The sequence below is a fragment of the Sminthopsis crassicaudata genome, chromosome 1 (assembly GCF_048593235.1).
Source record: "Sminthopsis crassicaudata isolate SCR6 chromosome 1, ASM4859323v1, whole genome shotgun sequence".
Lineage (NCBI taxonomy): Eukaryota > Metazoa > Chordata > Mammalia > Dasyuromorphia > Dasyuridae > Sminthopsis > Sminthopsis crassicaudata.
In genome coordinates, this window is record NC_133617.1 from 382548083 (window position 1) to 382836440 (window position 288358).

At 34.1% G+C, this 288358-nt stretch overlaps 2 protein-coding genes and 1 long non-coding RNA gene across 8 annotated transcripts; all 3 read right to left on the minus strand.

Annotated features, from left to right (window-relative positions):
• Positions 1-1345: 1345 nt before the first annotated feature.
• Positions 1346-21273, minus strand: NARS1 (asparaginyl-tRNA synthetase 1). 4 transcript variants are annotated; one of them, XR_012484416.1, is made up of 15 exons: positions 21180-21273; positions 18041-18123; positions 13844-13909; positions 13658-13750; positions 13476-13565; positions 10864-10942; positions 9677-9747; positions 8990-9076; positions 7863-8084; positions 7486-7685; positions 6978-7113; positions 6105-6218; positions 4529-4668; positions 4024-4151; positions 1346-2523 (listed from the first exon to the last, which is right to left on the minus strand). XR_012484416.1 is itself a non-coding variant. In XM_074279434.1 (15 exons), exons 1-15 carry the CDS (start codon positions 21187-21189, stop codon positions 2392-2394), a joined length of 1647 nt encoding a protein of 548 aa, XP_074135535.1. In that variant the 5' UTR covers positions 21190-21272; the 3' UTR covers positions 1346-2391. The 4 variants fall into 4 exon arrangements, 2 of the variants coding, with proteins under 2 accessions (XP_074135535.1, XP_074135533.1); XR_012484415.1 differs by lacking the exon at positions 21180-21273 and adding an exon at positions 19595-19749; XM_074279434.1 differs by having other exon boundaries at positions 4024-4155; positions 4537-4668; positions 21180-21272.
• Positions 21274-55610: 34337 nt separating this feature from the next.
• On the minus strand, positions 55611-192545 carry ATP8B1 (ATPase phospholipid transporting 8B1). Of its 2 annotated transcripts, none has more exons than XM_074279431.1 (28): positions 192525-192545; positions 138405-138607; positions 118374-118471; positions 116906-117019; positions 115063-115161; positions 114873-114934; positions 109951-110023; positions 109771-109841; positions 105232-105314; positions 104937-105095; positions 104648-104736; positions 103267-103457; positions 100804-101012; positions 99882-99925; positions 99513-99669; positions 94390-94578; positions 92791-92903; positions 89515-89679; positions 88510-88621; positions 86256-86331; positions 78737-78869; positions 71001-71289; positions 66758-66981; positions 65459-65542; positions 63161-63406; positions 62420-62558; positions 61285-61415; positions 55611-57562 (listed from the first exon to the last, which is right to left on the minus strand). In XM_074279431.1, exons 2-28 carry the CDS (start codon positions 138583-138585, stop codon positions 57338-57340), a joined length of 3756 nt encoding a protein of 1251 aa, XP_074135532.1. In that variant the 5' UTR covers positions 138586-138607; positions 192525-192545; the 3' UTR covers positions 55611-57337. The 2 variants fall into 2 exon arrangements, with proteins under 2 accessions (XP_074135532.1, XP_074135531.1); XM_074279430.1 differs by lacking the exon at positions 192525-192545 and adding an exon at positions 190318-190533.
• A 14210-nt stretch (positions 192546-206755) lies between these two features.
• Positions 206756-229884, minus strand: LOC141549680 (uncharacterized). Of its 2 annotated transcripts, none has more exons than XR_012484418.1 (3): positions 229801-229884; positions 222797-223285; positions 206756-207119 (listed from the first exon to the last, which is right to left on the minus strand). It is a non-coding gene; the product is annotated as an uncharacterized LOC141549680 (long non-coding RNA). The 2 variants fall into 2 exon arrangements; XR_012484417.1 differs by lacking the exon at positions 229801-229884 and adding an exon at positions 214106-214168 and having other exon boundaries at positions 222797-222888.
• Positions 229885-288358: the final 58474 nt, after the last annotated feature.

Consider the following 288358-nt stretch of genomic DNA (forward strand, 5'->3'; position numbering starts at 1 on the left):
CCATTTATCATGCTGCACAAGAAAAATCAGATCAAAAAGGAAAAATAATGGAAAAAACAAGCAAGCAAACAACAAAAAAGGTGAAAATATTACTGTTATCCACTTTCAGTCCTCATAGTTCCCTATCTGGATACAGATGGCATTTCCATTACAAGTACATTGGTATTGCCTTGAATCACCTAATTGTTGTGAAAAAAATCTTGCTGTGTACAACATTCTCTTGATTCTATTTATTTTACTTACCCTCAGTTCATTTAAGCCTCTCTAGGCCTTTCTGAAATCATCCTGCTGATCGTTTCTTATAGAACAATAATATTCCATAACATTCATATATCATAACTTATTCAGCCATTCTCCAATTGATGGGCATCCATTGTTTCCAGTTCCTTGCCACTACCAAAAGGGCTGCTACACTTTTGCACATGTGGATTCTTTCCCCTTATTTCTTTGGGATACAGGACAAGTAGATACACTGCTGGATCAAAGGGTATGCATAGTTTGATAGTCCTTTGGGCGTAGTTACAAATTGCTCTCCAGAATCGTTGAAATCACAACTACAATATCTTAGTATCCCAATTTTCCCTCATCTCCAACAGTTATCTTTTCCTTGTCTTCTTAAACCAATCTGAAAGCTGTAGAGTGGTACCTCAGAGTTTTACTTTGCATTTCTCTAAACAATAGCAATTTAGAATATTTTTCCCCTGAGGCAATTTGGATCAAGTGATTTGCCCAGTATCACACAGCTAGGTGTTAAAGTGTCTGAGGTCACATTTGAACTCAGATCCTCCTGACTTCAGGGCTGGCGGTGTACCCAATGAGCCACCTAGCTGCCCCAATTTAGAATTATTTTTAAATGTAACTAGAATGGCTTTAATTTCATCTGAAAATTGGTCATTTATCAACTAAAGAATGGCTTGTATTCTCATAAATTTGAGTTAGTTCTCTACATATTTTAGAAATGAAGCCTTTATCACAACCCTTGATCCAAGATAATTCCAAGACTTGGAAAAGTGCCATCTGCATCCAGAGAGACAACTGAGACTGAATCAAAGCATAGTTGTTGGCTTTTTTTCCCCCTTTCTTGCATTTTTTTCCTTTTGATCAGATTTTTCTTGTTCAGCATGACAAATGTGGAAATATGTTTAGAATTGCACTTTTAGCCTATATCAGATCATTTGCTATCTTGAGAAGCTAGGAGGATGGGAGAAGAGGGAGAAAAATTTGGAATGCAAGGTTTTACAAAGGTGAATGCAGAAAATTTTGCATTTGGGGAAAAAAAAATACCAAAATGAAAACAGAACATTGGTAAGAGATTTATGATTATGAAAAAATTATCCAAGCAAAATTTATTTCTACATGTTATCCTTTATTTTTTAAGATTACAGTAAATGGAGTATATATAACATGCATTCTTAATTAACTGAATCTGAGCTGGAATAATTCAGTAAGTACAGCAAGAATGAATAAAATAGCTCAGATCAGATTCCAAGACATGATGAAATAGTTCAAACTATTTGTATTAATTATTAATCAATATATTAATATTCCAGCTTAAAACTTTTTTGGAGTTCATTTATCCTTGATTATTTATGGAAATGCCAGAGAAGAAAAGCAATCTGATTCTTCAGAAAAGTGGAACAAAGACCTTGCAAATTAATTACCCTCCCCCCAAACGGTGCTTATACTGCCATCTACCTTTTTGGCCTTAATTAAACAACAATTTGAAGAAACCTGAAAATTCTTTTATTTCTACAATAAACAAAATTGTTTCAGTACATTTAAACTTTGGAATGCTTATCAGATAATAATAAAGTAAAACAAAACCCAAGAAAATGATTCATTTTATTCCAGTATCCATAGTAGAATGACATTTATACAGAAGCAATCAAATCTTTAACATTGTATTAGATGTCAATTTTATTCCAATTTTGATTCTTAATTCACTGACAGAATAAGATGCTGCAAATCACAAAATATGGAACAGCAGTAGCACAAAAAAGAACATAAAAAATTCAAGTGTCACAAGGATAAAGTAAAAATACCTGGTGTCAGTGGTAAATGGTACTATGAGACAAACAGTCCTGTATAGTTCATAATCAGGAACTGAAATTTATTATTAACTAACTGCATACTAATATGCCACAGTATCTCTTTCCCAATGTTTATAATGGAAATTATTTTTCTAAGAATGACAACATAAATATCACTTGAAGTCATTTTTATTTTTGGGACATCCCAAATAATTGTGACTTATTTTATGTCATGAGAACAGATAAGACAAACAGTGATACTCTGATGCGACAAAAATAAAAGGATCATTTCATTTGGGGAAGTTGTATCTTCCCATTAAGCTGTGTGTACCCTTTCTTATTGCTGTAATTCACTGGACACTTAGGGTTTACAGCGCTGGACAAAGCGTGGGTACAGGCACACATCTCGGATATGGTATCTGTTCAAAATCCAAGTTAAGAAACGTTCCAAGCCCAAGCCATACCCTCCATGAGGGCATGTACCATACTTTCTCTGTCAAAAACAAAACAAAACAAAACAAAAGTTAAATGCCAATTTTCAAATGTCATCTTATTCCAAAACCAAATAGCAAACATTCATTAAATACTATGTGAAAGAAGGACACTCAGATGCTGAAGGGGATACAAAGACAAATCAGACAAAACACTTGTCCTATGTTCAAAGAATATATAATCTAGTGGAAGGAAGATATGTGTACAAATAGCTCTAAGATAATAGAATATTCTAAGTGCATAAAAAAAAAAAATTTAGAGCTGGAAGGAGCTCACTGGTTAGAAAAGCAAACATAGGCTCAGAGAAATAAAATGATTTGTCCAAAGTGACATAGCCAAAAAAGGACGGTGCTGAGACTTCAGTTCTTACTACAAATCCTGAGCTCATTCCAAGGATGTTACAAAAGCTCACTTCTAGCTTAGAAGAAATAAAGAGGTTTCAATGTAAGAAATGGCAATTGAAATGTGCTTTAAAGATCAGATAAAATTTCATTGGAAATGGGGGAAGGGAGGTGACCACGTCAGGCCTGAGAAGCTGTACGACATAAGATGTAAAAAGCACAGTATATAGGTAAGTAGTCTGATTTGGCCAAATAACAAATGGAGACAAAGCTAAACTGGAACCACATTGCAGGACTTGACTTCCAACATAAGGAGCTTAGCCCTTGTCTTCTGGAGGATAGAAAACCAATAAAAACTTCTAGCAGTGGAGTGAAAGTCCGTTTAGAAGGGGAGGCCAGAGGTAGATAAAAAATTACAAATATATTAAATTAGTCTTAGGAAGACTAATAAAAATCTGACCTGGAGTGGTATCATACTGGAAATGGCAAAAAGAAGACAGATGCAATAGATATTGTAAAGATAATTAATTAAGCTTGGCTGCTAACAATGTATGGGGAGAGTACTAGAAATAAGAAGATGCCTCTGAGACCTTAAGAATAAGTGATTAGGAGAAGAGAGACAGCATTAAAAGACACAGTAAAGACCAGAAGAACAACAGGTTTTCAGGAAAAAATGAAGAGTTGGATTTCAGAATTTGAGGTTTCAGTTTCCAATAGAAAATCTAGGTGTAGATGTCCAAGAGGCAACTGCAAATTTGTAAATAGTAGCTAAAATGAGAGTTGTAGAAAATGAAAGCTAATGAAGGGGGACGGATGGGATCACCAACTGTAAGAAGGCTTTCTGAACTATATTAAATCCTCCAATCTGATGCAATAATAATTTCAGTAATTATCCCATCCTAGTAAAGTTAGAGCTCAACATTAAAGATCCTAACAAAGTCCAAATATAAGGTAATAATTTGCTATTATCAAGAAGATACTAAGTCACAAATTAGAAAGCAAAAAATATCTAAGCTAAACTTAAAGTGTCCATTTAATTCAATTTTATAAAATTTTGCAAGAAAAACTATGCTGTTATTTATCTGCAAAGACGACCATGTTGTATCAAATAGAGATTGTCAATAAGCTCCAAAAAACTTTTCCCCTTAAATTCTATTTACCTGATCAGTATACCAGTAGTAGGGAGTAGGGTCAATACCCTCTCTCTTATATCCCTTTAGCAGTTCTTCGCTATCCCAGATACGCATGGAACCTCCCACAATCTCACCAACATTAGGCATCAACACATCTACCTAAAAAATAAAGATAAGAGAACAAGATGTTGTATAAAACTGCTAGTACCTAACTAGCAAACTAAATTACTCTGTTAACTACTTAAGCTAGAATTGTGCTCTTATAAGAAGCACTTCCAATGCTTATTTTGACAATGCTAAAATTTAACAAAATTTAAAACAAAACAAAACAAAACAAAACAAAACAAAAAAAAAAAAAAAAAAAAAAAAAAAAAAAAAACGGGCCCACTTCTTAGCAACAATTTTGGAAAAAATTTATAATTTTGAATATGGAAAAAAATATTTGAGGTTTTAAACAATAAATTTCCATAGCATTCCATAGAGTGATCCCCACCCCCTTAAAAAGAAAGACTCCTAATACTACTTGAATCACCAACTGACAGATTCAGTAAGCCGGGAATCCTCAGGACATCGCTGCATATAGAAGGACTTGATCTCTACAGGAAATCGACACAGCAAGATTGGTTCATTAATGGTGTCTGTCATCAGTCTCTCAGGGGCTTCTGGGATATCCTGAGGTTAAACAAGACTTCATTAACATTTACAACTAGAAATGCAACAAGACACCAGGAGCTCTCTCCCTTTGCACCAGGCCTTTGTCCTATTGATGCTACATACTAAAACAAGTCACAAAAAGTAAGGGGGGGAAGGAGGGGGTTAGTCTCACTTTCAAAACAAGCAATTTAACATGCTTCAAAATACTTGAAGAAATAGCTATATGAATAGTTATAATAAAGACATCTGCCCTCCTTGAATACTATATAGGAATTCAGACACTATTTTGCTATTAGGAAAATAGCAAAAATATATAATCTATTAGGTTATATGTATTTATAATGAAACTGTTGTTACAGTGAAATTAGGAACCAGTGAACTTGGCTATCTGTTATTATTACAATATGTCTAGCTCTAAAGTTTCACTAGTTCATGAGCATTAAGTAAATCAGTGAAGGTTTCAGAATATTAACCATATACATGGAAAACACATTATTAATCATAGCCATCTATAAACACTCAGGACTATTTGCAACTCTTTTACCTGCAATATCACTTATACTTTGGCTAACACATCCAAAATGTCATATTTACAAGATTAGTATAGTTAGCTAAAAATAGTTAAAAACATTAGTTGGTATAAACCAAGCCAGTTTTCACATACATCCTTTTGTGTTTTTAAGTATATGTCTGAGTAATTATGCATTTCAGTGCTTTACCTTTTAAATATTCAAGTTATAACAAGAAATTGTAGCTAACATACAAATTGATAAAGATACTTAAAAGAATATTACTATCATGTATATATAATATTACATATGTAATTATGAGAATCTTTGGCATTTCCTGATAATTCTTGATCAACAATAAACAAGAAACCTCTCAAATTATTTATACTTTATAACAGGGTACACGAGATTTGACAGTATATCCTCTAAAAGTTACCTCCACAAAGCATCTGCTAAGCACTTAAAAAAGGTTTATTATCATTTTTTTTTTTTTTTTTTTTGCTGAGGCAACTGGGATTAAGTGACTTGCCCAGGATCACACAGCTAGGAAGTATTAAGTGTCTGAGGTCACATTTGAACTCAGGTCCTCCTGAGTTCATGGCTGGTGCTCTATCTACTGCGCCATCTAGTTATATCATGGCTTTTCATCATCCTTAACCATCTCACTGTACTGTACCTTCAATGGCTACACTATTTCTTTTTACTCCTGATTTAGCAAAGGAATAAACAAAGACTTGGGTAAAATGTTATCACTTGGTCCAGAAAATCATGGTTATTTTCTTCCAAGAAAATAATACTGATGTCAAGGAAAAATAAGGATGGAAAAATTAAAAGATGAAACCAGACAGATGCTTATCACTTACATTTTTTTAAGATAAAAAATGTGCTCCAATAACATGCAATATCCCCTTCAAAAGAAAAACCAAGAGAGGAGATATTTCTTACTTCTCCAAATTCATAATAGGTGCCATCCTCCTTCTTTACATCATGTTCCTTTAGCCACACGATGGCATCTGAGTAGTTCATCCGTTTAAAAGGTCTTTTGGGGGGTGTGAAAGTCTATAATGAAAAAAACATAATTTTAAATAATCAGTGCCTTCATTTTTATAGACGATGAAAGCAAACCCCAGAATGACTTGCCTCAGTGACCAAAAGTACATCTTTTAAAGTCAACCCATGGCAAAGAAATGTTCCTTCCTCTGAACAAAAGCAAATGTATACTACAATGTGTAACTATGCTTTCAATTGTACTATGTTCTAACCAACTGAACTACTTGGTTCAAAATTAGCAAATCAGAGGAATTAAAGAAGCTATTAGCCATCAAGGCAATTGGTTCCTGATGGTTAAAAATTGATTGTCAACATGTTAGGCAAATTGACATGAGTTTGCTGTTACAAATTTATTAGTTACATTCATCTATGTTTATTACTAAAAAGAAAATGGATTTCCCAAACATTACTACTAAAAGTATCCCTATGAAACACTCAGTAAATCATTTAGGATTTAAGTGATGCTGAATGCCTAAGCTTCATTGCCAAAAGGTGTGAAGAACTGCAGAGCAGGCATCTATATATATCAGTTTAAGACTTTTTTTTTAACCAAAACTAGAAAACATTTATAATCGGTCAAACAGTAATAAATACATACTTTTAAGTACATAGTAGATAAATCATCAAGAACACTCTCTTATATAAACCAAAATTAGTACAAAACTAAAATGATAAGCCAGTCATTTTTGGTCTTAAATTTTTCAACTGTTTGAGTTCATCACATTAATCTATGTAGGTACTCAAAAGAATTCTGAGTAGAATGCATACCGGATTGAGGTCATATAATAAACTTGCTGCAGGTGATTTCAAGACCCTGTCTACTACATCACAAACCAGGTCTTCCAAACGGTTTAGAAGGTCATCAAAAGTCAGGAAAGGGCACTCAGCTTCAATGTGAGTGTACCTGAAGAAATAGATGACACCAAAACATTTCAGGGCCACTGGGTTTTTGACTTAATTTTACTCTAATGCAAGAATTTTAATAATGGAAAACTGTCTAGGATTATAGCATTCCAATAGCAATAACAATGGAATCTCTTAAAACCAACAATTTCTTACTTATTCTAACAATTAGAGGATAAAGTCATAGTGAACCCATATGTACATTTCTTCTATTCCACTTCTGAGTATCATAATTGACTACTTTTAAGGTAAGCAAAATTTTCCAATTACTTCTCACATATATCCTATATACAAGTCTTGCTACAAAGACATCACACAACTTGCTTTTCCTGTGAAGATTAAAAAAAAACAAAAAAGAATTGTACTCCCATACTCTGCTAGATGTCTTCGAGTCCTGGATTGTTCTGCTCTATATGACTGAGCAATACAAAAGACATCTCCCAAAGCGGGGATGCAAGTCTCCAAATACAACTGTGATGACTGGGTCAAAAATGCCTCCTCTCCAAAATAGTCAAGCTTGAAAAGTGTGGCACCACCTTCTACCTGTGTTTGTACTAATGTTGGAGGAGTGACCTGTTTAAAAGGAAAAAAAAAAAAAAAAAAAAAGACACGAATACTTTAAAAAAAAAACTTTAAAATGACAACTTGCCTTTAGTATTCTAAAACAGGAAAAAAAAAAAAAAAATCCTTAACCCTCCCCCAAACAAACCACCCACAACTTTATACAGCAAAAAAGTACATAATGCTTACTTCATAATATCCCCTATCAAAAAAGTGATCTCTAAAGCATCTGGTGACCACTGAACGCGCTTTCAAGATTTTGGACATGTTCTCTCCTCGGATCATCATGTATCTGTTATTAAGCTGGACATCTACATCAGATTCTTCATTTATAAGGTTATCAGCTCCTCCAGCAGGAGCTAAACCAATCAATTCCCAATAGTCACAGCTCAGCTCATGGCCTCCTGGTGCCTAGGTATATAAAAAAGGATGGGGGGGGAGGGGGGGAGGGAAAAGAAGAGGAACAAAAAGAATTAAAAACAAAACAGATTCATACTATTCAATAATCCTAATTTAAGTCATTATGAATTTTGATTAGGAGGCTAACCCAAACCTGTAATTTTGTTAGGAAAAGGAATTTCCAGTATAGGAATTAACAAATTTTAACTCACAAATCTTAAAGAGTCAGCTGGAAGTACTGAGAGGTTGAGAAACTTTCTCAGGGTCACACAGCCAGATGTAACACAGATAGGACTTGAACTCAAGACTTCCTGATTCTGAAGTCAGTTACTCTATCCACTGACGACATACAGTTCAGTCTTTCAGATTGTGGCTAATGGTTTTAAAAAACCTTAACATTTACCCAAACTGAAAAGGACCATTTAAATGTAAATATAAAATAGTTTTATATCTGGAACACATGATAAAAAAAATCAGTCCCCCATGAATCATTAAGGCAAGATAAGTGTTCTATATAATGTGGCTGAACAAAAAATAAGGAAGTTAATTTGGAGATGGTTAAGAAAGAAGATAGTTGCTGGGACAAAAATTTAACTCCTGCTATTTTTCAATTATGATGCTCACAAAGAAATTTTAATATCTTAAATCCAATCTTACACACAAATCCAAGTTGCCTTTCTAGAAATATTTGCCAATATCTATGATTTGGTGAGCTCCCTCTGGTGGCTAAATAATCACATTACTTTTTCCTCCACCAAAAGCCGAATTCTTTCATTTGCAACCAATTAGCCGCTATTGATGTGTTATGTCTGTTAACTATAGGACAAACACTTAAAATCTCATAATTTTAATGTGGAATTTTTCTCTTATTAAATATTATTTAAGGCATTTTTGGATAAATAATTCCACACACTTACCTGCTTGCCTTCTGGTGTAAGATTGAGTGTTCCATATACTGCCACACTACTCTCTGTAGACAAGACCACTCCATTGTAACACTGACACTATAGAAGAAAGAAGGTAGTTTTTTAGCAGAATCTTCTACTCACTCTTGCTTAATTAGATGACAATGTAAAGAAAATGTGGGTATTGTTTACAAACAATAGTTCTTTCAAATTCTGAACATAATGTCTTTACTCTTAATGCTTGGCAAAAATTTTTATTTATTTTTTCTTAAGAAGAAATTGGAATGTAGGGACACTGTGAGGGTGTATGACTAGAAACTGTGAAAGGACTTAGAAACAAAATATAAGTAACTAAATCACAATTCAAAGCAACAATGCAATAAATTATCTCAAATCTTTTTATTCAGTGACTTCACCCATAATTCATAAGTAATTTCTTAGATTCTCACCAACAAAATATTACTTAAGCTTTTTTTTCAAATCTAGTTTCAAAAAATAATTTACTAAAAAGCTAAAAGCTATCTTTTCACTAAAAGCCACATATCAAATTACTTGCATATTTTAAAAGATGGGCCATTAAAAAAAAAAAAAAAGAAATCTACAGATCATCTTGAAATTCATAGAACTCAAATGGTTTATCAGACGTTTAAAGTATCTGTTAGAATTCTATGATAATAGAAAAAAGGGAAAAACAATTACCAGTTCATCTGACAAGACACACTGAAGATATCCTGTACCATCTCTTAATATAAGAAACATTAAATTCTTCCCTAAAAATAAAAAGAAAAGTAATTTTTTTCCTTAGAGATGCTATTAAGATCTTTATAATTCACCATTTACATAGCAGTGTATACAAATATTAAACAAAAGTTTAGTGAGTTTGTCAAACTCCCCATCCTTCTGTTTTCTGAGAAATAAGTACTCATTTATATCTATTATGCTAAGATCCTCATTAAAAATAAAATCATCTCATAATTTAGTTTAAGTAGCATAGGAATTATTCATAGTAGCAGATTAATAAACACAAAATAGTGTAAAATGACATGAGTAAGACCACATATCAAGTTAGTTTTACAGAATTCTACAGGTGAAAACTCAGCCATTCTAGTCCAGATTGTAATCTTTTTTTCCATTATGGCAAAGGCCAGAGATCCATTCTCATAATAAGGTTTTTAAACATAAAATAAAACACAGAATAACAAAGAAATTCTATTTTTTACCCTGTAATAGTAATTCCTTATTGTAAAGATTAACAAACTAAAATTTAGAGAGGCTGTAATTTATCCAAGATCCTAGAATTAGGACCTTATGGATTCCTGTGGAAGCCTGCTGAAACCTACATATGCCTTCTCAGAATAACTTATTTAAATATACAAAATATATTAACTTACAAAGAAAACCAGTTATATGGAAATATAGTTAACAGGTTTTTTTTTTTTTTTTTTTTTTTTTTAAGTTCAGAGATCCCAGGTTAAGAAGTGCTGATCTAGTCCAACATCTCACTGAGGCCCACAAAAAATAAAGGATCTCATGTGAAGTAAAGGGCAGAGCTGGCAATCTCTTGACTTTGGACCACAAAGAAACTTAGCAGATCAGTCCAAGGGAAGGGAAATGCAGTCAAAATGAATTTATCCTGGGTCTCTTAGAGAAAAGGAAAAATACAGGGGGAAAACTGTTTTTTCCTCTTTTTGGGGGGAGGGTAAGCAGAAAGAAAAGAAGGAAGGAAATACTAAGAGAAAAACATCAATGTGGTCTGGAAGACTTTCTGTAACATGGGATCAATGCATTCAGTTTAATACTTACTGCTTATAAGTAAATATTGAAAAAGTTCTTCATTCTGGTTATGTCTACTAAACTTTAAATTTAACATAGAAAGGTGAACTTACCTTGCCTACGTAACCTGTGGACCCAGCCAAACACCTTCACACGTTGCCCTCGATGTGCTTCCAAAGCACAAATCTTTACCTGTCAAGTAAGATTACAAGTGATTAATTAATTCAGCATTTATCTCACAACCCAACTTCCTACCAAAGATTTGGACAATGGAATCATAAAAACCATAAAATCAATAGGCAATATAAAATCTGGGAGTGGCAGGGGTGTTAAAAAAAAAAAATAGAAATAATATTCAAAACATCTTCCTTAAACTAGCCAAGTGGTCAGAAAAGGAAAAGGTGGTATAAGAGTATAAATGCAATGATTCAGCCCATAAAATTGAAACACATAACAATCCCCACAATATCTGCTGGAAGACAGACAATGCAGATGTTATCCTTATTTTAGAGATCATGAAACTGAGTCAGAAAGGTGATCATAAAATATTAGAACTGAAAGAAACATCAGAAATCTTACTTAAGGTTAGAAAGTTATTTGTAAAAGTTGTTCTCTTGATTTCTAATCCAGAATAAAGTAGAAAATTAAAGCCATCTGGAAGTTTCAGTCATATGGATCTTATTTGCAACAGATCCCCAAACATGAATGTTTCCTCCCTGAATTTGACCAGTTGATAAAAATGGTTCCATATTACTTCTTTTCCCTGAAGTTATAAAAGAGAACTTATTCAATGAAGCAACAAAAAAATCTCAAATCCTGATCAGAACAGCACCCCTATTATAAACGCTTTTATAAGAATTACTATTATAAGTACATCGTGATACTTGGGAATGGATGATCCATGAAAAAATAGTAAAGATAAGAGATTCTTAATTTATGAAGTAGAAGGGTAAAGAGGAAAACCCAGATGGCGTAAATAGGCCTAGGGGGTTAATCAGAGAAAAATGAAAATAAATTTATATTCAATTATAAATATCCCTTCAATTACTAGGTAAAAAAAAATCAATTATACAGAAAGCATATACAGAACTCAACCAAATTCTGCAAAATATCCACTATGTAAATGGGAATGTATTATTAGGGACCAAGATGAAACAAGGCATCATTTCAGCTCTCAAAAGAACATGGAGAAAAAATCATATACATAAATAGTTACTGTATAAAGAAGGTTAACTGATAAATGTTAAAAAATTAAGTAAAATATTAGGAAAATTTCCTCAGAGAAGCAATTACTTTCAACTTAGGAGGATGGAGTAAGTCTTTTCATGGAAAAGATTGGTCTTGGGGAAAAAAGGGAGTAATTTCAATAGTGAGAGACTAGAGTGGAAGAAAAGGTTGAAAAGAAATTTCATTCTGGGTATGGACCATGGCATGATCAAGATAAAGAGGAAAAAAAAAAAGAGTCAAGAATAATAATCCCTGAATGGGTAAGCCAGTTTGTTTTGTTTTGTTTATGTAAAACAAGCTATATTTTAATTCAAGATGATGCTTCTTGACTACGGGACTAGCACTTTTAACCATTTTACCATCTAGCAGCCCCAATACATTAGAACGTTAGGGGAATAATTTGAAACAATACTTGAAAAAAAAATTTTAATTAGATCATGGTCAGCCTTAAATTCTAGAATAACAGTCAGCAAGCAATGGGCAGCCAGTCAAGAATTCTCTGTAGAGAACATGATCATCAAACAAGTACAGATTACTTGGCTGAATATGTTGAAGATAAAAGGAAAGAGAAGAGACTAAAATAACAGGAAGTTATTATAATAGCTTAAGCTGAACAGTAAGGAATGGGAAGGAGGTAAGAAATATTCATTTCCACCTAGATGTACACCAGCTTCTTTGTGTCTACATACCAGTTCTGCTAGGCTATGAGTACCCTAAGATTCCCACTTAAGTAATCCTTCATTCTTCCTCCTCCCAGCTGCTGACTTTGGTCACTTCTACTTCTAAAACGTGTTTCCCATCCATTTCTAGTTGGTCACTTATGCAGTCACCTCCCTATGTCTAACGTTCATGACTTCTTACAAAGACATTATTGTAGCTGCCTTATTGTCCCCAGCCTCTTTTCTATCCAATTCATTCTTCACATAACTACAAAAATAATATTCTTAATTTCATCACATCAGTCCCTGACTCCCTGAGCCAATTTTTAGTGGCTTCTGTTGCTTCTTGGACAAAATGCCAATTGCAAAACTGGGCATTTAAAGCCTCGTTATTGGGCTTTCAATCCACCTGTCCAGGCTTTTGTCTTATTATTCCCCTCCATGTGTTCTATATTCTGCCTAAAACAGTCTTTGCTTTTTCCTGAATTCAGCATCAAATGAAAAGAAATCTTTGAATTTGACAATAAAGAGGTCATTACCAACACTAGAGAGGACTGTTTTACTCTAAGTAGAGCAAAAATAAAAGATCAAAAAAAAAAAAAAAAAAAAGCTAATCTGATTCTGTTACCTACAAATCAGATACACTGGTTATTAAATGATAAACTATTTTTTAACTCAAAAAAAAAAAAAAAAAGTCTTTTCTCATACTGAAAGAGCCAAGGAAGAAAAGAGTCAAAAAGGAATACATTCATCAGTTACATTCCTTTTCAAGACACTGAACATGTAAAAATTCTTTTGTCATGTACCCAAAGACATGAAATTATTTCACTTTTACTTACACATTTTGCCTCTGGAAGATTTGGATCCTGTTTAATGGTAATTTTCTTTGCTTCTTCTAGGTTTTTTTCTCTTCTTAAAATGTCTTCAGCCTAACAGTTAAAAATAAAGAACCTTTTAGAAAACTGCTTCTACCTGCCGAACATGAAGAAAAAAAAAGAACTACAGCCAATTCTTTACTTACCTCTTTTTGCTCTCGGGATTCATTCTTCATTCGTTCCCTGTTCCATATTTTTTTAATGTTTTTCAGCTGTGACTTGGAAATAACATCCCATCTCTAAAAAGAAATAAACATGTACTTAAGGCCTACTAGTAGGCTTAATTATTCCTAAAATTTATAAAAAAATGATAAAAAGTTAAGATACTCAACCTCATTTTCTTTTTGTGAATCTACATAAATGGTAGGAAATGGCTCCTTTCCTGCTGTCATCAAAGCCTTAAAAATAAAAAGATTTATAATATTAGATATAATGTTGATAGAATAAAAGCTGTTATTTATATAGGGGTTTAAGAATTATAACATGTTGCATGTACACTATTTCTATCAATTCTAAAAACAATCTTATGAAATTAAGTATTATTATCCAAAGATAAACTTCTGGCTTTAAAAGATTAAATGACAATGAACACACAGGATTTAAGACCCTGAGAATTCCCATTAGTACCCTTTTTGTTCTACCAGTGACTCACTTTTAGACTTATACAAACACTTAATATTTTAAAAGATATCTGGTAGACAGACCAGATTTTATTATTTCTGAAACTCATACAAATAACTGTTTAAGACATCAAGAAATGAGAAATATCTTACTTCTAATAATCAGAATTCCAAAAGTGATCAAGTTTGAAACATTGGCAAGATCTTTGATTTTTTTTCTCCTTTCCGTATTATCATGTCTAACCAAAATGCCAAGTACACTGAAGTTTACTTACAAAACATCTTTTCTCTCCATCCCCTTGTCTCCTTCCTACCTCACCTTCCTGCACAATTAGGTCCAATAAAGCAGGACCATGAGGTTCTTCCCTCAACATGCCACAAGCTGGATCATTTCTAGTGACTAGGACAACCCTGTTCCCCTCTTCCCTCCAAAAAAAATCTTGTCTGGATCTCTTTTATTAATCCAAGGCTAAGTGCAAATGTCAGATGTTCTATCTAGTCTTCTCCCATGCCTCCAGTCAAAACTTCTTCCCCAATTATTCCCCCCAAAGCCTTTGACAGAGATTTCTTTGCTTCCATTATTCCCTTTCTTATATTTATATATTTTGCAGGCAGAGAGATGTGGTATAGTCAATAGAGAATTGATCTTAAAGTTAGCAAGTCCTGTTTCTAACATACTATTCACTTAACTACGAAATTCTCTATGATAAAATGTCAATCTGTTTTGTTGGAAGAGGTTTCTTTATTTGTGAATTCCTTAATATCAATAAAATCTTAGATACAACCCCTATCCTTAGGGTAAAAGAGTTTCAGTTTATTCCTTATTATCAGCATCCAGTAAAATGTTTTGTATCTAACATTTGCTTAACAAATATTTTTAATTGAAATTATACATAAATAGCTAAATTCTCCACCTCACTGAAATTTTTTTCAGACTTTCAAGGGAATGGTTCAGGAAGGAATAGGCTCCTGTCATAAGAACAGTGGCCTTTCTATTTGCATCAACCTATGCCCTGTTCTGAACTTTTATACAGATTCTAGCCTAAACTTGCAGTGCTGACCTTATCCAATTAATACTTGCTTACTTCTGTTATGTACTAAGGACACCAATATGAAGTCAAGCCTAGTCAAGTCTTGTCAATAAAACAGCTATAAAGTCTCTAGAGCAGTAAGGGTATTGGGAAGCAACAAGTTGTAAAAGAGTCCCCCCTTTAAAAGCATAGTATCATTCTAATGTAGATTAGAATACAGAGCTACAGTTCTGATTGAAACAACTTGCTCAAAGGGGCAGCTAGGTGGCGCATTGGATAGAGCACCAGCCTTGAATTCAGGAGGACAGGAGTTCAAATCTGGTCTCAGACACTGCTGATTGTGAGCATGTTATCAATAAGATGGTTACCTAGAAATTAAACTATTATAACCTTGGGCAACGCACAATGAAAAAATGGCCAAGTCCTACATGGCATCCTCCTCTTTCTGTAGTCACAGTGGTAGAGTGAAAAAAAGGGGTGGAGGACGCTAAGAGTCACATGGACCATCCACTTTAATGACTGATGTATGGATATTACAGAAAGAGCTAAATCCTATCCATTTTAATATTCTTACTATAAATGGAAAACAGGAAAGAAGGACATTACAGGATGGCACAGAGATACTCCTTGGAGATACAAAGAAAAGGGGTTGAGTGAACAAAGCAGTTTTCATTGTACATTCCCAAATTATAAGAACTATCATTTCATGAGACATTGGGAATCATGTATTGAATATTAATGGTTAAATATTTACAAAAAGACCAATATAAAAAATATCAAGTTATAAATCATTATAAGTAGCTGCAGATAAAATGCTAGAGAAATTCATTAAAGAACTTCCATCAAACCAACATTTACTCTGATATTTGGTGACTTAAAAATGAAAGGTAGGAAGACATAAAGAGGAGAAATGAGGAAGATTCAGAAGGAAGAAATGACAACGCAAAACCTTACTTTATAGAAGCTTTGTGCCTCTCTATCTTGAATACTTCAAAATAACTAACTGATTGGCACTAGACATGGTAAACACTAAATATAATGAAAAGTAACTAAACTGGCTACATTTTAAAAGACAGGAAAAATTATTTGGGGATAGGAATTATCTGAGTCTAGATTGTGCAGTCAAATCAAATAATTAGAACTAAGATCAGAATTTATAATAAACAAGAACAATAATAAGGAATATACTGTATAGTAATGATTTAGTCCTGAATTACCTAAATAAGGTAATAAAAATTGAAATCAGGAAATCTTTAACATAAATCATGTAAACTACTATAATATTTTTACTCAAAAGTTAAATCCCAAAAGATATTATTTTTTTTTAAAAAGGAAAAGAATCTACATGTACAAAAATATTTATAGCAGCTCTTTTTTTCAGGGTAAAGAACTGGAAACTGAGATGATGCCCAACAATGGCTGAATAAACTGTGATATATAATTATGATGGAAAACTAGTGATCTTTAAAAAATGATGACTAGATACTCTCAGAAAAAACTGTAAAGTCCTCCATGAGCTCATGCAAAATGAAATGTACTATGTAAAAAGTAATAGCAGTGGTGGGGGATAATCAGCTGTGAATGACTTTGCTATTTCCAGCAACACAATGATCCAAGAATATTCTGAAGGACTTATGATGAAAAATGCTATCTGTACCCAGAAACAGAACTGCTTGTGTCTTAATAGAGATTGAATTTTATTTTTTTAAACTTTTTCTTGAAAATTTTTTTTGGGGGTGGATTATGTTTTCTCTCACAACATGACTTATATGAAATGTTTTGCATAATTTCACATGTGCCTTCTTAATGGCAGAAGTGATAGAGGGAGAAATCATGCCTGCCTTTACCATCTCACAAAAAAATTGTGAGATCTCACTGGAATTGTTTGTTGATTATGAAAGTATTTCTTGTTCAGTTGTGACAACAACAGTTGACAGCAACTCCTAACTTTTACTCTTTTAGTTCACCCAACACTTTCAAAAATATTTCATATCTAAAAAGTTCATCGCTGACTGACCAGCTAATTGATAAGGAGCATCTCTAAATTTAAATTGGTCCTTGGGAAGCAGACAGCCTATTAACCAAGACTACTCTGGCAGATGCTGCCCCGAATTCAAATGCCAAAGGTAGCCCCATCAGGAACTTAGGCTTACCACCAAGATATAAATCGATTAAAGTACATTATAAATAACCTAAGCTAAAAGATTAAAACAAAAAACTCAAAAACCAAGTAAAGGCAAAACAAGTTTACAGAAAGCATGAAGAATCAACTAAGTCAGAACATCATAAAATCTTTTAAGGATCAAAATGAAAGTGTGAATCTTTTTTTGGAACAACAACAAAAAATCAATAAAGACTTTTATAATTACTACAGATCTACTGATTTGGACTCAGACTTCCTTATGTATTACATTTTAAAAAAGCAAGATGGGGGAAAATGGTTGGAGTAAATCAAGCATACAGAAGTCCATGTTAAGCATTCTGAAGTTATAGTAGAGTGAGGTTATCTTCAATCACTCTACCACTTATATGGTGCTTCAAAGTTTATAAAGTACTTCAAGCCTTTGAAGTTGAAGTTTTTACTGAGGACATGCCAACTAATAAGACTGAAAACAGGATTTGAATCTAGGATATTCTTATCTTCAAGTCCATCACTTCTTCCATCATAATACTGTTAGGTATAATTCAATTTTTTTCCCCTTAAAGCAACTGGAGTTAAGTGACTTGTCCAAGGTCACACAAGCTAGTAAATAAATATTAAGTATCTGAAACTGGATTTGAACTGAGGTCCTTCTAACATCAGGGCCCGTGTTCTATTCACTTGTGCCATCTAGCTAACCCGGTATAATTCAATTTTAGGTGACAAGAGATTAAATACCTTTAGGCCTGTTTTAAAAGGTTTTTCCTTTGTTCCATCACCAGTTGCATCACTTCCCTCTCGATCTGAGACGTAGAGTTCCCCTGTTAATAAAAAGAGAGAAAAGAATAACCATGTTTACTATGTCAATATGTACTATGTCAGGTACCAGGTACTTATTCTAACCATATTAACTTTTTTTGGTCTTTACTTATTTAATAGAAGATATGCTTGAAGCACAATATAGACCAAAAAATAGTACAGTATTTATTTTAATAATCACCACAGACCACCCCCATGCATTAATAAAACCATTACATTTTAATGCTATCTGTGTCCTCATATAATAGGATAAATGCTAGATATAGAATCAGAGGACTTAAGTTCAAATTCTGATATTGTTCCTACAACTTAATGACACTGACTACATTTAATTTTTCTGGGAGTTCTTCCTTAATCTTTAAAAATGAAAAATACTCAAAAGAAATGGAAACTAAAGGGGCATCTGCTATTTGGAGTATAGTTGGGAAAACAGAATCCCAGTATATTAACGCAATGGATCTTTACTGAGGCATATTCAGGAAAACTAAAATGACTGGTAGAGTAAACAAAACTAGAACAATTTATGCAACAGCTACATTGTGAGGACAATCAATCCTGAAAGACTTAAGCACTCCCTTTAAGGCAAGTTCAAACCAAAATTCATGAAGTAAGTATCCACCCATCTCCTAATAAAGGTCATAGCCTCAAAATGTAGAATAAGCCATAACATTTTTGAACTTGGCCCATATGGAAATTTATTTCATTTAATTATGCATACTTGTTACTTGGGCTTTTCTTTTCTTTTTTTTTTTTAAAGGAGGACAGAAAGAGAGGGAAAGATAAAAATGTTTATTAGTTTAAAAATAAGGAAAACCAAATAAAACCAGGAGCTAAATGAGGGTTTCCTAACTGGGGGTCTATGAACCCAGGCCAGCAAGGCCTTTTAAAAATATCCTGATAAATGTATTTCAATATAATTGGTTCCTTTACAATTCCATGTATTTTATTGTATCCATTAAGGAAAAAAGTCACAGATCCCCGGACTTCACCACATTACCAAAGGGGCGGTGACACAAGAGTTTTAAGAGTTCCTTGCAGATTTAAATCTAGAATCCTATTAACATAAAAGAAAACCCCACTATCCCACCACGTGAAAATGCAAATCTGGTCACGTAATAAACGCAAAAACTCCTTAAGAGCGAACATTTCCGGTACTAATCATGAGTCCATCAGGAGGTCCAAGGTTTCTAATGAATCTTTGATTATTATCTATTTCTCACAGGAAGGGGAGGAGAAGGGAAAGGGAGCGGATGGGGAGGGGTGCACAAAATGACCAGAGCAGGCAACAATGGCCCAGGCCCTAGGCCAGGCTGGGCCAGCAGCAGGCTTCACATGTAAAGTCGGCTATCTCCGCAGGGGCCCCGGACTGGGCCCCACTATCTCCCCCGGGTCGCAGGGAGCGGATGCTCGCGCTGCGCGGCTTTCCCAGAAAGCTCGTCCGGCAGCTGCACTCCTCCCAGGCCTCACACTCACCCAGCCGGAGCCCAGCGACAGCGTGGGTCACCTCCAAAGCCATTTCAGCCCAGTCTCGAACCCTACCCGCAGCGTACTACAGCAGCAGCGGGACCTTCCCGGATTACCTCGTGTCCCATGTGTTGCATCAGATAGACACTGACCCAGTCGCGCGGTGACTCATCGCCCGGTCCCAATTCCATTGGACAAGGGATGAGGGCAACAGACGCCAAAGCTACCATGTTAGTTCAGGGAAAAGGACACTTCCGAGAACTTCCGGAAAACGCAACTAAGTCCCCGCCCCCATCCAAGTCCGGGGATCCACTTTAAGTCCGACTTTCAGGACACGATATGCTTTGGGACAAGCAAGAAGCAGGGAAGCCCCCGCCCTTCCTCAGCAGGGGAGAGAATCATCTAGACCCAACCAATCAACACAGACCCTGAGAACCGAAAACTAGCAAACCTCCCAGCCGCAAAAGCTCCAATAGATTCTCATTGAATGAATGAATGAACTTTTGTTTTACTTCTCCTTTCACAAGGAACCCCGTGGGAAGACGAGAAAGCCGTATCAAAAAAATACAAACACAAAACAACAAAAATACCGAAAGGTCTCTCGGCCTTTAAAGACGAGAGAAGGAAATCACTGCTTCGCTCCTCTCCTCACTTGTCAAGAGGAGGAAATTTGCTGGGCTTGACTTTGCATATTTGTTACGAGAAATTTGGTTTTCTTTTCTTCCCCCACCCTTCCCCAGTGGGGTAATGTGACAAAGGGAGAGGGCCGATTTCTATTGCTCGGGTTGTTTTTTTTTTTTTTTTTTAAATAGAAAAGAGATTGCCAAAGTTACAAAATGTTACATTTCATTTGCTTAACTGTTACTTTGTTATAAAGTCAGAGCAATTGTAAGTGAAAATAACATAAAACACCACATCAATAAGACTGAAAGTGACAAAATTGTCAGTCGCTTATTTCGTGCTCTGCATTATGCTCGGGAAGCAACTTCCAAACCCCCTCGCAGAGAACTTCTGGGATGGGGGGACATATCCATTTCCTGCATCATGCAACGCCACCCCCCTCTAGGACTAGCGCAGCTTTCTACTCCGGGTCCCTTTAAATGAAGGGGACAGACCAGCATTTAGCCCATAAATTTTTGGTGGCATTTACGTACTTGATATGGAAGTATCAAAGCAAGTCCTTCCATTGACACAGATTACTAGATGATCTTGAGCAAGTCATGGTTAACCTGTGAACTTCAGTTTTCCCATCTATACAATTAGGATGAAAGCACTTTATCTCTCAGGGCCTTAGCGGAGGATCACGCGAGATAATATATGCAAAGTGCTTTACGAACCTTAAAGCGCTTTATAAGTGTCATTATTATAGGCCTTAAGGGATTGTAAAATCCATTTATACTTTTTTACAACTCACTGACCCTTGCACACTATAGGTGCCAAATAAATGTTGAATAAATGAACGCATGAAAAAAGAGCAGTTATTAACCTCCCCAATTTCCCAAACATAGTCCCCTTCTAAGATTACAGGTTCAGCCAAGAATGCTCTCTTCTCGTGGTGCCAGATCCTCCCTCCACTCCTTCCCCTCAAACTCACCCAACACCATCTTGATCACCTACAGTGTCAGCTGTGCCTGCACCACTTCCACTCTACTTTGCTGCTTCCGATCCAGTCACCCTCATTGCATCTTGCAAGGCCTAATTGGTTAACGTAGTGGTCCCGGCCCCCAAACTGCAACTCCATTGGCCACAATGGAAGGGCAAATGACGTCGAAAGTGCCATCTTGATTGAGGGCGTCACCTTTTTCTTTCTCCACAAATCCCCCCACCCTCTTAAGAATCTTACTGACACAGTAAAGTGAACTCACTCCACAGAAAAAGATAATTTCCTGGAGGTTCAGGGTGTCAGCCTCAAACCTTTCACTCCTATGGTCAATAATTAGTCATCCAGCATTTGCTTGAAGAATCGCAGGAGCAGGAACCCACTAATTCTGGAAGCAACCCATTCCATTTTTTGAATTAAAATTTTAAAATTTTCTTCTTTATTGTGAACTTAATCATAAACTTTTTAATATGTGAAAAAACCGAAACGTATAGAAGAATCTGGGCTGTTAAGACCAGTTAAAAATAAATATTTCTGTATGAATATATGTATACTCGCATGATACATAAAATATAACATTAATAAGGTATTTAAAAACATTTGTCAATATATTTGAGCATCCTTTTATTTTCTTCTCCATATTAAAAAATGTTTTACTGATCCTTTTTCTTTTGCCCATCACTTCCCATTGACCTACCACTTCCATCCCATCATCACCTCTATATATTAAGTAGAATCCGTCTCTTATAATAAATGTGATCTAGCAAATATCTAGCAAAATAAATTCCTTTGGCAGTGATTCGAAAACTTTTTCACATCCCAGAATTCTTCTTCACACTTAAAAATTATTGGGACTCTTTGCTATCATGCCATATGAAGGTATCCCATTCCAACCTATCCTCTATTTTCAGTTCTTTTTATGTATAGCTTGCACTCATTTGAATGTAAATCATTTTTTAAAAATTTAAAATAAATTGGTATTGATCTCTTTCTTTTTTTCCCCTCTTTTCTTTTCTTTCTTTCTTTTTTTTTATTATAGCTTTTTATTTACAATTTATATGCATGGGTAATTTTTTAGCATTGACAATTGCAAAACCTTTTGTTCCAATTTTTCCCCTCCTTCCTCCATCCCCTCCCCCAGATGGCAGGTTGACCAAAAAAAAAAATTATTAGGACCTCCAAAAGTTTGTTTATGTAGGATATATAACTGATGATTACCACATTAAACAACAATATTAATAATTTAAATGTTTATTGGTTCACTTAAAACAATAATACACCCATTATAAATTGTTATTTTATACTTACCTCCCAAAATAGTTAAAAGAGTGATTGGTATTGTTTTATATATTTTGTAAATCTCTTTAATGTTTGACCTAGCTGAAGACAGTTGGATTTTTATATCTGGATCTGCATTCAATCTGCTGCTATATGTTGTTTTTGTTGAAGTATATGAAGAAAATCTGACTTCAGAGATATGTAGTTGGAAAATGGAGGAGCATTTTAATGGGCAAACAATACCTTAATATTATTATTAAACATAGTTTTGATCTCATAGACTACTGAGACACTTAGTGAACCTTGTACCATACTTCGAGAACCACTATTTCTCATAGTCAGGATATTGTGAATTTCAAATGAAATAATGGAGGTAAAGTATTTTGCATATTTTAAAGTGCTTTATAAATGCCAGTTATTATTATTAACTTATAGTCACCCGGTCTCCAGCCGGTCTCTGACTTAATTTCCTGAAATTTCTACAGCATTCTTGCTGAGTTTATAAAACAATACAAGTACATGTTTAACAATGGCTGGGGTGGAGGATAAGAATGTATGTACATAATTTAAAATTTAATCTATTATTAATACTTTCTTACATAAAACAATCAAGCTCTGATCTAGAAATAATTTGTAATTGCAAATTTCTGGGTGTAATTGCTCACTGAAAATTTAACTATGGGCTCAAGATTAAAGAAGGGATCAAGTAGAAAAGTTTAAGGGATTAGTGTTGCTATGAAGCTTCCAAAAACCCAGTACTCTTAGTGTATCAGGCATTGGAGTTGGTGAGTAGACTGTTGTCCTTCCTTCTAGAAGAAGACATAAATGACATAATTGTGTTCTATGATTTGAGTTACTGTGTGTCCAACTGTGACTGATTAGATCAATACCAGACTAATCAGAGTTCAGAAAGTTCTGGTACAGATTGGACACAACTAGATCCAATGAACATTTAGAATGGCTTCTCTAACTTTGCATATCTTGGCACTTCTGAGATAATTCAACTCTGCTTTACTCTGCACAGTACCTTTTTTGATGAGGACACATCATACTGGCCATCCTGTCTCCCATGGAATAGAATCAATTTTTTCTTTCTTTTTTTTTTTTTTTTGAGGCTGGGGTTAAGTGATTTGCCCAGGGTCACACAGCTAGGAAGTGTTAAATGTCTGAGATCAGATTTGAACTCGGGTCCTCCTGAATTCAAGGCTGGTGCTCTATCCACTGTGCCACCTAGCTGCCCCCATAGTAACTTTTCTAATTATATTTGTATGTATCTGTATATCTGAAGTTCTTAAGAGACACCTTGAGCTAAACAGTAAAAAAAAAAAAAAAAAAAAAAAAGATTAGGCTCAATCTGATGGCAAAGACTGAAAAATCTAAAGCCTTTTAATTCTGCCCTTGGGAGTGTAATTATGAAACATATGAATGATTTGTGATTATGCTCCCAGGTAGAAAAGACTAATTATAAATTGGGATTAGGATCTTCATTTTGTACTAGGAAAAGTCACTCTCTTCAGTCTTACCTCTCAAAGCTGTGTCAATAAATAAACACAAGGAAATAGAGATGCCTGGGTATACCACAAGAGTTTGAGGAATAAATGCACTTTTTAAAATAGTAAAAAAAAAAAAAAAAAAAAAAAAAAAAATCATGCTTAGAAATAGGAGCTACACTCTTTGATGTTGTTCGCTTGCATTTTGTTTCTTACTCATTTTCTTTCCTTTTTTTATCTGATTTTTCTTGTGCAACGAGAAAATTGTATAAATAGGTTTACACATACTGAATTTAACATATATTTTAACATGTATAACATATACTGGATTGCCTGCCATCTAGGGGAGGGGCTAGGGCAAAGGAAGGGAATATCTGAAACCCAAGACTATATAAGGGTCCACACTGAAAAATTATCCATGCATATATTTTGAAAACAAAAGGCTTTTAAAAAAATAAAAGAAATAAAATAGGAACTAGTCAAACCCAAATGAAGCAACAGGAATAGCTTATTTCACAATCAATTCCAATTCCACAATAATCTATATAGCTTTTGACCCCCTCTTCTCATTCCTTCATTTCACTTTGACCTCAGAAAAGAAAAATAGTATCTTGAGTTGCTATTTAACCTATCACTTCAGTCTCTACTCTCTGTGTCTTCTCTTTTTACAAACTCTTTGCTATCTTGTCCCAGACCAAAACTGAAATCTATTTTCTTGCCTCAGGATTCCTAGGAAAATTACAAGTTTCTCTCCCAGCCCCCTAAAATATTATAATAATGATGTAGAATTAAATCTTGAAGAGACCTCAGAATCCAACTAGTTCAACCTTCATTTTACAGATGAGGAAACTGAGACTGAGGGAGATTAAATGGCTACACAGGTAATATACATCAGATGAGAAATTTGAACACACATCCTCTGACTCCAGAACCAATATGCTTTCTACTGTATTTTCTTCTCCCCATTGTTCATTGATCTTATGAGAACAAACAAAACAAATTATTTTCTCCGTCTATATAACTAGCTCTTCTAGTTCCATCCTCAAGTTTCTAAGCAAATATCCTCAATTTGTCTTCTTCTGAATGCATTTTAGCATATCTATATCCTTCTGTAGCAAATCTGTCCCCAACACGTAACATGGTTATGTCATATGGCTCAAAAAGAGTCAAAATAAGGCATCTCTGCTTGTCCCATCCCAGGAGGGTAAGCAATAAATTAAGATCAGAACCTTGGCCACTCTTCTTTCCTTGGAGAGAAGGAATATAGGGCTAGAATTATACCTATCTCTTCCCTTAAATGTTATTAATTTTTGGGATACAGTTTTCAGGTTCAGACTAAACCTGCTATTAGTGCAGAATGTATTTTTGCTTCATTAATTCAGAAAAGATACAAGCTTTTTATCCAAGGTTTAACTCTCTTCCCAACATATGCTGGTTCTGCAATAAATATTTGCCACATTTATCACTGCACAATTGAAATCATGTCAAAAAGGTAAAAAAAAAATGAGAAAAAAAATCAAGCAAACAACAATTTACAAAGGTGAAAATATTATGTTGTGATCCACATTCAGTCCCATAGTCCTCTTTCTAAATGTAGTTGGTTCTCTCCATCACAAGTCTATTGGAATTGGCCTGAATCACCTCTTACTTGAAATGAGCCAAGTCTCATCAAGGGATCAAGGGAATTGAATTTAATTGAGGCAGAGCTGTGCAGTCATCAGTCTCACCTCACCTCCAGAGTCATTAGAGTCCATTGGTCAGGATGATTTGTGAAGCGCCCTGTAGTAATGTAAACAGAATAAGAAAATTAGGTGAAAGAGTAGGTTTGGGGAGAAAGATGTTGAGTTCATTTGGTACATAATTGAGTTTGAGATTCCAACAAGACATATGGATAGAAATGTCAAGTAGGCAACTAGAAATATGGACCTAGTACTCAAAGAAGATAGAATTCTAAATTTGGGAGTTATCTCCAAGATAGATAAAATGTTGTTTAAATTCTTATTATGTGGCAGGTGTAATTGTGCTTGACATTGGATATGCAAATACAAGAAAATAAAATAACCCTGCCCTTTGGGAACTTCTATTCTAATGAGGACATAAAGGAATGTTCAAAATTATTTGACAGAGATATGTAGAACTACTGAATATATACTCTATGCAGGTCAAAGACAGGAAGAATTCACAGGCATGAAAATACTTACATCAGCATTTTTTTATTCTAGCAAAGAATTGTAAGCAAACGGATGCTTTTCAATTAAAGAATGACTAAACAAATTATACATAAGTGGAAAATAATAAGATGAGGTCCTGGGTAACTAGGTGGGGTTGGCAGAGAAAGCCTGAAATACTAATAAGATTATAATAGTCCCTGAGGCAAGCAGAGAAGGACTCAGCTCAGCCTTACAGTCCCACCCTAGTGGAGGTTTTAGGAAACTCCACCTTACTATACCTAATCAGAAAGCCAATTTTATGATATCCAAACTCCAGATTACATTGGCCCTATAAATTTGCCCTTGGCTCTTGTCATCCTTGATAAATCTCTATTGGAGTTAGCTCTTGTATCTCATTGTGTCTCCTCCCTTCTCCCCCATGCCTCCTAGTATTTTTCTCTTTCTTATAGCTAATTAACTCTTTTAGAGTGCTAAACTTCTCTATAGATTTAGCCTACCACTGAATGGCATACTCCTATCTCATGGCATATTCCATTTTGCAATGCCAGAGAAACTGAGCAAGATAGAGATTAGACAGTATTTAATACAGAATTTATTAAATGGAGAGATTTACTTGAACCAAATGGATCCATGGTTGATATAGGGTAACAAGAACAATGACATAATGGGGGAGGTACCTAGATGGGGCTGACCTAATGGGGGGGAGGAACCTAGAATGACATATGTGGGGGGGAGAGATACTGGAGAGGTTCCAGATATTCTAATGATGTCTAATTGGTTTATTGCACCAAACATTAAGAGTCAATAAGTATAGCCTAAGGTCTAAGATATAAGACCTTTATCCTAACATTAAAAGGGAATGGTTATAACCTGAGGCAGAGTAACTGAATAGGGCAATTAGGGAAATTGGGTCAGGACTTTAAAAGAGAACTGTGGTACAACATTCCACACTCTCTCTCTTCTAACTATTCAGATCTTTGAATTACCTTCCTCTACTAGGTTTTAGCACCATAATTTTGAACTACTCTATGTAAAGTAAATAAACCAAATAAAAACCAAAATAAAGCTAGAATAATGCAAGGATTTATGGCTAGGACAAGTCTGGTTCTGATAACCCCAGAGTTAATCAGCAATACACAAAGCTCCTCATTGCAATCATGCCAGGTCCTCTGCAGGTGGGGAGCATATGGACAGTTCACTGTGAGTTCCAGAGAAGGGTGAGGCTTGGAAGGGGACTCTCTGCCCAGAGAAACAGGCAGGGCTGCAGAAAGGATCAGATTTCTGAGCAGATTATGCAGTTAGGCCAAGGCAGGCACACCCCAAACTTTATCAATTTTGTGTTCAATAATGATCTCTAGTTCTTTGGTCACAAATTCCTGCTTCCTCCACAGATCTGGGAGGTAAACTGTCCAATGTTCTAATTTGTTTATAATATCATTCTTTATGTCTAGATCATGAACCCATTTTGACCTTCTCTTAGTATATGGTGTTAGGTGTGGGTCTAAGCCTACTTTCTGCCATACTATGAGCCCCCATTTGTAATATCTTACCAGTGACTCACTGATGACTATATTAAAGACTTATTTAAAATTCTTGTAAGAATGGGTACCTAGGTGAACACATACACCTTTGAAACTCCAAAGGCAGCATTTTATTTCCCCTTCTAACACACAAGTCTGAATGAGATGAGGTGAGATTTTTCAGGACAGTTGTGAAAATCGAGTGGGGCTTCATCTACTTCAGAGTTCCAGTGGGCCTGAAGGACTCTGAAGTTCGAGCAACGGGCATTGTCTTCCCCTCCTATGACATCTCCCTATTTCATCCAAATATGGGCAACTATGTACTTATTGGTCAAGTTCAATTTCATGGGTAGATCTCGCGTTTAGAATGTAAGACTCTCAGCCAATGAGGATGAGGGTCAGTGGTGGGAGGGGGCGTTTTGCGTTAGGGATTGAAGGTGCTGTCCTGCCCACAGGAGGCGCTTCCTCTCTTCCTCGAAGAGTGGGACGCCCTTCTCGCGAGAATGTACAATAAACTTTGCTTTTCTCTAGAGCTCTCTCCAGCTTTTTTATTAAATGGTGACCCTTCACCATTTCCGTATCACACAAGTCCCTCTCCTGATTCCTCATAAATTGAATGTTATAGAAGTTAATCTTCACCACTTATTACATAGCCAGTCCCTGCCTCAAAGGAGCTTATATTCTAAAATATTATTTTCAGATTTCAGACCACCACCCCTGTTTACAAAAATCAGTCCCTGCCCCCAAGAAGCTTACATTCCTTTGGGGGAGGATAAACTCTATCTCCATTATTCTTTGATGTCCTTGTAAGTTTTAATTTTCTAATTTAAGTTTCATTTCTCCAATTTAATTTTCATATCTGTGGAAAACAAATGCCTATCCATTTCTCACAGTAGGCTCCCCAGAAATCCCCTCCCCATATCCTGGAGCCAGCTTTGGTTTCTCTCTAGATGAGGACCATCTCTAGGCCTTAAGTATGTAGAAGGGTGTGGTCCTTTCAGCTTCTCCTTAGGAAATACTTTCTCTCTCTCTCTCTCTGTCTCTTTCTCTAGACACAGACTATCTCCAGGTGGCTTGGAGAAATCTGGGAACTTTTGTACCTTAAAATTTTTCTCCTTTCCCTAATAAATAGTCCATGGAATAAGAGAACCCTTAAATTAATTGAGGAAAAAGGGGCAAAATTGTAGTCAACAAATAATTTGCTGAAAATTTGCGGAAAAAATTGGTTCTTGCAAAAACTTTTGCAACCAAAGTAGTTTATATTGAATGAGGAAAGATACAAGTAATCTTGTGTATATTTTTTATAACATTATATATATTAAAATATTTTGACACAAACATACATCTGTGCCATAGAAGCACCACAAATATTTTTCCTATCAAATGAATTCTGGAAAAAGATCTAATTTCCAGTTAGATTAAGTATTTTAAATTGCTCTTCAATCATTCTGATTAACTTCATTTAGAACTAATCCTAATTAAGTTGTGAATTTGGGATCCTTAATGTAAATTCAGCTAATTTATCAGTTTATGATTTTAACTTTGAATAAAGTTCTCTCCTTCCCATTGAAAATTGTGATCTTCTTTGCCTAGAATGGGTACTAGATCCCCTTTCCCAAATTAGCTAATCAGAGACATCTTCAGGTACAAAGAGAAAGCATTTTAGTCCCTATAGGGAGAGGCCCAGACACACACACACACACACACACACACACACACACGGGAGCCATCCCAATTCCTACTATGTGCTCCTGGAACCTGACCAGCTTCCAACTTGTTGGGGATTTAAAAAACAAAAAAACCCAAGTCTTTTCATTGGATAAACTAAAAGGACATAATCATCCTTGACCAATGTTGTCTGCTTCTTATGGGTCTGACCATGTGACTCCCTGCAACCCAGGGTTCAAGACCTGATCTTCCCGCTCTGGGAATAGGGATCATGTTGATAAGGTTATTGACAGTTAGAAAGTTGTTAAAATCCCCTTATGGTCGGCACACAGATTTTTCATGAAAGAATTGATGAAACCCGTATTATTAATTGGCAAAAATGAAATTTTATTGTTGGATAGGAAGCTAGTTTTGCTAAGAGGGTGACTTCTATGGTGGCAAAGTTCTATTAGGGAAATGGAGGCTGACAGTGAGAAATGAATACCTTCTCAGTAGTCAGGGTCTAAGCAAGCTGCTTTGGACCTTCTGCAAAGAGTGAGTTTAAGGAAACCTGTTATATGGGTAGCTCTTAGTGGGGGACTGGAACAGTCTGAAATGATCAGACCAGGATTTCTCAACTGAATGAGAATTTAGGATTTCAAAAAGATTAATAGGAGTTGATTTACTCTTGAATAGTGTTGCTTCTCTCATCCTGGGAGAATGGGCCCTCTCTCTAGACTCCTTGGAGCCTGGGAGATCCTGATCTCTCAGATCAAAAAAGGGACACAATTTCAGAGTGATTATTTTATTTTATTTTATTAATTTTATAATTATAATTTTTTGACATTACAATGCATAATGCATATGCATTACATATGTGATTTTTTTTACAGCATTATCCCTTGTACTCACTTCTTTCCCGAATTTTCCCCTCCCTCCCCCTGCCCCCTCCCCTAGATGACAGGCAATCCCATACATGTTACATGTATATCCTAGATACAATATATGTGTGTAAAACTGAGTTTCTTGTTGCATGATAAGAATTGGATTCAGAAGGTAAAAGTAACCTGGGTAGAAAGACAATAGTGCAAACAGTTTACACTCAATTCCCAGTGTTCTTTCTCTGGGTGTAGCTGATTCTGTCCATCAATTGGAACTGAATTAGATCCTCTCTTTGTTGAAGATATCCATTTCCATCAGAATACATCTTCATACAGTATTGTTGTTGAAGTGTATAATGATTTCCTGGTTTTGCTCATTTCACTCAGCATCAGTTCATATAAGTCTCTCCAAGCCTCAGAGTGATAATTTTAAAGGGAACAGTTTCCTTCCCCTTTCAATGTGACTTAGTCTCAAACTGAGAAAACATCATCCAATCTGTCCCATTCATCTTCTGTATGGATTTTCAGGGAATACATAAATGAAGCAACAGAGTCCTGAAATTAACTAAATGTTCTAGATTTGTGATCCTGCTTAGACAATCTCATGTATTCTGTACTGATATTTGATGGACAGTTATCCAATCTAGTTGAAGTTCCAGATTTTATTATAACTGAGTTCCTCCTAGAAAATTGGCATTTCTAATGCTTTAATTGACTTTCTAAAATTATCATTACTAATTCATTCCTATGAAATTACAGTGACCATTCAGTGTGGTAGGATTTTAGTGGCTGAATGAAAAATGTTAAGATTCTAAGTCCTAAATCTCCAGGATAAGTTCTTGCCCCATGGCCAGAAAGGTAGTTCTCTCCTTTATATAAGATACATTTTAGTTGTAAAATGTAAACTTTATACACATGATGAACTATGTCCCTTTCCAGCCTGAAGCAGCCACAATTCTAGTTGAAGACAGACACCTCCAGCTCTTGTCCCCAGAATTTCTGCTCCCCAAAAAAATAAAAAAGGAGGAAACTATGGGTTACATCCCAAGGTCTACTGTCTAGCCAAGGAATGTGGAGCAATTAAAACTTTTTCCTTTTTATTTGTCTCCTGAAACCCCTCCCCCAACTTATCTTCCTTATCTCTCTTTTACCATTTTGCAGGCCATTAGAATTACTAGCTATGTGCTAAATTTCAGAAATGCTAATTTGATAGACCTTCTTCAGAGTCTAGCTTGAAACTGGTTGGCCATCTTCTTCACTTAAAGGTAAAGGGGTCTCCTCAATTTTAAGTCCTACTCCTCTGGAGTAGAAGAGTCCCAGTGAAATTAACTGAATAAAGACTCTCATAGGAATATAGCCTCAAACTAAACCTTAATTGTGAGTTGAGACTTTATAAAAACAAATAAAGCTAGAGCACAAAAAATAATTAAATAAATAAATGAAATTGCAGGTGTTCCCTCCTGTTTCCACTACCTCTTAATTAGTATTTAAGTATGTCTTTTAAAGGCAATTTGTTCTTTTATTTCTGAGATAGATTTCTGAAATTAAGAATGTAAGCCCAGACTCCCCCAAACAATGGGAGAAAAGCCCAGGCAAGGGTGGGGGCTTCTTCTTTCAAGCTATTTAATCTTGTGTTTTGCACTCCTTTTGCTGACAAACACCTTTTCATATGAAAGATGCCCTTTTTCATGAGAGCATAATGAACCCCTTTTTGCTTTTTCTTACTCTGAAAGTCTCTGTTTTTGTGGTTGTTATTGTACAACACAACAGGAAAGCCTAGGGGTGCTCTGGATTGAATTTGTTTGGGGAATAATTCAAATAGATCGATTTTGTTTTTGTAGATCCCACTTTTTCTGGGACACGGGATTGTGATGAGTCCCTCTGTCAAAGGTGCCTTTTGGCACAGAGATACCTCATTTTGATGTAATAAGACTCTTTGGTCCCTTGATCTTTGTGGGGACCCTAGGTCAAAAAACCCTGAATCTTCTGGCTCTGATTCCCCCACTCCCCCTACCCTTAATTCACCTGAAAATTACTCTCCAGAACACTATCCTCCACCCTTAAATCATCCAGAGATCACTTCCTAAGCCCAGGCTACAATGTTTGTTTCTCAATATTCTGTTGCTTTTCCAATCAGGAATCTAGCCCAGTAATAGTAATGCAGGAGAAACTGAGGCAAGATAGAGATTATAGATTATTTAATATTTTATTTAAAAGGGAGAGATTTACTGGCACCAAATGGATCCATGGTTTGGTCCCAGGGCTGAATGAGACTATAGTCTCCAAGAATCCAGCAAATAATCTGAGTTCTCAATCCTATAAACACGAGGCTCAAACACAGGGGGTAGATTGAAGCAGGGGCAGAGTCAGGGTGTTGAGAGTGGGAATGGGACTGATAATCTGGTTGACAAGATGAAGGTGATTCGGTTGTGTTTCCTTTAAGAAACTAGTCCTTTCAGATTGATTTATTCCTTTCTCATTGCCAGCCCCTCCTAGCTGATACATTATCAATTCAAGAAGCTAGGACCTTTGGTTCACAAATCCTGGTCCAAAGCACCCTTTTCAATTCCAATAGGAGATATCTGGGCTCTCCCCAGCCCCATCAGATCTGAGCCAACTTGGGCTGTCCCAGTCTTCATTCTAATGATCGGCTCAGGTTTCCCAACCCCTACCCAGCAAATTCTAGCTCTTGCTGAAACCCAGCAAGGAACCAACTTGGGACTCCACTCATAGGCTCTTTTAGCTAAATCTCTCATTATAAAAGAGCCAAGTTGGAGTCCTCTCTTGGCAGAGGGTTGAAACATGACAGCACCATACCTGGCATGGACCCTCTGCCCACTGGAATCCTGTTTTCCGGTCTGCAAATTCCTTTACAAGAGTCTCTTGTGCTGCTATTAGACCTCATTTAACTCCCTTCCTTGCACCTAATCCAAAGGGTTGCAGGAGAGCTCTATTTGACTCTCTGTACCCTGAACCTGCCACTAGACCTCAATTAACCTAATTTCATTTGGGTGCCCCAAATATAGACCTCATCAAGGGGAGCCCCCAGAGATGGGGAGAGGCATCCTGATAAATCAGTATCTGATATTCTGATATAAGCAATACATATTTATACAATTATACAAGAAAAATCAGAACAAAAAGGAAAAAAATGAGAAAAAATAAAATTCAAGCAAACAACAAAAGAAGTGAAAATGCTATATTGTGATCCACACAGTTCCCACAGACTTCTCTCTTGGTGTAGATGGCTCTCATCATCACAAGATCATTGGAACTGGCCTGACTCCTCTCATTGTTGAGAAGAGCCACATTCATTAGAATTGATATTATTGTTCTATAAGAAGTGATCATCAGGATGATTATATTCTTGTTGTGCTGGGTACAAAGATCTCCTGGTTCTGCTCATTTTACTTAGCATCAGTTCATATAAGTCCAAGCCTCTCTGAAATCATCCTGATGATCATTTCTTTTCTTTTCTTTTTTTTTTTTAAATAACTTTTTATTGACAGTATGTATGCATGGGTAATTTTTTACATTATCTCTTGTACTCACTTCTGTTCCGACTTTTCCCTTCCCTCCCTCCACCCCCTCCCCTAGATGGCAGCAGTCTTATACATGTTAAATATGTTATAGTATATCCGAGATACAATATATGTGTGCAAACCGAACAGTTCTCTTGTTGCATAGGAAGAATTGGATTCGGAAGGTAAAAATAACCTGGGAAGAAAAACAAAAATGCAAATAGTCCACACTCATTCCCCAGTGTTTCTTCTCTGGATGTAGCTGATTCTGTCCATCATTGATCAATTGGAACTGAATTAGATCTTCCCTTTGTCGAAGATATTCACTTCCAGCAGAATACATCCTCATACAGTAGTGTTGTTGAAGTGTATAATGATCTTCTGTTTCTGCTCGTTTCACTCAGCATCAGTTCATGTAAGTCTCTCCAGGTTTCTCTGTATTCATCCTGCTGGTCATTTCTTACAGAACAATAATATTCCATAACATTCATATACTGTCATTTATTCAGCCATTCTCCAATTGATGGGCATCCGTTCAGTTTCCAGTTTCTGGCCACCACAAAGAGGGCTGCCACAAACATTTTTGCACATACAGGTCCCTTCCCCTCCTTTAAGATCTCTTTGAGTTATAAGCCCATTAGGAACACTGCTAGATGAAAGGGAATGCACAGTTTGATAACCCTTTAAGCATAGTTCCAAGTCATCTTAAATTTAGGGGCTCAAGTAAATTGGAATTATGATTCTGAAATTATATGAGATAATTACTATTAAGTAGTGCAAGTTAAAATTGTGAACTTGTTTATTCTGATATAAGATGTTGGAAACTAGTGTTACTACTGGAAACTTAAATCTGTTTTTGGTTTTATTTTAAGCAAAAACTTAGTCACATGTTTGTATCTCCTAATTGGATGAAATGAGTTTAGGATGTTATGTTGCTTTCTAAATTGTATATTGTGCAATTATAAAATGTTTTGAGCTATGTTCTAAAATTCTATCTAAAATTAATTTCCAGCCCTTCTGGACATATGCTTATTTAATTTTGTGAAAATTATTTAGCTATCACCTTTATTCTGAATTTTAGAAGCTTGAGTTATCTGAAGTTCACTTAAAAACCTAAAACTGGTATAACTACTAGGTATAGAAAAACTTTATCTAGATTTTGTTTTCCAATCAGTTAACCCTTTCCTTTTTCTTTCCCTCCCACTGGTAGGGGAAGTAAAAGAAAAACTCACAGAACCATTCTTTTTTTTTTTTTTTTTAAATCTAATTAATTTTCACAAAATTTTTATGCATAGATAATTTTCCAGCATTGACAATTTCAAAACCTTTTGTTTCAACTTTTCTCCTTCCTCCCACCCCTTCCCCCAGATGGCAGGTTGACCAATACATGTTAAATATGTTAAAGTATAAGTTAAATACAATATATGTATACATGTCCAAACAGTTATTTTGCTGTACAAAAAGAATCGGGACTTTGAAACAGTGTACAATTAGCCTGTGGAGGAAATAAAAAATGTAGGCAGACAAAAATATAAATATTGGGAATTCTATGTAGTGGCTCATAGTGAACCCCCAGAGTTTTCTTACTGGGTATAACTGAGAACCATTCTTGCTAACAAGGTCATCAGTCCTAGGAAATGACCTTAGTATGGAATATTCAATTCCCATATAAGAAAGAAAATACAGGTGATAATTTGGCTATCATTTTAAAAAAATCTTAAGGACTTTTTGGTTGTAATCTGAAATTTAGGATTAAAAGTATCATAGTTTTTTGAGATCAGTTGGCAAAATTATAAATAAAGGGCACAGTCCGCCCTTCTCTCATTGGGTGTGTCTGCTCCTAGCCTGATCTGAGCAGGACTCCACTGATTATTGGGGGAAGTGGAAAGAATCCTACATGTACTCAGACCTTCTTTGGGCCTCACCCTGCTGATTACATGGAATTTCTCTAACTTAAAACATTCCCCTAACAGAATAGCTGTTCATTCCTCAATCCATTATGTGGAAATTAATACCAGCCTACCACCAAGCTACCCACCTGGGGAAAAGGGTCATTGGCACATTTAAACCCCTTTTCAGTTAATAACTGGATATTTGTTTTTAGTTTTCAAGTTTCTGGTGGTTGTTTTAAGAGCAAAATCATTTCTGTAATGTTGAAAAACGCTGAGATAAGATGATGTATCAAAATTCCCCTACTTAGTAATCCGAGGAGTTTCTAAGAGAAGTTTGTTAGATTTCTGGTTAACTGCAAATTCTCTGAAAATGGTTATTTCAAAACTCATTCCATAAATTATCTAATACTTATTAAGTGCATCATGATCTTATTGTTTACTGCCTCCCACCATATCAGCCCTACAGTGATTTGTAGGCTTTTTTCTTTTTAGAAATAAAGCCTCTGATATGGGATTGGGCTATTTGAGAGAAAATCTTTTGAGAACTATAACTGGAATTTGAATCTAGATATGGATAAGATTCAATAAATCAGAAAATACATGATCTGGGAGAAAGGTCACAGAACTTCAGAAGGTGGATTTTGTTCTTCTGGGCAAAAAGGAGTTTGAAGGATGGCTTTTTGAGCTCTACTTGAGGAGAGACCCTTCTAACTTGATTCCTAAAATTGTGTTCCTTCTATTGGAATGATTTCCATCTATTCCTGAGTCTGACAAGAGGGTGTAATTCATGTGTGGTTTTTCATACCTGAAGTCAAACTGATGAGGTTTGGCATAGGACAGAGTTGTTGGAACCTGTTTCTGGCTGGCACAGGCCCAACGTGAAAGAATTCACAAACCTGAAAAGTTAGACTGGCAAAAGAAGTTTGTTGGCACTGAGTAGTCAGCTTTTTGCTAGGAGGCTGACTTCCCCAGTGGCAAGGTCCTGACAGAGAAATAAAGGTCTAGCAGAGAAATCCTGGCAAAGAGAGAAAGATAAAGAGGGGTGTTTACACTGAGAAGAGGGTAGTAGTAGTCAGGGTCGTGGCAGGCAGCTATGATTTCTTGACAAGGTATGGTTCTGCTTTTGGGCCTCTGCAAAGAAATGAGCCCCAAATTGCCCTTTAAAAGAGATCTGAAGTTTCAGTTGAATGAGAGTACTTCAATGTTGTCATTGCCCCCAGGTCTAGATTTCCAGTTTAAATGAAGCCAATTTTCAGCTCAATAGAGATATGAGGTACAGATCTCTAGCTAAATGAGACCACTTAACTGCCCCAAAAGGTGGGTCCTTGTCAGGAGAGTTTCAGGTCTCACTCCAAAGGTCAAGAAGGACAGTTTCAAGGAGCACAGTTTCAGGGTTCCCCCATCAATACAACTAAGGATACTTTGTCCTGTTCCTACTTTATTTTATAGCAAATCTCTATATTCAGAACAAGTGGTTAGCGTAAAAGTCATGAGCAAAATGCAAGTATAAAATCTTCCTGTTTTCTATCTGAAAATGTGTGGTCATTAGATAAATGACTTTTCCATTATTAAGAACTGTAACTTGGAGTTCTTGTTATATCCAAAATCAATTCTATCAAATTCTAATGGGGAATAATATTTGTTTGTCCTGTGAATCTGGCATGAGCATGTTTTCTTATAAACTTATTTGATGTACACAGACCAAGCCATAGAAATCTGGCTTGCTAATTCAGCCACAAAAGAGGCTGCTATGGCCTTGGCTTTTTTATTTTCCTCAGTTCTTTAGGCAATGGATTTTTTATTAAAATCCCATCTCAAGTGGGGATCTCTGGAAATCCCACTTTAATTATATCCAAACAGAAAGCCAAGTTATGATGTCAGATCCTCAAGGTTATATTTTCCTGCTGATGCCATATTCTCCCAATTAGATCTCATCACTGAGTTTTGGTAGATTTGAGCCTGTAAGCTATTTCCCATAAATAAATGGCAAATCTCTATTATCTGTGATGGATGTCTTGTCATGGTTGTCCCATGTTGCTATAATACATTCCAAATCTATTTCATATTATCACTTTTGGTACTTTTCTTTTCTTTTTTTTTTTAAATAGCTTTTTATTTTCAAAATGCATGCAAAGATAATTTTCAACATTATCCCTTGCAAAAACCTCATGTACCAAAATTTTCTCCCTCTCTTCCCCTTTCCCCCTCCCACCATAGAGAGCAAGTGATCCAATATAAGTTAAACAGGTGCATTTCTTCTAAACATATTTTCACATTTATCATGCTGCATAAGAAAAATCGGATAAAAAGAAAAAAATGAGAAAAAAAAAGAAAGCAAATCACAAAAAAAGATGAAAATATGATGTTATGATCCATATTCAGTCCCCATAGTCCTTTTTATGGATGTAGATGGCTCTCTTCATCACAAGTCTATTGGAATTGGTCTGAATCACCTTATTATTGAAAAGAGCTGATGAGATTACTATTCCTGCTAGTCAGGGAGTTAGATGATGAGGTTAGTGACAGGTTTGGGGTTCAGGCAACGATATGAAGAGGTTAAGCTCCTCTAAATCCCCTTAGGATTTGGTGCATGGATAGGGCGTTGTGGGAACTCCCTTTTGGCTGTGCAGCAGTCCTTTGTAAAAGAATTTATGAACCCGAAAAGCTAGACTGGTAAAAAGAAGTTTATTATTGGCATTGGGAAGACTGAATTCTTTAGTGGCAAGGTCTGACAGAGAAGTAAAGTTTCTAGTAGAGAAATCCAGACAGAGAAGTATAAAGTCTTAGGTGAGAGAGTTGAGAGAGTAATGCTGAAAGAGAATATCATTTCAGTGGGCAGAGACTTGCTGCTATGCATGGCATTGCATGGCATGTTTTAGGTCCTCTGCAGGGATTGAGCCCCAAGTTGCCATTTTTAATAAGGAAATCTGAGACAGAAGTTTTAATCAAATGAGATTCCCTCAATGCTATCACTGACCCCAGGCCTAGATGAGACCATTTACTGGGAGTGGTTTTCAGCCAACAATAGGGGTCAATAGAAATCTAGATATCCAGCTAACTGAGATTATTTCAACTACTCCCACCAAAATAAACCACTTTATCTTGGTTCCTTGGGGTGGGAATCACAGAGGGAGGGTTCAAGGAGAATTTCTCCTTGAAGAAGTTTTCAGAGAGTTTCAGGGTCTCTTCTGTTTCAGGCTCCCTTCATCAAGCCAAGTTCATCAGAGTTGATCATCAAGTAATCTTGTTGTGCTATCTTTATTTTCATATCAAGAGCATGCTATACAATTGTGCTAATTGGGTCAACAACAAGTTAGCATGCTCAAATCTCTGACAGTAGCTAGTTAATCTCAACTTAATCTTCCATTGCATCTAGGGATCCTTTTGTTCCTAATTGATTCTCTCTTTTAATCTTAAAAAATTTTTTTTTTTTCAATCAACAAGGACCCAATTTCTCTTCTTCCCATCTATACTCCACCTCTACCCCAGCCTCTAGGATAGGGGTCCTTTAAACAAATATGTATAATTAAGATTAACAAACTGCCACATTGGCTATATATATGAATATATATTTCATTCTGAATTCTGAGTCAGTCATCTTTCTATTAGGAAGTAAAAAAATCAAGTTTCATTAGTGTTCTTCTGGGATGTTTCTGGCCATTACGTTGATCAGAGTGTTTAAATTTTTCAAAGTTGTTTCTTCTCAAAATGTTGTAAATTTATACATTATTCTCTTGATTCTGTCCACTTTATTTTGTATCATTCTATACCAGTTTTCCCTGTCCTAAATGATTCTCTGACTTACTCTTTACAACAGGTTTTCCAAATCTTTTCTTTTATCCTCAAATTTTGATAGCATTACCTCCTCTAATTCTCTTAGCTGAAATCTTTTCAGGCAATTCCTTGAAAAAGAAAAAGCTGGAAAAAAAGAAAAATTAATTTTAAAAAAGAAAAGGAAAAAGCTCCCCACATTGAAAACTATAACTTCTCTCTATTTTCTTCTAAATCTTCTGAAATTTAGGTTTTGACATCACTCAGCTGAAACTTCTCTCTTTAAAATGATTAATGATTGCTTAATTGCCAAATCAAATGTTTTGGTTTTTTTTTTTCCTCAGAGCTTATCCTTCCTGTCCTGTCTGTCTGTAGCATTTACTGCATCTATGACTCTGTTTTCTTCCACACATTTTCTTCTCCAGGTTTTGGGCTAATTAATGGTTCTCCTTCTTTATATCCCTTACTAATTGATCATTCATGTCATGCCTCTTCACTGTGCATGTACTCCAAGTATATGTCTTGGGCCCTCTTCTCTTTTCTCTCTATGTTCTCTCCCTTGGTGAATGGTCCCAGAGGTAAAATGAGAAAATGTATCTTTCAGAGATATTATATTATGGTCGTAAAACACTGAATCAATTGTCAGATTCAGCTATGTTTAGTTTTGCTAGTACATTTTTTTCTACTTTCTTTTATTCTTTACTTCAAAGGATGGTTTTAGTGATGATAATTGAATAGATATTCAGAAATGAAGATAATATAAAAAGATAATAATTTCTAAAAATACAATATAAAAACTAAATTCATAATTATCTCAGCTAATACTCACACTAATGAATCATTTTTTATCTGTCCAAACTAAAATTTCCCCATTTTATAATCAATGTATAATTTGTTTTATATTTATTAAATTTGTATTTGTTCAAATTTTTCTAAAGGAGGACCTATGAGTATGGGTTTTTATGTATAATATGCCAAGACTTTGTTGTCAAAGCTAAAATATAGCATTTTCATGAGACTCTTGGAATATGTTTAAAAGATGCATAAAGTCCTTCAGGGAAACATAAAATCAATTTAGGTGTCTTAAATGGACATAGCCTTCTCAACTCATATTAAACTTGCAGTTTACTAAAATCTCCCAGGTAAAAAAAATTCTAAGTGCAGGATCTTATTTTTGCCCCTGTTAGTTTTCGTCTTATTAGATTTGGTTCATAGCTTTACTTATCAAAGTCTTTGGGGATCTCAGTTCTGACATCCAAACAAGTATGTCCCAGTTCCCTGTAATGAAAGTATTTCATAAGCAAGCTATTTATATCTTTATGCAAGTTAATGATATAAATGAAAAAGAGAATCTGGTACAAACCTCCTTCTAGGCTGACACCGATCTATTAATCATATTCTTTGTAGTTCAACTAATTCCAAATTCTGAAACACACTATCATACAGTTTACATCTTTTCACTTTAGGATCATAGCATTTAGGGCCATAACAGTGCTTGGGGATCATCTAGTCCTTATCTTATAGATAAGGAAAATGAAACCCAGATAGTTTTAACGACTTGATGTGTGTTGGAAAATGACTGACGAATTTTGAGGAAGTGAATATGTTCATGTCTATGCCTAAATAAAATAAATCTGGCATCAGTATGAGAACATATGAGTGAAGATCAAAGTAGGGAGAAATAGGAATGATTTCATGGTTGGTATACACTATAGACCAACCCTGCCAGATGGAGGAAATGGATAATGAGTTCCTTATGCAAATCACAAGCCTGGTACTGAAGCAGGCTATTGTTGGAACAAGAGATTTCAGCTATCCAGACATATACTGGGGAACTTTTTCTAAAAAAGAAAAAAAATCAGGGCATCTCATATATTCTCACTTTGCCTTCCTGGTAATTTAATCTTTCAGAAAATAGAGAAAGTGATGAAACAATCTGATGCATTTGGAGCAGATTCTGACAAAATAGGTCTGACAAAATAGGAGGAGAGAAAGAGAAGGAGAAGAGGAAGGGAGAGGAAGAGAGGAGGGAGGAGGGGAGAGGAAAAGGAAAAGGGAAGGGAAGAGAAATAGGAGAGAGAGAGAGAGAGAGAGAGAGAGAGAGAGAGAAGAGAGAGAGAGAGAGAGAGAGAGAGAGAGAGAGAGAGAGAGACAGAGAGAGAGAGAGAGAGAGAGAGAGAGAGACAGAGAGAGAGAGAGAGAGAGAGAGAGAGAGAGACAGAGAGAGACAGAGAGAGAGAGAGAGAGAGACAGAGAGACAGAGAGAGAGAGACAGAGAAGAGAGAAGAGAGAGAGAGAGAGAGAGAGAGAGAGAGAGAGAGAGAGAGAGAGAGAGAGAGAGAGAGAGAGAGAGAGAGGGAGGGAGGGAGGGAGGGAGAGAGAGAGAGAGAGAGAGAGAGAGAGAGAGAGAGAGAGAGAGAGAGAGAGAGAGAGAGAGAGAGAGAGAGAGATGAAAAGGGAGAGAGATGAAAAGGGAGAGAGGGAGAGGGAGAAGGGGAAAAAAAGAGGGAGAGAGAGGATGAGCTAAAAACCAATGAGGAAGAAAAAAGCTAAAACCAATTATGTGAATATGAAAGAAGAACTACAATGTAACTGAAAATTAAAACAAAGAAGGGCAATAGTCTTGTAAGAAAAAGATTGGGAAAGCTAATATTCAAAATTAACCAGGTTTTTGGATGGTTTAAAAGACAGAAAGACTGTTTTCTTAAATGACATTTTCTTTTTTTCCAATTATATGTAAGATATTCTCAGGATTCATTTTTTATAAGATTTTAATTTCCAACTTGTTCTCCCTTTCTCCTTTCCCTTTCCCCTCCCCAAGACAGCAGACAATCTGTTACATAGTGTAATCATATTAAATATATTTTCATATTAGTTTTGTGAAAGAAGAAGCAAAACAAAAAGGAAAAACCATGAGAAAGAAAAATTTTTTGAAAAGATGAAAATAATATGCTTTGATCTGCATTCAAATTCCATAGTGCTTTCTCTGGATGTGGATAGCATTTTTCTTTTTTCTTTTTTTTTCTTTTTTATTTTATTTTATTTAGAATTTTTTTTCACAGTATATATGCATGAGTAATTTTTTTTTTATAATATTATTCCTTGTATTCATTTTTCCAAATTTTCCCCTCCCTCCCTCCACTCCCTCCCCCCAATGACAGGCAATCCCATACATTTTACATGTGTTACAATATAACCTAGATACAATATATGTGTGTAAATACCATTTTCTTGTTGCACATTAATTATTAGCTTCCGAAGGTATCCCAGGTAACCTGGGTAGACAGATAGTAGTGCTAACAATTTACATTCACTTCCCAGTGTTCCTTCTCTGGGTGTAGTTATTTCTGTCCATCATTGATCAACTGGAAGTGAGTTGGATCTTCTTTATGTTGAAGATAGTGGATAGCATTTTTCATCACAAGTCTTTTGGAATTGTCTTGGATCATTTGTATGACTGAGAAGAGCTAAGTCTTTCATAGTTGATCATTGCACAATGTTGCTATTACTGTGTACAATATTTACCTGTTTCTGCTTACTTCACTCAGCACCATGTAAGTCTTTTCAAAGTTTTTTTTTTTTCCTGAATTCTGCCTGCTCATCATTTCTTATAGCACGACAGTATTCCATTACGTTCATGTAGGTCCATTCCCTTTTTGATGATTTCTTTGGGAAACAGACCTAATAGTGGTATTGTTGGATCTCGGGGTATGAATAATTTGATTGCCCTTTGGGCATAGTTTCAAATTTCTGTCCAGAATGGTTGGATCAGTTTACAACTCCACCAACAATACATTAGTGTCTCAATTTTCCCATGTCTTCTCTAACCTGTATCAATTTCCTTTTCTGCCATATCAACTTATCTGATAGATGGGAGCCTCAGTGTTATTCTAATTTGTATTTATTTAAACAATAGTGATTTTGAGCTTTTTCATATGATTAGAACAATATTTCTGTTACTGTTTACAACATTCTCTTGGTTCTGCTTATTTCACTTTTCATTATTTCATGCAAGTCTTTTTCCTCATTCATTTTTTTTTTTTTTTTTTTTTTTTTGAGGCTGGGGTTAAGTGACTTGCCCAGGGTCATACAGCAAGGGTTAAGTGTCTGAGACCATATTTGAACTCAGGTCCTCCTGACTTCAGGGCTGGTGCTCTATCCCCTGCGCCACCTAGCTGCCCCTTCCTCAATCATTTTCAAGATGCTCAGATATACTTTTACCCAATCCTAAGAAAAAAACTTTCCTTAACTACAGATTATCCTATTTTTCCCCATCACAACTAAATTTGTTGAAAAAGTTGTCCTTGCTTCACCAATTTTTCTAGGAAAATAACCTAGTCATCTTGATGTGGTGCAGCTTTTAGGGGAGATGTAGCAATAAGCCTAAGGCCATCTGGCCTTGGGAGTGATGGAGTTGGAAATGATATATTTGTTTCCATAGGTTATCCTGACCCAGTTTATTCTATATGACCATGATTCTATGGCTACAAATATTGTTGGCTGTCAGCTAACAGCCTGTTGATTAATGATAACGGAGTTTCTGAGACTAATGAGCAACAATGAGGTGCTTAAAGTGGATGCAGGTGAAGAACAAAATTGGGTGTTGACAACTTGATCTAGTGACATTTTAGCCCTAAAAACACAACTGAGGAAGGTTCCACCCTTGAGTTCTGCCCAAGAGAATTATGGGTATTGCACCTTTGCACAAAGTAAGAAACAGAATATTCCTCTATTCTACCTATAAACTATAAGCTATAACCTATAAAATTAGTATATCAGTGCCATGAAGCACCTGGCTTCTCTAATTTTTTCCTATAAATCTACTCCTTGCTCTGGTTCTTTGCTATCTTCTTTTAGAATTTAGCCTTCTTTAACTGACATCACAATTATAATAAACTTTGCCCCTTGATTTAGAGATGGGTCTGAGCCTGCAAATTCTTTTGAGACAACCTGAGACATCAGTCTGAAACCCCAACATTTTTGGGATCCCCCTTGAACCTCAATAATCTTAGGGACAGGATTCTAGTACATTTGTGGTCCTTCTGTGATAGGAGCAATCTCTGCCTTGTAGGTTAGGCTAGTTTTTTTCCTAAAAATTATTGAAACTATCTTTGAGATTTAATTGGCTCAGGAGATCAAGGCTCTGGATTCTTAAGTGATCTAAGTACAAAAGACAAATTAGGAGGAGGCAGGAATTGCTACACTCAACTAAAATGCAGGATCTTTTCTGATTATCCTTTTCCTTCTATGGATAAATAAGCCCACTTTTATTAACTGTCAGATGTTCTATGAGTGTAATTCTAGAATTTCTAGAATTTAATTGACCTGATCAGGTCTGGTCTATAGATCTAGGTCAGCTTCTTATCAGGACTTTTACAGAGGTTCTGTGGCTCAGTTGATAAAAGTTTTTTCATTAAACTTCCATAGAATAAAGTCAAAGTTCTCTTGTTAGAGTGGTGCTTACTATTATAAAGCTACTAGTGAACCCGCCGATCTACCCTTTGTAACATAAAGCTTCAATTAAGAGGTTGAGGGGAGGAAGAATAGCAGCAAGGATGAAAAATATACATTTCTTATAGAAGTTCCACAGGAAGATTTATTTATCTCTCAGCTTGGCTCTGCAAAGCTATTTTATATTGAAACTGCAAGAAGACTCCCTCCTGGTTGATAAATTGACCTCCATTCTACAGACTGATCTTGCCATCAGAGAGAATTGATTCCTGATGAGAATGCTAGAACTATAATACTGTTGAACTTTAGTATCAGAAGTCTGATCTTTAAGATTATTATGAAAAAACAAAAACAGATATTCTTATTCTCTGATGACTCTTTGAAGGAGCCTAACTTGTAAATATGGCAAAGGAGCAGAAGGAATATTGTTTCCTCCACTCATGTTATGTGAGAATGGGTTATATCAGATAATGAGAAATTGCTTTCCTTTTTTACTCCTTAGAGGTAAATGCTATTGCACATTAGAATTTTTAATCACCTTCTGTAAGCTTACAAAGGAAAACTGTCTTTTTCAAGGTTATTGTTTGGAGGCAAAAACTCTTTATGACTTGATTTTCTTGTAAGACTTGAGTTATCCCTTCCACATAGGGACAGAGCATGTCCTGCAATATGGAAAATCTTTGTAAAAAATTTTGGCTCTCCCTTTGTATCAGAGAAATCTAAATTATTATGCTAGTAAAAATAAAATATGATGACATTGTACAATACATAACATTTCTGACATTCTAAACTTTTCTGTGTCATCCGTGAACCTTTTGTGTGTTGTCTGTGGCCTCTGCAAAACTTCCCCCCAAATTTCCATTAAATTCTTATACCAACCATCAATATATTGAAACTGTAATGTGGAAAGTTGTGATGTGGAAAGAACAACTGTATTTCTTTTTTAAATGGAAGAAAGAGGGAAAGAACTCATATGTATAAACATGATTACAACAATTCTTTTTATTCTAAAGAACTGGAAACTTTGAGGGGATTGAGGGAATGCTCAACAACTGAAGATTGGCTAGAGAAATTATGGTATTTGTAATAAAATACTATTATGTTATAAGAAATGATGAAGGACTTGGTTTCAGAAACCTGGGTAGACTTATATGAACTGATGTAAAGTGAGGCAAGCAGAAGCTGGAGAACAGTCTAGACAGAAACAGCAATATTGTAAAGATAATCAATTTTGAAAGACTTAGTAAAGCTGAACAACATTATGTCCCATCACAATTCCAAAGAATTCACAACGAAACATGCTAACAGCCTCTAGATAGAAAACTGATGGACTCAACATGGGGAAGAGTATTTTTCTCTTCCTTTTTCCCACTTTTTAAAAAAAAATGGCTAATGCAGAGATTTGTTTTTCATGACTATATATATATTTGTAATAAGTTTCATTTTTCTCATTTAATGACTAGAGGAGGTAGAAGATTTGGAACTGAAAGTGAAATTCATTTCTGTGATTAAAAAATAAAACAAGGGGGAAAAACATTATGTCTCTTCCTGTGCATCTTAATATTGAAGCTACCTTAGATGTAATTGCCTGAGTGAGGTGAAAACTAACTTTGCTACTAGAATATTTCTTTATGAAGTCACAGCTTTCCTATCATATCTCCTACACAAAGATCTGGAAAATGCATAAAACTAAATTCTGATTGGGAAATCCAAGGCAGGGAAAAACTATAATGAGTCATTTTCCAGACCAGGTTGACTTAGGAAGAGTGTGAAGTCTGTGAACAATAGAGATGGGCTCTGCCCAGCATGGGTTGTGCCCATAGATTCAAAGAGGGTCAAGAATTGATACAAAGGCAAGAATTGCTGAGGCAAGAATTCTCAGGAGAATCCCTAACCTAACCCAAGATGCAGCAATTAATGCCATCTGCCTGCCCTGTCTCTTTACTTAATTCTGTCATAAATCTAGAGTAGACTGAGAAGTAGATCCCTAAGGCTGTCAAAGAGCAATAGTCACAATTAGGGACAGTAATTAGGTACTTGGCAAAGAACAAGTTCAGAAGCAAAAGGGAACTGATTCCAGAAGCAGAGCAAGGACTCAGTTCTAGGTTGAAGCCTGCAGTGGAGTAACCAAAGCAAAAATCTTAAACCAGTTCAGTCTCTTTGAACCTTTTAGTGGGCTAACAGTGACCGAGTCCTGCAACAGTTTACTGAAACTCCTAACCAGAGACAAATCAACAGACTCAAGAACTTGCAGATCTCAGACCAGAAAGGCAGTGTGTAGATTTTAATCAAGATGATATTACTTTGGGAGCCCTAATGATTTGTAGGTCCCTGACTTGTGTTATCTCTGAGGTCATGGAATAACAATATAAAATTCAATATTACAAGAAAGCAGAAGAAAGACCTAAGAGGACTGAAGCTTAGCCTAAACATTACCTCTATAAATGCACAAAGCTCAGCCCTTATATAAAGTCTAAAATAAAAAATAGGTTTCAGAAATGAGCAAACAACAATAAAAAAAGAATCCCACCAAAAAAAAAAAACCCAACAAAAAAAAAAAAACCTATTATAATGACAAAGAAGCTCAAGACAGAAACCTTAAAGAAAGGAATGACTCAAAAAGCCAAAACAAAACAAAACAAAATCTAAAAGAAAAATGTGGCTTGGGTACAGTAAGTCCAACTGGAATTACTGGAAGACATAAAGCAGGTTTTTGGAGGAATTAAAGAATTTAAAAAAGCAAATGAGAGTGGTAGATAACAAGATGGAACAGGAAATGGAACTGATTGCAAAACGATAAAGACAATTTGTAGCCTGGAAAAGGAGGTTCAAAACTTTACCGACCCAAGAAAATTAGAACTAACTAAATAGGAACAAATGACTCCATTAAGAATCATCAAGACATATAATTTGAGTCTTCTCTTTAAAGAGTCTTGGGCTATATACTTATTAGAGTATGTATCCAAGTATACCCTTAACATTTATGAATCTACTCAGTTTGCATTATAGATAAAAGTATAGTAGAACTGGAATGGCATATTGGGAGCTGACCCAATACCCTCATTCTTTTTTAAAAAATTCTGAACTTAAATATAGAATAAAATGAGCATTTCCCTATATCTTGTAGATTAGAGAAGACTCTACATAAAACTGTGAATTTCTATTATGTCAAGTTTGCTTTTCATGTATATAATAAATGAAACAAGTAGCTCTCAAAATTCTACTGCCAGTTGGCAAATGACTAAGAATCCAAGTTTTCTGACTCACATTTCTTCCTTTTTTTTTTTCTGTTAATGTTATTTTGTTTTTCCAAATACATGTAAAGATAGTTTTCAACATTTTTGTAAGACTTTGCATTCCAAATTTTTTTCCTTTCCTCCCCACTCTCCAAGACTGTAATTAATTTGATATAGGTTAAATATATGTGATTCTTTTAAAAGTATTTCCTTATTTGCCATGCTATGCAAGGAAAATCAGACTAAAAGGGAAAAAACTAAAACAAACAAACAAACAAAAAAAACAAATAAAAAGGTGAAAGTACTATGCTTTGATCCACATTGTCTCTACTTTCTCTCTCTGGATAAGGATTGCATTTTCCATCCCAAATCTATTTTGCATTGTTTAAGTTACATAAAAATCCTTTACTAAGTAAGGTATAGCTGATCTTGTATAGAACTGGAAGTGAATTAAAGGACCAATCAGGGTATCTCTCACTGGCTGCCTGAAGAATATAATGATTGATCACATGACAAGAATAATGGATAACCAGTACCCAAGCTGAGCTCCTCACTAGTATCCTCATTTATGCAAAACTAGATTTTCTCTCAAATATTTCATAGAATCTTAAAGTTGTAAGGAATCTTAGAAATTATCTAGTCAAGAGTCCTTCCAATAAAGAAATTCCTTGAAAAATAATTATTTAGGCTCTTTTTGAACATTTCCTTTAACAGTGAACTCATACTTCACAAGGAAGTCTGTGCAACCATTTGGTCATTTGTTAGAAATCTAACTTATAATGAGCTGAAATATGTTTTCCTATATTTTTTATCCAATGGTCCAAGTTTTGCCCTTTGAATTCACTCAGAATAGTTCTGGATTTTCCATCTTGCTCATATTCCTCAAGACATTTTAATTTTAAAATATCTTCTTTTGAGGGGCAGCTAGATGGCGCAGTGGATAGAGCACCAGCCTTGAATTCAGGAGGACCGGAGTTCAAATATGCTCTCAGACACTAACACTTACACTTCCTAGCTGTGTGACCCTGGGCAAGTCACTTAACCCCAGCCTCAGGAAAAAAAAAAGAAGAAAAAGAAAAAAAAAATCTTCTTTTGAAATACAGGGTATGTCCCAAAAGTCTTAGAACATTTAAAGTTTTAAATTGCACTAAGATTTTTGGGATGCCCTGTATGCCAGTAACATAGACTAAGAAAATCATGCTAGTTTACTGGAGGCAAAAACAAAACAAAACTAAAAAGTTAAAATTTCCACTTGAAAATATTGTAAATAAGGTAGCAGGAGCCTTTGCTGCTTCATCAGTTTAGTTTCCCCACATGATGGTGGCAATTACTCCTAGGCTCTTGGAGCTCATGTAGATGACTTCAGATACCAAAGGAGAAAATAACTGTTTGGAGGCATTATTGATGTTCCAAAGCATCATTAATTGGAAGGTCTAGGAGGTAGGGAGCTAAGGGTAATTGCTATCCTGGTGGGAACACTGATGAACCAACAAACACTTTATCTAGGCTAGCATGTTTTTGTGATTTGAGTTAGAGTAATATAAATTTCATTTATAACCATACTTCCTTCTTTTCTGACTTCACTGGTGTTTCAGATGCCTCCAATATTTATTCGTTTAAAAGGTTAGAAATAGCAGTAGGTCTAAAAATTGATTTGAAATGCATCTTGCTTTTTTACAATTTAATGTAGGTCAACTAAACAAGTATTTGTTAAACTCCTACAGGACACTATGATAAGTTTTTAGGATATAAATAAAAAAATAAACACTTCTTCCTTTTGATTTTAAAAAAATATTTATTTCTGGAATGTTTTCTGTATAGAGACATCAATTTCCATTTATTATTGGGCCATTCTTTTACCTAAAATTAATTTCCTTTTAGTCTTCCAAAATTATTTACTAAAAACAATATTTTATACCAATAAGTACTTTTAGCAAATTCAAAATTTCTGATAGGGCTTTTAGAAGCTATTTTGTAATTTCTTTAAGTCCTATTATTACAACTGTTGAGATAGCAATTTTTTATATATTCAGATTTCCATGAAAGTATATTCCATTTGCTACTGGGTTGTAAACTATAAGACCTGTTCACTAGGTGGCGCTCATTGACTACCATTTAGTGAACAGGATGTCATTACCTTCTCTAATAGACTAAATGTAGTATATTAAAAAAAAAAAAAAAAAAACTTAAAAAAAAAAACCTAGCATACTGAAATTTATGTTGTTTGGTGGTTGACAATGCTTTATCTCATGAATTGCAAAAACATCAAGTTTGCATTTTATTTTATTTATTTATTTTTATTTTTTTATTCATTTTTCCAAATTATCCCCTCCCTCCCTCCATTCCCTCCCCCCGATGACAGGCAATCCTATACACTTTACATGTGTTACAATATAACCTAGATACATTATATGTGTGTAAATACCTTTTTCTTGTTGCATATTAATTATTAGCTTCCGAAGGTATAAGTAACCTGTGTAGATAGACAGTAGTGCTAACAATTTACATTCACTTCCCAGTGTTCCTTCTCTGGGTGTAGTTGTTTCTGTCCATCATTGATCAACTGGAAGTGAGTTGGATCTTCTTTATGTTGAAGATATCCACTTCCATCAGAATACATCTTCATACAACATTGAAGTGTACAGTGATATTCTGGTTCTGCTCATTTCACTCAGCATCAGTTGATGTAAGTCTCTCCAAGCCTCTCTGTATTCCTCCTGCTGGTCATTTCTCACAGAGCAATAATATTCCATAATCAGGTTTGCATTTTGAGGAGAGTGGGTGGTAGTGTGATGATCCCTCTAACAAATCTATAATTTCATATCACAATTTCCATTTGAGGTACTAAGAAGAATATGGCCAGTACTGCATTCTCCACCAGACTCAGTCCCTGAATGCATGTTTCAATCTAATGGTAAGAAATTTTGCTAAAGAATGGGGATGATAGATTGTGAAGGTAACAGATACAACGCAATGCTTTAAGGAACATGCCCAAATAGAGGTTTTATTTTATTGTTCGTGGATCACAGCCTGTGAGATATGGCTATGTGAGGTTGAATATGAGCGATACCTTTCACGTACTCATGAGGACAAACATATCGGTCCTCCCCACCCTGCCATACTTAGCTGCTACTTATTCATCCCTTTATTAATTTTTCCCCCTCTCTAATCTCAAAATTTGGAGTATGTTCTGAAACTACATAAAAATTAATTATATTATAAAATTCTCTCCAATCAGTTTAAGCCCCCACCTTGGTTTACAAAACCAGGGAAATTTGTTCTCAAATTATCAATTTTTCCTTTTTCAATCTTAAATACTGAATCTTAAATAATCATCACTGAGATTTGTTGAAAGCATTGAATAATGAAGTATTAATCATTTAAACATTTTTATGTGATTCTGTTGATGACCAGTCACCTCCATATTCTGGGAAATCAGAAGAAAAGATTAATCTGAATTCTCTCACCAATTACCATATCTGCAGGTTTAACCTAGTACCAGCTTTAGTTCACTTTGGCTATAGGTTGTCTTTTTAAAAATTATTATTATTTTGCTTTTGGCTACAAATGTCTACTTATATCTTATTTACTTATGTCCCTTCACCTCCAAAACCTGGGAGAAATCTTTAGGCTATAAAAACTGTCAGTTTTCTAGTACCAACATTGTTATTGAGTCATTTCATCTGTGTCTTACTCTGTGACCCAATTTGGGATTTTCTTGGCAAAGACATTGGAGTGTTTTGCTATTTTCTTCTCCAGTTCACTTTACAGATGAGGAAACTGAGGCAAACAGGATTAAGGGACTTGCCTGGAGTCATACATCAGTAGTATCTGAGGCCAGATTTGAACTCAGATCTTCCTGACTCCAGCCCCAGAGCTCTATCCACTACCCCACTTAGCTGCCAGTACCAACATTGTTCTTCCTAAAAAGAGTTAGCTATTTTTCTCCACAGTGAGAATTAACTTAGTTTTAGTTTCACTAAGAATGACATTTAATTGTTCTCCTCAGAATAACAGTTAAAATCATATTAAAGTCAAACTTCCATCAAAGATTTTTACTGCTCTCTAAATGCTTTCAATTTTTCTGAAAGCCTATTAATAAATATAAATATATAAATTCAAAATTTCTATGAGACTGGCTACATAAACTAGGTTCCACTCATATTTGGATGTTCAAGGAAGAGGAGCAGTACCTCTGCTGAAATCATTCACTTTTGGGTCTATTGTAATATTCTTCTCTAAAATGTAATATTCTCTTGTTGGGGTTTTCTTGGGGTCTCTGGAGACAGCCTTAGTTTCAGTTCAGTAATCATCCCAAATGCAGCCAGGTATTAAAGTCCAAATCCTTTATTATCTCTTTCAAAGACTTGTCTCTTTTCCTGGGGCTTTGGCTAGCTCTCTTGGAGGCCTTTGGTAGTCTTGGTTCTGAGAGCTTGAGCTCCTCCTGCCTGCCTTCTCTGGCTTTTGAATCTCCCCGACTGAATCCTGGCTGAGGCTCTGAGAGCTTCTAGTGTGCTCGTCTTTCTGGCCCTGACAGCTCCTCCTTATATATCTTACACTGAGTATACACCAATCATTAAATTACTAGGAAACCATTATTTGTTGTAGGATTAAATCAATGCTAAACTAGATTTAACCATTGTCTCCTCAATTCCACTTAATACCTTGTTTCAAATTCTGACCCATAACATCTTGTAGGATTAAATCAATCATACTGAACCAAGCTAAAGTAGATAACTATTGTCTCTATCAATTCCACTGACTTAGTACCTTGTAAGAATTCTTTGTTTCAAGTTCAGAGTTCTGGCCCATAGCAATCTATCACCTAACTCTCACCTGTGACTCCAAGGAACACTAGCATGTGCAACGATCACACCTTGGTAGAAGTGTTTCCACAGATGGGTCAAAGAAAGTGGAGGGTAGCTGATTGCTTCTCAATTCTTATAGATCAATAATATTCCATAACATTCATATACTGTAATTTATTCAGCCATTCTCTAATTCTCCATTCAATTTCCAGTTTCTAGTCACTACAAAAAGGGCTGCCACAAATATTTTTGCACATCTTGGTCCCTTTCCCTCCTTTAAGATCTTTTTGGGATATAGCCCAGTAGTAACACTGCTGGATCAAAGGGTATTTACAGTTTGATAACTTTTTGAGTATAGTTCCAAATTGGTCTCTACAATGTTTGGATCAGTTTACAACTCCACCAACAATGCATCAGTGTTCCAGTTTTCCCACATCCCCTCCAACATTTGTTATCTTTTCCTGTCATCATAGCCAATCTGACAGGTGTATAGTGGTATCTCAGAGTTGTCCTAATTTGCATTTCTCTGATCAATAATGATTTGGAACACCTTTCATATGACTAGAAATAGTTTCAATTTCTTCATCCAAAAATTGTCTGTTCATAAACTTTGACCATTTATTAATTGGAGAATGGCTTGATTTCTTATAGAGTCAATTCTCTCTATATATTTTAGAAATGAGGCCTTTATCACATCCTTTGGATGTAAAAATGTTTTCTTAACTTATTGCTTCCCTTCTAATCTTGCCTGCATTAGTTTTGTTTGTACAAAAGCTTTTTAACTTAATATAATCAAAATTTTCTATTTTGTGATCAATAATGATCTCTAGTTCTTTTTTGGTCATAAATTCCTTCCTCCTCCACAGGTCTGAAAGGTAAACTATCCTATGTTCTTCAAATTTATTTATAATCTCATTCTTTATATTTAGATCTCGAACCCATTTTGATCTTATCTTGGTTGTATGGTGTTAAGTGTGGGTCAATGCCTAGTTTCTGCCATGCTAATTTCCAATTTTCCCAGCAGTTTTTGTCAAATAGTGAATTCTTATCCCAAAAAACTGGGGTCTTTGGGTTTGTCAAACACTAGATTATTATAGTCATTGATTATTTTGTCCTGTGAACCTAATCTATGCCACTGATCAACTAGTCTATTTCTTAGCCAATACCAAATGGTTTTGGTGCCTGCTGTTTTGTAATATAGTTTTAGATCAAGTACAGCTAGGCCACCTTCATTTGATTTTTTTTTTTCATTAGTTCCCTAGAAATTCTTGTTCTTCCAGATGAATTTTGTTGTTATTTTTTCTAGGTCATTAAAAGTTTCTTGGGAGTCTGATTGGTATAGCACTAAATAAGTAGATTAATTGAGGTAATATTGTCATCTTTATTATATTCACTCAATCTGTCCAGCAGCACTTAATATTTTTTCAATTGTTTAGATCTAACTTTATTTGTATGGAAAGTGTTTTGTAGTTTTGCTCATATAGTTCCTGACTTTCCCTTGGCAGATAAGATTCCCAAATATTTTATACTATTGACAGTTATTTTAAATGGAATATTGCAGAGTTAGATTTTAATCCAAGAAACTTTACCTCAGATCCAGCAGTTTCCAGCCCTCCACCCCCATCATTCTATACTATCATGAGTTGGATTCTCTGTCCTCATTTCTCCTTCCTTTGCCCCCTCAAACAACTACAGTATTCAAAGATCCCTAATCATAAATCTGGAAATAGACCTTGCCTCCTTATAAGCTTCCTCTAGAATGTATGGGAAGCTGATAAAGCATCATTGACACGTCACAGATGGGACCTTTTCAATTAAGAAGGGGAAGCTAGGCAGTCTTCCTACTTGTTGCACTCCAAGTTGATCTGACAGTGCAGGTATTTTCCCAGGCAGTTAGATTAGGCCCACTTTGAGAGGCTTGAAGACTTGCATCATCTCTGTTTCTTCTCTAGCCCTCCTGGCTATAAGAATTACCCTTGAATAATTCTTAACTAGGACATACTAGGCTTAAAGTGCCTTTCCTTTTCTAGAGTGGCTATCTATTTACAACCAATACCCTCATTTAGATAAATATCTGTTATTAAATCAAAGGCAGTAAAATGAGATGAAGAGACTAAACAACTATTCACACACTCCAAATAGCACACATAGCATTAATTAATTCAATGGTTTATCCTGATTACTACATTATAATATAAAAGGCACCATCTAACTTTAAAAATAAAATCTTTGTATCTTTAGAATCTGGGTTTGTGTTTAATTACATTGTTTTCCATGTCAGAGAGAGAGATCTGTTCCCATTTATTTCCATTGAACTCACAATAATGTTTAGTTTGAGAAGAGTGTGTGTGTGTGATATTTGTGGCTATAAATTAATCTGTTTCTTGGAAAATACATCTATCAATTGCATGGTTACTGAATATCTTAAGAATATATATTTTGAAATTAATTCAATTTATTTCAGTGCCTTATGTTTACCTTGACCTAGCCACTCACAGGTTCTATCAAATTCCCTTAGAAGAGGGAACTTTAACAAAAATTAGCAACTTATATGCATCTCAGGTCTTGAACTCCAACTTATTGCTCCTTTCACTCTACTGTCTCATAGAATACTCACTTCTGTATTAAAACTTTAAACTACTTCAATTTCTAGCCTCATCACTGTGAATCATACTTCACAAAATTGAACTCCAATCAGATTCCCTTCTACATTTACCACTTTGAAAAAAAAGTTTCATGTATCTGTAAAAACACGATCATTTTCCAAGATATATTACTAAAGCATTTATTACTCTTTAAACAAAATATTTACACATAAAATCTCAGATTTACAGATAAAAGGAAATAAGCAATTTGCATATTAAGATTAATATTGCACCCTACAGTATGTCTTTGACACATTCGCATTGTCAATCTTTCCCACATTCAATTACCACAAAACAGAAGAGAAATATGAAATTGAAAGAATTATACACTCAGTTTATCTTTGTTTAAAAAAAAAAGTAGGGGCAGCCAGGTGGTGCAGTGGATAGAGCACCAGCCCTGAAGTCAGGAGAACCTGAGTTCAAATCTGGCCTCAGACACTTAACACTTTCTAGCTGTGTGACCCTGGGTAAGTCACTTAACCCCAATTGCCTAAAAAAAAAGTAAATTTTACATTCCTTTTTATTCACATGATAAAGGAAAAGTTGTAAACTTTCTTAATTTATTTCCACAATAATGAAGAACTATACATTCTCTTGTCGCACCTGGAAGAACTATGTACATTTTAAAACTCCTTTAATGATACAGGCAGACATTTTTAACATTGAGTAGCAGCGTGTTGGTAGAAGGCAGTATTGGTGAAACATGTTTATATCTTCACTAGCAAAAGAAACTAGTGTAAGTTTTTGACAGAATAAGGAAATCATTTGGACAAAAAGAGTTTTTACCTCTTTAAAGGATGTTTCCCATAATTAAACTAAAATGATATTTTGAAATGAACACATACTAACATCCTTCAAAATGTGGTTAATAATATCCTTTTCTTTTCCTCAAGGCAGCTCTAGAAACATCCTAGTGAAGAAGAATGAGGTCTTTGTTAATCATTTCTCTTATAAAAATACTTTATATATATAGATAGGCACAAAAGTTTGCTTCTCAAAAGAAAGCTCTGCAAAATATTTGGTGATTTATCACTATTTCCCACATTTACACAGTTGTATTACAAACAAAAAATGTAGATTTTCTTTTTAGAAGAGAAGGCTCTTATAGTAGGACTTGAGGAGCTTTCCAAAAAACATACTTTGAGAAGACGAAAAATTGTTTTAATGTTCTATATAAGATTTGCACTAAAAAGAAACAAAGGAGATATAGGCCAAATTCAATGTGCTTTTTTGGATTGCACTAATTTGTTAAACCAAATATCCTAAAAGCAAGGAGAGCATAAAACCATGCAGCCCCTTTATGACTCTGCAAAAGCCTTTGGAACTCTCAGCTCCAAGATAAAGAATTTTAAATTATACTCTTTTGCTGGTATCCACTTAGATAAAAATCATATTAATATAGTGGCATAGAGGGCTAAATGAACATCTTAGTTGTTTGTGTTGAATATTACTGACAGGAGACATTAGTTTTCATTTTTTTACATATCTTAAGTATTAACAATTTTTCCTTGCTGTTTCAAGTGTCACATTACAATGAGTTTAAGATTTAAAAAAACCAACCTTTTGAGTAACAAATATTTTTGCACAAGTTTTAGTTTCATGAATATAAATGTTTGATTAAAGGAATTTTAAAAATACCCATTCTTGGCTTAATTTTTAATAGTCCCAACCAAGCAGTTTTTCATGTATAAAGGTCACTCATCTTCAATATCCTTGTATCAAATTCAATTAAAAAAAAGTCCTGAGAGTCGGTCATAAAAATATATATATATATGTATATATAGGTATCTTTTTCTTTGTGCAATTATTCTATTAGAACTATTTTCATGAAAAAATTCACATCAGCTGTCAACAGTTCGTCTATATTCTGCAGTTCCATCAGCTATTATTGCATCCAATGGAGCTCGCTTTTTGCGTATGCTGCGTCCTGAGGAGATGAGGTCAGCATATCCCCGTTGATGGGAGAAAGCATAAGCAGAGCGACGAGATGATACTCCCCTTCGAAACACATTTTGCCTTCGTTTCCATTGCTCTTCTGCTTTATACTTTTTACGACTTTTCTGAATCTACAATAAGGAAATGAATGCATGAGGTTAAGGCAAATGGATTGTTTGAATGCTCTCAAAGGACCAACTAAAGTCCCACATTTTGGGGGCAGCTAGATGGTGCCTGAATAGAGCACTTTCCCTGAAGTCAGGAGGGCCTGAGACAGACACTTAATAGGTGTATGATTCTGGGCAAGACACTTAATCCCAATTGCCTCAGCAAAAAATAAAAACAGTGTAAATTCATGCTGATTGGTCCACTATAAATTTATGCTATCTACTCTTACATGAACATAGTAATCTTTTTATCCATATTCTATTACATCCCATACAATTATTCCAAACCTTTCCCACACACCTTGAACACTCAAGTGTACCTCCTTACTACTTTCTGAACAAAAGGTCTTATCATGTACTTTACTGAGAAAACTAATAATTTTGAGTCCTTCAACTTCTCTACTACTTTGCTCTTATCTTTCCTTTGTTTGGAGAGGATGAAGTTTTCCTTACTCTCTATACTCTTGATTATCTATCTCAATCCTGTATTCAAATATGATCCAGTATTCCCTAATCTTCAGGATTGAATTTATGCTTGTATTTCAATCCTACATTTCCAAGTATTTGCTGGATAATTCCGTGAGTATATATTGTCATCTCTAAAAGTAACATATTTAAAAACTAGGCTCATGTATTCATTCTTCAAATAAGTGCCTAATGTGCATGCTTTAAATATTGAGAGAAATAAGGAATCTTATTTGGTTGTTGCCTTCTTGGGACCTTACACAGTCTAGCAGAGAGCTAACCAACCCTGATGACTAGAAAAGGAGATATTCCAGGATGAGTATATTTTAAAAGGTATAGAACAACAACAACAAAAAAATCCCATGTGAGGTCAGGATAAAAGGTTGCAGGGGGACAAAAGGGGTAGAAGCAGGAGCTTAGGAATGTCTTAGCTGTACTTCTACAGAAACTGACATCATTGCAAAGACTTGTCAGTATTGTCAACATGAAGAAACTATAGAGAAATAAATGTGTTGTAATGGGAAAGAATGCTATCGAAAGGCAGGCCAATGGAAAACACTGGCTGACTTGGAGTACTTGCTCCTAGAATGTTCCAATCACATTTACTTGTGGCCCACTGACCATAGCGCTTCATCAATTTCCTAACTTTGTACTTCCTTCTCTTAGCATTGCAGTATTCTCTCCCAACCTATCTTTCAATTGTGTGTATGTGTGCGTGTGTAGGTAGCATTTATTTTAGATGTGTTATTTCATGTTTGTACCCCGAAAAATACCAGGATATCAGATCCAAAAAGTGAGTCATAAATAGCTTTCCTGCATTAATTGGCAGAGTAGCAGATGATAAGTAGCAGTACTTATTACCAATGTTCACCTGAGAATAAAATTGTCCTCTTTCAGTTCTGAACTACCTTTAATTTATTGCTTTTCTCTTTGACCTAACAGTAAGAATATAAGTTGGCTAGCTATACTCTACTTCAGGTGAGGGCGTGGCTGTGAATCCTGTTTGAATGTTCATGATCAAAATTACTCTTTATATACACAAGGTCAGCCTGGTAAAGTACAAATATGTTCTTTAATAGCCGAGAGACAGAGATCAAGGAATTCTTCATAGAAGAGGTGATGATGACCTAGACTTGAGAGAATGGATAAAGATAGGAAGGGAATTCATTCCAGAACAAGGAATGAGCCAAGGAAAAGAATTGGAAAAGAAAGGATATGTTCAGGAGCAGAGAGCAGACCATTGTAACGAATATAAATTATATAGAAGGTAATAATATAAGATAGGAAAGACAAAAACCTGACAAATTGTAAAAGGCTTTGAATTCCAAGCAAAGTAGTTTGATTGAGTAAAGATTCAGTAGTCAATAAGAAATCATTGGATTTTCCCCCCAGAATATCATGGGATTATAGATTTATATCTGGAAGAGACCTTGTAGATCATCTAGTTCAATCTCATTTTGTAGAGAACAAAAAGGAAACCTTTAGAGGTTAATGAAACTGGGCAAGGTCACAGAGGTGCTAAGTGATGTGATCAGGAATCCAGGAACTTTATCTTTCCAATGTTCTATCTATGGCCCAATGTTATTTCCCAGAGGAATGACCTGATTATAAGGAAGATTATCCCAGTATGGAGGGGAGCAGGGTCAGAGATGATGGTCTGATGGGAGGCCAGCTGCAACAGTTCAAGGCAAATTATAATGAGAGTATGTTGTTGTTGAGGCAATTGGGATTAAGTGACTTGCCCAGTCCCACAGCTAGAAAGTGTTAAGTGTCTCAGACCAAATTTGAACTCAGGTCCTCCTGACTTCAGGGCTGGTGCTCTATCCACTGCGCCACCTAGCTGCTCCAATAATGAAAGTATGTACCAAGAGAGAAGTAGTGGAAACAGAAAGAGGAGCCTGAATATGAAAGCTATTATGGAGGTGCAATGCCTAAGATGTAGTGAGAGTCTGAAGAAGTAATAAAGAGGGCAGAATCAAAATGACACTGGTTTAAAATGTGGAAGATTCCAGGAATTATGGTGTGACTATCAGAAACAGTGAAGTTAGAACAAGAAGTAGATTTTAGCTTGCTTTGGGCCACACTGAGTTTGTAGTTGTCGAGAGCCGTATTGTCCTGGAGCAGGGAGTCTTAAACTTTTTTCTACTCATGACCCTTTTTCACCCAAGACATTTTTAAGTGATTCCATCTTGAAACTGAGCCGAACTATTTCTGGCAGTATTTATGCATGAGCAGGGCAAAGTGTGCATGTTGTATGTTCAGAACCAAGGCCGCAGTGAAATTGTGTGATGCACATAGGCAAGTGCTATCAGAAACACCTTGCATTTGTTACATGTTTGATTTTGAATTAATTTTTGGTAATTGTATTCAGAAACCTTTCACTATTGCCAAATTTTCCATGACCCTCCCACATTCAGATACAAAACCTCATATAGGGCTTTGTTCTAGAGCACAGGAGGGAGGTCAGGGCTAGACCTGTAGGAGTCATCTGCATTGGATGAATAGGTTAAAGTTATATAACTAAAAGAGATTAGGAAAGAGGAAAGATATTAGGGAAGAAAAAGAAAAAGAAAAAAGATTATAGAAAGAATTGATGAAAAAGGACGGACATTTGAAAAAACCTACTTTAAGGATATAGAAAGAAGAGAAGTAACGAAAGAAAACTAAAATAATAGAAATGTAGGAGGATAGTTTAGTTCAAAAATAAATGTATTTATATATATAGTTCAAAAATAAGCTATGCACCTTTCATCACATTATACCTGGAATCTTACTTATTTAAATAACCATCTTCTATCCCTTATTCAATTATGAGCTTCCTGAGGGCATTCACTGTTTTGTTTCTTCCTTATATCCTTAGTACCTAGTATGATGCTTTGCCTATAATGATGTAATTCAGGCATTTTTTAGTCACATCTAACTTTCTGTGACCCCATTTGGGGTTTTCTTGACAGAGATACCAGAGTTGTTTGTCCAGCTCACTTTACAGATGAAAAAATTAAGGCAAACCAGGTTAAGTGAATTATCCAGAGTGACATTGCTAGTAAATGTCTGAAGAGGGATTTGAACTCAGAAAGAATAATCTTCCCAACTGCAGAGACAGCACTCTATCCATTGTGCCACCTACTTGTCCATAATGCAAATAATAATCATTTATTAATATTTGCTATTATTAATAATAAATTCCTGTTGAATTAAAAGAGCATTATGCTTCTACCTACCTTATCGCTTTCTGATGGCCAGATTGTCATAGACAGGAAACGTAAGGCAATAATGGGAAGTAAGCACACTGCAACAGTTAAAATGATGGTCAACCAAAGATATGGCTGTCTCAGGGCATTTGGAGCAGTTCCTATAAGAATGATAATAGAGAGGTATACATTTTGTTAGTTGAAAATGACATTCTCTCTATCTAAAAGACAGAATTAACCCTTGGATATTTATGTATATGGAAAGTACATAATTGATTTGTTGAATCCAGGATACTATCTCCACCTCTCCTCCCAAATTCCCAAACCTCTCAAAACATTTCCATGGAGCACAAATAATGGACTTTCAGTCTAAGCAAAGTAAAAAAGTAAGAAGTAACTGTGCTAACCCTATTCTCCATAACCCTTCTGGGGAAAAAAATTAACATCAATTATAAAGCCTTTTGGATTATGCACAATACCAGTCTCCTATTATGGATAAAACTGAATTGACTATATAATTGAAAAATGCTCATCACCATAATCCTGTGTTGTACATATTACACATATAAGAAGATCAAATTAAGTCCTTTCATTTTTTAAAAAAGTAATTGATTGATTTGTAGTTTTTGCCAGACTTAATTTTGAAACTCCAATAAACATTTATTAGATCTGGACCAATGACTATTAATTCAGAAATAAATTTTGTAATCCAATCCAAAGAACCAAGTTAGATGCAATAATTGACATCCCCTATGGCTAATTTTGCCCAGTTATTGTTTTGTGCATTATGATTGTAAGTTCAAAGGAACCATAGAATTTTTTTTTTTTTAACTTTTGCAGTGCCAGTAATTACTTAATTAACACAGTGAGCAGTTTCTGGCAATTAGCTGTCAAGACACTGGGATTACTTTGTGTCTGAACAAAGGGATGAAGAAATAAGCCTTGTCAAAATTTCTGGATTGCTGTAGGAGAAAAGAGATTTATAGAAATCTTATAGAATATTAGAATATAAGTAGATTTTAATTTTTTTCTTTGAACCAAATTTTTAGAGAAGGAAACAATTTCTAGGTCAAAATAGCACTATATACAGTTTATTCCCATCAGAAGTTGAAAAAAAAAAGAGGCACTTTTGGTAATTTATGTTGGGAATATGGAAAGAACTGACCTGTGAATTGGAAAGCAGATGGGAAGAGAACATGGATTCCTGCGCTGTGAAAGTCAAACATGATGCCAAAGTAAAGAGCAATGCTACCAAAAATGGAAAAAGCATTCACAAAAGTCCAGTAGGAAGTATCCAAGCCAATCTGTTGGGAAACCAATGAGAAACCAGCACTCATTTGATGATTAGCAGAAAAATAATAACTAACATTTAGCTAAGTGCTTATAGATTGCAAAGCACTTTAACTACATTTTCTTACTTGCTACTTACAACTATTCATTGAGGTAGGTAAAGCATGTTCTATTATATCCATGTTACAGAAGACTCTGAGACGTTAAATGGACCAACTTAAACATCTAGTAAAGGGGCAAATTTAAACCTGAACCTAGATCTTCTCCTTCTAAGTTTAGGATATTCCCCACTGGAACTGCAGCCTTTCAAGAAAGAAAGAATAGATGGGTCTAGAATTTAGCAATTCAGATATGAATTGATAGGAAGGCTTTTCAGCCCCAAATTAGCTTTACCATCCTCAATTATCTGGGGGGAAAAAAGTCTGAAAATTATATACGTGATTATACATGTTATAGGAAATTGGAGAGAAATAGTTTATGTATGAATATATATGCATATATATGACATATATATTGTTCATAAATTTTATTATTTGTTATATAGACATATGTTATTCAACTATTTGAAATTATTCAACTAAATTGTTTAAGAAATAATTCAATTAAATCTGCTTACCTGAAAATTAACTGTTATTGTTAGGGCAGATGCTACCGTAACAGCAAAGGATTGGTAGTCTGAAGGCGCTTCTCCATCTTGCCCCATAGTTTGTAGATAAGCCCCAAGTGGTATGAAAAAGAGGATCATTGATGTTAAGACCCCATGGAACAAGCTTATAAAGAATTTCTTGTAGTTAAACAATAAGTCTCTTTGTCCTACTACATATAGGCTGGGGAATCGAAGACTCAATTTGTCACTCACATCCTTAAAAAACAAACAAACAAAAAACAAAAAAACAAGAGTTATTAGCCACTGGCACAAAGGGAACCAAAGCAACATTACAGTGCTCAGGACAAGAACACAACTGCTAGGCACTTAATGTATATGGTAGATGGTTTTTTCTCTAGACTTGTGAATTTCATTAAAAGATATCTTTATTATTTACTCTTCCAACTGCTTCAACCTCCTACAGTATTCAAAAGCTTTATTGTTGCCATTTAAAAAATACTACTATTATTTCCCCTTAACCAACCCCATCCTTGTAATAAAGAAAAATATTGAATAATTAACCTACAGAGCAAGAAACTGCATCTGACAGTGTGGAGATACCACACTCCACAGCTGTGGTACTCTATTATTCACCAAGTCTGAGAATATTCATTGCAGTTCAGAGTTCAACACTTTTTGGTTTCCTTAATTTAAACCACTGTACTAATTATTGATATTGTTTTCTTGGTCTTGTTTCTTTCAATAAACATTGCTTTGTAACAAAATGCCAATGGGTGGTAGAAATCTTCATGGTATCTTCTTTGTTTGAGCTCATAAAGAGAGCTAGCTCTTTAAGGAGTTCCTTTTTAAGGAGAGATAACTGCCCATCCCCATCACACAGAATTTTCTGTTATCTTTAGGTAGGTACATAATCAAACCAATTCCTCCATCTGTTTTATTCACCTTTCTGGAAAAAATCTACAACATGTCCTTCCCTTTAGCTACTATTTCTTTAGATTTTGGAATTATATTAATTTAATTTTATAATGAGGATATTAAAATGGATATGGTTCAATTCCTCTAGCAGTCTATCAATTTAGTGATTGTTGGATATAGGTCACATGTTAAATATAACAAAAATTACATTTTTGTGTGCAAAGGGCTTTTGTGTTTGATAACATCCTCTATTCCTGTCCCACTTTTTTTTGCCCACATAAGCATAAAGGAAAGAACTTATTGTATTTGTTTATTTCATATATGTATATATGTGTGTGTATATATATATATATATATATATATATATATGTATACAACCAGAAAAAATCCAAACCCAAATACCTTCCATACACATATTTTGGCAATGAGAGTTCCTATAGAAACAGTTGGATGGCAGTTACATACATACATATTATTACTGTTTGTACTTGAGGTAGTTCCAGTATCTTCCAGATTTACCTATACATTCTTCCAATATAATCTACATAAATTCTTCTATTATTGTCCTATTTCAGTGTTTCATCATGGAAAGGAGGTAACAATTAGGGTTTGAGAAGGATATGTTAGAAGTATACAAACTTTGGAAAATTCTATCAAGATGAAAAGATTTCTGGGATTAAATTTAGATAAATATCTTATATAGGAGATGTCAAACTCCCAGCCTTCAGTTGTATGCAACAGAAAAACTTCCCAATGACTTAGACTCATATTAAAATGTAATTGGAAAATATTTAACAAAATAAATGATAATACAACATAACACACATAATGTTAGTATGCAGTTTTCTAAGTCGCTATGCAGTGGCAGGAATCTATTTCTATTTGTTTTATATCACTGTTTTATATCTTATGAATGTGATCTAAATATAAAAAAATCACATCATTAAAAAAAGAGAGAATGGAAGCTGTTCTCTTGCACAACTAAGGATAGGTAAGAGAGTTCTTAAACAAACAATGAATACAGTTGACCATAAAAGGTAATATAAACAATTTTGATAATATAAAGTTAAAAAACTTTTTTATAATCAAAACCCAATTAAGCTAAATTTAAAAAAGAGTAAACTGGGAGGAAAATCTGTTACAGATAATGTGTTGTTATATTTGCTAATATAGATAATAATGTTCAGTGTCTCATCCTCAACTTTATGGTGAAAAGGAGACCTGGAAGAGAGATGATCCCTCCACCTGTTATTTCAGTATTGTTATTATTATTCTTATTAAACTCAGGAAAACCAAAATCATAAATTAAAAAAAATGATTTTAACTTCTCCAAATGTGCTCCAGATCTTTTATATAAGAACAGTCTTACTATATATAAACCAGGGGTCATACCTGATCCAACAACCCAACCAACAGCACAGGGAGGCTTGAATATAGCACATTGTACAGTGTGATGAACCAGTCTTCGTAAGCAGTCTAAAGTGAAAAAACAACAATGCATATTTGTGTAGCATTTTAAAAGTTGACAAAGCACTTTACATCAATTAATTCATTCATCCTTCATAACACTGTAAGGTTTTATAGGTAATATTATCTCCATTTAATAGGTGAGTAAACCTATTAAGAGAAGTAAGTAACTGGCTTATGTATACATAGTTAGTATTATAAGAAGAAAGAAGGGTTTGTGACTTTAAGCCTATTATTCCATCTACCAGGTCATACTATCTCAGTAACACAGTAGGCCCAAACTATATGTTATCTCAATTTACTACTAGGAAGAAGCAGCAATAAGGATTTCTTTGGTCTGTGAGGAATGTGTTGCCAACATAAATCTTAGTCTATTATTTAAAAAAAAAAGAGAAATTCAGTAAATCTTTTTCCATAATATGGGTAAGTACACAGATCATCCCATAAACTGGATCATATATAAAATTAATAATATACTCAAATAACTTTGAACATGCTGACATTATTTTTCCATTATCAATAGATTAGTAGATATGAAAACTTGATATTAGAATTACATTAAAGTTTAAAAGTGTGGTCTGAGCATTCACACACACACATGTATATATATTTTTAAATTAGTCAGTCCTTTGCCATTTTGGCAAATGTCAGCTTTACAAAATGAGTTATATAAAAGGAGATTTTATAGTATGAAAAGATTATTAAGAAAGAGAGGAATGTATACGGAGAACTTGACTCTAACTGAACACAGGACAAAGACTCACCAAAAGCATGCAAGTGCACAAAGGATATTAAAGAAGTTTACATGTTTATATTTTCCTAGGTAAATATTTCAATAACTATTCTTATATCTAAATAAACTTGAATTTTTTATTCTATGTTCAAGATTTTAAGTATACACACATATATACACAGAGTCTGTATTAAAATGGGAACAAATTCATTAAAAACAGTAAATAAATAACCATTTAAAAACTACCAGAAAACATGATAGCAGGGTAAAAGAGACCAAAAATAATGTAACCCACTATGCTTCAATTGTAAAGAACAATACCTATCCCTATCCTCAAAAGAGACTATTACCAAAATGAAAATGAGCTATTATAATTTCAACAATCAAAGTAGTTTCAACCCTTAACAACTTAGGATTTCATGGAAATTCATTTAGCATTAACTCCCAATTACTGAAAATTTACATTAATTAAAAAACATATCTCATATTACCTGTGCTGAATAGCCATTGAAGAAAGAATACCAGAAGTGAACCAAAGTGAATGCAAAGTTCTTGTAGAAGAAGTATCTGAGAAACTTGCACATCCTGATGTAGGACCATCGACCATGGACCAACAACAGTCTTTGCAGATATCTGAACTGAGCAAAAGAGTAATCACTAGACATGACTGCCTGCATGCCTTCTTGTCCACTTATGCCAACTCCAATGTGGGCAGCTAATGGAAGAAATACAAAAGAAGATATCTTAGTTATGGACTTAATAGAAGAAATAAAACATCAACCAAATGGCTAAACTCTATTCCACCCATACCCTGGAACCGCAAAAATGAGCAGACAATAATATAAATGGAACATGACCCTATATTTTAGATAATTAAATTAATGGTACATTTTTCTCTAGAATCTTCTCTCTGTACAGTGATGCTTGCGAACTCAACTCAGCATTGAACACTTGGTTATACTAAGACATACCAAACCTGATCATCTAAGGTTATTTTTAAAAATTGTCAGTGAAAAAAAAAACAAACCAAAAAAATTTATCAGTGATAAAGACTATATTTTTACCCCTTGATGATTTATCTTGGTCATTTTTTCTTTTGGTTAATGAACGAGAAAATTATGACTTGTTTACAGCAGTATTAGCCTCTAACACTTTTGTTCTGATGACTCATTGTAAAATATCAGTGACTCTAGACACTGCAGTACTAGGCTAGTGGAATATATGCTCTGTGAGGTCCTTCCCATGTTGGAAAGGTTTTGAGCACTAAGTTCCCAAATGAACTGTGCTGTGGTACAGACAACCTAACTAAATATGGATAGGTTCCTAACCAAAAGTTCATTCTACTCTTGTGGCCCTTTCCTTTGATTGTCTGGTTCCTCCCCAGACATTCATTTTTATTTTATTTTATTTTTGTTGAGGCAATTTGGTTAAGTGATTTATCCAGTGTCACACAGCTAGTTAATCATCAAGTGTCTGAGGCTGGATTTGAACTCAGGTCCTTCTGTCTTGAGAGTCAGTACTTTATCCACTGTGCTACCTAGTTACCCCTACCCTGCCAAAAACCCTTCATTTTAAGGAAAACCTCTAACCTAGTCATATTATCATTACTCTGCAGGTTCTACTCCTGACTCTCCAGACTTTCTCCATCATGATCCTGTGTGGGTACACTTTTTTCTCTTTCCTTATTCCTTTTCAGCTTCCTTTTATGTGTGTGTCTTCCCCATTGGAGCATATATTTTTGAGGATGTGAACTGTCTGTCTTTCTACTTTTATTTGTATTTCCAGTACTGAACACAGTGCCTAACTGCTTGCTGATAGGAAGAGGCTATCCAGTAGCAATTATTATGATCCCCAACAATTTATTAGGAACCATCTACTAAGATCTAGAGAGGTTGTGATCTGTATTGATTGAAGAAGTAAAACAAAATGATATCATCACAGATATTGTGAGGCATTTAAGTATTAAGAAGACATTACAGTGATAAAAAATAAGGGAGAAGTGCAAAAGGGAGTAAAAATGGAACATGGTAAATTAACTGCTTCCTAGAGTCTAGGAGGGGAGCAGCTAGGTGATGCCATAGGGCACTAAGCTGGAATCAGGAAGATTCATCTCCCTGAGTAAATTAGTTACTTCCTGTTAACTCCTATTTTGTTTTATGTAACATTTCATTAAATAGGAGACTTTTATTTTAAACAAATCTTGATAGACATTTTTTGATCTGTGACCCTAAAATTGGTAGAAGAGAGAAACAGTATAAGTATAATCACCTCCATTTTACAAATGAGGACACTGAGGGTCAGAAAAGTTTAATGTCTTGCCTACAACCAGACATCTATTATGTATCAAAGCTAGACCTCCAGTCCATATCTTCTCGTTCTAAGGAAATAAGGTCTTTGCAAAGTAACAGAATCTCCACGTACCTAATTTTAGACAATATATATTCTTGGAAAAGTCACCAGTTTTTTCTTAGATAACTCAAACCTTACCAAGTTTGCATTTAATATCTTCTATTTCATATGGTTAAGGACAACATAAAGTTACAAAGAATATAGTGGTATAATCTCTAAAGGAAAGTTAAGAAACAATCATAATGGTCAACAGAAGAGGAAATGATGTCTGGACTAGAGTGGTGGCCTTGAATGTAGAAATGGAAGCCCTCTTTGAGGGTTGGACCAATGCTGTTTTTGTATCCTAAGCATCTTAACACAGTGTTCTACATTGTGGACCTTAATAAATGTTTGCTGATGAATTGAAATAAACAAATTTGGAAGATATCACAATGGTACATTGTAGGGCTCATAAATTTAGAAGAAATCTAAAAGTTAGGTGCATATGACTTCCAAACTCATTACTACTTTAGGCCTAAAATAAAGGAAACTAATTAAGTAAGAAAGAAAATAAAATAATGAAGGAAACAAAGGAAAATCTCTTAGTATAATCCATATCTAGTAAGCCAAAAATTGTTTTTAAACATATTCTCCAGAGCCAAATAAAGAGTTCAAACAAAAGTGAATTAGAATAGAACTAGAGATGGAGTCAGATACAAAAGTTAATGAGATGACAGCAAGAAGGCGTACATCATCCTGCAGACTCTGGCCAAGGAAGCTAATATAGTCTGAATATATATCGAGAAGAGGAGGAGGATTCTAGAAAAAGAAAGAGATATAAGTGTGAGTCATTAAGTAGACTGGAAGGGAAAGCACAGCAATAAATATTACTATTAAACTATTTAGCAAGATAATATACATGTGTACAAGTTCTAATTTAGTTTATACATAAAATCATGGAACTGGAAGGATTTTAAGAGACCATTTAACTGGTCCAACCCCTTCATTGTATGTATGAAGGGACTGAGGTGCTGAAAAGGGGAAATTACTTATTGAAGGTCACACAGGGAGTTCCAAAACCAAGATCAAAGCAGAATTTCCTGATGTTTAGATGATGGTTCTCTCTGTTATACTTTACTGCCTCAGGACCTCAGCGGTAGTTATTGCTTATGAGATCCCAAGACAGAAATCTAAATTGCAGTGTTTGCTGACTTTGATTTAACAAAGTTCAACACTTTCTACTATCTTTTTTGTGTAATCTAAAAAAAAATTGATAATTTCTCTCCAGCCTAATTCTTATAATGATAATTTTAAAAGAAAGTTGAGAAGATTGTGCCAAACTTCTCTGAAATTGTTCTATAGTTTTATGGAATGTGTATACTTTTGGTGAGATATGATATGATAATGAGTCTCTTTCAGTATTGAATTCCTCTTTTATAGGGTGTCCCAGATAGACTCCAATCACCACAAATAATAGGATTATGAATTTATAGGATCAAAAAATTTTGGAATTGGAAAGGACTTTAAGGATTCATCCAATTCAACCACTTTATTTTAAAGAAAAAATTTTGAATAGGTCAAATCATGAATAGTGAGGTTGCAATAGACACATAAAGCTTTAAAAATATTCCCAGATAGGAAAATGCTGATGATAGATTTTATATAAACACATTTACTAGATGTCTATATGTATTTTATATACATATACATATTTAAGTACTTTATCCATATAGACTTACTTATATATACTAGTTTAATTATTGCCTTTTAAAAAATATGATGGCCACTAAGCCCTTTTCAGGACTAAGCCCACTATGAGGTTATTCTCTCTCCTTCCCTCATAGTTCCTTCCCTCTAATGACATCTTTTTCCTTATTCTGGTTAACTCTGATTAGTCTAATTATATGCTCTTCCAACTCCATTTTATATTTATCATTCTTGGTGTCTATTTTATCCCTTCATTTTTGTCTGTCATAACTTCCCCTACACAAATCTACCTTTTGCCAAAAATATGATGGTCACTATCTTTTAAGACTGCTGTCCTAATGAACTTCCTGTTGTAAAAAAGAAGAGCATTTAAGTAAAACCAAATAATCTTGATCAGTATATTCTACATTTCACATCTGTAGGTCTCTTTACTGAGAGGAATAAAGATGTGTTTCATTAACACACTCTCAGACTGATCGTGTTAATACAATTCAGCAATTATATATTTGAAAAACAGGTACAGAAAAAAGTAAATTCACTATTTTACACTGAGAAAGAAAGTACGCAGAAATGACTTAGAACGCCTGGGGAAAGACATTTATGACATTTCCAAGACAATTTTCTGAGCATTTCATGGGGAGTCTCTACAGCCTCACAGAATGAGCTCTTCTAATAATAACTTTTGGGTGCATAACTTACTCTTAATCATATTCACATCATTGGCACCATCTCCAATAGCCAGTGTTATGGCTTTCTTGTATTTCTTCACAAGGTCCACCACCATGGCCTTTTGTTTGGGAGTGACCCTGCAGCAGATGACTGCACTGCACTCACATGCTAAATCCACAAAATTCTTCTGTTGTTGTTCTTTATTAGCCTCAAGCCTCCTTATACTCTGAGTACGTATTCGTCTCTCCTCTTCTGTCCTGGGGAATTTCAGTTTCAGGATTTTACTTCTCTTTGTCTTCTTTTCTAGAAGAATTTCATTCTATAGTACCAGAGAGATAAAGGTTAACAGTCAACAATGTTCCTTTTTTTTGCTCCAAGATTACCACTTTCTAGGAATCCTAAAACATGATATGAACTTAAAATATTTGTCTTTATCATAAAATAATCTAAAAATTGATGATAATCATGATAGCAATATTTATACAGCACTTACTGTGTCCCAAGCACTATTAAAAATTATTTTCACATTTGATTCTTGTGACAATCTTGGAAAGTAGTTATTATTAATCACATTTTATAGATAAGGAACTAAAGACATTTCAGTGTCATACAACTATTAAATGTTTGAGGTCATATTTGAACTCAGGTCTTTTTGACTCCCAATTCAGTGCTCTGTGCACTATGGCACCACCTAGCAGCTTATCCATTGATAATTCCTCTTTCATATCATATCTTTTCACAAAATAACAAAGAAATGAGAATAAGTACATTATATTCATTTTTCCAACTTAAAGCTCATAATTGCTTTAAAAATCTCATTTTTCTTTTTTTTTGTTTTTTTATTTTTATTTTTATTTTTTTGATAGTTTTTATTTACCAGATATATGCATGGGCAATTTCACAACACTGACAATAAACAAACCCTTCGTTCCAATTTTTCCCCTCCTTCCCCCTACCATGGCAGGTTGACCAATACATGTCAAACATGTTAAAGCATAAATTAAACACAATATATGTATACCTGTCCAAACAGTTATAAAAATCTCATTTTTCTTATTGTCTAATGTTTTTATATTATATTCATCTACAAACACTTTCTTCCCTCTTCTCCACCAACCAAGCTATCCCATGTAACACATTTTTTTTAAAAAGAAAAAAAAACAGTTTAGCAAAATCAGTTAATACCTGAATCATATCTGACAGCATTTACAACAATATATACCCTATGGCTCTCTATGCTTATGCTTTCATTTTTAAATAGTAATTTTTGTGAGGAGAATATTTATCTTTGGAACCACCTCAAATTGGTCCCACATTTAATCATAGTTGATATTCACAAGAGAATATCTTTAAGAGTGGAAAAAAATGTATATTCAATATTTACATTCTAATTATTCATTGTGGTAATATTGAAAAAAAATTAGTCAAACTTCTATATTATTGCTAAAAGCTGTTCTTTTAACAGATTCCAAATCTACTCAGTATCAGGAAAGGAGGGAAGAATTTGCTTACCTTTGACCAGTGTTATCTGACAATGACTTCAGAGAATTGGTAAATGATTAATTATGTACAAATGCAAACTCTTATGTACAATAAAGATAGAGTTTTTCAGGTAAAAGGGGCCCAAAACATGAAAGGGAGGGAGAAAGGAAGAAAGGTAACAACTAAAACTATCCAGATGCTGACAGAACTTAAAAGATAAATGAGAATTCTATGCTTTGGGGGAAAAGAAGACCAAAACTAAGATACAGAGATCAAAATAAAAGAATGACAAATAAGATAGGAAGGAAGGAAAGAAGAAAGGAAGGAAGGAAAGAAATTAGAATAAGGTCCATTATTAAAAAAGAAATGGAGGGAATAATAAAGACAACCTAACATTTCATTCTTTTTTCACCTTCCATTAAGGCAGCTTGAAAAACTTAATTAATTAGTTTTCTAGCATAAATGAGTATGTATTGGGGTGAGGGGAGGGGAGGAATGTTACAGACAGGAGAAAATTAGATAGGTTCAGGTTATATAATATTTTTAATATGAATGATATTCATAGATTCCTAGATTTTCAGTGATCCTATTCAGTGATTGCCATTTTAATTGTGTCCTAATCTCAAAACCAACATCATTTTGCCCTGACTTTCTGCTACCTAACCTAGAATATGGTCTTTAATATTAGCTAGAATCCCAGAGAGTAGCTAAAATGAGTAGCTAAAAAGAGAACCTAATGCATTAAGAAAAAGAGCCATTCTTACTAGTGATAAAACCTGTTTTTTATTTTTAAACCAGAAAAGTCACTAAAATGTATTCTTTGACCAAATCATGTCACTACTACACATATATACCCAAAGAGGTCAAGGACAGTTAGAAAGAACCCATTAAGTACAAAATATTCATAGCCTATTTAGAAATAAAATTAAAGTCTATTAACTGGGGAATGGCTTAACAAAATTTTCTTTTGGATTATAATGGAATACTGTTGCAGCCAAAGAAATTACAGAAAGGATAAATTCAAAGGAACTTGGTAAGATTTATTTAAACTGACACAGAATGAAGTAAGCAGATTCAGGAGAACAATTTATACAATAACATTATAAAGAAAAACAACCTTTGAAGAATTGCAATTAATACAATAACCAATCAACGAGTCAAGAACACTGGTGATGAAATATGCTTCCCACCTCTTAAGAGAAATGAACAAGACATACTTTTTCAACATGGTCAACATGTGAATTTCTTTTACTTGACTCTGCTTATTTATTATAAGGGAGGGCTTTTATTGAAATATTTAAAAAGAGGCAGATGAAAACCAAAAGGTTCAGAAAAGTTAGAGAAGTATTAGTAAGTTCTATTTACTATTAAATTTAATATTTAATGTATGCTTTTTAAAAAGCTAAACATAATAGAGATTCAAGTTCTTATTCATTCATTCTGGATTTTTTTAGGGGGATATAGAAATGTTCATGTTTTCTTTTTTCCTAGTAAATTAATTTATTTTTAATACATATTACTTTTATGTAATTGTAATTATGTAATTATAAGTAATACATATTACTTATTCATTTTGGGAGAGAAAAATTAGAGCAAAAGAGAAAAACCATGGGAGAGAAAAAAACCAGAAAAAAGAAGTGAAAATAGCATGTGTTGATTTACTTTCAGCCTCCTTAGTTCTATTTCTGGATGCAGATGGCCTTTTCTGTCCAAAGTCTATTGAGATTGTTTTGAATTACTGAACCTCTGAGAAGAACCAAGTCTTTCATAGTATTCATCACATTTTCTTGCTGTTATTATGTATGATGCGTTCCTGGTTCTGCTTGTTTCATTCAGCATCAGTTCATGCAAATCTTTCTAGGCCTTTCTAAAATAAGCTTGTTCATAATTTTTTTTAATAGAACAATAATATTCAATTATCTTCATATACCACAGCTTGTTTAGCCATTCCCCAATTGATGGGCATCTACTCATTTTCCAGTTCTTTGCTATTATAAAAAGAGCTATTACAAATATTTTTGCACATGTGGGTACTTTTCCCTCCTTGAAGATTTCCTTGAGATACAGACTCAGTAGTGGTATTGCTGGGTCAAAGGATATTCACAGTTTTATAACCTTTTGGGTATAATTCCAAATTGCTCTTCAGAACGGTTGCATCATTTCACAACTCCACCAACAATGCATTAGTGTGCCAGTTTTTCCACATCCCCTGAAACATTTATCATTATTTTTTCCTGTCACCTTAGCCAATCTGAGAGATGAGAGGTGGTACCTCAGAGTTGCTTTAATTTGCATTTCTGTAATCCATAGTAATTTAGAGCATTTTTTCATATAACTATGGACAGCTATAGTTTCATCATCTAAAATGTTCACGTTTTCAAGAGGATTTTTAAATTGACATTGAATATTAGGGGAAAACATTCATTACTATGATTATAGATGATTTCAAGAGCATCAAAAGCAAATCTTTATTAAGAAAAGGTTTGGGACCTTGTCTACAGCAGAGCTTCTTAAACTTTTTCCACTCGCTATCTCTTTTTGTCCAATAAATTTTTGGATATATAAAATAGGTACAAAAATTAAACATTTACTGATAATAAATCATAATTTCACAATCCCCTTATTTAGTTACAAGACCCCACATGGGGTTCCAAACCACACTTTAAGACAGTGGGGTCTAGAGAATATACACCGTTTGTGACTATTGGCCTTGGACAGGAATCCATTACCAATTCTTCCCAATTTTGTGCTACCACTACACCTCCTTGCCAGCTAACCTAGGGCCTAGTCAGCTGATATATTCTACTGAGTTCCCCTTGCCATCACCTATCCTAGCTTTCCTGGGTAAGAAAGGAAGTGGAGTGAGGTAAATGGTTATCTAACAGCCTGACAGTCTCCTAGTACACTGATCTGTCATGCATTAGAAAAAAGAGTATACCACAAATCACCAAAAGGGAAACTTCCTGGCTTATTCCCTCTATACTACCCAGGAATTACCAGACCTACAGTCTTCTTTGAACTTGGAACTCTATGCTCTTAATAACTCTATGCTTCCTATGTATAGAAGAATTGTACATGTTTAACATATATATGCCATCTAGGGGAAGGATGAAGAAAGGTAGCGGAAAAAAATTGGAGCATAAGGTTTTATAAGGATAAGTGTTGAAAATTATCCACACATATGTTTTGAAAATAAAAAGCTTTAATTAAAAAATAATAATAACATGGATTTCCCATGCTGAATTACTTGCTTTTTAATTCTAAACTCATTGCCCCAAGCAAGCCCATTTCTATCCCTGTACTTCTTAGCTGAGCTAAACCAACAGACACATTCTAGAAAGCAAATAGATATTGAACAACTTATTAGAATAAATAGATAGATTTTGCATGTGATTTGGAACTTAGAGATGATCTTTTTACTAACGATGAAACTGAGGGACCCATAAGTGAAATGATTTGTCCAAGATCATAAAGGAAGTAAGGGGCATAACCAGAAGTCAATCCTGGGTCTTTGACTAAAAATTAAGCATTCTTTCTTTTTTATTATTAAATAAAATCTTAATTAATTAATTATTAAAATTTTTCAAAATATGCAAAGATAATTTTCAACATTCAACCTTGCAAAATCTTGTGCCTATGCACACAAATGCCTATGCCACAATTAGACACATCAACTTGATTTCCCCTCCCTTCCTCCACTTCCTCCTCTAGACAGCAAGCTGTCTAATATATGTTAAACATGTGCAATTTTTTTTAATAGATATTTCCACAATTGTCTTTTAGCATTCTTTCCACTCTTGAATCTCCTTCCCCTAATCTCTAAACAATTGAAGTATACTTTAAAGACTATGTTTTTTTAATCTACAAATGGGAACCACATGGGCAAAAATGTACTATGATATAATTTCACACCATCCTATCAATGAACACTAGAATTGTATTAAATGCATATTATGTATTGGGAAGTAAAAGTACAAACAAATGAAAAGATCCTCACAATGTAAATCTAATATGCATATGTAGTAGTTACAGATCACATATTAAAGGAAGGAGGTCCTAGCAGTTGGAAAGGTGAGACATCAGGAAAGGCTTTATACAGAAGATACTCTAAGTTGTGCCCGAAAAAAAGACGTTAAGCATAAGAGGTAAACACATTCCAGGTATGGAGGATGGCCAATATAATAGCACAGAAGATGGAATGTTATGAATGGGAAACAAAGAGAACATCAATTTTGCTGAATCATAGAGTATGGCAGTAATGACTAATTAGACTTGGAGCACAGATTGGGACAATGCTGTGTAAGGTTTCAAAGCTAATCAGAATAGTTAAAATTTTCTCTTAGAAGTAGCAGGGAGCCACTGGAGTTAGCTGAATAGGAGTCAGATGGTCAGATCTGCATATAAAGAAAATAATTTTGTGAGCAGTATGCAGAATGAACTGGATAACTGAAAAACTTGAGGCAGAAAAATTAGTTAGAAGGCTGCTGCAACAATTTAGTCAAGACGTGCAAAAATGTTTGTGGCAGCGCTTTTTGTAGTGGCAAGAAACCGGAAACTGGGTGGATGCCCATCAGAGAATGGCTGAATAAATTGTGGTATATGAATGTTATGAAATATTATTAAGAAATGATCAGCAGGATGATTTCAGAAAGGCCTGGAGAGACTTACATGAACTGATGCTAAGTGAAATGAGCAGAACCAGGAGATCATTGTACATGGCAACAAGATTATACGATGATCAATTCTGACGGATGTGGCTTTCTTCAATGAAGAGATAATTTAGATCTTATGCTGAAGAGAGCTATCTACACACAGAGAGAGGACTGTAAGAACTGAATGTGGTTCACAACATAGAATTTTCACTTCTTTATTGTTGTTTGCTAGCATTTTATTTTCTTTCTCTTTTTTTCCAGTTTGATTTGATTTTTCTTGTGCAGCAAGATAATTGTATAAATATGTATGCATATAATGGATTTAACCTATATTTCTAGCATGTTTAATATATATTGGATTACTTGCCATCTAGGGGAGGAGGTGGAAGAAGGGGGGGAATTGGAACACAAGGTTTTGCAAGGGTTAATGTTGAAAAATCATCCATGCATATGTTTTGAAAATAAAAAGCTTGAAAAATATGATTTTGGTGAGATGTAATGAGGGCCTGAACTCATGATGATATCTGTATGAAAATGTGAGAGATGTTGTGAAAGTAGAAATGGACATATGTGTCACATATGACAACTGGTTAGTTATGTGAGGTAACCAAGAATGAGGAGCTGAGGATGATGTCAAGATACTATAAGGATGATGGTACCTCCTAAAGAAATAGGGAAATTTGAAAGGAAGAGGAATATGAGTTCAGTTTTAGATTTGCTGAATTTATGATTTCTTCAAGACATCCAGTTAGAAATACTCACAAACCAAAGAGAAAGATTGGAGTTTGCCTTGTAAATATGACAGATTAGCAAAATAGAGATAATAGTAAATTTGATGAGAACTGATGAATTTACCTAGAGAAAGAGAACTGATACAAGATCATTACAGAACACGGGAAAATAACCCCAGCTAGTAGTTAGGAGTCATGTTGTGAATTTATAGTAAGCAAGCAGAGGAGGCTGAAAAGGGAGTAGTCAAACATTTAGATAGGAGGAAAATCAGGAAAACTTGGTGTTAAGAAAACCCAGAAAAGTAAGCAGTCCAAGGACTGAGAAAAGACCAAAAGATTTGACAATTAAAAAATCAGTAGGAACTTAGGTGAGAACAGTTTTAATTGCATAGTTAGGCTAAACTCCAGACTGCAAAATTAAAGAAGCAAGTGAGAGAATAGGAAGTAGAGTAAGAAAATCTAACTTTATAATTAGGTAGAATCCGTTGATTCATTTATGTATATATATTTTTTCCTTTGGATAGTGATAGTTCTAGATACAAAAGAAAGGCCATTCATAATACAAGCAATATAAAGTACCTTATAATAGCTAACATTTATATAATAATCTAAGGTTTATAAAGCACTTAAAATATTATCTCGTTTTATCTTCACAGCAACTCTGAGAAGTAGGTGCTATTATTATCCTCATTGTACAAATGAGGAAACTGAGGTAGACAAAAGTTAAGAATTTTCTTAGGGTCACATATTAAGTGTCTGAGGCTTAATTTGAACCTAGATATTGTACTCTATCCACTGTATGTACCACTTACCTACCTCAAAATGAACATTGCAGATTTTATCAAAGACATAATGAAAAACTAATCCAAGTGTCTGCTCTTTACATTTTAAAGATACATACCAACCAGGATCCAGTGATGATTAAAGCACGGTTTCCACCAGTTGGAAAGAAAGGTTCATTCACAGCAGGAGAGAACTTTGCATAAACCCCTGCTCTATTCTTCTGATTTTCTCTCCTTGTGTGTAAAAGAGCACTGGATGGGGAAAAAGAAGCAATGCATTTTAAATTTAAAGCTTTTAGATACTAAACTCAGGATTTTAAAATGCTATTTAAGGCACATCATCTTAGTAAGACTTCATTATTTTATTCTGAGGCTGATGTGCTCCTAGATGTATATTTGTCTTGGCAAAGTAATGGAAAATGGAGCAGAAAAGTGAAAATTTTTTTCCAGCACAATGAGAAAAATAACTATGGATTAGATCATGATGCAATGCCAGAATAACACCAGAGTAAGATACTGGAGTGGGAAACAAAGGAATAAGAATTCTAATTTGGAAGTAGTGACATAGAACAACATGGAAGTTTGAAAAGAATAGCAAGGATTGAGAAGAGGACATGGGGTAATACCACTGGGACACTTGTGTTTTTTCCCCAGTTTCCAGACAGGACAAAAGGTGGTTCCAGAGACCCCCACCCTTTGTATTTGCTTGTATAAAGAAGAACACTGAGCAGAAAAGCTGCATCATCAGGAACTAATGTGGTCCTACGGCACCCAGAGAGCAGAGAACAGAGTGAGTTGCTAATTCTATTCCTTGGAACTATGCACCTGGCCTCTGTTCATTTTAAACTTGAGTTTCTATAGCCACTGCCTGCTTGCAGGTAATGGGTGGGTTTGAATCTAAGTGTGCAGACTGTCTTTTTAGACTTTTATTTGGCTTGCCCATAGGGCAAAAAGAATCTGCCATATGGTGATTGTTTTAAATATTTGGGTTTCATGGCGTTTGCTTCTAAGGATAAAATTCAAGAACTGTATACAATGATGTCATGCTTCAGTGGTTTAAACTCCACTATGTTATTTATTTAATATCATTAAAACAGCATCAAAGGGTAAGAGGTAGAGCTTCTCAGTGGGTGGGGTCCCCATAAGTCTTCCTGAATAAAGCCACAAACCACAGCCTTGACTAACAAGGCCAGAGGCCATTCACAAAAATGTCCCAGGAAATAGAAGCAGCTTATTTTCTGAGAGGCATAAAAAGCATGATGGCCGTTCCCAAAACATCCTTTATTAAGACAGTTGGACATAGGATGGTCAGCACCAGGCCCTCATTTCCAAAGAGGATCAACCTGTTGGCCAGGAGAGCCTTATGATACTCAAACTTATTGGAGGGGGAGAGGAAACCTGTACAAAAAATGCCTAGAAGCCTATTTATATACAACCAGTTTTATTTTCAAAGAATACATTCTATCTCTCTTACATACACACACTTTCTCTCTTGCATATACATATTATCTCTCATGTATACACACACACACACTCTCTCTCCCTTTCTTACTCTCTCTCTCTCTCTCTCTCTCTCTCTCTCTCTCTCTCTCTCTCTCTCATATACACACACTCATACACACATTATCTCTCACATATACACTCTCCCTCACACACATTATTTCTCACATATACACTCTCTCACACACATTATCTTTCACATATACACACACTCTTACACACACACACACACACTTTCTATTTCTCATACATATTTCTCACACACTCTCACACATTCACTCTCTCTCATATATACACTCTCTCACACACATTATCTCTCACATATACAATCTCTCTCACTCACATTATCTCTCACATATACAATCTCTCTCACACACACATTATCTCTCACATATACACTCTCTCTCACACACATTATCTCTCACATATATCTCTCTCACACACACATTATCTCTCACATATACACACACTCTCTCTCTTACACACACACACACTTTCTATTTCTCATACATATTTCTCACACACACACTCACACATTTACTCTCTCTCTTATACACACACTTTTTCTCACACATTATCTCTCACATATACACTCTCTCTCTTACACACACACACACACTCTCTCACACACACATTATCTCTCACATATACACTCTCTCACACACACATTATCTCTCACATATACACTCTCTCTCACACACACATTACCTCTCACATATACACACACTCTCTCTCTTACACACACACACACTTTATTTCTCATACATATTTCTCACACACTCTCACACATTTACTCTCTCTCTCTCATATACACACTTTCTCACACACATTATCTCTCACATATACACTCTCTCTCACACACATTTATCTCCTACATATACACACTCTCTCTCTCTTACACACAAACACACACACACTTTCTCTCACACACATTATCTCTCACATATACACTCTCTCTCACACAATTATCTCTCACATATACACACACTTTCTCTCTCACACACACACACACACTTTCTATTTCTCATACATATTTCTCACACACACTCTCACACATTTACTCTCTCTCTCTCATATATACACACACACTCTCACACACATTATCTCTCACATATACACTCTCTCTCTTACACACACACACACACACTTTCTCTCACACACATTATCTCTCACATATACACTCTCTCTCACACACATTATCTCTCACATATACAGTCTCTCTATCTTACACACACACACACACACACACTCTCTCACACACATTATCTCTCACATATACACTCGCTCTCACACACACATTATCTCTCACATATACACTCTCTCTCACACACATTATCTCTCACATATACACACTCTCTCTCTCTTACACACACACACACACACACTTTCTCTCACACACATTATCTTTCACATATACACTCTCTCTCACACACACATTATCTCTCTCATATATACACACTCTCTCACACACATTATCTCTCACATATACACTCTCTCTCACACATTATCTCTCACATATACATTCTCTCTCTCTCTTACACACAAACACACACACACACTTTCTCTCACACACATTATCTCTCACATATACACTCTCTCTCACACACACATTATCTCTCACATATACACTCTCTCTTACACACAAACAGACACACACACAAACTTTCTATTTCTCATACATATTTCTCACACACACTCTCACACATTTACTCTCTCTCTCTCATATATATACACTTTCTCTCACACACATTATCTCTCACATATACAGTCTCTCTCTCACACACATTATCTCTCACATATACACACTCTCTCTCACACACACACACACACTTTCTATTTCTCATACATATTTCTCACACACACTCACACATTTACTCTCTCTCTCTCATATATACACGCACTCTCTCACACACATTATCTCTCACATATACACTCTCTCTCATGCACATTATCTCTCACATATATACTCTCTCACACACATTATCTCTCACATATACACACACTCTCTCTCTTACACACACACACACACACTTTCACTCTCACACATTTACTCTCTCTCTCTCTCTCATATATACACTCTCTCTCACACACACATTATCTCTCACATATACACACACTCTCTCTCTTACACACATACACACACACACACACTTTCTATTTCTCATACATATTTCTCACACATACTCTCACACATTCACTCTCTCTCTCTCATATATACACACTCTCTCACACACATTATCTCTCACATATACACTCTCTCTCACACACATTATCTCTCACATATACACACACTCTCTCTCTTACACACACACACACACACACTTTCTATTTCTCATACATATTTCTCACACACACTCTCACACATTTACTCTCTCTCTCATATATACACACTCTCTCTCACACACTTTATCTCTCACATATACACTCTCTCTCACACACACATTTATCTCTCACATATACACACACGCTCTCTCTTACACACACACACACTTTCTATTTCTCATACATATTTCTCACACACACTCTCACACATTTACTCTCTCTCTCTCTCATATATACACACTCTCTCTCACACACATTATCTCTCACATATACACACACTCTCTCTCTTACACACATACACACACACACACACACTTTCTATTTCTCATACATATTTCTCACACATACTCTCACACATTCACTCTCTCTCTCTCATATATACACACTCTCTCACACACATTATCTCTCACATATACACTCTCTCTCACACACATTATATCTCACATATACACACTCTCTCTTACACACACACACACACACTTTCTATTTCTCATACATATTTCTCACACACACTCTCACACATTTACTCTCTCTCTCTCTCTCATATATACACACTCTCTCTCACACACTTTATCTCTCACATATACACTCTCTCTCACACACACATTATCTCTCACATATACACACACTCTCTTACACACACACACACACACACTTTCTATTTCTCATACATATTTCTCACACACACTCTCACACATTTACTCTCTCTCTCATATATACACACTCTCTCTCACACACATTATCTCTCACATATACACACACTCTCTCTCTTACACACATACACACACACACACTTTCTTTTTCTCATACATATTTCTCACACATACTCTCACACATTCACTCTCTCTCTCTCATATATACACACTCTCACACACATTATCTCTCACATATACACTCTCTCTCACACACATTATATCTCACATATACACACTCTCTCTTACACACACACACACTTTCTATTTCTCATACATATTTCTCACACACACTCTCACACATTTACTCTCTCTCTCTCTCTCATATATACACACTCTCTCACATATACACTCTCTCTCACACACACATTATCTCTCACATATACACTCTCTCTTACACACACACACACACTTTCTATTTCTCATACATATTTCTCACACACACTCTCACACATTTATTCTCTCTCATATATACACACACTCTCTCACACACATATACACTCTCTCTCTCAAGCACATTATCTCTCACATATACACTCTCTCTCACACACACATTATCTCTCACATATACACACACTCTCTCTCTCTCTCACACTTTCTATTTCTCATACAGATTTCTCACACACACACTCACACATTTACTCTCTCTCTCTCTCATATATACACACACTCTCTCACACACATTATCTCTCACATATACACATTCTCTCTCTCTTACACACAAACACACACACACACACTTTCTCTCACACACATTATCTCTCACATATACACTCTCTCACACACACATTATCTCTCACATATACACTCTCTCTCTCTTACACACACACAGACACACACACAAACTTTCTATTTCTCATACATATTTCTCACACACTCTCACACATTCACTCTCTCTCATATATACACACTTTCTCTCACACACATTATCTCTCACATGTACACTCTCTCTCTCTCTCTTACACATACACACACACTCTCTCACACACATTATCGCTGACATATACACTCTCTCTCTCACGCACATTATCTCTCACATATACACACTCTCTCTCTTACACATACACACACACTCTCTCACACACATTATCTCTCACATATACACTCTCTCTCTCTCTTACACACACACACACACACACACACACACACACACTTTGTATTTCTCATCCATACTTTCTCACACACACTGTCACACACATTTACTCTCTCTCATATATACACACACTCTCTCTCACACACATTCTCTCTCACATATGCACTCTCTCTCTCTCTCTCTCTCTCTCTCTCTCTCTCTCTCTCTCTCTCACACACACACACATTCTTTCTCTCACACACATTCACTATCTCTTTCTCACACATACACAAATGTACATGTATAATAATTGTGTATTCCTTCTTCTCAAAACTATGAATTCACTGATGTAGGGAGATGCCTTTGAGACTCCTTCAGCTAAAGGAGATTGACAACTTTTATATTTTTGGAGTTAAATGGCACACATAGAGTTTAAATGACTGAGGTCACATGATCAGTATGTGTCATCTATAGGACTTGAATTCAGCATCTTCTGTCTGTCTTACATCACATCACTTCTGTGTGATTAGTTTAAAACTGAATGGTTGGGGGCAGAAGATAGAGCACCAGCCCCCAACTATAAGTCACATTTTAGCTTGAGATATTAATGTGTAGTAAGCAAGGGAAGCTAATTAGTACAGATGACTTTAGAAGTTGTGAATGAAAGATAAAAGATATATGAAACAGTAGCTTGAGGATGGAAGGATCAAGTGATTATTATTATTTTTTTTTAACAGAGGAAACTTGAATTTGTTAGGGAAAGGAACTAAGAGTTCCAAACTCTAATTGCCTAAAACACCCAGACCAAACCAAACCAAAACAAAAAAAACCCCAAACAAAAAACTGAACAGCCTAACAGATGAACTATATTATCTTAAAAATAATTTAAATTATAATATTAAGAATATATTACTTTATTAAATTACTAGTTTTTAGATCTGGAAAACAAAGGAGAAACTATTATCTTCTTGTTCAGAGATTAACTAGCCATATACATTTTTAGTTTTTGTTTGGCTGTATCTGACTCTCTGTGACTCAAAATTTGGGATTTTCTTGGCAGAGATATCAGAGTGCTTTGTTATTTCCATCTCCAGCTCATTTTACAGATGAGAGGTAAACAGGGTTAAGTGACTTTCCCAGGGTCACATAACTAATAGTTGAGGCCAGGTTTGAACTCAAGAAGATGAGTCTTCCTGACTCCAGGCCCTGCCTTCTATCCACTGCACTATCTATGCCCCATCTATTTGAATAATTAATACCATAACTTTGCTTGTCTAGTTTAGCATCCTATTACAGTGCTCTACAAAACTCTACCACCATCTTTAGCAGGACTAATAATAATAATCAATTTTTCCTATTATCTTTGAAGAGTGAGACACAGTTTTGTGTTAAAGTTTTTCTTCTGGGTTTATTATACTATATGAGGGTTTCTATAACCAGTTTGGCAGTAAATGGGACTCTCAATGACATTTGTCTATTTCCTCTTGTCTTTCAATATTTCTTTTTCCTTTTAAATATCTGAATTTGCCTAACACTAATGAGACTTTTTCTCTGGATGTATTAAAGATCAGAAATTAACATAAATAATTTTTGATGCTTCCATTCTAACTTAATTAGCATTTCAGCTTCAGGTTGGCTGATATATAGTTAAGGATGATAGTTACATTAAAAATTTGAAGAGTGGCCCTTTACTCCCAAAATATTCCTTATAATCCAAAAAGATATTTGTTAGTCTTTTTTTCAAAAGTGAGAAGCTATCAGATTAAGAAATTCATTAGACACATCCTTTCTTCTTTTTATAAAAAATATTCTTTAAAGGATAAAGAGGATCTCAAGACAGATTTGCTTTAATAAAATAAATTCTAGGTGAGCTTTAAACTAGTCATAACCTTTTAAGTAAGTACTTTGCAAAATTTCCACTGATTGATCTTGCTTTAAGGCATGTATTCTGTACCAAATTTTCCCTATCACTAGGTTTTTTTTATCAGCTACTCTTGATTTGCCTCTAATTTGACATTTTAAAGTATCTTAGAATACATTCTTTTTACTTACTTAATATCTTCACCATAGCAGATTGTAGTGTCTTCTGTCAAAAGTTCACAAGCAAATCCTATGTTTTCAGCTGTTTCTATAAAGGGACAGTGTTAACTCAAAAGATGTTCCAAGTTTTTTTCTGACATATAAATTATCTTTGCCAAAAATTAATGATTTTCAAATGATCTGAATACAACTTTAAGAGAACTTGCTATGCCAATTTTTATGCAGAAATAAAATTTATAAAATTGGCAAAGGAAATATATACAAAAATTTAAAATCCTTGACCCTTCAAAATATAGATCATAAAAACATCAATCATAACTTACATGATAGGATTTTACCTATAAAAATGGAAAATGTATTCTTACTCAATAATTCTCAAAATCTGAAATAATATAATCATCTTAAATATACAATGAAATACACATTCTCACCTAAAATAAGTATTAATAAATGAAGACACATAATAAGAAAAATATCAAGGTAAGGCAGAATTTTGTGAGTTTAAGAAAAGTTTTAAAATTTGCCTTTTTAAAATTTATATAATAAATGAAAAAAAGTCTTTTACTTTCAAATCCTTATCTCAACACATGACTTCATATTTAAAAAGTCAGTTAATAAGTCACCATGTTCTGATCCTAATTATCTTACTTAGGGTTGTAAAGTAAGAAAATGATTTTGTTTTGTTTTTTTCTTCTTCATTCACCTTCCTTTTGGTATGAGTACAAAGATTTGTTTAGTCCAAAGTGAGAAATACATTGGTTGGGAGAGTTAGCAGGAATATAGGATATGGAACTAAAGGTTGTTGTTTTCTCTCCTTTTTAATATTTCACCTTGTATGACTTCCCTGTTATTTAGAGGAATTAACAGGTAAAATAACTAGTCCAAGGTCACATGGGTACTAAGTAGCAAAACCAAGATTTGAATTCCAGTTTTCAACTTAAAACCTGGTGTTCTTTTCACCATACCATGGATATTTTCTGAATGAAAGATCCATATCTTAGTCAATTATTTTTTTTTAATAGTTAAGGATCAAAAGAATGAGATCAGTCTCCTTGAGAGAAGGGACTGCTGTTGTTGTTTTTATCTTCCCTGTGCCTGACACTGAATGGGGACTTAATAAAAACTGAATTGAATTAACTAGTTTTGATAATATTTGAAAATTAAAGCCATTCTTTAGTTGTAAAGGTTTTAGTCTAATTATGGAATAGTCAATTTTAAGGGAAAATAACAGAGTACTTTGTTACTAAATGTAATACACACATCTATAAAATTCAACACTAGATATGTTATAGTGTATGCTATGTGAAAAGTTGCTCATGTATATGTGTGTATGTGATTTCACTCCCCATTACGTTAAGACAATTTTAAAACATTTTTTTTAAAGTTCTGAGTTCCAAATTCTAAACCTTTCTTTGTACCCTTCCTGATGATAAAGCTTATACATACACACACACACACATATATATATGTATATATATGCAGTCATGTAAAACATTTCCATCATTTTGTACAAAAAGAGTGAAATAAAAGAGAAAGAAAGTGAAAATTAGTATGTTTCAATTTGTATTAAAACAAATGACCTGCTTGTTTTTGATCAACCACTGCAAGCTGGCTCAGGTCTTGTGTGCTTTGAGGATGACAAAACTTTTGGCTGCTTATAGACAGCCACGTATGACCCAGCAAAAAAACAAACAGAGAGAAGGCAGCTGAAAATCCAGGCTCAGCCTTGCCTATACAAGAACAAGCTTATGTTGGAAGGGCAATATTTCCTTTTGAAAGGAAAAGGTCACCCTTTTCTTTCAACTCTCAAGGAAACATCACTTGTTATGTGGTAAGAAAAAGTGAGTCGGAGAGATAACTCTCCTTTTAAAAGAGGTGATAAACTCTTTTTAAAATTCCTTTTAAAAGGAGTAATTGGCTCGTTATGTTTACTGGCCAATAAGAGGATTGCTTCATCATCATCAAAGCTCCTAATGTTGAGTTGGCACACTGGTGGTGTGGTCAACAGAAAGAAAACCAGGAAAGGGAAGCTCTGCATGCACCTGCTCTATTACAGCAATAGGTATTACGTGCTGAACTGTGTGACAGATGAGAGATTGGGAATTAGTTAAGGAAAGGGAGTGATCAATATGGACTGGGGCATTTAGTGATCACTATAAGTTTAGAGAATTGATCTAGACATTATGTAAATGGAAAAATAGTAAAGTGAAAGATACTAGTCATAGATACTGAATTCTTAAATCAACTTTGATATACAATAATTTACCTTTCTTGTCTCCAGTAAGCACCCAGATCTTAATGTCTGCTTTTGCAAGTTTTGAAATGGTTTCTGGGACTCCATCTTGTAGTTTGTCTTCAATAGCTGTAGCTCCCAACAACTGTAATGTACAAAAGTAATTATTCAAGAATAAATAGAAATAACATGCTTAAATGTAAAAAGTATCAAATTATGAATGAATAATTAAGTACATTAGTTAATATTCAAGAGTAGGTTAACATTTGATGTTAACCAAAGGGATGGCTAATACTCCACATTCATGGAAAATTACACACACACACACATATACACACAAACTGCTCTCATTGTATATGAGCAATTTCATTTACTGATTTAAAAATGCACAAAATATAAAAATGCATATGTGTATATATGGCACACACACACACACACACACACACACACACATATATATATATATATACATATATATGTGTTGAAAATTATATTACCGTAGTTTAACTGAAATTACCAAATTCCCTGAACATTAACTACATTGAAAATAATTAATGTATATTATATATTGGTTTTAGGATGGCAAAATAAATACCATAAAGACTTACCATCATCAGTCATCATGAGTTAAAATTTCAATCATAAACAATGTATTTTTTGGGGATTCAAGCTGATTTGAAAATATAAAAACCTTTCCACCTATGCAATAACATTGATGTGATATTAAGGGCATCTTATTTTATGTAAAAATTCAACTTTAATATACATTTCATTTTGTATTAAGAAAAAATTAAGTTATATTTTTAAATCTTTGAAGAAAAATACAATCCAATTACTGCCATCCCCCTTCTCCTAATTAACTCAGGAATTTTACTCTTTCCTTGAAGATGGCAATTGAATTTAAATATACTACTTCCATCCAATAATTTTCAGTTATTGAAAGGATTCCTTCTCTTCACACACTGAACAGAAAATGGAAGGTTTACTACTTTTATTATAATTTTAAGAATAGGAAAAATTATTCAAGTTAATACTCACAATTAGATCTTTTTCAATTTCTTCATAAACTTTATCCAGGGCTTCATCTCGATTAGTAGAGGCTACACTGGCAGCCATGAATTTTTTATTCCATTCTGCATACTCATTTTCACTAATTTCTTTGTAGCAAAGGCACAATGTTCTAAGAGTCTCATTTGCAAAAATCTGTTTTTATTAAAAAACAAAAATAATTATTTGAGAATATTTAACATATTACTTGATAGTAATAAAGTAAATGAATTCAAGAGATGATTTTATGAAAATATAGATGATTATAAACTAGCTAGTAGGTGAGATTAAACATATCTTTTAAAATTTATTTTACCTTTAAAAATACCAGATACCTGTCATTTTTTTACTAAACAGAAACTTCTCAGAACCTAACATTCTTCCATTATTCAAATTAGCTAAGAAAAGCTTTGAAGTGAAAAAAAAACCACAATACTAAAATAATTCCATAGAAAATTTCTCACAAAGATATATTCCTGATAAATTTTTTTCGATCACATAATAAACTGTGACTTCCACTAAAGTGAATAATAAAAAATTTGCAATGATACATCAGTGGTGAAATAATGTTTTAGAGAAAAATCTTGACAAATTCAGTAATGTATTCCTATAAAATTCATAAGGAAACCAAATAGACCTGGACCCCAAATCAAATAATATTATCTCAAACCAAACATAAACCAATATTTTGAGTCTTCCCTAAAGAAAAACTAGAAGGAAAAATATTCCAGAACTTTTTCAGTGATTAAAATCACTATTACTTTGAATGTGAATTATGTAACAAAAGTTTACTTACATGCAATCTTCAGTTGAACTCATGTTTAAGAGCTGAATATTCAAGGATGTTGTATAAATATATTGCTAATGTTGATGGCTATCAATAATACTTTGTTATATGTAATCACTTTTTCAAAACACTCTAATATGTGATATGATTTGAATTAAGGATTGTTTTTGAATATGCACACCATAAATTATTCATCCAAAGAATGGTCAAAATAGTCACTTTGAGAATTTACATAATCATTCCAAAGAAGCTACCATTACTCACAAAATTTCAGAAGTCCTTTAACCAGCTTTAATCTATCCAAGAAAATTATTTCATGATTTTATAATCACATTAGTTGAAAGAAATAGATAAAATTTTATTGACTGCAAACATCTGAAATCCAAAAACACTGAAAAATATACTGTCTACTTCATACATGTATAATTGTATTCTGCACTTGTCAGACTACAACAAGAATATTGTGCCCAATTTTGAGCATCACTCACATATTAAGGAGTACCAGAATACTCTGATAAAATCACAAGTAAAGACCCTTTAATTCCCTAAAATTTATATTAGAATATATTTTTATGATCATTTTTTATTTTTCTAAATACATGCAAAGATAGTTTTCAACATTCACCTTTGCAAAACCTTGTGTTGCAAATTTTTCTCCCTCCTTTATCCACTACTCCCTCCTTTCCCCTCCCCTACTAGATTGTAAACAATCCGATATAAGTTAAACATGTGCAATTCTTCTAAATATATTTCCATATTTGTTATTCTGCACAAGAAAAATTCAATGAAAAGGTAAAAGAAAAAGAAAAACACGAGAAAGAAAAAAAGCAAACCAAACAACAAAAATATGAAAATATTATGCTTTTTAGTCTCCATACTCCTCTGACTGTGGATAGCTTTTTCCATGATAATTCTACTGGGACTGCCTTGAACTACCCTATTGTTGCAAACCACATCCATAACAACTGATCATTAAATAAATTTGTTATTGCTGTGTATCTGTGTTCTCTTGGTTCTATTCATTTTACTTAGCAATAGTTAATGTTAGTCCTTCCAGGTTTTCAGCCTGTTCATAATTTCTGATAGAACAATAATATTCCATTACATTCAAATACCATAATTTATTCAGCCATCCCCTAACTGGGCAGCCACTCAGTTTCCAGTTCTTTGTCTGAAGACACAGTCTGTGTCTTTTTTCATATTTTTATCCCTAGCACCTAACACAGTATTTGATATAGTATGAACTTAATAAAATTTGATAAAATTGTTGGGTAACATCTATTTTCAAATATAAGAAGGAATTTTGAAGAAGGTAAAGTTATACTATGTAATTAACTAACAAAACAAAACAAAAAGCATAGGGAGAGACCAGGAACAGAGCTTCCAGTCCATTATTTATTCATTCCCAAAAATTATACAGAAAACCTTTTTTTTTTTTTTTTTTAACTCTTAGAATGACATGAAAACTAGAACTAAAACAACAATAACAAAGAAAATAAATAAAAGAAAAAATACTTATGTGGAAATGTTTTACAAGATTGTAGCTGTATAACCTATATCAGATTACTTTCAGTCCAAGAGAGGGGGAAAAGCAGGGATGGACTATTGAATTTGAAATTTAAAACCTAAAAAAAAGAATGTTAAATTTTTTTTTACATGTAATTGGGATAAAATTAAATATCATTTAAAAAGAAGTGGTGTTCCACTAGAAAAATGGAATAGGCTCTCACTTTAAATAGTGAATTCCCTATCAGCCAGAGGCAGGACAACTACTTCTCAATGACATTGTAGAAGATACTTCTTTCATGGTTGGGAGGTTGAACTAGAGGGTTCCTTCCAACTCTTAAAATTCTGTACTAATTTAATTCTCGATCTTATTCACTGGACTCGACTATGAATTACTTTTGTCTATTTAAGAAATAAAATTACTCTTAAAGAATGAAAACTTGCAATTACCACAGATAATAAAAAATATATAATTCTAAAGAAGAACCCTTCAAGAATTTTTGAAAGCAATAGTAGCATCAATACAGTAAATATCCAGTCTTTCAGGAGGACTATTTTTAGGAGAACAACACTCATTTGGATGAATTCTGGTACAATGATTAAAAAACTTAGCTTCATTGTCTCATAGTCAATGAATAAACATAGTCTGGGTAAACTCTGCCTGGAGTGGGTGAAATGGAACTGTTGCTAATTGCATTTTGCCTTACAAATTGAGGGACACAGAGGTTAAGTGATTCATTTAGTCACCTGGGAATTTAGGTTACCACACTGGATTAATATACTGATTCCAATTATCTGACAGCAGCAAGCAAAGGTGCCTTCAGGAAGGGCATAGATGTCCCCATGTAGCTGGCTAATGACAGAGACAAAACTTACATTTTTTCTCTTAGTTTGATGCTTCTTCCAGTAGATGGGTTGAAGTTTAACTTGACTACTTGAATTTATGAAATCAAAATTAAAAAAACAAGACTTACATCCAGGGCATCCTGTGTTTCTTGTTTGGTAGGATTCATTGGATGCAGCCGTTCATAAATAACAGTGTCAGCACCTTTACAATAAAGTCTAATATGACCTTCTGGTGTTCTTACTATTAATGAAAAAGAAAATAAAACATTCAGCTATATTTTAGGGGGCAGGCTTCACATTCATTAGATTGTCACTATTCGAAAGCATTAGTATCAAGATCTTTTAAGGGTAACAACATTAATAATGACTTTTAAAGAATTATCAATTTGTTATAATAACCAAAGTACAAAGAAAAAAACAAAGAACTGAGCAAATCATTTAAATAAATAGGAGAGAACTAATAAAGTGAACATGATAGATGCTTTCCCATTTTTCAGGACCCAACTTGGTTCTTATTTCCTTCTTGAAGTTTTTCTTGACTGTTGCAGGCCATGATAATTACTATAAACTTACTTGCATCAATCATTCAGGATTATCATTTACAGTTTTTAAAAATCATTATCTGGCATTAACTTTCTATGGGTGTCCTATTTCAGCAAGTAAATCTAAGTTAATTGATGACAGAATCCAAGTACTTTTTTTGTTCTGCATTGTTACAAGGCCAACAACCAAATTCATCAGATGATCAGTACTCAATAAGTACTTATGAATGAGTAAATCATTCCATCATTACTTACAGGAATTACTATTAAATTATTACATTAATTTCATAATCAGCTCAAAATCTTTAGGATAAATGGAAGTAGATTGGTATTTGACTCACTTCCTAACTCCTTTGTATTTATTTTGAATATATTTACGTATGTATATGTCTCTCTTGATAGAATGCAAACATGTTGAAGACAGGGTCTATTTTACTTTGTGGATTCTCAGTACCCAGCACAATGGCTTATACATAATAGGTACTCAATAAAGTTTGCTGATTTTTGGATTCTGTTCTCTGCTTAGTAAATCTTTCTCTGGCAAAGTAGAACTTCTGCAGGGTAAGATCCACTTTTTTGATTCCCAGTCACAATTTTGTTCCCAAGCAGAATTCTTTTGCTTTTTTGCTTGTCCATATAAGGAGTGGGATATAAATATTTATGTTTAAATATAAATATGAAGCCCAAAGTTTCCCTCCAACATGGCTTTTATGGCAGAAATTATATTTTAAAATATTGCCTTTGCTTTCTATGCATCATCTAACATGTCCCAGGGTCCTGAAAATGTTTTACAAAAAATATCCAACATCCTAAACTAAATGTTGTATATCCTGCAGTTATCAATATAAACGAGAGGCATATTGTACATAAGATGAGAAAAGCAACTGGATCATACTGATACAGTATGTACCAATAAGTAAATTTCTATCAAAACACGTCAGAAGCTTCTCTGCAACTTAGTGCCTTAAAAAGTTAAAGGATGAAACAAAAAATATAAACTTAACTTGTTTCAGTAGAGAACTTGAAATTTCCCATCAGTCCAACAACACGTTCATCAAATACTTTTTTTTTTTTTTTTTTTTACCATGGAATCAAGGTGAATTAGATTCTGGGTACATAAATTAGCCATTATAGAATGTTCTTTAAAGATACTCCTTTGAGTAGAAGTTTTTGAATGAGACTTACCAATTATAGACATTCTTTTTCTATCACTGTTAAAATCTAAGATAGCCAAAACATCGTATGTCCTTTCCGTTCCCATCTCACTTATTGTGATAGTGTTCTGTGTTCTTGAAAGGAAGGCAAAACCAAAGTTGCGGGCAGCAGAGACTAGAGCCCCTTCATCTGGAGAAGCTGCCTGGTAGTTGATTTGCCCTAGAATAAGATATTGTGAGAAAGAGAGAGAGAGGGAGTCATAAAAGAGACAATGAAATTGAGATATAGAAACACAGATACAAGAGAGAGAGAGACAATTATAGAGAATGGATGGAGAAGCCAGAAGATATATCAGGCAAATAAATGTGTGGGCAGATCAGAGACATGGATCAGATGCCAATTAAGTGAAATGTTTCATATTGGAACATTTTTTTTTTTACTTTTTAATTTTTTACCAATAATTTGTTAAAGACTCAAGTTTAAGGAGATGTATTAACACATTTGGTAAAATATGACTCAGTAAGTGATCCTGATTTTCAGAAGGCTTGGATTCCAACAGGAATATTGATTCATGCCCCAGGAAGAATCAGTTATCTCCTGTTTTCAAATGAAAGGATGGAAACATACAGGGAAATGTTCTATCTCCAGAACCAGGCTCCATTTACTAGATACAAAAGAATATAATTTCTCATACATTTTGGTAATCTTAATTAGCAAGTGACACAAATACAAATGTTATATTGGGATAAATCAATTGGAAAGGTTTGGAGCAATTTGAAACTCCTAGCTCCTTCCCTGACAAATCCAAGTTTCCTTTGTTTGAAAAAAAAAAATCACTTGATCCTTCCATCCCCTCAAGCTACTGCTCCATATATCTCTTACCTTTCATTCACAACTTCTAAAGTCATCTGCACTAATTAGCTTTTCTTGCTTACCACACATTAATATCTCAAGCTAAAATGTGACTTATGGTTCCATTGTTCCACCAAAATAACTTTCTTAGCAGTCACTAATCATCATGCTAAAATGTAAAATGCAATGGTTTTTTTCCTTGGCCTTTCTTCAGCTTTCAACACTAGGTCAACTTATCTGGTTAATCTTCTAGATACACTTGTTTCCCTTAGCTTGTGTAATACTGATTCTCTTTTCCTGAACTTTCTCATAAAAGAGATCTGACTAATTTGAAAATGTTTTACAATGACTACACATGTGTAAACTATATCAAATTGCTTAACCATCTCAGGGAGGAAGGAATAGAATTTGAAACTCAAAACTTAAGAAAAATATTTAAAATATTATTTTAACCTGTAATTTGGGGACAAAATAAAATATTATACACACACACATATATGTATGTATGTATGTATGTATGTATGTATTTTTTTCTTCTTCTTGCTGAGGCAATTTCAGTTAAGTGACTTGCCCAGGATCACATAGCTAGGAAGTGTTAAGTGTGTTAAGTGTCTGAGTCCTCCTGACTTCAGGGCTAGTGGTCTATTCAGTGTGCTACCTTAATGCCCCAAATATTATATTTTTTAAAAAAGAGGCCTGACCCCTCTTTCCTTGTCTTCTTTTTTGGGTCATCATCTTTTCCACAATTCTAGCTAACTACAGCACTAGCTGTTCCCTATATCTGACATTCAGTCGAATATTCCCTTCTATTCATTCACCCATGTGAAGGACACAATCTTCAAGTCTAGAAAGCATTCTCTCCTTGACTCTACCTTAAGAAATATTCTTTTCCTTTAGAGCAGGCTTTCTTAAACTTTGTCCTACCCATAACCATAACTAGAAAAAATAAAACATTATTAAATGGGAGAATAAAAAACAGGAATTTTTTGGGAATTTTGTAAGGGCATGCAAAGGCCAGAAGATGATACAGAAAAAGAAATGCATAAAATCTATTTATAGTATTGTATAATATCAATCCAAATTTTATAATAAGGTACTGCAAATACTCCATAAAAGAAATACAAGGAGAAAGAAATTTTACATGGATTTTTCAGATAGTGGGGTCTCTGTGCCCCTAATCCCTCAATGTAAAAGGTATAAATGTACAACAAAAACAAACAATAGTCCTAATCCTCAAGGAAATAATACACTTTTGAAGTATACACATATACTATTATTGAAGACAAGATCATTTGAGAAGAGAGAGAACAAATAAAATTTCAAGGAGAAGGTACCACCTAAGATGTGCTCTAAAGCCCAGTTTTTTACACTGTGGGTTGTGACTCCAAATACAGTCTTGCAACTGAATGTAGGGGTCATGGAATTATAATTTATTATCAGTAAGTGTTTGATTTGTATACCTATTTTATACATACCCTATGTATTCTTTTTTTTCCTCAATAGTATTTTATTTTTACACATTCACATGAAGATAGTTTCTAATATTCATTTTTGTAAGATTTGAGTTCTAAATTTTTTCTCCCTTCTTCTCTTACCTCTTCCCTCCCCAAGAAGCAATCTGATATAGATTATAGATGTACAATCACTTTAAAGATATTTTCATATTAATGATATGGTGAAAGAAAAATCAAAACAAAAGGGAAAACCAGGAAAAAAATAAAGAAAAAAAAAGGTAAAAAATAGTATGTTTCAATCCACATTCAGTCTCATAATTCTTTTTCTGGATGCAGATGGAATTTTCAATTCCAAGTTTATTGGAATTCATTGTATTGTTGAGAAGATCTAAGTCTGTCATAGTTGATCATCACACAATTTTGCTGTTACTATGTACACCATGTACAATGTTCTCCTGGTTCTGCTCACTTCACTCAGCATCAGTGCATGGTTTTTCTGAAATCCATCTAGTCATCAGTTATTATAAGACAATAATATTCCATTATATTCTCATTTAATTTTGTATGCTGATCCATGATATAATGAAATTGCAATGGGCAAAATTGGAATGTGGAAGAAATAACTGTAGTATCTAAAATGTTTTGCATATGTATAGGCTTTTAATAAAGTTCTATTGAATTTAATTAAATTTCAGATTTAGAATGGAGAAATAGCTTATATCTTGAGGCAAAAGAGAAGGCTTTCTGGAAGAAATGGCACTAGATTTTGATCTTGAAGAAAGAGAAGAATTTTAACAGGCAGTCATGTGAGGAGAAATCATTGCAAGAATAGAAGATAACAAGCAAAAAAGCACTTAGTACAGTGCCTGGTAGATAGTAGATGTTCAATAAATACTAGCTGACTAACTGACATGGCACTAAGGTATTGCGTTAGTCTAATTTTTTTGAAATGCAGAATGCGTTAAGGTATTTAGTATTTGTCAAAGTTGGAAAGATAAGATGGAGTTAGTGCTGACAGGAAAGTCCTAGTTATGAAGAAGGGATTGATGTATTAGAGAAACATAATCTAATAGCAATGTGAAAGATAGAATGAGGTATGAGATGAGATAAGATAACTATAAGTATTCTGATAATTCAGGGGAATATTGATAAGGGCCAGAATTAAGGAAGTAACAACACTAAAACCAGAAATGATAGGTCAGAGATAACAGACATTTTGAAGGTAAATGGGGATTTGAAGATTATTGAATGGGGGGAATTGAGGAAGAAAGAAGTGTCATTGTTCATAAGATGATCAACTGAGAGCTGGAGTTTTAGAGTCTTCTTTACTTTTGACTGGTTGATCACACACATGCCATGACTCTACCCTAACTTTAGGAGTACCCCGATCTAGTCTAAATTTCTCAGTTTATATCTCAGGTAAGTGAAGCCCCCAGGTGATCTTCCCAAGTATGCAAGATAGTAAAAGGAAGAGTTATTTGAACTCAGGTTGGCTGACTCCATATCCAGTTCTGTTTCTACCATGCCTCACTGACTATATGTTTTTTGAGCTTGACAGAGTTGCTGTATCATCAAAACAAAACAAAACACACACACACACACACACACACACACACACACACACACACAAAAAAAAACTGCCAGGAAATTTAAGAATTACAGAATTTGGATGAACAATAGTGAATTTATTATAGATATGATAAGTTTAAAATGACAGAACTCTATATACTAATAGGATATAAATTATAAATGTATGTTTATAAATAGGCACACATACATAATCACACATACGTATTTATTATATAGTATATATATAATAAGCTTTATATAATAATGGGATTTCTATTATTATCTACTAAGATCTCTAATTTTACTATGCAAATTCCCAAAGAATTTAGGAAATAAGCAAAAACTGGGAAAGAGACTTCCATCCTCATTGTTACAGAATTATGTGCTTTCTTTGAGAAATTTAAAAAAAAATATTATAGTTTATTCAAAGCCAGAGATCCAGGCAACTTTATGACAGTGCACTTTGTCCATTTGTGAGGAGATATCCTTTGGCCAGTCAAACAGACTTTAACCTCTTCTTCTATGACTGAGCTGGTATCATCCTTTTGCATCATTCTCCAACATGATCTCTGATAATCCCCTTCCATTTCTTGACCTTAATTTGAACTCTGAAAACAGTTTTATTAGACTCTGTAAATTCATCCTAGGAGAATGGTTTATTTGGGAATTTATGGAATGATTCTTCACTCTATTACTATTTATTTAACATTTAAACTTATTTCTGTCCACACGATTTATGCCGCACAGCATAATCTGTGACAAGTAAATAGAAATGTTTTTGTTAGCTATATTTATTAAAGCATGAAAGTGAGAATATTTTATAAATAGATACAGTTTTTACTTGGGCACAAAGAGACAAGGGGACCAGTTTTGCTCTTTTCCTCGCACCAGCTCTCTTTATTGTCATATCTCTAGCAAAGAATTTCAGATGGCTACTATATGTCAAATGATGGGTAAGCTTAAGAATACATTGTAAATTTCCTAATGTGTTCTTAGACAGCCAGTAATTATAACTCTAAAATAGTACTTAAACTTTTTAGAACTGAAATTTGAAGAAGAGAGTAGATTTTAAGCTCAAAAGCTGAAATCTCCTTTAGGAATCCTTTATTTAGTGCCTTATGCTGAGAAAGAAAGCTCATAGTTTATTTTTGATTAAAGTCTTAAGAAATTTGCTATGTATGATATTTATATTCATTTAAATCTTCAATATGAGGTCCACAAAGTAGATGATAAATTTCTAGATTTTTTTTTTTTTATGTCAGTGAAATGCTTACTTACCATTAGTCCTCTCCGCCATAACAGTATGACAAATTGCAAGCAAAAAGAAGAATTGTCGAACTTCAGACTCTTTCCCTGACTGGATTTGTTCAATTAGATAATGGTCATAAAATACAAGTTTTCCATCTGCATATGTATTCCAACTAAAATCGACTTCCTGGGAAAAGGGAAGGGAAAAAAAATGCTGATATGAAAGTGCCAGTCTAAGAGCTTCAATTAAGCTTAAAATTTTCATTCTGAGCTACTTTTTTTTTTTGTTAGAAAACAAGCAATGTGTAATTTAAACACAGAGAAATATTCACAAGGTAACATTTGTTTCTAATCAAAATGTTACCAACAACAACCCTTGAAGAAAGTGAAAGAACTCACATCCATTCTGCTGTGATGATGCTGGGATGAGTCCCTGGGGTCCCCTGAAATAAAAGCAAGTGTTAAAATCACAAATCTGTACTTGTGTGAGATATATATATATATTTTTTTCATGTGTTTTATATATGTTTTGTGGCTATTAGAATTTATAAATGTGCTTCTCTTTCACTAAATGTTCTTATTAAATTATAACCTACTTGAAGTATCACATTTCCTGCCACTACAATATCACAAGATTTTGTTCAAAGGAAATGTATTTACCATACAAAGCAATGTAGTATATGAAAAATAATACTAATCTATGAGGCTGGACACATAGTTCCTAAGAAGCTCAGCTTTGTTACTCATTAGCTATGTATCTTAAATCAAATCACTTGATTTCTTCTCATTTTTGTTTATTTAACTGTAAAATGGAAATACTTTTCAGGATTACTGAGTTATATAAAAGTGCTTTGAAAAATTGAAATCCACATGCAAACTTGGGATAACATGTGTCATATTATTAACTATACTCAAGTATCTACTTGCCAAAGAGCGGCATCATATTCCTAGGTGGTTGCTAACATTCAGAGCAAGAATGAGATCATATTACTACTAAGTTCCCTCTTAGTCCTTATTTTATTCTGTGTAGAAGCACTTAGGTGGTCCTATGTGAGAGCATTAGTCTTGGAATCAGGGAGATCTGACCTTGGACACTTACTGTGAGATACTAGGCAAGTCACTTACTCTCTTTCAGCCTCAGTTTCCCCATTTATAAAATGATGATAATAATACCATCTAATCTCACAGGGCTGTTATGAGGATCAAATGCAAATAAGGGCTACATAAATGCTATTATTATTTATAGCCAGTGTTGCACAGAGCTCTATCCACAATATATTATCTTTCACAAATGTTCAGTGAAGTAAAGGCTAATACTTACCATATATTTGTCCATTAATGCAGCACTTTTTAAATGTCATGATATTCTGTGTTAATGTTCCTGTCTTATCAGAGAAAATATAATGAATCTGCCCCAGCTGTTCATTCAATGTGGTTGTTCTAGCCTTTGCTGGAGTGTCCTTCTCAGGATAATACATTTGTAGGTCCCAGTTTATGAAATAACTCTGTCCAAGACGAATGACTTCAACACTAGAAAGAAAGAATTAACTCTTGTTGAATTATTCAGATACAAATATCAGACTCTGGGTTTTCTTCTCCCCTTCCTCTCTCAATAATATTTCACCCATTAGTCTTTCTCCTTCTATTCACACATGGTGCAGCCTAGTTCAGGCTTTTACTTCTTTGGTCTTTCATATTCTTTATATCCATTTTTATTGCAGTGTGAGTTAGCTGGCTGCTCCCCATGCTTGGAATACGCTGTCTCATTTGTCTCCCTAAATCTCTTATTTCTTCCAAAACTCAGATCAAATACCCCCCTTCTATAGCAAACTTCTCCTGATGTCCTATCTGTGAACATCACCCTGATTACCTTAATTTATTTTGTATATTTGCATCTATCTTATATATGTTTATTTATTTATATATTATCTTCTAATAGGAATTATCTTCCTATTAGAGTATAAGTTCCTTGAAGACAGAAATTTATTTGATTCACCAGCACTTAGCATGGTATGTGGCACATGATAAGTGGTTTTAAAAAAGTTCATTGACAGAATGTTATAGGTACATCTTTTGAGGATAGGGATTGTTTATCTTTGCTTTTGTATCTCCACCAAGTAAATTATCTGACATATAGAAGACACTCAATAGATCCTTTAGATATAGGATAATAACTTTCATCTTCCTCTATTGATTTTAGAATATTACTGGAAGAGAAAACAATCTCTTACCTCAAACTGTATCTAAGAGAATGTACCTTGGGATAATCCATTCCTTAGCTCAAATGGTGTAAGGAAAGTAGAGTTGGTCATATCAAAGAACCAACCAGAGAATATACCTAGAACATGCATTTCCAGGTGGTTTAAATGCCTTGGAATAACTAAGATCTAAACTATGATTTATGAGCTGAAAAAGAGAGTTTCTTCAAAATTAGTGTTGCCAAGGTTAAGGAATATCTGAAATAGGAGACAGTAAGGGAATTTTTAAAAGTTTACTATAACTAGAATTTTAGTATATGTTATATAGATATAAGAAAACAGTCAAAATCATCAGTGCCTAGGAAAAGATGTTACTAAAATTATTGAGAAATATGGAAAAATAAATTGCAGAAAAATAGAAAATCCATGTATTCTCATAAAATGAACATTTCATAGGATTTATTCTATATTTCTCTTTTTCTATATGTGGGTGTCCTCTTTCTGTCTTTTTCACCAAATACCGCATACACCCATTTTATTTCTGTAATATGTACTATGGCATATAATCCCTCCATTGTAATTTTTTAGAGGACTGTGTTCTATCTCCCTTAGTGCTTAGTGTATGATCTGTACAGAGCAGATAATTAACAAATCTGTTGAATATAATGTCATACAGTACTTATTACACAAAGCTATAAAATATAAATAAACATCTTCCTAAACAGTCACACCAGAGATGAATTTAGATTTCTTACAATATAAACAGAGACCCAATCCAGAGCTTTACTTCAAATGAAAAGGATGACTGTAATTACATACAATGAAAAATAAAACAAGACAAATAACACATCTAATCAAAGAACACTATGCCCATCTGTCCCTGAACTATTTGTGAATTCATTTCAATAATTTTTAAAAGCATTTATGTTCCAGGAACTATAGTAAGCATTAAGAATCTATGTTCTAAATAGAAAAGACAAAAAACCCAAGACACAATAAAATCCTACCCCAAAGACATTAATACGACACTAACACAGAGAGGAAATTTTGGAAATTAAAAAAAAAAAACAAAATAAGAAAATCACTAAATAGAGACATGAACTATTTAGTAATTTTTTAAAGGAAAGCAAGAAAAAAACCAAATTCCTTGCTTAACACCATATTAGAAGGTGGGGAAAGAGACAATGCATATTTGTCAAAGTGAAAAAAAAGGAGATACAGATGTGAGAAACAACATGAAGTGGAAGAGTTATCCCCACCTAAAGCTCTTACCGAGCCATGATTAGCAGGGACATGCTTTAGAATAATGTATCTCCAAGAAATTGGCACAAGAGCAGGAGGCAATAGAAGAAAAAGGGATGAAAAAAAAAACACTCCCCCCACCCGCAAAATGCAACTTCTTCACTCAACACTGATTTCAGTTCCTAACCCTGATTGTGAATATATTTCAAAGTTGGAGGATTTTTCATGGGGGAAAATTTTTTTTTAATGTCATGAGAGAGTGTATGTAAATTAGTATAAATGCCCATATATAAGTTGTATACCTTCCCACTAAGCTTAAAGAAATAAAAAATGCGATTCATTACCTGACATAAAGGGAGATGGGTACCATGGTATTCAGAATGATGATATAGCCCCAGAAATTAAGGAATCCACGATATGAAGGCGTATAGTCTTCTCCATCATACAGGTACCAAGAATAATTACCAACCTGTGCTTCCCAGTAAGCATGTCCAATAGCTAGACCAGCAGAAAGGAGTATAAGGAGAACAAAGATCTAGAAAGTGAAATATGTTTACACATATTACTTGGATCTTCCTTTGACCAAGAGTGGGGCCAGGCTAGCTTCCTAGTCCATTTACTCAAAAAGCTCTGCTTATTTTTTTATTTATACATGTTTGAATTATCTATAAACACTAATAAAAATCAGCAAAACTATCAGAAAACATTCCTCTAAGATTTTATTTGGTTTCTTCAGTGATTGCTGATAGAATCCAAATTATTTGTATCCCTCCCCCCAAAAAAATTGTCTGCAAAATAATTATAACAAAGCTCTGTTAGTTGTTCAGTTGTTTAGTCATGTCTGACTTTTTGTGACCTTGTGGACAGTATGGTCCATTTCATTTTCCAGTGGATTAAGGCAGAGGTTCAGTGACTTGTCCAAGTTCACATAGCTAGTACATGCCTGAGGTCAGATTTAAACTCTAGCATTCCTGACTCTAGATCCAGAATTCTATCCACTGATCCATATAGATGCCCTTATAAACAAAACTTTATCTAAATATAATTCTGCACTAACAGATGTGACCCTAGATTCTTAAAAACTCTCCCTAATTTGGAAAGGCTTGGTGGAAAGAGCATCTAAATAGATAATACAGTGAATGGAGCTCTGGACCTGGTATCAAGCAGACCTGATCTGAAATCCAGCCTCAAATCCTTACTAATTGTGTGATTCTGAGTAAGTCACTTCTTCTCTAATGTGGATGATATATAAATGCTAGCTAGCTATTATTAGTTATTAAAGGTCTAATATTATCTGCACTAAATTTAGACAGGCTCCTAACAAGGAGGTTGATTAACAGGTAATGAACTTTTTTCTTTTCTTTTCTTTTTCTTTTCCATGACAATTCATGAAGACTAAGATGTACAGGTTGGATTATGAAAAAGGATAAATTCCCATACTATGAAATCACAGATCTTCTCCTCCAAAGAATCATATGTTAAGAACCAAAGAATCAAGTCCAATCTCCTCATTTTATAGACAAGGAAACTGAAGTCAAGAGGTAAAGTTAACTACTCTAAGCTCACTCTGATAGCAAGTGCAGAGATAAAGTACAGATCAAAGTTCTCTGATCTCAAACTCAGTGATCTTTCTATTATCTTTCACTACTGTAGCTAAAATATAGCTTTTTAAAATAAATTATTAATTTAATAAGTAATTTTTTTGCACATTAAAAAAAGTTTTACCGTGTAAACCATGTAGTTCATTAGGTAATCAATTTTAGTCCTTTTAAACCTGGTTTTCCCGCTGTTTTTCATGATTTTGGTGTCAGCTCCTAAAAACAACAAAGAACTCAAAGTTTAATGTGTCAAAATACAAAAAAATAATAATTATATAAGTGCCTATTTTTATCCTTATGTTTTTGATATTGAACAGAGAGGAAATATCTGTTTCATTTTTAATATTTAATATTAGATATTACTATTTAATAATTTGAATATTAAATGTATTAATGACATGAGAAAATAAAAGTACCTGCAAAAATGATCAAGCCATGGCAAAAATCAGTATTTCTAATAACACAGCCACGCAGCAAAATTTTATCTGCATCCAATGGGTAACTTGTATTTCTCCAGAATAGTGTTCCTGTAAACTTATCTAGTCGATTATTTGGTTCTTCACATTCAACAAAACCTAGATTGGAAAGAAAAATTTCAATCTATGTAAATGTTTAAATGTAACATTTCATACAACATTTGATATTTTTAGAAATTTTTGAAATAAAAATTATCTATCAAAATTACAGCCAGAAAAGCTACTTTGTACAAACCATCAAATGTTGCCAATGCACTCTCTTTTTGGAGATATCGATCTGTTACTTCAAGTGACATTTTGAACTTTAAATTTGTTTCCCTAGAGGAAAAATTAAAACAATAAAAAATTTTAATTGAACCAAGTTAGTCATGTAAATGGGAATATATATATTAAGGAAAATAGCAGTAAAATTATTTAAAACTTTACATTATTTCATTCCTAAGTCATATTCTTTCTGTATCAAGAATCAGTAACTAATGTTTTAATTGGTAGTTTCCAGTGGCTTACTTGGTTATGTACTCTAGGCCTGGTCCTATTTTTTAATTCCAATTTTATTTAGAAGTTTTGGAGAGAGAAAAAGTAGGTTCACTGAATTGAAGTCAAATCTTTGGCATATTAATGCCTAATTCCTTTTGTAAACAGCTTTCTCTGGACTATTATGTAGACAACATTTGAACATTTCAAACAGTCAATTTACCAGTTAGTCAACTGCAACTTTCTCTCCACCACCACCTTCTTGATCAATGATGGTTGCTATTCTCCTATTTATCTCAAACTCTGAAAATTCCTAAAACTAAACTTTTAATATTCTGCCACATTCATTAAGTATGCAATTGGGATAGGGCTTATTTGGTTCTATATTCAAAAATGAAATGAATTTGTTTCCCATCATTATTAGAAATAATTTTCTTTTTGGATCATTTGACCTGAGAAGATAAGGATTTAACTGTTAACTATAATATTTTAAATTTACACCAAATCAAAATATGATTTATTCTGAAAACTGAGAAGGTACTAAAAATATAGAGAGAAGGCATAGGTCCATCCAACTTTGCAGCTTAATATGCTTTTAACCTTTTAGCAACACTTTTTATTGGAGATTTTATTTCAAACTTTCCACAAATATTAGTTCATTTAATTCTATGTTTTAGGCAAGAGGTCTTCACAGAGTCTTATAGTCATGTCATGAGAAGTTTTTCATGTTTATAATAGTATTTTTTCAAAAGATTCCTACTCAATTACTAAGAAATGAAATTATTCACACGTTATTTCATTTGATCCTCCAAATGACCTTCTGAGATAAGACAAAAATCACAGAATCACAGAATTTAGTATTGGAAGGGACCTCAGCAGTTACCTCCAATGTAATGTCTTGGCAAGTGGTATTTCAGACTCTGATTGAAGAAAGATCTCCAAAGAGGAAAAACTCACCAATAAAGTATAAATTTACAAATAACTAAAAAGTGAGGTAGGTTTAGGAAGTGAGCTGGCCAGGTTACTTCAACCTCTCCCATGCTCAGGAAGGCTCCTTCTCTATATAATTTTCACTACAGAGAGCACAGAGAAATAATTGAGTGTTTGCTAGAGAGACTGCTTGGCAATAGCTCATTCCATTTCTGCAAAGTTTAAACATTAGAATATTTTTCCTGTTATCTATCCTAAAGCAGCCCCTTTACACCTCCCATTCATTGTTCCTGATTCTATCCTCTAAGCTGAAATGGAACAAGTCTAATTTTTCTTTCATCCGTCAGGCCTTCAAATACTTGAAGCCAGCTATCATGTCCTCCCTCAGCTTTTTCTTTTCCAGATTGTAAATCCTTAGTTCCTTCAACTGATTTCCAGTTGACATGAACTCAAGGCCCTTTGTCATACTGTGTTAATGACCACACCTAAGTGTGAAAGGGCAGTTCAATTCTCTGAAAGTCTCCACAGCTAACCCCTGAAAGAATTGCAAATCAGCTTTTACTGATTCAGATGTTGCTTGTGGATTGGGAATGAAATAAATAGGAGGCAAGAAGAAAAAGGAGAGAAGTCAGAAATGTAGCTGCCTTTCAGTCTCCTTATATCTTTATCATCCTCTCACATGAAGGGATCTGTTCTGCTGGTCAGAATTAGATTCCCAGCAGCCACTAGGAAATGTCTCCTGTAACAATCCTGATTACCAGAAGAACAAGAAACAATAGTGAAATACTACATCTGTCTGCTAAAACTCTTTGTTGGTAAAGGCAGATCAGAAAAAAAAAAAAAAAAAAAAAATCTTGTTTCTTCCTTAAAAAGGAGAAGCAGTAAAGAGAAATTCTATTCTGGATCTCATTCTGAGGCATAAAGAATATATTCCACAATTCCAAAAGACTTGGGATGGAAAATGCAAATCTCATTCAGACAGAGTACTATGGAGACTGAATGTGAATCAAAGCATAGTATTTTCTTTTTTTTTTTTTTTTTTTTTTTTTTTTTTTTTTTAATTTTTTTTATTATATATATATATATTTTATAATATTATCCCTTGTATTCATTTTTCCAAATTACCCCCCCTCCCTTATTCCCTCCCCCCGACGACAGGCAATACCATACATTTTACATGTGTTACAATATAGTCTAAGTACAATACATGTGTGTGAATATCATTTTCTTGTTGCACAATAAACATTAGAATCCGAAGGTATATGCAACCTGGGCAGACAGATATTAGTGCTAACAATTTACATTCCCCTCCCAGTGTTTCTTCTCTGGGTGTATCTACCTCTGTCCATCATTGATCAACTGGAAGTGAGTTGGATCTTCTTTATGTTGAAGATTTCCACTTCCATCAGAATACATCCTCATACAGTATCGTTGTTGAAGTATACAGTGATCTTCTGGTTCTGCTCATTTCACTCAGCATCAGTTGATTTAAGTCTCTCCAACCCTCTCTGTATTCCTCCTGCTGGTCATTTCTTACTGAGCAATAATATTCCATAACTTTCATATACCACAATTTACCCAACCATTCTCCAACTGATGGACATCCATTCATCTTCCAGTTTCTAGCTACAACAAAAAGAGCTGCCACAAACATTTTGGCACATATATGTCTCTTTCCGCTCTTTAGTATTTCTTTGGGATATAATCCCAGTAGTAGCGCTGCTGGGTCAAAGGGTATGCACAGTTTGATAACTTTTTGGGCATAATTCCAGATTAAAGCATAGTATTTTCAACTTTTTTCTTTTTCTTTTTCTTTCTCGTGGTTTTTTTTTCTTTTTGGTCTGATTTTTCTTGCACAACATGACAAATATGGAAATATTTTTAAAGGATTGCACACATTTAACTTATATCAGATTGCTTGCTATCTTGAGGAAGAGGGGGGAAGAGAGGTAGAAAAATTTGGAACACAAAATCTTACAAAAATGAATGCTAGAAGCTATTTTTATTTGAATTTGGAAAAATAAAATACTATTGAAAAATATATCTTGCTTCTGAAGAAAAAATGATCAGAGCCTTGAGAAGAACTGGTCATGGAATGATATCTAAGGAGGGGATTGTTATATGTATTCTTGGACTTTGGGTAAATGGTTTTCAAAGTTCAGAGAAAGCATAGTTATACTCTCAATGCCTAAAGGCCCACAGGACAAATTAATTCAAGAGAAATAGAATATTCTCAAATAATTTTGATAGCAACATAAATTATCCCCCTAGGAAAAAGTGGATCTTTTTTAGATGGTGAAGGGATAAAATGAAGCTCAAAGAAAAGACAGAATTCTAGGATGGTGATGATGAGAATGATCCACACATTGGGAAGTACAGAACCAAATATTTTAAGAGGTAGCTGAAACTCACTAAAAGTGAGGAGGTTGTAAGAGCATGTAGCTGCGCTCAAACAGGTATTAATATGTGGAACAACATGTAAAAGAGGGTGACTAGAGTGGTGAGGGAACTGAACATTGTGTCAAAAGAGACAGAGCTGAAAAAGCTGTGGATATGTAGCCAGAAAAACAGAACACCTGGAGGGAACTTGATAACTACCTTCAAGTATTTATAGGTAGCTATCATGTAGAACAGCAATTATACTCATTTTGTATGGCTTCTGGGGGGTAAAATTAGGAGTACGAATAAAAAGGGTTTGTTGGAGAAGGGGGAAGTTCTGGAACTGCTATTTCATCTATATAAAGCACTCTAACTTTCCTCCACCCATGCCTGTAACTTGTCTATAATTTTTAGTCTTAAAAGAGTAGCCTGGGAGAATGAGAAGTTATGTGATTATTCAGAATCACACAACTAATATATATCAGAGGTAGGATTGATCTCAGGTCTTCTTAACTTCAAGAATGTACCCCTATTCATGACCCTCTAAACTTGAATTAGAAGACCAAGTAAGGTTAAATTTCTGCATTTGCCAAGATTAAAATGATCTCAACACAAATATTAGTCCAATATGTGAAAAAATTATTAATAAAAAAATCTTGGGTTTAGGGGTTTTCTGTTTAGGTAGTAGTGTCTACATTAGAAGATAGTCAAAATCCATTCTAGTTATGGAATTCTATGATTGTGGTCTTCTTTTAGAAATGAGACAACTGAGGATTGGAAAGATGAAGCAAATTGGCCAAATTCCCATTGTGAAAAAGTAGAAAAGCTAGAATTTGAATCTAGCTTTTTTGATTTCACATTCAATATATACTGAGACTCTGATATATAATCGAATGTGTAAATACACAGGCAAATATGTATATACAGAACATGCTGGTTCTTGTACTGCAATGTTTTAAATGAAAGAACCTTTCAAAAGATATATCCTTACCCATCTAATTCAGCAGTTTCTACATAACAGAGGCTGTTAGGCTCTGAGCTGGACAGGAGGAGAATGTCAGCCTAGTCAAAATAATAAACACAAGTTAACATATTAATATCAAGTGAAACCACACTAAAGTTTACAGATTTGGGCAAATTTGAATGAAATGTAGAAAACATGTTCACTTACAGGAATAAAGTCATTTTTTTTCAGACGAATGACATCTCCAACTTGAACCTCTTTCCACTTTACAGTTTTGAACCTAAAAATAGCATTTGAAACATTAACAATTATACATTTAAATATTCATGATATTGAATATATTGAATATTGGATAGAAATTATGTTATCAAAAATATAGAGAAGCAACTTGGAATTTATGTTAGAAATGAACGTATGGGCACTCTATGAAATATAGCAGAAAAGTCTTGACTTTTGGACTAAAATATATCTGGCATCTTAGATGTAACAAAGTGTAAATCAAGAGGTCACAATAAGGACTGGCTTATGGAATCTCCATTCTTTGTTGAAGGATTTTTAAGGAGTTATAACTTTTCAGGTTCTCTGCTCTTCCTCCTGTATGTTGTTTTAGCAAGCAGATATGCTATTACTGCTTAACATTTTTTTTTTCTTTTTTCCTGAGGCTGGGGTTAAGTGACTTGCCCAGGGTCACAAAGCTAGGAAGTGTTAAGTGCCTGAGACCAGATTTGAACTTGGGTCCTCCTGAATTCAAGGCTGGTGCTCTATCCACTGTGCCACCTAGCTGCCCCATTGATTAACATTCTTGATCCCTCCATAGCCTATTCTATAATATCACTGAACTAGAATTTCATGTCACTCAGTTTGTCTAGACAGACGTCACTTTATCTAGTTTGTCTACTATACAAAAGGGGTCTCTGCTTAACAATAGAAGATTTCAGGAAACAAGTTATGGAGAGGGTGAAATGTTCTTTCTTTTTTTTAAGCAAGTAGCCATCATTCTAATTTATGGGAAATGGGCAAGGAGTGAAAGAGATGCTTAGATTCAAAAAACTGAGTCCAGAACTCCTCCCAGTTCCAAACTGCTCTGTACAGGAAGTTCGAAATCCAATTTCAAAATAAGACTGAATTTGGAAGAACTTTTAAATTTCTGTAATCCAAAATGTGAATTTTGGAAATAGGGGATTATTATTCATCTATTATATTTAAAACGATATCTCTAGAACCAATTATAAGAAGCAAAAATCATAACACTGTGGCTTCCTTATTAATTTCTGATTAAAATAGACATGCAAAAAAGTCTCATGTTGATTTTAAAAATTTTACTAATATTTACAACACAATCATAATTTTTAGGGTATTTAAAATTTGGCTTCAATTGATTTAATGTTACCCATTAACCAAAAAAAAAATAAAAAGAATTTATTAATAAGCATCTTTTATGAGTCCTGGACCATGCTAAGTGATACTAGAACTAAAAAAACAAAATAATGAATAATAATGATGATAATGTTGATAATGATATTAGCTAGGATTTAAGTATTGCCTACTAAAGGCCAGGTACTTTATAAACATCTCATTTACCAGTGAAAGAATACTTAACTGCAAAGCATTTACAATCTATACAGGAAAAGCAATGTGTCCATATGTAAAGATAAAATATATGCCTATAATTTGGGAAGCAAGATTGAGTGATTAGGAATTGCTTCATGGATTACAGCATACTTGAGCTGAATCTTGAAGGAAATTAGGATCCTAAGAGGCAGAGGGGAAGAAGGAATGCATCTCAGGAATGAGGGGCAGTCAGTGCAAAGTCATGGAGAGGAAAATGTCATGTGTGAAAAATAGTAAGGGCAGTCTGGTTGATCACAGTAACCAAGAAGTAGAGAATGCATAATAAAGCTTGAAAAATAAAGTCAGGCCTGGTTGTAAAGAGCTTTAGAGATCAAAGGCATTTGTATATGATTCTAGAAGCAATAAAGAACAACCACAGTATATTTAATTGGGAGAGACATAGACCTGCATTTTAGAAAAAGCACTTTGGTAGTTAAATGAAAGTTGTATTGAAGTAGGGAGAGACTTGAAGCAGGGAGACCCAATTAAGAGGCAACTGTAATCATTTAGGTGAGAGGTAATGAAAATCTAAAACAGGATAGTAATTATATGAGTACAAAAATGCGGACAAATGTGAAAGATACCATAGATTTAGAAATGACAAGATTAGGCAACTGATTATATGTAGGAGTAAAGAATATCAAGATAGCTGACTAGAGACCTAGACACAAAGAAGGTACTCTACAAGGGTGTATTGAGGAAGGGAGAAAATGAGTTGTTTTGGACATGCTGAAGTTGAGTAGTCTATGGGACATTGAGTTCAAAATGTCAAAGAGGGTTTGGTGATGTGTACTGGAGCTAAGGAAAGGGACTAGGGCTGAGTATACAAATTTGAATCATCAGAATAGATAATCACAAAATTCATGTGACTTGATGAGATCAGTGAGAGATAATGTGGAGTAAGAAGAGAGAGCACAGGACAGAGCCTAATCATGATGCTGATTATGAGTCAGCAAAGCAGTCTGAGAAATAGTGGCAACATAATAGGAGAACAGTCGAGATAAAGCAGTATCACAAAAACCCAGAGAGCAGCAAGTATTTAGGAGAAAAGGGTAATCAACAGCTTTAAATGCTAAAAAAAAAAAAAAAAGTCATAAAGGATAAGGATTAAGAAAGTTTACTGGATTGAATATCTAGGCTATTTAGTAATTTTGAAGCATAGTTTTAGTTGGATGATAAGATTACAAGGGCATAGGAAGAAAATGAGGGGAAAGGAAATTCAAATAGAAGTAGGAAGTAGACAGCTTTTCCTAAAAGTTTGTCTAAGAAAAGGAAGAAAGATATTGGATGATAGTTAAAAGGATGGTAGGATCTAGAGTTTTTTCCCCAAAGGATGAAAATGACTTAGGCATGTTTGTAGATAAGCCTTATTATTCCTTGATAATAAGGAATAGATAGGATAAAACTATAGGAGACATTTGCTGGAGAATATTGAAGGGAATGGCTAATAGAAACCAGATTTGTCAATAAATTTAGAGAGAGTGAGCCTCAGAAAAGAATAATTTGCTGAGAGATATCAGAAGAGTAGGATTCTGGAAAAAGCAAAGGGAATCAAGGAATATTCTAAATTAAAATAAATAGCTACTTAACACTATGATGTCTTAAATCTTGGGTTAGAATTCAGAAGATCTTTAAATCTACAATGAACAAATTAATTCTTCCATACTTAACAATTTGTTTCTAATTAAATTATTTCCACAAAAGATATAGAAGAGCAATTTTTATTATAGGTAATCCCTGATTTATAAATAGTTGACTTATTTACAACTCAAAGATGAATACACTTTCTCATGGCTGCTAATGAAGATTCTATCTTCCTTTTTCCTCCCAGGATCAGATGTGCATTCTCATGGTTGGTATTTATTTCAACAGAGTTTCAGTTATATAAATTTATAAAAAAAATAGTATTTTGTGGATTAGTCTCAGAACTTCATCACCACTTTGAAAAAAAAATTTTCCCCCCAATTAACAAGCTTTATTTTCTTTTTCTCTGCCTCTTCTTCCCATTAAAAAAGGGAGTGAAAAACTCTTGTAACAAATATGCATAATTAAACAACACAAATTCCCATATTGGACAATGTGAAAATGTATATCTTATTCTGAATCTTAAATCTATCACTCTATTACCAATCACAACAGTTTTCCTATTGGAAAATTCATTCTGAATTCTAAATAAATGACTTACAAACACACCTTTTAAAAACAATCATCCACATACTAACAACTATTTACTGCTAACATTCAATACATTGATTCACAACCTGTAAAAAAAGTTGTCTAAATATGTGCTTTTCTCTAATAGGTATCTCCCTATTATCACGTAACATTGCAAATGGACCTCAAAACACAAAAACATAAAACCAATAGTTTCTCCTGTATCTTGCTTCACCCAAGAAAATTGAGGCCATTTTCAAAGGACTTCTTTTTCTACCCATCTAATATCATGTCACTCCAATATCTTTCCCTATAATCTTCTCCCTCCTCAGTTTCTGATAGAATTGATCCTTTTTGCCAAAGACAATGCCTCTACAAAACATGTGAATTCATCCTTTCCCAATATTTCCAGTAAATTGCCCCCATTATATCTTTTAAATTGAGTCTATCTATTGGATTGTTCCTTGTTACCTATAAAGGCTTCCATGTCTCACCCAGTCCTCAAAAGCCTCCCACCATTTGATCCTATCATTCCCACTAACTACCTATATATCTTTTCTCTCTTTCTTGGCTAAACTCCTTAAGAAATCACTTAAAGTAGACTTCTAGTCTAAATTCTCTGTAATATGGCTTCCAAATGGAAACTGTTCCCTGCAAAGTTATTGATGATTCTCTTATTTGTTAAATCTAAATACTCAACCTTGTTGCCCTTTCTTTGATAATGGTGATCACTGCCTCTTCCTGGATATTTTCTATTGTCTAAGTTTTATTTATTAGATTCTTCTCTCCTAGTTCTTCTATAGCTCAGATTTCTCCTCCTTAATCTTGTGTTGTTTCTTTATGCCATGTTTGTTAGCTGTAGGTGTCTTCTCAAGGCTCCAACCTGGTCTCCTTTCTTGATTCTCTCGTATGCTCTTACAGATATTCTCATCAATTAGTATGGATTTAATTATCATCACTGTGCAGGTGACTCCTAGATCTTTATATCCAGTCTTAGACTCCTCTCTTTAATGCGAGTTTCTTGAGGATAGAGTCTGGTTTTCTTAAACTTTTATTAGTATTTCAGTGAAAACTGGCATATAGTAAATACCTAAATACTTTTGACTGATTGATTGATGCACATAAAAGACTACTTTGTGCTGTTTCATGGTTATTTTTTCAATGCCTTTTTTTTAAACTATAATTCTTAAATTCAAAAACATTTGAATTAAAGCCTTAATTTTTTTTTATCAGGCTTTTGCAACAAAAATCACCCTTATTGATACATCTGCCATTATTAATTTCTAACACTCTCCAGCTATATCACATAAATATTTAGATTTTTTTTCATAGAGGAAAAAGAAGTTGGGCAATTTTTACAATACCTGCCATCCTTGATAACTTCACATGTCCTATTGTTTATCTCTTTATCCATTCTATGGCGAGCCTTGAGTGAGGTAGAAAAAAGGAGAATTAAAACCTTAATAATCCTAAAATTTTAAATGCAACAAAAATCATGGGCTAAAATATTATGAAAACATCCAACAGAATTCTTAGCATTAAAAAAAAACTTACAACATCATCCACAAGATCTTTGATTGCAGTGATGCCCAGCACCAAAAGTAAAGGCACAAGTGTTGTATACCATGCCAGGGTACTTATTTCAGGAATTGCCTTTAAAAAAAAAGTGTATTTTAAAATATATAATATTACTATAGAATTTGTTTATTATTTGAAACTTGATTTGAGTTATTACTCATAATTGAATTTTTGAAGATATATTGTAGAACTCTTGCTACCCACTATACAAGTTATCTTAAAAGCTATTGTAGTTCTAAGCTATCATGAACATTACACCTTACAATTATACAGGGTATTCAAAGTCTTAGTGCAGCTTTAAGCTATTGAATTTAAAATGGTACTAAAACTTTTGAGACACCTTGCAAAATAATAATAATAACAACAATAATCATAATATTAGCACTTATATAGTGCTTTAAGGTTTGCAAAGCATAATATATATGTTATTTCATTTGGGCCTTACAATAATCCTCTGAACCCAGTGATATTATTATCCCTATTTTACAGAAAAGGAAACTAAGGTGGAAAGAGTTCAAATAATCTTTCCAAATAATTTGCCCAAAGCTCCACAGTAAGTGTCTGAGGCTGGAGTTGAGCTCTGGTCTTTCTGATCCAAATGCCAGTGCTCTTAGTCATTATGCCACTTAGCTAGCTCTATTATACACACACACACATACTTAACATGTAATATGAAATTATTAAACAATAATCTCAACATAAGAACAACTATAATAACAACAATCCAAGTTATTCTCCTTAACAGCTAGTCACTTGTAACAATGCCCCAAGAGAGTAATTCTGGTTTCAGAACTAAAATGAACATAATTAAGGGTTTATAACTCTTAAATTAATCTATATTTTCATTCATATGGAAAATCCATTCACTGTAATCTTCCTTTAACTTAAGAAGACATTCTCGCGAATTATTCTGGCCAAAACAAATGCAATACTTTATGGATAACTCTCTATGAAAATAATCACTGAACCTAGTGTGCCTGGTCCTCAGATGCCATATAGTTGGTTGCCAGTCCTTTACACTTTTCTAGGAAATGCCCAAGCTTGCAGAATACAGATTCATCTTCCTGTCATAAAAATACTGGAATAAAACTACAGTGGAGATTTGAGAAATATCAATGATATTGTTTGATGGATTAAAGTTGAGGACACTGCTAAACAATGACTGAAACTTCAAAAGCATGAAGTACTCCAGATGTAGTAAGAATCTTTCTTTTTTTTGTATTAGACAATTTATATATTTAATTCATCTCCACCTTCAAGAATCTTTATTTTTCCTTTGAAGTTTAGCTCAGGTGCCATGGTTTTTATGTTGCCCCTTCCTCCTCAATTACTAAAAGAGAGCTTTGTCTATCTCTCTACTATGTCTCTGTTTATCTCTGCACTTTGTCCCTTCTCTAGTTTATATTATCATTCTGTTGAAGGATCATTTTTTTTTGTCCAGCCTTGCTTTCCTCCTTATCTCCTTAAGGAAAACCTTAGTTTCTTGAAAATGGGAGTTATTTTTGTCTATATCTCATGTTTAACCTTTCACATACAGAGTAGATTCTTATTAAATGTTTGTTGACTTGAGTTGAACTTTAGGACAACAAGTTTTAATCTCAGTAAGAGAAGTCAGAATTGGAGAGTTGTGCAAATGCTTTTTCCCTTCCCTTTTCTCAATTAGTCAATAATAAGTGTATAAGGTACTGTGGTACCATTCCCTTAAAGAAAAAAAAAAATCAAATTCTTGGAGTCATTCATCATATATTCTTTTACACCTTAAACATTATTATGCAACCATTACTCATAAAATATTTAAGATATAAAATAGTATTATTACCTGTAAGATAAGGAGGATCAGGAAATAGAAATTGGCAGCCCTCTTGAACTGTTCAAATAAGTTCATTGGTAGAAAGGTAATTGCATTGTACTTGTAGGTTTTAATTGCATTACTCTATTAAAAAAAAGAATTATTTTAAGAATTATCGGTCATGTGCTCCTGTAAATCTTATATTACCACAAGTACAAAATACTACAAGAAAACTATCAAGTATCATTACTCTAATTGTGAAAGTGATATTTACCAGCCAGAATGTGATAGTGGAATTTCTTAAACTTGCTTTAATTGTGTCATGCACAAAATGACTCCCAGAAAGCTTATAACCTTTAAAATCAAAGACTATAAAATCTCATATTATTATTATAAATAATTTCTCTTTTGATATAGATAGGCAGAATTTTTCTTGACAAGGAAATTCTGCCTACCAAAGCAACTGCTCTGCACTATATAGTCTTAGACATTTATCCAGGGTAATAAAAAGTTAAGTGCCATTCCCAGGGGCACACAGCTAAAGTGTGTCTAAAACAGGACTTGACCCCAGGTATTCCTGACTCCAAAGTCAGCCCTCTATCCACTATATTATGTTGTCTCTCATTAATAAAAGTAAAGAAAATCACTATTCATGTTCATACAATGCTTGAAGTTTCAAGAAATAGTAAAAAAATATTACTCATCCTCACTTATCAAATGAGGAAAATGAGGCTTAAATTGCTCAAGGCCACATAGCAAGTTAAGTATTGAGGCTGAATTTGAAACCTAGGTCTTCTTGATCTTCAAGTCCTGTGCCAATATCACATAGGTAGTATCAGATTGAGGACAAGAATTGAGGTTCAGTCTGATACTCTTCTAATCCAAAGTGCATCATTTCAATGAGATAGAGGAAGAAAAGTAATAGTTATTATAATGTTTACACCCCCCCCACTAATTATCTAAATTCAGTACTCGGAAAAATAGAATCATAACTATACAATGAAAATATTACTGAAATTGTACATGATAGCCAAACTTTACATTTTAAATTATCAATGATAATATTTAGCATTTATAGAGTACTTTAAAGGTTACAAAGTAATTTATTATCTAATTTGAGTCTCACAAGAGCGCTATTATTATTATTTTCATTTTAGAAAGGAGGAAACTGAGACTGAGAGTTTAAATGACTTGTCCAAAGTTATATAACCAACAAAAGTCTGATTTCCTGACTTCCAAGTCCAATATTTCATCCTTATTAGTATTTATATAAATCAATTATCTTCTTTATAGAGAAATATGAAGGTAGGGAGAAATTAGCACACAGAATTTTACCAGTCCCCACTTATCTACTTGAGGTAGATTAAGGTAATAGTAGTGGTGAGATGAGTAAAAAAAATCAACATCCTATAAAATTACAGATGCTTACTGCAAAGATTCTTATTGATACTGAACAGAAATAGACTTTAAAGACACTTGGAAGTTAAAGGCAACTTACCGCATATTTACTTTCTTTCAAACAAAAGAAGGTTGTATTCATAAACTGGGGCTGTTCATGGAAGCTCCGATCATTTGCCTTCACTTGCCATGTACATTCTAAAAAAGATAGGAGGAAAGAGGAGGAAACAATGAAACAAAATCTTTCAAAAACAAACAAACTAGACACATCTACTGTTCTTAACGGTTTAATTACATCATATAACATTCAGGGTTACTAGATGATACAGTGGATAGAGTGCCTGGCCTGAAGTCAGGAAGCCCTTTTTAAGGGAAAGGCTCCACAAATCATTTAAAATCTCAGCCTCAGTTTTCTCCTTTATAAAATGAAGATAATAATAGGGTTGTTGTGAGGCTCAAATAAGATATAAAAAATATTTTGTAACTTTCAAAGTTCTCTGGTCTTCAGAATGCCCGTTTCAGACACTTATAGCTCTGCGACCCTGGGTAAGTCACTTAACCCTGTTTGTCTCAGTTTCCTCTTCTGTAAAATAAGCTAGAGAAGGCAATGACAAAACACTCCAATATCTTTGCCAAGAAAACACAGAGGGGTCACGAAGAGTCAGACATGACTGAAATGATTAAAGAAATATATTTGAATAAATCTTTCAAATATGTTGTCATAACAATAATAGCCAAAATATACATTGCACTTTAAAGTTTGCAGAGTACTTTACATGTAATATTTTATTTAATCTTTGCAATGACCCTGTAGAGTAGATGCTAAAATCATTCCCATTTTTCCAATGAAGAAACTAGAGTTTAGAAAGATTAAGTTTGAATAGTTTGAACCCAGGTCTTCCAAACAAACTCTACATCCCAAACTTTTATCTATTGTGGTGACAGTTCACAGAATTACAATGAGCTGAAAAATCCATTTCTTTCTTAGCATTCAATTTGCTTTTTCTCTCCAGATTTCTTTGGTGCATACATTCTTCTGACCCACCAAAAGCAAAGGTACTACACCTTAACTAGTTCTTCCTTTTGAAGTTTTAATCATGGGTAACATGATCCTGGGCTTCAACCCATAAAACAATATCTACTGACTGCATCAGCTTTATCTAGATCTCTCTCATTCTTACTTGAGGTATTTAAGAAAGGCTTACAGTTTTGGCTACATTCCTACAAACAATTTCCATATCTACACTTTAGGAAGCTTTCTTCCTGAATGTTCCCTCTCACTTTCTGTTTTTTATAGTTGTCAAGCCCTTTTGGTCACCAGCTGCCCCTACTTCCTGGTTAGCATATTTCAAATCTTTCAGCCTCCTTTGCAAAATACTTCCTCCTTCAGGACTGATATATAGAATTTAGCAAATTATATTTAAAGGCAAAATTTCTCCAGAAAAGCTAATTGGTTATTAGAAATTGTTTTCCTCTAGTCCAGTTTAGAAACTTTTTCAGTGGTAAAAATTGAAACAAATGTTAGAGCTAACCTTTAGTTAAAAGGAAATTCAAGATTACTAGAATCTTTCCTACTCTCTTAAGTATTTAAATTAATCAATATTTAATATATGCCTATTGTTTTTTCTGGATAGTTCATTTTAGATATCAAATATGTGTAAAATGGTTTCCTGAGGCCTTTCTTTAGAAGAGAAATAACTATTTTTTTTAGCCCTTTTCATGTTTACAACTTCTTTCTCCTAGCTGCCTAAGCATAGTCCTTTTTTGACTATTTGAATTCCCCCTTTGGGGGAAAAAAAAAAAAGTTGTTTTCCTCGTTTTCTAGGTTGATTACTACATATATGTGCTTAGGTATTGATTCAAATTCTATCTTTTTAATGAAGCTATTTTCCTGACATTTCTTACCTAATCACCTTCACCTAATCATTCCTCCTCTATAGCAATTTTTTCCACTTGAACATGCACATGCTTATACTTGTGCACACTTGTACACACACACATCCCATACACATACAAATATACACATGCATAAAGTATTCCAAAAATATTGTTGAATTTTTAATCTGCTAAAACTTTTTCCTTAATAGAGGCAATTGGGGTTAAGTGACTTTCCCACAATTATATAGCTATTAAGTATTAAGTGTCTGAGGCCAAATTTGAACTCAGGTCCTTTCTGACTTCAGGGCTGTATTCTAACTGTTGCATCATCTAGCTGCCCTACAGTTACTAAAATTTAAACACGTTAAGCTATTAATGTCTTAATTGGATTTTGGATATATACATATATACCCACCCTAATAATAGAATAATTATTTCTGTCTTATTCTCTCTTTTTTTTTTTGTTGTTTTTCAATTGTTTTAGTAATTGTGTTTAATAATTGTTTAGTAGTAGTAGTATAACCCAATTTGGGATTTTCTTGGCAAAGATACCTAAGTTATTTGCTATTTCCTTCTCTACCTCATTTTACAAATGAGGTACAAAGAGTTAAGTGACTTGTGCAAGATCACATAGCTAACAGGTATCTGCAGCCAAATTTGAACTCAGGTCTTCCTGACTCTAGACAACATCTTCTATCCACTATGTCAAATAGCTGTCCTTTACTTCTTCTACTAGATTGTAAAATTCCTAGAACTTAGTTCTTAAAAAACTCTTATAACATCTATAAACCAATGCCTTACACTTCATAGATATCAAATAAAGGTTTGTTGAATTTACGAATAGCAGAATTTTTCCCCCCAGAAACTGAAAAATTGTTTCTTGACTTTTCCCCCTTCTATCCAATAAGGCACCTGACTTCAAATTATGATGGAGTTGTCATTTACCCTATAAATAGACTATCTAACAGCAGGATTCTATTTGCCTGGATATAATTTTGAATTCTGATCATGTTAAATAAGAATAGGTTTCTTAAATCTTTTTCTAATATTGAATTGGAGTATGAACTTAATGAAACTCTAAGGTTAAAATTATTTTCCTAAGGCATTTCTGGAAATCCTGGTTGGTTAAAAAGCAAGTCAGGCAGTTAGATTTTTTTTATCAAAGGTGATTCCACCCTTCCTCAAAGTAAAAACAGAATAAAACATGCTCTCCACTTACAGTTTCATGCCTTCTATTGATTTTTTTTGAAGGTAAGAAATGAGGCAAAGCCTGTGTTTTCTTTTTTCAAAGAATCAAGCTGCTATAGAAGCTCTGCCAATACAGTAAGTAGCAAAATTAAGATATTTAAGCTGTTTCCTTTTTATAGCTACTCAATTAATCAAATGAATCTGTCTCCTAAAGAAAGGGCAGACAACTGTTCCTATTTTAAAGATCAACTTGTAGAAATAGTGTGAGGTAACCTTAGAGATCACCTGGGAGATTATTGGAAAGAGATAGAAAAAAAAATTCTCAGTCATAATGAAGAATGGAAAGAACAAAGTCTTTGAATAATGGAAGTGAAAAAGGAAAAGAATCTATATGTTCTAAAATATTTTTAGGAACTTTCTTTATGGTGGCAAACACCTAGAAATCGCAGGCTTGCCCATCAACTGGGGAATGTCTGAACAATATGGGGTACTGATTGTGATAGAATGCTGCTGATTATGATTATGATAGAATGCATAAGAGATGATAAGTTCAATGATCTTAGGAAAACATGATTTGCATGAAATAATGAAGAGCAAAATGAGCAGAGCCAAAAAAATATTGTATTCAAAAACAGCAATATTGTTTTAAGAACAACTTTGAGGGGCAGCTAGATGGCACAGTGGATAGAGCACCAGCCCTGAAGTCAGGAAGACCTGAATTCAAATTTGACCTCAGACACTTAACACTTCCTAGCTGTGTGATTCTGGGCAAGTCACTTAACCCCAATTGCCTCAGAAAAAAAGAACAACTTTGAGCAAATAAATTGTTTTGGATATTTTCAATATCCAAATTAATTACAAAGGACATATAAAAGACAGTGTTATTTTAATCCAGAGAAAGAACTGATAAATAGAAGGATGTATCAAATGGTTTTAGATATATGTACATATTTTTATCTAATGATAGTCATTTCTAGGGCAGGGGATGGAGAGAGAAGAAAAGAAAAAAATTAAATTACATGATAATTTTATTATATATTTTAAAAGAACAGTAAGTTGTGAATAAAAGATTTGCAGTTTCATGTACGATCATTTTTTTTTTCTATCCTACTCTGTTAAGGAAATTCTTGTTTTATTTCTTAAATTTAAAATAAAATAAGGGAAATTAAAAGAAAAAATAAAAGTAATGTAGGAAAGAATAACAATTTTGAAAGTATCTTGTATGTAGGAAAAGAGCTGATCTAAAGAAATGGGTTTTTTTCCTGTCTTTGATTCCCTTATCAGTACACAGTACACTGCATTCATTAGGTGTTTCCATGCTTTAATGGATCACTAATTCTGTTCCTCAGAGAGAAATGTTGCAAAGTAGCCGTCTTTTCATCTTGTCCTATTCATGTACATAATCTCCCATCAGTCCTCCAAAAGGAGTCCACCCAATGTGCTGAGAGCATTCCTCTAGAACTCTTTATCTTTTGTTCAGTGGAGCATATGAGTTCTCCATTTATTCTTATTTGCTTTTACTAAATGACCGCTTCTGTTCACATCTCTCTGGTGACATCCTTAACACCCCTTCTCCATCATTATTAAGCTGCAATCTATTTAGCCTAAACAAAGTCTTTCTCCTTATACCTTTGTCAAAAATATCCTCAATGGGTGTGTTTATGCTAGTCTCAAAGATTTTGTAGAGGTAGTTGTGGGAAAGTAGGTATGTGTTTAACTAGTTATTGACACTTTTCATGTCCCTTTTTCCCCAAGAGGAAAACATTGTAGAGAGTCTGCCTTGAAACCAGAAAAATCTAGATCCAAATCCTGCCTCTGATACCTGATATCTAGTAACTATGGGCCATTGACTTTAATTCTCAATGCTCTAGGCCAGGGATATCAAAGATGTAGTTTGTAAGCCATATTATAGTACTGAATGTCTGTGGCCTGAACCTGAAAAATAGTTATTATCGGATTTTAATGTTGGGTTGTAATAATAAAAACTACATATATATATGTACATATATATATGATTTATTATTTTATTTTTAACCCCCACATATTTGTAACATAAATATATCTATATATTAATAGATATATATGTGTTATATATACATATGTGAGTTTTTTTTATCACTATAACCAAACAAATAAAAAACCATATATATATATACATACATATATATATATACATACATACATATATATATATATATATATATATATATATATATATATATATATATATATATATACTACACATATATATGTATACATACACATACATATATATGGATTTTTGAAATTACTACAACCAAACTTTAAAATAAGATACTAATTACACTTTAATCAGGATTAGGTATATATGTATGTGGCACACATATACACATACATATATGCACACACATGTGTATATATCTATCATCCATCTTTCCATTTACCTATCCCATGTGGGGTTTTCTTAGTCAATACGCAACCCACAAGGATCCTTATGTACAGTTTAGTGGCCATCTTTTCTATCTGAGTTCAACAGCTCTAGGCAACATTCTAAGATTGTAGAAGTGGCAACATGCATTGTTATCAAGAGTTTCCTCACCCGTGGAGTTACTTATCCTAATGAAATCAGTACTCCCTATCGCGATGTTACATGTTTTTCTTCCAGTATTTGGTTCTTCCATTTCTGTCCTTAGTAACTAATTTAATGGCTGCTCACTGAGTTCTTTCAGCTCTGTTCTCACTTTTCCCAACATGACTTGTATTTCCTAACCTACAGCTTAGACTCATCTGATCATAGTCACTTATATTCACAAGCACAAACATTTAGGAAGTGCTTTATTCTTATTTGGAATTTAAAACACAACTAAAATTAAGCACTAACAGCATTCATTCCTAAGTGCTCTGTATATATCATCTGAAAAAAAATCTCCAGAGATTCTGAAAAAAAAAAAATAGAAGTGTGAGTCTTTTTTTCCTATTATGATTCTCTATAGATGTGGGGAAGATGGGTTGCTTATAAATTTAAAAAATTGGTCAATATCCAAGCAAGCAGTAATCTTATTATTTAATGTGCCCCTCTTATCTGTCTGACCTACTTCAGACAAAAGAAATGTATAGCTATTTGGCACATTGATCAATGATATCCCCCTCACATAACCTTATTCTTTCCTTTAATTGTGCTTTCAGGACTAATTTCTATAGTAGAAATCCTTCAATAAATATAGCCAAAAGATACCCTAACATGTTGCATTCCTTAAAAGGGCTGGCCATCATTAACAAATATTTACTAAAGCACCCACTGTATTTTGTACATTTTAGTCTCAGTATCCAGATGCTTGGTATTCACAGATAAATCTATCTTCTGTGTTCGCTTAGATCTTAATTTTTGGCTTGGAAATATAAATGCACACAAAAAGCTCAATAGATAGTCATCTATCCCAATCTACATATAGAGTATAATTTTTTAATTAAATGCTTTGCTCCAGCATAGTGTGATTTTGTTGGTGAAGGGAAAGCTTTGCTATATTTTTCTCCAGTATCTGGTACAATATTTCATACAAGCATACAATGAAGGTTTTTAATAAATGGTTGTTGAATTAAAAAACTAAAAATTGTAAATGAGTAGGCACAGGCTGAATGATCACATTGTTTCAGGTCAGTTAAGATTTAAGGAACAGACAGAGCTCAAAATCAGAGGGAAATTAAGTAGTTATAATTTACTATTATTTTTAAAAAGGATACTTTGATGATTTTTGATGTTTAGGACATAGGCACCTTTTGTTCTGATGCTGGAACATGCTATATAGTACATGTGAGGTACAACCAGGACTTAGAAAGTGACTGTGAGTAATCAGAAACATTAGAGTTTACAAGATTTCATAGTGGAGAAAAACTAAGGGAGCTGGAATAATTTTCAGATGCATCAAACTAGGGCCAGGAAAGCCCCATGTATCTCTGAATATATCAATCATGAGTCAATTAGAAAAAGGCAAACACAAGGGTCCTTAGTGCTTTGCTTATTACTTTGAATTCATAAGTCACTCAAGCCTTTTCTTTTTACATATTTTTCCTTCCACATATGAAAAAAAGGTCAAGACTGAAGACTTGTTCCTATATTCCTTAATCATATCCCCTCCAACCCTCTCACCCCCAAAATTCCAAGAAAATACATTTTTCCCTTTCACTTTCAGAATGCTTGTTTCATAGGCAATAAACTTTCCTAAATCTTTTCCTATACTACTCCTTTAATCTTCTAGCTATTACTGATAACAAACTTCTTGGTCACATTTTCCATGCCTGGCTGTACCTTCATTCATTCCTTTTAGTTTATTGGTCAAGGCTGAAGAGTTGGAATACTCCTTGTTCCCCATTGCCACTTCCAAGTTCTCTGTCTACCATTATTCTGAATCTCTCCTCCTTTCAGATCCATGCTATTCTCCTCTACCACCCAATCAAAATCCTGGTAGTTATTGCCTACACACCCCCAAATTATTTACCTTTCCTCCTCAATACATTTGGCTTATAACTATGGTCCTTATACTACGGGACTTCAATATACATATATTGACTCTCCCTCAAATACCATAAACACTGTTCCTCACCCAACTCACTTCCTCTATCTCACTTTATATACACACAAAGATAATTATACTTTTTATTATAGATTTTTATTTACAAGAATATATGCATGGCTAATTTTTCAGCATTGAATCTTGCAAAACCTTTTGTTCCAAATTTTCCTCTCCTTCCCCCCCACCTCTCCCGGATGGCAGGTAGACCAATAATGTTACATATATTGCATTTAACCTGGAGGTAATTTTGAATTCTGATCAGGTTAAATAAGAATAGGTTCCTTGTCTTTTTCTAATATTGAATTGGATTATGAACTTAATGAAACTCTAAGGTCAAAGTTATTTTCCTAAGGCATTTCTGGAAATCCTGGTTTTGGCCTCCAAATGTGGGGCTAAACACCTACATCTGTAATCCAGAAATTAGGGTAAGTATAAAAAATAGACAAGAAGGAAACTCTTAAGGGCTAAAGTAATGTTTAAGCTGAAATGGGACAAATGTTTAGAAAGGGAACTTTTCCACTTCAAGGAAAATGTGTAGAGAGCATGGTTAGACTCATAAAAAAAATCAAGGTTTAATTGTAACTTGGGCGCAGATCATTGAACTTTTAGAAACAGTACAGTACACATCTCCTTAGTTCTCAAAGGAAAAAGAATTAGATCCAGAACAGTGGAAATTAGTAGGAGAACAATTAAGTGAATATTACAATGATAATGGTACTGATTCGATTCCTAAAGAAACCCTTTATACATATAACTTAATATAACTGGCTTTAAGGAATTATATAAATATTAGAATAAGAAAAAAGAAGAAAGAACAAGAGGGGAAGGATACTAAAAAACTAGGTGAAAAACATGAAGAATTAGATAAGAAAGAAGTACAATTCTGATGAAAGTAAGGAATGTGGTGCTTCATAGCAGGAGCCATTAGGGTATTTCCCATTCCCTGACCTACCCTCCTCAATTAACCCTTTATGGATGGAGGGAGAAGGAGGAGGGGGAGAGCCAGTAATACAATCAGCAACACCTATGAAGCAGCCTATGACAAGATTACAAAAGGCACTAGTTAAAACTAAAAAAAGACAGGATATATATGATTTGGTAAACGAATACCCTGTTATTGAAGCGTTTGACTCTTTAACAAAGGAGGTCAACAAAGAAGAAGATACACTCCTTTTGATCTGGAAAAAAAACAAGGATTTGAAAAAGGGTTGCACTTTTTATGGGGCTACATAGTCTTATGTTAAGATGGTATTAGAGAAATTGGATAGATGAAAAATTGTTGATAAGACTGTTACAGAACTTCAAAACTTGCAGGAATTATTAAGTTCCTGACACATGAAGTAATAGAGAATAGATTGGTTTTGGACTGTTTCTAGGACTTATGGACATGTAAAATTCCTCATGTTGATTCATGATTTTTGTTATGTAATAATTCCCATGTTGATGGATTTATGTATACCTATTTCAAGTGAGACCCTTCAAAAACCTGCTAATCTGGTTTGATACCCTATTTTCCTTTGGTTTTCATCTCCCTTCCTAAGAAGTCTAGTTTAGCTTTGTGCTTAATAGTTCTCTAGTTCAGTATATGTACTTAGTACTTAATATAGTTTTACAAGATTCACACCTATGATAATGTAATTATAAGAGAGCATATAAGCTCGGACAAACTCAGCCAGAGTCAGCGCCAGAGAGGACAAGTGGACTTGAGGCAGGAACTCAAACTCTTGGAGCCCAGGAGAGACAGATTCATTCCATCTTTTGTCAGGCAACTGATGGCTGGCCTCCTGCACTTTCCCCACTGAAACCAAGGCTGGTCTGAAAGGCTTCAAGAAAACTAGCTCAGGCCCCAGGCAAGAAAATTAGATTTTGAAGGAGACAATAAAAATTTGGACTTTAACACCTGGCTATTCTTGTGGAGATTACTCTACTGAAAACAAAGGCTGATCTAGAGAAAACCAAAAGAGAACACTACAATGAAGAGTTGGAAATGACTGAAAATGAATAAACAACAAAGACACAGTCCTATATTCTGCAGGAAGCCTTTTCCAATTCCTCTTGAAATTAGTGTCTTTTTTCTTAATTATTTCCTATATTATCCTATATATAACTTATCTGTACATGTTTTCTTCTTGTCTCTGTCATTAAATTGTGACCTCCTTGAGGCAAGAGTCTGTCTTTTGCCTCTTTTTTAAATCACTAATGCTTAGCATTACCTGGCACATAATAGGCACTTATTAAATGTTTAATAACTTACTGTTTCATTATGTCTAATAAAACTCTAGCCTATCCATATCCATAAGTAATGCACACATTTGTTAAATGTGATAAAATAAATATTAACAATAATTGTGTTTTCATGGTCATTATGTTCTTTGATCCTTAATGTCCAGAGTCTAACCATAATGAATGAAAAATTAGGTCTGCTTATAACTCCTTTTTCATATTAAATCCTTATGGTTTTATACCTTATTTCTTCAAGAATCCATGATTTCATATATGTGAATATTCTTTCTGTACCTACTCAGATAAAAAACTCTAAGATTAAGCAGATGATCCATGAAAATTGTGGTGGCTGAAAAATCTATCACCTCATGACTGTAAAGTTAAAAATTGATATTCCATTCTATTCTGCCTTATGTATTAATAATTGACTGAAAATTGTATCTAAGCAGTGTATAAATATTTATGGATTGTATTTGGACTTGATTGAATAGGCCCTAGTGATAATTTGTAAAAGTTTAAATTCCCTATTCCTGTGGACTACAGCCTGACTAAAGATTCAAAACCTGTGAGTTTTTATTGACCACGAACGGATGTGAATCCACCTGCTCATAAGATGCTTGCCTGTCACAAGACTTCCCAAAGGATGTTAGTCAACCCTATGCTTTTCCCATTACCATCGGTACTGATAATTGCCTCTCTGAATCAAGCTAATTGGAGGCACACATAGTTAGACCAATTACAATCTTAGTTCAGTTTTCATCCCTGGACTATTTTTGGTACTTTTTATAACCTGAAACCTTTCCAACTGTATAAAAGAGGTTCTCTGGATGTTAAATGCATCCATGGCTACTAAGCAGACTTAGATCCCATTTGTTTAATTGCTAGCCTTGTTAATAAATTGAATATGCTTGAAAGTTTGTGCTTCAGTTTTTCAAACTTTCAAATTCAGTTTTCAAATTTTTATCATGATATGGCCAATTTGTGGATGAACTTTTTCAATCAGCTGGGCTAGTCCCTCAATTAAGGGTAAAATATATATATATATATATATATATATATTTACACTTATATCTATATACATATATATATATATATATATATATATATAAATTTATATGATGTACATGTATGTACATGCATTATGTATATACAATTCATCTCTAGGACAACACTCAACACCTTTTTTACTTTAGTATATCCCTTTACACACACTTGTGCTATATTGACCTTGCCTTTGAAAATCCAAGTTAACTTCCATGTCACATTGAAGCACCAGAATGACAGTGATAGGGGACATATTTCAATGACAAAAATTAATAAGTTCTTGAGTATTCATTATAGTTGATTTATAATATGAAATGTTAAGGTAAGGACTTCTAAATTCCACAGATGTATTATATATTAAAAAAAATAGCAGATTTGTCACACCTAAGAAGTCTTATGATATAGGGCAAGTAGTGTGGTATGGGAGAAAGAAGCATTGGAATCAGAAGACTAGGGTAAAAACCTATCCTGGCTACTTATTAGTGACTTAAGAAAGCCACTTGGATTTTCCTGGTCCTTGGAATGGGGATTAAGGAGAAAGGAAAGAAATTAGGGAAAAATACTGAAGAAGTATGTGGCCAAAAAAAGGTAAGGAAAAATAAGAGAAGCTGAAGATTTTTTAAAAAAGGAATAAGTTGGGGGAGGCTGGGAGTTAAGGAATCAAGGAAAGGCAACAGACCACACAAAAGCAGCAGACAACCTGAATAAAAGCAAATGATATCATCTTATTTAGTCAATTTCTTCCAAAATCTGCAACTGATAGATGAGTCACAATGAAATAATAGCACTGCTCTCAAGATGAATAATAAGACATGTTCTTGGACACAAACAATACAAAAATTAATTTTTGCTTGATTATGAATATTTATTTGAAGAATTTTGTTTTTCTTTTCTTTTTAATTGGTGGGTAGGTGGATGAGAAATTTATAATTGAAAAATCAATGAAATTAAAAAAGAATATGGGCTAACTTATTTATGCTATATAACTTTTTTTTCAAGATTTCAATTCCCTAAGTATTAAAACTTTCCAAAATACAGATGTATAGAAAAAGCTCAAGGATTTATATTTATCTTATTAACTGAAATTATGATGAGTAAAAAAAAAAAGTTCATGGAAGCAAATAGCAAACTTAAATCTAACTAGTAAGTCAGTTACAGTCACTTTTTCCCAAATAATGTAACTCCTGTCAATCAACAGCATAATAAATAGTTCCTAAGATTTAATTCAAAACATTGATTACAAAGAAAAAGCTCTCATTTGTTAACCAACCTAAAGAAAACAAATGTGAATGTTGTTTCTCAACATTTCTCAATGTTAAAACAAAATGTTGTATCCTGTATTCTATAAGTTGTCTTCTAATGTTTAAAATCATATACCAAAACTGTTTTAAAAAATCTATTGTGCACCCCAATATATATAATTATTTTATATATTATATATACTATAGTAATATTGTATACAATAAAATATTAATAAAAAATTTAAAGAATAAACTAAAGATGATTTTAAAAATAAAATTTTATGTTTTCTTTAGCAGTACAAAAAACTGTTCTTACCAAAAATGTTATTATTATTATTTTTAATGAAAACAGCATTTGAATTCATTTTGGAGATGCTAGTTGAACACTTTGTTATACAGTGATAAAGAGGTCCAAGTCTAATGGCAGCTTATTTTGATAATTGATTAAAACAGCTAAAAAAGGATATTGTAACAAAATAGGCAGATCTAAATGGAAGAAGTATATCACTGGCTACCCTTACTTAATCATGATACTCATGTATAAGTATAAATATAATTCAAGATAATTGGTTTTCTTTGTAGTCTTGTGACTTTGAGAAGGAGTCCATATTCTTTAGCAGCCTGTCAGAGGGTCCAGGACACAGAAAAGCATAAGGTGACTTAAATGAGATGTTTTGTTTTGTTTTACCCTACAATGCAACTGATGCTACTAATACAAGGAATAAGAGAAAGAGGGGCTAAATTAAATCGTAAAGAAAAATTCTAACTTTTCTAATTGCAATGGATCATGATGCAACCCAATTCTGTATTCTACTTTTGCAGAGCTTATGATTTTTTTCTTTTCTAGTTTAACATGTTTCTATCTTATTCTTAGTATGTTAGAGCTGTAAGGGACCTTAAGTCATCTCATTGAAATCCCTTCATTTAACAGATATTCAAAGAGGGGCTCAAGAAAGTATAGTAACATGCCCAAATTCATATAGTAGGTAAAGTGGGCCTCAAATCCAACTTGTCAGTATTCTTTCTGCTATTTTTTCTGCTGATTCTCTTGAAAATGAGTCAAAATCCTTCATTCAAATCTCAACCCTCAATATTTATTAGCTATGTGATCTTAATTTATTAAAAAATTTTAAGCCTCAGTTTCCTTAACTGTAAAATGAGATGACAGGTAGTATGACAGAATGAAAACAGACCTGGCCACAGAAATCTAGGTTCAAATTCTACTTTTGACAGACACAGGCTGTGGTAACTTTGATGCAACTCACTTCAACTCTGTGTATCATGTATACATATATTGTATTTAACTTATACTTTTACATATTTAACATGTATTGGTTAACCTGCCATCTGGGGGAAAGGGTGGGGGGGAAAGAGGGGAAAAGTTGAAACAAAAGGTTTTGCAATTGTCGATGCTGGAAAATTACCTATGCATAAAATTTTTGTAAAGATAAATAAATAAATAAATGAAAAATAAAATAAAATATTAAAAAAACTGTGTCCCTAGGCAATTCTCTAAAATGGGGCTCTTAATTGGGGGTTCCTGAGCTAGGCAACTATTTCAAAATTATTACTTTCCTTTAAAATCCAGTGTGTTTTAGTTTATAGATGCAAAAACATTATTATGAAAAGGGATCCAAAAGTTTTATCAGACAAAAGGGATCCATGACACACACAAACACAGAGAAAATTAAGAACCTAATATTGTAATTACAATTCGATTATAATTAAATATTGTAAACTTCAAAACAGTTGCTGATCTGTAATAGGAGAAATAATTTCTGCACAGAACTTCTGATGCCAAAAAAAAAAAAACAAAAAAAAAAAAAAAACAACCAAAAAAACCCAAAAAAAACTACAGGTCTGGACAAAAATAAGAGAAAGTATAATAGTATTTACACTACTTGTTTTACAGGGTCAGTAAGAGTGCCAAATTAGACAAGCTTTGTATCCACACAAAGCCACTATTGTTATTATTAGTGTTATTATCATTAATAATCATCATCATTAAATGTGTTTTATAGTTTACAAAATCTAGCAAAGTTAATTCTAATGGTCTGGGTTTTCCAGCTCTGAACTGGTAAATTATTCCTACATAACTGGATCTCTTTCATCCATGTAAAAGGTAATTTCCTATTCATTATGGAAGATGCAGAATATGGCAAAAACACTGAGCTCAATGTCAGAAGACTCACATTCTACAAATAATTAGCTATGTTGGGCAAGTCATCTCACCTCTATCAACCTCAATTTCCCCAGTTGCAAAAACAAAACAAACAAAAAAAACCAATCAAAACAAACAAAAAAGGAAGTTGAAAATAGACCTGTAAAGTTTCCATAGTACTTTTCTGTTTTACAATCCTAAAACTCTACAATTCCAAATTCTGATTTTGGATCTTCAAAGATGCTATTATAGTAGCAGCTTAAATTTCTGTACCATATATACTATTACATTCACTGGAATGAAAAAGATTAAGTCAATTACCATGCAAAGGAAACATTGGCTTTCTTTTGGCAGCAATTCAGTGTAGAATATCTATGTATATGGACTTTCCATAGTTAACCCTGACTAAAGTCAAATCAACATTGGCATGAAACTGAGAGTAAAGAGATGTAGTCACCTTGTTGACTCCCCATCAGACTGAAATAATGCCAAGAAAAGTGAGAAATTCTTTTGTTCGCCATGTTGCTGACATGATGATAAACTTAAAGATCAATTATTAGATACTTCTTCTTAAATACTATCATCACCTCTTGACTATTATTATAAAAGACTGATAGGATATAGCAAAATGTACCCATTTGAATTAGAGGAAGGGACCAGTTTGAAATAGTGAAAATTCTGAATTATAGAATTAAGAAAAACAGCATATAGTTTTATAGTTTCAGGTTAGACAAATAAGAGAATTGCTCTAGTGAATAAAATAATGATAAAGAGTTGGGATAGAAGAAAGACAATTGGAACTTAGAATAAGATTTGAGCTTAAATCCTTAACTTTACAGAAAAATAAGCTGAAAGAAATGCAAATGAAAATAACTTTGAGGCAGCCCTTCATATTCATTAGATTCACAAATTTTATTAAAAAATAAAGAAAATTACAAATTCTAGAGGGACTATGAGAAGATAGGTCTATTAATGCACTATTGATAGAACTGCAAACTGGTCATGCCATCTTGGCAAGCAGTTTGGAACTATGTCTAAAAAGTTGTTAATCTTCACAAAAGAAGGGAAAGATCCCACTTGTGCAAAAATGTTTGTAGTGGTCTTTTTATAGTGGCAAAGAACTGGAAAGTGAGTAGATGTCCATCAATTGGGGAACAGCTGAAAGAATTATGGTATATAAATATAATGGAATGTCAGCAGGATGATTTCAGAGAAGCCTGGAAAAACTTACATGAACTGATAAGTGAAGTGAGCAAAACCAAGAGAACATTGTACATGGCAACTGCAAGATTATGTTATAATCAACACACACACACGGTTAATTTGTTTTGTTTTTTATACTATAGATTGTGTATAGGCTAGGAACTAGAACTATGATTTAATTGGAATAGGAACTACCAGATGAATAAATTCAGGAGCTAATCAGGGCTGCACACTTTCTAAAACACAGTCTTAGAAATTTACCTGGAATTCTGAGAAATTATGAGACTTTTTTAAAGTCACAAAACCAATAAGTGTCAGAAGCAGAATTTGAATTCTGATCTTCCTGTATACAAATCTAGCTCTCTTTCTCCTATACAATAATACCTCTCAAAATATGCTTCTATCCCATGTGAAGTATATATGCATATATGTGAATCTATGTATATATGTGTATTGGGGATAGAGATAGTAGAAAATAAATAACAGAATCATCAGTATCTAGAGTTGCTCCAGAAAACAGAATAAAAACTCTGAGTAAAACTAAGTTTTAGAACAAAAAAATAGCCAAATTGATCATTTAGTAAACCCAAGGCAATATCAAGTCTGAATTCATGGAAATTAAAGAGGTTAAATTAAGAGGTTAAAGAGGGCCGTATTCTGCATTAATTATCCTTTACAGGTTGAACAGTCAACCCAAGACTTGGAACACATAGACTATGTATGCCCAGGAAAAAAACAGAGTTGACAGTTTTCTTCCACTACGTGCTTCTATTAAATTCTAAATGTTAATCGACCCACATTCATTCTCTGATTCCTAATCAACCTATATGACTGCGTGGCCTAAACTACAAAGTACAAAGATTTATAAATGCACCAGCCACTCATTCTGTAACCAGTAGATACCAACAGATACAAAGTATTTTATCAGCAGCAGTCATAGTTATAAAAATATCTATGTTACAGTGCAGGAAAGAATGAGGAAGAGATTTGTCTGGGCAATCACCTGGAACGAAACTTTTAGTTGATTTGGTTTCTTCAGTTCTATTCTATTCTGACTCTACTAACATCTAGTCTTGAACTACAGTTGTGGCTGTGTGCATGGTTAGAAGGGGATATATAAAAATATATATATACATATATTTATATATATGTATATATATATATATATATATATATATATATATATATATATATATATATATATAAAAGGAATATTGTGAAAACAGAAATAAAAAAGTTTTTTAGTTTTGTTAAAACAGACTGGATTTTTAGGGTAAGTTTGAGTGATGAACATAGATAACTAAGAGTACAGTGATTCCTTTGACAGTAACAGAGAAGAAGGGACAGTTTGGTGGGAAAGATAATGAGTTCTTTATAATAGACATATTGGGTTTGGGATCTACAAAACATCTAGTATATATATATACTTATCCTAAAGTTCATAATGATAAAGACTGGATCTATGATTTCATTGATATAGGAAAGTTCCTAATGAGGAATTTTATTGTTCAGTAATTTTCAGTTGTTTTTCTCTTCATGACTTTATTTTTTTATTTTTATTTTTTTTAGCAAAGATACTGGAGTGGTTTGTCATTTCCTTTTTAAACAGAATATTTTAAATAGAAGAATGAAAACTGCATTGTATCAAAGTTATTCATTTTAAATCAATACTCTCTTCACCCCATTCCTGCCTCTAATCCTGTCTACTTCCATTCAAACAACCTCTTCTTTCTACCTTACACAAATGTAGATATCTCCTTTTAAACTACTCAGCTTAATTTTGATAATTATTTCCTTATAATATAGTTTAATATTTGGTACTGCTAACCCTCCTTTCTTATACTTTTTTTCATAATATAGGTTAACATTTGGTACTGCTAAATCTTCTTTCTTGCATTCTTTCATTAATTTCTTTAATTTTCTTGACCTTTTGTTCTTTCAAATAATTTTAAAAAAAATTGTTTCCAGCTCAATGCAATATTTTTTTTGGTAATTTAATTGGGATATATTGAATAAGTATTTTAGGTTAAATTATTATTTTTATTATAGTCTCTGCCCACTTATGAACAATCAATATTTCTCCAATTATTTAAATGACTTTATTTGCATAAAAATTATCTTATAATTATGTTCACATAGTATTTGAGTTTGTCCATGGCCGGTATACTCACAGATATCTTTTACAGTTTACTATCAATTAATTTTTCAGTTGGATCTAGTATTTTCCAAGTATATCATCATATCATCTACAAAAGAGACAATTTTATTATTTCTTTGCCAATTCTGATTCCTTCAGTTTCTTCTCTTATTGGTATTGCTAGCATTTCCCATATAATATTGAATAATACTGGCAACAACAGGCATCTTCATTTCACTCCTGATCTTATTGGAAGTTTATCCTCATTACAAATAATGTTTCTGATGATTTTAGATAGATACTTCTTATCATTTCAAAGAAAAATCCATTTATACTCATGTTTTTGAATATTTTAAAATGGGAATGTGTTGTATTTTGTTAAAAGCTTTTTCAGCATCTATTGATATAATTATATGGTTTTTATTACTTTTGTTATTGATATAATTAAACCATCTTTGCATTCCTGGTATATATATTTCTCTTGCTTACTATGTATAATCTTTGTTTTATTGATCTAGCCTGCTTTACAAGGGACAATGCAGCCTCACTTATCACTGAATTATACACTCTTTTGTGCACTTTTTTGATTTAGAAAAGCCACTCTTTGAACTATATCCTGAGAAAGTTTTAATATAATCTTAGTGGACTAATTTCTGATAGTGAAAAATAGGGAAAAATCAAATGCTTACACTTGGATACTGACTGATTAAGCTTTGGAATATGGATGTAATGCTTTCTTAGAGATGACTGGTGATCTAAAACCAATTACTCATATTGCAGCTGAGGCAACTGAGACCCAGAGAGTTTTTTCATGCCCAAATTACTCAGAAATAAAGTTAAGTAAAAGAAGTGGGATTTGAACTCCAGTGTTCAGATTCTTATCAAATACATCATTTATTCTCTTGTACCACAATGACCCGATTGTTAGTTTCCTGGTGTTCAGAAAGCTGCTATTCCCTCTTTTTTCCAAAAAAGTACAGACCAGAGTCAATTCAACTATGTGTGCTACATGTTACAGACTTAAAACATTGTAATGAAATATACTCATGTTAATACTGCATGTTCAGAAACCAGAGAAATGATGCCATAACATGTCATAACATTAAGTGAAGGTGGATTATGCAAGTCACTAGGCTTTCTCCTCTGAAGCCATTTGGGTCCAATGGCAAAATCTATATCAGGACAACTGGATATGGTCTTGAATCCAGATTATAAGTACACTGCTGCATAATATATTATAATACATAATATGTGATATGAAAAATATTGCTTAATAATCAATAACACAGGTAAGGGTTTGGAGCCAAAATGTAGTAGCAATTGAATTCATTTTTAGTACATTGCCTACTTTGATGGAAAGAAAAGAAGCAGTAGAGGAAAAAATCCTATGTTGGGCTATTAAGAAAAGAGAAATCAGAGGTCTTAAGACGCTATAAATTTATACCATTCAACAGTTCCAATGGAGTATGATTAAAGCTGACAGTTGTCAGCTTTCTGATACCTACTTATGAGTATAACTAGATTGTGCTGGACTTTGTCAGACATAGCATCTAAATTTTAGGATGACAGTATTAAAAAATTCTGAGAAAGATTTGAACTCAAGTCTTCATATTTCTCTGTATTAGTTAACATTAATTTTTTAAAAGAAAATTTAAAAAGCTTTAAAACTTTTACTAAATGTTGAAAGAACTGGTACATAGGTTTGATACTAAATAGTACATATTTAATTAAGAACTTTCATGTAAGTTGTGATTTTGGAGCATTTTGATTCATTCAATAAATTTTGCAGAGAGTTTGTTGTGTATAGCAATATTGACTCAAGCTACAGTAAAAATAGGAATAGTTATAGGAACTGGACCAATGATTTCATTAGTATAGTCAATCCTTAGATAAGCACCAAAGTAAGCTCAATCTATGAGGAGAAAAGCAAATCGGATACCTCTCTCATTGTTTTAGCTGTCTACATAGTTTTACGTTTGGCAAAAAATAAGCAGTTTCAAATTCATCATTTCATATCTGACTCCTTTTTTCATTTTGCAGGATTTGATTACTTTGGCTGAGATTATCTAGCTCATAAATAAAATCATTTGACATTTTAAAACTGCTTACAAAGAATCTAATGTTTCTAATAAATACAGACTAGCATCTTCCTGAGGGCCAATTTGTGCTATCCTAATCACTATCACTAAATTAACTGATAAACTTTTATGAAGTACCTACCATGTGCCAAGGACTGTGCTAAGTGCCTGGCATACAAAAAGAAGCAAAACAAACAAACAAAAATCCAATCCTGTCCTCAAGGTGTTTACAATCTAATGGTTTAAAAGCAACCTCATAAGGAAGCCAGAAGAAAAGTAAGAGGAGAAAAAGGTCATTCTAATTATAGGCTGAACTAGGTATACTTTATTTAAGTCCAGAGGATAGCTGGAATGGGGTAAACACTAATAAAAAAAATCTATAATTTTTAACCATTTGTTGGGCAACCCTCATGCCCTTGTACTGTTACCTTTTCTGACTGGCTCTCGATTTTCTTCTGCTTCTCTGTTGACACGGTTTTGCTCTGGTTCAACTGCAGGCTCTTGCTCTTCAAGTTCATCCTCTGTTTCATCATCACTATAGGGAACAACTTCATCATTGGGTTGAGAGTCCTCCTCAATCGTAGTTTCTGAGTCTCTTTCCCTGTTCATTCTGCTGACAATCAGGAGCTACCTAGTTTTAAAAGAAAGGAATGGGAAAATAGGACAAATCAAGATAGGGTTATTACTGTTACTTAGTTTGTAGTTAGCTCTAACTCTGCCAATCTTACTTCCACTATAATAACTTATCCTTCTAAAATTCCCACTCAATTATCACTCAACTAAGATTCAGAGGTTCAAGTTTACATAAAAATAAGAACAAAAGCAATTTCCCTATTTTTATAATGAAGAAGTTTAATAGCTCAGTATATAATTCAGGAAAGTCAAGAATATTTAAAATAGAAGAATGAAAATTGCATTGTATCAAAGGCATGTTTTAAATCAATTCTCTCCCTACCTTATTCTTGCCTCTGACACTCTCTACTTCATTCTAATATCCTTTTCCTTCTATTTTTTGATCTATATCACAATCTGCCTGTATACAAATGCAGAGAATCTTTAAATGAATCATTCTATTTAAATACACACACACACACACACACACACACACACACACACACACACTTGTAGACACAATGGTGTATTAGGATACTGCAGTTTTTTCTGGTCCAGATCTATGATTTCAGAACTAGATAACTTCCCATGTGGGAAACTACTTCTCTACCCTCAATACACACTTAAGATAGCTATTATTATTATTATTATTATATTAGAAGACTGAGGCTCAGAGGGTTAAATGGTCATGTAATTCCTAAACATTGGAAGTACAAATATCTAGGAAATCCAAAGCTGGGGCAATCAATAAAAAAATTAAAAAAAAAACCTCTAGTTTTCTTGGTGGGAGGGAAGAAGAATAGAGAGGAAAGAAGATATATAATTCATTAGCTCTGCTAATCTCAACAAAGGCTAAGAAGAAAGGAACTGGAGAGAACAAGAAGTGAACCTTGTGATTCCCTGGGGATCAAATTTAATCAAAGCAGATATTAGGGGATACTTAACATTCGAACATATCAGAGAATTTACAGCTATAAGAGATTTAGAGATCATCTAGTTCAACCACCTTGCAAATTTGAATGAAGATACTAAAGCTTTTAAAGAGAAAATACGACAATTAAATAGTTGAACAGAGCTTTGATTCAAATCCAAGTACTTCAACTATAAATACAGCATCCTTCTCAGTAAACCATGCCACCTCTTATGGAAAATACATTTTAAATAGCCTCTAAATCTTCAAATAGCTCTAAATTATTTTTATAAAAATAGTTATATTTTTTAAAAAAATAATTTCAGTTGTGTCCAATTCTCTATAATCGCATTTGGGATTTTCTTGGCATAGACACTAAAGTGGTTTGACATTTCCTTCTCCAGCTCATTTTATAGCCAAGGAAACTGAGATAAACAGGGTTAAATGATTTGCTCAGAGTCACACAGCTAATAGATACCTGAGTCTGAATTTGAACTCAGCTCCTCCTGATTCAAGTGTCAGCATTCTATCCATTGTGCCACTCAGCCACTTACTACTATATTATAATATATTACTAATATATTATATTATATTCATCAGACATTGTTTTTAACCTTAGCTGCTGAATTCTTGATTCCATTTTCTTTTATATTTTATGATTAAGAATATAAATTTATGATATGAAACATGAAATAAGGCAAAGAACACTGACTGAGTATTGAAATACAGTAATTTTAATGCTAGTTTGAATACCTCTAATTTATTTCCTTAGCTATAGAGGATCAGATTATTTCATCTCTCTAAAATCTTTCGATTCTGCTAATACCAATCATGAAACACTGCCTTGAAATGCATTTTTAAAATATCATGAGAATTAAAAAACCTTAAGAGGTTTAATGTAAATGGAAACAAAAACAGTAATAACTACATGTATTGGAAATTTGTGGAATTATAATGACCAAGTTAGCTGTGAAGAAGATGTGAGAAAGTGTATTCCCCCTTCCTTTTTAACAAGGCCAAGAAACTATGAATGAGGAATATGGCATAGAATATCATATTCAGATGATATGTTGGTTAATTTTGGTAAACCATATTTTTCCCCTTCTTCATTCACTGTTATAGGGGGATGACTTGTTGAGTAAAGGAGTAAAGAAATTCAGGAAGTAAGGTATGACATGAAATAATTTAACATATGTAAAATGCTTTACAAACCTCAAAGTATTATGCTAGCACGTCATTATATACTGAAAGTACATCTGATATTGCATACTATTTATGTTGAAATTTATTTTTTTTAAAACATGAGGAAGAAAAGAAACTATCATCATGTGTGGAAAGAACAGATTGAACTGCTTAGAAATATAAATCTGGGAATAGTTGGGTTTTCATGCAGTTAACACAGTTGTGAAGTTATTGTGAGATGAACCATTGGCAATGTTAGATTATAACAACATGGAATAATTTGGAATAGTTGAAAGACAGATGGACTTGAAGCTGAGGATTTTCAGTTTAAATAGGCTCTGATAGTTATTTTCATGATATCAATTTAGGTAAGTTACTCAATCTCTCTGAGCCTCAGTGCCCTCATCAATAAAATGATCCTTAGGATATTACCATAGCATCAGTTTTTTCCTTATACATGAATACCTCATATATTCTGCCAGATTTGAAATACATTGTGAGTACGAGTCATCAATTACTGCATCTATTAGCTCATGCTCATCCATGTTTCTTCTATCAGTAAAAAAAATCTTAATTTAAACAACATGTATAAATGACAAGAAAAATTGTGCTCTACACAGAGAGCTACATGTTATTGAAGTTAACCATATCATTATTGAAAGGAAGAAAAATATACAAGATGGGATGCACATATACTCATGGAACATATTTCTGTGACAACTCATGCCACTGAGGTGATGATGAACTACATTCTCTGTAGTACCTGAATGTAATGAAATATTGTACAATAAAAGATGTTGCTGAGTAAAACAAAATCACAAAAGCTATGTATATAAATTAAATTTAATTAAATTAGCATGAAATACAATAAATGATTTGAATGAAAATGAAAACTCACTTTAAAAAAGCACAAATCAAGTAACTAAAAACTAATAATGGTTTCCAAGAACACAAAATGGAAACATGCCTTCCTTCTCTCATCAGAGAGGGCAGAATCTTACAAATATTATATTATTGGACTCACTGTGTGAATTATTTTTTTTTCTTCAACTTATAATTGTAATTGGCTTTTATGGCCACTCACTAGGATTATTCTAATCATTTCTTAACTGGTTTCTCTGCCTTGAATTTTCCCATTCCAAATAGCACAAAATAATAGAAAGGGCACAGACTCTCCATTTTATCTTATTGACCCATTCCAAATTATATAAAACTCCATCTGCCAGGAAGAAATCATCACAAATTTCATAGATTTTTAGCTGCTTTAATGTAAAATTGTCAAGGCATTGAAGAGACTTAACTACTCTGTGACTATTAACCTGAAAACCACTAAAGAGAAAGTAAATTTGGGCAAACTATAAGGAAAATTTCTCTCAAGGCTGACTTGTCACCTAATACCTTCAATGTCCCCCTCCTATCTTAAGGTACAGTAAGCTTCCAGACACCAAGAAAAGAGAACCTTCCAAACACTAACTTCCAGGAGGTCTCCAGTCTCCATAATCTGTCTTAAGTTGGGAAAGCCGACACAAATCAACTTTCTCTTAATCACTATATCACTTCATCACTATAGACTGATTTTTTTCCTTCATAGGTAATACTCAAAAAATGTCTTGCTTATAACAGTGAACATCTTATGTCTACAGAGAATTCTATTTTTATAAAGTGCCTTTCATGTTTAATTATAAAAAGCTGATCTTCAAATTATAAAAGATACAAATTGTGTTATGGAAATTAAAAGCTCCCAAATGTATGTTCTTTTAATAAAGATTTGAATATTATATGCTTGGAGAGTCAGGTGCCTGGGACTGAGGAATATTCAAATAAACAAATTAAAAAATTTACCAGTTATAAATGTTTAGTACCAATCTGAAGAATCATGAGAAATTCATGGTGAACAATTGAATAAGAATGCCTTTTGACTGCTACAATCCTAATTTGTCTGGTATAATTTGGTTCAGATCTTGGTTAAGATCAGAGGGATACAAATAAGTATTATTTGTAGACAAATAACATCCTTTTTTCTGCCTCCTGGAGATTATTCTTTATACTTAAAGAAGATCAATTACATCATGATGTTGCAGTTAGGAAAAAGTGTATTGAACTGGCTGATTAGTCCAAAAAGATTTTGGAAGGCTCTACCACAGGTTGGGCACAAATAGTCCATTTGAACTTTTGGGATGGGAATGTTTCTAGATTTATGCATCTCATGTTTTCTTTGTGCGACTGTGATTATTTTATGCATAGAGCACAGTGCCTTCTATGACACAGACATGCCTTATTTGGCAGTTGTATGTCTAAATTCTTCTACTAAAATTCTTCAGAAAGACCTTAAAAATGTATTTGTTTTGCTTATTCTTACCTTCAAGTGAACACTCATCTTGGGTTGAGTTCTCAATAAGTCTTTTAAGTAAACCTACACTTGGTATTTGAACAATATGAGCAGCCCTTCAGATTGCACTTTCTGAAGTAGAATTTGAATGCTTGGCAAGTCAGTTCAAGAGAGAGGACCTATGTCCAGTATCTTATATTGCCAGATGATCTTCAGAAACTTCTTAAGGCAATTCAAATGGAAGTGATTCTGTTTCTTAGCTTGGTTTTGGTACACTATCCAGGTTTCACAGACATTCAACGATGAGATGAGCACAATGGCTCTATAGACCTTCAGTCTGATAGGCTGCCCAATACTCCTTCTCTTCCGTACTTTTTTGTGAATACTCCCAAAGCTGGGCTGGTTCTAGCAAAGCATGAATCAAGCTCATCATCTCTGTGGACATTCCTGGCAATTATGTAAACTAACTTAAAACCAATGGTTCCACATATGGATAATACAGTGCTGGCTGCGGGAGAATCTAAGTTTTCTTGGTATTAATCGTCAAGCCAAATTTAGCACAAGCTGCAAAGAATCAATTCATAATTTGTTGTATCTCATTCTCAGAGAAAAAGCAACATCAAGGTCAATTGCCGTACTGATGATAAACTCTTTAACTAGAAAGGGCTATCAGTCAAGACTAAAATGGAGGAATAGCTGGCATGTAATTTTTTCTTCGCAGGTATTTGTGAATTCAGTGGAGCATCCAATGCTGAGATGAAACAGAAAAGGGATCCAGGAACTTAAGCCTTTTGAAAGCATAATTTGTTTCTTTTATGTCTGTTACCACAGCCTATCTTTTTCTTATTAATAGTTTTTATTTACCAGATATATGCATGGGTAATTTTACAACAGACAATTGCCAAACCTTTTGTTCTAATTTTTCCCCTCCTCTATCCTCCCAAATGGCAGGTTGACCAATACATGTTAAATATGTTAAAGTATAAATTAAATACAATATATGTATACATGTCCAAACAGTTGTTTTGCTGTACAAAAAGAAACAGACTTTGAAATAGTGTACCATTAACCTGTGAAGGAAATCCAAAATGCAGGCAGACAAAAATAGAGGGATTGGGAATTCTATGTTATGGTTCATAGTCATCTCCCAGGGTTCTTTCACTGGGTGTAGCTGGTTCAGTTCATTACTGCTCTATTGGAACTGATTTGGTTCATCTCATTGTTGAAAATGGCCACATCCATCAGAATTGATCATCATATAGTATTGTTGTTGAAGTATGTAATGATCTCCTGGTCCTGCTCATTTCACTCAGCATCAGTTCATGTAAGTCTCTCCAGGCCTTTCTGTATTCATCCTGCTGGTCATTTCTTACAGAGCAATAATATTCCATAACATTCATATACCACAATTTATTCAGCCATTCTCCAATTGATGGGCATCCACTCAGTTTCCAGTTTCTGACCACCACAAAGAGGGCTGCCACAAACATTCTTGCACATACAGGTCCCTTTCCCTTCTTTAAGATCTCTTTGGAATATAAGCTCAGGAGAAACACTGCTGGGTCAAAGGGTATGCACAGTTTAATAACTTTTTGAGCATAGTTCCAAATTGCTCTTCAGAATGGCTGGATGTATTCACGATTCCACCAACAATGTATCAGTGTCTGTGTTTTCCCACATCCCCTCCAACATTGCTCATTATCTTTCCCTGTCATTCTACCCAATCTGACAGGTGTGTAACCACAACCATCTTATAATAGATGGTGCCTAATAATTTTTTAAAAATAAGGCCTATAATTTCATTAATGTAGAGAGCTCCTGGTGAAGGACTTTCTCTATTAATGCATATCAGGAACTTCTTTGCAATTTATAATCCTAACACGTTGCCTGGGTCACTGAGAAGTAAATAAGTTGCTCAAAGTTACATGAACAACATCAAGTTGTTCTAGAAATCTGCCTCTCCTATTTTTTCCACTTACTCTTTGGTCAATTTTATGGAACCAAAAATAACAAATCTAATTCCTCTTTCACCCTGAAACTCTTTACATGCAGAGTATTACAAAAGTCTAAGAGAAGTTTTCAATCTTAGTAGCTTAAAACTGCATTAAGACTTTTTGGTCACCTGTACTTGAAAGGCAGTCATGGTATTATGGTGTCCCTTCAAAATCTTCTCTTTTTCAGGTGTTTACCTTGTTCTAAATCCTCTTTGTCTTGTCAATGTGTTCTTTTAAAAAAATTGTAGGGCAAAACTGATCATTAAACTCCTGCTAGATCTGACATCTTTTAACATATCTCTTCTAAAATCCTAAGAATAAGGTGTGTTAATTGATACTGAGTATTTTCTCATATTTTTGCTTTGAAATAATATTTTCCATCCTATCCTTATTTTCTTGGCAATGTGGATAAAAAAATGTATTTGTCAATTGATTCCGCTTGATCCTTCAAAGTAAATTCCAGTCTTACTATATTTAATGAAGTCTAAGATTATACTAACTTTTTGATCATGATACTGTCATTGAATCCTACTGAATTTGCAATTCACCAAAACAAAAAGATTTTTTTTAAACCTCTATATATACATTCCTCCCTCAACATGTGATTGGCAAAAATGATTTTTGGAACTCAGGTACCTTATATGGCTTTACATTTAATCCCTAGCAAATTCTATCATATTAAATTCAGCCCATTTAAAAAATATCACTTGGCATGCTAGCTGTTCCTATGAGATCATCTAAAATTTGACAAGCACACCTTTGCTTTTATCCAAATAATTCATAAAAAAATGTTAACATAGGACCAAATACAGCTGTATGGGGCATGTTATAGTTATATTCCCCTTTTCTCCATTTCACTGATATCTACCACTTAATAATTACTCTGATCACTGTCCCACTCTCCAAAGTGACCACAAGGAACTCCATCTTGTTAATTTAATTCTATTTTCCACTTTTTTCCCTCTTGCCACCCTTCAATAAAAATATTAACAAAAGAATAACCCTAAAGCAGATAAACTAGAGAATATGAACAAGGCTATGTAAAAAAAATCAGGGCAATGAGGTGATATGGTGGATAGAGTGCTTAAGAAAAACCTGAGTTCAAATCTTGCTCATACTAGCTATGTGATCTGGGCAAGTCACTTAACCTTTTTTGCCTCAGTTTCTTCATCTAGAAAATGAGATGGAGAAGAAAGTAGCAAACCACTTCTATATCTTTGTCAAAAAACAAAAACAAACAAACAAAAAACAAAACAAAAGGGGGTCACAAAGAGTTAGATTCTACTAAAATAAGAATATGCAAATAAACTTGAGTTTTAATAGTTTAAAACCAAACTAAATCTTTGAACAACCTATATTGTATATACACAACTATTCCTCCCTTTTGTATTATCTCTGGCTTAGAAAATAGACATAAAATGAAGACAAAAGGAACACTATTTGTAACCTACAGGTTACAAAACAGATTTAGGTTGATGAATTAGTTTTGCTTGTGTATGGAGCTACAAAACTCAGAACAAAGTGAACAAGACAATGGATACATGAGCTTTCAGGTACTCCCAAAATATTTTTCTTTTCAAAATGTTTATTATTGTGAGTCACAGCTTAGACCCATAGTTCATTTTATGATAAATAAGAAAAGGGAAAGGAGAAAATACCATTGTTTTTAAATCCAGACTGCATCTTTCTTTGTGAATCAGATAAGGACAATGGCCCTATTTTAATTCCATTCCCATTACCTCTATAATTATGTTTTCATAGCTTCTGTTATAATCAGGCTTAAGGAACACTATAGAAGCATGTGTTTTGTAAGCTATACCCAACTAGAAAAAAACCTCTATGATAATAATAATAATAACATCTTGCTTCTAACGAGTCTTTCAAGTCAGATTTGTTGTAATGCAAGAAGAATCATTCTATTGAGAGAGGATCAAGGACATCTCTGTAAAAAGAAGTACTAATTTGGGCTCAGTGAATGAATATTAACCTAATGGCTTTCCCTTCTCCAAGAATCTATTTCTAACTTTGATTAGGAGTTAAAGGAAATAAGTAATTTGGCAAAAAGGTGTACTGAAAGAAAAAAGGGGGTAGTAAGGGTTCTTTTTTTTTTTCCCAAGTGAGGAGGGGAGGTGGGTCACCCTATGCCCCTGCTGCTAATGAGCTAGAAATCTTTTTAAAAAATTAACTGTCTAAAAGGGTCTCTCAATCAACTAGCATTTATTAAGCTCCTACTAATGTTCCAATAATTGTTAAATGTTAGATACAAAGAAAAAAACAAAAAACTAAAAGAAACAAAGCAGTCCCAGTCTAAATGAGAAGCCAATATGCAAACAACCATGGACAGACAAGATATAAACAGCATACAGGAGCACTGGGCCTGGAGTCAGGAAGACTCATTTTCCTACTTTTAAATCTAGCCTTAGACACTTATTAACTGTGTGGCCCTGGGCAAGGAACTTCACCCTGTTTGCCTCACTTTCCTCAATTATAAAATAAGGGGAGAAAGAAATGGCAAACCACTCCAATATTTTTGCCAAAAATACCCCAAATAGGGTTGGACATGATTAAAAAATGATTAAACACAACAAATCCCAAAAGAAAATCATTAAGATTAAAGAGGACTGGGAAAATATTTTTGAAGAACAGGAGACTTTAGCTGAGACTTGAAGGAAAGGAAGTAAAGATGTAGGAGTAGTGATGGGGATTCCAGTCAGGAACAGAGAAAATGCTCCAGATGGAGTATAGTACACAAGGAAGAACAAGGAGGATATTTTCACTGAATTTTTGTACAGCACATGGAGGGGAATAAGGTGTAACAGGGAATTGACTTGCATACACAGATGGGAACACAGACAATTGTGTCCTGTAATGTTTATCTGAAGTAAATCTCATATCCTTTTCAGTATTTTAACAATTACAAGATTTCAGGTATCTATTAAGGATCAAAGATCACTTCCAACTCAATCTCTAATCCTAGGATTACAATTTGCCAAGTAAAGGAAGAAAAGTTTACTCCCTCCTAATCATTATCAACTGCTGCTGTTTAGTCATTTCAGTCTTGTATGACTTTTCATGACCCTATTTAAGATTTTCTTGGCAGAGGTACTGATAAGTCTTGCCATTTCCTAGTCAAGCTCATTTTATAGATGAGGAACCGAGTCCAACAAGGCTAACTGACTTGCTTAGGGTTACACAGCTACTAAGTGTGTGAGCCTAGATTTGAACTCTGCAGGCCCTAGAACTCTATCCATCATATCACCTTATTGCCCCTATTGTGCTAAGTATAGGGAAATTAAAAAAAAAAAGACATTGTAGTAAAATATATCATAGAATAATGAAAAAGACAATATAGAGATAAAGTAGAGATAATCAGCATGGGAGGCATTGAGAATCAGGAAAAGCCTCTTTTTAAAAAATCATTTTTATTTTATTTTCAGTTATATATTGTCCCCTTCCCACTACCATTTACCATCTCCTCATTACAAAAAGCTAAAAACTGTAAACCTGTCATAAACACATACAGTCAAGAAAAATAAATTTGCACATTAATGGAGGTAGATAGTATATTTCATCATGAATCCTTTGGAATCATAGTTGGTCATTGTGAATAAAAGTTGTTCATGTTATAATATTGTTGCTATTATATAAATTGTTCTTCTGGTTCAGTTCATTTCACTTTATATTAGTTTATACCAGTCTTCCCATTTCTGAAACTATGCACATCAGCATTTCTTATATTTGGGAAAGGATTCTTATAAAAGATGGACTTTTTCCTGTAGTTTGAAGGAGGACAGGGAAGCAGGAGGCATAAATTATTCCAAAATTCAAATATAGGTGTGATATGAAAAGATATGTAAGATACACATCAGATGTGATTAATACCAACATTCATCTTCCTTTTTTTTATTAATAGTTTTTATTTACCAACATTTTACAACATTGACAATTGCCAAACCTTTTGTTTTAATTTTTCCCTTCCTTCCTCCCCCCCCAAGATGGCTCACTTTCCTTTAAAAAAACAAAACAAAACAAAAAAACAACTGTCATCATTTATAAATACAAATTGTTAATAGCTCCCTCAGTTATTGTTAGCAAGACAATACCAAACTCAAAGAAAAAGGGATTCAATTGATATTTTAATCACTGTTTTATTTCATATCCAAAGTTAACACTTAATATCCAACTTAGATTACAAACTCTTAGAAGACAAACAGTTCACACCCAAGCTTAGATCCAAGTAGATCATAAAACAACCACTCAATTAACATAACCCTCTGAAGCAGTGACAAGAATTCTTTTTTTGTTGCTTTTGTTCTATACTTGACAAATCTTTTTAAAGATGAGCATTTTCACATTAATAGAGCAAAGATAATTATACACAGAAACCACAATTTAAAAAAAATACAATAAATTCAACATGTTAATTTCAAAGCTGTGCATGTTTTTTAAAATGCTTCAATGACCTTTTCTTTTTCTTTTTTGGTATCTCTATTATTTATCTCTCTGTCCAGTGATAGTCTCATTTTTAAAAAAATCCTATCTAGTAATAAGTATGCATAGTTACACTAAACAAAAAACCCACAAATTCAACACATTGTGATCTGAGTCCTGTTTTAATCTCTATAACCAACCCTACCACCATATTCATAACAATTAGACTAGTTTTTCCTTAAAATTAAAGATTTTTCCCTTGATATAATTTTGAGACATAACTGGCTCTAGGGACTAAGCAATAATTCAGGTCTGTTGACATCATTATTAAGTACAAAACATTCATGAGGAGCTCTTGGGGCTCTCTGGCATCTCTGCCTGGCTGGCAGATCATTATGGGCAACTCAAAGTAAGGAAAGCTTACCTCAGTTAAATACACTAAGGTATCCTCAACACACAATCATTGTAGAATATCCTCCCATCATCATTTCATAAATTTTTTTGATTTGTTAAATAACATACAAACATCTCATTTTATTAAAGCATCCAACTGACTGACCAGAGACTTCTCCAGCTCAGTACATTGGCCATATCTAAAAATCTTTTCTTTCTTTAATCTATCTGGGTTATAGGCCTAATAATAGTATCATTGGGTAAATGCTTAGTTTAGTAATGTTTGGGGTGCCATTCTAAACTTCATTAAAGGCTAGACTAATTCATAATTCCACCAGCAGGGCATTAGTGTGTCTCTCTTCTCAATGCCTCTAATAACCATCACTTTCCTTGTTTCATCATCATTACCTCCATCATCTGAGACAGAACTCTGAGCTATTCTAATGTGCATTTCTATTATTAATGATTTGGACCATTTTTTAAAGGCTGTTGATTTAAATGTTTTCTTCAGAGAATTTCATATCCAAATGTTTCTTACTCATCCCTGCTTCCATATTAATCAGTTACTAAATCTTTTCTATAGTATCATTTCAGGTTCTACCCAGAACTTACATTTGGGGAAAGAGCCCAGCCTAGCCATCCCTCATTCTCCAGATTTAGGTAATACTTCCCTTCTCTCAACACATTTAAGCCAACATTTTATGGGTTGTCTTTCTTACTAGAATGTATTTTTGAGGGCAGACAAGGCCTTTCCTTTTGTTTGCATTTGTATTCCCAGCACTTGCCAACGTGCTTAATAAATGCTTCACCTTATTTTTTTTGCTGTTGTTTTTTATTTGTTTGTTTTTGCTTTATGATTCCCATAGTTTTGATTTCATTTTTAAATCAAGATTTTCTCACATGTGGCCTAAGTAATTTATACAGTAATTTTCATATGTATCTAGAGCTAATTGTATTCAAAGGTTTACCTGTCATTAGGCTTTTCACACAATAGTCATGACGACTGTTGCTTAATAAATGTTCTTTGACAAAATGACCAACAACCATCAAGATTCTAATCAAGTTCTTATTTAAGATGAAAAATCAAACAGCAGAAGAGAGAATCACCTCCTTCAAGAAGCTTTTCCTGATTGCTTAAGTTGATAATGTTTCTCCTATTCTTAATAACCTGTATTCATTTTTCATATTTCCTGCTTTTACTTTTCTATGATCAGGCTATTTCCTTTTAATAAGATATAGGCTCCTTCAGGATAGGGTTTGACATATTTTTATATTAATATGCACAAGGCCAGTGTTTAATAAATGCTGGGTTGTTGATGGATTGACTCATATCTACTCCATTTGACATGAATGGCCCACCAAAACAATAACTGAAAACAGGCAGACTTGTATTTCTACAAATATGTAGAAATTTGTACATATGTCTCTCCTTGACCTAGAACAAGCCATTGAAGGTAATTCAATTGTATAACCTCAAATGGAAAGAATTCATCCTTATGGATTATATTGTAAGGGTTCACATTTATGTTCACAAAATGAGCCTATTTCATTTCAATGGATTAATATAAGTAAATAAATTCAATCCATAAAATATCCTATGAAATAGAATATTTCTATAGGGAAATTCCCTGCACAAATAGTCCATGTAGTCTTGCCTACACTGGAACCAGGACTAGATTTTCATGTCTTGGCTTCTAGCCCATGGCCTTTCCGTAAACATATTCAAGCTTTTTGTTAAGTAAATGAAAAGATAGCCTATTAATAAACCCTTCTCTCACCTTTCCAACTTATAGGAAGTTCTACTCTTTCATCATCATTTCTTGGACTCTTTCCATCATCAAACCACCTATTAAAACATTTTTACCCTTTGTCCCTGCTTTGAAAATGTTCAATATAATTTACTGGACCTGCTTCTTTAGAAAGTAAGAACTAGTTTTCCTTTTATCTCTAAAAAACATGCCATTTCTAGACAATTTTAGACATTATAGGGGGAGCAAAAGATGGATGTTACAGTATGTAAACTCAGCACTTGACTTTATGTTGTTTCTTCATCTGCAAAATGAGAAAATCAGGTCAGATGATCTTAGAGTCCTTTCCATGCTGATGCCTATGATACTCAATATTACCAGGCATGTGTTCAAAGGAAAAAGCATGGCTATCTTTTGCAACAAAGAAATATAATTGATGTTCAAAAATTCCAAATTTTCCTATTTCTCTATTTTATTATGTGGACGGGGGAGGGAATAGGAGATTTTCAGATGTTATGAGTCAAGTCTTCATTGAAGAATTTAAATAATGATAAAAAGCAACCAATACAAATAAAGACATACTCCTCAAAGTCTATTTTATGCCAGTCTGAACAAAATTTAATATTAACAGCAGTATTGTGGAAAAGAACACCAATAATATTCTTATTTAAACTCCTAGGGAAAAAATCTTTCACTAAAAATCAAATATCTTTAACACATGTACAATCCCATTGAGCACCCTCAAAAATGAGTGAATTTTGAGCATTTAAATAATTGATTATTGTTTAGTTGGCTCAGATGAAGTACATTTGGTTTTGAATGACCTGCCAATACAACAAATGAAATCAGGGAGGTTTTACCTTCTACTTTTTTATGTTTCTCTTTTTAATTCAGGACATGTCATTTAAGACACAGAAATAGTAAAACTTGCAAGGAAAATAATTTATCCTAACAGAACATAGAACAACTTAACCTGTCATCTTTTTCCTCTCCTGAAAAACTGTCCTAGGAAATTTCTGAGGTTTCCATCTAGCAATTTGTCTTCTTGGATGTTTTCCCTATGCACAGCACAATTCAAGATATACTTTTCTTTAAGAGTTATCTACTTCTTCTTTCTACATTATTCCCTCTTCTTCATAATACAGATAACAAAACTTCCTTAAAAACAATTGAATCTTCTGACAAACTCAGGAAAGGGCACATTTCCTTAAAAAGTCAGAATTTACAACATTCAATTGTGTATGTGGAAGGGGGCAGGGCTTCAGATAGGATTGACTGGAAAATTATCTTAAAATAACTTTGGTTTGGTTTAAAGATATGGAATTGAGAGATGATTTACTATCCTAAGTATTCTTTCCTCTAGAGTTATAAAAGATCTTAATCCCTTCATTTCCTAATTTTACAGATGAGGAAATTAGGTCTTGCCTGAGATGACATAGGCCTGTCAATGCTAAAGGTGAGTCTTGAATTCAAATATCTGACTCCAAATCCAGTATTCTTTTCTTTGTACCATACTTTCTTCTTAATTTCAAAATAAGATAATAATATGTAAATATGGGGGAAGAAGTAGTTCCAGGATGAATTAGTTCAGGTGATATTCCTTTGGCTTTTCTACTGCCTCCTCACTATGTTCTTATTCCATTTTCCAAAGAGGAGAGCTTTGTGGCAGGGTGCATAGAATGCTAGAACTGGAATGCAGAAAGACATCTTCCTGAGTTCAAATGTGGCTTCAGACACTTACAAGCTGTGTGATCCTGAGCAAATCACTCAAGCCTGTTAGCCCTAGTTTCCTCATTTGTAAAATGAGCTGGAGAAGGAAATGATAAACCACTTCAGTTTCTTTACCAAGAAAACCCCAAATGGAGTCATAGTTGGACATGATTGAAATGACTGAACATTTTACAACATTTTACAAACTCTTCTCTTGTCCTACAAAGGCTTAGTCATTTCACCAAGTAGTCAGCAGCAACAATTGTACGAAAAAAAAAAAAGCAAAAAAGTTTTCCATTTTCCTAAAAGTAATGTATTAACACTTATAGTACAATATAACCATGCATTTGAACTCCAAATCTGCTACATTCATCTTTTCCATTATTATTATTCCACTATTTCAATATTTATTTTCTAACAGAACAGAACAATTCATATTATTCATTATTGATTTAGGCTTCTTCTCCACACATTTGCACAAAATGACTATGCTCTCTTCCACTCCTAGGAATATTCTCTACCTTCTCATTTATTTTTTCAAGACCCACCTTTAGGACCATCTTTTCAAGGATGATTTTCCTGACCACTTTTGCCCAAAAAGTGGTCCTTTTCCCCCTGCTTAAGCTCTTAAAAATCTTTCTTTTCTGATCTCTTTTCTTCATAATGATCACCAAGAATACAGCAAAGCTGGATTGAGAGACAGGAGTTTCACCATGACAGTCACTTTAGAACTGGATAAAATAACTCATTAAAGCCAGAAAAGCAGGTGATGCAGAACGATCTGATCACAAAAATCAATAAAAGGCCCAACGTTTATCACTGATTATAATCATGCCCATAACTAGACTTAGAAAAAGACTGAAGGGGCCATTTTAGTCTCAAGTTGCATGAGAAGAGTATTGGAAAGCTGCTTAAGATAGGACCAAAAGGAGTGATAAATATAAAACCTCAAAATCAGTTAATTCTGCTGGCAGATTCTCCTTTATTCTTAGAACCAATGTATTTCTTTATATTACCAAGCTGAACATAGGTATATATACATGCTTGGGGAGGAAGCTTCCAAGTTTATGCTTATAGTAACAACTTCTCCCCCACTCCCAACTTTGCAAAGTAAGTGATTCTACTTTCTCTCTCTTTTTCTTAAGATTTAGGATCTACATAAATAGATTAGAGGAACAGAGGATAGTCTACCTCTCAGACCTGTGGAGGAGGAAGGAATTTATGACTAGAGGAGAACTAGAGATCATTATTGATCACAAAATAGAAGATTTTGATTACATCAAACTAAAAAGTTTCTGTACAAACAATGCTAATGCAAACAAGATTAAAAGGTAAGTAACAAACTGGGAAAATATTTTTACAGTTAAAGGTTCTGATAAAGGTCTCATTTCCAAAATATATAGAGAATTGATCCTAATTTATAAGAAATCAAACCATTCTCCAATTGATAAATGATCAAAGGATATGAACAGACAATTTTCAGACGATGAAATTAAAACTATTTCCACTCATATGAAAGAGTGTTCCAAATCACTACTGATCAGAGAAATGCAAATTAAGACAACTCTGAGATACCACTACACACCTGTCAGATTGGCTAATATGACAGGAACAAATAATGATGAATGCTGGAGGGAATGTGGGGAAAACTGGGACACTAATACATTGTTGGTAGAGTTGTGAAAGAATCCGGCCATTTGGAACTATGCCCAAAAAGTTATCAAACTGTGCATACCCTTTGATCCACCAGTGCTACTACTGGGCTTATATCCCAAAGAAATACTAAAGAGGGGAAAGGGACCTGTATGTGCCAAAATGTTTGTGGCAGCTCTTTTTGTTGTAGCTAGAAACTGGAAGATGAATGGATGCCCATCAATTGGAGAGTGGTTGGGTAAATTATGGTATATGAAGGCTATGGAATATTATTGCTCTGTAAGAAATGACCAGCAGGATGACTACAGAGAGGCTTGTTGAGACTTACATGAACTGATGCTGAGTGAAATGAGCAGAACCAGAAGATCACTATACACTTCAACAACAATACTGTATGAAGATGTATTCTGATGGAAGTGATTATCTTCAACATAAAGAAGATCCAACTCACTTCCAGCTGATCAATGATGGACAGAAACAACTACACCCAGAGAAGGAACACTGGGAATTGAATGTAAAATATTAGCACTACTGTCTATCTATCCAGGTTACTTCGGAATCCAATACTTAATGTGCAACAAGAAAATTGGATTTACACACATATATCTAGGTTATACTGTAACACATGTAAAATGTATGAGATTGCCTGTCATCTAGGGGAGGGAGTAGAGGGAGGGAGGGGAAAATCTGGAAAAATGAATACAAGGGATAATGTTATAAAAATTACTGTCAAAAATTGTATAATTATAAAATTAATAAAAAAAGATTTAGGATCTAAAAATCTCTTGATTTTGTTAGAAAACATTTATCTCTCTAATAGGACTTTTGAGGTCTTAGGATATATGCTGAAATGACATCAATTTAAAATTATGTTTTCAGGGAGAGATGGTGGGCAAACAGGGAACAGTTTTCTCTATCTTATAAAGATATATCACCAATTAAAATTTCCTCTGTTCTCTCTAATCTACATTTCCCTTTTATTTTTTGTTAAATTTCAGTTCCAAATTATATATGTAACCCCTCCTCCCACCCACTAGGAAGGCAAAAAATATGATGCCCATTGTACATATTAAGTCATGCAAAATATATTTCCAAATTATCCATGTTCCAAAAAATAAAAAACAAAAACCCCAAGGGAAAAATTTCAATCTTAACTACAAGTTAATCAGTTCTCTAATTGGAGATGGACAGTATTTTATATCATGAGTCCTTTGGAGATGCAGTGCATAATTGTATTGATTGGAGTTACTGAGTCTTTTACTGCTGATTATCTTTCCAATTCTACTATTAACTGTATAGATTGTTCCCCAAGGTTTTGCTCACTTAATTTTCCAGTTCATGTAAGTCTGGCTAGGTTTTTCTGAAATCATCCCTATCATTATTTCTTATAGTACAACAGAACTGTCACATTGAAACACCATAATTTATTTAACCAGTCCCCAATTGATAGGTATCCCCTCAGTTTTCAATTCTTTGCCACTACAAAAAGAATTGATATAAATATTTTTGTATATATGTCATTTTCTTTTTTCTTTCTTGTTTGGTTATGGACTCTTCCCTTACCCATTGATTCTTCCATGCTCCTCTAATTTGCATATGATATCACTTTTTATATTTAAATCAAGTATTGAACCTATCTTGGTGAATGGTATGAGATGTTGGTCTTTGCCTAGTTTCTTCCAGGCTACTTTCCGGTTTTCACAGAGTTTTTGTCAATAATGAGTTTTTGCCCCAATAACTGGACCCTTTGGGTTTAATCAAACAAACTAGACTACTGTATTCATTGCTTCTGAAGACTGTATATCGAATCCATTCCACTGATCAACTACTCTAATTCTTATCTAGCAACAGATTGTTCTGGTGATTAACACTTTGTACTATAGTTTGAGATCTGGGATTGCTAGGACCACTTTCTTCACATTTCCTTTCCCCCTTAATCATACTCCTGATAGTCTTGACCTTTTGTTCCTCCAGATGAATTTTGTTATTTTCACTGATGCTCTATGAAGTAATTCTTTGCTAATTGATTGTTATGGCATTATACTCTACTCTACTACTCTGTACTATAGCATATACAAAGTCAGTAGGTTAGGGAATAAAGAAAATCCAACTTGACATTTTAGATTTCTAAATTATACTTTATTGAGACTAAATGAATAATCCACCATTACTAGAAATACTTGAAGTGCCATTAGAAACCAATGTTAGGCCCTCACATTTATCTTCATTTACTGAATCATTGATAAAGAGGGAAATGCCTATATAGTGACCTATTGGTGTGTAGTACACAGGAAAATGTCACCTTAGTAGTGAGAGGACATTAAATATTTTACTATAGCAGGTGCTCAGAACAAAGCAATGTGGTATGTATCAATTACCAACCTGTTTTCAGATATACTGAGCAAAGGAAAACTTCTTATAGGCTCCATAACTTTTTAAATACCTACCTCCAAAAGGTATTTTCTAGAAATTGTCATACAATGAAGAACAAACCCTTGATTTTTGCAGAATTATTAATGTGTTAAATTTAGAAACAGAAACCTTATTTACACCTGACACCTACGTCACAATATACTCTTTACATCTTGCCAAGAGAGACACTCCATACGGGATGGCCAAAAATAGACTTTAGTTGTTTATCAACAAGTGAGTAAAAGTATATTTGTGTACACAAAGAGTTCAATATAGTTTTATATCCAAATATACAAACACATTACAAATATACCAGATTTTTCATGGTTCTATTTACTTCATGTAGCTTCAATATTAAAATTTATGACATTCTAACATTTTAGGGGAAATTTAAAGATACTATAGCCTGAATTTTCAACATTTTCTCATTTTGCCCCTTCTCAAATAAAGCACTGTTTTTTGACAGTATAATTCCTTTATTGTTTTCACAATTTCCTTACTGATCATAAAGGAATTTAATAATTGTTTATTGATTAGCTCTTATTATATATAAAAATGTCTCTTCCCTTACAATTCCCCAACAGAGTCTAGACTCCTAGTGTTACAGTTGATCTACAAAGGCACTGGGATTAAATATGTGAGCCTTTTCCAGGCATGGGTCGTGTTGCAAAAATGTATTTGTAGGGCAGCTAGAGAGTGCCAGCCCTGAAGTCAGGAGGACTTAAGTTCAAATCCAACCTCAGACACTTAATACTTCCTAATTGGGATTAAATGGCTTGGCCAGGGTCACACAATTGCTTCAGCAAATATATATATATATATACATATATATGTATATACACATATACATATATATATATACACATATATATGTATATACACATATACATATATATATACACATATGTATATATATATATATATATTTTAAAAGTATATTTGTAACTACAAGTAGTTTAGGATTCTTAGGCTGCAAAAACTCATCTTATTTAACTATGCTTCAAGATGAAACTTGTTATTTATATTTCACTTTATAATGCATTGCCTCATTTCATAATAATTATAAGCATTTTATATAACACCTTAAGATTTGCAAAGAAGTCTTTAAATAACATCTCATTTTAGTTTTATAATAACCCTAGGAGATAGATATTAGTGATATAAACCTTTGTTGTCATTATTGTTGAGTCCTTTTTCAGTCATGTCCAACTTTTCATGATTCCATTTTTCCTGACAAAGATACTGGAATGGTTTGCCATTTCCTTCTACAACTCATTTGACAGAAGAGGAAACTGAAGCAAACAGTGATTACTAGCTTTTTACTAGTAAATGTCTGAGGCCATATTTGAATTCATTAAGATGAGTCTTCCTGACTTCAGACCTGGTACTCTACTCATTGTGCCATCTGGCTGTCCCTACCCATTTCATAGATGAGAAAACCAAGGCAGAGATAATAGGAACTAAATGTGTAAGGTGGGATTTGAACTCAGGTTTCCTGAATCTATATGTACACTGAGCCATATAGATGGATGTCTCTACAATAATAGAGGTAGCATCCTCAAAATAACCCAGTAAAGTAGAAAGAGGCAGGCAATATATAAGGCATCATTACCTCCATTTTATAGGAAGTAAGGTTTAAGGAAAGTCTAATGCTCTTTCCACTAAACCATACTCTCTTTTTCATTAAAATAATATATTAGGAATGTACTATATATGGAATAGATAGGTAGATATCACAGCAGATAGACTTCAGTACCCGTAATCAGGAAGACCTGAGTTCAGATCTAGCCTCAGATATGTACTAGCTGGGTGACCCTGGACAAGCCACTTAACCTGTTTGCCTGAATTTCCTCATTTGTACAATGAATTGGAAAAGGAAATAGCAAACCTCTCTAGCATCTCTAGCATGATTGAGATGATTGAACAAAATTAACAAATAAATGAAATGCTGCTTGATAAGCTGGGAGAAAAAATAAAACCCCTTGAATATGGAGTCAGAAAAACCTAAGTTCAAATCTCAGCTTTTCCATCTACTAAGTATATGCACTTGAGGCAAAGTCTCAGTCTCTATTGGCTTCAAATTCCTCATGTATGAAATGAAAAGCTTGGACTGGATGACGTATGAGGTCCTTTCTAGCTCTCATCCATGATCTAATCACTCCTTTTAACATTATTTTAATAGAAAAGTGAATTCTTTATGACAACCTAGAATTCCAGAACTATCTTTCTCTTCATGAGGGAAGGGAATGATTCCCTTAGCAATCACTTTTAGGAGAAGATGCTCCATTAAGAAAGGGACATGTATAGCAGTAACCTACTTTTGCATATCTGCACACTTTTATTTTTGCTTAAGATAAATCTTACTTTAAGTCAATGATTTGTTATATGATTAGAAGTATGGAATAATGAACAGTTCCTAAAATCAAAAATTTAGAGCTGGAAGAAGACTTTAAGGTAATTTGATTCAAATTTCTCAATTTGCACATCAACGACATTGAGGAATCTCAGAGGTTAAGTGATATGTCAAAGGATATACATAAGGAAATGGTTTGATTGAACCCAGATCTGTCAGCCCTAAACAATCAGACTAGAGGCTCCCAACTCATATGTCCCATAAGAATGCTTACAAATTTGGTATTACCTAGACTCATAATGCCTGATAGTCTCATTCAGCGCAAAATAGGAAAGAGGAAACAAATCTACTTTGTTCAGGACCATTCTCTATATTTTCACCTTTCACAAAAGTTGCCACTTTCTGCAGTTAGTAAATTGATGGATTGTGCAACAGCAGTGGTATAATGTGCTAGACTTGATTATAATAATACTACATAGCTAACATTTACATGGTGATTTAAGGTTTGCAGAGCTCTTTATAAATGTTATTTCATTTGATTCTCATTATAACCCTGGGAGAACATAGAGGCTTTCATTAACCCCCTCTTACAGAGAAGGAAACTTGGATTAAAAGAGGTGATGTGACTGGCCCAGGTCACTCAGTTAATAAGTGTCTGAGGTATCTTCCTGATTCCCAGCCCAGAGCCCATAAAATACTGATTCACCTCAATGTTTCTACAATAGTAGAAATATCATCCTTAAAATAACCCAGCTACTAAGTAGCTGAGAGAGAATTCAAATGTAGGCTATCCTGACTTCCAACAATCCGTTCAGTACTATACCTTGTCTGAGTTGGCCACTTATTAATTATGAAACCTATATAAATCCTTCCACCTTGTTCTTAGTTTTCCTCATTTTATAAAAAGATTATCTTTTCATAGTAAAAGTATCATTATGAGGAAAATAGTCTCTAAATTATAAAATGCAATCTAAGTAACTTATTGTTATGCTATTATATAAAATAAAAATTGTCAGAATGGTAGCAAAATTAAAGAAACAGGCATAATCCACATAATCCTCACTATATGGTTCTAATTGTACTTTGTTCCTTCCAGAAACTCTAATAAAATTATTAAAAGAGATTAATAAGTGTATAACTTTTAAAAAATCAATGTTCTCATTCCAAGTCTTTTACTTCTTTTGTGACTGATAACTTCTCACACTTTTCTTAGGAAAGATGGGAGAGAATAACCTAGTCTTTAAGGTCACAGGGCTCTGAAGCTTTTCTCCAGGTAAATGTTTGAGAAAGAGTAGACACAGGTGTTAGGGTATCATTTGTATATGATTTCCATGTGAATAGATTATATAGCCAGTCTAGTTTCAGATCAAGTAAATTGCCAAATTAAAGGCAACTATCCAGAAAGCAATATAATTAGAAGCCAGAAGCAGGCTGAGCAGAGAAGCCCAAGTTTAGGGACCAGTTCTAGTACTAACTACATGATCTAAAGCACGGCACTTAGCTACTGTGGCCTTCAGCTTCCTCATGTGTAAGATAAGAGATTTAGATGAGATGTTTCTTAAATCTAAAAGTTGTGAAATAGGATAGCACAATGGAGATAGAACTCCTAGAATTAAAATTAGAAAGATATGCATTTGAACCCTATCTCTGACACTTATTAGTTTCATGACACTAAGCAAGTGAATTATCTCTCAACCTTGGTGTTCTTAACTGCAACATTGGAATAATGATAGCACTTAACTCACAGGATTGTGGTAAAACTCAAATGAAATAACATAGTCAAAGCACTTTGCAAACTGCAAGTGCTAGTTATTATTTCTTTTGAACCATCTGCTATAAAAGATTTAGATGATTTATTACCAGAAATCTAAAGAAAAATTATATATCTATATGCATATATATATATATATATATATACACTTACATATACACACATACATAAACACAAATAGACAGATATACACAGCACTCCATGATAGAGTACTAGATCTGAAGTCATGAAGACTGACTTCTAATCTGGCCTTAGATAGTTACTAGCTGTGTGGCCACTGAGCACCATCACTTAACCCTGTTTGTATCAGTTTTCTCATCTGTAATGAGCTAGAGAAGGAAATGGCAAACCATTCTAGTATCTCTGCCAAGAGAACATCCATCTGGACAAGTTCATGGTATCACAAAGCGTCAGAAACAAATGGACAACAACAAATGTGTGCATGTGTCTGTACACACACACACACACACACACACACACACACACATATCCATATCTCTCTCTGTACAAGAATAAGGATAGACACATAGAGCAGAAATTCCCTAGAAGAGTTTTGTAAGTTATAATTACAAGAACTTTTTTTTGAATATTCTTATTCTTCAACTAAAAGGTAAGGGAAAGGATTATTTTTCTGTCATTGATGCTTCAGTCCAGACAAAGAGAAGAACATCAGATTCAGCAGAATCAAACCAAATGGATTGTTCTGTACTATGAGCACTAAAACCTAATTCTCTGTTTATTGATTTTCTATTTATTGTACTCACCATATCCTCCTCAAGGATATTTTTAACCCTAACCAACTAAAAAATTCTCCTAAAAGCTTTAAAAATTTCCTCTGATAATTTAATACTTTTCTCCCAAAAGGTGATATATGAGAGCTCAGAGGCTATCATTTTAGAGATGAAGAAATTGAGACGCAGAGGCAGTGCCCAAAATCACACAAGTAGTAAGCTCTTTAGAAATGAAAAAAAAAATTCCAGTGCAATGTGAAACACTGAGAAAAAAAAAATTTGTCATTTACTGCAATAGTAGGTAGCATGTAATATAGATAAAGAGCTGGCCTTAAAGCCTGGAAGGCCTGGGTTCAAATCTTGCCTCCTACACATACTGTTTTATGTGCCTCTGGGCACATTCATCTCAGTGCGCTAAGACTATAAGTTTGTGGAGAAGGCAGCAACCTCCTTGACAGAGGGCATTTTCTTACCTGGAAATTCCTTATACCAATGCAATTGAAGGGTCCAATTCCAGTTTCTATCCCTATAGTAATAGTTTTTAAAAGATGAAATTTTAAAAAGCAAAGGAAGACCAGTCTGCCATTAAGAATCTCAAATTTATGGTTGAGATTTCTCTTTGGTCATAAGAAAAAATGAAAACAAAGTACATGACATTATCAGAATTCATCATGGACTAGAATGGAATTTTATATGGAGGAGGAAGAGATTTCAAGATCCAAACCCTTCACTTTAAAAAAAAAATGAAACTTCAGGGATTTCTGAAGTTATATGGCTCTATTATCTATATTGTACAGCTAGTTAATATCAGAAATAGGATCAGAACTCATTCAGTTTAATTACTTATGCTTAGCACAATGCCTGGCACATACTAAGTGCTTAATAAATGTTTATTGATTGACTCAAATCTCCTGACTTCAGAATCCAATTTACTCCTATCAAATGTATATTGGCTAGAAATTCTGTTGACTCCACATTTCAAAAATGTTTTGCATATGGTAGACATTAAATATGTATTAATTGAATAAACTAAATTGTTTTGACAAAGACTTTCCTTTAGCTACCAGAATCATTGAAAATATAATAGTGCATAAAAATTTGTTACTTCTCAAGTTTAATTTTTTTCTCTTTAACTGAAGAAAAAGACACTAACCACCTGAGAGAACTTAGGGTTTTTTTTTTTGCAGCTAATAACTTCTTAAATAATAATCCTAAAATAGATTTCCCAAAGAATATTTCTTCTTGAGTGGGTCTAACTATTAAGGCTGGATGACCAAATAGGCTGGGACAATTTATATACAGTGCCTGTCTCAAGGACAGGATAAGGAAAGGATATCCTCTCTAGAGCAGTGACTTGCTAATTACAATGAGACAAAACTTTATTTTTTGAGAATTTCAACCATTCACAAAGTTAAAAACTGCCAGATCAGGCCAATTCCAATAGACTTGGGGTGGAGAGAGCCATTTGCATCCAGAAGGAGGACTATGGGTTCTGAATATGGACCACAATACACTATTTTCAGCTTTTTGTTATTGTTTGCTTGTTTTTTCCCCCCTCTTTTTTTTCCTTCTTGATCTTATTTTTCTTGTGCAGCATGATAAATATGTATAGAACAATTGCATATATTTAACATATATTGAATTATTTGCTGTTTGGGGCAAGGGGGAAGGGAGGAAGAAAAATTTGGAACACAGGGTTTTACAAGGGTGAATGTTGAAAACTATTCTTTGCATGTATTTTAAAAATAAAAAGCTATTATTTTTTTTTTAAGCTGCCAGAAATAAAGGTTGTATCAAGGGGGAAACATTTGCATCTGCTACCTCCAACTTCTTCAGTGTGCTACATTAAAATGAGAATTCAAAACAATCTAAACTAATTCACAAGCAACTGACTAAGGAGGCACTACAATGCACACCATTCCTGTACTATAAACATGCACATCCAAATTGCAAGTATCCTGGAAACAACTTTGAGAAAGAAAAGTTTATATTAAGAAATTAGGCAAATAAGCTAAAGCATTTCTTTGGGTTACAGAGACCAACCCAAAACTATATTTTTCTTAGATTTCAATTCCTTTTTTATTGTTATTGTTCAGTCATTTCAAGCATGACCAACCCTTTTGTGACCCCATTTGAATTTTCTTGACAAATATATTGGGCGGTTTGTCATTTCCTAACTCCAGTTCATTTTGGAGATCAGGAAACTGGGACAAAGGGTTTAAGTGACTTGTCCAGTGATACAGAGAATAAATGTCTGAGGCCACAATTGAACTCAGATTTTCCTGATTCCAAGGCTACTACTTTATCTACTATAGCACATAACTACTTCAATTCCTTCCTTAAGCTTTTGAAGACAATCATCCAGAGAGTAGAAAAAAGATTGTACAGCTCAGGTAGAATGAAATGCTAAATCACTAAATCAAGTACCAAAAATATAAAATAAGCCTTTTAATCTCTCTGTGGTTAGATCATCTATATCACTGGTCTTGGCTCTAACTCGTAAGATTAAAAAATCAAGGCAAGAGATGATAAAAGCAAAATTTATAGCAATAAACCTAAAAGCCATACAGTAGAATTGGAAATTAATGCAACATTGATATTTTATTTTGAATTTAGAATTATATCTAAGTGAGAATTATAAATGCCTTTAGCCAATCAACATGTATTTATGAAGGGGCTGCTGTGTCAGACACTATGAGATTCACTATGTATCAACCATTTCTTCAAGTCAAATCACAAAAAAATAAAAAATTGCTAACTTTGGTCTTGAACAAAAATCTGATGTCTGGTCATTTTGCAAAAATACTCAATGGTTGTATTAAATTATAGGAGCACTACAGAAATTGCAGAAGATTAAATGGAAACTCAACCATAAAAATTATATGTGCACATACATATTACAAGCAAGCATACACAAAACCTTGCTAAAGACCTTCCTAGTCTTAAGTCTTTAGTGAAAATAGGTACATTGAAGGTAGATGACAGGCTGTGCTGGCTGTAGTAACCTATGAGGAACTTGTCTATGAGGAAATGATATTGTGGATAACACCTCCCCACCTTCCCCAAAAAAGTATGGCAGATTTAATTTAAATATGTTATAGTTTCCTTTCTAGGCTCACTCATGATCATAGCATCACCAAAGGAAAAGAAATTTTAAGATGCTGCTTCTATAACAGCCTCATCTAGTAATACATCCCAACTTTTAATAAACTTTGCTGTTGTGCAACTTTTCTAGTTAAGCTAATACAATATTGCAGCCATCTTTCCTTCTTGTCTGCCCTCAGGGAAAATCCAGATTCTTATCTATTTGTCTACATCCTCTATAAAAAAATACTCTTAATATACCTGAAAGACTGTCTTAAAATCTTTCTCCAGTCTTCTTTAACTCTAGGCTAAATAAAACTAGTTTTTCCCCTCGCCTTTCTGATTGAATAAAGGTCTTTAAATTCTCTCCCATCCCTACGACTCCTACCCTCCACACTCATATTTCAAAAGCCAAGATTTAAAAGGCTCAGAAAACAAATTCCAAGCTGAATATAATCGAGACAAACAACGGAATCCATTGTGGTGTCAAATTGAGGGGAAAAAAATTTAGGAGGGACTGAGTAACATAAAAGAGTCACAGAGGTCATCAGAAGCACCATCTTTACTTGAATGGGAAACAAAGGTGAGAATGAACTTGTTAAACGGCAAGCCTCCTGAGTTGTTGGAATATTGCATATCAAGCCAAACTGGACCAATACAGAAAGATGACACACAATCTGGTGGTCTATGAAAGAATTCTTCATCTCCTAATATAGCAGAGAGAAAGTGAAGAGCCTGGATTTATGGTCAGTCAGAAAATGTTAAGGATGTTTTTATAAGGAAGCAATTGTTGCCTTTGAGGAGATAGATTGATTTGTATCTCCATTCACTCATTCAACAAGTTTGTGTGCTCAGCAATTATTATATATTAGCTGTTTGAAGTCCCCAAATTTCCTCTTTTGGTAGCTTCTAAGAAAGCTATCTAATGAACTGCTTTGTAATTTTTAGTGTTTAAGGAATTCTTATTTCAGATACTAAATGCAGAATTCCTTTTTAAGTTATATAATGTATCATCTCTCTCTGACTTGTCCTATTGATTCATGAATTGCAAAGTAGTCTTTAGAGTTCAAATCTGACCTCAGATGCTTAACACTGCCTAGCTGTGTGACCCTGGGCAAGTCACTTAACCCCAATTACCTTAGCAAAAAAAAAATCTTTTCATGAAAAACAGTGAAAACAAATATTTCTAATATAAGTATGCCATTTAAAAAATAAATTTGACTATACTTATTCCACAATCTAACATCATGAACATTTATTAGCAATATTTCTATGGCAGAAACTAGGCATGGACCCACATTTAACACCACATACTAAGATAACATCAAAATGGGTCCAAGATTTAGGCATAAAGAACCAGATCATAAATAAATTAGAGGAACATAAGATAGTTTACCTCTCAGACTTGTGGAGGAGGAAGGAATTTGTGTCCAAAGGAGAACTAGAGATCATTCTTGATCACAAAATAGAAAATTTTGATTACATCAAACTAAAAAGTTTTTGCACAAACAAAACTAATGCAAACAAGATTAGAAGGGAAGTAACAAATTGGGAAAACATTTTTACAGTTAAAGGTTCTGATAAAGCCTCATCTCCAAAATATACAGAGAATTGACTTTAATTTATAAGAAATCAAGCCATTCTCCAATTGAAAAATGGTAAAAGGATATGAACAGACAATTTTCAGATGATGAAATTGAAACTATTTCCACTCATATGAAAGAGTGTTCCAAATCACTCTTGATCAAAAAAAATGCAAATTAAGACAACTCTGAGATACCACTACACACCTGTCAGATTGACTAAGATGAAAGGACAAATAATGATGAATGTTGGAGGGGCTGTGGGAAAACTGGGACACTGATGCATTGTTGGTGGAGTTGTGAAAGAATCCAACCATCCTGGAGAGCAATCTGGAATTATGCCCACAAAGTTATCAAAAAGTGCATACCCTTTGACCCAGCAGTGCTACTACTGGGCTTATATCCCAAGGAAATACTAAAGAAGGGAAAGGGACCTGTATGTGCCAAAATGTTTGTGGCAGCCCTTTTTGTAGTGGCTAGAAACTGGAAAATGAATGGATGTCCATCAATTGGAGAATGGTTGTGTAAATTATGGTATATGAATGTTACGGAATATTATCGTTCTGTAAGAAATGACCAACAGGAGGAATACAGAGAGGCTTGGAGAGACATCAACGAGCAAAACTAGGAGATCATGATACACTTCAACAATGATACTGTATGAGGATGTATTCTGATGGAAGTGGATAACTTCAACATAGAGAAGAGCTAATCCAATTCCAATTGATCAATGATGGACAGAATCAGCTACACCCAGAAAAGGAACACTGGGCACTGGGAAATGAGTGTAAACTGTGAGCATTTTTTTTGTTTGTTTGTTTTGTTTTTCTTCCCAGATTATTTTTACCTTCTGAATACAATTCTTCCTTTGCAACAACAAAATTCGGTTCTGCACATATATATTGTACCAAGCATATACTATAAGATATTTAATATGTATGGGAATGCCTGCCATCTAGGGGAGGGGGTGGAGGGAAGGAGGGGAAAAAATTCGGAACAGAAGGGAGTACAAGGGATAATGTTGTAAAGAAAAATCTATGCATATGTACTGTCAAAAAATGTTATAATTATAAAATTAATAAAAAAATAAAAACAAAACAAAACAATATTTCTAAGTCTCAAAATGAAGATAAAACATATTTATGAGATATCAATACTAATTGAAAATAAGCTGTTCAAAGCATCCCATAATATAGAAAATGGTTTATTAAAGAATGTGACTCTCCTGCATTTTTTTCATATCTACTCTCTCTAAATATTTTCTATTGATCTAGATAAGGCTCCTCTGAACACATCTGTTTGCTATGTTATATTTAATATGTCACGTATCCAAAGCAGACTTAGAGAAGTCAAGAGGGAAATAAAATTAGTACAAGCTTGTGGAAAGCTATGCCCAACTTCCAAATATATACGATGGAAATTTCTTAATTTAAAGAATGAGAATTTTAGGATGAGAAATGTATTTCAAAGACCAGTATTTTGTGCTGGTAGTTGAAAGAACTACTTTTATATGGAGGTGATCTGAGATATCCTCATTAAATGTAGCTATGTACAGACCCTTTCTAAAAGTTGATGATCTTGCCAGATAGAGGCCCTATATTTAGAAACATCCAATATTTTTTGCTAATTTAAAGAAATCTAATTTTTCTGTGATAATTCCCTGACCTGAATTTCACTTGCTCTATAATGAAGTAGCAGGATTTTGAGAATTATTGGATCTATCATGGCAGCCAACATGTGCTAAGTATGTCTAGAGTTTGGCTAGTCTTTATATAACAGAGTTTATTACTAATCCATCCAGCTTCTTGAGTGGAACCTATCAAACTTCCTCAGCTGGCATATCTTTCAAGAATTCAGTGTAAGAAATTAGAGTAAGATGAGATAGGTTTTTATTATCCAGTGTGTCAATAATTATTGTACTGAAAAGATAATAAGAAAAATTTAGGTGAGGGGACCCACCCTTTTCCTTTACACAAGTTTTATTTAAAATATAACTATGTCTTTTTCCATAATGACTAATGGTTCAAATGATATTGAACATGAATGATTAACACAAATTAAAACTACAAATGCTCTAAATATGATACTAAAATCATTTTAAAAGGAAAAGAATAAAATGGTTATTTACAAAAGTGATTATATCAAGAATGAATTGGGGAAGGTGTTAGGGGGAGGGAGACAATCAGTAGTGGAGCCAAAACATCTATATTTGGCCTTGAGAAGGAGTCCTCATATAGCAAAATTTTCAATTGAAGAGGAAGGAGTGGGGATTGTGTTTAGATTTTTTTTATCCTTCATGAATTGGAATGGAAGCCAAATTTGTTGCTGATTTTCATATGTGAATTATGGCAATACATTGAACCTCTAATAACAGGGATGTTAAGGTGCTTTTAGAAATATATCTATACTTTCCATTTTTGTGGATGATTTTCCTATGTTTTCCAATAATCATTTCTCATTTTTTTCAATTCTCTGATTATCATATCAGAGAATATCCCTTGTGTGTCTCAAAGCAGAAAGAACAGACTTGGAACCTTGTCACAACAGAAGTTTAACCAAGTTGTCAGCATGAATCCTCAAAAATGAATCAGGAAGATTTTTTAAACAGAAATTTTATCTCCCTAATATCATTAAGAGCCTAACTTTGTTAGATTAGCTTTGTTATCATAGAGCAGTGGTCCTCAAACTTTTTAAATAGGGAGCCAGTTCACTGTCCCTCAGACTATTGGAGGACAAAAACAAAAGCTCACACTCTGTCTCAGCCCCTCAGCCCATTTGCCATAACCCTGGGGGCAGCATAAACATCCTTAGCGGGCTGCATGTGGCCCGCTGGTCGTAGTTTGAGAACCCCTGTCATAGAGTATACTACTTTCTTCTGCTGAGAAAAAAACAAAAAGAAAAAAAAAATTTCAAAGTTCTACTTTCTGGCCATCTTGGAATGCAGAACAGAGCCAAGTAACCTATGTTTACACTTATTTCTGATTTCCCCTTTTTTCCACTTCTGAAGCACTCTTTGTCTATTATTGACCTCATCAGTATCACTGATACTTGGGGAGATGGCTCTAGAAAGTTATAAACCTTAGTCAAAAAGGAATAAAGCACACCTTAAGGATAATTTTTTTCCCAAAAGGAACAAAATCAATAAAGGGGGAAGGGTTATAACATGACATTACATTATCTATTAAGAATTATTTTTATGAGAAATTCCAGGAAATCAAGGCAGAAAACAGTTAGAATCTGGATAAGGATCAACTGGATAAGAAAGAGATACAAAAATGATCATGATGGTAGACTCCATACCATCTATCTAGACACAAAGAATTGTATGAGACATGAAAAGCATCAAAAGAATGATATGTAATATTGTACATAGATCTCATCTGTATACATATATGCCAGGTACAGGTCTCTCTATCCCTTCCTTCTTTTGTCCCCCTCTCTTCTTCCCTTTCTCTAGATCAGTTGATGAATGTATTTGTCTTGATGATAACTTCATCATTCATAAAGTACAAGGGGAATTGCTGGTTTTGGATTTATTCTGACCAAAAAGCAGAAACTGGTTTCTGAAACAGAAATCACCAGACAAGTAACCACTCCACACCATTAAATTCACATTAAAAAAGTTGGAAAAAACCATATATAACTGGGCATATATATAGCTGGGCATATACCTTAGTTCTTTAGGATGAATGAGTAGATAAGATTTGTAATAGTTTAAAGGACTAGATTCGAAGTCAATGCCTCAGAGGTGATACAAAGTATCAGGATTAGAGTCATGATGATATGGGTTCAAATATGACCTCAAACACTTACTAAGACACTCTCCCTGGACAATTAATTTTACCTTCATTTGCTTCAGTTTCTCATCTATAAAATGGAGACTCATTCCAATTTCTTTGCCACAAAAACCTCAGGGACAAAGCCCAGGTGATCACATAGAGATCAGATACAACTAAACTACAGCAGCAACTTTAAGGAAGGCTTTTAGACATATGAATATGAACTACTACAGAGTAGTAACAATTGTGAAAGCCTTTATAATGATCCAAGACAATTCTGAAGGATTCGTGATGAAAATATCTATGTCCAGAAAAATGAGGAACTTTGAATGCATATTGAATTATATTTTTTTCAAAATTCAAAAAAGGGAGGCTTTTAGTAGAGTACATGAAGTAGAAATGTTTTTAAAAATTGAAATGAAAATCATCCTTCACAGCAAATATATTTAGAAACAAACAGAAGTATTCAGAGCATTTCCAGAAAGATTTCCAGAAAATATCAGATAAAATCTCTCAATCTAAAAAATACAAATTAGAAGTGCAATTATTTATATTAGAAAGTAATTTGTTTTACAAAAGATTTAGTGCTAGCTTCCTTTAAGTAAAAAATTCCCCTAGAAAACTTTATACTACTTTAAAAATAAAAATGAAATTTAATTTTTTTTCAAGAACAATTGCTTGCATTTAAAATGTGTGTTATATTTTACATAACTATTTCATTTCATCCCTGTGAACTAGGTTGTGCAAGAAATATTGTGCTGATAAAACAAAGATATTCACATATCCAAGGGAAACAACTAATATTTTGCAGACCTTGGACTTAAAGCCATGTCTTCTGACTATAAATCCAAGGTTTGTCTTAAGGAAGACCTTAGTTCAGGTCCTGCCTGTGATATTTGATAGCTGTGAGACCATTGCTAATAACTTTTAATCTTGATTTCTTAATTTATAAAATAATGACAATGATAGTTAAAGTACCTACCTTTCAGGGTTATTATGAGACTCATGCAAAGAATTTTCAAAAGTTTAAAGTTCTATGTCATTTAAAATTATTATTCTATTCCGCCACCTGGAATACCTCTATTACACTTGAGTAAGACTTAAAACTATGGTATTTGTCAGGGAAGTGGGGTAAGGGTAGAGTGGAGTAAGGGTAGAGTGAGATAAGGAGGAGAGGAGGAAGAAGGGATTGTATCATTTGGAAGAAAAGTGAAATTTTAAAGGGAAAAAATACTCCAGCAAAATGAGTTCCTATAATATCCCAGAAAAGGACTTTCTCAAAGTGTGGTCAAAATTAAGAAAAGAAAGCAAATAATTAATTTGCTCACTTAATTAAACTCAACTGCAGCTTCAGCTTCACAACTGCTCTTATTGATATGCCTATGGCTTCTGTTAATGCTGATCAAAGTGTAGACTCCTGAAGCAGCACTATTTTTACAGGGCAAAGGGCTATCCAATGGATGCCCCTAGTTCCTTTCATATTTTCACATTTTCAATGTGTTCCCAACATTTATGTCACACTAAGAAAAAAGGCACTAAACTTGAAACATTAATGAAAATAAATTGTTTTTCACTTCTCATGCCATATTGTCAGTGATCCTAGACAAATGGCCCAATGAAATATTACCCTTCATTAAAGATATATTAATCAGTCCTTCTAGCTGTAACAAGAAACTCTACTTATAGGCAGGCAAATAATAACATCTAAAGATACCAGTTTAGATAGATTATTCCTACTTTGCCAGCACCTATCACTTTGGTCAAAATTTTTAAAAAGCATGTTTCTTAGCATGAGGAATTTAATATAAATTGCATGAAAATTCAAAAGAAGCCCGAGATTCAGTAAATATAACTTGTTATATGATAATAAATATGTGTCAACACTTTTCCTCCAAGATGACATCGATAGTAAATGAAAAAGATTTATCTGTCAATGTATATCATTAGCATAACAAATTAGGCAGGCATACTTATGGTTTAACTTAATTTACAGCTAAGAAAATAAAAACAGAACTATCTGAACTTAACTGAGTTACATCCAATTACTGTTTCAAACTTCATTTAAATTATCATTTGTCATTCTTACCATCATTTTTATTACCAATGATAAAAATTAACAACAATAAGACTTCAAATTCAGTCAGTGCCCTTCCTTTAAGGCATTCAAAGTGTTTTGACTTTATGATCTTAATTATCCACTTACCCATAGTGAAAGGTTAAGGAAGGACATCTATAATTATCTTTATTTTGCAAGAAAGAAACTGAGGCAGAAAGTTTATGAGGTTTGCCTGAAGCCACAAAAAAAGTCAGGAAAAGATTTCTTAACATAATAAAAGATTCTTTGTATTATACTACCAGTACCACAAGCTATATTTTATTTATTGAGTATGTATTGAAAAAAGTAAGAAAGTATAAAACATGGTTCATCTCCTTCTACAGATTGATGGGGCCAAATTCAAATACTTATGAACTGGTTACTCCAAGAACTACTTTTTTCCTGTCACCCAAATCAATTTTCAAGACTCACTTTTCCAAATTCTATGGCGAATCATCTACACCAACTGAAGATGAATCTAAGCAAATAACATAAAGTAACTGAATGGTATATTCAAGTATATGAAAGACTCAAGGAGAGGAGCCAATTCTCAATCTCATCAAGAAGAAAATGAATCTAAATTATGGAGTGCTTTAATCTACAAGGAAAGATTTATCAGTGGCACTAGAATCATAGAATTCTAAAGTTGTAAGATTCCTAACATGGACTTAAGTTGTGGAATCTCTTTCTGTGGAAGTCTTTGAAAGTAAAGTCTCAATTATGTGATATTTTAAATGCAATCCTGCCCAAATGCAAACCAAATAACTTCTTAAGCTTCTTTTTAGTCCTTTGGTCACACAACATACTGACATTCTCTTTCCCTTAAGAGTTTTGCAAACATTTTCCCTATATTAACTTTTCTTCAAGTATGAACACAACAGACAGGAATTATGTCTCAATTTATTTTCTGCATTGTAGCTACCATCATTGATATACAACAAATACTTCAAGGTCAAACACTACTCAAATAATTCCAAGGAGGTGTCTAAAATATTTAACTATATTGGAATTCCACTGTACTGAATATTATTCAAAATAAAGAAAGTTGTTGTTAGAAACAAAATACTTAATGGGTATAAAAGTGCTTCATAAACTATTATATAAAACTATAAAATGTCAGTCATGCTCACAGAAATTTTCATAGGAGCAATATAATGGTAATTATTTTTATCAAATTCCATGATTCCATGATACTGAAAGCCACTAAGTGACAATGTTGGTCTTGGTAAAAAAAAGGGGAGTTCAAGTCCTACCTTAGACATATTAGCTGCATGACCCCAGAAAATGCTTAACCTCTCTCAAGACCAGTTTCCTTATCTATAAAATGAGAATATAATAGTACCTACCTTTGATTTTGACAATCAAAAGAACAACATACTTAAAGCACTTTGCAACACTTAAAAGTGTCGCAATAATAATACCAAAGTGCTACTTAAGGCTACCTATTATTATTGTCATTTTCACTAGATAATACTTGGTGCTTCAAATAATGAGGTCACAATAAAAAGAGGCAATGTACACAAGATGCTACCATGTGCCAAGTGCAGGGCTAGGATCCATCAATCCAAATACAAAACTGAAAAACTTACTTCCCAAGGAGCTTTACTTACATTCTATAGATACCTTTAAGTAGCATAGCAAAAGATGGGTTTTTTTTAAAAAAGTTGACTTTCAAATTATCATGGAACAACCAGAGAAATGTAAGTGGTAAATGCTAAGAAAAAAAAAAAGGCACAAAGTCATCATTTTGGCCAATTAACCTACAGACTTCACCAGATCTCAAATTAAGCTCGAGACCTAGGCTCTGTTTATAGAGCTTTCTCCTTATCTTACCTGATCTCATCAGATCACTTCCCAACCACATCCAAGTTTTGTTTCTATATATCAAAATTATCCCCTTTTCCTTCTCTTTCCAACTTTTTCTCTCAAATAAACCTTCCTTACTAGAATTTGAGCCCTTTTAGAGAAGGGCCTGGCTTGCCTGTTTGTGTTCTGAGTGCTTAGCACACTGCCTAGCTATAGTAAGCAAGTAAATTTTTTCATTCATTTAAATTTACTATGAAAAATGTAATCACTCTCCAAAGCAAACCTTTATGGTTCCTCTGTCCTAAATAAAGATCTTGCCTTAGAAAAAGATTTGCATTGCTGTAAGATCATAGAATTTATGACAGGGAAATATCTAAGAGGTCATCCAGTTTAACCCTCATTTTACATTAAAAAAGTTTTTTTTAATTCTCAAGATTCCAGGATTTTAAGAGTTCAGGTTAAACAAACTTTCCAATGCTGAAAACTAGATATTGATGCAGTAATGTAAAAAGTAACATCATTAAGAAAAAGTAACACCAAGTATATTTTTGCATGTCATCCTACCACTAAAAGCATATCTCTGAACAAACTCTGTGTACTCTATAATCTACAGGGTAAATGCTTCTGAATCACAACAAAAGTGCAACTGTACACAAAATGTAAAAAGTATATTCCATATACAGAAAACAATTAAAGTACTTATATCCCCCCCCCCCAATCTTTTCACTGAAGTAGTTCTGCAATGGAGACAAAGCAACTTAGTTAATTTCTAAGATTATTGTATACCTTCAAAAATTAAGATGGCAAATGCTTTAATTCATCAAAATATTAGTCACATTAAATTATCAAAATATTTTAAGTCAATATCTAACGGGAAGAGGATGGTTATAGGGCAGAGAAAAAATTCAAACATTTTAATCAGTATCTTTTGGAGCCCCATATTTCATTGGTATTCATGTGCCATATGAAATTCTTTATGTCACGAGTTTCACATATTGATAGTCTGGAGTTCAGAAAGATCTGAATACCATTTCTGATCCATCAGCTATGTGGCTCTCTGGAAGATAGTTAACCTCTAGGGCATACATCTATACCATCAGTATGGCAAGAGCACCTACTGTACAGGTATGGATCAAATAAAATAATAAAGGTAAATCAGTTTGTAAAACTTTAAGTTGTTACATAAAAACATGCGCTATTATCATTATTAGAAGAATTTGCTACACCTTCATCACCAGGTGTTGATAAAGAATCAACTTCCTTAAAAGTGCTATACTTCCTCATTCTTTTGAATGGTTATGGATCAGACAGACTCAGCTTCTGGATTTTCCCATACTATACCTTCAACATCTTATGATTTCTAATTTTTGTTTTGCTTTACAAATGTTGACACTTGTAATAAAACAGGAGACTAAACCAGAGATTAAATGAACTTCTTGCCTTGAAACTATCATCAACATGAAGAAACATAGTATTAGAATGACAAAAACAGCTATTCCTTTAAAGATAGGAAGCCAAAGAATATGAAGAAACGATTCTCAAAAGAACTTCAAGTTATTAATAGTCACCTGACAATGCTCTAAGCCGCTATTAAGAGAAATTCAAATCAATCTATATTACAACCATCAAAGTAGCAAGAACAACAAAACATGGAAATAGTCAATTCTGGGGGAATCTATGACAAGAAAAGTACAGAGATACATTGTTGCTGCAGTGAGAAAGTAATTTAACCATATTACACATCAATTTGGGATTATGCTATGAAGGTGATTAAAATACCCATACTCTGTGCCATAGACCCCATTACTAGATAAGATACACACAAACATATATACACATACACATACACACACACACACACATCAAGGAGATCAAAGACAGAAAGGTCATAAATATACCAAAATGCTTAAAGCCACACTTTTTGTGATAGCAAAGAACTGAAAAACAAGTTGATATCCATTGATAGCCAGCATACAAATAAATTTTGATGCATTAATATAATGAAATATTATTTCACTGTAAGAAATATTGACAATAAAAAATGTAAAGAAGCAAGGTTAGAATTAGAAATAAGAAGAACCAGAAAACAATTTACACAATGATTGGGTTGTTGTTCAGTCATGTCTGACTTTAGATGACAGGCAAAATCTATGGGGTTTTCTTAGCAAAGTGTCCCCACTCTATAGATGAGGAACTGAGGCAAAGAGTTGTAAAGTGACTTCCTAGTTTTACATAGCTAGCAAGTATCTGATTCTGGATATGAACTTAGATTTTCAGGAGATCTAAACCAGTGAACCACTTAGCTGGCCCCCGGATTAAAACAGCCTAAATTTTAAAAGTAGCAAAATTAAATGCTAATTAAATACTAACCAACCTTGGATTAAAGAAAAGATGAGAAAATGTACCTTAATTCCTTTATTGCTTAGTTAGAAGGTTCTGGTTGAAGAACACTGCATATGCTGTCACACTTGATCTAGATTCTCATTGAGTTTGCTGAACAGTATTTCCATTCCCCACTTCTTTCTTATTTTTTTGTTACAGACAATGACTATCTCATTGGGGTGGATAAAAGATGATACAGAAGTGAATGTAACATAAAGAAGAAATGACAACACATTTTAAAAAAAGAATAATTCTAGAAAACTTAAGACTATTGCCAGGAAGAAAAAAGAAAATAATGAATAAATTAAAAGAAAATTCTGGTAACTGAAGAATAATGAAGAGAAAGATATGATTGATAAATCAAGGAGAAAAAAATCAAGGAGTCAACGTTTTTGAAAAGACTTTTCTACATTTTGAAATTTTAAGTTAAATTCTAATTTTCATATTCCCCACAATTAACAAGATCTAAGGTAAGGATTTTTAACCTTAGTTTCATGAATAGTTTTCAGATTATCTGGTGAACATGGATTTAAAAATTACCTTTATTTTCACTAATGGTTAGCTGAAATTTAATTATTACCACAACATTATTCTAAAGACCCATAAGTTTCATCAGATTGTCAGAGGACCACTGTCAAAGGGAGTCCATGACACAAAATAGATTAAGAATACCTGGTATAAGACAACTTTGGAACTAATAATTTGTCAAATCATGTAGCACAAAAAATTATGTTAGGCAAGTATTTAAAAAAATATTTTCACCTTATTTCAAGTGTTACTATCTAAGACTAAACTATATAGTTTAAACAAAAGTTTTCTCTTGACTACTTACAATATTTGTTCTTAAGTACTAGGGAGGCCCAACAAAGGATTTTTTAAAAATAAGTTGAAGGACTACACTTTTCCCTTAACAATTGGACATGGGTTATGATTTTTTCCCATAAATTAACCAAAGGGTGTAATACTTGTCTAACACTAACACTTGTCTAAGTAGCTATAAAAAGAAGTGTCAGAATAAAGTTCTTATCCTGTGGTTTTTTTTTTTTTTTTGGTTTGTTTGTTTTGTTTTTATTAAAACTTCTTAACTCTTTGAGGTAGGGATAAATACCAGCTAGCCATTATGTTTACAGCAGAATAAACTGGAGTTTCTACCATATTCTGAATCAAATAATTAAATTAAAAAAAACTTAGATGAGTCACTTAGAAATAGCATCAGTGCTCTAGAGCCTAGATTCTTACAAGACACCTTTGTTCTTTGAGACTTACAAAATTATATGCCATCTTAACAGACGGATTAGACTCAAATGTATTCAATTCTCCTCTGGTTCAGCCGAAGTTCTGTAAGTTTCAAGTCTCTTTTACTCCAATCCCATTAATTTTATTTCAAGATGGGCCATCAATGAATTCTAACTATATCTGGATGTCCTTCAGAAGCATACCAGATCTGGTCAGTCACCCAATATCATTGAAATTTATTGTGAAACAGAGGTCGTTGGGAATGTGTAGTAGGAAAACTAAAGTGAGATTCCTTCTCATCTTGGACCAATGACAAGGTCAAACCACAGAAAGACCCACATAAGCAAAGAAATAGTGTGATACCAGAGCTATCTTTGTTGTGGTGGGATAAGTTAGATGGCAGAGCAGATAGAACACCAGGCTTGGAGTCAGGAATATTTGAATTCAAATCTGACCTCAAACATTTATAAGCTATGTGACCCAGAGGAAGTCACTTAATCTTATTTGCCTCAGTTTTCTCAGCTATAAAAACTAAAACAGAATTCCTTTCTGTCATGAGTTAATAAAACAGTATAAAAATGAAGCTTCTCAAATCATCAGAAGGCCTACTCAAATAAAGAGATATGGATGTACACAGGGCTATCTACCATTTAGTTAGTTAACTTTGGGAAAATCACTTAAGACTAAGTTTCTTTATCTGTAAAATAGGGATAGGATTTTTGTACTACCTATATGTAAATAACCCCAAATAAAGATAGTAATATTTATGCTACTTATATTTCATGGTTTTGTGAAGAAAACATTTTGTAAATTATTAAAAAACTATATAAATATGACTAGTCTTATTACATATCTGAGTTAATATTTCAAGGAATTAAAATGCTTTCAACTGTCAAAAAATAAGGGGAATATATTTTCTCTTTTAAAACAAAAATTCAGAACCATGTAATTACTCTTAGAAATATAATCATCACTATCTGAAGATTTTTAAAGGGTGATCTGAATCACAACAGGCTTCCCCCATAGTCTAATGAACAGCTGTAAGGAACATCCTGTTGTGTGTTTACATAAACCAACAGTTTCACAATTGAACCTGTTCTGGTCACAATTTGGCCTTTTACTGAACCAGGAGGTTGGACTTCCAATTCATGGGTGTCAAAAAACACAAAATCTTTAAAAGTTACTAGCTGAGGCAGGATTATATTTGTTATCTGGACATTGTATGTTTCTCTAGTACTGTAAAAGAACAGGACTGAACAAGTAGATTGCTACACTTGCTCTCCTAGAAATCCACCTGCATAGTCCTTAAGCATTACTAATCTCATAATCACATAACTTTATTCACATTAGCCAAATGAATTGCATAACATAACACTACTTTAAGTGGATAGAGTAGTCTGTATTTGAAAAACAACTTTTGTCTCTCTACAATTTCACATAGAAAGAAAGAAGGTATGGCTTAGAAGAGTAGGGTTGGGGAGATAGGATTTTCCATATCTTCTTCTCTGAAGCTCTTCAAATCCCTTCTTCCTCCTCCCTCTCTCTATGTCCCTTTCTTCTTCCCTCCCTTTTTCCTCCCCTCCCCACCTTCTTTTAGATACACACACACAGCTAAAACCAGATTGGAATAGATGACTTTTGAGCAGTTAAGGATTCAGTCTGAACTCTCCAGTGCATTGACTTTTTCACAATTTAAGCTTATACAAGAGCACACTGCCTAATCTCTTGTAAATCTTCAAAGGATATTGAGTTTTTATATCTATAATCTGTTTTGGATCAAAGATTCTAGATAGAGAAGCCTCCTACATAAGCAGGACTGGTAACTAGGGAGCCAATCAATATATCACAGGAACAGGAACCCATTTTTACATCCAGTAACTGGTCCTTGGCATCCTCTCTAAGTTAAATTGATGAGATATTCACACTAAATCCAATACCAATAAGAATCATTCTTCAGAACAGGGGCCACCAGGCTACCTATGGAAGGCAGAACTAGCCCAGGATAGAAAAAAGATCCGATATCAATCAGTAGAAGGATTAATCCAGAGTGGGTAAAATAAAGAAACTTGATCTTAAAACCAAAAAAACCAAAACTCAAGTCCCAGAACCCAGGTTAAGAACTGCCTCTAGTCACAGGGCAGTTAGGTGGCACAGTGATGGAGTTTCACACTATAATTGAAAAAGGAACCTTTTCTTTCAAGGAATTCACAATAGAAAGCAATAGTAGATACCTACTATTTTAAACAATTTTAACATAATAAATATTATTATTAAATAAATATCATTGTATTATAATGTAATAATAAATAGTATTATAAATAATAACAGCTTTAGGGTGTTCAACAAAAAATAAAAATCCAACTGGTTGGGAGAACCTCTTTTTGAGAACAGCAGGTTCAACTATTTCTCTTTCAGAGCTAAATGTGTTTGCTGATGTATTTGTATGGGGAACACTGGGAAAGTGATGAATAAATTTTCCTGTCTGAAAGCTGAAAAGACTTATCATATGGATTCACCCCATGCACCATATCACTACTCCTGCTCAATTTAGTTACAATGGTCCTTTCCTAGCAATGTGAGTAGGTAATAATTTTTCTACCTTCCTCACATCCAATCGGGTAAAACTGGCTTTTAATGGCTGAGTAAGATACAGGTCAACTACAGTGAAGAAAGATATCATGGGTCCTTTTGTCTTGATTAAGATGTCACTGAACTGTCCAAATATCTACAAGTAATATCTGAAGCAAGTTCTAATTTTGAATTAATAAATTCGTTGACACAATATTTTCACTTCAGAGCTTTTGAGCTTGATCTGAAGCCATGTAGAAATCAACTTAACTGTCTAATGCTTTCTAAAAATGATTTTCATCAGGTCACTCTCCTATTCAAAAAGTCTTAGTGGTTCCCCATCATCTATAAGACAATATTGAGATTTTTAGCTGGAAATCATTTGATTCTGAGTACAATATAAGGCTTTCCTCACAAACTTATGGGGAATATAGAAAAGGTACTATTTTTCTCATTTTACAGTTGAAGCATCTAAGTCTAATAGCACTAACTAGTGTCTAAGATAGAATTCAAGCTCAGAATTCCTGATTCCAAGTCCAATATGGTCTCCATTACATCACACTGTCTCTAATTAACTAGGGATAGTGAATACCAGTAAATACAAATATGTAAAGTGTGGATACAAATCTAAAAGAAAAAGCTAAGTCAGAGGTTCCCAAAATATTTAAGTCTACTATATCCTTAAAGTCTCACTAATTCATTAATTTCACAATGCCCCTAAGCCAAAAGAAATGCCTAACAATTATATTTATTAAATAGTTATGTAAAAAAAAGTTTTTATAATCTGCCACAGCATTCTAAAATGTAAGCCCTAAATTGTATCTAGTATAATTGATGGAACTATTAGCATTAAAAAGTAATAAGATTCATTTTTCATTGAAATAAAATTAAAAGATTCCTGTATTATTGCCTTCTCTTTTTTCTATATTTAATCCTTTCTCCTTGTTTTGAATGTGATTTAAGTTCACTGAGTTGTTCTGGCTTAAAGGAATTTGAGAGACCACCTAGTTCAGGGATCCTTATATTTTGATAACTACACATCAATATATTTGGCTTCCTTTGTAATAGTATGTACTTTGGTCTTTTGTTTTGTGCATTTAGAAACACTATTCTTTTTTTTTTCTGAGGCAATTGGGGTTAAATGGCTTGCCTAGGATCACACAGCCAGGACCAGTTAAGTGTCTGAAGTCAAATTTGAACTCAGATCTTCCTGACTTCAGGGATTTCTAAGGAAACACTATTCTAAGAAAAGGCCCATAGGCATACCAGCAGAGGTGTCCATGAATAAAAATGGTTAAGATCCCTTAGTCTAATTCAACTTTCACATTTTACAGTTGAGGTAAATGACATCTAGAAAGAGCAAGAGGCTTGTGCCAGGTAACAAGTGACAGGGAGCAAGATTGCCATTCAAACTCAACATTCTCCTAGGCCAAGCCTCTATTGATATTTATTATTGAAAAGTCAATAAACGAATTTATTTTTATTGTTATATCTTTTGATGAATCTTGAATGACTTTGACATGTGGATGGAAGATGTGTTGTAAAAGATCTCATAAAGGATTTCTAACCAGTTGAAAGCTTTTCATAATCAGCAAACATTAGAATAATGAGATCTCATTCTCTCCATCTTTCAGTCAATAATTGGAGAGTAAAAGTGTGATCCATTGTTGAATAACACTTGCAAAAGTCTTATTCTTTTATTTTCTATACATAAGAACCATATAAATATTTGTAGAGGAAGTAGATAGGAAAGTAGGCACATTTATATTTTCTTAGTTCCTTTAAAAAAAAAAAAAACAACTAAACTAAATAAAGCCTGCTTGTTTTAGATATCTTGTAAATCAGTTCCTCATTGCTCTCAAGGTTTTATCATTTCTAACACTGATATATTTTATGTATAATTGATTCAATCTGGCTGCATTCTTCATCTTTGTTCTTTAGTGCTATTTCTACTTCTGTTTTAAGCACTTATTGATCTGTGATGCCATTGTTTAAGTCTGGGGGTTCTACTATCATTAATGAAGACAACTATTAATGCAATTTTTTTCTACTTCTCTTCTGTTTGTGGTTCTTTTTCCAATTTCATTTTTGAAAGCCTTCAGGATGACTTTCCTTAATTAGTTGCCTAGCCAAACTTTTACTCTGATTTTACCCACTGCTTCTCTTAGCTTTCTTTGAGATGCTGTTGCTCATTTTTCCTCCATAATTTTTCTTCAAATGATTTTACAGAGGAGCTTGTATTCATAAATGGTTTCCCTTACATAGCCATCTCTCTCCATTTGGAAAAGTAAGTCAGATGCTTGGTGACTAAGGCACTTTCTGGAACTTTTTTTTATCTCTTTGTTGTAGTGATTAATTTATATTGGTTTAACAACTATAAATACATTAAATGTAAAAGTTAAAAGCTTTGTGCAATGACCAAAAAATTAAAATGCTATTTGAAAAAACAACAATCACATCAAAATTGATAATATGGAAAAAACAAAACCAGAAGGATAAAAAGAAATTATCATTAAAAAGGAAGATGATTCATAGTTTTTCCATGGAAAGAAGGACAAAAGAATGGACAGAAGACAAAAGAATTATAAAGATAGATATAGTGAATTTTTTTGGTTGGATTTCCCCCCATAGAACTTATTTTAACTTGGATTTATTTTGCAGCTAAAAACCAATCTAGGGAGTAGACCACTTAAAAACTCCATTCTCACATTCTAATCCTGTCTTTAGCCTATTATGGGGATATAGGAGACTGTTTCTCCTCTAGTTTGCCCGTTGCTTATGGTTGTTCAAAACCAGATGTCAATCAGAAAGTTTGATAAGAATAAAAAGAATATATGAGCATCTTAAAATATTCTTATGAATGGTACAAACTATAATCCAAACAATATAACAATACACAAAAATTTTAAAACAAAATCTTCTAAGTAATCCCAGCAACTGTAAATATATACAAGAAAAGAATGAGGAACAAATATTTATATAAAAATGTTTATAGCAACACCAAATTTAATATAAAAAAGCTACAAACTATCTAAAGGAGTAATAGTAGAAGACAGGTCTAGACTTTAGTTTATAATCAAAACAAAAGCAATAAAATTAAAAAGTACCTGTCAAGTCTCAACTTTATCTGTGTTTCTCTAAGTTTACCCTTTTAACAGAGACAATTTCCCTCTTGTTCTATCTACAATTTGTATTTTGTTGGAAATTATGGCAGTAAAAACAATGCCATGTGCCTTTGTTTATCCTAATAAATTATAAGAAAAGCAAGGTCAGCCGTATCCAAACTTAACGAGGCTTTTATGAAAGCTTTAAAAATAAAATAATCCTAAACTCTTACACCACAGAAATATATTAAAAGAAAAGTTCCAATCCTACCTGCCATGGAAAAGTTCTGGTGTTCTTTATCCATTTGCCTTTCCCTACTTGGTCTTTTCTTATGGTCAAGACTCCAGTAATTTATTAAGTAAAAGCACAAATACTTCACTTGCCATATATGTAATGGATAGAAAAGACACTTTAATTGTCTTCTAATATGGCATCATGCTTCCTTGCCTTTTGGCTAAGATCAAGTTAGGGTAGTAATAAAACTGAAAGAGAGCTCCAGAAATCATCTGGTCCAACTGCCCACCTCCACGTAGGTGAATGATTAAACAATCCAACAGAAATGATTATCTGTGTTCACACAAAAAGAGCAAATACTGTTTTCATTGGTCATAAAGAGTAGCCAATTCTCAAAGAACTCTCATTAAACAGCTCAGTGGCTCTTAGGAATCAGTTTAAGAGTTTGGATGGTATATTACAACCTATTGCTATGCTAAGAAAAGAAATGAGGGCATTTTATCAATTTTGGAACATACAAACGCCTAAAACAAGTAGACAACAGATTCCTGCACTGCCGATTTAAGAGACTGATGTCTGAGTGGTGCTGTTAAGAATTATAAAGTTCAACTTCCTAGGAGGAAAGGATGCAAAAAAATATTCCAAACAGTGCCTAATAATCTAAATCAAACATGCCATACAATTCTGATGAAACAAAAACTAGCCACAGAGAAAAAGCTACAAACAAAGAGTACTGCAAATAGTGTTTGGCCAAAGGTCATACTGCTCTTGCATTCAATGTGGGAAAGGAAGTCTTCTTAAGGTAAGATGGGATTTTAAGAGGTCAAGGAAGAATCAATAGTTATCCTCTGAATTTAGTTAAATTGATACAGTGGATTTTCATAAATGTAAGTAATTTCCATAGCAAAGCAAGAAAAGAAAATATGCTGGCCTTAGAGTCAAAAGAAAATCCAAATTTAAATCTTATATCTGACATGATTTGTGTGAACACAGACCACTTGAATCTTTGAGTCTAAATTTCCCCATCCATAAAGTGAGGATAATTACAGTTGTCCTCATCCAAGTTGTTGGCAGGATCAACTAAGAAACACACATACACACACACACACAACTTTGCAATCTTAAAGAATTTTTAGATGCTCATTTTTATTATTGTTATACCATCTAGAGCAACTTTATATATTAGGTCCATAAAAGAATATGCGTATACACTTTTTATATTTTCCAAGTGATTTGCTTTAGACAATGGAATTACTAAATAAAACAAAACAACTTGAATTGGAGATCTAGTAGATCTGTGTGGAGAAGAGAGATCCTGGGGACACAAAAACTTTTCATTATTTTCTTATAATTAGGACACAAATATATTTTCTTTCCTGAAGTAGATCTCCGAGAGCCATAATCTGGTGGTATATAGACTTAGGGAGGAGTACTTTCCCAAGAGTTCTTCAAAGAGTATTTGAAATACCTAATTTGTGCCCCCAAACCCAAATAAACAAGTTTAGATGCCTCCAATTTTTAAAAAATACAGTGCATTCAAGGTAAGGAAGAAATGAAAATGGATAAACTAAGTCAGCAATTTAATGTGACCCATAGTGCACATCAAAGTAGAAAAAGTACCCTTCTTACCATGATCAAGGACACTGATTTCAGGATGGTAGTGCAAGTGGAACCACCCAAGGCCAAAGATCATGGTGCTAAGCAAGAAGTCTTGCAGGTGCCATCTTCTGACACCTGTACAGCAAAGGTTATTCACTGATGTTTTAAATTTACAACCCGGTGTTACAACTGTTCATACCCAGAACACCTGAAGTTTTTCCTACTTCCATGAGGACAGAAGACTTATGAGAAAATCAACCAACAATTTATTAAAGGCCTATAATTTTTTCAACACTATCTTGGTTGAAACCCAATAGTAGATTTAGGCTATGGTGAAGTTTTAAAGATAAAACAAAGGAAACTTGTTCAATATTATTTTGATACTGGAGAATAGTTCCTGGGATATTTCCAAATTATTAGATGACAAAAAAGTCTTTTCAATATTACAGCAAAGCACTTGTACTACTTAACTTTACTGATTCTTGTATATTATTGAAATTTGACTTTCTGCAAAAGGTTACATAGATTTTCCAATGTCTTTGAAATAAATGTCAGGGCTTCAGTGTTATAAGATTTGAAAGCATATTAATCTAAGTTTTAATCTAATTAATCTAATCTTTAGCTGGACAAAGGGAAATAGATTTTTAAGAATTTCTCTCATACAAAGAGGAAGGTCTTTTATAGCAACACTAATTTTTAGTCATCTTATTTAATGGGGAGAGCATATAAGTGATTCTCCAAATAAATGGGGCCACAAATCACAAATATTCATAGAATATCTGGATATTATAAAATCTTTTAATCAGGGAAACAGCTGACAAACAAATGAAAAAATAAACTCAGTATGTTTAGCCACACTTTACCAAAAAGTCATTTTAATTTTATGATAAATTTCTTTATAAGTATAGGGTATAAAACAGAAGCTATAAAATTTTCACTGAATCATTGAAAACAAGTTATTCCCCATTCTTATCCTGCAATTCTTTCACAAGGGCCACAATCCTACCCAGATTGGAACTGTAGAACAGAGGGAGATTATCAGATTAATATCTCTAGAAGCCAGAGTTATAAAAGTCATTAATATTTAGCTAAATTACTCTGGTTTCTAAAGTTATAAAAACCATTACATACATAGAGATGTAAAGTATAAAAATCATTAATATTTAGCTAAATCCAGCTTGTAAAAGTACAAAACCTAAAAATCAACACAAATATAAAACATATTAAATTTGTAGTGGCTGTCTCCCATCCCTGCAGGAGTCATTCCTCTTCACAAACATCATGGAATCCCTGTTTTTTTTTCAAAGTTCAGCTAAAATGCCATTTTCTGCAAGAAGTCATTTTCTGTCTCTTCACCTACTGTTGGCTTTGGCCTCTGAGGTTACCTTTCATTTAGTCAAGGGGATTCTTTACCTTGTTTGTGCCATAGACCTCTTTCACAGTTTAGGGAAGTCAATGGCCCCTTTATCCAGATGCTTTTAAATGCCTAAAATACTTAGGATTACACATTTACATTTTGCATTTATAATTACACTGAATAGTGATTATTGAATCTGTTTTTTTTTTTTTTTTAAGAATCTCAAACTCCCAGGTGAAGAAGCTTTGAACTATATCTTTCATGCACCTATTTATGGATATGATTGTTTTTCCCATCCCAGCCCCCCCATTAGAAAACAAACTCCTTGAAGATATTGTTTTTCTTTGTATTCCCAAGGTTTAGCTGAGTGCCTAGTATATAAGTAGGTATTTTAAAAATGATGGCTGATTGACTTTTAAAATATCTCAACCTTTATGTACTAGTTTAGCAAAAGTTGCTAAACACATGCTCATATTTATACACATCTCAAAAGCAGAATTCAAGCAAAAAAGGCAGACTCAGGACTATTTGGATCCTGAATTAGTTCTGAAGCAGCATAGCAGAAAGAGCAGGGCCTGAATGTAGTAAGTCACATCTTATAACTTGTATAACTTCTATGACCTTACCTTCTGGGGCTTCAATGTCTCATCTGTATTATACAGCTTTAGATATTCCTTCTAGCTTTCCATCTAGGGCTTTCTTAGTTTCCCAGTAGTCTTGGCATTGACACTTTCCTAACCTGAACATAAGTCTTTTATTTGCCAGGAGATGGGTTACAAAAGTAGGATCCCAAAAACTGTAAGCTAGCCCAAAGTTTGAATAGTCTGAGTCTCTCTTTTGATTGAATTGTGATGTTTTTTCTTAAATATTGTTTATTTCAAATCTTCAAAAAGTACCCATGAAATTACTAACAAAGGAAATAAATGCAAATATATATACATATATGTATGTATATATGTATATTCTTAAAATAAAAAAGAAGCTGAACTTTGCAAACAACCAATATTAATAGAAATACCATATGCTAACTTGTAAGTAACAATTGAACTAGAAGTCCTGACATTTATAGTAATCCTTTATAGAGGCAACACAAATATCTAGCTGCAATATGCTATACTCTTTACTAATGGTACCTCAAATGGTAATATCCAAAGCCTTTATAAGGTCCCCCTCCTCATTTCAGACCTTGGTCTCCTTTAAGTCTCAATTGAAGTTCCACAGTCTGCCAGAAACCATTGCTCCTTAATTACAGTGTCTTGCCTCTGAAATTATTTCCAATTTATCCTGTATATGTCTTGCTTATACATAGCAGTTTGCATATTGTCTCATTAGACTGTGAGATCATTGAAAAAAGAATGGGATTATGAGGTTGTTTTTTGGTTGGGGGCGGTTAGCCTTTGTTTCTATCCCAAGTACTTAGCAGAGAGCTTCTAGCTACTAAGTGCTTAATAAAGATTTTTTTTGCTTGATAGCTTATGCCATTTTTTTTCATCCAATATATAAATATGTATGACTTTCAGAAATTGACAAAATACCAGAATATTTAAATATTCTTAATTAAAATAGAAACGACCCAAAATCCTACCAAATAAGAGCTTTCATTGTACTATTCGTATATAAAACTTCTCTTTATCTTTTTTTGAAAATAAATCAAGTAATCATTATTAAATCAATCACATACTAACTTCTTCAACTGCGCCATGTACCAAACAAGTATTTAATAAGAGTTATAATAGACACAACAACAATAGCTCTAGCAATAATAACTGTATACCTTTGTATATAATACGGGTTTCATTTAAACAATTCTGAGGAGCTGGCACCTTGCTGAGTACTGAGGAAAACAAACAGAACAGGACAGTCTTTGCCCTTAAATAGCTTACAGCTAATTATGGGAGTGGGGGGGGAGTATCATCTTTAAAAAATGAAGAAAATTAAAATTTACACTAGTCCAAAAACTTGACTATGGGGTAGCGCTTCCTTTTCCTATGATCCTACATTTAATGTAAGATTCATTCTCTTTAAAAGAACACATTTTCTTTTAATTATTTCAAAGGAAATTGAAGGGGCTTTCCCAAAGAAGAAACACTAGAAAGTCTCTGTGATGACAGCACTGCACAGATAACATACAAGTTTCAAGTATAAGAACCAAGGAAGAAATAAAGAACATGTTTACTCCATTCATGCCAAAACTAAGGGAAGATTACAGATGTCAGTTTAAGATGAAGATAAGGGGAAGAAAAAAGCAGTTAGAAAGGCATCCAAAGTTAGAGTTATTTTCCTTTGCCCCTTCCCTCCACGGTATGTAATCTATACATCCCGCAAGTTTTTCACAGCCCTCTTTTCACCTACAACTGTCTTCAAACTGAGTCCAATTTCCACTACTCGGTGCACCTGACACCCTAAAGCACCTAGCTAAGGAAACCCAGGCAATTTGTTTTAGAGAGATCTACGTTTTAAATATAAATTCTGCAAAATTTCTTCACCTCCAAACGAGAGAAGAAAAAGTTTCCTGACAGCTGTAGGAATCAAGAAGAGAAAGGTAAGCGGGCTCTTCAATGGTAGTAATTGCAGGGAAAAGTTAAGTTATTATTAAAATAAAGTTTGCCGATCTCAATGAATCGTGTATTCTTGGAAAGTATTATTTGCAGAAACTCTTGTGATCTGATCTGGAATCTGACCAGTGTCTTCCCAGTCCTCCTTCCCTCCAGGAATTCCCATAATCTGCTCCTCCCGCCCCCCTAATTTCCTCTGCGATTCCCGAAACCTCAGGAAGAAGGGGATCCCGTCGATCCAGACTCGGGCGCTCCCGGGAATAAATGTGTAAAAACTGAATTTAAATGTCCTTCCTGGAGGGATATTCCATAAGCGGCGCCAGGCAGCCAAGAGAATTCCCAGTCTTTATTTGAATGGCGTTCAAGATTAATGCACATCACCTTTTAAACTCTTATACCTTTTTAAAAAATTAATAGGTAGGAAACCCGCCCCAAGACGTTGAGTCCCAGCTCCCTCTCCCTTTCCCTCTGGGGTGGGCAGCAGGATGAAAATGGCTAGGTCTCCCTGCGCTCCATTCCCCCTAATGCTCCAAGTGCTGGGGCATTCCCGACGCCACGGGCCCTCCTGGCACCGCCTTCCTTCTTCTAGGACCCCAGCCCCAGCAGCTGTCGCCGCCTCTGCCACAGCTCGGTCCCAGTTTCTCACTACCGGCTCCAGGGGTCCGAGCCTGGGGACACTAGCGGCTCAAGGGTGAACGAGGTGCGCTTCCAGCCCCGGTGGCTCCTTACCTGTCTGACATTCAGCGCTCAGATCCGACTTTGGCACCCGCCGAGTTTCCCGCTGTAGCTGCTGCCGTCGCCGCAGCTCCTCCCGCGCGTCCGCCGCCGTACCTGGCTGCTCCCCCCACCCGCCCCGGCCCTGCCACCCCCCAGCGGGCTCCTTAACACTTCATGGCGCACTGCTCCTGGCCCGGGGCCCCGCGGAACGTGTGTCCGGCTTGGCGGCGGCAACTGCGGCTACTGCCGCTTTTCCTCCTCTCCAATGGCTTCTCGCCTTTCCCCCGCCCCAGTCTCTTCCCCTCCCTTCTCTTGCTTCCCTCCCTCCCTCCCTCTCTTTCCTTCCCTCTTCCTCGGTCTCCCGAAGACCGGACAAACAGGTTTCGCCGCTCCCCGGAGGTGCCTCTCCTCTCACTACAGCCGAAGCCACCGCAGCCCAGCTAGACTGTGGCAAGGAAGGGAAAGAGAGTGAGACAGGGAGGGGTCTTCCCCTCTCTCTCTGCAGGGGGTGTGGAGCGGAACAAGTTGGGATATACCGACCGGGAAGAGGCAGAGAAAAGAAAAACTCCAGCGCAACCTATGCTGCTCCCCCCAACCTTCTGCACACTTGCTGCCCCCACGCCCACCCCGCTGATCCTGGGCGTTTAGATCTACCCTCCCTGACCCCCCCATCCCGCTTGGCTAGCAGCCCGGAGCGACTGCCGCCCCCATCTCTTCCCCTCCCTTTCTCTCGTTCTTGCTGGGACCACAGCAGCTGCTATAGCTCTCGGTTTACATATCGGGTCTGCCTTCAAAAATGGGCAGGCAAGCTAGGCTCTGTCCCCGTTTCCTCCACCACCTAAACCTCGGAGTTCTCGGGAAGAGCAGCGCCCGCTTTTAGTTTTCCATCCTCTCTCAGGTTTTCCTCAATGAAGCCTGATTTTGGTTTACCAAACACGGAATGCCAGACACGAGGGGGTCTCAGCAAGGGGAATGCAGAGAAATGGAGCACCTGCCCCATTGTCTGCCACATTGAACAATCTCAGAACTGCAAAGCATTCCTAGAGGTGAGGATGGAATGGTGAAAAGGTAGAAAATAATAAAAACAAACTCAGGAGCTTTCCTCTCAAATTGATGGCAAAGTGAAAATAACTAATGCCACTCCAACAAACCTGCACAACTTTAAAAGCTTGAGAGTATATAATCTTTTATTAAGTTTCATGTGAATTTGTCATGGGATTTCCTTGGATTTGAACACATTTGTATCGTTAGTTACTCGTTGGACGTTGGGCAACTATCTTCACTTCTCTGGACTTATTAGATGACTTCTAAAATCCCTTTTAGCCCTATTTCTATGATCATGTAATTCTCTCCTCAGGCCTCCCCCAAATAAATTAATAAAGACTACTTGAGAGCAAGGACTTTCTTTGTTATAGTTTTATATTCCTGTCTACTTCTTCCCAGAGTGGAGCAAGTAGATGCTCAACATTCCTTCATTTATTCATTCCTTTCAGAGACGTTCATTTAACCACCTACTATGTGCTTAACATTATGTAAGGTCTATGTGTCAATGCCCTCATGGAGCTTGTATGCAAGTAGAAGTGATCTGGTGTTTGTGGTGTGTCGGCAAAAAGTTTAAGTGGGGGAGAAGAGTAGGTAGGGAAGACTTGTAAACATGACATGCTTTTAAGTTTAATATGCACTATTAATATTTTTTACAATACTTAATCAACAAACAATAAATCACACAATCAACAAAATAAATCAAGTCCTGATGCGTAGCTTTTAATGATTTCTGAGGTGTAAGTCCTTACATGAAAATTAATTGAGAACAAGTTAGAGTTGGCTCTAGTACACCCTTTCCCTAATATGTATCTTAAAAAAAAGAAAAGAAAGAAATGCAAACCAAAGTACTATGGGAATGCAGAAGAAAAGACAATATAGAAGGAGTGGCAGGATTTTGACAAGTATAGATGAAGAAGGGGAAAGAAAGAGGGAAGCAATTTTCCAGCTAGAAAGACCTTAAAGGCAAGGTGTCATGAAGCAGGGAATTTTAAGAATACTTGTATTCTAAATTCTGAATTTAACAAATACTAAAGATCTTCAAGCATTTCCACATAACAAAGTAGAACATAAAAAGATCGTCAATCTCCATTCCAAAAGGATTCTAAAAGTAGATATTAATAGGTTTCATAGATAGATACATAGATACATACAACCCATTATTTCAAAACTCTTACCTGAGTTTTCTTCTGGGCATTTAAAAAAATGTATCAAAGAATGTCCTCTTTTTCTTTTTGGAGGCAATACTAAAATAAACAACAAATAAGTTTTGTAGCAAATAAGTTTCAGTAAGCAAAACAAACACAAACCACTGCCCAATCCAAAAATTAACAACTATCTCTTTTCACATCTTGAGTTCATCACCTCTTTGTTAAGAAATGGGTTATAGGATTATACACTTTATCATCAATTCTCAAGAGACAAGGCCTGCCTTGTTTTTACCATGTTCAGTTTAAAATTTTTTCAAAGTTATGTTTTCTTTATTCTATATTATGTAATTGTTATTGTATAAATTATTCTCCTGGTACAGAAAGAAACTTATTTAAGAAACAGGAAATGGCAGGAGTTTAGGAAACTAAGAATATATTAAAGCTAGATTGAGACCTGAGAATAGGGTGCCTTCAATATTTGAGTATCTGAATGCCAACTTGTAAAGTTCCTTAGAATCTTGATATCAATTCTCTAGTTATTTGACTTCTCAGATTAGTATGTATTTACTTATCTGTGTACATGATACATATACTCAGTCAAAAGTAAGTTCCTTGAGGGCAAATACTATTCTATTTCTTTGTGAGTTGTGTCCCTGGTTCTTAGCGCAATACCTTAGAAATTGCCATGCTTTAAAAAGTTTGTTTTTGTTGAAGTAAGTTCAATAGATAACAATCCATTTGTTTCTGATTTCTTGTGTTTTAAACAGAATAGTGATTAATCCAAGTTGTATTTTAAGAAGAATAATCTGGAATTAGTCCCAATTCAGATGGTAGAATGGGGGCTATTGCTGATTTTTTAATAGGTGAAATGAATCAACTAGAATGGTGCCGAGAAGAGACAATAAAGTATATTGGAAAGAGCATTGGATTTGGAATTTTTTTTGTTCAATCCTTTTTCAGTCATGTCCCATGCTTTGTCACATCATTTGAGGTTTTCTTGGCAAAGATATTGGGGTGGTTTATCATTTCTTTGTTCAGTTTATTTTACAGATAAACAAACTGAGGCAAACAGAGGTAAGTGACTTGTCCAGGGTCATGCATCTGAATTCAGACCTTCTTGGCTCCAGGTCTGGTATTCCATACCATAAGATTATATAAAATCCCAATTTTGCAACTTGAGTGAATTTCAAAAAGTTCAGCCTCTTTGGGCTTTTTCGCATCCATCAACTGAGGGACTAGCTAGCTTTCTAGCTAAACTATGTGAAATAAAGAGATAATAGAAAGAACAAATTGACAGGACTTCACAAATAATTGGATTTCAAGAGAAAAAGTAACAAGGATTGTACCTTCTAGCCTGGATGACCAAAAGGATTGTGAAAGAGAAAGTAAGGTGAAGAGTAGAAAGAAAATGAAAAAGATGATCATCCTCTGGTTATATACAAGTGAGTTAAGTAAGATTATTGCCATACTTGTCAGGAAGATTACATATGGCCCAAGTTCTTCATCTAATAATCAACCTACCCAAAGGCTCAAACTGTCTTTCTTCATCTCCCACTGACCCAAATCTATCAATGTCTTGCTTACCATGCCAAATTGAGACAGAATCAACTCTAATAGGAAACCTTAGAGACACCTGCAGGTCCAATTTAGACAGGTGAAGGCAGTCACAGGATAATTAATAAAAGAGAAGCTAGAAATAGTATGTTAATATACTCCCACCGAATAACAGCTGAGTCATCTCTCAGGCCTTCTGTATTATATCCATTATTAATCAACTATTTTCTTTACTTTTTCCTAAAATATTTTGACCCTTTGTAAAGAAAGCATAGTGAGTGAACTAGGAAGATGAATCTTTCTGATTCCAGACCTCTGTTCACCTAACAGTGACATCAAAAAGGTGAAGAATTGTTATTTAAGTGTTACTAGCCATAGACTCCCGAAATTTAACAGTTTCAGGAAGGCAAAAAAAGGGGGCAAGTATATAGTCTTATAAGAGAGTTGTTGTCTGCTCTTCATTCATTTTTTTTTATTGCTAATATAAGTTTATTATTTTTTATTTTATTTTATAATTTTTATTTACCAGATATATGCATGGGTAATTTTACAACATTGACAATTGCCAAACCTTTTGTTCTAATTTTTCCCCTCCTTCCCCCCACCCTGATAGCAGGTTGACCAATACATGTTACATATGTTAAAGTATAAATTAAATACAATATATGTATACATGTCCAAACAGTTGTTTTGCTGTATAAAAAGAATCAGACTTTGAAATAGCGTACAGTTAGCCTATGAATGAAATCCAAAATGCAGGCGGACAAAAATAGAGGGATAGGGAATTCTATGTAGTGGTTCATAGTCATCTCCCAGAATTCTTTCTCTGGGTGTAGCTGATTCAGTTCATTACTGAAATCATCCTGTTGGTCATTTCTTACAGAACAATAATATTCCATAATATTCATATACCACAATTTATTCAGCCATTCTCCAATTGATGGGCATCCACTTAGTTTCCAGTTTCTGACCACACAAAGAGGGCTGCCACAAACATTCTTGCACATACAGGTCCCTTTCCCTTCTTTAAGATCTCTTTGGGATATAAGCCCAGTAGTAACACTGCTGGGTCAAAGGGTATGCAGTTTGACCACATTTTGAGTATAGTTGCAAATTGAAGAGAACTATGGCATCAGAGAAGTGATGCCATAACATGCAAGTGGATTGGATTTAAGTGAGAGGACTAAATCCTCTGTAGCCACTAATGGAGGAAATAATCTTATATTAGTGGGATGGAGTTCAAAGATGGGTGTTTTAGGGAAAAATTACTGAATCATAGTAACAGGTTTTTGTTATATTGCTTATACAATTCTTGGAGAATGAAAATTTACTGTGATCTCAAAAATAACGCACAGCAAAAAAATCAGAGACTGTAGCTTTCTAGTTTTATAATGTTCATATAAATACAGAAAGGGGCTAAAAAATAAAAACACCTGGGGGGGTTTAAAAATGTTTAAAATAAGGGAATATAGTAAATGACATGAGAAGAGTCATTAATTTGCCCTTTCCCCTATAAAACACAGGCTTTATGGGGGAGAAACAGGCTAAAGGAACCATTCAACGAAGATATCCTTAGCCTTTACCCAGTTCATTGAGCCCTTTCATATAAGGAAAAATACATATACATACTTTCTACTTACTTCAGACAGACTCTTGTATGCTCTTCCTGCTCCTTTTAAAGAATATATCAGATAAGAATAGGTCAGAGGCATGGAGGAAATTGTTTCAGCAATAGGCAGAAGTGAAATAATTTTCCCTTTGGAGGCAGTTTAATAAGTGTTGGCAGGAAAGTCAAAGGACTTCAATTCAAATCCCACTTCTGCTTTTTTACTGCCTGTGAGATCTTGGACAAATGATTCAAACTCTCTGGGCCCGAGTTTCCTTATTTGAAAACAAGAGAATTATATTAGACATCCTCTAAGATCCCTATCCCTATGGTCCTGTAATCCTTCCCTGAAAGATTCTCCTTTGATGTCCATCCTACATATGTCCTCATTTCTTCCATTAGTGGGCTGCTTTCTTACAAGATCATATCTGCTTCTTTTTTTTACTTCCTGGCTCTGTTGAATTTCTGAGAGTTACAGCTAGTGACAAAAAGAACCTACCTTTAAACACTGCTTTTACAACTTGTTGGTATGGTAGTTAAGTGAACAGAGTGCCAAACTTAGAGTTAGAAAAATTTATTTTTCCTTAAGTTCAAATCTGGCCTCAGATATTTACTAAAATTGCATGATTCTGGGCAAGTCATTTAACCCTATTGACCTCAGTTTCCTCATCTGTGAAGGAAATGGCAAACTATTCCAGTATCTTTGCCAAGAAAACCACAAGAGGACCCAAAGAATCAAACATGACTAAAAAACAAATAGCCCAACCATGATGGACTTTTTTGTCAGTCTGATAAAGTCTGAGGATCCCTTATCTGAATAATGTCTTAACATATACAAAATACAGAGGATTACAAAGAAAACCAAATATTAAAGTACAGCTATTTTTCCCATCACAATTTATTTGCTCCCTGAATCACCTGGATCCCAGGTGAAGCGCTTCTACTTTAGTCACCTAATAATCTCAGCAATAGATAACTCATGATCTTGTGCTTTCTTAATCTATACCTGATGAGTTTCAAGTCACTTACGTGAATTGATTTGGAAATTTGCTTTACATGACTCATTTTAAAGTTGACTTATTTGTTCTGGCAGCTACTCTGATACCATTGCAGCTTAGGTAATTTTCTTTCAAAGTTCCCAGATGGGTTTGGATACTTTATACAGCTTTATTTAGAAGCCACCCTTATTTAATAACCACACCTTTTCTAGGCAAGCTGCAGGGGAAAGTAATTAAATTTTAATAGAAGCAGTGGTTTCTAAAGGAAGGCACACAATGCTTTCTTTGCTTTCAGTGGCTCATAATTTCCTCCTTTTTTTTTTTCTTTCCTGGACAACAGTTAGTAAATGAACCATTTGGGAGAAAAAAATTGATAAAGTAGACAAGAAGTAGCTACTCTTGCTGAGCCCTTTATTAGAAAGTAGTTTACTGTTTTTGTTTTGTTTTGTTTTTCCTGCCTGTGATATTGGCTAAGGAAAGAATAATATACTTAAGAAAGAGCAGATCCATTTCTGTGTGCTTAAGAGTATAGTCATTTAAGCCAAACCATCTAATGCCAATGGAAAAGTATTCACACCTCAGCTGGTGCTGGTGGTTAAATCTTTCATGCCTGTCAAGATTAAGGCTGACTGGGAAATTCTTACAAAGTCATTGGTTCAGACTGGTTTTAGAATCCTAGGTAAGAAGTCCTATTGTATGTATCTTTCTGAAATAATAATTTCTGGAAGCTTCAGATAATCAGCTTTTTAAAAATGATTTCCAGGACTAATTTATTACTCTAGATGCAATTTATTGATCTAATTTTGGATCCAAATAATTTTCTGAAATCTTTTTATTCAGTTGGCTTGTTAATCTTTGGCTGTTAACTACTTAATCCACCTGGAAACTTCTTTTTTGCAGTCCATAATTTTAATTAGGAAAACAAGCAGTTCACAGAAACAGAAGGAATATGGCTCATCTTAAAAAAAGGAAAAAGAGAGCAACAATAAGCCAACAACAGGAAAAGAGAGCATAAAACATCAACTGTACACCTAAGTGACTTGTCAGTTACTGGATGATGACAACCAAAATGAAGTAATGGAAAGAACAGTCACTTGGAAGCTAGGAGACCAAGAGTTTAAATGCTAGCTACATGATCTTAGCTAAATTGTTTATGCCCCTGAACCTCATTTTCCTCCTCTGTAAAATGGGAATTGAATCAGAGGATCTATAAGTTTGCTACTAGCTCTAGACATTCTATGAATTGATGTACTATGTATCCTAATGCTAAAACTGTATGGCCTAAGGGATAGACTACTGGGTGTGGAGTTAGCATGACTTAAGTTCAACTCTGACACAGTAGCTATGTGGTCTTAGTCAAGTAATTTAATCTCTAGATGTTATAGGAAATCTCCAGGATTTCTCTACTAAGTCATCTTGGTGAAAGGTTTTCCCACATGGGCCACATTCCATATCTTGACACCATAATACTATAGGATTCAGGCATGACACATATACAGATAATCTTAAAACAAAATTAAACTAAATTCAGCAGCAGATTTGGGAAGGTCATAAATAATGGAGGGCATCCTGTAGGAGGTATCATTTAAATTGGACTTTAACTATAGGATGTTAAGAATTTTGTATAAAAAGTAAAGTGGAGTAGAGAAAGTATTCTGAGATATGGGGAACATAAAAGAGTAAAGTCAAGCAAGTGTGGGATTTTTATTAGTGATGTTCAGCTATCAACCTGACAAAAGTTCCAAGTACAGGACTTCTCTTATACTTGTATAGGCAGAGTATGAGATAAGAGTAGAAAGGTAGGGTGGTAATAGGTAGAAAAATGCCTTAAAAGCCAAGAAAAGGAGTTTGATATCCATTGATGATTATTGACCAGAGAAATAATAAGACCACATCTACAAATAAGGAAGAATAATCTGTCAACACATCTACAAATAAGGAAGAATAATCTGTCAACAATGTGAAAGTTTGTTTAGAGGTAACAGTGAGTGGAAATGGGAAAATCTATTCAGAGTTTCTGAATGGCTGATGATACAGAACTGCCTATTAGTTAGGATAGTGTGATGGTCTTGTAATTCTAAACTCTAGAATATAGAAAGAAATGTTGACATTGGCACTGAAAAGTTAAAAAATAAATGGATGTTGATGTAGGAGAATTGAAGGAAGGCTTTGAGGGTTCCAGTCTATATGACTGAAAGAACACTGAGGGAAAAATAAGGAAAAGCTAATAAGATTTGGTAACCAGTATGATGGCGGAAGTGAAATTTAAAAATGTAGTTAATCTTAATTGAGATTTCTGATATGGAAAACTGAATGGAATGTCATGGACATAAATCATGAAAACAAAAGGGAGAAAAATTGGGGGGCAGGGCAAAGGCAAGTGTATTCACACCTTTTAACATTGTGATGTTTTTTCTTCCTATATACTGAGATAATCTATATGGTTTTCATTTTTTTAATATTCATGTAATATTTCAACATATTAATATTTCATGATTTACTTAGCATTCTCTCAAGGAGAGGGATGGGATTTGGGTCAATTCCATTTTTTTAAACTATCATAAATTCAGTTAAGAATATTTTTATACAAATAACTTTACTTTTCCTTTTTGTGTTAAAAAATTACTTTTCCTTTTTGTGTTAAATCCTTGGAATAAATATATAATGAAACATATATGTGTCTCATATATAAGATCATACTATGCTTGTTTCCTATCATCTGTTTCTCTGAAGGTAGATAGCATTTTCCTTCATAAGTCCAAGTCTTTCCATGGTTTTCTAAATCAATCAGCTCCATATCATTTCCTGCACCACAGTAAAATGTCCACCTAATCACATTCTAATAAGAGATTATCTATGAAAGTTTTTCCCTTATTTTCTCATAAAAATTTCCTTGCATTAGAGGCATTGCTATTTCTAGAATGAGGATTTAAAAAGCAAATGACAATTGAAAGGAGCAAAAATTGATATAAGAAAGGTTTTTAAAATATTTTCAAAGTGCTTTGTAAAAATACAGTAACAACCTCATCTTTGTAGGGCTAGGGGGGAAAAAGGGACACGTGTCAAAACTGATTTTCTCTTGCTGAAGAGTAATCATAATAACAGCAACAACATTTATACAATGCTTTATGTGCCAGGCACTAGGATGTAAATGTTGTTATCTTATTTGAAAATTGAGTAATAGAGGTTATAAGAGACTTTCCTAAGATCTCAAAACTAGAAAGTAAATCTGAAGGCAGACTTTAATTCCTGGCTTCCTGACTCCAGGCCCTGGGCTCTATCTATTTACTCTATCACCTTGCTGCAGTATAGAACTACACACATAAAAGCTACAAAACTGTCCATGTCCTATGATCTTATATATGAGACACATATATGTGTGATATGTGTGATATGTATTTTTATAGATATCTATGTATATGTATTTATATCCACACTTAATTGTAGTCTTCTTTAGGGGAAGGGAGGGAAAAAGTAAAGTTAAAAGGGCACAGCAGAGAACAAAAGAAAGCCAACAAGGAAAAAAAAAGACTGGCAGTTTGAAAATAATGTATAGTACTTGTATAGGTTCTCTTGAAATGAAAATTTATTATTTTATATTGAATCATCTTTTATGGTCACTTTATGTATATGGAATTTTTTTTGTCTTTTCTTATTTTGTACTTAAATTTAAAATTTTAAAAATTACCCCCCAAAATAAATAATTAAAAGAAAGAAATACCCACATTGATTAGATCACAGATACATTATAGTTTTTAAATATTTCTCTATCATTCAAAAAGAAGTCAACGGTCAAAGTTATTATTCTTAAAAGGAAAAGCAAGTTGTATGTGACAGACATGGAGTTTCATTTTCTGTTCTAATTTGTATCTGAAAATTCTCATTTTTCTTTGGTGTGTGTTGAGTTCAGAGGTTTTTTTTTCTTTTTTTAAACTTTTATCATTTTATATAGGTCCATTTTTCTTTGGGCTTTTTCTTTTTAACACATCTTGGCTGTCTCTATTTCCAGGTTCATCTCACACTACTCCCCCTCACTTAATCTGTGCTCCAGCCAAATTAAAGGATTGCTATCCTCCCTCTGGATCCTAGAAGTATTTTTGTTCCTGTTCATTCCCTCTGACTGGAGTTCCCTCCTTCAATCCTACATAGTGACATACTGTGTAGGATGGGCCAGCTTCAATGTGCCAAATTAATCGGTCAATCAACAGATACTTATATACATACATACATATATATATATATATATGTATATATATATATATATACATATATATATATATATATGTATAGTGCTACACACTATACTAGGCATGGGGAATACAAAGAAAAAAGTCTCTGCCCTCAAGGAGAGGAGCTATCATTCTTTCAGGAGAGATGGATACCCATATGAATTTATATAAAATATATGCAAAATCAAGACAATTTAGTTGGGGAAGTATTAACCACTAGAGGGGACCTCTTCAGGAAGAAGCATCTGAGGTGATTTTAAAGGAAACTGGGAATATTTAGAAGCAGAGGTAGAGATGAGAAAATTATGCATCCCAGGCACTTGTTAGAGCTTGTGCAAAAGCATAGGACTGTTGTACATGAGGAATAGCAAGAGGTCTAGTTGGCTGGACCATAGGGAACATGAAAAGAGTAATAATGCATCATAAAACTAGACAATTAGAAGCAGATAGATGGGTTGGTGTATAGAGATCCAAGCCAAAAGTCAGGGAGACTTGATTTTAAATTCAGTGTCAGACACTAGTTGATGAACCTGGGCAAGTTATTTAATCTGAGCAAATGCTTTCATCCATTGGAGAAGGAAATACCAAACAACTCCAGCATCTTTGCCAAGAAAACCCTACGCATAGTAATATGGTCTAAGATATTGCAAAGAGTTGCACATGACTAAACAAGGCTGGAAAATTAGGTTGGAAAAAAGCCATTACTTGTGCCACATCCATAGTGACTTCTTATTCTATGAAGGGAACAAAAGGCTTTAAAATCTGAAAGAGGAGATTATATTTGATATTAGAGCACAATATCTTAATTTAGGGTCTAAGAACTTATTTTTAAAATTTTTTGTTAACTATTTTATTATAAATGCTTTCCTTTGTAGTTTTATGAATTGTATTTTATGTATCTAAAAACATTATTCTGAAACCTGGAAAGACTTATATGATGCTGAGTGGAGTAAGCAGACCAAAAGACCATTGTATACAGTAAGAGCAATATTGTACAATGATCAAGTATGATAGATTTAACTCTTCTCAATAGTGCAATGATTCAAAACTCATGATGGAAAATACCATCCACATCCAGAGAAAGAATTTGTGGAGTCTGAATACAAATTAAATCATACTATTTTTCACTTTCTTTATTGTTGGGTATTTTTTTGGGGGGGGTTGCTTTTTCCTTTTTCTCCTTTCACCACATGACTGATGTGGAAATGTGATTTACATGATTTTACATGAAAAAGATATTAAATTGCTTGCTATCTTGGGGTAAGAGGAGGTAAGGGAGAAAATTTGGAGCTCAAAATCTTGTAAAAATGAATATTGAAAATTGTCTTTACATGTAATTGGAAAAAAATAGAAACAAAAAAAAAAATAAAAACATTCTACAGAGGCTTCACCAAACTCTTATCTCACATAAATTAAGAACCCCTGTACCAGAGCTAAAAAGGAGTCATTGAAGTTTGTTGAGTAGGAGGGTAACTAGGTTTCTATGCTTTAGGAAAATCCCTTTGGTAATTGTGGGGAAATAGAAGACACTTGAAGCAAGGAGACAAATTAGGAGATAGCCATGATCCATGAATTCCTTTCTGATTCCTATAGTTGTAACTAGCTCCTTCCTCATGTGATAGTATTTTACATTCTTCTGTATTTATATTCTAATTTGTATTTTATCCATGAATAGAGGGTGTCAGACTCAGATAGAATGGGGCCACTTAAATGTACCCAAGAGTCTCTGAGTGTTGCACATAAGAAAACTTAGAAAACTGCACATTTATATATTTTCTTTTTTTAAAATTAACATCAGAATTAATCATAAAGGAACTACATTTTAATTTCATTTAGGATACCCTTAGGAGTGTTATGAGTCACATTTTCCACAGCTCTAGTTTATAGAGTACTAGACCTGGAGTCAGAAAGACCTGAGTTCAGAACCTACTTCTGACATTTAATTGGTATGTGTTCCTGGGCAAGTTTCTGCTGTTTCCTCATTTTAAAATGAAAGATTTGGATTAGATGGTGTCTGGGTCATTTTCAGGCTCTAAATCTGCGTTCTTATGATATTCGACCTTATTTCTTGCTTATCTTTGTATTTGCACCAGGATATTACTATGACCAAGTAGGCTTTATACCGGAAATGCAAGGCTGGTTCAGTATCAGGAAAACTCCTAACATAATAGACTATATCAATAACCAAACTAACAGAAATCTATGGTTACATTAATATTTGCAGAAAAAGCATTTGACAAAATTCAACACCCATTCCTACTAAAAGACCACTAGAGAGCATAGGAATGAATGGAGTTTTCCTTAAAATGATAAGTATCATCTATCTAAACCATCAACAAGCATCATGTGTAATGGGGATAAACTAGAAACATTCCCAATAAGATCAGGACAGAACGAGGTTGCCTGCTATCACTATTACTATTCAATATTGTATCTTTGTATTTGCCAGTGCCATGTCTAATACATTGCATATTTGTTATTGTAGTCATTTTAATCACGTGGACCTCTGTTCATAGGTTTTTCTTGGCAAAGATACTGGGATGCTTTGCCAATTCCTTTTTCAATAGCAGAGATTAAGTGACTTGTCAAAGGTCACACAGTTGGGAAATTTCTAAGACTGGATTTGAATTCAGTTCTTCTTGATACCAAATCCAGTACTCTATGTACCATATCACCTAGCTGCCCCAACATTAAACATAATATTTATTTAGTTATTTAGTTTTAGTTGAGTGAATAAATGATTAAATAATTGCATTGAACTAAATGCTCTTCTTTCCTCTAATAATTTATAATACTATTTACTTTTTAATTCTAGTAGTTCTAGAACTTCCCTGCCACAATACAAAGGATTAACTAGTAAGGGAAATTTCACAGCCAGTTGCAGAAGTGATTCTCACAGATTGGATGAGGAACCGGCAAAAACAGAAGATAAAAATTCAGAGAGGGATGTATTTCTTTTTATTTTTTAAAATTTTATTGAACTAAACACAAAATAAGAAAAAAAACAGAATAGAAAAAAGGAAGGCAGAAAAGAAAATAAACAAAACAAAACATTGTCATGTACACAGCAGAATATCAGGGAGAATTCAGGTATAAAATAATAAATTTCCATTTCAAGAAAGCATATATAAAACAAAATAAATTATATTCATGACTACACACCTTTTCTTTGCTTTCTTGTAGTGTTATTCTTTTGTTTTTTGCTGAGTAGTTTGCACTTTATTATTTTTTTTCCCCTTTCATCTCTCCCACCTCTCTCAAGCAGGCTAAAATTGTTCAATCATTTCTATCCTTGGAATGTAGCATCTCATAGGGGGTATAGTCATCTGTACTTCTGTTACACACCTTTCACATGTCTCTTTCTGTCAGGATCTGACTCATCATTGCATCATAATTGCAGTGACATACTAGTAGCAGAAAACTTTACCTTTTCAATGTAAATTTCAGTATTTGAAAACATACACACACACACACACACACACACACACACACACACACACCAACATTGACCATGACTTTGATTTTTCTCATATTAATTTGAAGTTATAATTTTTAAAAATTAGACTTAAATTTAGAATCTCTGTCATCTGACTTAGATTGTGGCTTCCTGGTCAACGACTATACTAATTCCATAGAGTGAGTCAAAGATTGCCTTAAACCTACCCCAGATGAGGATTTTTATGAGAGTACCAGAACATAAATACTACACAAACTCTTTTCCTATGACTCACTTAAAAGAACTTAAGTTCTCCAAATTGTTTGATAATAAATGTGCCATCATACTATTCTATTCCTTATTCCACAGGAGGCATGGTGACCTTAACTAAAGTTCAAAAACCTTGAAAATGACACATTGGTGTAGTAATAATAATTGATAATAATAACCATGGCAGCTAATATTGCTTACTTTAAACCATGTACTGTGCTAAGTGTTTTACAATTATTACCTCATTTGATCCTCACAAAAATCCTGGGAGATATTATTATTATTATCCTCATTTTACAGATGAGGAAACTGAGGCAAGCAGAGGTTAAGTGATTTACCCAGCATCATATAGCTAGTAAAAAGTCTGAAACTGGATTTGAACTCAGGTTGTCTTAACTCCAGGCCCAGTGCTCTATCCATTACTAACCAGAGAGTGTTTTTCTACTTTTCTCTCTGTTTCTTAGATGGACTTGGCAAGTCACTTTACTACTATGGATCTCCATTTCCTCATTTTTGAAATGGGGAAGGAATAGTGGCATTAGAAGTGACTTTCTATCAGAATATCATCTGTTCTGGTCCCTTCATTTGACAGATGAGGGATTTCCAAGAAGATGAACGACATTCAAAATCACTTTCAAGTAATAAGTAACCAAAGATTAGAACCCAGGCTCCCAGATATAGTTTTCCACTCCATCACACTTCTAGATTAAGAGATTTCTGAGGCTCATCTTAGCACATAGACGAATCAATTTGGCATGTTTGTAATCTTGGTTAAGGATTGCAGGTTGAATTGAGGGGCAGAGGGGAAGAGGGAAGCACAAGTTATTTAAATCTTTTAAATTACACATTCCTCTGAGCATATAATTCCATCCTTTTATTTCAGCTCTTACAGAGCCTAAATGTAATATTTAAAACCAGATTATGCCCCTTGTTAGCTGGGTAACCTTAGACAATTCATTTAAGTTAAATGAAGGAATGGGATAGAGATGATCTCTAAGATCCTTTTTAGCTCTGACATTTTTGGAGTCTCAAATGTTCTTCTTCCCTTCTCTTTTAGCCCTTTTGTTTGCATCCCCTCTTTTTGACTTCCAGGTGCCTAGGGACCTCATATTGTTCCTCTGACTACTCAGGCTCCAGCAATCAGTTACTAAGTGTTCCTAAGCCTATCTTGTTCAAGCAATATCCCAAGAGAAGGATTAATCTTATGAAAGCTTGTTCTCAAATTGCTGTCAGTTGAATAAAGTCTAATACAATATGTTCACCCTAGGCATTAATAACTGGTGTTGCTTATGTATTATTGTCCCAGGTGCTTGGTTGAATAGTATTTGAACCTTTTCAACAGAGAATAGTACATTAATCTAAAGGCACGAATCCAGGCATCCAAAGCGGCAAGTTTAAGTCAGATTTTTTGGAAGGGACTCTCAAGAGGAATTTCTTTCCCCTTTTCAAGCTCACCACATAAGCTTCTTTCACTATAATATCAGAGCAGCCCTCATCAAGAGTCACACCAATCTATATCCATAGGGCCTTTAGGTTAATTCTGATTATTGCTGCTAATACTTAGGCAGTGTTTAGCATACTGCAAATGTTGAATAATAATAATAAGAAGAATTTTATTTTTATGTTTTAAAGAAGAGAAGAAATATCTGTAATATCTAAAATATGGCAAAGCAATTGGTAATTAGTTGCACAAACTGTCAATAGTCATATGTAGGTAATATTCATTTATGGTTAGAATTCCTACGGAGACCTATCAATTTTGGGATGAAGGGTTGGTTATTTGAGGCTTTGTATTTAAAGAGGAAAAAAATAACTTTTTTGATTTAAATAAATATTTTGGTGGTTTTTCATTTCTATTCTAAGTATATAAAAGAAGGAAGTAGTTGGACATTTAACAAATACCATGAAATTGGATTTATGCATGAGTATGAATGTGTTTCCTTTATGTTTTGGAAGAAAGAGATTCTCATAGCATGAGCAACACAACTGTGCTGATGACATGTGTGACGTCATCTTTCTACGTGCAGCTGATGGGGTCCTATAAGACTGACTCAAGTTTTTCATTACTCTGATGTACATGGATCCTGCGCCTTTAGGCTCTAATCCTGCCTTTGTGCTCTAATTATTCTTCCTGGTGCATATTTTCATAAGTAATACACAGAATGCTGGGTCTTAGTCTTTATTCAGTGTTTCTCTCATATCCAATAGGCAGTTCGAAATGTAAGACTGAAAGTTAGGACAAATGTTAGGACTGAACCCTAACCACCTAAAAGAAACATCCAACAGAGATGATAATTTAATCTAGCTCTCTAAATACATGGGCTCTAGTTCTTTTCTTGGACCTCTGAATGTCTGAAGATTTTCCCCAGTGGAAGAGGCAGAAATAAATAATTTATTCCAATGGTCCATGAAGGCCACTGTGGAGTGCTTAGAGTTTGATCAGATATTGAAGGCACCAAAGTCTTCTACTGCATCCCAAGCCATTGCCAGCCAGCTTGATTGTTATCTTGACATTGGATTTCAGTGACTCTGGAAGAGAGAGAATAAGACTGAAATCTTTGCTTAACTCTTTTTCAATTAAATATAATTCATGAGCAAGTCAAGACATCACCGGTGATGTCATTGATCCTCCTTGAAAATGAAGGACCACCACCACCATCAACAGCAATAATAATTCAGAATTTCTCTAGAATCCTTTACTGTAGCCTCCCATGTTTGTGTCTATAATATACCAACTCTAGAGTATTGGAGGGATGGGGATGTGATTGCCAAGTATTATCTCACTTTTGTTTTTATTCCTAGAACCTAGGAATAAGGGATCTAGCTGCATGACCCAGGGTCATTCACTTAAGCTTTCTGAGCTTCAGTTTGCTCATCTATAAAACAAGGGGGTTGATCACTTTCAGCTGTAAATTTATGATTCTGTGATTTCCCAGTGCTTTTGAATGAGCCTCATCCTAGGCATTGGATCATATTTAGAGTTAGAAGCGACTTTAGAGTTCATTGAGTACAACGTCTTCATTTCCAAATAAAAAAACTGAGACCCAAAGAAGTTAAAAAATTGCCCAAAGTCACACAGATGGTGAATAGGAGAGCCAAGATTTGAATCCAGATCATCATTTCTATCATGCTTTCTATCTCCATGTACCATAAATAAATGTCATTTTCAATATATTCTATGTGGCCAACTGCTTTGACTCAGTGCTCTCTGGTTAGCAACAAAATTACAGATGTCCTAGGCAGAAGGATTCTTATTGTTCATTCATTTTCAATCATGTCTGATTCTTTGTAACTCCAAGGGGTTTTCTTGGCAAAGATACTGCAGGGGTTTGCTATTCCTTCTCAAGCTCATTTTATAGATGAGGAAATCTAGGCAAACAGGGTTAATTGTCTTGCCCACAGTCACACATCTAGTTAGTGTTTGAGGCCAAATTTGAACTCAGGAAAATTCAGTTTCCTGACTCTAGGCCTTTGGGATCTGGTCTTATGGCATCACCTGCCTGCTCCTCAGGGATTTTTAGAGATTAACCTCCTTCCTTCCTTTTATAGATGCAGAAGACCAAGACTGATGAAATGAATCTTTGAGAATCATGTTAACAGTGCATAGGATCAATAATTTAGAGTTGAAGAACACTTTATAGTCCTTACATATTCACTCCCTCATTATACAGCTAAACTATGGGACCACAAAATATGTTGGGAGTCACGATTTCCTAAAATTTGAGTTTTCAAGAGAAGTTTTGAGCTATCAAGGGAAGTGTGGCTACCCAGGTGAGCCTCTATACTTCTAATTCCTGTATACCTGCTTCAGGTTACAGTGGAAGGGACTTCCCCTCCACCTTTCTGTTCCTACTCTATTTACAATCTATCACTAGTAGTAACTAAGCCAAAGAAGAAAAATCAGATGGTTTGTAGGCTGTCTATTTCTCTTTTGTAGTATGATATTTATTCTTGTTTTTCTAAAAATGAAACTGGAATTGCTTTATCAAATGAATGAATGTGTATATATAAATCATTGTTTTATTTGTTAGTCTTTAGGTTCTTATTTTAGCCTGGAAATTTGCTGTCATTTCCTTTGATTTTTGTTGTGGCTCCATATAGGGGAAAAAATTTGTTTGCCAAAAGCAATCACCGGAGGTTTGCCTGGTATTATATTGTTACGTGCTCAATTTGTCATCTAGACTCATCTGGCTGAATTCTTCTACCTACATTAAAAAAAAATACACTGAATCGAGATATACTTCAGAATGATGTCACCACAGAAGACCTTGTCCAACCTGCTATTAGGTTTGTCATCTCTTACTCTGGGTTCCTAACTACTTGCTAACTTCAAGTTGCTAATTATTCTTTTGTTGTCTAGAAATTTTCCAATTAATCTTAAATGTTTTAAAAGATCATCAGGTATCAAAGTCCTGTGACATACTCCTGAACAAAAGACAGTATGTTCTTATGGCTTCCTTCTGCTTAAAAGCTCCCAAAAGTATGACTAGACTGACTTTTTTTTTGTTATAAAATAAAAATGTATTTTTACATAAATTTATATTTACTTACATAAATTACATAATTTTTACATAAATTTATATTTATTTACAAATAGTGCCAACACTGGACATCATATTTTACACACAAATAAGTGTACTAAAATGACTAAAGCTTATTCCTTCAAACACTATTAACTTGACCAAGTGCTCAACTCTGAGGGCTCTGGCTCCTTAAAAGAGGACCAACAAAGACATTCCTGAAGGCTAGTAGGAATCATGATTTATATCTAGAATCAAGTATTTTTAGGTCTATGTCTAAAATGAAAGTATAAATATTTTTTAAGGAGGATATTCTTTTTGGGTAAGGTATATGAACATTAGTACTCTAACTAGGTGATAACTGTTGCCCTTATTAGTTTATATTTCTTTTTTTCACTATGTCCTGCTAAGTTGGAATTACCTTAATTAAAATAAAATAAGCCACATTAAAAAAATACCTACAGTGGACTAAACACTAATTAATTAAGCTTTCCTCCATTAACTTACATTAAGAAGAAGCAAATGATTAAAAAAAAGAGATAATATATAAATCATAAGTGACATATTTTTCCATATATAGATTGAACTATTATAGCACAACATTCATTTCCTTTCTTTATTTTTCAGTATGTAGTCAGTGAATTGTTGAAAGCCTTCATAAAGAGGCAATGACTAATTTTCTGAAAATATCAATTGACAATGTCCTAAAAATACCAAAAGACTTTTAGAGTGAAAGTGAATAACATGATGTAATACTGAGATTTATGGAATAACCAAGCACCACTTAGTTGGATCAGACTTTCCATTTTATTTTTGGTAAGGCTGGATGTTTAGATATTGATATAAACACAGCTTTCTAATTCTAGTGATGTTTTTGTCCTTTTCACACTCTAATTGTTATATGCCTCATTTTTCCTATTTTATTTCAGCCCCAACATATTCTACAAATACTTAACCAAAATGCATATCTCTAGAACAGGGCTTCTTAACCTTTTCCCCTTATGATCCCTTTTAGCCTGAGAAAATTTTTATGTAACCCTAGGTTATATAGGTATATAGGTATATAAAAAGTCATACACACTAAACATTTACTGATAATAAATTTACTGACTCCCATTTGAGCTTGTGACCTACAGTTTAAAAAACTGTGGCCGAGAACATACATCTAGCAAATAGCTCCAAAATAGTATGATCAAATGGATAGAAAATAATTTCATCCATTGTTACTCTCAATGTGTAAACTCCCTCCACTGATGCAGAATAATTATCTATCACAGAAAGATTAAATGTCTTCTGGAGGGCCACTCAGCCAATCTTGTTAAAGGGAGGATTTGACTCCATGACTGGCTTTGAATCTACAATACTACCGTGTCTCTCCTGGGCTATTCATGATACCATTTGGATTTTCTGTATCATATAAGGAAATAGTTTCATAGAACCATGGAAGTGCTGCCAATTTTCCTACATACTCTAATTGTAGATATTTTATGCCCAGAAAAATAAGATTTTTTCTTAACTATGATGGGAAAAGTAAATTATGTATTATAATTTACCTGATTTATATTTCTGAATATTTCAGAGGGAGTACTTTTTTTTTTCAAATTCAATGGTGTTGGAGAGATTTCTTTTCCCTTTTGGAATTACTTCTTTAGCATAGATGAATAACTTCTTCCTTGTCACAAGGTCTGTCCCCCAAAATCACTTGGGGCAGAGACTTAGACTGATATACCATGAATTGGTATTGGTATTGGTATTAGAAAGGAGCTGAGATGTTTTGATACTCAGCCCCCCAGAAGACCACCATCAGAGAGGAGTGAGTCAGAGAGTCAGAAATCGAATAATAGTGGAAGGGGAAGAAGAGGGTGAAGACAATAAAATTATTCAAAATATTGGGAAGAAGAAAGATCAAAGACCCTGAACCTAAGCAGATATATCAACAGGGAAAACATTAATAGCAGAAGGAAGTATGACCTCCAGATCTAGTTAATAATTTCAGACATCTATGAATAAATAAATGTAAAACAAAGGAAAATGATTCTATACATGATGAGAAAAAAGACTGGAATTTGAGAACATAGAATCACAAAACATTGTTCCTGAGTAGTTCAAAAGAGAAATAAGAATTGTGAGAATAGAATTTATGGTCTCCATGATAAAAGTAATGAACAGAATAGAAAAACTGGGATCTACAGAGATAGGGGAACAAAAGAGAAAAGAATGGATTAGAAATATAAAAACATAGAAGTGAAAGACAATCTAGAAGAAAAGAAGTTAAAAAAGCCTATTAAGATTAGAAAGTATATGAAGAAAAGATTAGAGATAGATTAGATTTATTCTGTTAGACTTTGGAGGACAGATCTATGAACCTTAGGTGAACATTACAAAGAGACAGATTATAATTTCATTAGGAAAAGCTGTCTAACGATTAGAACAATCCAAGGGTAGAATGGACAGCAGTGGGTTTCCCTTGACTGGAGAGGTTTTCAGACAAAGTTTATATAATCCCTTGCTGAGTATGTTGCAGAAGGGATTTTTGTTCATGTGTGGTTTGCACTGGATGGCCTCAAAGGTCACTTCCAAGTTTGAGATTCAGTGATTTACCACTGTATATAGTTCAATAATGTTTGTTTTTGTTGTTGTTTAAGGTAGGATCGAATCCTGATCTTCACATACTGCCCTAATCTTACCAATTACAACACAGGTACAATTCAGTGTTATAATGTTATAGTGACAAAGAATAAATATTCTACAATACTTATCTAGTCTAAGAAAAGGTTGAGAGCCTTGATGGGTTTGTGCTGGAAACATTGTATTTTCCATTTAAAGTTTCCAAAAAGAATAAAGAGAGCTCAACTGTTACAACAAGATGGTTTATACTTGGGTGATAGACACATTTACCGAAGAAAGACAAAAGTGACAGCTGGCAAGGCTTTTTCTTTTGCCCTATTACTTCTTCTCCTTTGCCTTTTGTCTTTTCCCTACTTAGACCAGAATGAATATAATCCTTAACATTGTAAGTAACTGATCTTTAGCAAGTGGGTAACTAAATCCTTCAAGAGGAGAGCTTTCAACAGAAGTGAGAGTGATGTGTAAATACAGTGTTCTGTAGTGACTCAGAAATATCTGTGAATATAGAAACTCCTTGATAAATTAGCATGATTTTAAAGTTGTAAGAAGTTGGGATGTCCATTAGGGCTTTACAACTCAGACAAAATTTTTATGGCTTTTTCAGTTGGATCACAGAGTATCTTTTAATCATTGCATTTTACTGTGAAATATGTGAGACTTTCTGGTCCAATCTCCTTATTTTAAATATAGGCAAATAGAGTTACATAAAAGTTAAAATGCCTTGCCCCCAGCCATCCAGATTTTTAGTGGCAGAGCTATAATTAGAAGCTCTGTTTCCTGAATTCAGCAGCCTTTTTTTGTTTCCTATAAAAATCTTATTTAACAATATGGCCATAAAATATCCATTTGTCTAGAAATTTTGGGATCTTATCAAGAAATATCTAAACTAACAATGAACTGAAGTGGAGGAAGACAATTCACCATATAAAAACACTAAGCTGAATAATCACAAAAAGTAACAGGTATGACATGAAATGAAGAATAACAGTGAAGAGGGATGATAATTCTAGGAGACAATATTCCAGAAAGATCCAAATAATCCCTAACTTCAGATAACTGATCCATAAATACATGAACTATGTAGAAATAAGAAACAAAGATGAAGCAGCTGGGTGGTATAGTGCTAGGCTTGGAATCTATAAGACTCATTTTCCTGAGTTCAAATTTGGTCTCAGACATGTATTAGTGGGGTGACTCTGGGCAAGTCACCTTCTCTATTTGCCTCAGTTTCATTATTTATAAAATGAGCCGAAGAAGGAAATGGCAAATCACTCCAGTACTTTTGCCAAGAAAACCCCAAAAGAGGTCACAAAGAATCAAACATGACTGAAACAACTAAACCATAACAAAAACAACAACAAAACCCCAAAGATAACAAAGATATTAATGAAAGGAGCTATATTTGAACTTAGAAATATTACTGAGGCAACAGCAAGGGATTTATTACTAACATGTGGAAATTGAAGAGGAACAGACTAAATAAAGCAAATAGTCAAATAACATTGCTCATCAAAAAGATACACTAATGTTAGGAATTGCAAAAAACAAGAGTGGAGGAAACATGGTGATAAGCAAATTTGGATGCAAATAAATGGAGGGGGAAAAGACAAGTGAAATCTTAATAACTATACACTACAGACCAGCCATCATAGTAGAAGGAAATATACAGTAAGTTTAGGAAATAGCTTATATCTACAGTACTAGTGAAGAATAGTACTATAGTGATGAGCAATTTCAACACCATGGAGTTCACTCATTGTAAAAATAACAATAACAATAGCCACAAGAACCTGATTCAGATATCAACTAGACCTGTAATTTCATTGCTATTGGGGAAAGCTTCTTATGCTGTGGATCACATAACTAACTGAATGTGTATATAGGAGGGGAATGAAACTATGATTTATTATCAGTAAATGTTTGATTTGTATACCTATTTTATGGGTACCTAGATTTATGTGAAATTTTTCAGGCAAAAAAGGATCATGAGTGGAATAAGTTTAAGAAGAAACTCCCTCAACCAGTGCAAGTCAGCACTTTCTCTGCAATTTATAGTCTTAGCAAGTTGCCTACATAGCACTGATATATTAAGTGATTTGCCTAAGATCACACAGGCAGTATATTCATGGGAAAAATTGGCATAGAGTTCATAGGGACATCAATAATCTCCTACTCTAAATCTTTCATTTTATAGATCAATAAATTCAGACCTGAGAAAGTTAAATGATTTTTCCAAGGTCATACAAATAATAAGAATCAGACATGGGACTTGAACTCAGATCTTCCTGTCTCCAAGGCAAGCTTTCTATATATTATTCCATGCTGTTTATCATAAAAATAAACTTAACATTTGATAAAAATTCTTACCTTGTTATTTATATCATTCTTCAAAAAATGAAGGAAACAACAAGAGGAATTAATATCTTCATTCTATCCAGTAAAAATAAATAATAGAGAACAAATGCTTGGGAAGAAGTAAATAATACACTGGGAAAGCCAGAAGTAGTATGGCGTATTTGGAGGGAATGGTGTTAAGAACTCAGAGAGGAAATAAGTAACATTGTGTGGTCTCAAATTCTGTAAAGATCATTGCTTTTAAAAAGGAATGTACAGAAAATGGCAGCAAGATCAGGAAACAGAAGGCCGATATAAGATCGTACCATAGTTCTGTAAAAATAAGAATGCAGGGGTAACTAGGTGGCATAGTAGATAGAATACCACCCCTCAAGTCAGGAGGACCTGAGTTCATATCTGATCTCAGACATTTAATACTTCCTAGCTGTGTGACCCTGGACAAGTCACTTAACTCAAATTGCCTCAGTTTAAAAATATATAACTTGTCTTTATAGTTGTTTGCTAAGTATAACAACTATAAAGACAAGTTATAAATATTAAGAATCATCATGGCTTTATCAAGAGCAGGTGACACCAAACAGAACCAACTCACTTCTTTTTTGTTATTTTTATGAATAGTATTAACAAATCAGTTAATAAAAAGAATCCTGTGAATATAATCTAACTAGATTTTAGCCAAGCTTTTGATAAAGTCTCAAAGTGAAGAGATACAGAGTAGTCACTAACAAAATTAATGGTTTTGGGAATTCAGTGGTTAGCTATGGTTAGCTATATTCAAAAATAGGTTTTAAAAGTTTAATATCAATGTTTCCAGGGGAAACAGAACCCCCATGAATTTATATTTGTCCTATGCTGCTTAATGATTTTATCAATAAATCAGATAAAGACATAAGTGATATACTTATCAAATTTTCAGATGACACATAGCTAGGAAGGATAACTAAGAGTGGATAGCAATCAGAATTCAAAAGCATATTGGCAATTACAGAATTGAACTGAGTCTAATAAAAAGAAATATAACAGGGATAAATGTAAAGTCATATTTGAGGGTACCAAAAAATCCAATTTCACAAATATACAATAGGAAAGGCATGGATAGGCAATTAAAAAAAAAACCAACTTGGAAGTGGTAACGAGATGGGATAGTAGATAGCATACTGGTCTTGGACTCATCCGTGATTGTATTTCCAAGGAGTGAAACAAAACTATGTTGCTAATTTGAGGGTAAGGAACCATAATTCTTTTTTTTAATTATTATAGATTTTAATTTACCAGATATGTGCATGGGTAATTTTATAGCACTGACAATTGCCAAGCCTTTTGTTCCAATTTTTCCCCTCCTTCCCCCCCCCCCAGATGGCAGGCTGACTAATACATGTTAAATATGTTAAAGTATAAATTAAATACAATATATGTATACATGTACAAACAGTTATTTTGCTGTACAAAAAGAATCAGACTTTGAAATAGTGTACAATTAGCCTGTGAAGGAAATCCAAAATGCAGGGGGACAAAAATAGAGGGATTGGAAATTCTATGTAGTGGTTCATAGTCATCTCCCAGAATTCTTTCGCTGGGTGTAGCTGGTTCAGTTCACTACTGCTCTATTGGAACTGATTTGTTGTCATCTCATTGTTGGAGAGGGCCATGTCCATCAGAATGGATCTTCATATAGCATTGTTATTGAAGTATATAATGATCACCTGATCCTGCTCATTTCACTCACATCAGTTCATGTAAGTCTCTCCAGACCTTTCTGAAATCATCCTGCTGGTCATTTCTTACAGAACAATAATACTCCATAACATTCATATACCATAATTTATTCAGCCATTCTCCAATTGATGGGCATCCATTCAGTTTCCAGTTTCTGGCCACCACAAAGAGGGTTGCCACAAACATTCTTTCACATACAGGAGGAATCATAATTCTTTTTTTTATTAATTTTATAATTATAACATTTTTGACAGTACATATGCATAGGTAATTTTTTTACAACATTATCCCTGGTACTCCCTCTGTTCCGAATTTTTCCCCTCCTTCCCTCCACCCCCTCCTTAGATGGTAGGCATTCCTATACATATTAAATATCTTATAGTATATCCTAAGTACAATATATATGTGCAGAACCGAATTTTGTTGTTGTTGCAAAGGAAGAATTGGATTCGGGAGGTAGAAATAATCTGGGGAGTAAAACAAAAAATGCTCACAGTTTACACTCATTTCCCAGTGTTCCTTTTCTGGGTGTAGCTAATTCTGTCCATCATTGATCAATTGGAATTGGATTAGCTCTTCTCTATGTTGAAGATATCCACTTCCATCAGAATACATCCTCATACAGTATCATTGTTGAAGTGTATAATGATCTCCTAGTTCTGCTCATTTCACTCAGCATCAGTTGATGTAAGTCTTTCTAAGCTTCTTTGTATTCATCTTGTTGGTCATTTCTTATAGAACAATAATGGAATCATAATTCTTAAAAAAAAAACTCAACAGGAACAGGTCCTTATAATTAGCTAAATACTGATCATCTGTGACTGCATAGTCCTTGTGGGATTGGCTGCACTTCTAGAGAAGGAGAACCTAGCTTGAAAGCAATGGGTCTATTTTGTTTTTATCTAGAACTATTCTTGAAACAAAATGTTTAATGAAGCTCTTCAAATAACCTAAATTATCAAAACCCCTAAATTTTCTGTTCTTTTGCTTTGGTTATGAATATCATTAATAATTGTTCTTGAGACATTCCAGAAAGAAGGTCTTCATGCAGAATTTGCACAACCTATGTCATGCAAAACAAATAAATATGAAAAGAAAAAATGAGGATGAATAGAAATTAGTTGTATAAATATGGGACAGGACAATAGAGGTGGGGTTTGAAAATTATCCAAATGAAAGTCCTGTGATTTCATGAAGAGTAAATTCAATAAGACTCAGCAGTATTATATGGTAATCAAAAAGTTAACTCTATTTTAGCAATAAGTCTGCTATATTTTGTCTTGATAGTGCCATACCTAAAATACTGTCTTCAGTTAGTTCTGTGTGCCATAGTTCAGGAAGGACCTTGACAATTGGAGCATACAAAGAAGCTGGTAGTCAGGATGGTGAGGGGAATGAAACTTGCCACAGCAGGATTGGTTGAAGAAACTGGAGGCATTTAGCCTAGAGAAGAAAAGTTTTATTGTGGACAAAAGAGCTTTGTTTTGAAAAATATATATCTATATCTCTGTGTATGTGTGTGAACTTTCTTATTATAAAGTTAATCATCAACAAACACAAATATTTTAGTAGACAAAGAAGTACAAAAAGAGAAATGTGCATAATCTAGTGAATTTCAGTTATATGAACTTTCTTTTTTTAATGTAAAATATTACATTTACAGGTCAATAATAAAAAGACTTTTGAGAGTTCAAGCGAGAGAGCAATTTAATTTAATTTAATTTAAGAAATTAACATCGACTATTCATTGCAAGAGCAAATACTGAAGTTGAAGCTTAAATACATTGGTCACATAATGAGAAGATGGGACTCACTGCTGGAAAAGATTGAAGCAAAAGGAAAAGGGCACATAGAAGCTGAGATGGATAGATAGTGTCATGGAAGCAATAGTTAGACAGACTTTGGGAGATAATGGAATTCAAAAGGGCCTGTTGTGTTATGGTGTATAATGAAGATTCAAATGTGACTAAATGGCACAACAATAATAGCAATAAAATAGACATGTGTCCACTTATACACATCTTTTTTGTCTTCTACATGTTTATTTTTGCTGGTTTTTTATTTATTTTAAAATTATTTTTTAAAAAATGTTAAAAATATCTCACCACCACAATAGAAGCTTTTTCTTACAAAGGTAAATTTTTATTGTTCAGTCATTTTTCCATTGTATCTAACTCTGTGTTCCCATTTAGGGTTTTCTTGGCAAAGATGCTGACATGGTTTACCATTTTCTTCTCCAACTCATCAGATCAGGAAACTGAGGCAAATAGCTATGAGACTTGCCTAGAGTCACATAGTTAGTAAGTGTCTAATAAGAATCTGGATTTGAACTCAGGAAGATGAGTCTTCCTTACTCTACTGAAGAGAAGACACTGGAGAAACACCTGTTGAGTATCGACTGCATCTCTTAGCTGCCTTAACAATTAGTTAAGCAAAATGCATCAACATATTAACAATATGACAACGAATATTAAATATTAAATTTAATATAAATATTAAGTACCATGTGCTCTCATGGAGGCAGTGAATTCTCTGTCAGTGGAGATTTCCAAAGAAGAGTTTGGAGAAGAACTTGTTAAATATGTTTTAAAGAAAATTTTCATTCTACACTTCTAGTCAATCACTCCTCTGTCAAGAAATGGGAAGCATATTTCATCATCAGTATTCTAAAGACCTAGATGGTCATAAAAAAACATTTGTTTTCTTTTGCATTACACATTCCCCTCTCCTCCCTTAGTCTGTGTGTTTCATGTTCTACATTTGTTCATACTCGTTTTTCCATAGTTCTTTGAATCCTTTGTATGTGAGAATAATAGGGTGGGTGTTATTCTTTTATCCTTTTGTATGGATGTTATTCCTCAGATTTTAGAAATGAGAAATCTGAGGCTTACAGGAAATAAGTAGTTTGGCCATGTTCATTCAACAAATAGCCATCAAACCTGTAACTTCAACCCAGATCTTGTTTCCAAGTGCATTAATTTTCCTTCTGTATCAATGTAGTTTCCTATATGGTTTTCATATAGGAAAGAGTCACATAGAGCCTGTAAGGTTCTCTATTTGGGTCTTTTTTTTTTCAGGAATGAATTAACATGAGTGACAAGTTTGGATCTTGGCAGATTTACCCTTTGGCCTAGAGTTGAAGCTATGATGGCCAGTTCAAGTCACAAACTTGACAGACAGCATTATTACCACCATAGCTTAGCAAGTATTCTCCATACCAATGGTATTAATCATCATTGAACATTATTATCTTGTTCCACAAGATTAAGTCTTTAGTTGAAATATAATTGTTTCCTTACCTGTTAGCAAGTGATTCCTCAAATCTTATGTAAGTCATAGTACTGCCAGTGAATGAACTCAGTAGCTAGAAAATGTTCTTGAATTTTGTCCTTTATGAGGGTAATAGAGTAACAATTCAAACTAGGTATGAATTTTGACATACTTATTTAATTATCTACCTGAGTCACATCTCATCAAAGAATACCAACTTAATCTCCATTCAGCTTGTTTTTGGGAATGAAGCAATAATCTGACTCTTGGTTCCCTTTTGTGGATATCTGATGGGGCAAGTAAATTACCTTTTACAGGTTTAGCATTATTCTGGTCTCTTTGCTCAGTGTAAAATTACCTCTTTGGAGGCAATGTTTTCTTTCTTTTTTTTTTTTTTTTTCGGAGGCAGTTGGGGTTAAGTGGCTTGCCCAGGGTCACACAGCTAGGAAGCCTTCAGTGTCTGAGATCATATTTGAACTCAGGTCCCTCTGACTGCAGGGCTGATGTTCTATCCACTGCACCACCTAGCTGCCCCTGAGGCAATGTTTTCTTAACTCATTTGTCTCAGTTAATTAACTTTGCAAATAATTGCCAAGATATAATCAATCTATACTTTAGAGCATTTTCTTTCATATTACTTTTTTTTTTAAATAATAAGGGAGACAAAATAATAATTAAAAAAAACAACTCTCTCCATCCACTGAAGCAGAGGAAGTATTCCCTTATTTTAAAGCTTTAATCTAGCTTTAATCTATCACCTAAAGGTGGTGCAACAGTATACTTAAGAAATATATTGTCCTTGAATTCTCCCCTCCAACTTGGCATATCCCTGATAGTTCTGCAGTATCAACTTCTTCAGTCCATAAGTAGGAAGCTTTTCTTTGGGGTTACCAGGTGGTTGTGGTTTTAGAACCAGAAAATACCCAACTAGTCATGAAAGAACCCAGCTGTGTTTTTACTCCTGGTTACAGTACCTATATAATGGCATAAGGCCAAATATTAGGAGATGTCTTGCTCTCACTTTCCCCTCTAAAGCCACAGAAAGCTTTCTTCTGTGGTGAGAGTATAGAATTTATTCCTTTCTGGAAAATGAATGGATGCCCATCAATTGGTGAATAGTTGGGTAAATTATGGTATATGAATGCTATGGAATTGTTCAGTAAGAAATGACCAGCAGGACGAATAGAGAGAAGCTTGGAGAGACTTACATGAACTGATGCTGAGTGAAATGAGCAAAACCAGGAGATCATTATACACTTCAACAACGATACTGTATGAGGATGTATTTTGATGGAAGTGGATATCTTCAACAAAAAGAAGATCTAATTCAGTTCCAGTTGATCAATGATGGATAGAATCAGCCACACCCTGAGAAGGAACACTGGGAATGGAGTATAAACTGTTTCTCTCCCCAGGTTATTTTTACCTTCCAAATCCAATTCTTCCTGTGCAACAAGAAATTCGGTTCTGCACACATATATTGTATCTAGGATATACTATAACATATTTAACATGTATGAGACTGCCTGTCATCTAGGGGAGGGGGTGGAGAGAAGGAGGGGAAAAGTTCAGAACAGAAGGGAGTACAAGGGATGATGTTTTTTTTTTAATTTTTTTATTTATATTTTTTTTCACAGTATATATGCATGAGTAATTTTTTATATTATCCCTTATATTCATTTTTCCAAATTAAAGAGATAATGTTGTAAAAATTTACCTATGCATATGTACTGTCAAAAAAGTTATAATCATAAATTTAATTTAAAAAAAGAAAAGAATAAAAGAGAATTTATTCCTTTCATTCTGATGAACATTTCTTCTGTCTTTTTAAGCACCTGAGCCTTCAAGGGAGGGAAATAAGCTTCTGGGCTATGTCATGTATTATTTTTTTTAAGGGGCAAATGGGACCCTGGAATCCTTAGTGGTTTGGTTGAGATACTATAACTTTGAAATTTTTCAGCACCAGAAAAAAGGAGATGTGGCAAAATACAGGTGTGTTCTGCATCATAACAACCTGTTAAATGAAAGATCACAAGTAGGCAACGGGTAGATGAAGGGATAATTATTGGCATAAAATAATAGTTTTGGTTTTTGACTTGGCTTCTTCTTTTACGTATTTTATGCATTACCCAAATGTCACATTCTCTGGGCACAAGAGTAGATGATTAAATTTAACATGGCATAGCCCAGTTTAAAGAATGTGAATATGAAAACCTAGTTTAGTGCAAACATAGATCTGCCTTAACAAGCTTTCTCTGTTTTTGTTCAAAGTTTCATCCTGAAGTTCCTTTAAAGGACACTGTTTTTCTTGGCCATTTACAATATGATTTGAATGGTAAATATTTGATTGAACAAACCATAATATAGATGCATATTGATTATGAAAAGGAAGATGTATCTGTACACAAGCTGCCTGGCTTGAGGTGGCCTCTCAAGTCGGCTTCTCTCCCTAGGCTCCAGAGATAAGGGAAACCTGCCCAGTTGTGTTTTTATCTCTATAAGTCCAAAGTCTAACACTGTTTTGTTTTGTTTTTTACTCATGATGAAAGGCAAGCAATATCAGTAAAGAGACTGGATTTGAAGAACATGACAAAAAGTCAGTATCAGACCAAATTCATATAGATTTATGGGTTGCTTTTCCTTTTATGGGTGTATATTATAAAGGAAAGATGTGATTCATTGAGATAGGACATCTACTTAGGAGTTGGTCTTTGGGATGGTTGGTAGTGCCTTGCCTCCATGTGACCTTAAGCAGACTGTACTATTTTTGGTAACTTTTTTCCTCCTCAGAAAATTTAAGGTAAATCAAATCATAAATCTGACTGATAATAGGACAATTCTGCCTGCAGAAATTGTTAATAAAAATAATTTGCTAATTATGGTAATATATTAATAAATTAACTAAGCAGTGTGATATATAATAATAGGGCAAAATTGGTATCAGGAAGTTGTAGGTTTTAAATTTCTAGCTCAGACACTTATTAACTCTGAAATTATAACCAACTCACTTAACCTCTCTGAGTTCAATTTCCTCATCTGAAAAAAAAAGAGAAGAGTATGGACTATCAGGGCTTCTTAAACTTTTTCCACTTGTGGCCTCTTCTTGCAGGAGAAATTTTTATGTGACCCTGGGTATGTAGGCATATAAAATACATATACAAATCAAACAATTGCTGATAATCATAATTTTGCAACCCCTACTCCAGTTAAGAAATCCCATATGGGATCACAAACCACAATTTAAGAAGCTGGATTCTAGAGGATCATTAAGGTGTCTTCCACCAATAAATCCATGATCTTATGATATTTGTTATCATGATTCTAGTCATGTGACCTTGTATAGTAAGCAATATAATAGAAATGAGTCTTGCACAGAGGGCAATTCAATTTAGCAAACAGTTGTAGAATCACAGACTCTCAAAGCCATTCAGAGTAACCTTTATCTGAACAGGAATACTACCTATAATATCTTCAACAAATATCCATTAGTTTCTCAGATCAAAGTATCATAAGATCACAAAATTTAAGAGAAGGAAAGTAATTAACCAGTCATTAGTTCTACTCATGCACCAGGATAACAAACTACACAAATAATCATAATCTCTAATTGAAGACCTTTAAAGAGAAAGAACTATTTCCTGAGATAATCTACTATACATTGGGATAATTCTAATTTATAGGAATTTTTTTTTTTCCTAACAACAATCTTCAATTTACCTCATTGCAATTTCCCATCTGTTGCTTCTGGTGCCATAAAGAAAAAGTCAAATCTTTCATCCATATGTACTTCAGATGCTTTAGAATGGTCCTTTTTGCCCTTCCTGAATGTTCTTGGTTGGCTTTCTGGAGGTCTTGGGACAGCCTTCCTTTCAGCAGATTAATCACCACAAGAATAGGCAGGTGTTAAAGTCCAAATTCTTTATTGTCTTCTTCTTAGAGGCCTTCTGGAGTCTTGGTTTCAGTGGAGAAAATGCAGGAGGACAGGCCAGCCACCACAAAGCTGATGAAGATGGAAATGAATCTCTCTCCTTGGTTCTGAGAGCTTGAGCTCCCACCTCCAGTCACTTCTCTTCCCTGGCCCCATCTCCGAGATTTCTTGGTTCCCCCAGGAGAGCTACCAAGAGCCTGACCAAAGATGGAATGAGTCTCCTCCAGTCCTTGTTGGCTGTTATATATTCCATCATCATAGGTGTGAATCTTGTGGATCTATATTAAGATATATATTAATCTTATTAATCACTATGCTAAACTAGATAGATAACCATTGTCTTTATCAATTCCACTGACTTAACACCTTGTAAGAATCCTTGTTTCAGAGTTCTGGCCCATAACACCTGAGTTGTCTCCAGACTAAATAATTTCTAATTTTTCTTTCTTTTTTTTCCTTTGCTCCTTCCTTCCTTCCTTCCTTCCTTCCTTCCTTCCTTCCTTCCTTCCTTCCTTCCTTCCTTCCTTCCTTCCTTCCTTCCTTCCTTCCTTCCTTCCTTCCTTCCTTCCTTCCCCTTCTTTCTCTTTCTCTGTCTCTCTCTCTGCCTGCCCCTCCATTCTTTCTTTCTTACTTTTTTCCAATTTCTTCTTTTTTTTCTTTTTCTGAGGCTGGGGTTAAGTGACTTGCCCAGGGTCACACAGCTAGGAAGTGTTAAGTGTCTGAGATCAGATTTGAACTTGGGTCCTCCTGAATTCAGGGCTGGTGCTTTATCCACTACGCCACCTAGCTACCCTGTTTTTTCCAATTTCTTTCAAAATGCCCTCTTGTGACTTGGACTAAAAGTTCTTCACCATCCCACTTATTTCCTCTGGATACTTTCCATCTTATCAGTGTTCTTAAACTGTGGCATCCAAAAGAAATCTAATGCAGGAAGTTAAATTCCTTTTTTTCAAGCCAAAGATGGCATTCTCTTCCCTCTCCCTCTCCCCCCACTTTTTTTTGGTAGTTCTTATTATCATAAAGTTTTTCCTTACATCCATACTAAATTTAATTTTCTCCCATTGCCATTTTGGTTTTCATTCAAAGGCAAGTTGAATGAACCTAATCCTCACATGATGCCTGGTGAGGGTGTGTGTGTGTGTGTGTGTGTGTGTGTGTGTGTGTGTGTGTGTGTGTTTTGTGTGTTTTTAAGTATTTGAAGATAGGCATGTTCCATTATGGATCTTTACCATCAGTCATCTATCTCCCTTCCAGACTAAAGAATCCCCAATGAACCCTTACATGGCAGGATATCAGGACCCCAATACTTATATGTGGCACAGTTCCAATTATTTGATTCCTGCTGTGTATAGAGTACTGTAATAGGCAGTAGGGTAAGGGAAGAGAAATTTTATTAAGATATCTCTTTTATTATTCCAAGACAATAAAGATTATAAGATAATATTTATATAGTCCTTTGAGGTTTTCAATCTGCTTTATATGTATTAACTCATTTGATCATATGGATATTACAAATAAATAACTGTATAATATACAATAAAGCAGAGTGAGCAAATTGGAGAAAGACAAAACAGAAAAGAGTTAGGTTTGTTTAATTCTCCAAGAAGGACCCAAAATTTCCTTCCAGTTTTAAGATTTTATTTTTCATAAAACAAATGTATTTTTTATGTTGGATAATAAAGCATCACCATGGGAGTCATAAATTCAGGCAGGGTAGGAAACTGACACTTTCCTCAATATCATGAATTCCTGGAAGTCCCTCCCAAGGGAAATATATAAAATGAAAAAAGCTTAGAAATGGAAATCAGGAAACATAAGTTCTAATTCTAGCTCTGCCACTGACCAAATCATTGAACTTCGCTGGTCCTCAGTTTTAATATCTGTAAAAGGATGAGGTTGAGTTAAATCGTTTTTTGAGCTTCAATCAATTCCACATTACTTAAGTACCTACTATCTGCCTAATCCTATATTTTCCTCCCTAAGGCAATTGGGGTTAAGTGACTTGCTCAGGGTCATACAACTAGGAAGTATTAAGTGTGTGAAGTCTAATTTGAACTCAGGTCCTCCTGACTTCAGGGCTGGTACTCCATCTACTGTGCCATCTAGCTGCCCCTAATCCTATCCTTCCCCCCTGCAGATACAAAAATAAAAGTGATAATTTTTTTCCTTCAAAGAGTTTACTAAAGGGGATATGGTGTATACACAAGTAAATATGATACAAATTAAAATATGATAAAAATAAAGATCTATAATAGAATTTGAGGGAAGAGAGTTTTAGTCTTAAAATACAAAAATAATTTCACTGGATGGAAATGTGGATTTAATTTTTTTGCAGGCACAAGGCAAAGTCTTTTCAAATAAACAGAGTAAGAGAGGATAGGAGAGTATGGAATGAGATCAAGCAATAAATATTAGCATATTTTCATTTGTCATCTAGGTGGAAACATTCAACAAGTATTAGGATGGAGCTCCAGGAGAGATGTGACCGGTGACATATGAATGCACATGCATATAAGTGATAATGATTTAAATCATTAATGTAAGAGTATAGCAAAGAAGGCATAGAGAGGGAAAAAAAGAAGGTTCCTTTCTAGTTTTAAATCTATGATCCTATGAAATATAAAGCATCCAGGAAAGATACTTGTTGAATATGTACTTAGTAGGAAGAGGAAGAACTAGTTCAGGAGTCTGAGAAGGAGTAGCTAGAGAACTAAAAAAAAAAAAGAATGAGACATCACTGTCTTGGAAACCAAGCAAAGAGAATATGAAGAGATAAGGGGTAAAAGAGATCAAAGAAAGAAGGAAAAAGTACCTCTTTCTACAAAAATATTCATAATAGTTTTTTTCATGACGGCAAAGAATTGTAAAGGAATGTCCATCATTGGAGGAGTTACTAAACAAATTATGGTGTATGAATGTTTTATGACACAAGAAGTGATGAGAGAAACAGCTTCAGAGAAACCTAAAAACTTGTAATAACTGATGCAGAATGAAAGGAGAATTGATAGGAGAATAATTTATACAATAACAATATTGTAAAAACAAACAATTTGAAAGACTTAATTATCAACCATAATTCCAATGGACTAATCATTAGGAATACTACTACTATTTGCTAGATGTAATGGCCTACATATGCAAAAGGAGGAAGATCTTTTAGGTAATGGCAAATGTGGGAATTCATTTGACTTAACAATGCATATTTGTTACTAGGTTTTTTTCTTTTTTCTATTTGGGGAAATGTGGGAGAAGAGAAAATAAATACTAGTTCATTGAAAAACAAAATTTAATGTGAATACATCCAGCCATTCTGGAGAGCAATTTGGAACTACGCTCAAAAAAGGAGGTGCAAATTGTGTTAGATTCTTCAGAAAAATTAGGGAAGAGAAATTCCTATTGTATATAAATGGAGCTGTTGGAAAAGGTTTTCTTTAAGCTGACTTCTAGTTCAATGATTTAAATATGTGTTTTGGCAGTTACAAGGTCAGTGGAGATTGTTTAAGAAAAAGTTTCAGGAGAGTGAAGAGATAGAACTAATCTATAGTAAATTAAAGAATGAGTCACTCTCTCTTGGGCATTTATCCTAAAGAAGTTGAACATTGAGAGAAATTTCCCTTCCACATATGAATAAAAATACATATAGCATCATACATTATGGTAGTAAAAAAAATAAACACCAACAAAGTGGTAAATGGCTATAATGTGACATATAATGAAATATTACTGCACTATAAGAAATAATATGAGGATTTAAGAGATAGGTTCATAGGACCATAAATCTAGATGATCTCAAAGGTCAACTATCTAATCCCATTTTACAGATAAGGAAATGGGGACCCAAAAAACTTAAGTGACTTATCCAAGCTCAAACAGGTCGTAAGCCTCAGAGGTAAGGATTGTTGACTCTATATCAAGGGCTCTTTCTGCCATCCAAAAACTTGAATGAACATTGTTTATTTTGAAGCAAAATAAGCAGACCCAGGAAAACAACATACACAATGACCACTGTGATGCAAAAGAAAGCAACTTGAAAGCTATCAAAACTCAACTTTGTGCAATGACCAGTTGTGCCTCTGATAAACCAATCAACAGATATTTATTGCCTAAAATATTTGAGGTGCTGTGCTAGTTGGGACAGGTGGGTGGTGCTATAGTGCACAGAATGTTGAGATTTGAGTGAGGATTTCTCATCTACCTGAGTTCAAATCTGACTTCAGACGCTTACTAGCTGTGTCACCCTTGCAAATCACTTCACCCTATTTCCCTCATTTCCTCATCTAGAAAATGATCTGTAAAAATATATGGCAAATGATTTCAGTGTCTCTGACAAAAAAAACCCCAAATAGAGTCATGAAGAATTGGACATGACTGAAAAACAGCTAAAATTGTGCTAGTTGCTGGGGGTTAATATATAAGGAATAAAATAATCCTTTCTCTCAAACAGTTTAAATTCTAATGAATGTTAGAAGACATATATGTACTTACCTATAGAATAAGTGTAAAGATAATAAATACAAAATTGTTAAATGCAGAGGGAGCAAGAACATTAGCAACTGCATTTTAAAAAAAAATTAGGTTATACATTTACATTCATTTTTTTACATATTTCCATATGAGGTTGAGAGAGAAAAAAAATCAGAACAAAAAGGAAAAACCATGAGAAAGAGGGAAAAAAGAAGAAAACAAAGATAAAAATTCAGTCTCCCTAGGTCTTTTTCTGGATATGTTTAGTATTTTTCATTCAAAGCTTATTGGGATTGCCTTGGATCACTGAGTTGCTGAGAAGAACCAAGTCTATCATAGTTGATCATCACACAACTTTGTTGTTGCTGTGTAAAATGTTTTCCTGGTTCTGCTTGCTTCACTCAGCATCAGTTCATGCAAATCTCTCCAAGCTTTTCTAAAATCAGCCTGTTTATCATGTTATAAAACAATAACATTCTATTACTTTCATATACCATAACTTATTCATCCATTCCCCAACTGATGGGCATCTATTCATTTTCTAATTCTTTGTCACCACAAAAGAGCTGCTATAAACATTTTTGCACAAGTGGGTCTTTTCCCCTGTTTTATGATTTCTTTGGGATACAGACCCAGTAGTGGCGCTGCTGGGTTAAAGGATATGTACAGTTTGATAGCCCTTTGGCATAATTCCAAATTGCTCTCCAAAATATTTGGATCAGTTCACAACTTCACCAACAATATGTTAGTGTTCCAGTTTTCTCACATCCCTTTCAACATTTATCATTAACTTTTTCAGTTCTTAGTCAATCTGATAGGTGTGAACAGTATCTCAAAGTTGTTTTAATTTGCATTTCCCTAATCAACCGTGATTTAGAGCATTTTTTCATATGACCATAGATGGCTTTAATATCTTAATTTGAAAATTGTCTAGCAACTATATTGTGAAGGAAGAAAGAATTTTTATGATGTGGGGAAGGGAGTACTTTCGTTAATGAGTCATGTTTCCAACCACTTGTTATAAAGGTAGTAGACTCCAGGTGTTGAATGAACATAAATAAACAGACATCCTTACTTTGTGTTGCTTAATTGTATATGTATACACACACCCCTATATATCTATATCTATACACACATATATGTATATTTACAAGGGAGGATTTAGAGTGTTGTTCTGGGAAAAAGGCAGTGATACTTAAAATGTTAATAAAGTCCTTTTTAAAAAACAGTTAATTGGTGAGAAAGAAAAAACAAGGATTGAATACTATTTCTAGAATTTAGCAGTGAGGGAGAGAACTCTAAGGATTCTCCAAAAGGACTCCCAGATGGAAGATTTTATAATCCTATGAGTCTATGGGGAATAAAACTTAATTTTTCATTGGATCATATAAGTCAATCAACAAGTACTTATTAGATAGTAAGTAAGCATTTGTTAAGCTCTTACTATGTCAGTCACTATGCTAAGTTTATAAAAAAAAGATAAAACAATTCCTGCCCTCAAAGATGTCATAAACTAATGCCAAAGAAACATATAAATTATTGGTACATACAAGAAATATACAGGGTATATGGAAGGTAATTCCAGAAGGAAAGGCACTAGAAGCTGGGAGACTAGGAATAACCTATTTTGGAAGATAGAATTTGATCTTGCTCTTGAAGGAAGTTGGGGAAATCAGAAGGGAACAGCAGAGGGCATTCTAGAGACAACTAAGGCACAAATGTAGGAAATGGAGTGTTGTCTTCAGGGAAAGCATATAGATCAGTGTAGCTGGATTTATTAAACATCTATTACACACTGGATACTGTGCTGGGGAAACACACACCCACACACAAACCCCAAAAAAACCTTTTAAGGAGCATATCTTCTAACGATTAATTAATTACCCTTAGTTTTCTGTCTTAACATGAAAAACATAAAGGTAAGTTCGTAGTAGGATAGCACATGAAGAATCTAGATTTGACTATTAAGAAGAAATAAGATAAAGTGGGAGAATAGCCTAGAAAATAACAATGTAATCCTCATTATACAGAGAAGGTACAAGGTAAATGGAGATCTTAGAAAAAAAAGTTTCAGTAGAGCAAAGTCATAGAAGCCAGATTATAGTTCATCTCTTGTGAATTTAGAGAAATGTCAATCCTGCATATGAATGAAAATAGAAAATATCACTCTTTGTGGTAGTAAAAATAAAGCCCCAACCAAAAAATCCAATTAGAAACAAAGAAAGTAATGACTGAAATATAGCATAGAAATACAAAGAAATATCACTGAATTATAAAGCAAACAAATAAACAAAACCCCATCACTATTAGTAATTCAGACTAGCATCACAGAGCTGTAGAGCTAATGCTGGAAGAGACCATAAGGATTATCCTGTCCAAGGGATCCCATGGGATGTCTTGTCATCCCCTAGCCTTTAAAAAGGAGCATTTAACTCATGCATAATTGAAATTTTGAGCTCACCAAAGGTAGGACTGATAATACTCTGTGAGGGAAGAAGTTGTCACTCTCCTTTGCTCTCCCATCCTAGTGGATATCCAAGGAAACTGGAAGGAAGAACATGGCTTAGAGATGATGTGTGGTAGCAGCAACCAGTTTGAAGAGATACCAGGTCAATCTTCTTGAGTACCTGGAAAGTCCAGATATACTGGTTGGGACCCCTGGTGTAGTCTATTCAGAAAGATATCTATGGAAAACCCCAAGAAAATGTTAATCCTCTGGATAATGCAATAAGGTATTATTAAAGGATGTTTATAAGAGCTGAAGGACTTTACGTATGCATGTATCATCAGACACAGTCTATGTTTTTTTTCTCGTTTTATTGAATTTCTTATTTCCTTTTCTTCATCTTTGTTTCAAGAGATGGTTCACTAAATCCCTAGAGAAGGATTCTATAGTTGGAAATAAAAGTGATATAAAAACAAAAAGCATCAGTAAAAATTATTTTGACAATATAGTTTTTAAAATAGTAGACAGTTGAAGCTTCTCTTACTCTTGTACTTTTATGAGTTTTTTGTTACTTTATCATACCTTTGGAATTTCCATTCTAAAGAATCACATTCTGAATGGTAAAGGATAGAGCAAAGAAGTGGGCAAAGAAATAAGGGACTTATAATACAGTCTATCATGATTATATACTATATCTTATTCAGCCATTCATTGATGAGCTCAATGATCTTAGAAAAACATGGATAGACTTACATAAAATAATGAAGAGTAAAATGAGTAGAATCAAGAAAAAATTATATACAGTAGTAGCAATATTAAGAACAACTTTGAATGACTAAATCATTTTACTATTAATATACCCAATTTAATTACAAAGAGCAAATGAAGGAAGCACTATTTATATCCAGATAAAGAACTGTTAAACAGAAGTGTGTATAGAATGATTTTACATGTGTGTTTATATATGCATATGCACATATTTGTGCCTAATACTAGCCATTTCTAGAATGGGGGGAACGGAGGAAAAAAGAAAATCACATAACTTTATTATATATTCAAAAGTAATAGCAAATTAAACACAATGGATTTGCTATTTCACAAGCAAGCATCTTTTTTCTTCTATTCAATTATGTTGGGGAAATGCTTGTTTCATTTCTTAAATTCAGAATAAAATAAACTTTAAAAAATTAAAATAAAAAAGAACTGTCTCCACCAATTAGTACTAATCAATGTCTCTCTTGATTAGAGTTTTCAAATACTCAAGGACTTGAAATATTTTTTTAGATATGGTACCTTTTGTGTTACTAAGTCTGATTTGGTGATGTAGCATTTTTGCTGTTTAATTACCTCCCTTGTTTCATTATCAGGTCCTTTTGGTTTACTCATATTATCAGTATAGAAAACTGCCTCCACCAGTGTTGTCAGCAACTCATCTGAAATTCCTAGATTAAGAGAATTTTCTAGGGTCATTGAAGACTAATAACTTGACTATGATTTAGGAGCTATTATAGCCAGAGGCAAAATCTGAATTCAGATCTTTTTAACCTCGAAGCTAGTATTCTATTCACTCTACCACATGACTTTTTTATTAGGTCTTTAGCCCTGATTTTAGAGATTTTAATAATAAAAATGCACAGATTAATTAAATATAATTTAGACTAATTCATAAAGAGAAATAGTGAAAAGAGCTAAAGACTGATAGCTAAAGACACCTGGGTTCCAATCACAATTATGGCACTTATAGTGCTTGATGAGGGACAGCAGAAAACTCAGAGCATTTCTCTGAGCCCTGTCTTCATCTATACAATGAAGTTATGATACTTGCTATTATTAACATAATAATATGTAGGGTAATAATAACAAGTTGAGTTGCTATGAAGAAAGAGTTTTGTAAATCACAAACCTTTATAGGAATATGAGCAATTATTTTTTTGTAATTGTATCCTTCTAGTTTCATTTCTTGTTAAATAACCACAGAGTTATTTTGAATATGTATAGTTATAGATTGTTCTCTGATGTTTCTGTGACTTTTGTTTTTATTTTTATTTGCTGATGGTATCAGATTGATATGTGGTTAATAACTGGATTTACCAGTTGAATTGGGTGGTGATTGTTTGCTTTTTACACATTATGGTAATTCTTGTTGGAGCACATATTCCATGATGGAGCATGAACCCACCTAATAGCTGAAAATGGTTAACTACTTTGGGGTAACAAATGTTAAGTGAACATTTCTTTACATTTACTTACATACCATATTTGTGGATTCCCCAGACACATTTGTTTGTGAATTGTATTCAAAAGATCATAAGGTCAGAGATTTAGAACTGAAGGAAATTAGAGGCCATTTATTCTAATCTTTTCATTTTTCATAGGAGGAATACAGAATGATTTTTAAACACACATGTCAGGATTCTAATGTCCAAATAAATACCATTCTCTTCTAAGGAGCACCTGGATGAAGTTATGCACTTATTTTATAGATGCTGCCATTGTTTGAGATAAAGCTGGAACTCCTATATGGAAATCACCTTTAATTTAATTTAATTAATATTTGTTGATTCCAATTATTTGAGGGTGGGGATGATTTTTATAAAAGTTACTAAATTATTCTGAGCAAATCCTGCTGAATTACAGAAATGATCAATTTAGGTGAAAAATGAGACACAATCCACATGGTAAGAAAATCTTCTTATTTATGTGTTTCATAGAAATCTAGAATAAAATTATTAAAGAGTAGGGGATCCAAATATGTTTTGAACAATGTCAGTATAAAAGGAAGAAATATTCCTAGTTATTATAGTTGAACAAAGAATTAGCTATGGGGACTTTCCCCAGGTGAAGGATAACAATTGCAAAGGGGAATTGCTTTAGCGAGAGGAAGTCCTGGGTCTGGTTGCATCATTAGAAATATAACAACAGAGGATATTGTGTCTACTTCCAGAACAGGAAAGATCTCAAAGTGGTGAAGATGGGGCTCAAAGACAAAGAAACTTTAAAGGATAATAAGGAAAAGGGGAAAAAGGAAAAGGGAAAGAGGGCAAAAGAAAAGAAAGAAAGAAAGAAAGAAAGAAAGAAAGAAAGAAAGAAAGAAAGAAAGAAAGAAAGGAAGGAAGGGAGGGAGGGAGGGAAGGAAGGAAGGAAGGAAGGAAGGAAGGAAGGAAGGAAGGAAGGAAGGAAGGAAGGAAGGAAGGAAGGAAGGAAGAAAGAAGAAAGAAAGAAAAGAAAGAAAGAAAGAAAGAAAGAGAAAGAAAGAAAGAAAGAAAGAAAGAAAGAAAGAAAGAAAGAAAGAAAGAAAGAAAGAAAGAAAGAAAGAAAGAAAGAAAGAAAGAAAGAAAGAAAGAAAGAAAAAGAAAGAAAGAAAGAAAGAAAGAAAGAAAGAAAGAAAGAAAGAAAGAAAGAAAGAAAGAAAGAAAGAAAAAGAAAGAAAGAAAAAGAAAGGAGAGAGAGGAGAGAGGGAGGAAGGGGAAAGAAGGGGCTAGGGAGGGAAGGATCGAGAGAGGGAGAGAAGGAAAAAAAAGGAGAGAGGGAGAGAGTGTGTGTCTTAGATCTCAAAGAGAATTTCCCTGAAGTCCCTGAACATAACAAATTGAGGACAAAAGTGTCTCAGGATTAGAAGCCCAAGTTAAGACAAACTGTAGCAACGTCTGATGACATCTGCTGGGGACAATGGGGAACTACAGGGAGAGAAGATTACATCTGGGAGACCTGAGAATGGCAGGGAATTTGTAAATCACTAGTTAAAGGGTGTGTCAGTTTCCATGTTTTGTTACAGATTCTATTTTCCTTCTTCAGTCTTTCATTAAAATATTCCTTATTTAGTAAATATGTAATTCCTGCTTGCTAATAGTGTTATCAGAAAACTGGATGACATGACTGTTTTCCAAAGGCAGGATGGAAGGATGACAACTCCCAGAAGCACACCAGGGCTATATATTAGAGTGTCTTACACAAAGGTTAAATAAAAACATTTGTCTGTTTAAAAAAAAATCAGTCTCACCCAAAGCCTAGTTTCTCAGAGATCAGGAATGCCTGAATTCAAATCTCAAACACCAATTTCAATTTCTCATATACTTATTAGTTTAGCTGCATGAAGTTGGAGAAATCACTTTACCTCTGTTTACCTCAGGTGACTCATATGTAAAATGAATATAACAATAGCATCTACTTTCCAGGTTGTTGTGGGGATCAAATGAGTTAATGTTTGTAAAGTATCTAGCATAGTAGGATCTATATTATTATTATTATTATTATTATTATTATTATTATTACTACTACTACTACTTCTACTATATTCCTTGAGCCACTGACAGAATTATATTCCCTACTAATTCTCCACTGTCCTGTCTGATCCAATACTCTTTCTACTTCCCTCAGCTCACAAGTAGCCTCAAATTCCCAGGTTTGGGGACATGTTTTAAATAGGAAAATCAAAGTAAATTTTTGTATCCATTTTTAATGTACTCTACTCTGAGTTAGGCACATACTCTCATATTTATGTTTTTACTCTGTGAGCTTGGCCACATGCAACATTTAGCTCAGTGTCTTGCACATAGTAGCTATTAAATTAATGTTTAGTGAATGAAATTAATTAGTTAATGATGAAAATAAAGGGAGCAATTAGGTGGTTCAGTGGATAGAGCCCTGGACTTAGAATCAGGAAGATTCATCTTCATGAGTTCAAATCTGGCATTAAACACTTACTAGTTGTGTGATCCTGGACAAGTCACTTAACTCTGCCTCTGTTTCCTCATGGAAAATGAGCTGGAGAAGGAAATGGCAAACTACCCCAGTGTCTTTGCCAAGAAAACCCCCCAAAAAATCCCCATTAAGATTTGTACACAATTGAAAAACAACTGATAAAAAGGTATAACAACATCTGGCAAGGGATTAGCTGGTCACAAAAATCTCTTAGACTTGTAGTTCTTCTCAGTCTAGAAAGAGAGAAAACTAACTTAGATTAGTTCTTGGAGAATGCAGTGGAAGCTTTTACTTACCAGCTTTGATGAGAGCTGTGGAACTCTCAAGGAGAATGAGGAGAGAAAAAGGGAGAGGTAGCAGTTAGCTCATGATGGCTGCACCCAGTGTCTGCTAAGTCATATCTACAATTTACTTCTTTAAGATTTTGAGTGAGGGGCAGCTAGGTGGCACAGTGGATAGAGCACCAGCCCTGAATTCAGGAGGACCCAAGTTCAAATCTGGATCTCAGACACTTAATACTCCTAGCTGTGTGACCCTGGCAAGTCACTTAACCCCAGCATCAGGGGAAAAAAAAAAAGACTATGAGTGATGATGTTTCAATATATGAACTGGGAAGTATGGCTGTATGGGTTCATTTGTTTTTAATCACAGGTACTTGCTAGGAAGCCTGAAAGAAAACAACAACAACAACAACAACAACAAAAACAGCTGAAAGGGATGAATGGACTTTGCTTGGTCTTAATAATTTAATAATTTTTCTCTCTCTCCCCCTCTCCCCTTCTCCTCCCTCTCTCCCTCTCCCTCTCTTTCTCCCTTTCCCTCTCTCTCTCTCTCTCTCTCTCTCTCTCTCTCTCTCTCTCTCTCTCTCTCTCTCTCTCTCTCTCTCTTCCTCTCTCTCCCTCTCCTTCCCTCTCTCTCCCTCTCCCCCCCCCTCTCTCTCTCTGTCTCTGTCCCCCACCTCTCTCTCCCCCTCTCCTTCCCTCTCTCCCTCTCCTTCTCTCTCTCTCTCTCTCTCTCTCTCTCTCTCTCTCTCTCTCTCTCTCTCTCTCTCTCTCTCTCTCTCTCTCTCCTCTCTCTCTCCCTCTCCTTCCCTCTCTCTCCCCTCTCTCCCCCCCCTCTCTCTCTCTCTGTCTCTGTCTCCCCCCCCCCTCTCTCTCTCTCTCTCCGCCTCTCCTTCCCTCTCTCCCTCTCCGTCTCCCTCTTTTTCTCTCTCCTTCTCTTCCCCCTCTCCCTCTCCGCCCCCCTCTCTCTTTGTTCATTTTTCCTATTATTCCCCCTTTCTTTCCTCATTCTTCCTGAAAGTTCCATAGCTTTCACCATAGCTGTAAATAAAAGCTTCCATCAAACTCTCTAAGGGCTAATCTAAAAGTTAGTTTTCTCTCTTTCCAAACTGGGAGGAATTACAAATATATTTTTGGATTTAATATTCTCATAAAAACCTGTGGTTGAATCTGTCTCTGTGTTGGCAAGTATTCTTTTGTTTTTGGCATGAGGGTACAATCAGAGCCACATAGAAGAGAGATCTTTCCTAGTGCAGGGCTGGGAGCTCAAACAACAGCTGATTATTGCGGGGGGTGGTATTCTTTATTTTTGTTTTTGCTTTTTTTTTTTTTTTTTTTTTTAAGAGGCAATTGGGGTTAAGTGACTTGCCTAACAATATCAATATTATAGGATGATCAATTCTGATGGATGTGACTCTTTCCAACAATGAGGTGATTCAGACCAATTTCAATGATTTCGTGATGAAGAGGGCCATCTACACCCAGAGAGAATACTGTGGGAACTAAGTGTAGATCACAGCATAACATTCTCACTCTTTTTGATATTGTTCACTTGTATTTTGCTTTCTTACTCACTTTCTTTCCTTTCTGATCTGATTTTTTTTTGTGTGTGCAGCAAGAAAATTATATAAATGTTTACACATATTGGATTTAACATATATTTTAACATCTATTACATATATTGGATTGCTTGCCATCTAGGAAAGGGGATAGAGATGTTCTCTCTAAAATGTAATGTTCTTAATGAAAAAAAAACTCAGAGGAAGGTGGTCTAAGTGTACCTGATCTAAAGCTATATTATAAAGCAGCAGTCACCAAAACCATTTGGTATTGGCTAAGAAATAGACCGGTAGATCAGTGGAACAGATTAGATACAAAGGACAAAAAAGGGTACATCTATAGCAATCTAATCTTTGACAAACCCAAAGATACCAACATTAGGGATAAAAATTCATTATTTGGAAAAAACTGTTGGGAAAACTGGAAATTAGTATGGCAGAAATTAGATATGGATCCACACTTAACACCACATACCAAGATAAGATCAAAATGGGTCCATGATTTAGGCATAAAGAATGAGATAATAAATAGATTAGAGGAACAGAGAATAGTCTACCTCTCAGACCTGTGGAGGAGGAAGGAATTTATGACCAGAGGAGAACTAGAGATCATTATTGATCACAAAATAGAAGATTTTTGATTACATCAAACTAAAAAGTTTTTGTACAAACAATACTAATGCAAACAAGATTAGAAGGGAAATAACAAATTGGGAAAATATTTTTAAAAGTAAAGGTTCTGACAAAGGTCTCATTTCCAAAATATATAGAGAACTGACCCTAATTTATAAGAAAGGATATGAACAGACAATTCTCAGATGATGAAATTGAAATTATATCCACTCACATGAAAGAGTGTTCCAAATCACTACTGATCAGAGAGATGCAAATTAAGACAACTCTGAGATACCACTACACACCTGTCAGATTGGCTAAGATGACAGGAACAAATAACGATGAATGTTGGAGGGGATGTGGGAAAACTGGGACACTGATGGTGGAGTTGTGAAAGAATCCAGCCATTCTGGAGAGCAATCTGGAATTATGCCCAACAGTTTGTGCATATCCTTTGACCCAGCATTGCTTCTATTGGGATTATATCCCAAAGAAATACTAAAGAGCGGGAAGGGACCTGTATGTGCCAAAATGTTTGTGGCAGCTCTTTTTGTAGTAGCTAGAAACTGGAAGGTGAATGGACGTCCATCAATTGGAGAATGGTTGGGTAAATTATGGTATATGAATGTTATGGAATATTATTGCTCTGTAAGAAATGACCAGCAGGAGGAATACAGAGAGGCTTGGAGAGACTTACATCAACTGATGCTGAGTGAAATGAATAGAACTAGAAGATCGCTGCACACTTCAATGCTGTATGAAGATGTATTCTGATGGAAGTGGATATCTTCAACATAAAGATCCAACTCACTTCCAGTTGATCAATGATGGACAGAAATAACTACACCCAGAGAAGGAACACTGGGAAGTGAATGTAAATTGTTAGCACTACTGTCTATCTACCCAGGTTACTTATACCTTCGGAATCTAATACTTAATGTGCAACAAGAAAATGGTATTTATACACATATATTGTATCTAGGTTATATTGTAACACATGTAAAATGTATGGGATTGCCTGTCATCGGGGAGAGGGAGTGGAGGGAGGGGGGGATAATTTGGAAAAATGAATACAAGGAATAATATTATTTAAAAAAAAGATAATTGTATAAATATGTTTACATATATTGAAAAAAAATAAAATAAAATGTAATGTTCTCTGTTGAGGTTTTCTTGAGGTCTCTGGGAGCAGCCTTCATTTCAGTTCAATAATCACCACAAGTACAGCCAGGTATTAAAGTCCAAATTCGTTATTGTCTCTTTCAAAGTCTATCTCTTTTCGTGGGGCTGGTTAGCTTTCTTAGAGGCCTATCTCTCTCCTTGATTTCCAGAGCTTGAGCTCCTGCCACTAGTCCTTTGCCTCTGCCAGCTTCAGCCTCTAGCTCTCCCCGAATCTCAATCCTGGCTAAGGCTCCTAGTTTTTCTGTTCCACACTAAATATACACCAATCATTATATCACTAGGAGACCATTATTTGTTGTAGGATTAAATCAGTGCTAAACTAGATTTAACCATTGTCTCCTCAATTCCACTTAGTACCTTGTTTCAAGTTCTGGCCCATAACAGGGTGAGGGGAAGGAGGGGAAAATCTGAAACTCAGGGCTATGCAAGGGTCAATGTTGAAAAATTATCCATGCATGTTTTGAAAATAAAAGGCTTTAAAAAAATTAAAAAGTGACTTTCCTAGGATCACACAGCTAGTAACTGCTAAGTGTCTGTGGCCAGATCTGAATTCTGGTACTCCTGACTCCAAAGCTGGTGCTCTATCCACTGTACCATCTAACTGCCTGGGTGGTATTCTTTAACTGGAAGAATAAGAGTGAATCATTTCAAAATTACTCTTCTAAGTGAAGAATTATTATGAATGAGTACCGTGTCACATAAGTCTGCCTCCCAGACATAAGCCTTTGTTACAAAGGCATACCCTGATTAATATTCCCAGTCAACATCATCAGATATTAATCTCATTAAAATATTATAAGCATACTTTACCATAAAGCCACAATCCTCCTCCCCATTGTAACATTTTTCACATACATTAAATAAATGACCACCCATTTATCACATTGGTCCTATGAATCTAGTTCCCCTATAATAGCAATTTATCTAACATCAGGTTTTCATGAAATTAATCAGAATATTAGATGGGATATGTCTAAATAGAAAATGAAGGACAATATGCCTTATTTGATAGAAAGCTGGCCTGAGAGTCAGAATGATTTAGAGCTGCAACTTAACACATGTTGCTGTGAGATCTTGGGGCATGTCAATCTCTCAGTAGCCCAGTCAAGTCTCCAAGATTATATATTTCATAATAAGTGCCAATCAGTGTTGGTTAAGAATGTTAATCAGTGGGACCGTCCTACATCTATGAAATTATAGATTTGGTTAAAAAAGAATCGTGGTATAAAAAAAGAATACATTTTCATCAAAAAAATTAAAGGGCATATTATATATACTTATTTAACTAAGCAATATAAATAAGTGTATATTTCATTACCCTGTCCCAACTTTAAAAAAAATGGTGAGGGGAGAGAATTATAAAATGGAACTTTCTTACTAAGGAAATTTAAATTCTCTGTCTTTGGGGTCATTTAGCTTAAAGTAAATGATGCTATTAAGGCTAAGAGTATGGGATAATTGACTCTATGAGCCATAGATCTTTGCACAGAAAAATAACTTTCTCAGTTGAAATAATTAATCCAGGTTAACCAACTTGAAAATATATGTCACAGATCGTAAGGGAAATTCCCATTGAAAAAAAAATTGCTCAGGGTTAATTTTCTGATGGTATGAGGTAAATAATATTGACTTGTTATTAAAATAAGAACTATTCTATGTTTTGTGGAAAGTTGAACTTTTAATTTTGCATTTATTCATTTGTAACTGAATTTAATGCAATGACTGGAAGAAAGTTAAGGAATACAAATTTTAGGCTCACCTTTACAAATTTTATAAATAAGAGTTAGATTGTTTTGTCTTTATCTTATGAATTCAGAACAAAGTATTTAAGTACCAAAATGTAGAACATTCTTCCTTCCCTTTGCCAAAACACACACACACACACACACACACACACACACACACACACACACACACACACACACACACACACACATATATATATATATATATATATATACTCACATTTGCAATCAGTTTGGATCACCTTATATGGAGATAGCTTGCTTCTGAGGGAAGATATCTTGTATTCTCTGCTGTGTATGGGGATGTAGACTCTTGAGATTATCTGCATAGCCAGAATCAACTGGTTTTCTTCCAGTATTCAGAATGGGACAGTCGCAGTCTATTTTCTCTATGCTCTTTTCCTGCTCAGTGGACATAGAGAGTGAAATTCTAAGTTCACTTACAGCACTGATGTCATGAACTGCTTTGGGGGGGGAATAGGCGTCCTCCCCCAATTTCTCTTTCTTTTCAGTCCTGTAACCCTGAAAAATGGACCTAGGATTTCTGTTTAGTTTGTTTCTTTTGTCCTTTTCAGTTCCAGATGCAGATAGTAGAATCAATATTGGACCTAGGTCCGAGCTATGGCTCTTTTGGAGGCAGACTTCCAGGCCAGAGGGGTAGCTAGCCAGCCCACCCATCAGGGAGGTCCTGAGAAGTAAGATACATAGGAACTCAAGCCAAAGGAGGGGGGGGAAAGGCTTTGGGCTTGGGGCTTGTTATATAGGAGTGAAATTAAGGTGTGAATTTAATCGCTATCCCCTTTTCAAAGTATAAATTGGTGCCAGGAAAATTATGTCTCCTATATGTTGGGGAGAATATTTGCTTATTTGTGATAATACTTTTGAAGTAATATTCATTATAATGTAAATGTAACATGTAATATAAAAGTTAATCTAATTATTAGTGGCTAAATGGAAATATGGTTCAGAGGATCTACCACTACAATTGGACAAATGCTATCGGCGGGAGGAGAAATCATAAGCAGCAAAGCTATTCCTGCTAAAAGGTTCTGGAGAATCCTGGGGAAGGGTGAGATGTCACACACTTGGCCTTTAGGCAGTGAAGGGTCAGAGTGGTACCTGATGCTCATACTCGAGTGTTTTGAGAATCATCTTGCACTTTTTATGGATTACAAGCACTCCAAAACTTGAGAAAGTCAGTCTCCAAGAGTTTCTGTAATCAAAAACATTAACAGCCTTCTGTGAACATGCTGGCAGGCTTTTCAGAATTTAATGATAATTTACTGATTATCATCAGGCCTTGTCAGCATTGGTATGTGCCATTAAAGTTTTTACCCTGCTGCCATAGCCTTTAATAATCCAGTGCTTCTACCATGTTATCATGGAACATGAGAAAGTTTTAATGAAAGGAATATACACACCATACCACCTAGCTGCTTCAATTAATTAATGTACTACTTTAAACATTTTGTCTTGCTTTTTAAAATGTTAAATATAAATCAACATAAATTTATGCAAATTAATATACAAAAGGACACATGGTTGAATTTCCTAGGAAAGCTCAATAATTTAATTCCCAAATAGGATTCAGTCTTGCTTTGTTACTCCTTCTGCAACTTGACTCTGATTCTTAGGCATATCCTTGTATGATTGTTATTAATTTCAGAAAAGATTTCATGATTATGTACAAGTAAAGCTAAAACAGTGGCTCTTATCGTATTTCTATGGATAAATTTTCAAAGGTCTTTTTTATGGATAGCTGCTAACAGTTTTGCAATCATGCACCTCCAGACTTGGATCCTAACCAAAGAGTCTGACTCAGTGCTCCATAAAGCAGCAAGTATATTACTGGGTTGCAATGAACAACAAATACCTTCAGAGATAGTAGAAGCAGTAAAACAGTTATTTTATGAGTCCAGTACAGATATTATAACTGAAATAATGCTCCACTCTGTGTTGAGACACTGTGTCTGCTAGCCTTTGGGACCTACTAGCAGTGAAATCCATTTTCTCATCTGAGAAATGGTGAAGATAATATCTGTTCCACCAGTTATCTTATAGGGTTATTGGGAAAATCAAATGAGAAACTATATATGTAAAGCATATTGAGAACTTTAAATCTTTATATACACATCAATTGTCATTACAGTTTTTGTTTCTCTAAGGAAATATTTGGATGTACCCTTTGATCCTATGTTGGGACCTTACCCTATCAATATTATTTACAAAAAAACAGAGAGAGAGAAATATCTGTCTAAATATCTTCATATATCTTCAGAGCAGCATTATATTTAACATCATTAAACTGGAAGGAACATAAAAAGAGAAATGGTTAAATAATTTGCATTATGTTAATAATAATGGAATATTATCGTGTAATTCAGGTTGATAAAGGGAGGAATATAAATAAACGTGAAAAGGCTTGTGAAGTAATATAAAGCAAAAGGGCAGAAGAAAAGTGAAAAGAACATGCATTAACTATTATTTTATGAGGAAAAATAAATGAAAATGGGCAGAAAATATTCTGACCATTGACTATGATAAAGTACTTAAGATTTATATATATCATCTTCCCATTTAGAAATATAAACAATTTAACATATTTAATCCCTTATTATTCTTTCATGTTGATCTTTTATGTTTGAGTTTTGTGTTTGAATGTCAAATTTGATATCTGAGAAGTTTTCCATGATTATTTCTTGAAACATGATGCTTAAACCACTTTTTAAAATCATAGTTTTCAGGTAGACCAATAATTCTTAAATTATTCTCAATCTATTTTCTAGGTCAGTTTTTTCCATGAAATATTTTACATTTCCTTTTAATTTTTCATTCTTTTGATTATTTTATTGTGTCTTGATGTTTTAGTAAGTGATAAAATTCTACTTGATCAATTCTAACATTTTTATTTAAAGTTTCAAGTTCCAAATTCAGTCCTTCCCTCTCTCCATTTGTTTCCTCCCCCTTCCCTGGAAAGATAAGCAATCAGATACAGGTTATACATGTGCAGTTATGTATAACATTTCAATTAGTCGTTTTGCTAAATGCAATAGCATTCAATGAAGAATTGTGAATGACTTAATTATTCTCTGAAATACAATGATCCAGGACGATTTCAAAGGATAAATAATAAAATATATTGTCCACATATTGTTTACAATGTCCTCCTGATTCTATTCACTTCAGTATGCATCAATTCTTGTTTTGTTTTTTTTTAAATCAAACTGCTTGTCATTTCTCATAGCACAATAATATCTATTATAATCACATAACATAGCTTGTTTAGCCATTCCCCAATTTATGGATATCCCTTCAATTTCCAATTCTTAGATACTGAAAAAGGGGCTACTATAAATATTTTTTGTACAAATAGATGCTTTTTCTTTTCCTTTTTTCGGATATCTTTGAGATATAAATCTATGTATGGTATTGCTGGATCAAAGGTTATGCATAGTTTTATAGCCCTATGGGCAACATTCCAAATTTCTCTTCAGAATGGTTGGTTCAATTCACAATTCTATCAATATTATTAGTTGTCACAGTTTTCCCATATCCCCTTCAACATCCATATTCCTTTTTTTGACATATTAGTCAATAAGACAGGTATGAGGTGGTACCTCTGAGTTGTTTTAATTTGCATTTCTGTAATCAGTCATGATGTAGGGAATTTTTTCATATAACTATAGATAGCTTTGATTTCCTTGTCTGAAAATTGCCTTTTCATATGCTTTGAGCATTTATCAATTAGGACATTACTTACATTTTTATAGACTTGTTTCAGTTCTATCTATCTATCTATCTATCTATCTATCTATCTATCTATATTTGAGAAATGAGGCCTTTATCAGAGATAATTGTTACAAAAATTTCCCCTCAGTTTTCTGCTTTCCTTATAATATTTGGTTACACTGGTTTTGTTTGTGCAAAAAACTTTTAATTTTATGTAGTCAAAATTACCTATTTTGCATTTTGTAATACTCTTATCTTTTTTGGTCCTAAATTCTTCCCTTATCTATATACATCTGACAGATAAACTATTCCATGCTCTCTCTTAATTTACTAATGGTATCATCTATTCTATGTAAATCATCTACACATTTTTACCTTATATTAGTTTATGATATGAGAAATTGCTCTATATCTGGTTTCTGCCATATTATTTTCCAATTTTCCCAGTATTTTTGGTCATATAGTTTTTGTTCCAAAGCTAGAATCTTTGGGATTATCATATACTAGATTACTATGGTCATTTACTATAATGTAATTTGTACCATATTTATTCCATTCCACTCTATTTCTTAGTCATCATTTCATTGTTTTGATAATTTCCAGTTTGTTATATGTTGGAACTCTGGTACAGCTATAATACCTGCTTTTGCATTTTTTTCATTGATTCCCTTAATATCCTTGAACTTTTATTTTTACAGATGAATTATTATTATTATATTTTCTGGCTTCATAAAATAATTTTTCAATAGTGTGATTGGTATGGTATTGAATGGATTAATTTAGGCAAAATTGTTATTTCATTTTATTGTATTGGCCTACCAATACCTTTTCAATTGTTTAGATCTGACTTGTCTGAAAAGTGTTTTAGAGTTGTGTTAATATAGTTCCTGGATTTGTCTTGGTAGATAAACTCCCAATTATATATTTACAGTTATTTTAAATGAAATTTGCTAAAGTTGTTAATAATTTCAAATAGTTTTTTAGTTGATTCTTTAGGATTTTCTAAGTATGACATCATCTGCAAAGAGTAAAAGTTTTGTTTCCTCATTGCCTATTCTAATTCTCTTCACTTCTTTTTCTTCCCTTATTGGTGTAGCTGACACTTCTGGTACAATATTAAACAATAGAAGTAATAATGGAAATCCTTGCTTCCTTCCTGATTGTAATAGGAAGGCTTCTAACATATCTCCATTACAAGTAATGCTTCTTAATAGTTTTAGACAAATAATACTTATTATTTAAAAGTAAGTTCCATTTTTTCCTATGTTCTCTAATGTTTTTAATAAGAAGTGGTTCTGTAATTTGTCAAAAGCTTATTTTGCACCTGTTGAGATAAGTTCTGTTGAGATTTTTTTTTACTGATATGGTCAATTCTGCTGATAATTTTTCTTATATTGAATTAGCTCTGCATTCCTGGCATAATCCCACCTGGTCATAGTATCTGATCCTTGGTGATATATTGCTGTACTCTTTTAGCTAGTATTTTATTAAATTTTTTTGTGTCAACATTCATTAGGGAAATTGGTCTAAAATCATTTCTATTTTAGCTCTTCCTGGCTCAGGTATCAGCACCATATTTGTGTCATAAAAGAAATTTGGTAGAATTCCTTTTCCACATATTTTTCCAAATAATTTATACACAATTGGAATTGATTGTTTTTGTGTTTGGTAGAATTTGCTTGTAGAAAAAAAATTGCTTGTGAATCCATTTGGTCCTAGGGATATTTTCTTAGGAAATTCTTAGGAAATTTCAATTTCTTTTTCTAATATTGTTATTTAGGTGTGTTATTTTTCTTTTATCAATTTATGCTAGCTATGTTTTTGTAGATAATCATCCATTTCATTTAAATTATCAAATTTACTGGAATATAATTGGACAAAAATAGCTCCTAAAAATTGTCTTAATTTCCTCTTCATTGGTGGTAAATCCAACCCTTTAATTTTTTGATACTAGTAATTTGGTTTTCTTCTTTTCCTTTTTAAAAATCAAATTAACCAACAGTTTATTGATTTTATTGGTTTCCCTGCCCCCCCTAAAACCAGCTTCCAATTCTATTTATTAGTTCATTGATTTTTCTTCCTTTCAATTTCATTAACCTCTCCTTTGATTTTTGGGATTTCCAATTTGGTGTTTAATTGGGTATATTTAATTTGTTCTTTTTCTAGTTTTTTAAGTTGCATGCTCAATTCATTGATCTCTTTTTCTTTGTCTGAAATTGTGATTGCTACCCCTGCTTTCTTTGCTTCAGTTGAAATATAATAAATTCTGCGTCAGACTCTTAGCTTTACCTTTACTCTGTATGTGTCTCTCTCTGCTTTAAGTGTGTTTCTTGTAAACAACATATTGTAGGATTCTGGTTTTTAATTCATTCTGCTATTGCCTCTATTTAATGAAACGTGAGCTCATCCCATTCACAATAATAGTTATGATAACTAACTGTGCATTCCCTTTCATGCTCCCCCTTTCCATTCTCACAAATGTTTTACTTCTGATCACCACCTTCCCCAATCTATCAGTCTTCCCCCTTTCCCTTCTATTATTGCCATCCCTCTTTACTTACTCCTGGGATAAAATAGATTTATATATCCAGCCGAGTGAATATGTTATTCCCTCTTTGAGTCAGTTTTGATAAGAGCAAGGTTTAAGCTTTGCTCACCATTCCTGCCATCTTCCTCTCCATTATAATAGCTTTTACACCTTTTTTAATGTGAAATAATTTACCCCACTCAAGTTTTCCCCTTTCTTCCAGTGTAGTTTTCTTTTTCATCTTCTTATATCTTTTCTTTTCTTTTCTTTTTTCTTTTTTTTTTTTTTTAGGAGTGGATCATTCCATCAAAGTCACCTTATAGCTCCCCTTTCTGTTCTATATATACTTCTTCTAATTGCTCTTATAGTATTAAAGTTAAGAATTGCAAATATAGAAATATAAAGAGATTAATTTTGTTCAATTTCTTATATTTTCTCTTTCTTGTTTCTTTTTTACCTTTTTATGTTTCACTAGACTTTTGTATTTGGAAGTCAATTTTTTTTTAAAATTTAGCTCTGTTTTTTTTTTTTTTAATTAAGGAATGCTTGAGAGTCCTCTATTTCATTAAATATCTGTAATCGAATTTTTCCCTTCTGAATACAGTACTTTCTCCTTAATCTGTAAGTTCTAAATTTGGCTATGATATTCCAGGAAGCTTTCATTTGGGAATCTCTTTCAGGTGGTAATTGATGGATTCTTTCAATTTCTGTTTTGCTCTCTAGTTTTAATATATTATGGCAGTTTTCTTTGATAATTTCTTGGAAAATGTTGTATAGGCTTTTAAAAAATAATAGCTTCTATTTTCAAAACATATGCAAAGCTAAATCTCAACAATCATCCTTGCAAAACCTTGTGCTGGAAATTTTTTCCTTCCCTTCTCTCTCCTCTCCCAGACAGCAAGCAATACAATATATGTTAAACATGTGCAATTCTTATGTCTATCTATCTATCTATCTATCTATCTATCTATCTATCTATCTATCTATTCTATCTATATCTGTACCTTTATTACCAAGCTGTTAATTCTTCTTCTTTCATAATTTTTTTTTTTTGCTGTTACTCTCATTTTATCCCAATTTCCCCCTACACTTCGTTTATTTGATTTTTTTAAAAATCACTTTTGCTTTTTAAAAATTTTTTCTTTAGTTCTTTCAGGAATTCTTGTTGGACTTATGTCCAATCTGCATATGTCTATAGATATATAAGAATAGCACATGTTTAACATGTATATGTGTGTGTGTGTGTGTGTGTGTGTGTGTGTGTGTGTGTGTGGTGAAAACACTTTATTGTGATGCACATTTAGCCTCTACAGACCTCCTTCTAGATGCAGATGGCTCTCTCTATCATAAAATTTTAGAATTGTCCTAAATCACCTTATTGTTGAAAACACAGGCTTTTTTTTTTTTTTTTTTTAAATCTGACTTTCTGGTTATTCAATAATTCTTATATTATCTCTCTTGGATCTATTTTTTCAGGTCAGTTGTTTTTCCAATGAGAAATTTTACATTTTCTTCTATTTTTTGTACTTTCTGATTTTGTTTTATTGTATCTTAATGTTTCATAGAGTCATTAGTTTCCACTTGCTCAATTCTAATTTTTAAGGAATTATTATCCCCAGTGAACTTTTCTACTTCCTTTCCCATCTGACTGATTTTATTTTTTATGAAATTATTTTCCTTAGTAAATTTTCTCCCATGATTCTCTTACATTGCTCTCATTTCTTTTTCTGACTTTTCTCCTATTTCTTTAATTTGTTTTTTGAGAACCTTTTAAAGAAATTCCAGAAAGTCCTTTTGTGTCTGAGATCAAAATACATTTTTCTTTGAGGTTTTATATGTAGCCATTTTGACACTATTGTCCTTTTCTAAATTTTTACCTTGATCTTCCCTGTCACCATAGTAACATTCTATAGTCAAATATGTTGTTGTTGTGTTTTTGTTTTTCTTTTTTGGTTGGGGGGGGTTACTCATTTTTTTTTTTTTTTTTTTTTTGGTGACAGTGTTTTTATATGAGAGTTGGGCTCTCATTCTGTATTGTCCCAAGCTTTTTGTGCTAAGCTAATCTTACTGCTGGCTTTCACTGGGCTTCAGAAGTTATCTCTTAGCTTTCAATGGAGAGTACATAATCCTTCTAGATTGTTCTGGAGGCATGGGGCCTCCCTGTTGTCCTCCCCTGGCTGTGGAGTTTAGCTGCTGGCCTGCCCAAGGATGGGACCTTTCTGTTCAATTGCTATAGTAACAGAGTCTCTCTGGTGATTGGTTCTGGAGAAGGGATCTTGTTGATGGTCTGTTCCAAGGATGAAGTCTTGCTGCTGGGTTTTATGCCAACAGTCTCTCTCTGCTAAGGCTACAGGGGAAGAGTTTCACTTTTGGTCAGTCCTAGCATGGAGTTTCACTGCCCCAGCAAAGGGGGGTCAAAGTCTGATTGGTGGCTTCAGTTGGAAATGGGATCACTGGGGTGGGGCCTTATTGTACAGCACAGATTGCTCACTTGCTTAGAGGGCTACTGGTTTGCAAGTGGACAGAATCTTGCTGGTAGGTTGCCCCAGGCTTGGAGTCTTGCTGTAGCTTCCTTGTTGTGAGGCTGAGTAGCTGCTGCTGCTGCTACACTTGGACCTTGCTCCCTTCCCACCCCAGTGAGATAGATTTTTCCTGCTCTGCTGATAAAATGCTTCCCTGATACTAGATCAATTCAGAGGTAGTTTCTAGTTCTTAGGAGAATTTTGGAGGGCTTATTTTAAGCCCTCCAAAGCCTCACTTTGTCAACTTGACCCTGGAAGTCTTCCCTCCCTCCTCCTCATTCCAATTTTTAAGAAATTGTTTTCTTCAGTGAAGTTTTGTACCTCTTTTTATCACTTGGCCAATTCTGATTTTAAGGAGCTATTCTTCAGTATTTTTTGTACCTTTATTACCAAGCTCTTAATTCTCTTTTTATACTTTTTTTTTTTTTTTGCTGTTACTTTCATTTTATCCCAATTTCCCCCTACATTCCTTTTATTTGATTTTTTTTTTAATAAAAATTTTCTTTAGCTCTTCCAGGAATTCTTGCTGGGCTCATGTCCAATGTGCATTTTCCTTTGAGACTTGCTTATAAATATTTTCAAGTGATCTTCTAAGTTTATGTCTTGAACTTTCCTTTCACCACAGTAGCTTTTTATGTTCAGATTCTTTTCTGTTTCTTTTGCTTGTTTTTTTTCCAGCTGTTTCTTGACTTGAACTTTATGTTAGAATTGGGTTTTGCTTACCTCTGGGAATGGTGGGGATGTCTAGTCTGGTCTTCTGATTCTTATATTCTGTTGCTTTCTCAGCTAGGTAAGTTTTCAATACTTTCAAGATGAAGAGTTCTCATCATGGCCCTCCTGATTCACTCCCTGCTTTTTACCTAGGTAGGGTCCCTGCTTCCTCAAGACCACAGTCTTCTTTTTTACCCTGGAAATGGATCTTTGAAATTCCCAGATGGTGGTGATCTTATACCATGTACTCCCCTAGAATCTCTTTCTAACAAGTCTTTCATTTCTCTTACTCTCCCTGGGTGCTGAGTTCTCCCAGTGATACCACTGCTATTGCTGATAGTATCTGTAAGATCTTTCTTTCTGTCTTCTTATGCTGTTCTGGCTTAGAGAAATGATTCATTGTGCCTTTTTTGTTGCTTATCTCACTCGAAATTCAGTTTGACATACTTTTTTAAGTTGTTTGGAGAAGTATGTTGGGAGAACTCAGAAAAAAAAAATTCACTTTACCTTCTTGGTTCCCTGTAGTTACCAATTTTAATTGCTAATAGTGATTAATTTTGTTTCTGATGGCTTTTTTTTTTTAAGAATATTTGAATAGTTTTAAAAGCCACCACATGAGAGTGTTCAGTGTAATAATATAAAGGGACATAGTGAATTAAAAGTAACTTTTAAAATAGCAGTTAAAAGAATTTGTAGAAAGAATATAGTCAAAATGTCAATGATGGTGCATATATGTAAAGTTTCATATCAGCTATTTTTGTCATGGTAAAGATTTATTAAGGCAAAGAATTGGACAATAATTGAAAAAATTATGGTACATAAATATTGTGGGATATTTATGCACCTTAAGAAATGAAGAAAGAAATATTTCAGAGAAACCTATATAACTTTTATCATCTGATATAGTTTTTTCCCCCCTGAGGCATTGGGGTTAAGTGACTTGCCCGGGGTCACACAGTTAGGAAGTGTTAAGTGTCTGAGACCAGATTTGAACTCAGCTCCTCCTGAATCCTGGGCTGGTGCTCTATTCACTGCGCCTCCTAGCTGCCCCTTGATCTGATGTAGTTTGAAGTGAACAAGTTAAACAGTGACAATACTGTACATAAAAATTATAAAGAAAAACAACAATTGAACACTATTTCAGAGGAATGAAGAGAAATTTCCTTCTCTTCCTTCTCACATAGAGATGATGGAATCAAGTTATAGAATGAGATACACATTTTTGGATATGGTGAATGTGAGAATTTATTTTGCTTGACTATTCCTACTTGTTTCAAAGATTATTTCCCCTTTCCACTCTGTCCCTAACCATTATGGGGCAGGAAACTAGAAATAATGTTGCCAAAAAAAAAAAGAAAGAAAGAAAAGTGGGTCACTGGAGCATTTTAAAAAATATATAGAAGAGAATAAATAAGTGGAACAGCTTTTGGAATTTATTACATACTACTTTTAAAAAACAAGCTATATATAATAGAATTGTTAAGTTTATAGTAAAAAAAAATTAATGTGTCATTGGTCAAATAAGTAATTATTAATACATTGTATTTGTATGATATATATGTATACTTTTATTTAGGGAAGTGACTCCTCATGTATGCACATGTGTTCTTTTCCTGGATTTAGTATATGTGACTGGTTGAGACTTGAAGAGAGCTGGTTTCTAGCAACAATGACTCAAGAGTTGGTACATGATGATGAAATCCCTTTTAATTTTTACTACAAGGCTATAAGAACTGATGATTCATGAGTTGTGGAATACAAACTGTGTGTATATATATACACACACATATAAAAAGTGTGATCTGCTCATCTCTCAGTATTTTTCCTTGTGACTGAAAAGTAGCAAGATAACTTTGAACTGCTGCCCAAAAATTTGAGTAGGGGAAAGTCATCAGCATTACCACCCAGCCTTTGAGCTATGAGCACATAACCAGTTTGGGGGGCTTTTTTGCGTTATTATTTTCTGATTTTAGGGGAATAAGATGGAAATATATAAGGAACTTGATATATTTAGGAGACACAGATGTCCTATCATCAGTCAGACATGATAGTACAATCCATAAGAGCATTAGTGCCTGATAGTTTTATCTACAGAAGGATAAGGAAAAGACTGGCACAAAAGTATTCAGGGAATGTAATCCTTTGTGATGGAGATTAGTGCTGACTAGACTTTTGAAAAGCATTAATCTTCAGAACCCAAGAAAGAGCTAAACTGGAGAGAAATTTCATGAGTATTTTATGGAGAAATAAAGATTTCCAGAACCAGGAGTCAGGACATATCCCTTTGCTATATATATTCTCAACATATATGTATCCCTACCATTGTGCTCTTTAAGCCCAACCTCCTCACAGACACTGTATGTATAAGGGGAGAACACATGGCTGGTTGAGGGTAGTGAGAATGTATTTGTGCCAATTTTTAATGCCATATCTTCTCAATAAATCTAAAAGCCAATTAAGTCTGACTAATATAATAGTTAATAAGGAGACACTGGTGGGAGCTTATGATTAATAATATTCTAATATTAGTATTATATTTTAATTCTAAGCTTAGCCTCATAAGGCTACCCCCAGATTCATGAGGGGAGATGCAAGTAGCTACGCACTGGGGATCAGCTTACTGATGTACCAGTGCAGGTCAGGGGAGTTAACTAAGAAGGGTATGTATGTAGGTATACACCCATGTAAGTGCACATGAACACATGTAGTATACACTGTGTAAAACACACCATACACACGTGTATATTTATTCATTCTTCACATATCTAATCTTCTTTTGCCTTGGAAACTACCCTGTAAGGTAATGATTATTGTTACCATTTCATAGTTGAGGAAACAAAGGCAAAGTGGTTGATTTTCTGATGTAGTATCACATTCTGGTTCATGATCACTGCCCTGACTTTTAGCCCAGTAGAGCTTTCATCAGACAACCCGGTCTTTGTAATTGTTAGGATATTAGAAAAGACAAACTTCTATGAAGATATTTTCTTTCATGCTCTGGACGGAAAACATTGGAAAATTGTTTCAATGAGATGTGGCTTTTTTGTTCACTTGAGTTCACACCAGGCCTCCTGAATGCCACCATTGTTGTGACAGCCCCTCTACCCAGCAAGTGCTGATAACAGCAGGTGGGAAAGGCTAAATTGAAGGTTTATGAGGTCAAGTGCAAATAAGACACACCTGCCTTTATGCTTCTTCTTAATCTTCTGTCCAAGGCTAAAACAATAGGAAAGGAGTCATATTGCTCAAATGGAGGCAAAGCCATTAGAAACTTGACTCCTCAAATGGAAGTTTTACAAGATTAATGATTTAAAAAAAAAAAAAAACAACTATAGGCAAGAAACATTAGACTCCATTTATCTTGTAGAAAATGATATATTCAGGTTGGTTCTTTATTTTATTTTTGCAAGAGATTTGATCCAACATTAACTAGAGAGGCAAATAGTTTGATTCACAATATAACAGGAATAAAAAATTAATAACTAAGTTAGATATAATGAGAAAATGAGAAACTTTGTATCCAGAAGTTTCTTTTTTTTTCCTCCTGTTAACTGCTTAGAATTTAGAGCATAAAGACAGAAGATAGATGTATGTATTTATCAATATATGATCAATGCAGAGGCAGCTTTTCATGTAGGAGATCAAGGATTTGTCTTAGAATGGGGAGATGTGGGTGCAAATCCCAAATTACTATGCACACTTATGAGCTGTATAATCACTGGAAACTCACTTAAGTTCTTGGAGCCTTAAACAATATCTTTCTTTTATTTTCTAGTCAATTGTGACTTCATGACCCTCCATTTGGAGTTTTGTTGGCAGAGGTATTAGAGTGATTTTGCCATTTCCTTCTTCAGCTCATTATACATATGAGGAAACTAAGGCAAACAGAATTAAGTTATGTGTCCAAGGTCTTATTTCAGGAAGATGAGTCTTCCTGACTCCAGGCGTGGCATTCTGTACTCTTTGCTACCAAGCTGCCTTGTTAACTTTATCTACTAATTCATAGGATGCTATCTCCAATAGTGAGGGAGGTTCCATACTGAAATCACAGATCCTGAATACATTGACTGATAATAAGTATATGATAAGATATGAATTTTTCAGTAATGATTTGCCTAAAGTAAAGCTGATTTTCTTCCTTGTGAATTATTAATATAGTCCTTCTGTTTTTACTAATCACATAGGATCATAGAATTGAAGAACTGTACAGATGATAAAAAGGTTAAAGGTCATCTAGTCCAAGGATTGTTAACCTTTTTTATGTCACAGATTCCTTTGGAAGTTTGGTGAAGCCTGTGGACCCCTGGTCGAATAATGTTTTTAAATACACAAAATTAAAAAAAAACACCCAGATTTTATAAAGAAAAACAAATACATTAAAATACAATTATCAAAATACCGAGGAAAAACTGTTTCAAGGACGCTATTTTATAGGTAATGAACCCAAACAATAGAAATGATTTATTCAAAATAACCCAATTAAGTTAATAGTTTTATCACTAACATTTTCTCCACAATCCTTTCACATCTTTATTTTTATGGTCTATATTTTCAGCTTCTTTCCTGAACTCGTCACTTTCATTTCTATGCATGGAATTTGAAATTTGGCATTTTATAAACTATTGTGTGTAGAATATGTTCTCGTTTTAAGGCTGGCACTTACCTCTCACTGACACTCAAATCAGTCTGGTGCTCTAGGACCTCAGTAAAAGGTGGAGAAAGAAGCACTTGGGGACAGCATATTACTGCTCCTTCTTCCTTGCTGCTCACCCCACATACCCTAACTCCAGAGGACAGAAATAAAATGAATATGGCAAAGTTAGAGGAAGATGGATAGATTTCAGTGCAATATAAGAAAGAAAGGAAAAAGCCTTGCCAACAATTATAATTATCCTGATAGAATAAATCACTTTGCAATATAACCACAAGATTTGGCATGTTTAAGCAAAGACTGTTTAAGCACTTTTGATCAGGGGAATTGAACTCCAAGATATCTTCTAACTCCCTGTCTGATGAAGAGGAAAGAATGATGGGTCTGGAGTCAGTTCTTACAACCCATCCTGATGTTTAATGGCCATGTAACTTTAGGAAAACCATTTAACCTACCTAGATTTCATTTTCCTCATCTAGAAAACTTAAAAGGTTGGATTACATAGTCTGCATTGGTCTTTTAAACCCCAAATCAATAATTGAAAAATCACCCATGTTAAAAATTACACTCAAAAAATTTTATAAACTTGTTTGTGAATTTAAGATGGAGCTTGATTTTTGAGTCAAATTGTTTTGTATGTGCAATAAAACTCAGCTTTCTAACCTGGTATATTTATTTCTCATTGTTTCCATGGGGAAAGTGAATCCCAATTTTTAACTTGGAAATTAAGAAGTGGGAAACATATTGTTTCTTGCTCCACTCCCAGCTTCTAAAAGAGAAGCAAGTCCCTACTTCCTTCCTAATTCCAGAGGTGAGGAGATTCCTCCTATCCCTATTGCCATCTGCAGCTATAGGGCTTTCTCTATTCCCTCAGTGAAATTAGATTATTTTCAATTTCTGGCCTGCAGTGAAATCCCTTTCAATGATGAGTCACATAAGTATCTGAATTTGAAATGTTTACTGCATTGTTAATGAAAATATTAAGGGGACTTTCTCATTTCCCTAAACAAAATGTTTCTAGATGAAGAGGCAGTATCCTAATATAGCAGAAAGATATGGGAATTAGAAAATTTGAATTCTAATCCCAGTTCTGTGCTAATTGTCTAGCTTGGAGATGATTTCCACTGCTTATCTCTGCTTCTTGGTATTCCAGCTCTCTTCAAGATTCAATTCAAGTGCTGCCTCCAGTGCAAAGCCTCTTGGCATTCTCCCATGTGCACCATCATTACACTGTATTTACTGTTCATGAATGTTGTCTATCTGGATACATATTGTTTGCCCAAGAAAATGTAAGCTCCTTAAGGTCAAGAACTAATTTCATTTTTTGTTTTTGTATCCTAGCACCTAGCACATGGCTGGTATTTAATAAATACTTGTTATATTAATATGATTTGAATAAAGGTCTTTACCTGTCCAGATCTCAATTTCCTTATCTGTAAAATAAGGTTGGAGTAGATAATCCAGTTGAACTACCTCTACCAATCATGTCCATTGTGTTCATGATAACTGAGCTTTAGAATAGCATTTCACTCAAAACAAAAATATTTTCCAGTACTGTGTTTACTTTGGAGGTTGATAAAGAGGTATAAAAGGCTTTTTGATTGATGCTAGTTAAATATTTGTTCTAGGATTGATATCTGCATTTAAAGCGAAATGAATTGATGAGTATTATTTATATTTAACCATGAATGCAAAGAGGGGGAGGCACGGTACCCAGAACAAGAAGGGAGATAAAGCAGCCTGGTAATGAGTAAAAAGCAAAAAGAAAAACCAAACCAAACCAGAGTTTCTCTAATCAGCTTCACTTCCATTTTAGTAACTGCATTTCTATCTTGATCAGGTGTGTGTGTAAAAATGACTGCTCTGCAGCATTCAAGATTTTTTTTGGGGGGGGTTGGGTTTTTTGTTTTTTTGTGTGTTTTAACAACCTGAGGAGGTGGAGAGAGAGGAGAAGAAGGATGTATTGCAATTAAACTTCTCTAAAAGCTATAAGCACAGATTGCCCTCCAGTGGAAAAGATAATGGCCTTTGTAAATGCTTTACCACAGATTCCACTTAGCTGCTAATATTCCTCTGTTAATGGTCAATCTACCTTCCTCCATCCAGAATAACTAAAGCAACTGACTATATCTTTTTTTTTTTTAAGATTCAAAAGTAAAATAAAAGGAGTCTAGTAGCACAAGATTATTGGTGAACATTAATGTCAGTGATTAAATTTTCAATTCAGCTTGTGCTGCCTTTCTCAGTATTAACATTGGGACCCCCTCCACTCCCACGTCCCCTTTAAATGCATAATATACAGAATCTCATATCCAATTCATTAACTGGAATCATAGACTTCCTTGATAAAGTTAGCAAACTGCATAAGCTCCCAAAGTGACTTCTCCCAAGCATATAATTTCAGGCATCATGATAATGCAGCTGCATCATAAATGCTGCTTGGTAATGAGAACTCATAGGAACCAATCTAGCAATATGCAAATTGAACAGCCTTGTACTAAAGTGAATTGTTTTGGATTTTTGTTTTTTTGAACAGAAAAAAATAGCAGTAGTAAAATAAATTCATTTTTATCACAAGCTTGCCTTTGGAGCAAAAGATCAATACCCTCATTTTACAGATGAACAATCTGAAATTGTATCTGGTTGAAATGATTTGTCTTAGATCATGTAAGTTGTAAATGGCAGAATCCAAATTACTCAATTATCAATTCATGCTTAGCCTGTCATTTAAGGCTACCATAATCTGACTTAGTCTTGTCCTTCCAGCTTTAGGTTTTAGACTCAGAAAGCTAGAGGTACTAAAGTATATGCAGGTGTAGCTTATAGAATGAATGTTTGAGCTGAAAGAAACCATGGAAGTCTTCCTTTGCAATGTCCATCATGTTTTATACCAGAAAAATTAAGACCCAGAGGGATTAATTTTGACCAAGAAATTGCTTAAGATTTGTAGTCATGAAAACAAGTATTTATGAAGCATTTTCTATTTGCCAGACACTGAACTGAGTGCTGGATAGAATAATTGTGCTGCTGTTAAGTTGTTTTTCAGTGATGTTGACTCTTTGTGACCTCATTTGGGGTTTTGTTGGGATACTGAAGTTGTTTTTTCATTTTCTTCTCAAGCTCATTTTAGTCATGTTGAGACAAAAAATAAACCAAAAGAAAAAAAATCTGTGAAAAAAAATGAAAAATAGTGTGCTTTAATTTACATTCAGACTCCAGTTCTTTCACTGGATATAGATAGCATTTTTCATCATGAATCCTTTGGATTTGTCTTGGATTCTAGTATTACTGAGAAAGGCTAATTCATTCACAGTTGATCATTGGACATTATTGCTGTTACTATGTACAATGTGCTCCTGATTCTGCTCTTTTCTCTTTGCATCAATTCATGTAAGTCTCTCCAAGTTTTCTAAAATCTGTCAGTGCATAATTTAATTTATATACCAAAACTTATTTAACCATTTCCTAATTGATAGGTATCCCCTCCATTCTTTGCCACCACAAACAAAAATACCTGCTATAAATATTTTTGTACAAATGAATCCTTTCCCCTTTTGTTTATTTCTTCATTTGCCTATCTATCTATCTATCTATCTATCTATCTATCTATCTATCTATCTATCTACCTTTGTTTATTTATTTTCATCTTTTTTGGAATACAAACCTAATGGTATTGCTTGATCAAAAGGAATGCAGTTTTGGGGGATAATTCCAAATTGTTCTCTAGAATGGTTGGATCAATTCACAACTCCACCAGTAGTGCAATAGTGTCCCAATTTTCCCACATGTCCTCCAACATTCATTTTCCTTTTCTTTAATATTAAAGCCAGTATAATAGGTATGAAGTGATTCCTCTGAGCTGTTTTAATTTTCATTTCTCTAATCAATAGTGATTTAGGACATTTTTATATGACTAGATAGCTTTGAATTCTTGATCTTAAAACTATCTGCTTGTATCTTTGACCATTTATCAATGGGGGAATGATTTGTATTCTTATAAATTTAATGGAGTTTTCTCTATATTTGAGAAATGAGGTCTTTATCAGAGACATTTGCTATAAAACTTTTTTCCTAACTTTCTGCTTTCCTTCTAATCTTGGTTGCATTGGTTTTGTTTGGGCAAAAACTTTTAAATATAATCAAAACTATCCATTTTACATGTCATAGTGCTTTCCATCTCATTTAGTCATAAACTCTGAGGAAGTTTTCTTTAATTACCTACATAAAGGGAATCACAATTGTGGAACAGCAACAACATTATTGGATGGAGAGAGGATAAAAAAATTAGGTCTAGTATAGCAATTCTCCTCATTGCTTCTATCACCTTTTTTGGAGGGGAGGGAAGAAATACCAAACAACGAGAATAGAAGTCAATCTCAGTCACCTACTGTATGTAGATTATTCCCCTTTTTGGAAAGTTATGACACAGAGACTTCATAGAATAATGGAAAGACCTGGATTCAAATCCTACACCTGATATTTACTAGTGATGTGAATCTGGGCAATTTATTTAAGTTTTCTTTTAGGTCTATAATAGTTAGCAACTCATTTAGTCTCATTTTCTTCATCATATAACCATATGGTTTACAGGTTCTTTCCCACTCTAAATCTATGATCCTTTGATTTGGATTTCTGTCCTGAGGCACTTGTCCTGTTTTCCATGATTTTTCTAGGATGGGTAACATTGGCTCTTTCACCAAACCCACAAATTATTTTAGTAGGCTGTGATGTCATTAATCTGGACCTGATGATTTGGGGCAACTAGATGCTCTATTACCATCTTCTCGCTTACCTTGGCTTTCAACTCTGTTTTCAATTCTTGTTCTCTTCTTCCCAATCTGAAGTTTGCTCACCTTAATAGAAAAAGCTGGAAAAATGGAAGTTGAGTAAAAATTTCCTCTTTCTGTCTGTTGTTCATTATCATCACCCTATCCAGGCAACCATCACATTCTCTTCCTTGATTTTTCCCTTGTCTCCCCAGTAGTAAAAATTCACTCATCCATCCATCCATAATCCATCTATCTATCTATCATCTATCTATCCATTCATCTACACAAGCATATTTGTATAATACATATACACCCCTACACATGTGTTTACAAAACCCTACATAATACAGAACATTATAGAATATAATGCACATTCTATGATATATGTACAACATGATTTTCATATATATGTATATTAGATACTATACATGTGTGCATGGATTTCACATTAATATATAATGCTAATATTGGACCTATGTGGGTAAAACATTCAGAGGGGACTAGTGCCTTTGGTATGAGGGCTTGCTGTTTGTTGCAGAGCTGCTTATCTATCACTGGGGTCCACAGGGTAGCCATGATGAGAAAACTTTCTCAGAACTTATGACCAAACAAAAGAGAGAGCTTTATGAGATGAAAAATAGGTAATTATGATTATATTATATGTAAGAGTTTAACACAAACAAAACCAATATAACCAAGGCTAAAAGAAAAGCAGAAAGCTGGGAAAGAGTTTTTAGAGCAAATGGATAACCAAAAAAGTTTGAGGCTCTTCAGAGGTTAGAGAGATGCCATGTGAAGATTTCTCCTGGTAGATAATTCGGGCAGATAATTCGTCATCCTGACTTTTGTCCTGCCATTGGATTTTTATGAATCCGGAAGAGAGAGTAAGGTTGACAACTTGTACAATTGTGCTTCACTTAAATCCAATTCTTGCACAAGTCAAGACATCACAGAAAAACAACAATATTGACTTTACAGAAGCAAACTTTGGACATATTACAGTTTCAGTTCCAGATCATTGCAACAAAGCAAATATTGCAATAAGTAGTGACATGAATTTTTTTGGTTTCCCTATGCATGTAAAAACTTATGGTTATGCTATATTGTAGTCTATTAAATGTGCAATGTTATTATATCTAAAAAACAATGCACAGATCTTAATTAAAAATACTTTGTTGTTGTTCAGTCATGTCTGACTCTTCATGATCCCATTTGGAGTTTTGTTGACAAAGATATCAGGGTGATTTGCCATTTCCTTTTCTAGATTAGGAAACTGAGGCAAACAGGGCTAAGTAACTTCCCCAGGGTCACACAGCTAGTAACTATCTGAAATGACTTAAACTTAGGGCTTCTTGACTCCAGACCTGAGACTCCTATTCACTGAGCCACCTAATTGCCCCAAAGAAAAAAAGCAGTTACTCTATAAAGCCATTGAGTTTTCATTTGAGAATCCCAAGACCATTCTCCTAGCATTTGCCAGTTAATTTAAGAAGGATAATTATTTGGAAAAATTTGAGCTCATTTCAATTGACTAGTAACTTGTATTAATTATTACTTTTCTTCTTTTGCTTTGAACTCTAAAATCAGCTGAGAAAGTTTTTTCTTCCTTTCCTCAAAATAAGTTCATAAATAAATAGTTTCATAAATAATTCAAAACTAAATAACATCTGCACACAGGTGGTCCCAGAATACCAAGCATCACAGAAAAATTGGCTCTACAGATTTCTCTGTTAGCTAACCTTGAATAAATTAGAAATAAATAACTTTCATACTCTCAATTCCTTCAACTTTTTACTCTGCTCAGAGATACCAAACTGTATATTTGGAAGTGGACATAGCCAATAGCACCTTATTCCCTACCACTCAACTTAGAATATCTCATTAAAAAAAAAGAGAGAGAGAGCACTACCACTGGCAGAGATGGAACTATTCAAAAACAAAAATGCAAATATATTAATCCATTTTAGGAGCTGCTACCTTACCACCTGGATTTGGATTTGGAGCATCACAACATCCTACTCCTTTCCCTTTATTTCCTAAAGCTTTTTGGCTATAAGGAATACTATGTTTTAAATCTTAGCCTTGTGCATGAATAGACTAAAGATGCTGATTAATCCCATAGTCATTCAAATGAAGAAGCCTTAACCACAAAATGTAGGAATTCACATAGAGGATTTATACTTCAATGAATATCCCTATTTTAGCCTCAAAACAGTTCAAAGCAAAAGAAGAAAAGTAATAATTAATACAAGTTACTAGTCAATTGAAATGAGCTCAAATTTTTCCAAATAATTATCCTTTTTAAATTATCTGGCAAATGCTAGGAGAATGGTCTTGGGATTCTCAAATGAAAACTCAATGGCTTTATAGAGTAACTGCTTTTTTTTTCCTTTTTACTCCATTAATTTTGTTTCAGGTTTTCTCTTCTAAATCTTCCACATCTCCCTCTTCTTCACCCTCTAACCTAAGCTCACTCTTTCTTAAGAAAATAGAGATCATTTTACTCTGAGCTACCTCTTCTGCCTTTCATTTCCCTTCAAAATCCCTTTACATCAATCCCTATTTTCTTCTCCTTTAATCTAGTATCTATCTGATAATGAAATGACTCTTGTTCTTGCTAAAGCCAATTCCTTTATATGTACCTCGGAGCCCATTCCCTCACATCTGTTACAACAGACCCCCTCACTCTAATCTTCGACCTCTTCCTTCTCTGCTAATTTTTTTCTCTGCCTATAAATATACTTGAGCCCCTCCATCTTAAAACAAAACAAAACAAAAATATTTAATTACTGTCATTTCAAGCTCTCATCCTATATCTTTTCCGCCTTTTCCCAAAATCCTAAGGGAGAAAAAAAGATTATCTATACTTTCTGCCTCTACTTCTACAATTTTGTAATATGGCTGCCATTCTTATCATGCAATTAAAATTGTTCTCTATTTTTATTAATATCACTTAATTGCCAAATCTGTTGCTCTTTTCTCAATCTCTCTGCAGTACTAGATACAATTAGCCATCCTTTTTCTTCTTGTATATCTTTTCCTCTGCATTTTTATGATACTGTTTTCTCCAGGTGTCCTTCCAACTTATCTAACACAACTTCTCAGTCTTCTTTATTGGTTTCTTTATACCTATCTCACTCATTAATTATGCACTTAATTAATTATGGTCATTGGTAGCCTGGCAGTATTAGCAGAGAAAGCATGAAGTTCTGTAAACAATCTGAAAGCTTAGCTACTTACTCCTTTAGGCAAGCAGGAAGAAGTCCTTTTAGGAGTATAAGCAGATCCTTTTGATTTTGTTTAGGCCTTTTGTGCTTAAGTAGGTTTTTTTGTTCAAGTGGACTTCTGATTATAGATCCACCCCAGATGGAGATCTCTGAAGACCCTACCTTTACTATATCTAATCAGAAAGGTAAGTTATGATGTTAAATTCCTGGAGTTATAATTCCCTTATACAAGATCTACTCATATCTTAGATCCTTGTGTGACCTTGGGCAAGTCACTTAACTCCATTTGCCTCAGTAAAAACAAAATAAAACAAAACAAACAAACAAAAAACAAAACAAAACATATCCTCCTTAAACTTCTCAGTGAATTTACCACCCCCAGTCAATGGGATACTCCTTGTTATGGCTAAACTTCTTTAAGAATTTAATCCATTGACATCATCTCACCTCACTGCATCTTTCCCTTAATGGTCCCTTTCTCTTGGTTATTTGTAGGGAACTTGTCTTCCCCCTAATTAATTGCTAAAAATCCCTTTCCTTACTAAAATTCCTTATGGGACCTGGCTCTTAGCAGAGTAACAAAATCTTTACCCTTTTAGGTGGAGGATGTGTATGTCTACAAATTCTTTTGAGACAGCTTGCAGCACTGGCCTGTAACCACAACATACTTTTGGAGTATCGCCTCATACCCCATCATTTTCGTGGATAACCCCATCATTTTGGTGGCCTGGTATGGGGAGAGTCTGTCTCCACCTGTAATTTCAACAGACCTACTCCTTTGTGGGCCCTCTTTTCTCTTTATATTCTCTCAACTGGTGAACTCATCACCCCTAGAATCAATTACTATCTCTATGCAGATGAGTTCTGAATTCATATATTCAGCCCTAATCTTGTATTACCAACTTATTACTGAGCATTTCAGACAAGCTATCATATTGACATCCTAAACTCAAGGTGCTTAAAATGGAATTTATTATCTTTGCCCTCAGCCCACCCTTCTTCCAAGACTCCCTTTGTCCAGAATTGAAGGTTCGAAACTTTGGCATTATCCTGATCTCCTCACTCTCTTTCTTATTCTAAGTATCCAGTCTATTGCCAGACCTTTCTATTTCTACCCAAAAACTTCTCTTGCATCATCTCATATTACTTCAGCTTTTTAGTACCTCTCATCTGAACTACTGAAATGACCTCCTAATTAGTATCCCTACCTAACATCTCATTCTATTCTAACCCATTGCTAAGATAACTACTAGAGCAATTTTCCTTTAGCTCATGTCTGATCATATCACATTCTGTTAATAAATTTCAATTGTTCCCTACTTTCTCTAGGACTGCATACAAACTCTGGCTTTTAAAACTGTTCACACCTGATCCCGACCTATCTTTCCAGCTTGATTAAAACATGACTTCCTGGATATCTTCAACATAGAGAAGAGCTAATCCAATTCCAATTGATCAATGATGGACAGAATCAGCTACACCCAGAGAAGGAACACTGGGAAATGAATGTAAACTGTTTGCATTTTTTTGTTTTTCTCCCCAGGTTATTTTTACCTTCCGAATCCAATTCTTCCTTTGCAACAACAACAACAACAAAATTCGATACTGCACATATATATTGTACCTGGGATATACTATAACATATTTAATATGTATGGGAATGCCTGCCATCTAGGGGAGGGGGTGGAGGGAAGGAGAGGAAAAATTCTGAACAGAAGGGAGTACAAGGGATAATGTTGTAAAAAATTATCTATGCATATATACTGTCAAAAAATATTATAATTATAAAATTAATTTTAAAAAAGAGAAAAAAAAATGACTTCCCAATCACTACAATTGTCATGCCATTTTTTTTGCTATTCTTTATCTTCTTGTCTTTACCCTAGATGTTCCTCATGCCTAGAATGTTCTCACTCCTTACCTTTCCCTCAAAGACTCCTTTGCTTCCTTATTGTTGTTATTTATCCTTCATTCTGGGAGAGGACCATGGCATCAGGGAGGTGATGCCATCATGTGCAAGTGAAGTGGACTGAAGTGAAGGAGAGCTGTGCAAGGTCACTTGCCTTACTTTCCCCTCCAGAACCATCTGGATTCCGTGGCAAGAGATAGGACAAGCCCTACTTTCTATTTAATGCCTTTCCTGATTCCCTAACTGCTAGTGTATTTCCTCCCTAAACTTCTTTCTTATTTAATTGTATTTATTTTGTTAATACTTTTGCATATACAAGTTGATAGAATGTAAGCTTCTTGAGGGAAGGGCTCAAATTTTTTTTTTTAATTAATATCCCCACCTATTTTAAGGATGCTCCTACTGCTCCTACTACAGAGCAGAGACTTATTTGGCACTTTTATTGAACACTCACCAGTGAGTATATACTATAGATGTAGTATGAATTACCTTCAGTTAATCAAGTAATTTCCTTCAAATTTTCATCTCGACACACTATATAGTCATTAGTCATCATTTAGTCATACATTAAGCAGAAGGTAGATGAAAACTCTTCCTAAAATTCTGAGTTGCTAGAGGAGGAACTCACAGGGTTCTCATATTTCACTTCACTCTGGTGAAAGCCAAAATTAAACAAGGCTGCTAGTTCCAGATAGTAGTAAAATTTTAAGGAAATAAAAAATTTATATAAACCCAGAGCAAGAAGCATGAAAAATCATATTTCATTGGCCATTCTGACTTGTGATCTCAAATTTATAGAACCACCAATCAGAACTCCATTGATGACTGATGTTTGCCATTAGGTAATGACTTGGTGGGAGACAGTAATCTGTTACCAGTGTTTGCGCTTAATCATCAGGGGTCCTTTCAAACTTTAAAGAGCCCTTACTTTTGCCTGTGGGAGTCTCTCAACAGCCCTCTGTGATGTAGGTAGGATTTTTCATCAGTTTTATGTTTTTTGTTTTATAAATGAGGGAACAGATTTCTTAACTTGTATCGGCCTTTCATGAAGTATTAAGGCATACGTGTTCCCACTTTATCTGACAAATATTTAAGTTCTGACTGTGTGCAAGGTATCACTTTCACATTTTTACACTTGATAAAATAACAACTTTGATTGAAGGAGTTAAGATAAACAAAATTAATTAATATTTGCCAGCCTTTAGAAACTCTATTTTCCTTGGAATTCTATCCAGCCAAAAAATAAAACAAAACAAACCATTACAAAAGATTAATTTAATGGTTAAAAGTAAAGGAAATTAGCATAGATATCTTAATAGAATTATTCAGTTGGACCTTATTACCAGCATTGATAATTAAGAATCAAAACAAGAGTGATCTCACTTAGGAGCTCTTCTCTCCTACAGAACTTCTAGCTCTTGGCTCTGGCATTAACACATTGTCTAATCTTGGGCAAATTTTCTCTGGGAATTAGTTTCCTCAATTGTGTGGGCAGCGAGGTGGCTCAGTGAAGAGAGAGTAAGGTTTGAAGTCAAGAGGACTCAGTTTCCTGAGTTTAAACTGGCCTCAGACACTTACTAGTTATGTGATCCTGGGCAAGTCAATTAACCTTGGTTGCCTCAGTTTCCTCATCTTTAACATGAGCTGGAGAAAGGAATAGCAAACCATCCCAGTATCTTTGCCAACAAAACCCCAAATAGGGTCATAAAGAATCATGACTAAAAAACAACTGAACAACCAAAAAACTATTTTGAAGAGTTAGATCAAACCTTTAATATGGATAGTAAAGAAACTTTGAGAAATCCCATGTTTTCATTGTCTTTAGAACATTTTTGACATATCAGATAGGTAAACAGACTACATTTCTATTTCATTCGGTTAATCAATACATATTAATTAAGAACCAGGTCCGGTGTTAAGTGCTGTTGGGATCCAATGAGACAATGAATGTAAAACATTTTGTAAACTGCAAGTTTACACGAATATCTATATTCATTATGGAAATATATGATGTATTGATGCCAGATAGTTGTATCAAATGAAACAGACTAATTGCTAATTGTGTTTTGTGTTTCCATAACAGGAGGAAATTTCTTTTTTTCATAGACTATAATTGCTGTTCAATTGTTTCATAAATTTCCATATAATGTCACTATGCCATTTCAGTACTGTTGAAAGGAGTTTTGTAGTTTTCTTTGGTATGTTGCTGATTCTTCATGACTCTTTTTGAGTTTATTTGGCAAAGATTCTAGAGTAGGTTTCCATTTTCTTTAATTTTTCTTATTAAAGCTTTTTATTTACAAAACATATGCATGGGTGATTTTTCAGCATTGACTCTTGCTAAGCCTTGTGTTCGAAATTATCCCCTCCACCCCATCTACTTCCTAGATTGGACATGTTAAATATGTTAAAATATATGTATACATATTTATAGTTATCTTGCAGCACAAGAAAAATCGGATCAAGAAGGAATAGTTTTCCATTTTCTTCTCCAACTCATTTTATAGAGGGGGAAAATGGAGGCAAACAAGGTTAAGTTATTTGCAAGTCATGCTCAAGGTCACACAGCTAAAATATGCCTGAGATCTATTTGAACTCATTTTCCTGACTCCAGCTTCGGTGTTCTATCCACTTTGCTATGTGTCTGCCCCTAGAGTTTTTACCTCTAAAATCTTCATAGATTTTATAGATGATTGTAAGAAAAAAATTAAAAATTAGAGTACAGAAAAACATCCTTTTGGAGTAGCATATACCCAATTTAGATTAGCTTTATGTAGTCAAGAGTTTTCTCATATTTCTCATTATATGAAAAATCCCATTAGAAGGGAAGTAACTGAGAAATTTAACCTTGCTTTGTAAAAATAAAAAGTCAATATAAAATGAAAACCCTAATTTTTAGGAGAAAATGAGAGCCTATTTATTGATGAGATTTTGGCTATTTTTTCTTGTCAACCACTAGAGGGAGCAACATACCACAGAGTACTATCAACCCCATTCAATAGTACAAAAAGTGAAATTAAGCCTAGAAGGAATAAAGTAGGGGAAGTTTGGAAACATAGCTACAAGTTTGATTGGAGCACAGGATGTATGAAGAAGAATTGTGGGAGATAAGGCCGAAAAAAGTAGATTGGAGGTGTCACAGGAGGTGGGAGGGACCTTTAATGTTAAGCTATGGAACTTGAATTTTATTTTGTAAGCAATAGTGAGCTATTGAAGATTTTAGGTCCAAATCAGTCATTTATTATCTGGATGATGTTTGACACATGGCCTTTAGAATCTTCTTTTTCTCTTCTATAAAATGGAGATAACCAAACTTCTTGTACCTAGGTCACAGTGTCGTCTTAAAATGTTTGTTACAATTCTAAGTGTGGTTACCCTCATTTTACAGAAAAGAAAGAGAGGTCCAAAAATGTAAGATGATCTTTTTGTTCTTTATCTGATAAGTCATATAGTTGGGACTCAAATCACTGCCTTCCCATTGCTTACTAAATAAAATTTAAGTTCCTTTAATCTGGCATTCAAGGCCAGCCTTGATCTATTCCTATCCTATGTTATTATCCTTAGGTCCTTTATTCTTTCATATGATCCATGATCTAGCCTATTTAGACTTCAAGACATTTCTCAATATCCTGACATTTAATTACCCTTATGCATTTTCTTTTATTGTTTCCTTGCCTTGGAATATCCCTTTGAATAATTGGGGTAGAAAGAAATATCTCCTTCTTTTGAACTCTCATGGCTTTAGGTTTGTGCCTGGTTTGATGTACTTTCACTAATTTGTATAATTGTTCTTTATCTTATCTTACTAGGCAAAATTCTCTCCTGTACAGTATCTAGCATCTTGTAATCTCTCAAAGAAATTTAGTAAATGAATGTTGAAGAGTTTCTAGAGTTCCTAGAGTTCCCAGGAGGTTATTTTGACAGAGGAAATCCTCTTGAACTTTCATCAATTTAATTGTCATAATTAGATGAATGTTGTAATACTGTATATGTCTCTATCTTAAAGCTCCAAAATCCTTGGCGTATACTTGAATGTGCATCCTTGAAAACTCTTGAGTAGAGGGAGCGAGGGAAAAATTTGGAAAAATGAATACAAGGGATAATGTTATAAAGAAAAAAATTACTCATGCATATGTACTGTCAAAAATTTATAATTATAAAATTAATAATAATAATAAAGAAAACTCTTGAGTAACAGTTCATTACATTTTTTTAAAGTTAGGGTTTTTATTCTGAATTGTAAAAAACACAAAACAAAATGAGCATTTCCATATAGAAAATATAAAAGGCGGATTGAACATAAAACCATGAATCTTTATTATGGATAGGTTTGGTTTTTCTCTCTACAGGCAACTTTTTTTTTTTTTTTTTTTTGAGAAGAAGCAATAGAAAGTATATTTAACTTACAATCAGAAGACATGGGTTTGAATTCCAGCCTTGATACTAAGTTAACGAGCTTGGACAAGTCACTTTCCTTCTGAGTTTCTTCATCTGCTAATCAGATGGGATAATTTTTTTTAATAGTTTTTATTTACCAGATATATGCATGGGTAATTTTATAACATTGACAATTGCCAAACATTTTGTTCTAATTTTTCCCCTCCTTCCCCCTCCCCTCAGATGGCAGGTTGACTAATACATGTTAAATATGTTAAAGTATAAATTAAATACAATATATGTATACATGTTCAAAGAGTTCCACAGGTAACTTTTAAAGTTGTTTTGCTCTTGGTCTTTCTTCTGTTCTCTTCTGTGCATTTTTATAAAAAGAAGATGCTTCAATTATCCCCTCTTCTTTTTAAAAAATTCTTCTTTCCTTTTTTCTTTTTCTTTTTCTTTCTTTATTTCTTAACAATCTCTCTCACTCCCATTGAAAAAATAAAAGAAAATAAAATTCTTTGGAATAAACATGTATAGTCAAGCAACATAAATTCCCATATCAATCAGGTTTGAAAATGTAAATCTCACTTAATATCTTGATTCTATTACTTCTCTATCAAGAAGTGGATAGTATATTTCATCACTGGTACACTGGAATCAGAGTTGGTCATTGGGTTGATCAGAGTTTTTAAGTTTTCATGGTAGTTTGTTTTTTTACAACACTGTAATTATTATATAGCGACAGCTAGAGGAATAGGTGAATAGAGAGCAGGACTTGGAGTCAGAAAAACTCATCTTTGTGAATTCAAATCTGACCTCAGAATTTTACCAGATGTGTGACCATGGACAAGTTACTTTACCCTGTTTGCCTCAGTTCCTAATCTGTAAAATGTGCTGGAGAAGAAAAGGTGATATCTTTGCTAAGAAAATCTCAAATAGGGTCGTAAAGAGTCAGACACAACAACAAATTATTATATAATGTATTCTTGTTCTGCTCACTTCATTATTCCTAAGTTCATACAGGTCTTTCTTGGTTTGTACAGAATTGTCCCTTTCATAATTTCATATGGGACAATAATATTCCATCACATTCATATAGCATAATTTATTAAGCTAGTTCTCAATTAATGAAAATTTTAGTATCTAGTTCTTTGTGACAACAAAAAGTTTTATTATGAGTATTGTTGTATCAATGGGTGGTTTTAACTTTTGGGCCACAGTCCCAAAGTGTGTTCCCGGAATGGCTGGGCTAATTCAAAACTACATCAAAAAATGAACCAGTATTCCTGTCTTCTCGAAATTTCTTCAACAACTGTCATTTTCACCAATCTAATGGTTACAAGATTGTGCCTCAGAGTTACTTTAATTTGCATTTCTCTATTAGTGATTTAGAGAATTTTTCATGTTATTGATAATTTGGGTTTCATTCTTAGAAACTATCTACTCAAAGCTTTTGACTATTTTTTCTGTTAGGGAAGGGTTCTTATTCTTATATATTTGAATCAGTTCCTTATATATCTTAGATATGTGACCTGGGTATCAGAGAACTGGCTGCAAAGTTGTTTTTTTTGTTTTTTTGTTTTTTTCTTAATTGTTTTGTTTCTAATTTTTGTTTATGTGAAAACATTTTAAATTTATGTGATCAAAAACTGTTCCTTTTGAGATGAGCAAACTGATTTCAGAAAAGCTTGGGAAGACTTACATGAACTGAAGCTAAGTGAGCAGAACCAAGAGGACATTATACATAGTAGCAACAAGACTATGTGATGATCAACTGTGATGGACTTGGCTCTTTTCAACAATGAAGTGATTCAAGGCAGTTCCCATAGACTTGTGATGGAAAGTGTCATTCACATCCAAGAGAGAGAACTATGGAGACTTAATGCATAGTCTTTTCATCTTTTTTGTTGCTGTTGTTATTGTTTGCTTGCTTTTTTTCTTCTTTTTTGTGTTTTTTCCCTTTTGATCTGATTTTTCTTGTGTGCAGCATGATGAATATGGAAGTATGTTTAGAAGAATTGTACATGTTCAACCTATGTTAGATTGTTTGCTGTCTTGGGGAGGAGGCAGGGAGCAGGAGACAAAGAAAAATTTGGAACACAAGGTTTTGCGGAAGTGAAATAGTGAATACTGAAAACTATCTTTTCATATATTTGGAAAAATGGAATATAATTAAAATAAATCCTATATTTTATTTCATTAATTTTTAAGAGAAGGTCATTTACTTCTACATGCCCAGATATCTACCCACCCAGGATATAGCTCCCTAATCTTAGAATGATCTATTTCTGTTGGTGTAAGTAATTCAATATTGTGAAATAAAACATTTGTGTGTTTGGGCCTGATGAATGTAAATAAATAATATTGTGCCAGCAGAAAAAAGAAACAGAAGTTCAATTATACAAACATTTACTATAGGACTATAATGTGCAGACCACTGAATCAGATCCTTGTGTTACAAAGATGAAAAAATCCGGCCTCCAACACTTACTAGTTCTATAACTCTGGAGAAGTCAGTTTCCACAATTATCAAACTGGAATAATAATTGCATCTACCTTCAGAGTTGTTGAGAATCAAATATTTGTAAAGCACTCAACACAGTACCTAGGTCATACTGGGTTCTATAGCTAGGTGGCACAATGGATAGAATGTTAGACCTGGAATCAGGAAGATGACTTAAGTTCAAATCCAATCTCAGACATGTGCTAGTTGTGAGAAAGTCACTTAATGCTGTTTTCCTCAGTTTCCTCATCTGTAAAATGAACTAGAGAAGGAATGTGAACTACTCCAGTATCTTTGCTAAGAAAATCCCAAATAGGGTCATAAGGAAGCAGAAGAGACTAAATGACCAAATAGCAACATTATTATTGTACTTTTTATTTATTATTTTACTTTGCCAAAAGAATAACAAATCTTGCATTTTTGTTTTTGTTTTTCTTCCCAGGTTATTTTTGCCTTCTGAATCCAATTCTCCCTGTGCAACAAGAGAACTGTTCAGTTCTACACATATATATTGTATCTAGGATATACTATAACACATTTAACATGTATGAGACTGCCTGCCATCTAGGGGAGGGGATGGAGGAAGGGAAGGGAAAAATCGGAACAGATGTGAGTGCAAGGGATAATGTTGTAAAAAATTACCCATGCATATGTTCTGTCAATAAAAAGTTATAATAATAAAAAAAGAATAACAAATCCCCTTTTGATCTCTTTTTCTTGTATATGCACATTACTGGATTTGCTGTTGTCATTGAATACATTCTCTTATATAGTTACATAAATATTGTTCTGAACCTACATCTCTTTGTATATTTTCTTACAGCATAGATCAAATAACGCTTCCTACTAAAGGGAGGCTTTTCTTGATCTCTCCAGTTGTTAGTTGTTTCTCGGTCTCTGGATACATGGTATATCTCCTCCCAATCTCCACTCCAATTTGGGACAATGAGTTATTTTCCATTTGACAAGGCATTTTAATGAAAGAGCCCTAGATAAAATTAAAGGCATTTAACTTAATTGTACAGTCCATTACAGATTTATCAGGAGTCAGTGGTATGGGAACTGGTGGTTGAAATTTCTAAGAGCTTTCTGATAATAGTACAATAAAATGGATTGTGACATATTTAAGGAAAGGGGTGAAAAAAAACAAACCCAAAGCTAGAAGTATGGGATTAGGTGAAATTTTTTGAGTAGAAGATTAAGGAATGAGTTTATCAAATGATAGAAGGATGATAGACATCCAGTGAATAACATGTGATCTGAATTTTTAAAAGTCAAATAAAGCTCTTTCAAATAACAAAATCTTAGAGAGGGGGGAGGGAATGAAATTCTTGGCAGTTGAATGACATGGTTATCTGATCACATGTAAATCACAGGATCTGCTCTAATGTACATATGATTAAAAGTATATACTTCTGATTTATATGCCTGGAGGGGAAAGTTTCCTAAATTTGGGGTAACAAATGAACCAAAGCAGTCCACTTTTCACAGAAGTATTATAGTGTATTAATTGGAGTGATGAATTTGAAATTAGGCCTGGGTTCAAATATTCTGTTACTATGTGATGAAAGGCAAATCTTTTAATCTCTCTCAGCCTCAGCTTCCTCATCTGTAAAATGGAGATAATAATACCTATTGTGTCACTTTTCTCACAAGGTTGTTAGAAGGCTCCAATGAGCTAATATCTGTAAAGTGCTTTTGCAAACCTGAAAGCCCCATATAAATGTCACCTATTTTTATTCTTTTATGGTTGAAAAACCCTTTGGCATTTCTTTTTATAGCACTCAGTGTTGCTTTTAAGAATATCACAAAAATAAAGGCAACTTGTAAGGGTTGTTGTCCTTAAGTAAACAAAGATACTACCTTTTTCAGGACAGGAATACATCTGGGATGGTCCATTTCTGTTTGTTTGTTCTTAAATGACCTTCTATTTATATATACTTATTTTATTGGTTTTTTTGTTTTTAATCATTATTATACATAGCACAGTTTTTTTGAATTCAATAGTATTTTATTTTTTCCAACTACATGTAAAGATAATTTTCAACTTTCATCTCAAGATTTGATGTTTCATATCCTTTTTCTTCCTCTCTCCTCTTCCTTCACTTACCCAAGACAGCAAGCAATCTGATCTAGGTTACATACGTACATAAATATATGTGTGTGTGTGTGTGTGTGTGTGTGTGTGTGTGTGTGTGTGTGTTATATATGTAAGATTTTTAATATATTTCCATATTGGTCATTTTGTGAAAGAAAAATCAGAACAAAAGGGGAAAACCATGAAAAAGGAAAAGTAAACAATAAAAAGAGTGAAAATATAATTTCACGTTGTCTCTATAGTTCTCTCTCTGGATGTGGATGGCATCTTCTATCCCAAGTCTACTGGAATTGTCCTGGATCACCACATCGCTGAGAAGAATTAAATCAATCAGTTGATTATCACATAATCTTGCTGTTTCTATATATAATGTCTTCCTGGTTATGCTCGTTTCACTGAGCATTAGTTCATGTAATTCTTTTTGAGCTTTTCGAAATCAGTCAACTCAACATTTCTTACAGAACAATAATATTGCATAACATTCATATATCATAATTGCTCAGCCATTCTCCAGCTAATGGGCACTCAGTTTCCAGTTTCTTGCCACTACAAAAAGGGCTACCACAAACATTTGTGCACATGTGGATCCTTTTCCCTCTTTTATGACCACTTTGGGTCACAGACCCAGTAAAGACACTAATGGATCAGTTCTACAACCCCTTTTGAAGATTCATTTTTGGAAACTTGCCTGTTTGCTGAGAAGCCTGGCTATTAGAGAACCACTTCAGAATTTTTAGGATCTTTAAGCTGGGCCAACCACTCTACCATGGGAACTAGATCCTATTTGTCAAGCAATCAAAGCCAAGCCCTTGGTTTCAGTAGGATCTTCCCATCAGTTCATTGTTTGACCCCCTATTCTCTTTAGCTAAAGAGTTAACCTCATTCTGTTTGGCCCACCCTGATCCAAACTTGCATCCCTGAATCCTGCCTCATCTCTCATCAGAAACTGATGACTATACTTAATGTCAGCCTGTACCAAATGAGAGAGATTGAACAGACTATTAGGAGGCTGATGGTTTGAGGGGGCCTGGTTATGACAAGTTGGTGGTTTGTACCAAGACCTCATGGCAGGGCTAAGGTAAGGGATCCCCAATGACTAGACAAAGATCTGCAGCAAACTCAGAGAGGACATGGAAACTATGACAAAAACCATGTCCAAGTGCATGGCATAGTGAATAGTGCTGGATGTGGATCCAAGAAGAACTTGTTCTAATCCTACCTCATATAAATTACTGTATGACCCTGGTCAAGTCCCTTAACCTCTCAGGGTCTCAATTTCCCTACATTAGATACCTTCTAGCTCTTTTCATATTATATAACCCTGACTCTCCTATCTCTAGTTCAACTATCTCAATATGATTCTATTTCAAAAAGAAATAATGCTAAATTGGCCAGCTCTTCTTTTCTCCCATCCCCCTCCAAGTTGACTCATGCCCAAGAAATTCTCTGTCATTTGCACTTAATATTTAAATATCCTGAGTGAAGCTCCAATTGCTTATTCATCATATTTGCTTCTGGTTCCAAATGAGGATAGGAGGAAAATGAAGAATGACTTGGAGAGTTTAACAAAATAGGTAAATAAGAAAAAAGATTTAACAGTGGTAAGGAGATCAGCTTTCAATAATTTATTTGCATCTTTTAACGTTTTCACTTGGGTGCCTTGCGCTACAGCAAGACAAAAACAAAAAAGTACAGATTGTCTCAGCCATTAGCAGCAGTTAAATTGAGCCCTATACTTAAAACCAATGCAATCTGGAGCCACCAGGAATATGGTAAATAAGTCATGAGCAGAGTTATTTCCACAGTGAGACCAGGAGAAATCAAACATCACCACAAATGCAGGGAGTTGAAATTCTCTTTCTCCATCTTGGAGCACAAGCTCAGTCAATCAGATCAATCCAAGTCAAGCAATCTTTGCTCAGTTCCAATAGTTTTGTAGAATGAGCATTAGACTTAAAACCAAGAGAGTCAGAGCTGGGTTTGAATCCTGGTATTGCCATCTACTAGTTGATTACTGATGATGGTTAAATTTTTGTTGATTGGGAGTTGCTTTATCATTTTGTTGAATGTCTAGACTTAAGAAAGTAATGAAAAAAATGTTAATTAAGTGTGCTATTTAATTCAAATTAAGTATAAAAGTGTGCTATGTCATCTCCTCCTCCTTTCCACACTCCACTGGTATCAGTTTTTTAATCTATAGAGTTAAGGAAGAAATAAGTCTCTTGTACCTTTAAATCTATGAAGCTTTGATGTAACATAAGTATTGCTTTCTGCTACTTCTGCCTCATAGCTATTTAAATCAAGAAGAGGTATAAGAGTTTATCTAAACCCTTTATTTTACAACTGAGATGCAAAGAGTTGAAATAGTTTTCTGATAGCTTCTTCTTAAACATTTTCCACTCACAGCTTTCAAACTGTGCAAATCCTTCAATCCAATATATCTCTACTGGGTCTATATACCAAGGAGATCATAAAAAAGAGGAAGGGATCCACATGTGCAAAAATATTTGTATCAGCTCTTTTTGTGGTGACAAGGAATTGGAAACTGAATGGATGCCCATCAGTTACGGGATGGTTGAACAAGTTACAGCATATGAAAGTTATGGAATATTATTGTTCTATAAGAAACAATCTGTAGGAGATTTCAAAAGAGTCTGGAGATTCTTATATGAACTGATGATGCTAAGTGAAGTGAGTAGGACCAGGAGAACGTTGTACAGAGGAACAAGAAGATTATGTGATGATCAGCTCTAATGGACAAGGCTATTTTCAACAATGAGGCGAAAAATTTTGGTGGACTTAAGATGGAGAGAGCCATCTGCTTCCAGAGGGAAGACTGTGGGGACTGAATTTTTCACCTTTTTTGTTATCATCTGTTTGCTTTCTTTTCTTTCTCATTTTTGATCTGATTTTGCATGTGCAGCATGATGAATGTGGAAATAGATATAGAAAATTTGTACATGTTTAACATATATTGGATATTTGCTTTCTAGGGGTGGGGGAAAGGGAGGGGAGAAAATTTGGAACACAAGATTTTGCAAAGGTAAATGTTGAAAAATATCTTTGCATATATTATTAAAAAAAAACTTTTTCCACTTTTCACCAGAGAAATTTTTATGTAATCCTGGGTATGTAGGCATATAAAATAGGTATACAAATCAGTGACTGATAATAAACCATAATTTTGCAACTCCTATAACAGTTAGTGAGGAGACCCCAAATGGGGTCACAAACCACAACTTAAGGAACTGAACAATAACTGGTAAAATAGGGATTGAATTCTAATCCTTTGGTTCCAAGTCAAGTCAAGATTTCTTAAGTGTTTACCATGTGCCAGGCTCATAATGGGAATACAAAGAAAGTAAAAAACAGCCCCTGATTTACAGTAGTTCACAATCTAACAGGCAAAATATGCAAATAATAATTAGCATTATGGAAGATATAGAAAAATGTCTCATAGAAGGTTGGATTATAACTGAGTCTCCAAAGAAACCAGAGGTGTCAGGGACAAACAGAGATGAAGAGGGAAAGAATTCCAGGTATGAAGTGAAAATGCCCAGAACTGGAATATGGAATATTGTGTACATGGACAAGTAAGGAAGACTATAAAAGTCTTGCTCTACATTCAGATAGAAACAAGGGGGTAAGGAGAAAGGGAGAGGGGAGAGGATAAGACAAGGATTCTAGGAGGGTGGTGGGGTAGGTTAATTAGCAGGTAGAAGTAAAATAGGAGATGCACACAAACATAATAATAAATATCAGAAATAGAATTCATTAGGTAAAAAAAAAAAGCAAGGAGTATGATCTCAAGCAAAGTTAAAGCTAAAATAGATTTAATCAAAAGATAAAAATGGGGAAATGCTCTATATATCAGCCATATTAATCAAAATTTTAGACTATTTAAAATAATTAGAGAGTAGAAGGTTGGAATATTGCTGTGGTGTATGTATATATATATGTGTGTGTGTGTATATATAAATATATCCCTGCTAAAAGCCTAAAACCGAAAAGAGGGAAAGGTAGGTTATTAAGGACTTGGGGAAGGTGATAGAGAATCACTGAATTAAAAATTTCCACTCTACCAGAGAAATTTTCTGGGAAACTTTTGAGTTCTTCTCACAGCTGGCAAATTGAAAGAAGATAATAATTGGCAGAAGAGAGACTTTTTATAGAGATCTATTGATGCTTCAGTACTCTTTAACTTTCACTTTTATGTCATTGTAATTTAGTGATGATATATCTATGATATATAAAGAGAAAGGAATAAACGCTTACATAGTACATACTAAGAATTGTGCTAAGATTCTAACAACAATCCTATGAGGTGGGTACTGTGATCATTTCCATTTTTCAGTAGGGGAAACTGAGGTAAACAGAGATTAGATTAGAAGATTTAAGTCTTCCTGACTCTGGTTCTCTAGATGGCACTATAGTGCACAGAATGTGAGGTCTGGAGTCAAGAAGATTCATCTTCCTGAGTTCAAATCTGGCCTCAGACACTTAGAAACTGTGACTCTGGGCAAGTCACTTAACCCTGTTTGCCTCAGTTTCCTCATTTGCAAAATGAACTGGAGAAGGCAGTGGCAAACCATTCCAGTATCTTTGCCAAGAAAAGCCAAAATGGTATTACAAAGATTTGGATGGGACTGAAAAATAACTCAACTTCCTGATTCTAGGTTCAGGGTTTTATCCGTGGAACTATACAACTCCAAAACTCTACTATAAAACTTTCCCAAGAAAAAACTTCAAACACTTTATCTACCTATTTTCATCAGGAGAGTTTTTCTCATCCAGTAATATTCTGCATGAACCCATTCCCTAATAATCAATTTACCCATTCTCTTTTGCTTTCCCATACTATGTGATAGTGAATCAAAGTTAAAGAACAAACAGTGCTGCTACCTAAACCCCATTTACCTCAGTTCTACTTCTATAAAATCCCACTCCAATTCTGTTTACTTCTTCCATTATGATGGGTTGTCTCCATTTCCTTTTCTATCCTTTTCTTCTTTTTAAAATTTAATTTATTTTTTGATAATAATAATTTTTTATTTTTCAAAATAGATGCAAAAATAGTTTTTAACATTCACCCTTGCAAAACCTTATGTTTCTCCCCTAGAGAGCAAATAATCCAATTTAGGTTAAATGTGCATTTTTTTAAAATGTATTTCCATCATGCTGCACAAGAAAAAAAAAAAAGGGAAAAAATGAGAAAGAAAAAAAAACAAGCAAGCAAACGACAACAAAAGGTGAACTATCATTTTCTGCTAAAATCTCTGCAAATTGACTTCTGATTTTGTCATTGCTCTCTCCAAAGTTACCAACCATTTCTTTTATTAGCTATTTATTTAAACTTAAATGCAAAATAGAAAAAGGTGAAAAAAATCACCATATGCACATTAGAACATAAGAAAGGATTCAAAATATAAAGCAATAGATTTCCATTTCAAGAAAGTCCATTTAATAAATATTACACATTGTGTTTAGAGCTATCCATATTTTCTTTGCTTCCTTGAAGGCTCTGTTTTGTTCTCTGCTATGTTTTTCTTACTTTATTCTTTTTTAATCCCTTTTCACTACCTTAGAAGACTACAATTAAGCATGGAAATATTTATGTAACTATATATTTATATATTTATACAATACATACATATACACAGATAACTGTAATCATACATATATACATATATGCATTTATGTAAGATTGTACTATGCTTGTTCTCTATTTCTCTGAAGATGATTAACATCTTCCTTCTTAAGTCCAAGTCTTTCCATATTTTTCTAAATTCATTAACTCATGTATTATATCATAGCAATAGTCCTAACCTTCTACTCTCTAGTTACTTTAAATAGTCTAACTTGCCAAAAGGGCAAGTGGAGTTTCCAACTGGAGAAAAACAAGCCAGCCTAGTTCTTCCTTTCTTGACCCAACTTACTTTCTGAGAGGAATCATGACTTTTATGCTCTTCCCCCATCCAACACTGTCTTAGCTTCCTACCCTGAAGGCAGGGCTCCTGGATGTGGAGTGGGAGCCCCACCACCCAGACTTGGGGCTATCTGGGTTTTCTGCTGCTTCTTGCACCACTGCTGTTACTTCTGCTCCTGCTGAGCACACTGGCAGCGCTGTGCCCCTTCCAGTACTACTGTTGGAACAGGGAGAGTATGTGCTATAGCCATACCATCCTGCAGGAACTGCCCCAAAAACTGTGTGGTAAAAATGCATCACTTCAGCATCTTGGGCTCCAGTCTGACAGTCTTGCTCATTACTGTTTTCCCTAGGGAGGAATTGTCCAGGGCAATAATAAGCAGTGAGAGCTAGGCAGCAAGTCTGGGTAACTTCACACTCCTGTTGCTCAACCAAGGCAACAATCATAGTGTGATGAATGCCCAGTAAGTGTCAAGTGCTGAAGCATTTGTTTTTATCATTGAGATGTACTGAATTTGATGAAATTGATGAGTGCTGAGGTAGCACAGTATTTTGTTTTATTATTTCTTGGTTTCTTATAACTTCATTGGCTTCCCCTTGTTCAATTCTAATTTTCAGAAAAGGATAGTACTTTATTTTTCCAAATACATATGATAGCTTTCAACGTTAATTTTATAAGACTTTGTGTTCCAAAATTTTCTCCCTTCCTCCCTTACTTCTCTCCTCCCCAAGACATCAAGCAATCTGATACAGGTTAAATATGTACAATCCTTTTAAACATATTTCCACATTTATCATGTTGTGCAAGAAAAAATAGACCAAAAGAGAGAAAACCAAAGGGAGAAAAGCAAGCAAACAAATAAAAAAAAAAATGAAAATACTATGCTTCAATACACATTCATTATCCATAGTTATCTTTCTGGATTCAGATGGCATTTTCCATCCCAAGTCTATTGGACCAATTCTAATTTTCAAAGAGTAATTTTTTTTTCTTAAGTCTCTGGATCGCCTTTTCTAGGGGGTTGACTTTTTTTCATAATCTTGTTTTTCTTGGATTGCCCTTGTTTTATTTCTATTTTTTTTTCAATCTTATTTGATTTTTAAAAATCTTCCTTAAGTTTATAAATTCTTTTGGGCAAATGATGACTATTTGATATTACTTTTTGGTGTAGAAGAGGTTTTTTTTTTTTTGTTTCAGTATCCTTCTCTGAAGATGAACATCAATCTTTTCTATTATTCCTCTAGTAACTTTTTGTGGTTGGATTCTTTCTCTTTTGCTTGCTTATTTTTTAAAAATAAAAGTTTGTTAGTGCAAATACCTCTAGTCCTGGTTGTGGAGCATGATGCCTTTGACCTCAAGTCTTCCTTCAGTTCTCCCCTCTGCCCTTGAACTGAAAACAAGAACTCTGCCTGTAAATATTCACAGCCAGCAGTGTCCCTGCCCTACCGCTTTTGCATGTGCTGGTTCCTTTTCATTTAGGGCCACATCTAGACAGCACATCTGGGCCTGGAGTTCCATATCAGCTGAGATCCCCTCAGTCTTTCTCTACTGATACACCTTTTTACCCATATTGTCTTGGAGGTGAAAATTCCTGGGTCTGGGGCCAAGGTTACCTCCCAACCCAGCAAGTTCCATGGCTTCCAGCTTACTTTTTCTGGGCTTAGTTCACTTGGAGGAGTTTACATTTCACAAAGTCAAATCTCTATCCTGATATTTTTCTTCAGATCTCCTCTGATTGCCCATGAGGACCACTGTTCTGCTCCAACTCATGCTCATTTTTATAGCTTTAAAGTCACCCTGAGGTACCATCTTGTCTTGTTTGTGGGAGAAATCTGGAGAGTTTGGAATTTCCTGACCTAATTTGTGCCCCCACAACCATTTTTTAAAGAACAAGTCCAATGATCTTTTCTCAGTCCTTATCCTTCTTGACCTCTTCATGGTTCTAAAACACTATTGGCCTCTTGTCCCCAGGTATTTCCTCAATACCTCCTGCCGGTTTGGGTTTTCATTACTCTGCTCTTTTCACCTTCTGATTTGATCACATACTCTGTTTCCTTTACTGGATCATCATCTGTGTCCTACCTCTTTAACTGAAGGCATTCCCAGGATTCTCTCCTGAGCCCTTTTCTCTCTACATTCTCTCTTGTATTATCATCTCCTCAGTTCCCATAGATTCAGTTATCATCTCTATGAAGATTACTTCAAGTCTATACATCCCTCCTTAGTCTCTTTTCTTAGAAGAATTCACAAATCACCCTTTGTCAATTTGACATATTGAACTGAATGTCCCATAGGCATTTCCAATTCAGCATCTCCAAAGCAGAACTCATTATCTTTTCCTCCAAAACCACTTACTCCAAACTTCCTCATCTCTTCCAGTCACAATCTCAGTGTTGTCTTCAATACCTCATCCCTGCTTACTCTAGCTATCACATATATCGCCTCTTTCTTTTTTTGTTAGGCGATTGGGGTAAAATAACTTGTCCAGCTAGGAACAGTTAGGAAATGTTAAGTTTCTAAATCTGGATTTGAATTCAGGTCCTCTAGACTCCAGGACTGAGTCATCTAGCTGCTTTATTAGGTATTCAATTAATTATCAAAACTTGTCATTTAATTCCATGATATCTCTCACAGATCACCCATTATTTCAAATCCTTATCACCTCTCACTGTGCATTTTGCAATGGCCTTGTGTTTGATATCCCAAGTCTCTAGCTTCTACAATGTATCTTCCACTCGGTTGCCAAACTGATGTAAAGGTCTGACTGTCTTAATCCCCTATTTAATTTTCAATAACTTCATATTACTTTTAACATCAAATATAAATCCCTCTTTTGAATATTTAAAGTTCTTCACAATCTTGCTCCATCTTACCTTTCCGATCTTCTTACACATTTTCATCTTTATGTACTTGATTGTTCATCTTTACTGACCTACTTGCTGCTCTTCACATCTCTGCTTTTGCACTGTCTGTCCTTCATGCCTAAAATATTCTTACCCTCACTTCCTCCAATTTTGTTTTTCTTCAGGATAGCTCAGAGGCTAATCTTTACCAAGAAATCTTGTTCTGATCTCCTCAGTGACTAGAATTTTTTGTCCTCAAGTATCTTTTATTGATTTTCCATGTGTTTTGAACATATTTGTATTGTGCATGTATTCTCTCTCCATTGGAATTTACTATAGGCTTTTGTATATGCAGGCTATAGTATAGTACCTGGCCTACAATACTGGTTGATCAACTGATAGATGTAATAAATTCTCTACAAATCTCTGTCCCTGAAGATTCCTGGAAAATCAGTTCCTATTTTCCCTAGAACTGATGATTTAATGAGGTCAGTGGAATATTTTTATTATTTTTGAAAACTTCTCTCCATTCATGTCTTGCATATAATAGTTATGTATAATTACAAATCACAAAAATGAAATGTACCTTAATTATTATCCAGTTTGAGCCCTTCCTTTTACAGATGAATAACTGAAACTAGAAAAGTCAATTGTCTTATCCATATTCATCTAGTTAGTTAATAGACAGAACTCAGACTTGATTCCAAGTCTGGTGCTTAGTAAAAATTTACTAACTTCATTTGCTTGATTGGGAAACAGTTTCAAGACACAAGGAAGCCTCTCTTTTTTAATCTACAAAATAGGTTAATAAGACGTGCTTTTTTCCAATTTGATGATGGTCTTTTCAGGCTCAAATAAGATATTTGATTTAATTTAACAAGTGCTTTTTGAGCACTTGTTGATGGGACAATTTGGACAAAAAGTTTCCAGAACACAATTTTTGTGAAGCTTAGAAATCTGAGATAATATATGCGAAAGACCTTTGTCTAAAAGAACCCATTGTATATGCATGAAAGGCAAATAAAATTGTTAGTTACAGATTGGCACATACATGTATATGGATATGTATGCTGTTGCTTGTCCTTTGTTTTCAAAGAGGACCATTGATATCATAGGAAGATATTTGTGTGTGATTTGTGTGTGAACTGAATTTAAGTGAGACAAAGTTGTACACTCTCCCTTTTCCAGAATCATCAAGGTCCAGTGACAAGACAAAAGTTAAAACAACCAACCTGGGAATAAATTGTTCTCACCACCCATTCTAAGAGGAGAAGTCTTCACATGCTTGGGGTAGACATACCTTTAACCCACTGACAGGTTTGAGGCCTGTTGGTTATCCCAACCTGGTTTAGCCCGTCTGCCAAGATGGTTTTACCTGGGTGTGGCTACTGCATGTGCTACAGCTTCAAGATCTCACATCAGAGGTGGTAGTTCTTAGTGAACACCCAATACACTCCTGGTGGAGTTGTAAGTCATGGGATGGACATGTATAAATTCACCTGTGTGTATATGTATACATACATATGTATAATTTATATACATATAATGAAATGTTATTTATTAAATTATTTAAATATATTTATTATTTAAATTATTATTTTAAATATTTTACTAAAACATATTTATATGTAAATATATAATAATATATGCTTATATAAATATATAATAATATATGTTTATAGATAAATATATATTTATGCCATGATGTTTACATATCAATGATTAAAATATGAGTAATTCAGTGTGGTAGAGTGGGGTCAGAAAACCTGTCTCCAAATATTAGCTATTCAACATACATTATTCCTAGGCGACTATGGGAAGGTCACACTGGGCTCCTTTTCTGTGTTTCTAAAATTAACAGCTTGGATCACATGCTCTACAAAATTTCATTCTAGGATGTTATGGGTATAAGGACCTTGAGATTTTAATGTTGGCAGGTAAATATAACCTTATAGGTCATATTTACCTGCTATACTTAGATTCATGACTGGAAAATAACAATAGAAAGACCGGCCTTATTTAAAAGCAACAAACCAGGCAAAATGGGTGGTTTAGTATTCTTTTATAACATAAATATATATGTTGTAGAAATAGAAGAAATAAAAGAGAATTGCAGTGATATCATAGTAGGAGTAAATTACATGTCACTAAGCCATATGGAGGAAATGACTTCTAGTACTGATCACAAAACTCAGTGGGACAGGTTTGAGACATGATGTGGCATTTTAACAATCTAGGCAACTGCTGAAAGTCTCAATCCACTAAAAGGAGATAATTTCATAAAATCTTTTCTTGCCTTGCCAACAATTTTATTTCTCAGTAGGTGAGTGAAATGGTGATAGAAGATATTTCGAACTGAATTCTGACCAGGTAGCAATAAGAGTAGAAGAACAAGCAAAGCAATGAATTTAAAATCAAAGGACTTGAGTTTGAATAGCTAATAAAAAGTAGTGCTTTTATGGTACATTAAAGTGTGTAAGATGCTTATATGTGTTATCTCATTTGGAAATGCCATTCATTGTCATGTTAATGGGATCATAGATTTAAAGCTGGAAGAGGGCATCTAGTTCAATAATCTTGGTTTTCACATTAGGAAACTGAGTCTCAGAGAGGTAATGTTTTATCATTTTACCTCTCTTGTTCTCAGAAAATTGTCTATTTGGCAAAGTAATTTGTTACATAGCTTAGGAGATATGTTAAACAGAGTCTGGGTGATCTATGGTTAGAGATGTTGAAAGGCATTTGTAGTATCATGGACAAAACATTGGACTAAAGTTATGAGTCTGGGCTTTGCCACTTCTTTCTTTTTTTTTTTTAAATTTTTATTTATAAATTTTTGACATTAAATATGCATGAGTAATTTTTTTATAACATTATCCTTTGTATTCATTTTTCCAAATTATCCCTTCCCTCCCTCAACTCCCTCCCCTTGATGACAGGCAATCCCATATATTTTACATGTGTTACAATATAACCTAGATACAATATATGTGTTTGCCACTTATTTCTAATGAAACCAATGGGAAATTATTTTCTTTTTCTGAAGCCTAAGTTTCCTAAGGTGTGAAATGGGAGTGATAATATTTGTACAATCTGTGTCACAGAATTGTTGTGAAGAAAACATTTTGTGCTTATAAATGTGACTCCTATATAAATGTGAGATATTATTGTTCAGCTATAAAGGGGATTATTGCATTGTATGAACTGCTGCTGGACTAGATAATCTCCACACATTTTAAATTTTATGATCGAATGCATTTGACATAAAAACCTTCCATTCCCTTCTAATAAAAAGAGAATTGGACCAAATAACTTTTAAGTTCTTTCGACCTCTGATTCCTATAGATGTTATAAACATTAAAAAAAAATTCAGATTCATATCTGAACAAGAAACTAAGACAGATGTAGAACCATAGTGATTGGTTTTCTAGCAAAAGTGAAAAGGAGAGAGCAAGTTGATTACCATCAGCAGGATGCAAAGAGATAAAACATGTTTAGGAAGCTGATAAGTGCTCAATAAATGTTTTCTGATTGACTGATTTATTAAGTACTATGTGATAGCTCACAATGGAAAGGAAGGTGGTTGTGAAATGAAAGAGTAAATTGCTGAGATGGACAGTAATGGCCAGATAATTACTGGCATGCTCACAGCTTTGGGAATGAGAAGGAAATTGCTTATGCCCTAGAGAGGCATCCCATGTGCAGGGCACACCTTTTTCACCGGGATCTTCCCAGGATTAGGTGTGGCTGCTTACTTTTTTAGTTCCTCATGTCAGATGTTGATTATATGTGACTCTGACCAAGGCCAGGAACCAAGAACAATGCACTTGACTTTGTGCAAAAAAACAAAGAACAAACTGAATGTGGTTGGCAGTGCTGAGTCACTTTTCCAGGACAGCTGTGTAAGCCTGTCTGCTAGCAAGAGGGTTCCAGTAAAAACAGCTGTAGTTGGAATATAGGACTGCTGTTATAACAGGGGGAGAAAGCCCAAGCTAAATTTTTTAGGGTAGTATATTGAGTTAGAAACTTGTAGAGGCCTGCAAGTCTTTTATAGGTCTTTAGGGGATCATATAAGTCTGCACCTAGAGTTGTAGAATCATAGTTCTAAGGGGAATTTTAGATATCATTGAATCTAAATTCATTCATTATACACATTCAGAAACCGAAACCCAGAGAGACAAAATGACACATCGAAAAAAGTACTGGAGCTGGAGGGATTGAATCTGAGCTGCACTGCCTACTAATTCTTTTACTGGATTAGATTTAGTTAAAATCTTTGAGAACTTAAAATACTATGACTTATAATTTTTATTGTTATGATGCTGTAGACAGAATACTAGGCCTTGGGTCAAGAAACATGATTTCAAATCCACTATCAGATACTTCCTAACTGTGTCACTGTGGGCAGGCCCCAATTTCTGTCTGCTTCAGTTTCCTCTTCTGTAAAATGGGGAAGTTAATAGCATAGGGTTGTTATGAGGTTCAAATGAGATAATATTTGGAATGTGCTTAGCACTGTATCTGGCATAGATATAGCATAAATGCTAGTTATAATTATTAGGTAATTAATTTCACAGATTTGTTGTTTAGTCATTTTAATCATGTCCCATTCTTGTAACCCCATTTGGGATCTTCTTAGCAAAGATAGTGAGCGATTTGCAATTTCCTTCTTCAAATTATTTTACAGATGAAGAAACTGAGGCAAATAAAATTAAATGATTTGCCCAGGATCATATAGCAAGTAAGTGGCTGAGACCAGTACATCCAATGAGTTCTGTCCAGAGAGAAATACTGGAAAGACAGAACAACTTTGAAATCATGACTGTTATTGGCGTAAATGTAAAGTACTGATATTATCTTTTAAAAAAAAATGGCACTAGAACAGTGATTGAAAGAAAATTCATGTGAAAAAGAGTTGGGGTTTGTTTTTGTGCTTTTGTTTTTTGCAGATTATATTATCAATATGAGGTAATAAGATGTGGCTTTTGGCTTAATTCAATATAGCAAAAACCCATTAAGCACTCACAAGGTGCAGTTCTAAGAATTGGAGATACAAAATTTAAAAATTACACAGTCCTCACCTGCAATGCATACACCTGTGTTACATTTATTGTTACCCTGTTTCTTTCTTGGAGTCCTTAAGAAAGAACTATTAAGAAACAGGCATAGCCATTCCCCTGAATTCTCGAAGATAGTGAAAGCAGAGAGTAGGTTTAAGGTTCCTCCATTCTAGGAAGACTTTGATTAAGGTTCCGATAATGGCCTACAGTTCTGCTGTCTGAACTCCATTCCTACTAAGGTCAGAAAGCCTTATCACTAGGCTAGTCAAAAAAGTGATGAATTTTGGGGGGGATTTATTTTCAATGGTATTTTATTTTTCCAAATACATGTTAAAGATAGTTTTCAACATTCATTTTTGTAAGACTTTGTGTTGCAAATTTTTCTCCCTCCTTCCCTTACTCTTAGAGTAATATGCCACAATTTGCTTAGGTATTCTCCAAATGATAAAACTCTATTTCCAATTCTTTGTTATAAAAAAAAAACACAGTGTGGTAATAAATATTTTGGTAAATATGTACCCCTCCACCTTTTTAATGCAAGTGAAAACTGTTTAATTTTTTAAAATTTTATTTCTTAGTTTTATAGTACTGTGCTTTATATATAGTACATGCTTCCTAAATATTTATAGGAATGAAGGAGCTTACATACATGTAAATTATGCATAGTTAAATATGAAAGAAAGTAGTATATGATAGGGAGGAAAGGATAGAATCACATAAAGCGCTCTAGAAAAATTTTTAGAGGGAGCAACCATTTTCTGCTGGGAGGATTAGGGCAGTTTCATAGAGAATTTGACACCTGAACTTTTTCTAGGAGTGCATTTCAGGCATGATGGATAGCCAGTGCAGCTGTGAGGAGTAGGAGTTAGCTTGCTGAGTTCAGGAAAACAGCTGGAAATTTGAACTGGTGAGAACATAAAGTATATGAAATGGTGTATTGTTAAATAACAATACAAAGAAAGATTGAGTTCAGGTTCTCTAAAACTTTAAATACCAGGCTAAAAATTTTTGGGCTATCAATAACAGGAAGCAGTGAAAAATTTTATTATTTTTTTAATAAGGGAATGATATGTTTAATCCTGTGCCTTGTAAATATTATTTTGTCAAGTTTTTAAAGAAATTAATAGAAAGGAAAAGACAAAAAGACCTATTAGAAACCTATTATATTTCTTTCAAGTCACAGGAACAACAATATAATAGAGTGGACATTTTCTCTGATTCTCACTCTCACTCAGCTCTCTCCAAAACAGAAATTCTGCAAGAAAGATAAAGCAAATTCAGTTGTCTCAAAGGTCTAGGATATTCAGAATCCAAAAGAAGGGGAAAAATTTCAGGAACTCATGTTCATTGACTTTGAGCTCACTCAGCACCTCTTCCCCACCTCCTATGCTATTGATTATAAAGCTGCAATAGCAGAACCAAGGATATGACACAGGCTAACATCAAAATCCCTTTACCTCAGTTTCCCCTCCCTCTTTCCAGTTCTGGGGAAAACCTGGATC

What these genes read in the sequence shown, in the direction of transcription:
- NARS1 (XM_074279432.1), bottom strand. Translation starts at nt 19,637, where the DNA reads ATGGCTTTGGAGGTGACCCACGCTGTCGCTGGGCTCCGGCTGG. An exon ending in ATCTTCCAGAGGCAAAATGT is followed by an intron (nt 10,943 to 13,475) that starts GTAAGTAAAAGT and finishes CTTACTTGACAG; the next exon opens with GTAAAGATTTGTGCTTTGGA. An exon ending in TATTATATGACCTCAATCCG is followed by an intron (nt 6,219 to 6,977) that starts GTATGCATTCTA and finishes TTTTCATTATAG; the next exon opens with ACTTTCACACCCCCCAAAAG.
- ATP8B1 (XM_074279431.1), bottom strand. Translation starts at nt 138,585, where the DNA reads ATGAACAGGGAAAGAGACTCAGAAACTACGATTGAGGAGGACTCTCAA. An exon ending in TGAAAGAAAGTAAATATGCG is followed by an intron (nt 117,020 to 118,373) that starts GTAAGTTGCCTT and finishes TTTTTTTAATAG; the next exon opens with AGTAATGCAATTAAAACCTA. An exon ending in GGCCATCAGAAAGCGATAAG is followed by an intron (nt 57,563 to 61,284) that starts GTAGGTAGAAGC and finishes TCCTTATTGTAG; the next exon opens with ATTCAGAAAAGTCGTAAAAA.